Below are 281516 nucleotides of genomic sequence, written 5' to 3' on the forward strand. Positions count from 1 at the left end.
TGGCAGCGCGGACGCGGCGGGGCAGAGCCGGGGCGGCCTCCCCGCACAGTCTCTTTGTCCAGGGTAGCGATTTCTGTGGGCTCTTCATCACCGCTACCGACACCTTCACCGCCCGGCCGAGCTCCCCGCCCGGCCGGCAGCAGGCGGGCGAGGCAGGCGGGGCCGCCCGCCGGGCCAGCAAGGCCCCGGCCCAGCGCGGGGGGTCCCGCCGCTGACCCGCTCGGGGGCCGGGGCGGCGGGAAGCGGCCGTGCCGGCGGGGACGGGGCCGGGCACCGGGACAGGTCCGCGGCCTCTGCCCTCCTCCGGGGCCGGCCCGGCCAACTGGGGGAACCCGTTTGTCCGGTCTGACGGCGGCTCCCGGGGAGGCCGGGCGGAGCGAGGACGCGGCGGCATGAGAGGGGCCTGAGCGGGGAGCGGCGGCGGGACCCGCGCACAGGTGCCGCGGGCGGGACCGGGACCGGGACCGGGCAGGTCAGAGCTGACACCGGGGCGGCCCCGAAACGATCTTCTGTCTCAAAGTATCACCTGTTTGGTGTGCAGCGCGATGGATTTTTGTGCAGACACGGAAGCTGGAGCCCCTCGATGCGCGGGCCGGGCTCGGGTGTGAAGGCGGCGGCGGCCGGGCCGGGCGCTGCGGGCGCCGTTCGCTCGGGCGGGGCCGGCCCCGGGGAGCTCTTTTTCCATTGGGCTGGGGCGGCCCAGCAGCGCCATGAATATTTAAACCATTGAATATTCATTCGGAGGAGAGCGGCTTCGTCTGGGGACCGTGAGGCGGCGGGTGCGAGCGGGCGGTCTGCGGGCCCTGCTGCCGGTGAGGCCTCGGCGGGCGCGGGGACCGGCGGCGGACGGACCGGGGGCGCCCACCGGGCTGCGGGGGCGCCGACCGGGCTGCGGGGGCGCCGAGGCGCGGAGCGGCCGGGCTGCGGCGAGGAGAGCGCGGGTGTGTGCCGCGGGAGGCGCAGGAGCGGCCCCGCCGGGCTCCGGCGCCGCAGGTACCGCGGGTACCACAGGTGTTCCCGTTCTGCTGACCGGCCTGCGTGGCCTTGGGCCAGTGGTTCCGCTGCTGGTTCCCCCCCACCCCGCCATCTATAAATGAGGAAAATAGTTTCCGTGGTTGTGGGGTGATTACTCATTAGTCAATATTTACACAACCTTTAGAGCAGCAATAGGTGTCCATATTAAGGAACTGTCAGAATTCTGCAACAGAAAACGTTGGAAAAAGTTACTTGTGGGGTCAGTCACGTGGGAGATGAAAAGCATTTTGTGACTCCCAAAAAAGTCAGTGTCTTAGTCGTGTTTCCTGCAGCTTTGCGTCCCTGGCTTGACTGGTGTGGACGGACTGAGACGGAGCAGCTCATGAAGCATTTCGCCACCTGCCTGAATGTCAGCAGCAACATTTTGAATCTGAGGGCCCGCGGGGCGGGGAGCCTCTCGCAGTAGCTCCGGGTAATGAGCGGCAGCGCGGCGGTTCTTGTCTGGTGTGTGCGGTGGGGTCTGGACGGCAGCGCCGGGGCGAGCCGGTGGCACCCGCGGGTACCCTGGTCCGTACAGCCCCCGCCTCGGCAGCCGCCGGAGCCCCGCGCTGTGACTCCCCGCGCTGTGACTCCCCGCGCTGTGACTCCCCGCGCAAGTGGCTCGGCTTTGCTCACCATTTTCTGCTTGGTTCTGGTTTTGTATGTGTCTTTCTCTTCCAAGTCTGGTTCTGGTGGCAAGTGGCATTTGGTCATTTTGTGTTTTCCCTTGTCAGCTTCAGCATTGCTGTTATGGATGTTCACAGTAGAGTGGGGTTTGTTTTTTATCAGTCCTAGAACTATATTTGTCTCTTTGTGAACTTGTAGTTATCATAAAGATTATTTTCAGTACCTTCTGAACTGTTCTCTTCGTTTAATTCTCCCTTGTGAGACAGCCGGTGGATATTGTAGTGCCTTGCTTTGCAGCTTGTGATAGTGAATTCAAAAAGCCATTTGCTTGCTATGCATTGGAGCCGTCTGTTTAAATTAGCTACAACTTATTTTGCATACTCTTTTGTTGTTTCAGCTTTTGTTTTGATGGCATCTGTGATCATGTTGGTCCTAAATGTAGCCTGTTGCCTGCATTTAAATATGGGGAGGGTTCTGTTTGGTTTTGTTTTCATTATGAGGGGGTTTGATGTTCTTCCTTGGCAATTTCTTTAATCTGGCCCCAGTTAAATGCGATGCTTTGTGTAGACGTAATCGAATGCAGGATATTAGCCAGGAGCTTCTGAAACCCAAGCCTGGCTCTGGCTGTGACCTACCGCGTGGCCTTGGGCAAATCACTTAACCTCTGTGTGTTTCTGCACTTGTCGGGGTGAAGAACACGGTTCTCATTAACTCCCCGGTGCTGGTGCTCGAGCTCCCAGCCCTGCTTCCCAGGTGCTGCGCTCTGCTTTTGGGAGAGCTCACAGCGTTGGCCTGTAACTCGTAGTGGTGGGCTTAGTGCTGCGTGTGCGTCCTCCTCGTCTGTTCTTATATAAATTAGATACATGCTTTTAATCTGACAGTTTCAGCAAGTTCATGGGTGCTTTTGTTTACACTGATGGATGGGGAGACCTAAAAGCAACATGTAAAAGAGAAAAAAAGGGTGTGTGGGGGAGAATAAGCAGTGTAGAGAAAACAGGAAAGGGATCAGGGAAGGAAGCGGGTCACTTGCCAAAGGGACTTTCTGCCGGAGGGGGGAGGAGGAGGCAGCGTGGGGGCCTTGAAGAGCTAACCAGGAGTCTTTTTGTTAAGAAAGCGTTGCAGGGTGAGTTAGTTTCCCTATTTGCCTCAAAGAACTGTTCTTTGGTTATTGCGTGCGCGTGGTCTCACGAGGTGGAAGCAGCCCCAGAAACTGTTTTCAAACGTGGCTTGGTTACAGCTGGGGCCCGGGTGGCAGCGGGACCCGTGTCGCTCTGGAGCGGGCGGGCGGGCTCTCTGTGCCGAGGGTCCCAGCGGTCCCGGTTGTAACGCAGCCCCTGGGCTCAGTGACAAACCCTGTTGATAAAGAGCCGTTGAGAAGAGAGCTCTCGGTGCTGACAGAAAGGACGTGTTGCTGTGTCGTCTCCAGCCTGGACAGCAGGGAGTAACCTTCATTTTTTACAGTTAAAAATACCTGCTGCTTTCGATGGGGAGGGATAACATCTAGCAAAAGAACTCTATTTAAAGTTCTAAAAATCTTCCATGCCAAACAATACAGTTCGTGTGTACACAAAAATAATTCACTTTTCCTTCATTAAAACAAAGATTTTCTGTTTTCTAACGTGAACCCTGAGAGCAGCGTGATGACCTCTGTAAGAGGCAGTCGAAACCCCTCCGGCGCGCACCAAACCTGCAGCTTGGACAAAGGTTACCAACTTTATCATCTTCTGCAAAGATAACTTGTCTTGACTTGGACTTTAAAAGATGTATCTGTTATATCTGTTAATGAAAAATCCTCGTGCAGATAAGGGGTAAAATTCTGATTTTGTTTCTGCAAGTGGCCCATCCTCACCCGTCCTTGCTTAACCTCATGGAACGTGGGCTGTGGTCTCTGTTGGTCTCTGTTCCGCTGTTGGTGACTAGTTCATCTCTTCCCTGTGCAGAGTCCTGTTGGCTCAGAGAGATCAATTCGCTTAGGCTGGAATGGCCTTCAGATTCATTTTCACACACGGCAATCTTAAAATGTGAACAGGCAGCTACACTGGCGAGTGCTCAATGGCCACCAGTCAAATTCCTCTGGTGGATACTAATGCTGGTGTTGTTGCTTATTCTCTGTTAGTGTATAGATTCTGCATTATTTCTGATCAATAGATACAAGATGTGAATTTTATCATCTAATGCATGTGGAAAGTGAAATTAACTTCTGCTGTTCAGACTAATTTTTTGAGCAGCCTCTGCACAATTTGTTGTCACAAATTGCTTGAAACAACCCCTTTTATAAATGTTTTCTGTCAGATGAGGTACTATTGTGAATCAACACACATATACTTTGTGCATAAAAGTTTTGCATGTGTATTTATACATACGTGTGTGCATAAAACTTGGGGTGGGTGAATGGCAGCAATAAATGACATAACCAGGCTAGGTCATACGAGCCCGGTTGCTCACCGAACAGGTTCCGCGGGGATTTCTCAGGCTGCGGTGATCGCCTGGGTCCCTGCAAGTGCGCTTTGAAGTTTTTGTGGTTCTGTCGAGTGCTGCAGATCTTGGACTCATCAGTTATGACGTGTGTTCTGGTGGCCTGGGATTTGTAGGTGCACTGCGTGTCCACGAGCATTTTATCCACAGCCAGATTTTAATCACTTGAATTTTAATCTGTTTTGATAGGAATTCTGAGTCACCTCATGTTAGACGTGTTGGCAGTTTCAGGGTGGGAACTTTCTCCGGGGTCACAGTGCAATGAAGACGATGTGTCAGGTCAGCAGTTTGTTTCCTCAGTGCCGTGGTTTGGGTTAGCGTGTGCTCTCCAGCAGCTCTGAGCACCCTTGGTTCAGAGGAGCGTGCCGGGCCCGAGCGGCTGTGCCGGGGAGCTGGGGGAGCTCTGGCAGACGAGCAAACCTCTGCTGCTCTGCCGCGGCCCCGAGCTGCCCCGTTCGGTGCCGGGGACGTGCTCAGCAGGTCAGTGTCCGCGGCTGTGCCAGCGCCAGAACCGCCCGTCTGATCGGCTGCACCCAGCCCCGACACCGCGATAGTCACTGGGGCGCTGTGGTGATGCTAAAGGGCACACACCGTGTAGGATACGTTTTGAATCATAACCTATGGGATTTTTTTGCCTAATGCAAAGTGTGCCTGGTTGTGTTGGAGCTGAGGCTCCAGCGCTGGGGTTCGGTTTGCCCCGCTCTGGTGTACTGATCCCACGTTGGTGCTGCTCGGTGCAGACTGCCCTGGGTGGCCAGAGCAGTCCCAGCCGGCCCGGAACGGTGACCCGGGCTCTTGGGGCTGCCTTTCTGCGGGACGTGGCCAGAGCCGGGCCTTCCCTGCTCTGGCACAGAACTCAGGGTGTTTCAGAAATTGTTCCCCTTGAAGGTGTGATTTTGAGGGTGTTCAATTACTTGAAAGTAGTCATTCGATGAAGTAAATATAACTGGTTTGTGGGAAGTAGCTGTATAAATTGTTGAGTTGAACTTGCGTGGCAGTCCAACCACAGCCTGGTAGTGTCTGGAACGAAGGTTATTTCCTTGTGTTGTTTCAAGCTATTTCAAGTAGCTACTTTTTTATCCTAAAACATCATGAAGATTAGCTGGGAGGTTTGGGCTGGTCAGAAGATCCTTCTCTCTGGCTGTCACAGCACTTGTTACCAGTAAGATTTCCTATTTGGAGTAATATGTGATCTGTTTCTTACATTTTGAAAGCAAAGCTAGTTTTATTATTTGCCTGTTTCCCTGTAGAAGCTCATGTTACAGGCAGATTAGCTGATTAATACATTTTTAATGAAGGACGATACTCTATTAAAGCATTTGGCTGGGATCAGTGGAGTGAGAATAGAAATGCAATATCGCACCATGGAAGGCCTTTGGTTCTGACTGCTGCTCGGTGGATTAAATAGCGAGCGAGAGCTGCAGCACCGTTGCCCCAGCCCCTGTTCCCTGCTGATGGTTATGGGGTGAATGGGAGCAGTTCTGCTCCAGGTCCTGTAGTGCTCACCTGCAGCTATCATCTCCTTTGTTGTTCCCACCAGCCCGTGCAAACTTAGGTGCCAAATGCCTTTTTTGGCTGTAGGAATTTCACTTCACAAAGAAAACCTTGTTTTCCACTTCTTCAGCTCTCTGACGTTGTTAGAGCCGTTCTCTAACCATGTGCCCATGGATCAAAAGTCATTCTTAAACCTCCCAGGGTACAAGCTGGGGGATGGACTTGGGTCTGTTAAATGCAGGTGGCTGCTTTGATAGAGCCATCAGAGTCCTCTGTGGGCTCTGGTTTATTTTTGGTGGTTTGGATTGCAGTCCTGCAAGCATCCCTGCAGTTGCTGTATTGGTACCTAACAGGGTGTCTTTGTTTCGTGCTTCGTTTTTAGTTTAAGATCCCAGTTATTGGCAAGATGAGCAATGTGTTACAGCTGAAGATGGCAGAATAATTGCTTCTGTCTCTCCGGGGAAAATGTAATTGGAGGAATTGTGCCTCTGCTAGCAAGTCCCTGTGGGGAACGCTCCCTCCAAGGTTAATGTTGGACACGGTATCTAGCTGCAGTTTAGGGAGTGCTCCTGTGAGCAGGCGTTGGTTTTCCATGTTTCTTTGTCCAGTAACATGTAGTAAACAAATAAACCTAATGAGTATAGGAAAGCTTTTAAAAACGTGTCAGTTGGTGAATATGGGGAATATTGCAGCACTCTTCCTGCTCACAAGGAAAACAAGTGTCCTGTGGCTGGTTCGTTGTTGGAGCTCCAAGCGGAGTACTGGCTTTGAAGTGTTTGGGGGGGATTCCCAAGGGAATTTGGAGTCCGTTCTCATGTTATTGAGCAGGACGTTGGTGTGACTGTGTTTATAACTGTGGCGCAGCCTGACACTCCATTTGGCTGATGGCGGGACCGGCTCGGCAGATGCCGGGGTTGGGTGGCTGCCAGGTCGGTGCTGCCGCGGCAGTTTGGTGTGTACCGGCTCGGCAGATGCCGGGGTTGGGTGGCTGCCAGGTCGGTGCTGCCGCGGCAGTTTGGTGTGTACCGGCTCGGCAGATGCCGGGGTTGGGTGGCTGCCAGGTCGGTGCTGCCGCGGCAGTTTGGTGTGTACCGGCTCAGCAGGTGCCGGGGTTGGGTGGGTGCCAGGTCGGTGCTGCCGCGGCAGTTTGGCGTGTACCGGCTCGGCAGATGCCGGGGTTGGGTGGCTGCCACGTTGGTGTGTACCGGCTCGGATTGTTTGCGGTTACCTGCTTCTGGCGTTGCTTTGCTTTAATGTGTAGTGATGGCTCTTGTAAGCTTTCTAGAGTGAAGAGATATGGGACAAAACCAAAATATCTGAGGATTGGGTCTTTCATATGTTTGCTTTTTAAAATACACAGTTAAATATCAGTGAAACACCGCGCTGTAGCTTTTCTGTCCTTTATAACTCCACAGACCTAGAGTAGGTTAGAAAGGTCTCTCTGACCTTGTGTTTTGTACCATTTGAGTTTGGTTTGTGACCTTTGCTTAAAATACCGGTGTTGTTGTGTTCTGAAGCAGCAATCTGTGGGGAGGCCGGAGGAGGAGTTGTGCTCAGCTTCTTTTAGATGGATCTGTAACTTCGTTTTCAGGCCACTTTGGGTGACTCGAAGCATTAAAGTCATGCTCCCTGGGAGCCCAGGGTCTTGCAACGGTGTCACACGCAGTGGAGAATTTCTAGTAGGAATTTTTTAGTTGTTGTTTATTGCCTTCAAACAAATGCAGTAAATGCTTTTATCCCAAGGTTTGAGTTATTCCCAATTAGCTGGTGCTTGCCCTGAGGCATGAGCAGACACAAAACCTGTGGAATTTGCAGTGGAGTTTTCTGCCCTGTTAGTAAATAAGCGCAAGCAGGCCTGCTGAAACTGGTGTTTAACGCTGTTTTCCTCTCCTCTACCTGCCCACAGCACCGCGCTGCGGGACCAGCTCCCGCGCCAGCACCGCAGCTGCCGGTGCCCAGCTCAGGAGGGTCGCTGGCGCGGGTGTGCTCTTGGTGGAGCCGGCTGCCCTGGGAGTGCACAGCGCCGTCCCCAGCCCACAGGGCCCTCCAGCTTTCCTTGCGGAGCTTGTGTGGCACGGAGTCACGCAGATCTGGGTTTGTGAAGAGCTGCTCCTGTCTCCGAGAGGCTCCGTGCAGCTTTTCTTGTGCTGGAATTCGCCCTGCTCATTAGTTTCTTTTCCCGTGGTGTATGTTCAAACATTACTAATTATTGGTTGAATCTGAACTTGATGTGAGAGACGATGCCATCAGAGAAGTTCCTAAAGCCTGTTTATTTGTAACTGTGTTAGCCCGTTCAGTGCCAGACCCGTAAAAGCAGTGTTCGTTTGGGGCTGTATTGTTGTGAAGAGGGAAAGGGGTTGGATCTTGCTTGTGACAATGTTACCCCCAGCTCCAGCAAACCGAACCCTTACTTGACAGACTGTTACTTCAGCTCAAATCTGAACATAAACAGTGCACGCAAACGCAAGAAATGGTCCGTCCCTCTTCTGAGAATAGGTCCTTTGTAGAATGGGCTGTTGCTTTCATTTTATTTCAACATTGTTAATAAATAGTTTGTTTCTCCTGCATGGTGTAGCCTTTTTGGTTCTTTTTTTTTTTAATTGTGGTGTCTTTTTTCTCCCCAGAATAGTGACCACTGCAAAAATCAGTAGGAGCCGCATCTCTTCTTGCCGAATTTAATTCACTTTTGGTTCTCCGTGCCTCGTGCCGCTGGGTGCGCGCTCTGCCCTCCTCCATCCCCGCTGCCCCAGTATTAGTTATCTCCGCTGTGCTGTGCTCTCAGTTCTCCCGTCTCCTCTTTCACCCCGTGATCGCTCCCCACCTTCCCCTGAACTTCTGACATGGCGTTGACATCCCATCCAGCCCTTCTCCTGCAGACCAGGTGCCAAGAAACCCAACTCTGCACTGCTTTGTCACCCCGGCACTGCAGGACCCCTTCACCCTGGGCCCCAAGCCCCTCTCTGCCCTCTCCTGAGCACAGGGGCCTCTGCAGCCTCCCGGCCAGCCCCACATTCGCCCACAGCCCCGTCTGTGCCTCCGGCAGTGCCACCAGGGTCCCCTCGGCCGCTGTGATCCCCTCACAGCCCCGTCCGTGCTCCCGGCAGTGCCACCAGGGTCCCCTCGGCTGCTGTCCCCAAGGGCAGTGGCCGTACAGGCCAGCAGCGATGTCCCCAGGGATGGCAGCGCTGAACCCCGGGGTGCAGAGCCGGTGGCCCCTGCATCGTGTGGATCCGTGGTTGGTAAAGGCTGCCTGGCATCCCTGCCGGGTGTGCGGTTTGGTGCCTTCCGCAGAAAGGGTGCCGGCCCTGCCTGCAGCCCGGGGCAGCCCAGCCGGGCAGCCGTGCCCGCAGGGAGCGGTTAGTGAGGTCTGCTCTGTCAGCCCAGTTCTCCAGCTGCAGTCCAGTTCTTGGAGGAGGTCAAGTGAATACAACTAATTTGAACTTCCCCCAGTAAACAACTGCACTGACATTCCCACTAGCATCACGGGCTGCTGCTGTGTTTTCTATTTTAGGTGTTTCCATTTAGCTATGCATCTATAATAAAAATAACGCAGTGGTTTTTTGACATCTCATCTAACCCTTTGCATGATTAATGAGTTCATTAACCATTAATCTGTTAATGAGTAAAGACTAATAGGCTAAAGGCTGAATCTCTGTGTGCCGGGGTATGGGCTATTTGGTTTGTCTCAGAGAGCAATTCAAAGATTGGTGGTATTCTGTGTTTCAAGGACTGTGCATGTGAGGGTGTTCGGCTCTGCGTCGCCAGCAGCCCCCGCGTCAGGTTTCAGCAGCGCACACTGAGTTCTGCCGTCACGTGTGCTTTACAGGTATTTCACAGGGGAACCGAGCATTCTGTCCTGGTCTGAAAGGGTTTTGTCTAGCAGTCAACCAGTTTGTGATTGAAAACAGAGTTATATCTTTTGCCTGAGGAGACGTTCAGCACAGAGAAAATGTGTCTGTAAAGCCCAAAGTAGGCACGAGGGTGAAGAGTCTGACCTGGCTAGCTCGCAAAGCTGAGGCACGGGTGGCGAAGGGCAGGATTGTCCACGTCCCTCTTGGGATTGAAAAATAAAAGGAAAAGGTCAGTGTTTGTGTTGGCTGCAAGTCCTGCTCAGCAAGTCGGAGTTTGCAGGCGGTAAGAGGCAAGGCCAGCACCTGGTTCAGCAGCGCCTGCCTGGCTCACGAGGGACTGGAACCTCCGTGTCACCTGGGGCGCCCGAGCCCCGCTGCAGGTCGGGCAAGCGCGTCTGCGCCGCGGCCCCGTGCGACAAGGCTCTGTCCACACGGCTGCGGGGCCCACGCCGGTGGCTCCGAGAAGGGCTTGGTGCAGGCTTCTGGTTAATGCTGTCCTTCCTTTCTCTAGCATGTGAAATACGAGGTTTTATGGGGACAGAGTGGTAGTCGAGAAGGAACAAAAGGGGTAAAAGACAAGAAGCAAAGCAAAATATCACAGTGAGGTCTTCGGGTGCCTGAGTTGGAGCTTGAATCTCGTGTGTCTTGCGGTGAGTTCCCTAACTCCAAGGCTATTTAGGAAAACAAAGGATCTTTTCACAAAGGTTTCAGGGTCCACAACTGTGTTGGTGACTGGCTGTCATACTCCTGGCCGATTGCATCAGTGAGCGGCCTTTAACAGCCTGAGCGCGTCTCGGGAGAAGTTGTATTGGTCCAATTTACATCAGACTCTGTGTCCGTAGGATACCTGGGGGTTTTGGGTGATTTTGTAAACTGGCAGTGGAATCCGAGTGCTGGGCGAGCAGTGCCGTGCTGTGCCCGTGAGCAGCGGGCTCTGGGCTGCCAGCCAACAGTGCCGACACTGGAGGGGCATATTAAATGCTCATGCAATATTTATGCTATCTTATAAGAGATATTAAAGACAGGAAACAATTCAGCCTTGCAAAAATAGAACTAAGGTGGCTGTGGACAGGGTCTGGTGTCAGCAGCGGTGGCTGCTGGTGCTGCAGCAGCCACGGGCGGGTGCAGGGTGGCACGGGCCTGCCCAAAGCCGGGCTCTGCCGCAGGACGGGGCGGCAGGCGGGACTGGGCCGCTGCTGGGCACGTGCTGGCACTGGCTGCAGCGCTGCTTTGCCTTGGCTTTGGGTTGGAGGTGCCAGCAAGAGCAGGGCCGCTCCCCATGGGGGTCCCAAGACAGGCGGGCCAGGCCCGCAGCCGGTGGCCAGGTCCAGTCCCAGTGTGGCTCCGCAGGGGACCGTGTGCTGGCCACTGGGTGTTTGTGGGCTCCCGAATTGCTGCCTCCCACACAAGGTGTGCTGCGCCAGGGCGTTCCTCCCTCTCTTGTGTGAGCACCCATAATTACGTACAGGAGAACACTCATGAAGGACTCGCCGTGAAATCCACCACCTCGTGACTTTGGTCTGGGCTGGAAAACCCAGCCTGTGCTCTGCGTCTGCCAGGGAAACTGGTTTCACGTGTGGGTTCTGCTGACCATCAACAGAGTAAAATTAGGGAGATGTGGTTTCCAGCACTTGCTGCCTTAACTCCTTTCCCTAACTTGTACAAAATGCTTGCAGGGCAGCGGCAGCATGATCTCAGAAAGGGATTCGGAGACCACCTTCGATGAGGATTCCCAGCCCAACGATGAGGTGATGCCGTACAGTGACGATGAGACGGAGGACGAGCTGGACAGTCGGCAGCCTGTGGTCGAATCCGGACAAAACAGAATCAACAGAGAGGAGAGCCAAGAGCCACTGAAAAAAGGTAACATTATGACAGAAACTCGGCTTACGTAGCAAGTGATCCTGAATACAGACGCATGGATTAATTTGATTTTTAGTGCGTATTCGTTAGGGTAGGGTTTGGAATGGCTTATCTGAATCTGTGGAGAAATAATTGAGGAGAATTCGGAGTAACAGGCGTCAGAAGGAAAACTGGCTTCATTCCAATCTGCAGCCAGAATTCCATGCCCCTGGTTGCATACAGCTGATGATCTGCACAGTGACCTCGCCTTCGCCAAGGCAGGCCCTGGCTGCACGGAGCCTGTGGTCTGGGCGCTGCCCACGGAGCTGGAGATGCTGGTCCTCCCCGTCCTCTGGAAACCTGAGCAGCATAAGCCAATCTGCTGTGTTCAGTCAGTTGGTTTGCAGGTACTTCTGCTTTCTGAGCCTCACACAGATGAGATTTCAGCTTCAATGCTAGTTTTGTGGCTTCCTGATTTTGTTTATTTGCAGTTGAGAGTACCTTGAAAGGATGACATTGGAGAGAAAACCCAAAGCTGCAGGTTTGTTCCCTCGTGTTTATAACAATCCGGTGTTGATCCATTTTGCCTTGTCTCTTCCAGACTGCAGCTGGCAAATTAAAGCGAACGATCAACGCTTCTACGAACAGCCCCAGTTTAAGAGAACAGTATTTCTGTGCTTCAAAAAAAGCAAATACGCAGTAAGCTTTCTTTATCTCAGTTACTTGCTGGTAGTGTCAGGGTGAATACTTTCTTAATCTCAGTCAGCTCTTTCCAACCGCTGCTGATTACTGTAAAAGCCACAGTTAACACTTCCTCGGGATTTCCATCAAAGGTGGGGAAGTAGAGCTGGTTTGGGGTTTGTGAATGGAAAATCAAGGTATCAAGAAACTGAAGATGAGATAGAGAATTAGAAGCCAGGCGTCCTTAGTCCAAATTCCGAGTTTTATGTGCTCAACTACAGCTGTTGCAAACACCCGCAGAGGTGTAATCTTCTGTATAAGAAGTCTCGGTGTAGTATTAAGCAATATCCTGATTAAGAAAGACCGGGACATTTGGGAATGTCTAGTCGTTTAAACAGTGTCATTCTAAATCCACCTAATTGTGATAAAGGAGACATTTTTATCTAATTTATCATGACAAAAGGTTGATTTTTCACCCTTTCATAGTACCAAAGCGCTGGTGCTGGTTGGGGGTGACAGAGGCTTGGGCTGCAGGGCTACATGTGGGCTGTCCGGCTTTGTCTGGGATGCACTGGCTCCTTGTTTCATTAGGACAGTGACGCACGTTGAACTGGTGAGGAACAGTACAACTTTAACAGAGCTCATAGGAAAGACTTCACTTGTGAAATGCTTCCCTTAAACACAGGCATTGTACATGTATAGTGTGAGAAGAATCTGCTGCTGTGAATGACATTTGGCTTTTTTCAACAGGGAAATGCAATTAAGACGTACAGATACAACCTTATCACTTTTTTACCGCTGAATCTGTTTGAACAGTTTAAAAGAGCTGCCAACTTCTATTTCCTCGTTCTTCTCATTTTGCAGGTAAGAAGGACAGAACGCTAACTGTGAAGTGAGTTTGAGGTGCTAATCTAGTGCTGAGTGCCGCTTATGGCACAAGTCAGCGCTATCCTGTCAGGCAATTGCGGGGTGCGTTGTAAGAAACCGTACCTGAACAACAGACACCAAGCCCATCTTAGCAGAGGTCTGGAACAAGCTGCCCAGGCTTGGTACTGGCTAGGCTGAGCTAGGGACAGACTTCATGTGTTCCATGGGGAAAAAGTGTTTCTGTGGGCTGGTACTCTGTCAAATACGATGGCTTTAAGTTCTGCTCATAAATCAGAAGTGTCACTAGAACAGATGAGCATCTGCGATCATTAAACAGAAGCCGATGCTGAGGTAGGGCAGCACGGGCAGTTATGTTCAAAAGTTATGTTCATCTTCACAACCTGACTTGAAATTCTCTCTCTGATGTGTTGATTTTCTTTCTTAGGTTATAGTCAGATCATTATGAAATGTCTCTGAATTGAGCTTGATTGATAATCCTGTGCTGAACTGATTTTATTTGTCCTTTGCAGTCGATTCCCCAAATAACGACCCTGTCATGGTACACGACGCTGGTGCCCCTGCTCCTGGTGCTGGGAATAACCGCGGTCAAAGACCTCGTGGATGACATTGTAAGACACACGTTCTGTTAATGTGAGAGGCGAAAGGAACCAGTGTAGCTCATTTCTGTGACTGTGATACGTAGCGGGGAGTACATTCTCTGCTCCTGCTTTTCAGGCTCGGCACAGGATGGACAACGAGGTTAATAACAGGACATGCGAGGTCATCAGGGATGGGAGGTTTGTACTTGTCCTCTTCCCTTCACTTTGTGCGTGGTGTTTGTTGCCTTGTTACTGAGTTTCATCACAGATCTTAAAACACAGATGACAGGGAAAGTTCATCTCTTTGTTCTGCACTGTCTGTGCGAAATCCTATTGATGATGAAAGAGAATTGCCCAGGAGAGTAATTTAAACCTGATTCTGTGGCAAGAGCAACTTCTTTGGAGAGGAGGACAGAAATTCATACACAGGTAAAGAGGGAAGAGAAGAGAAGATTGACCTCTGACTTAGACACCCAACTAAATTGCCGTTTCCAAAAACCAAAACCACACCTTACCAAGTTGTAGTGCTTTGGTACCAAGGAAAGTTCAAGGTTTCAAGATTTATAGAGTGCATAGTGTTCTAGATTAAATAGTAATAACCATTAAACTATCTTGATATTAGGTTCAAAACCACAAAATGGAAAGATATTAAAGTTGGTGATATCCTTCGTCTGAAGAAAAACACTTTTGTCCCCGTAAGTGCTTTAGCTGTATTTTATGTTTCTATAGTTCTGTATGGATCTGGGCTTGAATCTGTATGATGCTTATTTATTTCTTTCTCCTAGGCCGATATTTTGCTGCTGTCCAGCTCAGAACCAAACAGCCTCTGCTACGTAGAGACAGCTGAGCTAGACGGGTAAGGCCCTACTTCAGGATTTCTTTGATTTGATTTTGTCTGACTGCTAAAAGAGCAAGAAGTACATATTTTAGGATCTGCCTGTCACTTGTTAAGCCACACCTGAAAACTGTGCCCAGTTTTTGGTTCCCACAACTCAAGGTTCATTACAAATGGGTGAGGGCCCACCAGAGTGCCACAAAGGTGTGTGAGGTGTTGGGAACGTGACGTATGAAGGAAGGGGGAGGAGCCTGGGACCTTCTAATTTGGCTTTGTTCAAACTTCTTCCCCCTATTGACCTTTTTATCCTTTCTTCTAGTGAGACCAACTTGAAATTCAAAATGGCACTTGAGGTGACACACAGGTATCTTCAGGGAGAGAGCGCGATGGCCGACTTCAATGGTTCGTACAGTTGTGTTCGTACGCTGTTCCTGAGCGGCTGCAGCGGTTCCAGCACCAGCAGAGGAAGGCGGGCGGGACGGGTGGGGTTCTGCAGTTCGCGCTCCCGTGTTGGCCGCGAGGCAGCGTGGACGGGCTGCACGGGGAGCCGTGCTGCCCAGCCAAGTGCAGCCTGGCGCTGGCGCGAGGTGTTAGCCGTGAGTGAGCCGCGGCACGCCGGGCGGGGGCACGGGGCCCTGGATTGGCGTTTGCCTGTTTTCTTTGGGAAAGAGGATCTTTGCTGTTGGGATTTGATCTGGAAAATACCTTCTGTTGTCCTTTTCCTATTTACCATTATGATCTGTCTGCTTTTTGTGCATGTTGTAGAAACCTGAAGGGCAGGAACTCCTTCTCTTACTGAGATCTGACATAAAGTTTGATCTCAAGCTGAGTGTTTCAGCAATCCTAAAATTGCAAATGCTTAAAAAAGACAGCTTAGAGCAGAGTGAGATGGAGAGGCAAGCAGGGACCCTTCCTTGTCTCCTCCGGTGTGAGAACTGAAGTGACAGGAACGTGAGGACGGTTCAGGGCTGGAGACAGCGCGGGGTTTGGGAGAGGGGGATGCACATACGTGCATCGAGTGCCAGTCGTGAAGGGGCCATGGGAACCCTGAACTGCTTCCGCCCCCAGGACAAATCAGTGCACTTTATTAAACTGTTGTGTATTGAACTCATTCTCCTCCAAATGTTTTAGGTCTAATTGAATGTGAAGAACCTAATAACCGACTGGATAAGTTCACAGGAACGTTATTCTGGAGAAACACAAGTTATTCGCTGGATGCTGATAAGATTTTATTACGTGGATGTAAAATCAGGAATACAGACTTCTGCCACGGGCTGGTCATATTTGCAGGTATTTATGAACGGAGCATGTGTAACATTTCCCAACTAAAGCATGCCCTAAAGAGGGAGATGGCATCTCTATCACAGAAACATTGACGGCGTTTTCTGCCCCAGTTTTGTAAAGCAGTGATACTAGCACTTGTTTGCATATTGTCACTTTCCTTTTTTTTCTTCTTTGTTTTTAGGTGCTGATACAAAAATAATGAAAAATAGTGGAAAGACGAGGTTCAAAAGGACAAAAATTGACTCCCTTACGAATTACATGGTTTATACCGTAAGCCTTTTTGTTTAAAATTCAGGTGTTTGAGTTTGTTTTATAGCGACCAGAGTTAGTGCAGAGTTAATGTTTTGTGGGAAGGGTTTGCTCGCCGTCTCACACGTACACGTAGTTCTGTGCTTTGGAGCCGTGGGTGTGAGTCGAGATGTCTCTGAGCGCCAGGGCCGCTCTGTGTGCCCGCAGATCTTTGTCGTGCTCATCCTGCTGTCGGCCGGCCTCGCCATCGGGCACACGTACTGGGAGCAGCAGGTGGGCAACTCCTCCTGGTACCTGTACGACGCGCAGGACTTCAGCCCTCCCTACCGCGGCTTCCTCAACTTCTGGGGATACATCATCGTGCTCAACACCATGGTGCCCATCTCCCTCTATGTCAGGTGGGTGAACACCTGGGCCTTCCGCAGCCGAGCTGCTCAGGGGGTTGAATTACGGAACTTACAGATCAATGAATGGACTTAAACTTCCCGCTGGGGGTCAGAAAAGCAGCTTTGCGATGGGTGGGAAAGCGCGTTCGTTGCCTGTCCTCCTGGAGAGGCCCTGGGTGCTCGCCCTCTTCACCGGTGTTGTACGAGACAGCGATCTCTTGGCTTTCATATAAGACCAGCACTTGATACTTGACTCAGAATTTAAAGAAATGGAGCTCTTCTTACAGTGTTAAGCACATCTGCTCTATACTTTGACTAAGGAAAAAATTCTCCCAAGCAATGATCTCTGACAAAATCAGAGACTTGATCCTGCTAGTGTTTAACTTCCAGTCTAATTCTGCAGTCACAGTGCATGAAGGAAACAACTTGAAATAAGAAATTAAAATGGAAAAATCGTATTTTCCAGATTTATTCTCAAAAGAGAGGCCTTACTGCTCCATGAAGCGTGAATAATTTTGCCTTTGACAAGCCTGTTTGTAACATATTCAAAGTCGTCCAGTCTCCTACCCGCGTTTCTCCAAATCCAAGTGGTGTTTCTGTTTGTTACGGGAGCAGCACCATTGATATTTTCGGCTTACAAGGACCGCAGAGGCTCTTCCCAGTTCCTGCGGTGGTGCTGAGGCTGAGCAGTGTGGCAGTAGTTTGAGAGGCCTGTGCAGGGCCATGGGCTCTGGAACATGCTGGTAAATGCAACTGGTTCGTCTCCAGCTGTATAGGCAGTTTGGGTCCTGGAAAACAGTCAGGATGCAGCTGACTGTACGAGATGCAGCTGGGAGTGAAAAGTTCATTTCATTTAATTTAGCGTCGAAGTGATTCGGTTGGGCCAAAGCTACTTTATAAACTGGGACCTGCAGATGTACTACCCGGAGAAGGACACGGCGGCGAAGGCCAGAACCACCACGCTGAACGAGCAGCTGGGGCAGATCCACTACATCTTCTCCGACAAGACGGGAACGCTTACGCAGAACATCATGACATTTAAAAAATGTTGCATAAACGGCCAAAGATACGGTAAGTGTGTGGCACCCTGCAGCGAAAGCCAGGCCGCAGCGAGGAAGAGCCTGCCCAGCTCAGCGCCCGGCCCCGAGCAGGCGGCGCTCACCAGGGGAGTTCCACAACAACGCTCTTTGGAATTGGGCGCACAGGAGCCTTCGGTTTCAGCTGAACTTCCACAGTTTAGCCTGGCATTGAGTACAGCTCCACTGAAATGGAATTCTTGGGGTTTTCCCACTGTTTTCCCCTTTAAAAAGGGGAAACTGATGGACCTGAGTGGAAACTTCCCAGTAGAGAAGCCAGGAATGCATGATTTACAGAATGCTTTACTTTGAGTGGAGACACTTCAGGAACAAAATTAATCTAGAAAGAAAGAGGAGAATTTAATAAGAGCAGCAGTTGTTCATGTTGGTGTTAGTTACTGCCATTTCCAATCTTGTCTGGATTTCAGTGTTTAGAAAACACAGCATGTGTGCTCCAAAACTCTTGCTTGGTTGCTTCAAATAATGAAGAACACGGTGTGCTAATGTCTGTGCTTCTTAAACATCCTGCCCCTAAAGAGAGATGAGGAATTTCTGACAGAGAAAGCTGTTTTAAGCCAACGTGGATGTTTTGTAACAATTCAACCATGTGCTTTTTTCTTAACTTGCTTTAGTGTCAGCAGTATACAAAGGTACTGTGACCGTGAAAGCACTTGCTTCTCTTAAATCTGAGCCATTCTAGTGCCACAGATATTCTATGTATTTTTTATTCTGTGAATGAGTTGTAAAATCTTTGTTATTCTGTCCGCTGCCTTCTCATGGACGGCGCTTGTGTTGCAGGAGACTGGCGGGACGGAGCGGGGCAGCTGCAGAGCCACCCGCAGGTACGTGGATGCAGCCCAAATGCAGGGAGTGTACCTGGGAGGAGACGCAGGAGGGCACAGAGCAGCGGCACATCGGGGAGCGCTCCCGTGCCAAGCGGGGAGATGCAGGAGGGCACAGAGCAGCGGCACATCGGGGAGCGCTCCCGTGCCAAGCGGGGAGATGCAGGAGGGCACAGAGCAGCAGCACATCGGGGAGCGCTCCCGTGCCAAGCGGGGAGATGCAGGAGGGCACAGAGCAGCGGCACATCGGGGAGCACTCCCGTGCCAAGTGGGGAGATGCAGGAGGGCACAGAGCAGCGGCACATCGGGGAGCGCTCCCGTGCCAAGCGGGGAGATGCAGGAGGGCACAGAGCAGCGGCACATCGGGGAGCGCTCCTGTGCCAAGCGGGGAGATGCAGGAGGGCACAGAGCAGCGGCACATCGGGGAGCGCTCCCGTGCCAAGCGGGGAGATGCAGGAGGGCACAGAGCAATGGCATGTGAGCTCACTCCAACCCGCTCTTCTGATTTCTAAGCAGCAAGTGGATTTCAGCTGGAACATGTATGCAGATGGAAAGTTCTTGTTCTACGATCATTATCTCATAGAGCAAATAAAATCTGGAAAGGAGCCGGAAATTCCCAAGTTCTTTTTTCTGCTTGCTATTTGTCACACAGTCATGGTCGACACTTCCGACGGTCAGTATGTTTGTGTTGGTTTTTTCTTGTGTAAGGGGAAACAGTAACTCAAATGCAGTTGCACAAGGGAGAGATTCCATAACTGGTGCTGGTCCCATGTGGAAGGAGGACTGTCTTTGTGGCAAATGCACATCCTAAATAGCAGGAGATCTCGAAAGGCAGGGGAGCCATTTATTCAGAAGTCGTGTGTTTTCATGTTACATGTGTTATCTCTGTTCAAAGACATCTTTAAAATCTCAAAAGCACCAACCTCAAATAAAATGATAATGACCTTAGCATAGTCTCTGGTTCCACGTACACACGTGAAAGAATGAACACGTCTGTACACTTGTTTTCAGTGTGGAAACACAAGTGTTTTCTGCATGAGGGTTTCATGCTCTCACTCCTGAGCTACAGCCCCATAGACGATACCAATCATGTGCGTCTGTGCTCAGAGTCTTGGCAGCAAATTACCAAAATGAATAACAAAAAGGTGACAGAAACAAAATGTAGAGTTGAATGGCTACTGAAGAATTCATGAGTGTGAAAAGTAAGGTTGGGAGATTCAGTTAAACCATTGAAGTTCGATATTGCTCTAGTCCTGTCTTTGAGCGCTCTGTGGAACGGGCAGTCTCCTGTCCTGTCTCACTCTTCCTGCTGATGTTTCTGGAGTTGCTTCCACTACTTTATGTTGGTGTCTGTGGCCACAGATTTGTATTTTGGAGCTTGCTTTGAAAATGCTTAAATGGAGGTATTGAGAAACTAAGATGTTTAAATTGTATTTGTTTTGAGACAGAGACATGCTCACATTTCCCCCAACTTTCTCCTCTTTTCACCGTTCCCATGGCCCAGGTCAGCTCAACTACCAAGCAGCTTCCCCGGACGAGGGGGCCCTGGTTACGGCAGCCAGGAACTTCGGCTACGTTTTCCTTTCCCGGACACAAAACACCATCACTATCAGTGAAATGGGCATTGAGAGAACTTACGATGTCCTTGCTATCTTGGATTTCAACAGCGACAGGAAGCGCATGTCTGTCATCGGTAAGCTGATCGTGACCAGCCCCTGCAGAAAAGGTCACTCGTGTTTCGTGGGCGTAAATACGTGCGAGGGCAGGTGAAGCCAGGAACTCCGGCTGTGCAGGACACAGCCCTGAGGTAGCTGTGATCCGCACAGCTCTGGGCAGCAAAGAGGCTTTGTAATCAGGACAGTCCTGGCGCTCAGAGGCGGCCTCTGCTGGAAACAGCCTCGGCTCCCTTTGGCAGCAGCCTGAAGAAATGCTGCAGAGATCACTTGTTCTCCTTTTTCCCAGAGAACGAGCAAACCGCATGTTCCTCCAGCTGTTGGGATTCCAGGTATGCAGGCTGAGGCGTAAATAGCTCTTTAGTTTTAATTCTCTTTAAGAAAGTCAGTTCTGAATCAGCTAGAGATCTGCTGATTCTAAGGCTGTAATTATGGGACATCATATCTCTAGTGTATGTCTGCCCAGCTCCTATGGGCGAGCGAGATGTTAATCCTGTATGATCTGTTATCAAAAACATAATCCTTGGGAGTTTAAATGTCCTCTCCTGTCATGAAAGGGAAGAGGAGATGCACTTGTCAGCCAGGTTACTTAACCCAACAATATTAGAGATGATGAAGCAGCAGCACGATCTGGTAGTTTTGGTACTTAACAGCAGTAGGCTGAAAAATCGGAAAACTGTTCCGTTATTTCCCTGTACTCTAACATTTGTCCCACCTCCCGTGTTTCACTCCACAGTAAGAGAATCAGATGGGAGTATCAGGCTATATTGTAAAGGGGCTGATACGGTAATTTATGAGCGGTTGCACCCGAAGAATCTGAAGAGAGAAGCTACAGAAGAAGCACTGGATGTACGTTTCTATTTTATATGCCATTTTTAAATTAGTTTTTTTATTTCTGACTATAAATAATTTTATTGAATTCCTTGTCCTAAGCTATTTTAAAAATGCAGAATTATAACTGGTTCTACAAATCGTCCCAAACCTGAGAAGTAATCAAAGCTATGTAAGTTTGCTTGCGTGTTCTTAACAATGCCTTCCTTGTCTTTTGATGAGAAGTGCGCTCAGATTCCGCCTGCATGCTGTCTTCATCGTTCCCGTGTTGCAGATCCGCGCACTCTGCTCCGTTTGCCACCTCCGCAGTGGTTCAGCTCAGGTGCCCGTCAGCTGTAGTTCAGTTCTTGGCATTTCTGGAGCACGCAGGACTGATGGCGCAGTCGGATTTGGTTTATCAGACTTACCAAACGCTTATGATCTTGTCTCTCATGCTCGGATTGCAAAGGAACAGGTTCAGATTGTGGATATGGTTTTTCAATTCTTTTCCAGATTTTTGCAAACGAAACTCTCAGGACCCTCTGCCTGTGCTACCGAGACATCGGTCAGGACGAATTTGAAGCGTGGAATAAAAAGTTTATGGAGGCCAGTGTAGCTACAACTGATCGTGATGAAGCTCTGGACAAAGTATATGAGGAAATAGAAAAAAACTTGATTGTGAGTCGAGCTTTAAATTTTTAGTGTACTCTTATTGTTGTATTAGAAGAGACAGATCTTTGTGAAAATAAATTATCCCTGTTTATTGGGACATTGTGATTCTTTCAGTACTCTATTGGCTTTAGAGCCCTGCCAGATTTTAGAGTTCAACAGAGGGAAGGGAAGTGTATTTTAGTACATGTATTTCAATGTGGTCACTTCTGTGTGCAGGAGCTTGTCCTTACTGAGCTCTCAGCCTGAGCTGTGCCTTGTCTTGACCACATACCACAATAGTTTCATTCTCTCCTGAAAATGGATCCATTTTCCATACATGTCCGGCCTACTAAATAGCCGTATTTGAAATGTGTTGCAGCTGCTCGGGGCCACAGCTATTGAAGACAAACTGCAGGATGGCGTTCCAGAAACCATTTCCAGACTTTCGAAAGCAGACATTAAAATCTGGGTGCTCACTGGGGACAAAAAAGGTGTGTTTGCGCAGGGGCGCAGAGCTGCCGCACACGGGGGGAGGGCAGCAGGGCGAACGGGGACAGCGCAGGCCGGAAGTGAGGCGTTTCCAGAAAAGCTTGGTGTGGCGGTTTTTGATGGCGTACGATGGTTTGATGTTTCTGCTGTTCATCCACACTGCGGTAATGAAAGGGAACTTCTCATACTGAAACATAACTTCCAAAATTGCTGAAAAGGACTTGAGGTACTTCTGGCTGCTCCCGACAGTTACTCCTGACAGAACCTTTAAGTAAATGCTCTCCTGTCTTATTTTTTTATTGCAGAAACTGCTGAAAATATTGGATTTTCTTGTGAACTCTTAACAGATGAAACAAAAATCTGCTATGGAGAAGATATCAGGCAAGTGGAAAGCACAGAGGATTTCTTTTGTGGGAATGAAAACCGTTCCGTTGTTACACTGAGCGCAGCAGTTGACTGGTTTATCGCACAGTGCCTCCCTGGCTGAACGGCGCTCCTTGGCGGGTGGCCGTCTGTGCATCCTCTGGGCTTTGTTCTGTCTGGAACTGTACTTCCGCAAGGCGCCCTCGGTTGTGGGCAGAGGTGGTGACAGCCTGTCTGCAGGAGCGTGTGTGTTTAGGTCAGCAGCTGCTGACATTGAACTTGGCCTGTGGTTCGGACAAGGCTGGAGCCACCAGGAGTGGGCTGGGCAGGTCCCTCCCCAGTCCTAGAGCTCAGAACGTCACCAAATATGCGGCACAAAACCTCCTTGCAGCATATATTGCATTTCTTTCTTGCAGACTTTGTCTGGGGCTGATGTAGCTTGACTTTTCTGAAATGGCGCCCCCCTCTCTTTGCAGTGCGCTTCTTCAAACCAGGCTGGAAAACCAGCGGAACAGCGCGGGGTCGAGCGCGTGTTCCTCTCTAAGGATGAGCGAGCCCTTCTTCCAGGGCAGCAAGGATCGGGCTTTAATAATCACCGGCTCCTGGCTGGTACGTACAAGGGATGTTCTGTTTATCCGGGATTTGGGCACCACCAGGTCACAGTGTCCTTCACGGAGGACTCTTCATTTGTCTGCGGGATGGGGAAATGGGAGAGGGGGGCCTAAATAACAGAATGTTCCAGAAGTGAATTAGTTCCCATCAGAAGAGATATTCCTTCAAACACTGCAAGCAGCGCTGTGACACTAAACACAAGCATTTTGCCTCGGTTAATCTCACCGAATACATTCTTTTCATTGTTTCCATAGCTCTTTGTTCACTCCTCTGCACGAGCATTTTATTGAAATGCTATAAATGGGCGATGGGAGCATAATGAAGTGTGTTGTGTAGGCAGCACTTGGAGAGCGATTTGAAAGAGTGTAGAAGGAAACATAAAATATTGTTGTTACACAGAATGAAATCTTGCTAGAGAAGAAAAAGAAGAAAAAGAAGCTGAAACTGAAGTTCCCCAGGACAGCAGAAGAGAAGCAGCAGCAGAGCGAGAAGAGGAGGAGGGCTGAGGCCCACAAAGAGCAGCAGCAGCAGAACTTTGTGGACCTGGCCTGCGAGTGCAGGGCCGTGATCTGCTGCCGCGTGACCCCGAAGCAGAAAGCCATGGTGGTGGAGCTGGTGAAGAAGTACAAGAAAGCCATTACTCTGGCTATTGGGGACGGTGCCAATGATGTAAACATGATTAAAAGTAAGGCAGCCGTAAAACTTCTCTCAGTAGGCAAGATCTCTTCTGGGCGTTCTGCAGTCTCTTCGCTGTTACTCTTTGTTCTGAAGACTCTACCGTCTATTTCGTTACCCACGTTAACAGTCCTTGGGGTTTGTTAGCTTCTAGGCCTGTGCTTTCCCATTTCGAAGAAGCCCTTTAAGAAATGGTTAGTAGTTTTTGCTGATATGTTTTAGCTTTTTCTGTAGATGTTCCCTGAGAAAGGGGCTTGAATTACGTTCATTACTGTGTTGCGGGTCACAAATCTGTAATGTAAAGAGCAAAGTTCTATGAAGAACAAAGCTTAGCTGCCCCTTGCTTGGAGGCACTCTGATGGAACAAGCACTGAGAGAGAATCCAGGTGACAGGGGAGGCGTGAACAGTACGTGACAGGGCACGGAAGGGCTTATGTGCAGTTGGTCTAGTCTTTAATGCAGCCTTTGCGCTGCAGAACTAAAACCGGGCAGAAGAACCTGCAGCAGAGAGCGGGAGCTGGGGGCAGGTTTGCCCTCAGTGCTGTTGTTCCTCTCCTTTTTCACGCAGCGTGTGGTGTTTATCTCCTTCACTTAGCTGCCCACATTGGCGTTGGGATCAGCGGCCAGGAAGGGATGCAAGCCGTCATGTCGAGCGACTACTCCTTCGGGCAGTTCCGCTACCTCCAGAGGCTGCTGCTGGTCCACGGACGATGGTCCTACATCCGGATGTGCAAGTTTTTAAGATACTTTTTCTACAAAAACTTTGCTTTTACACTAGTCCACATCTGGTACTCATTCTTCAATGGCTTTTCTGCCCAGGTAAGAAGGTGTGCTCATGGGTAACATTAACAAGCAGATCTCATTTTTGTCAGAATAGCAAAGGCTCAGCCTGGGCAGTGATGGGAACCTGAAGTTATCAGCAATAGTTCTGCAGGAGATAGGTGTAACTACCAAGCTAGTTAGTTCAAGATAACAGCTGGTTATGATTCAGAACACTGAAGTCAGTACTGGGGTTGCCCAGGGAGGAAGAGGTTGGTACACAGCGGTTTGGGAGCCCTTTCCCAACCCTGTTCCTCCAGGTGAACTGACATGATGCATGTGTACGTATCAGTAGGAAACCAAACCGGACATTCTTTATCTGAGCTGCTGGCTAGAATGGCTCGAAATGTGCTGGTTGTACCAGGCGGCGTTGGGAGTGCTCACAGGTTGTGGTCACGGTCACGAGTGCGGTGTAAACCAGACCGACGCTGGTGTGAGGGGTTCAGTGTGCACAGTGTTTCAGGTCAGGCAACATCAATGGCTCATAAGGAGTGGGGCAGCTTAATACAGCCTAAAAATAGTTTGAGCAGAGCTTTGAACTACAGTGCTGCTTGCCTTTTGGTAAACAGTGAGACAGGTCATTTAATGCTGTGGTGGCGCATGTGTGAGCCTTCTCAGGAACTGGGAGGAGAAGGTGGAATCAAGAGGTGATTAATGACTGAGATGTCTCCTCCCCTTGCAGACAGCGTACGAAGACTGGTTCATCACGCTGTACAACGTCCTGTACTCCAGTCTCCCGGTTCTGCTGGTTGGCTTGCTCGACCAGGTATTCCCCGTGGTGCTGTTAGCAGCAGAGGAATCCAAAGGCAGCTAACATCAGCCCTTTAATTACACTGAAACTGCTTGCTCTGGTTTACGTACAAGGCGTTTGGGGCGGTTTGGTTGGGTGTTTGGCTTGTGGGGTAAGGAGGCAGTGAGCAGAGGGTTACTGAAATAGCCGAGGCTGGTCAGTCAGAGGTCTGCAGCGCTAACCGTGTTTGTTACAAATACTTCTGAGTGCCTGCTGTTCCATGAAGTCATTCACACAGCACAGCAACGGGCGGCTTTGTTACTGGAAAAGATGTTCTGTGCTTACCCTTTTGAAGGCGTAGGGACTGAACAATTTAAGTGACTGTATTTGACAGGAGGTCTTGGTGTGTAGCATTTGTTTTAATCTGCTGGGACAGGTGCTTTTGGCCTTTTGCACTGTTTTTTCTGTACAAGGCTTACCTGATGATCAGGCAAATCAATGTTTCCGCTTTCTATTGTGACAAAAGTGAAGGAATTAATTCTGTTCCAAATTAAGCTCTCGCTTCAGTATTTGTTAGAGCCTTGAAGGCAGGACATGCAGTGACAGCCCCATCTTCTGCTTATTCCCTGGAGAGGGAAAAGCCTCCAGCACAGTTCACAGCTGGAGCACGCTGCACAGCTGTCTGCGTTCTTGTCCTGGCAAATAATGGGCTAGAAAGCCGTGGGGCTGGAAGCGAGACACGTGGCAGCTCTGCGAGGGGTGTCCCCGGCTGTGCAGGGGGCAGAGAAGCCTGCCCCGGAGCTGAGCTGCCCGCTCGTCAGTGCTCACACCGAGAACTGGAAACTGCAGCAACTTTTCCTTTTCTTTTCTCTTTATCAAGGATGTGAGCGACAAGTTGAGTCTTCGGTTCCCCAGTCTGTATGTTTTGGGACAGAAAGATTCACTTTTTAACTACAAGAAGTTCTTTTTAAGTTTGCTGCATGGAGCTATAACTTCATTGGTGATCTTCTTCATACCGTATGGAGCTTACCTGAAAACCATGGGACAAGATGGAGAAGCACCTTCAGACTATCAGTCCTTCGCTGTCACGGCAGCATCTTCTCTTATATTTATCGTCAATTTTCAGGCAAGTAAGCTTAGCTTCCTGTGGTGCTCTGGAAACACCTTCTGCTCACCTTTCTAAATTTGTCTACTGAAAAGGTAACAATACACACAAACGCTACCTTTCCTGCCCTCTCTCTCACTGACTGGATGAGAGATGACTCGCCCAAAACCCTGTCAGCCTTCAGACTAGGTGACATTATTTCGAATTAATAAACTCATCTGGAGTTTTTGTTTGCTTTTAGATTGGCTTGGATACCTCTTACTGGACGTTTGTTAATGCCTTCTCAGTGTTTGGGAGTATTGCACTTTACTTTGGTATCACGTTTGACTTCCACAGTGCCGGAATCCACGTTCTCTTTCCGTCCGGCTTCCAGTTCACAGGTCAGTCCTTGTGTTTTCTGGTTCTTGTTCCTGTCCTCGCAGCTTTGTCGCTTGAGCAGAACTATGGCCCGAATGTCATGGCCCGAACCTGATGCCTGTGGAAGGAAATGATGTTTGTTTCTCTTTGGGGCCAAGTTGCTTTATTGGAGTGTTTCTTTTGTTTCAATGAAATGAGCTGGAACTTGATGTTGCCCAGCAGTGGGGGTCTGCAAATGAAAACCGTGTTTGCCAAGCTGCACTAACCCATCAGTGGAAGGTAAAACCCTGAGGTGAGGCACAGCCAAATGCTGATGTTTGTCACAAACTAGTTTTTGCTCTTTTTATCCCAAGGAACGGCTCCAAATGCTCTGAGACAGCCGTACCTCTGGCTGACCATGATTTTATCAATTGCTGTTTGCTTACTGCCTGTGGTGGCGTGGCGTTTCTTATCAGTGACAATTTGGCCTTCAGAGAGCGATAGAGTGAGTAAAGTTATTTCTGTTCCTTTGGCACGTGTTATTTACAGGAGTCGGTGTTGGTGCTGATATTAGAGACTAAAGGGTGCCTGTGCCCAGCAGCGCCGGGCGGGCAGCTCGGCTCCGGTGGGACCCAGCGCTCTGCGGGCTGCCTGCGGGCTGGTGACGACGGGCACTGTCACGTCTGGTCCCCAGAGCAGAGCGTCACGTTACGGGCCCTTATCTCGTGTATGTCCCTGGTGTGGTTGTGCGGGACGCAGCGGGACGGGGGCGAGCGCAGCACAGCTCAGAGCAGGCTGATCCGTCTCTTGGCTGAGCGGTCGCCTTGTTCACACCGCAGAAACCTGCTCTGGAGCCGCACGCGGCCGGGTTCTGCTCTTGCTTGGGCCGTGCTGGGTTCCAGTGCGACGTGTCAGTGCACTGGACAGGTTTTGTTTGCTTCTGTTTCACCTTGAGCTGGCAAGAGACATTGGTGTCAGCATGAGAGCACAGGAATAGCTTTCAGTTATGTATCTTCAACCCGCTTCGGTGAAAGACAGTTAAAGGTAAATGAAAATGAAGTTCAAAACAATGCAGAGAGTCTTCCTGAAATGGTGATGTGTTGCTGCATATATTCTTGTTTCTATCAAAATAAAATTGAAACTAGAGAACCCTCCTGTGAAGTAGTTGAAGGATGTAAAATTATCAGGTGATTTCCCCAGACAGTAAATGCGAACAGGCTGTTTTCACTTGTAACCTGTAAACCCGTCTGTCCTTGCACACGTGCAGATCCAGAAGAACCGCCAGAAGCTGCTGGCGGCGGAGCAGCAGTGGCGGCGGCGGCAGAGCGCGCTGCACCGCGGCGTGTCGGCCCGGCGCTCCGCCTACGCCTTCTCCCACCAGCGCGGCTACGCGGACCTCATCGCCTCGGGACGCAGCATCCGCAAGAAGCGCGCTCCCCTGGACGCCGTGCTGCACGGGACGGGGGCCGCGGGCGCCCCCCACACCAGCTGAGCGACAGCTTTTTAGCCCTCGGATTGCACAAACAAAGATTTTTTTAAATGAACTCAAGATATTTTTTTAAGCAAACGGCATAAGGATATGAAGACTCTTATGCTTTATCACAGGACTGCTGGAAACACACAAAGAGCAAGAGTTCTCTGCGGAGCTACTAACCCTTGTGCAACTGCTTTCTGTCCCACGTGGCAGTGCAGGATGCGTGTGCTAGGGGACAAAACCCAGCATCGCAACTTCGGTCTTGTGGTGCCTGGCACTGCAAGCTTTTCACATTTTCGTGATATGCTGGTATGAAACTGCAGCGACATTTCGTCTTTAGTCTTTGAAAGCAAACTGCCAACAGCAGTTACCTGGTGTGCGCCGTTTCACTGACCCGCACAGTCCAACGGCAAAGCCCCGGCTCGGATTTTATTAGGAATCCTGACGTTTATAGGCATGTGTTTATGAACAGATCCACCTGATCTCTGCAACGCTGCCCTTGGGGCTGGCAAAGTGTCTTCATTTCAGTTTTAGGTACACAGTCAATAACGGATCAATTCTTACAATGCAAAGAGTGTTTGTATGAGTCTCCTTACACTTGCACATACTGGGACTCTTCAGGTTGAGATGTATGAATGTTTCACTTTTATCTACTTCCAACTCCTGAACTAAGGTTGATTAAATCGTTTTATAAGAAAAATGTCATTCAGCTCTTGTTTAATGGAATGTGCATTTCAGAAATTTAATACAAATAAACATCCTAAAGTTTACAGCTTCTGTGCTAATAAGTATGTTTAAAAGGGAAGCGGCATGTGGGGCTGGACTTTCAAGGAAAAAAACAACACCCCCAGCATGTGTTGGACTCTGAACCTGGGGCTGGGCTTAAAATGTCAAATATGTAAATGGCAACATTGCTTTGATTTCCAATGACACGTGCTGAAGACTGGCGGGGCGGAGCTACCGGGAGGGGCGGGACTTACCGGGAGGGGCGGGGCTGCGGAGCGGTGGCTGACGCAAGGCGGCGGCGGGTTGGCTCAGGGCGCGGCGGTGACGCCACTTCCGGCGGGCTGCGGCAGTGGGGCGGCCATGGCGGGAGAGGTGCTGGGCAGGACGGCGGCGCTGGCGCTGGGTGAGCCGGGCGGGCCCCGCGCTCCCTGCGGGCCCTGGCGCGGCCCCGGCCCGGCCCGATGCCATGCCATGCCATGCCATGCCATGTGATGCCATGCCATGCGGCTGGGCCCGGCGCGGCCCCTCGCCGCGGGCAGCAGATGGCGGCAGCGGCGGGGCGGCTGCCGGCCCGAGCGGGCCGTGCCGGGTGGGGCTGGGGCGGCCGGAGCTCCGTGCGGAGGGGGCCGGGCCGTGCCCGCGGCCGGAGCCCCGGAGCGGGTTCCCCTGTGGCATCAGCCCCTGAGACTTGAGCGCTTGCTGCATGGGCTGATTTTTGCAGTGGGAAATATTAAACAGTTCTCACCCTGTGTGCCCACGGAGTTGCTTTTGACGGCTCATTTCTGTCGATCACCGTGATTTCTGTATCCCTGTGCCCCTCCTGGTTTTTCCCGCACGTCTCCATGGCTGCTGCGTTTTTCCTGTTGTGAGTAACCGCCCGTGTTTGTGTGTTCCAGAGGAGCTGTACGTGTCCGAGCGAGAGGGCAGCGACTCCACGGGGGATGGGACGCAGAAGAAGCCGTTCAAGACTGTTCTCAAGGTAACTTGGGGAGCACCTGCTGTTTGTTCTGAAACGTGAGCTGCGATTCAGGCCAAATGGTTCGCCTTGTATTTCTAAATGTAAAGTTTATACTGGTTTTTGCATCTCTGATCAGAAGTAGGATGTCTGCTTGGGCTTTTTAAGGATGACTTAGATCACTTGCAGTGCCACTGATGCTGTTGTTTTCTCCCTTTTTTAGGCTTTGATGACAGCAGGAAAGGAACCGTTTCCTACTATTTATGTGGATTCGCAAAAAGAAAACGAGGTGCCGTAGTGCTGGAGCTTCCTAGTAGAAATCACTTTACTGCTCCCTGGTGCGAAGGGACACAAATGTAATCTCTTATCTTCTGCTCTCTCCTTGGGTTGATTTAGAGATGGGCCATTATTTCAAAGTCACAGATGAAAAATGTCAAAAAGCTGTGGCACAGGGAACAAATGAAGAACGAGGCGAAGGAGAAGAAGGAGGTGGGTTGCAGGGGCTGCCACGGGGGAGGAGCCGCATCACACCAACTTCCTTCTTCTGAAACATTAAGCACCGTTGCTGCCATTCCCACCCCTCCAGAAAGGCTTCTGTTTGTTCGTCAGCCGTCTCATTGTTTTGCACAGATGTTATTTGCAACTCGCCTTTCTTTAGATTAGGACAAGCCAATGGCTGAAACGGGGCGGGTTTTGAATCGTTGCAGTCTGTTGCCTTTAGATTTTCTGGATACAATCATAAATGCATCCGTGTGTTGTTTCTCATCCTGGTCCTGAGTTAGGCCATGTTTAGGCCCCAGCAGGGTAACATCAAAGCTTCATGACACCTCTGTCTGTCAGTGCATATTATAGTCTCGAGTAATTGTAAGGAGTGGGAATCTTGCCGAGCCTGGTTACAGCTATTGTTCTTTTTGCACCAGGCAGAGGATCTCTTGAGAAGAGAGAAGAACCTGGAGGAAGCGAAGAAAGTTGTTATCAAGAATGACCCCAGCCTTCCGGAGCCAAAATGTGTAAGATCCCGCACACTTGATACATGGCCTGTGTTCGATCTTGTCCTCACGGAGACTGGGTCTGGCTCTGCTGTGTGGCCACAGGCTTTTTGCCGTCCATAAATGTAACGTTGTTTTTGTGGTTATCTGTGTTCTCTAGTGTGTACATTTCAGTCTTTCTCATACACTTGATGGATGTCTGAAACTTTCTCAGTTCACACATCAGACTTCTCTGTGTCTGTCTAGTGGTAGAGACCATATTTCTGTTTGAGAAAGTCCATTAATTTTGCTTTGATTATCGTGGTGGAGACTGAAGCAGCAGTGCTGGTCAGAGGATGTAACTGGAGTCACTGAGACGTGTCATTTGGCTCTTTGTAGAGTCCGGCTGGCCTTGGTGGTTTGGGCAGGTCCTGTGCTCGCTGCTCTGCGGGGTTTCACACAGAGCCTGTGTGGAGGGGTTTCTGTGACCCCCGCAGGAGTGGTTTGACTGGAGCCCAGCGCCGCTCTCTGGGCAAGGGCTGAACCCGCAGGCTCCTCCAGACCTGCACTGCACTCACTTCCAAGTCTGGAAATGCTGTCTGATCGTACTCCCTGGGACAGAACTCGCTGAATTACGCTCTCCTTACTAAAGAGCTGGTCAGTACTGTGCTTATACCTGGGTGGAGCTTCGCTTTAAACACTGCTGGAAGATGTCACAGACACTGGTATTGTAAGTAATTATGTGGAAAACACCATCTAAAGGGTGAATAATTTCCCTTGACAGGTAAAGATTGGTGCTCTGGAGGCTTACAGAGGCCAGAGAGTGAAGATTTTTGGCTGGATCCACAGATTACGGAGGCAAGGTAAGCCACAAGCATTGACTGAACCTGTGCAAACGGAACAAACTCAACAGCTCTTAAAATGAGTCAGCACCTAGTCTTAACATAAGCTTAGCATGAATACTTGCCAGAATGACCGGTGTCCTGGCTGGCAAGGTGGTGTTGGTCGAGGCATGGATGTGCACGGCAGGGGTGCTTCTGGCTCCACAGGCATTCGCCCCCTTTATCTCTGCAGGACTTTGGTCCCTGGGGACCAGAGGGGCATCCGAGGTCGGGGCACGGCAGTACCATCCCAGCCCTGTCAGCTTGGAGCAGGCTTTGCTCCTGGTGGCTGTCGAAACTTATTTTAATTTGCTATACAAAATACAGCTCTGAAATGCTTCTAACTGTGCTCATGCTCAGTGCTCACCTGGAGCATCCTTGGTTTTTCAAATGGAAGGATGTGATCACAGTCCTTCTGTAACAACGTGCACATCAGTGGTGATGTGCTTGGGGAGCAGGTCTGTTCAGATGGGTCAGTGAATAAAGCTGAGGTGCTCTGCTTTTCTTCCTTCTTTTTCACTAGGAAAAAATTTGATGTTCATTGTTTTGAGAGATGGCACAGGTTTCCTTCAGTGTGTCCTTTCCGATGAACTGGTAAGTCGTGATATTGAATTCTCTTCTGCGTTAAATAAGTGAAGTGTTTGTACCTAATATTTTTTTCTTTTATATAGACAATTGGAAATTCCCCTAAACCTACTGATTAAGTCGTATTATTGTTAAATCATATCTCATACCACTAGAATTTTTTTGTCAATGTGAGAGCTGTTTGGAAGTGGCTATGAGTCAATCTTGCCTGAGAGCCAAATACATGTTGTAAGAAAACTAAACCCAAGCAGCTCCCTTAACGCTTTGTCTGTCTGTGTCGGCAGTGTCAGTGCTACAATGGGCTGGTTCTCTCCACGGAGAGCAGCGTCGCAGTGTACGGGACGCTGAACCTCGTTCCCGAAGGCAAGCAGGTACGAGACAGTGTTAGTCTTGGCTTCTCTTCCTCTTTAGCAGTTTATCATTTTCCTGATGGAAGGAAAAGCAGAGGTAGAAAGAATTGTTAGATGATTTTGGTGGGAACTTGGTTTAGAGACAAGAACAAAGGTCCCAGAGCTGCTGCTGTCCCCACAGTTCAGTGGGACAGGTGAGCCTTGTGCCTGTCTCATTCCAGTCTAGATGCACACGCGTTACTGTTTCAACACGCCTAGATCTGGAGTTAGGGCTAAAGCCGTGCTGAGCAGCTCTGCGGGAAGGATGCAGACTGGAGGCAGGAGGGAAGCCTTTGGGAGCTGGCGTCTGTGACAGCAGCTCAGCGCTCTCATCAGGACACGCAGGCCTCTATCAGGATGTTTATCAAAATTTATTGTAGGGCTTCTGCCTTGGTTATTACGAGGTGGCTGAGAGGCAGAAGTTGTGTCTGTGTTGCAAAACTGAGCTTGTGATGGAGAAAGAGCAAGGAAGCTCAGACCAAATCTTAAATCGTCCTTTAAAGACGTGAGCTCTTGGTAACTGCTTATAGCAATGCCCTTTTTTCTGAAGGGAAAGCAAAGCAGCAGTGTTGGAATTCAGAGGACAGATGTATGTTTAATCTCGCTAGTCTGTAAGCTTACCTCTTCCTTCAGACATACTCAAAACCATCATCGGTTCTCGCAGTGGGAGCTGTTCTTTAGTGTGGATCGGCAATCTGTATTCTGGCTGGTCCCTTGAGTACATGTTGTAACCTCTAGTGAGGTAACACAGTGAAACGCCTCTGGAAAAAAACACAACCACATTTTGGACTGTTACATTACTTCAAACAATGTCTCCAAAATGCATTAGATAACATTTGAGCAAAGTAGTCTGTCACTGTGGCTGCCTGTAATGTGTGAATAAGGTCGAAGTGTTCACCTTTCGTGGTGCTTTGTAGATCATTCAATTTTTTTGTAAGGCACATGCTGTTGGCCATTACTGGCATGTCTTGCAAATGAAATTTGGATGGGCTTGATTGTTGTAGTTGTCCCTGCCACTCGGGTCCTGGCCCCAAGAGCTCGACCTGAGGTTAGAGAGCAGTCACTTGGGAAGTGCTGCCATGGGGACTGAGCATCTTTAGTGAAACTGGGTTAAGGTCGCTGCGTCTGGGGCAGGCAGTGCACGGGTCCAGTGTTTGTGTCCCTTTGCCGGGCAGGCGCCGGGAGGCCACGAGCTGAGCTGCGACTACTGGGAGCTCCTGGGCCTGGCCCCGGCCGGGGGCGCCGACAACCTGCTCAACGAGGATTCCGAGGTGGACGTGCAGCTTAACAACAGGCACATGATGATCCGGGGCGAGAACATGTCCAAAATCTTCAAGGTGCGCTCCATGGCCGTACAGGCCTTCAGGGATCATTTCTTTGCCAACGGATATTATGAAGTAAGTATATTATCCCTTGTCGGCAGATGACTAATGTCCTGACTTCAAGGTTATCTTTTTCCTGGAAAAACTGTGTAGGGTTTTGCATTGACCTGGAAGGGGCAAAAGAAAAGCCCTTTTTAGGAAAGCGTTGTATGATCGCTTTCACAGACATGGCTCTCAAAGGTGTGTAGATGCTTCTGAGGTGTGTGTTACAGTGTGACTGACAAACAGCCCGCGTACCTCTTTTTGGGGTGCTGAGGGATATCAGGCTGACGTGTGTGCGGGTACAAAGGTGTTGTAGATGGTATTCTGGAAGACACTGCTTTGCATCAGTGTCCTTAATTCTTCACCAAGTAGTGAGAGCCGTGTTCTTTGCCAGGTCACGCCGCCAACTTTAGTCCAGACGCAGGTGGAAGGAGGCTCAACCCTGTTCAAGCTGGATTACTTTGGTGAAGAGGCGTACCTAACGCAGTCATCGCAGCTCTACCTGGAGACCTGCATCCCAGCCTTGGGAGACGTGTTCTGCATCGCGCAGTCGTACCGAGCCGAGCAGTCCCGGACCCGCAGACACCTGGCCGAGTAGGGACGGGCTCTGCTTTCTCTGTTGTTGATGTGGAAGTGAATTTCTAAAGCCAGGGAGCAGCGGGCAGTCGGGTGACGTGATGTACAGTGAGCAGACAGACAGCATAATGCTCATGTGGGAGGACTGAGCAAAAGTATATTTGGGGGTTAATACCTCATCCACGTACAATCATAAAACGCTGACATTTAGCGAAGGAAGATCTGGGCAAAACAGCCGATACACTTTTAGGAAGCTTTGTCTTTTCAGAAAATACAGTTCATACTCTTGTTGTTGTCTGTCCTTTTTTTTTTTTTCTCCAATGGCTTAAGTTCCTTTTCAGTGTAGAAGTGGGAGAAATTAAAAAGGGGACAGAAGTGTGTGTTCGTGGGTTTGGTCGCTTTTTTCTCCTGAGGATTTGTTTCATAACTAAAGATTTGTTGCTTGTATGCGGTTCTGTAATGTCATGACTTTGTCTTTCAGATACACTCACATTGAAGCCGAATGTCCTTTTATAAGTTTTGAGGATTTATTGGCCCGTCTGGAGAGCTTGGTTTGTGATGTAGTAGACCGAGTCTTGAAATCCCCGGCATCAAGCTTACTGTACGAGCTGAACCCGGTAGGCAGCAATGTGGAAGAGCCGAGGAAATAGCAGCTTTAGCCTTTCCTGGTCGGCATGTGCATTGGGGGAGGGCAGGGCATGGCAGGGAGCATACTGTTGTTATTATTACTAATAAGAAAAATAACATCAAAAGAATGAAAATGCTGCAAGGCTGGTAATGGCCCTTCCAGAAGCAGGGGAAGAAGTTCCAGGAGCCAGCAGTGTGCTGGGATTTATGGCCACGTGTGCTGTGCCGGTGGAATGAAAACCTCTATCCCAGAGCTCATAATATTGATAGGCTGGTGTTGCAGATTGAGCACAAGGGAGCAATGAAACAGCTTGTGTTCTACTGTCTACCCTGGAACGTAGAGCTCTAAAGCTCTTTCCATTTGTTAGAGACCTCCAGTCTTCTGTTGCCTTTGCAAAGAAGATGGCATTAAGAGCCCGCAAGCTTCATCTCTATCACTGGCTTTTTTCTCAGAGCATACAGGCTCAGTCATCCCTGTTATTTTGACCTGTTTTCCCCATAAGTGCTGGGAGGTTCAGTTTTGAATTTGGGCAAGAGATAGGAAATGGCAGGAGCTCAGCCAACCTGGAAGGGAAGCAAAGATGTTCTTCTGTGGCCTTACACTTGGAGCTAGTGACTCAGTCTGAAACACCAACACATGCAAAGAATTCATAGAGAAAAGGAAACAGCTTTGTAAATACGTCCTCTCACCTCCTGCCATCTTTTTCAGCATCTGTTCTGTAAGCTTTACTGGCTTGGAATAGGGTTGTGTTTGATTCTAGCTTTTCAGTACCCAGCTTGATTTATTTAGTAATAATTTGTTGATTTTAGAGCTGGAAAGAGCGGTGTGTATGCTTCAAGTCTGGAAGTATTCTGCTGTAAAAACGGTACTCTTCTAACTGGCTTTGTCTGCTCTTAATTACAGGGATTTAAGCCTCCTAAGCGGCCTTTCCGACGAATGAACTACAGTGAAGCCATTGAGTGGCTGAAGGAACATGACGTGAAGAAGGACGATGGCACTTACTATGAGTTTGGGGAGGTGAGTCTGTCTGAAGCTCTGGAGGAATGAAAACCAAGCAAAATCCGCCGGCCCTGCCCTGGGGGTGTGTGAGTCCCTTGGCAGACAGTGTCTGGACCGTGACGCTGCTGGGCTCACTGGTGCTGTGTGACTCAGGTGCTTTGTTTGGAATGACATCGAAAAGGAGTGACAATTCTAGTCCCATTTAAGTTAAAGGGAGTTTTGCTGTAAACTTCACTGGGGCCTGGCTGTTTGGGCTGTGCTGGGAGGTGTCGTGATGTATCGGGGAATGCAGGTGTGGGCTGGGCTTTCACATAATCTCTTGGAAGACTGGAATCTGAGTCCATGTTGTCATCTGTGCATCTGTTCCCTGTCTCGCTTTTCTACATGGAAGACAAAATGATTTGCAGGAGCTCAAGAGGACTTGGTGATGTAGCAATAGTCGAAGGATTGTCTAAGATAAATTTGGTTTAAAAATTTAGGTCATTTAGGACAAATGCCATTGTTTCGTGCCTGATACATGAAGAACTTAAGGTCTTGGAGTGGTTTTTGCTTAAAATATTAATAAGGCTTCTTTAACTGTAGGACATTCCTGAAGCTCCCGAGAGGCTGATGACAGACACCATTAACGAGCCGATCTTGTTGTGCCGATTTCCTGCAGAGATCAAGTCTTTCTACATGCAGCGCTGCCAGGACGATTCCCGCCTTACGGAGTCTGTACGTTGCTATTTAGTATTTATGTAGTGCTGCAGGCTTCTGAACAGAGCGGGGGCTGGCAGAGTGTAAAATGAAGAATGGACGAGTACCAGGGGAAATCTTGGGGATTTCCTACAGGTTTTGGTTGAGCAGCTCTTGGTGTTGAGCCTGTAGGAGTGAGCAAGTGACACTGCAGTGCTTAGAAACTGGGGCTGATCATGGTGAGCGTGTTCTTCACTGGCCTGGCAAAGAGTTGCTCTGCTGACGATATTCCTGTCGCTTCTTGAGACCGTGTTGTCTGAACTGGAGCTGCCAGGCAGCTGGGAAGAGTGGTGGTTGTGAGGAATGCTGCTCTGTTTGTGGTTTTGGGGTGTGGGTTTGGTTTGGCTTTGTTTGTTGTTTATTGTAGGTTGTTTTATTGTGGTTTGGAGGTTTTCTTGTTTGTTTCTTACAGTTCAGTGTGTCCAAGAGCATTAGAGATCAAAATAGAGAACGTAGTCAGTCAGTTTAGCCCATCTGTAAATCGGGTCTGGAAGGAATTCCCTCCTTTACTGTTGTGGAGAATTAAAACTTTGTGTTAAAATGTGTTAAGCTTGGGCTGTTTTTGAGTGCCCTGCTGCACACATGTTAACTGTAACCGTGTGTGTTGTAGGTTGATGTGCTGATGCCCAACGTTGGGGAGATAGTCGGCGGCTCGATGCGTATCTGGGACAGCGAGGAGCTGCTGGAAGGCTACAAGAGAGAGGGCATCGACCCCACGCCGTACTACTGGTACACCGACCAGGTCTGTGACAGGCTGCATGTGCTGCTCCTCACATATGACATCGGATTTTTCTTTAAGCTACTCTTCAGATGCTGCAGTCTAACGTGGAAACATTTCTAGTGGCCCAAAGTTGATAATGGTTTAACCATTGGCAAAGTGCAGCAGGTGACAGTTTCCATCCCGCTCAAACAGCCGTTGGTGGCAGCGCTGCCCCGGGCAGGTCGCTGTCCCCAGGCTGCGCTGGCTGTGGGTTGGGGTGTCCCGCAGGGTGTGGTTACGGGGACGGCCAAGCTCTGCCAGCAAGGGCAGCGGAAAAGGAGGTGCCTGGAAGAGAATCATTACGACTTGCTTTTTCACCTTCCTTTTTCCTCTCCTAGTCCTTGAACTGCCCTGAGAAACTGAGGACAACTAAAGACAAAAACCTTGCCTGAAAATAGTGCAGTCCATTTTCCTCATTATACAGAAAATAATGGTGGAAGGGTTTTGTTTTTGTTTTGGTGGTATTACTGCAATTATAAATAATAAGAAAAAGTTCAATAGCTACTCTCTGATCTTAATTTGACAGAGAAAATACGGCACGTGCCCTCACGGTGGATACGGTTTGGGATTGGAGCGGTTCCTGACCTGGATTCTGAACAGACACCACATCCGAGATGTCTGTCTCTATCCACGCTTCATGCAGCGCTGCAAACCTTAGTCATCCCGCGAGCAACCCGAGCCGCTGGGGCTTGCAAAAGAACGATACGCTCTGCTGGTCTACAGCCCGTCTGAGAACAAACACTCATTTAGGATGTGAAAAGGAAATTAAACAAAACCCCTTTTTAAAGGAAAATGCTACTAATTAACTGGAAGAAGCTCTAGGAAAAAAGTTAGGTGTATTTATGGGCTCAAGTCAACAAAAAACAAAGATCCTGGTAAGATGTCATTTAAAAAGCAAAATATGCTTCTGCTTTTAATTTCTGTGACTCAAAAGAAAATTGATTTTTTTTTTTTTTTAATTTGCTTTAATTTTAATCTGTTTTCTCTTGTGGTGTCTGGTTGGAGACATCAGGAGTTCAAGCTCTTTGAATTCCCACGTGCTGGCCTCTGAGAATGGCATGACCAGACACCCTCTGAATAGCTCAACGCAGTGTAAAAATTGGAATAATTAAGTGCTGCACTTTTTTAGCTCCTGCTGTTTTTAATGGAAGCTCCATTTGAGTTTATTCAATAAGAAGGTCTGTAGCACTGAGCACAAAATTCCGCTGCAAGAGCTGTGGGCATTTGTTTGTTGCAGATTATTTATTGGTGAGGAATGTGAGGTGGGCTTTGCTCTCGCAGCGTTGTCTGGACAGCGGGATGTCTGTGCTGCCTTCCCAGTTGAGGTTCTGCCATCCTTTCAGACCAGAAATGACTGAGCGAAGACCCAAAACCCCCGGTAATTTTGAAATCCTTTGGATTTGAGCATCATGGGGGCTGAGCTGCTGTCCTGCGCAGACGCGCTGAGTCCAGGCAGCGCTTGCTCCGTCTCGCTGACGTGCTGCATGGGCTCCTGCTGGCTCCGTGCTCTCTGCTGTGTCCAACTGTAACCTGGTTATCAACTAGGATCAAGCAAATGTTCCATGTGTTGGCTCATCTGTGCTTTTTAGTCAGAAATAAAGCAATTCCTCTTACCAGAGAGAGAAACAGCTGGTAGGTGCATCATTCTCCACCTGCACCAAGACTTGACCTGGATTTGCCACCAATAGAATTGTTGAGCTGTGCGGTGTCCATATTTTTGTAAGAAATGACTGGTTTTCTTCATCTTGCATGTTACATATAGAAACCGGTCTAAATCAGCAACCAATAAATTATGGCAACATAAGGTGGTGTGCGAGGCAGTAGTTCTTGAGCTGTAATGTCTGTTTCTTCCCTTTCCCTTAGTCTTCATAATACGGTCTGTCCTGGCACAGGCAATATACTGCACAGGGAAAGTGGGTTTTAAAGTGCAGTAAAGACATAGTCAAGAAAATGGAACTAGTTGTTTTAAACTAAATCCCCATTAATAAGTTAAAGGCACGAATTTTTGTAATTTGGAGAGACCACATCCTGGAGAGAATAAATGAGAATAAATGTGCTGAATAACTGGTGGCCAAGGCAGCAGCTCCAGGGGGGTGCGCCGGGACTCCCGGCTGCGGTTTGTAGCGGAGCTGATCTCCGCCTTGCTGGCTGATACAGCTGCAACAAGTGAGGTGATTTCTTAAACATCTGGATTTAATGTCTTGGGTTTTGTTGGGGACTGCTGTGGCATTGCTGTGTGACCCAAAGGCTGGCCCTCTGGAGCAGGGGAGGCAAGTAGAGGACAAATTAAAGAGACTCTTAAGAAAAGAGTGTTGTTAGGATGCCTTGCTTTATTATCCACTTCTCTGAGTTCACCCATTTTCCTCGTCTGTTTGTAGCCCCTATCATGTCCAGTAAGGCGCCTCAGCTCCCTCTCACACTTGCCCTGCTCCATTTTGGATGAGTTCTTTGTCTGAATGTAGGACTTAAAAGATTCTTTAAATACCTGCAAAAGTGTAGTCACCTGTAAATTTCCTGTGTTTTGGGGTATTGATGCATATGTACATAAGCTAGAGGGAGAGGAGAAAAAGCTTGATTGCAACAAAATGCTGGCAATTTTTTACTTCTTACAGGACAGCTTACTAACAGTGAGCTACAGAAAAAGTCACCCCAGTCGCAAAGTTAAACATGCTGCCAAATAGTAATCCCACCCCTTGGGGTTTCTTTCTGTGGGTGTTTGTTGTTGTTAGTGGTTTTGAGGGTGGTGGTTTGGGGGGGTGGGGAGAGCAGAGCTGAAGAGGCTTCTATAATTCAGAATATTTAGGAATTTATGAGCATACAAAGATTTCTCTACAAACAAATTCCCTTCAAGTGCCTGAGGTGATAAGAAGGGAGGAGAAAGGTTGGGAAAAGATGATACTCTAGAAAAATGTCTCTGGCTGAGCTGCTTTGTGAAGGGTAAAAGCCTCTGTACCAGGGGAGCTACGGGAGGAAGGTCTGAGTGCTCAGGAGGTGCTGCTGGAAGGGGCAGATCAGAAAAGGAGCGTACAAGGTGGCTGGGATGGAAGATGTGCAGTGGAATGTGGGGCTCTGCTGGTGGGGCTGGGCGAGCCCAGTGCAGGAAGGATCCTGTGTCAGCAACAGCCCATGCAAATCTACCGCCGGAGTAATGAGGAGACATTCCTGAAGCAGCCACTTCAAAACAAATCTTTGCCGTGTTAAATACAATTGCTGCACTTCCTGATTTATCATCAAGGCTCAATTCAGCGTTTTGATCATTTAAAAAAAAATGCTTTTTGAGATGGATGAATGGATCTTGATTTTATTTCTATGTCCTACCAGTTGTGGTTTTGTGTTTGCTGAGTGATTATGTCTGCAGTGATTTAAAACATGATGATTCTGGGTGTTCCTGGCAGCCATCCAGAACGCTCGTTTCCAAGCTCTTTGATTTTAAGTTTGCATTCAGGGATGATTTAATCACATTTGCTGCTGTACATGTTCTTTGGGCTAACAGTGTTCCTGCGGCGTTCCCATCAGAGTTGGATGTTTTAAGACCTGTCGGAAGTCCCAGCTGTCCTGCTCCTCGACTGCGGTTCCTGCAGTGCTGCTGTCCAGATAGATGGAGGTGGAAAAGAGGAGCAAGGGCTGCGGCAGTGAGAGCCCAGAGCCGGATAGCGGGATGTCCCTGTCTGACCCGTTGGGTCCCCTGACAGCTGCCTCTGATTCCAGCAGCTGTGCTGGGGCTGGGGAAGCACAACCGGCACCGTGGCGGGATGCAGAGGTGCTGCTGGGTGTAAATCCAGGTCTGCAGGTATCTGCCTCCAGCTGAGAAATGCTGATCCTCCCAGCGCACAAAGGAAATCCTGTAAATGATGCTCGTTGTAAATGGTGCACGTCGCTGTGGCTTCAGCTCCCTTGGAGGAGCAGAGAATTACCAGAGCAAAAGGTTTGGGTGGTGGAGGAGCCGATGGGTTCATGTCCCCTGAAAGGTGGGCTGGGATCCACCAGGTTCTTCGTGAGGGACAAGGCTTGTTGTAGCTGGGTTCACCACAAAGGCTGACCAAGACCGAGTAAGTGTGTGCTGAGGAAGCTCTCCAGGATTTTTTAAAAAATTTGAAACACATTTTTGAAAGATTTGCAGCTTTCTTAGAGCCTGAGTAAACCTAAGAGATTGTGGAATCATTTCAGTTGGAAGAGACCCTCAGGATCATCGAGTCCAACCAGAACTCTTGCACTAACCCGTGTCCCTGAGAACCTCGTCTTTTAAACCCCTGCAGGGATGCTGATGCCCAAGTGCTCAAGTAAACCCATTGACACCAAATGACAATCAGTCATTGAAGTCAGTTACTCTGGATTTAGAGAGCAGTGACTGACGTTAGAATTTGGCCCATGCTGTTTAGATAAGGTCAATGCATATAAAGGAAAATAGAAACCAAGACAGAAGACCGCAGATTAACTGATTGATAAACAGAATGGAAGATTTTACCTATAAGGAGAGGCTTACTTCACCTCAGAAGAATAATAAAGATGATTAAGAGGTGACATGACAGAGGTATTTAAACTAGCTGAAGATTATTATAAAATTAAGCTTGATATACTTGAGTTTGTTGAAGAGACCAGAACTAGAGGATCTAGGTTTAAATAAAGTGGGAATACATATAAGTATTTAAGGAAGTACTATTTGACTGATAAAAAGAGGGAAGGTACTTCAAAAGTTAGAGATGTGCTGCATTAATATTTAAGCAAGTACAATAAGACTACCTGCAACCTAATATGTCTAAGTGATATCAGTCAGTTTTCTACTTACCACATCCCCTTGCAAAGAAACCCTTCAAAACACAACCGTGGCATGATGCGAGGGATGCCGTTATTAGCTTTCCCTTCAAATAAAAACTAGGTACCGGTGTCTTTTTGTGCTTGAATCTCTCATTGCCGAGCCGTGCGGTAACGGTCACGCAGCCGGGGCTGAGGTGACTGAGGGGATTGGCGGGCTGAGGTGACTGAGGGGACTGGCGGGCTGAGGTGACTGAGGGGATTGGCGGGCTGAGGTGACTGGCGAGCTCACGGGCTGCCCCGTCTACCCCGGACCCTGCTGCCGCCGCCGCCGCCGCCGCCGCCGCCGCCGCCGCCGCCGCCGCCGCCGCCGCCGCCGCCGCCGCCGCCGCCGCCGCCCCCCGGCACCGCCCCCGCTGCCGTACGGGGACATACGCCCCCGTACGGCAGCGGGGGCGGTGCCGGGGGGCGGCGGCGACGGGGGCGGTGGAGCCGTCGGAGCCCGAGGGGCGGTGGCGGGGCTGTCTGAGGGAATGCGGGCGGGCGCCGCCAAGATGGCCGCCGCCGCCGCTGCCGCCGCCGGACGAGCGGCGCGTCACCGTGAGTGTGCGGGCGCCGGCCGCGGGAACCGGGCACGGGGGGGCCGGCGGGCGGTGTGGGGGCTGCCGGCCGCGCCGCGGGGGTTGCGAGGGCCGGAGGGCGGCGGGAGCGCCGGGAGCGCGTTACACAACGAGGTGTCTTTGCGTAACGCTGGCGGCGGCGCCGGGGCCTCCGGTGCCTCCGGTGCCTCCGGTGTCCGCGTCCTGGAGCCGGCGGAGTGAGCGGCGGGCGGGGGATGATTTGTCCTCCTCGGGGGCAGCGGGGTTTTTCATCCGAGAGAAATTCGGCGTTTGCTGCTAACGGGCTCGGTGTTTCATTGTCTGTCGCCCCCCCCCGCCCCGCCTCCGCTGGAGTTTCGTTTTAAATGAGGCGCTTTCCTTTTCAGAACGCGTTTGTGTAAAAATCATCCTCGGTGAACCATTCACAGGCTGCTTTTTCACAATAAGGCCAGTTGCGGGGAGGCGTGGGTAATAAGTGCAGTTACAAGCCCGTTTCAGAGCTATTGTAGCGCTACGAAGTGCATTATATCGACTGTCCGTGCACATCTGTGCGCTGTTGTACAACACAGTTCCGTGCGCTGTTGTACAACACGCGGTGCTGTGCACGGTTGTACAACATGCAGCTTTGTGCACGGCTGTACGATATGCGGTTCCGTGCGCTGTTGTACAACACACAGTTCCATGTGCTGTTATACAACACGCAGTTCCGTGTGCTGTTGTACGACACGCAGTTGCATGCACGGTTGTACAACACGCAGTTCCGTGTGCTGTTGTACAACACGCAGTTGCATGCACGGTTGTACGACACGCAGTTCCGTGTGCCGTTGTACAACACGCAGTTCCGTGTGCCGTTGTACAACACGCGGTTCTGTGCGCCCCATCCACAGCAGCTCTCTCTGTTTCTGTACACACCGCATGTTGCCCCGCTGTGCTGCCACAGCGGGTGACGTCTCGGGAGACCGCGGGCACACCGGGTGCTGTGTCATCCTGCCTGGCGCCCTGTCACCCCGCCTGGGTGCCGGAGATCCAATCCTGCCATTGTGTCATCTCAAACTTTCAAAAGAAGGCTTTTTTCCAGGAAGTTGGAATCATCAGCGTTGCTCATCCTGTGTGTTCTGCGTCATGCGCTTCATGTGCATGAACCTCACCTTAAGTAAAACAAATGCATTGCAGTATCTATTTGCAGAAGGATCAATACAGCCTTTGTATTCTGTATAATCTACATACACTGTCAGTGCTTCAAAAAGTAATAAGCTAAGACCTGAAGGAAGATTATAAATATTTGAAAAGAGTCTTTCTGGCATCAGTGGTGCTTGAATGGAACTTCTTTAGTCTGTAGCCTTTTATATCACTGCAGACACAGGCATCCACAGCTACACACTCCTAATGCCCAGCAAGAAGCTGGATTTGCAAGATGCTTTTTGCTGTCATTGATTTCAGCGGGCTTTGAGGGCATTCAGCCTGTTCAGGATGTTATTAGGGAGCTGTGAACTGCACGATGCTCCTCCCGGCAGGGGACCCCGAGCGCGGTGCTGCTGGGGCTCAATTGCTGCTGGTCTCCCGCAGTCTGGCCAGGGAAGCGTCGCACCAAACGATCGCTGGAGAGCCGGCAATGCAGAATTGAACAATTTCTTTCATCTTGGGCAATTCACACTATTGTTGCGCTCAAAAGTGTCGTGTAATGACTATGAACTCCTAAGGAAAACAAAGTGTGCTTTTGAAAAAGCAGACAGCAACCAGCGGGTGGGCGGTAAAGTATCCTGGTGCTTGGTTGATGCTGAAATCCAGCAGCAGCAGAATTTGCGGGGCTGGGCAGACGGAAGGCTGCGCCGTGTGCCCGACACAGCGCCGTCTGAGGGGACGCGTGCCTGGGGCTCGGGGGTGCTGACCTTCCGTCCTGGGGCTTGCTGGGGACCCTGCATTGGGGAGGGGGTGCAGAAGTACTTTGCTTGTCTAGAGCTGGCCCAGCTATGTGTGCACCGTGAGGAGTTACATAGCTTGACATAATTCCTCAGCATGCCAGCCCTGCATACGTTCTCTTGTGTTATTTTGGTTGAAGCTTAAAGATCAGTGAGGCTTTTAGTTGGTTTTAGGTTGCTGCCTGATATCTGAAAAGCCTTTAGTGTACAGAGTGTTTAAAGAAAGGCAGAACCTTGCAATTTTATGACTGTCTTTGATTCCAGGACCTGAGCTTAAGCGAGTAACGCCAAGCGTTGTGGTACGGCCGAGCGTGTTTGTGTAGCAGTGGGGGATTCGTGCCCGTCTGGCGCAGGGTTGTCAATGTGCTGTTATCTGTCTTCCAGTTGTGAGGAGCGGCTCCCAGCTGCAGGTCCCGGTGCGATGGAGGGGCCAGGCGACTGCGGCCGCCGTGACGGAGAGCACCAAACCCGAAATCCAGCCCGACGTGCGGTGAGTCTGCAGCGAGGCCTGGGCAGGCGTGCCCGGCTCTCCCTGCCCGCTGTCCCGCTCTGATACGCTGTGCTGCTTGACTTGCACAGCAAAGCTGTTCGTGTGGTAAAACGTGGCAGTCACGGGGCTTGATCTAGAGTCTTGTGCGTGTGTGATTGCTTTTATCTGGCCGGCTGCACTCAGAGGCCTCTTGCTTTCCCCGTCCTGTGGGTGAGGATGCCTTGTTCTCTGCAGCCAGGCCGTGGCCCGTCGTAGGGCCTGAGGCAATGCTGAAACAATAGAAGAACAAACAGTAGAATGACATTATTTGAGATTCTGGTTCCTGCTTCCTGGGCTTTATTCAGCAACCTCCTGATAGACGCTCCAGGAGGAGCGGAATGGAAACACAGGTCCCGGCCCATCTGGGCATGCGTGGGCTCCTCTCAGTCTCCCTTTGTGAGCTTTGGTGTTAAGGAGGGGAGGGCAAAGCTCCGCAGGTGGCCTCGGCTCCGTCCGGGGAGGTCCTGGCCACCGGGCTCCCTCGGGCAGGGGAATCAGTTCTGTGGACAAACGCGGCTCCTGGGTGAGAGCTGTGATCAGCAGCCGCGTCTGTACGAGCTGGTGCCGCCATCTGCTCCGAGGGACGTTGTCCTTGGAACACTGCAGACCTGCACCGGGATAGGAAACCCATTGTGGGGAGAAAAACCAACCAGCCAAAAGAGCAACAGCACAAACAGAGCCAACCCTGCACTTATTTTATGTGTAGAATGGCTCTTTGCTGCTTTCACTGCTTCAGAAGGCGAGATGTGTCTCTGGAGTACTGAAGACAAAGACCTGCGTGGGTAGCTAGTCTGCTTTCTGCAGAGGCTGCTGCTTGGTTTGCTTGGAATGTTCAGCTGGCATTCAGCTGAGATAGTTCCTGGGCCCTGTTTTATAACCTCCCGGGCAGCCTTCATCTGCCAGTTTCCAGTTAAACTCTGCCTTGTGAAATGCTTTGGGTTTTTTGGTTTGGTTTGCTTTGGTTTTTTAAGTAAAGGTCATGTAAATACTTGCTCTCTGGCTATTCATGCTTGTAGTTCATATTTTTACTTAAGCAGCATGAACTTCTAAATAGGATGCTGCTTTTGCAGAAGGCAAATGCAGAAGGATAAGCAGATTGTTTTGTGATAATAATATATAACAATAAAAGCAGTAGTTTACTAGGATTTGAAATATCTCTTGCTTCCATAGGAAACCTAAAACAGGAATCTTGATGTTAAACATGGGAGGTCCGGAACGGCTGGATGACGTGCATGATTTCTTGCTTCGTCTCTTCCTGGACAGAGATCTAATGACGCTTCCAGCTCAAAAGTGAGAAACGCTGTGAACTCCCGCATTACAGTCAGTGTTGGGTGTTGCTGTCTTAGCTGTAGCTTCTGTGTTTATCGACATTCTTAAGACTGTTTCATCTTGGGACCAGTCAATGCAAGACGCGGTGTTACAATTAACTGGAAATAGGCATGCCAAAATCGTTCTCTTCTAATCTAATCTTCTTTAAATCTAATCTTCTTCTATGTTTCTATGATAATTGCAAACTGTGGTTTCCTGTCGCCTAGTAAGGCTGGGAAGGGCAATGGAATAAAACATGAAACAAGCCACGCAGTGCTGGTGTGCTGTAGTTTGGGGAGATTTCTGCGGAAAACCCACTGCAGCAGAGATTTGGGGAAAGGGGTGGTGCTTTGGGTGAGGATTTTAATACGTGTTCCTTTGGAATGCTTTAGTAAATTAGCACCGTTCATTGCCAAACGCCGCACACCGAAGATCCAGGAGCAGTACAGCAGGATCGGAGGCGGGTCGCCCATCAAGAAGTGGACGGCGCTGCAGGGGGAGGGCATGGTGAAGCTGCTGGACAGCATGTCTCCTCGCACCGGTACATCCTCGCTCTGCTTGCTTTGAGTCTCTTCTGTCTCGTGTGTTGACAGTATACACTTGTAAAGCAGCTTTTGGTTCTTCATTTTTATTGTGTGAACAGTGTTCTCAGTCTTGACAGGAAATGCTAACAGCAATATTGCAGGAGTTCTGACTTGTTAAAAACTCAGCATATACGAAAGCATGGCATTCCCATGCATTCAAATATGGTTTTGTGCTGTAGTCAGTTCTGTGGCTACATTGGAGAATGGCTTTGATTTTGGAGAGTGCTGTTGTACTCAGCCAGCCTGTGTAACACAGCGGAGCACCGAAAACCACCAACCAAACATGGACCCACCTTCTGGGGCTGGACCCAGTATGTGCCACCTCTGTCTGTGCCCAGGCTGAAAAGCTGCCCTGCTGCTGTCCCCCTTTCCATGGTTCTGACGTGTTTCATCCTGCAGGAAGAGTCACCCATGGAGAACGGGTGACTGTGTGGGAGGGTGTCCGGAGTCTGACTGCTCTCCAGAGCCACAGGTGTCTTTTGTTCCTCTGAAATGGCCCTCTGCCATTATCACTCGGATGTATCCAGAGCCTTTAGAACATTGTCTGAATCCGTAACTATTCATAACGGATAAAAGAACGCACACCAATTAGGTTGGATTTTGGGCCTGAAGAAGAGATGGGTTGGAAAGCCAGATGCAGTTTCAGTTTTGGAGATGAACTTGCAGGGCATGTTTGAGCAATAGCAGAGCCCCACCCCAGCGTGCGCAGGAGATAAGGCCTAACGGTTTGCCATGGGCGGAAGCAGATAACAGCCTGTGCCAGGTCTGGGATAACCAGAGAACTTTAAAGGCAAACACAGCCTTGCTCGCGGGCCATGGAGTCACTCTGAACCTTGCTCTGCGCGCAGGGAGCTGTGACTCGCACGCTGGCCCTGTGCCGCGCTGCCTTCCAGCACTGCTGGGATGGAAACGGGGCAGACGCTGCTGTGAATGTCCTTTCACTGAGGGCTTCAGCTGCCGCGTTCCACCGTGTGATTGCCATGGGCCGGGTGTGCAGACAGACAGCCGCGGTCGTTGGCAGAACTGTGATTGGTGATTCAGCTCTGTTCAGTCCCTCTCCTAAAACCTCAGGCCAAACTGACGCGTGAGTCATTTGTCACCCAGGTTAAGTGCATTCATGGTGAATTTTCACTAGTTTGGCTAAACTGCTTTCGGATGAGTTGTGAGTTTGACTTCAGCTTGTGGTGTTGTGCAGTTAGCTGTGATGAACGAGAAGTCTGGTTTGTCTCTGCTGCTTGTTGAAGGCCAGAGGTCAGTTGCTTACAGTACCTTTTATGGTACAGTTCCTTGCTCTGTGACACTGAACCCATGGCATTAATAAATGTGAATGGCAGCACTAGAAATTCGGAGCTTCCGCATTCACAAAGCCGCTCAAGAGTGATGGCCACGTTCTGTGTCTTGCCTCTCATGGCAGCTGTTTTTAGTTCTTTGTGGCATCTGCTCCAGATGTGGGTGAAAAAGGGCTAGAGGTAGAAGATCAGTAAAAGGCTCTGGGAAGTGAAAAGTAGTGCTCTTGGGAGGCTGGAACCAAATGAATTTCATTGTTCACGTAAGGTGTCACTGATCCCTTCATTCTGACGGTGTTTGGTCCTTTTTCTGCAGATGCTGCTCTCTAACTTCATGCCGCTGTGTCCCCTGCGAGTGCAGAACCGCGCGAGGCAGCGGCCTTTGCCGCAGCCGTACCCGAAGGGTCAGGCGTGCAGCAGGTTCTGGAGATAACGCTTAGAAAGCTTATCTGCATTTCTCAATGTACCACTCCCATTTGCTCTTGTTTGGTGAGCACTTTTTGTGCAGTCACGCCTCCCTCTGTGCAGTCCTTATACCTGATAAGCCGTTCGGAGACCTGCTTTTTTACCTAACAGTAGCTGCAGTTTGAAAAACGAAGCTGCCAGCCACTGCTCACAATTGACTTGAGTGCGAACCGTTTCCTTAGGCGTTTCAAGGAACACTGCAGCGACACCGAGTCCTGCGCTGCTTCAGAGTAGCTTTGAGCAGCTGGATGTGCTTCCAGACCGGGCTGTGTGTTTTGGAATATCATGTGCTCGTGGTGGTACTTTGGGAGCACCAGGCCCTGTTAATGAGTAACTGGCAGGTTTGGTGATAAGACTTAAAACACGTGGCAGAGGAGAAATACTTTGGATACTTGTTTTACCTTGATCTGGACTTTTGGGGCGTAGGGTTTATAGTCGCTGTTTATTTGCAGTTGGTGAAGAGCTCATGTTAGACAGTGTCAATAACCACCTGTGAATTCCCTCCTGCCTAAATTAATCAATCTGCTGATTCACTGACTTGTAGTATCCATTTGACATGTGATACTTTGGCAATGGGACTAATCTAAAGTAGTAAATAAGCAGCCTCACCCATGTCATCTGGAAACAAAATCATTTGAAAATGAATCTTCATTGTTACAGGCAGCTCTCTGAAAATGGATGAGAGTTTTTCCTTCTGGGTGAGCAGGGCTGGGCAGGCTCAGTAGCCTGTGAGAATGAAACACACAGACATGATGGCAGGAAAATCTATTTCTATTGTTTTTTTGGGTTTTGTTTTGATTTTTTAGTTCTGGCTTCAAATAGGCTGATGTCTTGCAGTGGTAATCATACTTTATTAAGGCTCATCTTGCTTTTTGATTGTTTTTAATAGTGATTTGTGGTGTTTCTTCCAAGCTGTATTTTAGCTGGGATTCCCTTGTCAGCAGATGGAAAGCTCACGGGATGGGGGGTCACGTAGGTTCTTCAGACCGCAGCTCTTTGTGGAAGGAGGTGTCACTCTGTTTCCGGTGGTTCTGACCTCACTGGAACAGCAGAGTGTGTGTACAGACGTGAGAATCGCTCCTTTGCTGCCAGGACAAAACCTCCTGCTGGGGAGCGTTGCAGGCAGTTTCCAGGTTGGCCATGGGTTTTCTGGTGTGTCCTTTCCCAGGTTAAACTCCCACTGTCTGTGCTCTGGTTAGTTGGACTTGTTTTAATGCCGTTTAAAAGTATTACTGAGGTCCCTGGCTCCTGGGGCTTCTGAAGCTGGGTTGTTATTTGCTGCTGCTCCCAGAGAACCTCCCCTAGCCAGACCATGCTCCCCAAACCTCGCAGCTGACACCCTAAAGATTAGAGATGGGAAATGGAAAACACGAAATTGCAGCCCAGTTACATTTGGAAGTTTAGGCAAATAAGATGTCCTGGAATGTGCAAACTGTTTAAGCAATACATGTTTCCTTTTGCGTGGCAGAGTGGAGAAAGCCTCATTTTTCGCAGGGTTTTGGCATTTGAGTGATATGTGTGTATTTAAACCACCCAAGCTGTGGTTTCAGTAAGCGCGTTGAGCTGTGCCATTAGGAAGCCCATAGCATGTGTGTGGCTGTGGTCTGTGTTAGGGCACGGCAGTGTGCGTTTGGCATCTTGTAACGACGCGGTTTTGGCAATACTGCCTTTAAATCAGAACTTGCCCAGTACCGTCAGAGCTCTGCAGGGTTTGCAAAGCACGTCTCTGCTAAACTAAGTAAAACCAGAAGAATGGTGCTTCTTGTGGAAGCAAACAATAGTATTAATCACTTCTGAATTCTGCTAACAGCAAAGTGAGTGACCACAAAAATACTTGGCCAAAGAAAGATGCGTTTATATGACAGTGGTTTAGAAAAGTAGCCAGAAAACTATCAACAAGTTCATTTCAGTAGTTTCAGTCTGGGTGGTTCTGTACTTATACTTATTAATGAGCTGTTACTGAGAGTTCCTGGTTGGTTTCTGCTGTTTCCCATGCTGTGTGTGGCCGGCAGCGCCTCACAAGTACTACATTGGCTTCCGCTACGTGCACCCGCTGACCGAGGAGGCGATCGAGGAGATGGAGCGGGACGGCGTGGAGAGAGCCGTCGCCTTCACGCAGTACCCGCAGTACAGCTGCTCCACCACCGGTGAGTCTGCGGGCACAGCGGCCCTGCGCCCGTCCCGGGGAGTGGGGCCCTGCGTCTGTCCCGGGGAACGCATCCCTGCATCTGTACCAAGGAACGCATCCGCGTTTCTGTCTGCCAGCACAGGGAGCATCACTGCCAGTGTCCCCCCCCCAGAGTGTCCCTTCCCCAGGGCTCCATTGCCAGCTCAAGCTCCTCAGAGTTTCCTGTAATTCCGAATTTTGAGTAGAGACTTCTTTATTCAGGGTAGCTTTATGTTACCTTTGTGATGGTGAGATAACATAAACTGAAGGCTCAGGAACACCACTGAGTGAGCTTTCTTCGTAGAGACTAGAGCAATAACGGTTCTTCAGTTAAATAGTCATTTAGCAAATTGTTCTTGGCTGGCACGTTATATGAGCTTTGATATAATTGGTACATTGTGTGAACTTTGATATGGTTGTTCCCATTTGAGGCTCTCAGTTCTGATTTATGCTTGCATTTTAAATATTTTTAAAATATCAAATATATAGCATTTAAAAATATAATTTTAAAATATAATACCTTGCTACAAAACTGTTTTCATCTGACAAGTTGCTAATTCCTTGGCTTAATTTATGTTCTTAATTCTCTGCCTTTCAGGAAGCAGTTTAAATGCCATTTATCGCCACTATCATAAAAAGGGGGAGAAGCCGAAGATGAAGTGGAGTATCATCGACCGATGGCCCACACATCCCCTGCTCATTCAGGTGTGCGTTTGTGTGCGCGCTGACGTGAGCAGCGCCAGGTGGGAACCGAGCGGGTCCGAGATGGGCCCGAGTCGCCGTTCCCTGGGTTTTCCTTGGGCTGGTGGAGGAACCTGGGATCTTTGCGTTGCACCTGACTTTACAACAGCAGAGAGCGGAGGAAATACACCTTTGCTGAGGTTCCTTTTTAGAGGTATTTTCTGCTTGTAATAACACAGCATCACGTTAAGCAACAGAAGCATTCTGAAGAAACACTTGACTTAGATAATGTCTTAGGTCCTGACAAAGCTTATGAGATTTTTTTAGTTGTAGAATGTACTAAAGGAAGATGGAGGAGAGCTGGGTTGAGTTCCTTAAGATGCCAGTAACAAGCTGATGGAACATAAAACCCTTGGGCTGATCAGAAGTTCACAGAGGCCTTTGATGTGTTGGGACTGGCCCGGGTGACATGCTAGCCTGGACAGTGTGCAGTACCTGCTGTCTCTCGCTGTTGCCCCACACGTACCAAAGGGGATTTCAAAGTTCTTAAGGCAACCTGGAACGTTGAAGTTGCCTGTGTTGGGTCATTTGAAATGACATAGTGCTTCTCAGTGCTTCTGATTCAGGTCTCTGTTTGTTTTGTTGTATTTTTCTGAACAGTGCTTCACTGATCACATACAGAAGGAGCTGAACATGTTTCCACCTGACAAAAGGAAAGACGTCGTCATCCTCTTCTCGGCTCACTCGCTGCCCATGTCTGTGAGTTGTGTCGCGTCGTTTCTGTCCCTGTCAGACCAGAGTCCTGGGTCTGGGCTCGCGCACGGCGGGTAGGGCCCCAGCTGCGGGAGCGCCCGGCACGTGTAAAAGGAGCAGGAGGTGAGTTGGCCAGCTGCAGCTGGAAGGCTGACGCAGCGCTGGAGGTGACAGATGTCACTGTGGTCACTCCGGGTTGGGTCACACTCCCTGGCTGCTTTCGTGGCCTCACCAACTTGCCAGCTCAAACCTGGATGGTAATGGAGGGGAAAACTGGGTTATTTCCTCACCTCTAGAAAGCGGTGATAATACTTTTCCTGAAGAAATCAAAGTAAAATCTTTGCAAGGTTGCAATAAATGACTTGATCCTCTGTTAGCAACCAGCAACTGCAGTGATGTGGCTCTCAGATCCTTTTTCAAAAACATAGTGCTGTTACCAAAGTGTAGCCATGTCTATATACAACAATAGAAGAATGTGTCACTTCTTGTGTGAAGGAGGAGGAGTAGGTGTACTGGCAAAGCAGCTTCGTGGTTGATTTTGCCAGAGAGGAACACACGTTTTTGTCTCTGTTTGGGATGAGCCAGGCACTCGATAGCCACGTCCCGCACTGCACGTTCCCTTCCCCGGGCGGGGGTGCTCTGCCCAGCGTGTTCCTGCAGCTAGAGCTGTGCTGTGTTGTGTGGCAGGTGGTGAACCGTGGCGATCCGTACCCTCAAGAAGTGGGAGCCACCGTGCAGAGGGTCATGGAGAAGCTGAACTACTCCAACCCGTACCGGCTGGTGTGGCAGTCCAAGGTACGTGCGCAGGGAGCCGCTGCTCCGCTCCGCAGGAGTTCAGGATCTTGCAGCTTGAGAAGGTCATCACCTCTGTACCTTTTGCCCTTTTTCAGCAAGTGTTTCTGCTAGAACAGAATCTTTGCAGATGATACTCTTTATCCACAACTTCTCGCCTTTTTTCTATATTGCCTCCTTTTAAAGCAGATCTTTTGTGTGTCTGTTAGAAAACCTACGGTCTCATAACGTCCAGTTTGGCATTTGTCTTTCTCTGTCAGAAGGAAGAATTGAGCACTTGCTGGATTTTTAAGGTGTTGCTTTTTGAGGATCTCTGAGCCATTTTTCCAAAGTCATCTCTGTGCGGTGGGCATTCGGAATAATTACACGAGCCCGATCCAAACAGGCTTCGTTGTTCTCGACAGAGACTGCTTGCATGACTTTGTACTTGCTGTTATCGCACTGCTGCGAACAGCAAGGAACATCAGTTCTACCAGGATGACATACTACAAGGGACCTTACGGCTCAGGGGCATTACGCCCATCATGCCATTATTGTCTTGTTCTCCAAATTGCATATTATGGTACATCAGCCCCGAATAGTAGAGGGGAAAGGGCAGGATGCCCTGGAAAAGGCAGGTAAACCCTGGCCAGGGTGTTGTTGAACTGAGAAGAGCAGGCCTGTGTTTAAACTGTCATTTGTTTTAGTAAGAGTCTCATTTAGGCCAACCCAGGTTCTGTTCCTCTGGGATTTGAACAGCAGGACAGTACGTCTTCATAAGAAAATTAACAAAGAAGGAGGTACTAGCAGTAGCAGGGAAATACAAATAACTGGCCCCATGTTAACCATAATCGGGCCTGTTGTCCTGCTTAAGAAAACATGGCTGTTCATTGGAAGAGTGATTTAATGAGGGGGTTTTTTCTCTCTTTAATTTGCCTCCCCCTTTTCCTGCAGGTTGGACCGATGCCTTGGCTTGGGCCGCAGACCGATGAGACCATTAAAGGGCTGTGCCAGAGGGGAAAGAAGAACATGCTGCTGGTCCCAATCGCCTTCACCAGCGACCACATCGAAACGCTGTATGAGCTGGATATCGAGTATGCCCAAGTTTTAGCAAATGAGGTAAATGGTCTGTGGTTTTTGTAACTCTTTGGAAAGTGGGGCTCCAAGATCACTTTTTCTGCTTTGAAATTTGCTTTGTGGCTGCTTCCTGCAATATGATTTGGGACAAATGTTATGTTTCTGTAAATTGAAAATTAATCTGAACTGGCTTAAATTAATTTTCAGCTACACAAAACAGGTGGGAATTGGCTTTCTACATCTAACTCTTTAAACCACTACCATCCTGACTAAAAAAATCATTGATTTTTGGCAACAGAGTGAAATTTTGCACCATAGTTATTTTTCCTGTATTGAAAAATGTGGTATTGCCGTTAGTTGCAGCATTTTGGGGGAACGTGTGAATGAACTAGGAAGGAGGAATTTTTGAAAGCTGGCCAGTGAATGTTCCAGCAGTCTCAACGTTTTTCCTCCTTGTTTTTGATTCAGTGCGGAGTTGAAAATATCAGAAGAGCGGAGTCTCTCAATGGAAATCCACTGTTCTCCAAGGTACCTACTTTGCTGTAATAGCCACACAAGTTTGCAGCTCTGTGTTTGTTTCCTACTAGATTTCAGGTGTTGTCTTGTAGTTTTAAAGTATTTTGAGTGGAAGAACAGAAGTGGAAACCCTTAGTCTATGTACCACAAAGTGTTTTCTTTTACCATGGTTTGTGTTGGGTTTGTTTCTTTGTTTTAAAGAAGTTCAGATGTTTGGTTTGACAAAGAAAAACAGTTTTGTATTCATTTGTAGAAATCTTCTAATGAAATAGTTCTTGTAAGATACTATGCTGATGCAGTTTTAAAGCAGGATTTTCCCTGAAGCAGCGGAGGGAAGTGCTTAAAAACACAGTCTGATGGCTACACAACACCTCGGTGCTCTCAGCAGTCAGTGTGACGTGTTCAGGCGTTCTGTTACGGTGTGCAGGTGGGTTTGCGCGGTTCTGATGTGTAATTCCCTGTGTTGCAGGCTCTGGCAGACCTGGTGTGCTCGCACCTGCAGTCCAACGAGGTCTGCTCCCGGCAGCTGACGCTGTGCTGCCCGCTCTGCGTCAACCCCGTCTGCAGGGAGGCCAAGGCCTTCTTCACCAGCCAGCAGCCGTGACGGGACGGCCCCGGGACAAGCCGCGCGACCAGGCCCTCCCGTCACTGCGGGCGGCGGTCTGTGACGTAACCTCGTGGGACAATGGGGACAACTTGAGTTTTTTGTTTGTTTGGTTTTTTCCTTAGGTTTTCTTTGTTTGAGAAGAATTTGTAGACAGTAGGGAATAAGGGCGTTTATCCTGCGAGAGGTGAAGAGATCTCGTTCTGTCTGATTCTGATTGGACTTAGCGTGAGCCCATAAGTATGCACTGAAAAACTTAAAAAACCCCTTTTCTACCACTTAGCTTCTGTTTCCTCTGCAGGGATTTGCTTGTATGCAGTTTTGTCATGAGTGTATTCATTTCAGCTTTGCAGGTCAAGCGTACAGTTATTTGGTTTGGTTTTGCTTAAGGTACAGTATAACCAGTGTAGTCACTGATTGTCTCTTCCAAGAGTGGTTTTCCAGGCGGTTTGAGGATCAAGTGACTTCTAGTGCTTTTTAAGTAATGCACATATATTTTTAGAACATAAAGATAAGGCTTTGGTTTGGTTTTTGACTTCTGGTGGAAGCTTAGCTGGGATGGTAGAACGCACAACATTTGTTTACATTGCTAGAGAAAGCGCGCTCATTCTCTGCAGGATAGCCATGAAAGGAAAGGATGAGCCTGCTTGGGCGATGTGAAGAACATGCTCACATTGTCTGTGGTTCCAGGCTGGCTGCCATCAGCGCTGTGCATTGAAACATGTTGCTCTATCTTCTAAGCAAAATGGCTTTTTAAAATAATTCTTTAAAAGGGCTTTCTCTGTTGGGTAAATAAGTGTAGGCAGCGAGCTTGCTCTCAGGAGGGTGATAGCTCTGCTCTGCGCTTCCTGTTGCAGCCCAGTGGGTCTTGTGGGTACCCGTAGGGTTCAGAGGCACAACTGCCGAGCTCAGCTGCTGTTGTGGCTGCAGACGGAGCTGGTGATGGGTCAGGACGGACGGACACGGCGCTGACACCGCGCTTACCTTTGTCAACAGCTGAACTTTGTTACGTTTGGGCAGCGATGGAGCCGGGAGGATGGGCTCCCAACCCAGTGGAACTTTGTGCTCGTTTTGGCAGGTGTCTGGGTGCCTCAGCTCTGCTGGATCCCCTGCTGAGTTCTGTAGTTTGAACACCCTTTTTGGGGCAGGATTCCCTCCCTGTGAGCACCAGGATGGTGTTGGGGTTTTCCTGGGACAGGAGGGGTTTTCTGTAGGCTGGTCACCGCCCCTCGTGTGGCATCGGGGACTTCAGGGCAGCAGAACCGCAGCACCTCAGTGTGGTCCTGGGGCCAGAGCAAAGCTGGCACTGTCCATGGGACGGAGCCGTCCCGGGGTGCTCTGCCTGTCGGCTTCCTGGAGAGATGTTTACTTGACGTAATTAGCACTGAAACGCCGGTACTTTGGCAATGCACGTTGTTTTCTGTAAACTGATGATTCGGCCAATGGTGATGCTTGAGGAGCAGATGCCGTGCTGCTCAGACAGTTCTGTTTGCTTGTGGAATCGTGAGGCATGAACACTTTTAACCTCTGATCTTTCAAGGACAGGGTTGTTAAAAAAAACAGGCCTTTGTTGCTATAACAGGGGTTTATCTTGTTCTGCTTTTTGTTAGAAGAATTAAACACGGGGCAGTAAGGCAATGAGCAGCCCATGTGCCGAGTCCTGCCATGGAGCAACGTGGTCCTGCTTGCAGCCTCGCCAGGGCCCGCGGGCTCCCGCGTCTCCACTGCCATCCCCAGCTTCCCGGTGCGATTGTAGCACAACAGACTGAGCTCGCTCCAGCGCCGGAACCCCGTGTCCCGCCGCCCCGCGCTGCTCGGCGGAACCAAGTCTTCCTCGGCCCTCGGTGCCCGTGCCGCCCGGAGCCCGTTCTCGCTCTGCGCTCGCTGCCTCGGCAGGACGGGGACCCAGCGCCGGTCCCTGCCCTCGCTCAGACGGGGCGGTGGGCGTATCGCTTGGGTACGGAAGGGTGACATTTCCGTGGAAAAGCTTTGAATCAATGTCAAAAGAATAATAGCGTCTGCCATATAGCTGGGAAGGGAACGCTGGCCTTACGTCTCCTGTTGGACAAAGAACTTTCTCTGTTGCCGTTTCGCTGCTGACACGGGTGGGTCGGCGGGAAGCAGTCTGGTTTGTAAGAGCTTCCTACTTCACCTCTTTCCTACCAGCCCAAGGGCGCGTTGACCTTCCAGTCCAGGTTGTGGCCACCACGTTTACAAGTGGGGCTGAAGCTGGGGAGCAGAGGTTAACTTCATGTGAACACTGCGATACTGTAAATACCGATGGGCTTTTTGTTTTGGTACTGGAGAGAGCGCTGCAAGTATAGCCAGCACTGATCGTGAGGCGTTATGTTTGTCCAGTAATAACAGGTACTTAAAATCCACTTTTTAGTATGGTAACCACAAGTGAGATAATTATTACCTGTTGCTGCTGTTAGACCATTATGTAGAAATCACTTCATTTTCTAGCTTTTAGCAGATGGATCTCATCTCGTGGAGTTGGCGGGTTCTTCATTTCACTGAACGGATCATGGAAAATCACTCTGTCCTGCTGTTGAGCACACGTTGTTTTGTCTTGGTGCAGCATCAAAAGCCTGTTGAAAAACTGCCCGAGCAAGGTAGCTGGCAGCTCTGCTTCATGTTTGTAACAGAAATCAGGATAACAGTGAGACTAGCAACAGTGGGGATCCTGCTGCCATTGGAGTCTTCTCATCCTGGGCTTTCTGTTTGGGAGTGTTTCTGACTATGCTGCTGAGCAGTGGAATTCATCTGGCCTTATTTTAGATGCTTCCGATCTCCGAGCTGGTCTCCTAGGTCCCATTTGCAGTCAAGGGATTATTTTAATCGGTGAGTGTGAGGAAGGATCCGTGTCCTCTCGCAGCCGCTGTCCCCGAGGCGCGGGTGGGCTCCGCAGTGCGCTGGCTCCGCGGCGGCAGCTGCCCAGTGCCGCCGTTCACGTGCCTTTGTCCCCGCGCTGGGGATGTGTTGGGAGATCGTGGTCCCGGCCCCGTTGCGTGTGGCCCGTGTGCCGCGTTTGGTGCTACCGCTGGGCTGGCCGCGGGCTGAGCGGGGCTGGGCGCCGGGGTGTCGGCAGCGGGACACGCTCGTCCTCCGACAGTCATCTCCTTGATTGCTTTCGTTATTAATTGCACTCCTTTTGTGGTACTTTGTGTCATTTGCGAGTGTTCATCGTTTACAGACGCCCCGACAGAACAGCCACGGGGAGCTGGGAGCCCCGGTGCCCCGAGGAGAGGGCTGGCGAGGAACGGCTTTGCAGCTGGGGTGACGTGCAGCGTTCGCTCACCATCAGGCTGTTCTCCTGACTCCAGTCCCACATCAGTGGCTGCGTTTGAGAAACGCGATCCCTTCCCAAAGCGGAGCTGTGGGGGTGCCCGTGCTGAGCTGCTCCCCTGGAGACGAGGCTCTCCCAGCGGGGTTCCGCGGGGCTGCGCTGCTTCTGGGAATAGCAAGAAGCTCACCTTATTTTCCCTTTCTGTCACACACGGAGAGCTGGAAATCAGCATGAAGTGTCGGCTGCAAGAGAGAGGAAAGTTCCTTTGATTTTGAATGCCAGATGTGTACAAATACTCATGTTTAGCCCAACATATGCATTTCAGATTGAACAAGGACTTCCACTTAATGTAACGCAAACAATTTGTATAATCTTACTGTGTAGCATTTGCCATAAAGACAGAATTTCAATTAAATTTTTTTTAAAGAAATAACTGAGCTGTGCTTTGTGTGAAAAGTGGTTTTCGGGCTTTCTGTGAAAACAGGCTCAAGAGATGGTGAATAAAAGACTTGCACTACTTTTGAATGCTGTAAATTTACCCAGTTACCAGCAGTCTCTAGGCAGCTTATTTCTCACATTAAAAATCAGGCGCTTTGCTGATTGTTTTCCAGACCGGTGCTGAGCATTGTACATCGAGCTGATCCTTAGCAAGCTCTGGCTACCACACTGATGGGGCAGGTGATGGGCGGGCGATGGGGAGTGAAGGGTCCCGCTTATTGGAACCCAAAGGCATCTCTAATGTGGAAGCATCAGCTCACTCGCCCTTTAGGAAGTTACAGGTGGAACCTCAGTAACCTCCATGCCTGGTAGAAAACCACAGAAACAACGACCACAACAGTTCTCCCGCACACGCACATTTCATTTCTGTCCCTATCTTCCCAGTAGCAGTTTCAGTGACTTTTCAGCCCCAGCATCTCTATTTCAACTCCAGCCCTATGGTTTGGATTTCGGCTGCAGCCCACAGTCTGGATTTCAGCACTCGCCCTGTGCACCTGATCCTGGTTCCAGCTCCCTCCTGCCGCCCTCTGCTCGGGCTGTCACAGCAGCGCTGGGCTGGTGACAGGGCTGTCAGTCACTCGCTGTCACCACTCCCGTATAACATGAGCTGTCTCCACTCCTGTATAACATGAGCTGTCACCACTGTCCCCATCTGCCTTGTTGGCACGTCCTGAGTCAAACCTTGTCCCCCTGATCCAGCTCACACCTTAAGCTTGGCCTGGTGGGGGTCCTGCCCAACACCCCCATGCTGAGGCTCCGCTCCCTGGCTCTGGGATCACCATGTTCGATCCCGTTTGGGGCTGGAACCCCCTGTGTGATGAGGAGGGGTGGGCACCCACCCACAGCTCCGGGCCCGGAACCCAGAGATTATATCCACTGGATTATATCCTCTGGATTATATCCATTTACGTGCTCTGTCTCAGGGGAAAAGGGGAAAAAACAATACATCTGTCCCTCTTTCTAGTCCCAACCTAAAGCGAAGAGGCTCCTGTGCAGGCACAGAGCACACCCAGCACGGAGAGCGGCTTCCTCTGAGCCGCTGGGAAACACCCAGGTTTTCACAGCCCCTGCTCCGAACACCCTCTGAACTCCTGTGAACACGGAGCCAACTGCTCAGAGACCCCAGTAACCACCAGGGTCGCGCCCACGCCACCCCCGAGGCGCCGGGATCACCCGGTTCCCGTGTCTGCACCGCTCGCGATCCCCGCGCCGGCCGCTGCGGAGCGAGGACTGGGCACCAGAGCTGCCGTGCACAGCAAACCCGGCGCTGCTGGACCTGCAGAGACCCGCGAGCACCAGCAGAGGCAACTAAACCAAACCCAGCCCAACAGGAGAGCACTTAATCACAGATCATAAGCCATTTTGGTTGGAAAAGACTCTCAAGATCAAGTCCAACCATAACCTAAATCTAGAACTAACCCCTGTCCCTGAGAGCCACATCTCTGTGTATTTTCAGCCCCTCCAGGGCTGGTGACTCCAGCACTGCCCTGGGCAGCCTGTTCCAATGCCCCACAGCCCTTCGGGGAAGAAATTGTTCCTAATACCTAATGTGAACCTTTCCTGGCGCAACTTGAGGTCACAATGGCAGCAGGAGATATTCAATAATGCCTGCCTGCTCATGGCAGCACTGGCCCCACCACCAACTGACTCCTCCAAGCTCACTGCACCAAAAAAATCCACCCCAGAGCCACCCTGGGAGGACCCCAGCATCGTCCTTCTCTAACAACCATGACACACAGCCTCATGACACACATGCAGGTGCCAGCAACCCCCCTGGTCCAGCACGTGATGGCTCCGGAGGCTCCGCCGTCCCCCCCGCAGGGCCGGCAACACCACCCAATGCCAGCACTCACCCCAGCACGCCATGGCTCCGAAGGCTCCGCCATCCCCCTGGCAGGGCCCGGCAGCACCGCCCAGCGCCAGCACTGCCCAACGCCAGCACTCACCCCAGCACGCCATGGCTCCGGAGGCTCTGCCATCCCCCCGGCAGGGCCCGGCAGCACCGCCCAACGCCAGCACTGCCCAACGCCAGCACTCACCCGTCTATTCGCAGCGGAGCCCACGGCGGTTCTGCCGCTCCAGGCGCGGTGAGTCAGGTGGAGCCAGGACAGGGGTCTCAGAGTCAGCTTGGGTGGAGAAGACCCTCAAGATCATCCGGTCCAGATGTTAATTTCGCACTGGCACTGCCCCATGTCCCTGAGAACCTCATCTCTGTGTCTGTCCAGCCCCTCCAGGGATGGGGACTCCTCCACTCCCCTGGGCAGCCTGTTCTTATGCCCAACAACACTTTCTGGGAATAAATGTTTCCTAACATTCAACATTTAAGCCTCCCCTGGCACAACTTGAGGCCATTTCCTCTTGTTCTGTCACTTATTACTTGGGAGAAAAGCTCCCTGCCCTGCTACAACCTCCCAGCCCCACAGCCCCACTTCTCAGGGGCGAACACCCAGGCAAGTGGCAATTTCAACTCACTCGTCACCCAGGTTGCTCTCCTGGGGACAGATTTTCACCTTTGGGTGCCTAAAGACAGAGAGGGATTATCCAGGTGTAACTGCTGGGGTGTAAAACCCCCCAGAGAGGCTGAACTCCAGTGGATGCTGCTTGCAGGGGGCACAACGAGCTGGGCTCCCCTGGCACCCAAAGGGAGAAGAACACCCTTCTCCTGGCACACAAGAGGAACCTGACTCACCCCCAGTGCCCATCTCAGCAAAATCCAGCAGGATTTGCCCCCAGAAGCAGGAGAGAGCTGAGCCCAGAGAGATCAACACAGACTCTGCCAGCACAGGGAGGGGCAGGAAGTTGAACCCGTGCTAACGAGGTGCTGATGGGCAGCAGGTGTGAGGGCAGAGCCCGCACTGCGGGAGGAAACAGGTGGTGTCAGCTGATGGGACCCCTCGACACCCCCAAAACCCTCCGTGTGTTCCCCCTGCACCTTCTGCCCCAGCTGTGGGCAAGGAATTCAAGCCATCACAGGCACATCCACCTCGCATGGGGAGCACTGGGGCTCGTAGATTTGAACCAGGTCTAAAAATCTGCCTTGCGTTTTCCTGCTGGATTTGTGCTCATCAGTAAGTGCCTGCAGAGGTTATTTAATCTGCACGCCCTGGCCTGGCTGAGCAGCATCCTTTACGTGACTGCACGGAGATGGACCGACCCCGAGATGTATGGCCGGTTATCCCCCGGGCCCGGGGCCGTGTGGGGAGCAGCTGCCGCTGACACCCGCGCCCCAAAGGCCGTGGTCGGGGGCCACAGCCTGGGGAGGCAGCGCAGGAGCTGCCACTGCCCTTGTCCCCCGAGGAGGGGACGGTGCCCACCATCGTATGGCTCACGGGGCAGGAAAAGGCGCCACTGCGATGGGCACAGGGACATCCCGCTGCATTGTGCAGCACATGGTGGAGCTGTGACAGGTGTGACAGGTGTGACCAGACCCGCCATGCGGAGTTGGAAGTCAAACCTGTCTCATTGCCTTGATGTCAAAGCACATTATGCACGAAGTCCTGAAGAGCGGCATTACCTCCTGCTGACTTGTGGCGCGGTTTCCCGGGGCTCTCGGAAATGCACGTGAAGACACATTTACACTCCCCAGCGGCGAGGAAAGCCCGACACAGCGGCGGGGAGCAGAAGCGCTCCGGCAGGGCCGGGAGCATCACCGCGGCTTGCAGTGCCGGGAAAACCACTGCAAACGGCAGCCTCTGCCAAACCCTCCGCCGGGGCAGTGGCGCCTCTGCAGAGCCAGAAGGGCTCTGGGGGGTCAGAGGGGACGGGGTGGGTGCAACTCTGGGGTCACCCCATGGGGACAGGGCGAGTGAGCCACAGGGCTGGTTTTCCTCCCCGGGAGCTGCAGTGCAGAACGCAGAGCCCCCCGTCATCCTTTTCCTGTCGTTCTAAGGACGCGTGAACATCACCTGCCGCCATCTCTGCCGCAGCGAGCAAGCGTGTGGCTGCCATGGGGCCGGGGCCAGCGCCCGCTGCCTCCTCACAGCCAACTCCCACAAGCACTTTTATCACAGAGTTATTAGGCCATTATGGTCTACGATTGTCTTTTACTGCCTTTGATTTCTTCTGTTGTCAGGCGTGAGGAAAGTGATGTGTAATATGATCCAAAGTGTTCTTGTTTGTTTTAATCTACTGTTTTAATATATTATGGCTTCCTGCCATTATGCCTTTCTCCGATGGACCCTGGAGTGACTCGCAGAGGTTTTATATGTGCAGAGGCTGAAAGGCATTTTTCCAGCGGGACATCTTGCGGTGGGCAGAGCGAACCCCGTGTTTTCTGCTCCGTGTGCGCACTGACACCAGCTGCTTCCGCCGGCCGTCCCACCGAGCCCAGCACTGGTGGGTTTACCCTCCAGGGTGTTTGGCTCAAGCTTCTCTGTGCCACATGTGCTAAAATAAAACTATCATAGAATCATGGAATGCTTTGGGTTGGAAGGGACCTTAGGGATCATCTGGTCTTTTAATACTGATAACAAAACTGAGGTTTCTTTAAGGCATTTGGTCCCCTCGCCTCAGGACACAGTCCAGCCTGGACCCGAGCGCGGGAGTCACAGCCCAGCCCTGGGAAAGCCACCGAAATCCCGCCCCGCGTCACCCCTCAGCTTTCTGTCAGCGCGATGAAACAGCCCCGCTTCCTCCTCCAGATGTGCCCCGGTTCCTCCTCCAGATGTGACCCTGCTCAGCGCCCGGGAAACACGTTCCCCAGGGAGAGCCGGCAGTGAGGAGGAAGCGGCCCGCCCGGGGCTGCACCCGTCGGTGTGGTGGCTTCCACGGCGCTCCCGTCCAGCGGCAGCGGGGCTGGTGTCCCCGGGTGCAGGTGGCATGGAGACGCGGGTGACCACGCTTGGGCTCTTTGGCACAAACGGCTGAAGAGGCCACTCTGCTTTCATTTGCAGCGCTGGCCACCCAGCAAAGTTAAATGAAGCAGCGTAAATTTAATTAATGGCAGAATGTGGCTCAGTGTTGAGCGAGGGATATGAAGAGAATGAGCGTGAAAATGAATTCTTCTGTGATTTCATTAACCCCAAGGTTACAAATCGGTGCTGAGGTCAGATTGAAGATAACGAGCCCACAGTGCCTTTTCGGCGGTGCCGGTGCTGCGGCTGCACTGTGCGTGGCACACATGCTGGCCCGGGGGACACGGCGCTGGCCCGGGGGACACGGCGCTGGCCCGGAGGACACGGCGCTGGCCCGGGGGACACGGCACTCCAGGTGCAGGTCCCGTCCCCCCGGCCCATGCCGAGCCACAGGGTCCCAGAAAGGCACCTGGAAAAAACAACAGCAACTTTTCATCGCACAAGCAAGCAGAAGCGTTGTTTTCCTCCTTTATTGAATTTTGGCAAATAATATGTGTGGGGGGTTTACATCAATAGCTATAAATAAAAATCTGAAAGCAATGTAATACTCGTCATTAAGATAAAGGACATCTATTGGCACAAATCATTGAGTAAAAACCCTTTAATGATAAAATAACATTCACTCTTTAGCTACTTTATTTGTCTGAAAAACTCAGCTTACACGCGGTTCAACATATCACCTTCCACAGAGTTAAAAAAGGACATAAAATGACATAATAAAATATACCTTAAATTTCATAATACAAGTACCTTGGCAAATTTCAGCAAGCTGGACCATCTACTGCTGGCCACAGCAGTGACCGTCATTGCCACCGTCTCACGTGCCCGCGTGGCCTTTGGGCTGAGCGGCACGGGTGTCACCAACACCACGTGTCAGTGTCACCACCACTGCGTGTCGGTGTCACCACCACCGCGTGTCAGTGTCACCACCGTGTCACCACCGGGCTCTGCTCGCCCAGTGAGGCTTCCGAAACAATACTGAGTCTGCTTATTGCGGAAGAACATATAAAGCTTTCTGGAAGATTAAACACTATTACAATCATTAACTGTCTTACAAAAAAACCCAAACTATTTAAAATCCTCGTATCCGTTACGGTCTTTGGCAGATAAATAAGAAAACAAAAATAAACAGACTATATTACAAAGCTTTCATTTTCACAATCTACTGTATAAGGCCAAATAAAACCATGTTTCTTTGCACTAATGAAAGCACATCTCTAATATACCCTTAATGACAGACAATATAAACACTACCGACGTTGCCTCAGATGCCTGGTCAGCAGCCGCGGCCCCGGCTCCGCCGTCCCCACGCCGCGCTCCCGCACGCCACAGCGCGTGTTCAGCGGCTGGTTTGGCTTTACGGCCGGCGCGCTCAGGGCCGCGGCAAAACCTGAGGCTGGGCCCAGGGATAAAAGACCATTTGCAGTGCTGTAAACTGGGGTCTCAGTGACACAGGGACAAAGGAAAGGGGTATAAAGCACGTTAATCTGTCTGGCCCCGGCGCTGCCATAAAGCCAAAGCAAGTCCTGCGCTGCGAAGAAACACGGAGTTGGCTCCGTGTGTGCAGGGACCGAGCGGGACCCGATCGGTGGGGCCAGGCTTCTCCTCAACAACAGTTCAGTTAGACTGGAACCCAGTCTGGGTCTGTGTTTAAACACGGAGAGACGAGAACCGATCTAAATACCAGTTCCTACCGGTACCGGCCCGTAGGAGGCGGAACCGCGCGTTGCCACGGCCGCTGACAGACAACAGGCTCATGCACAAACAAACGCCACCGAACCAAAAGGCCCGTTCTCAAACCCAAAAAGAGAAGTTGCCATTAAGAACCACGATGCATCACACTGCCAAGGGTTTGCCTCATGCATACAAATGGTAGCGCCGACTGGCAGTTGCTAATTATAATACTACACCGTCACACAGAACAATTAGCTGTTCAGACCAAGTAGCACAAATGTAGAAAATAATACTTTTTTCTTTTTTTTCTTCTTTTTTTCTTTTTTTCCAACAGAGCAAATGAACACAGATTGTTTCTTCAGCAAAATAGGAAACTGTAAACTTTGGGCTCATTCTGCAACTTTTCCCCAATCCTTACTAAACAAAAGTCCCGACGGGAAGAAAGACTGACGTACATCTTTAAGCGCACCTTTTCCATCTATTACAAAAGCACAACCTAAAACGTATAAAGCTTTTTATTTCTTTTAAATCACAGTTACCAAAAAGAAACAGTGAATAATTTATTACATACGCTATAATAACATTACTCTAAACAACTATTCTCTATGAGGTATATCTGAGAAAATTCGGTAAGGGATTGCACGGTCTGCGTTGCCAACATGCCCAGTTTTATATTAAAGCTTTGGAACCAGGGAGAAAGGGAAGAAGGAGAGAGGGGAGGAAGAGCAGATGAGGAGGAGGAGGGGGAGAGCCTTTGGTATATCAGGAGTTCTGTGCCTTGCAGGGCTGCGTTGCAAAGCACCACAGTACAAAACGCCACCGGTACGGCCCGGCGGCCCGGGTGAGGCTGAGGTATTCACAGGAAGAAGTAATAAAAAGCACAGAGAGGTCTAGACTGGCAAAGTCGCTGCTTTGGTTCAAGCAAGGCACTCGTCCCGTGGCGGTGTCGCAGATGGGGGCCGCGGGACCCTGCCAGCGGGGGACACGGCTCCCCCGCGGGGACACGCCGTCTCCTCCACGCCCAGAAGGCATCCTGAGAATTATTATAGCTTTTTAGTGAAGGAATATATATATCTAGGTATAAAAAGCACACTTGTCAAGTCCCTATCTTTTCCAATACAGACTTAAACCCAAGGAGAAATACAAACGAAAAGGCAGCACAGAACCGCAGCGGAGCGTTTGCGTGGAGCTGCTGGTGCCGCTGTTCCCAGGGACCGGCCCGTCCCAGGCTGGGCTCACCTGCCCGAAGCGGCGTTAAATGCCGGGGTTGCAGGCTTTATAAAGCAGCTTCTTGGCTCAGCCCCAAGTGCGCACCTGAAACCTGAACCGGGCTTTTCTTTCCCTGTCTCACAGCCGCCCGCAGCCGCGCTGCGTGTTCTGCCGCGGGACTAAAGAAGAGCTGAGCTCAGCGTGGGCCAGTCCTGGGAAGGCGCAGGAGGGGCAGCAGGGGTGCCCAGGGGTTCGGGAGGATAAACAGGATAACAGGGGCTAAAGGACACAAACGCTACAGGGCACCACTAGTTCTCCAGGAAAACAACCAACTTTTGAGTCATCACTAAGGAGCATGACACTGACGGAGCCCAACGTCGCTGTTTCATCACCAACTTGAGAAAAACAAATAACTGATTTTTGAACGAAAACTGCCATTGCAAACACCACCGAAATGCTGGGGAAGCGGATGGGGGCCCGAGCGGCCCCCGCTCGACACAAACGCTCCATCGGGTCTGTGTGGGGAGGGACGCGAGAGGGGATACAGAATGTCACCGGGACTGGCAGAGGGGACAGGGCGTGAATGTCACCGGGACGGGCAGAGGGGACACAGAATGTCACCGGGACGGGCAGAGGGGACACAGGGTGAATGTCACCGGGACGGGCAGAGGGGACACAGGGTAAATGTCACCGGGACTGGCAGAGGGGACACAGAATGTCACCGGGACTGGCAGAGGGGACAAGGGGTGAATGTCACCGGGACTGGCAGAGGGGACACAGGTGAATGTCACCGGGACTGGCGGCTCCACGGTGGGTGTCTCGGGGTCTGTCTGGGGACAGGACGGGACAGGAAACGAGCACAAGCAAGATGCAGACCGCACAGAGAAAGAACTCTTTGGTATCTTTGGTATCATCGAGACGATTAAAATCAGCAATGGGAAGGTCAGTGAGGTAGCCTCTTTGGTTCTCACTAGAAATACAAAGGTTTTTTCTTTTTTTTTCCTTTTTTCCCTTTTTTTACACACAGTCCATTCTCGGAAGCAGCTCGTGTCCTGGAAGGGTTTCTCTCTTTTTGCTTCGTACACATTACTTTTTCCCAGCTTAACTTTCCAGAAGCCACGAAGTTCAGGCAAAGTACCCCAGCGTCTCTTTCCCTGTTGTTCCTGAGCGCAGTTTTGGGTTGAACACTCATTGCTTGTCCGCAAAGTTCACTCCGTTGTTCCGACAGAAAATCAGCTTCAGTGCTTTAAAGGTCATTCTAAATAAAACTAAAAACTATACAAGAGCATCCTTGGATTACCATCAATAAGTTAAATAAATAAGTTATATTATAACGGCTTCACGTGCCGTAATAAAGGTACGCCTATCTGATCAGATGGGAAGAGATTAACTTAAATAATTTAAACTTTGCTATTTAAACAATTAAAATTAATTCAAATAAGAAATTCAAACTAGACTCCAGTTTGATGTAACTCGTTATCATTCTCCCGTCCGTAAGAGAACCTGGCTGCCCTGTGAAGCAATACTCATTTCAAGGGTACGGACTAACACAGGCTTCACATCTCTGATGTGCTACAACAGTAAAACGGATAAATAAGCAAAATTAATTCCAAATTAATTCATAAATTATTGAATTAAATAGTTACAAACAACTAACACTGGAGCCTGATCCTTCAGTCTGTACTCAGGCAGAACTCCCATTGAATTTGAAAGCTAAAATGAAACTCAGTGGGATTTAGACTAAGCAGATTTCAGGACCTGCTCTAGGACTAAATTAAATAAATGACATCATTGATAGATAATATGTTGGGTTAAAACCCACAGGTGTCTGGAAAACGAAAATAAAACCACTTTAAGCTTTGCCTTTTAGAAAGTTTAAACCACAAAAATCCCCTTAATAAGTATAAAGGAGGCCGAATATAAAGTTTGCCCATGTCTGAACTAGGTATGTGCAGTGACAAGCGGAGCCCCTGCTGGTGCCCGAGCGGCTCGTGTGGTGGGGGGCGCCGGCCCCTCCTCCGCGCTCGCTGGTTCGGCCCTTTCCGCGTCTTTGGGCTCCGCTGCAGGCCGGAGGTCCAGAGCAGAGCTTTTCCAGCGCAGAGCGCCCGCTCTGCTCCCGCGGGGGCTGATCGGTGCCCCGGGCGCCTCGAGAGCTGAGCCATCCCGCTGTGCCCGGGGTGCTGACTCCAGGCACACGCTGCAGGAGATGCTGGGAGACTGTCGGTACATAGTCTTTGGTAGCAGAGTAAATAAAAGGAACGGGGTACGTTACACGGCTCTATAGATTCATAAATATATGGTATATAAATGATATAAACGTAACACATCTGAGTTTTTTAGTATGGGCAGAATACAGCATGTATTCTGCTCATACCCGTACATACAAATACATCTACGCACAGTTTATGCTACGGACACTGCTCTGCCGAGAGCTGCTACACAGAACCCGACGAGCTGACGAACGGGGAAGACACGACACGGGGCCATGAGAGGCAGGGATAAAAAATGCAGCGGTGTTTTCAGATGGAAAAGCCTTTCTGAAACACAGGTGCTGGCGCGCACCAGCCCCGCGCTGAGCGCTTTCTGGCAGCTTTGGTCCAGGTCTGACCAGGGGCTTGCTTTGGAGCATTTTGGGATCGCACAGCCCTGCCTGGAGGTGTCTGCTGCCCAGAGCAGGTGTGTGCTGTCAGCCCCGCTGCCAGGAGCCCCAGTTTGCTTTTCCAAAACCCTCCCTGTCCCAAGCAGACAAGGCTTTTCGATGTTCTTTGAGTGTAAGCATTGGAAAACGACTGAAGCAATTTCACAAAGCAGTTAAAAAGAAGCCCTCAGTTAAAGGTCGAGATGGAAGCAGAATGCTTCCACCACGCTCCAGCTCTGAAGGTAAATTTGGACCTGGGTCTACGTGTCACGACTTGGATCCTCGTGACTTGGATGGTCACGACTTGGATGAACCAACACAACGTGTCTAGTACGTCAAAGCGACCCCCGTGCAGTACGGAGCCGTGCCGCTGTGCTCGGGTGGGTCTGAGCGCGGTGACCGGGTGTCGGCGCGCACAGTGACGCAGGTCGGTACACACGCTGCAAGTTTTATCCCTGGGGAACAGAAGGAAGGGTGCAGGTCACTCAACCCATTTCACATACAGAATGACGGGCGTTCAAAGCTCTAGACATACGAGAGACCGACTCTACCTGACACAACAAGTCATAGGCAGCCGACAGGTTTTCCCTGCGCGGCTCTGGAGAGGGACACGTACCAGCGGAGTATCCCAGCATCTCGCGCTTGGAGCCCATGCAGCTCTCGGAGAGATCCCGTGTGAGGCAGGAAGAGGAAAAACATCAGTGGACCCACCCTCGTGGTTGCGCAAAGAAACAGAAGTGGTTACCTGCACACAGATAATGGCGCTACACACACTTAGTCGTGCAAGAGGAGAGAATGAACCGGCACAATGAGAATCCTCATCTTTGGTATTGTAGCTGTTGAGGTTTTGGTTGCTCTGTTCCTTGTTCTTTTGAAAAAACTGCATAGGCACAAATTAAAGACAATCTTCAACGTTAAGATGACTGAGTTGTCAAATGAAGCAGCAATCGTCCTGGCTTTGCTTTGTTCTCCTTCTTTCCAACCCTTTCTTTGAGGTCTGCTTCCTAAACTGTCCGAGACGTCTGTCAAAACACAGTGTGTTACTCGTTTGCTTCCTGACGCGCTTCCTTGGTTTGGTTTTCATTATTTATTTAGTTTCATTTCATTTTTAAATGGAACAGTTTGTTGCAGAAGAAGTAGGTGCAGAAATCGTTTCTTTGGTTTAGATTAAGCAGTACATATAAAAAGTCTCAAGTGTCTCTAGAGCCGCGGCGGCGCTCGGCTCGCTGCCGGGACGCGCGGAGCAGCCGCGGCCGCGCCGGTGGCACCGACGGGCGACACGTCGCGCGGCCGCGGAGGGGAGCGCGGGGCTCGTGAGGCCGCCCATCGCCAAACCCGCACCGGCGACCAACAGAGAATGGCAAGTTATAAACATCTTTGGCTTGCAGAAATCCTGTCTCTTTGGTGTGCTGAGCTCCCGCCAGCTGGGGCAACGGGGGCTGAAGGAACTGAGGGATGCCATAGGGCTGCATGGCGGACTGAAGTCACCTGCGGCACATCTGAAATGGTCAGTAGCATCTGTAGGGCTTGTTTCTGGGTTTTTTCCTGCTTGAAAGTACCATAAAATACCAAAAAAAAAACAAAAACAAAAATGCACCAAACAAGTTTCAGTAATAAGGACATTGCTGAGAAGAAACTGCATACCTGGTAACTAAAACGGCCACGTTAATGACCTAAAAAAATCTTCCCAAACGTTGTGTTTGCTCCACGTACTGTGGCAGTTAAACTGGCCTCCTGAGTGCGCGCCTGCACCGGGTGCAGACACAGAGCTTGTGGCAAACTGCAGCTGTGCTTGGGCTGGCGTGTCGCGGGCGTCCCTGCCCAGCGCCGCCAGGCCGACCCCACCGACTGCTGCGGCTGCTGCCCTTGTGCTTGGTACTCTGAGCTCCGGCGAACCGAAGGCTTCTGACCCCAGGTCAAACTGTACTCGCTGACTAAAGTAATCAAACTGAATAAAAAAGAAATAAACTTGGCCTTTTTCTTTTGCTTGTAACACTTAACAAAACCATGCCTGAGTTTTCAATGTGGGTTCTTGGGTTCTTTAGCGTCTACGTGTCAGACTTTGTGCTCCGTTCTCGCGTGGCCGTGCAGCGGCCGCCCCGCCGGCCGGGCTCTTTGGGTCAGGAAAAACTTGCCTCACCAACGACTCCCGACGTTTCAGACCTGTCCTGAGCATAGTATTGTATAGAAAGAGGTTAATTTTCCACTTGCGCCTGCTGAGAGTGCCCGGGAGCCGTGCGGGTGTCCCCTGTCACAGCTGGGCTGGGCTTGCTGTCCAGGAGGATTGTGCTTTAAGTCACCGGTGCAGGGACCCGCCACGCAGCTGCTCTCTCCGCTGCGCCGTGCCGTGCCACGCTGTGCCACACCGCGCTGTGCCACGCTGCACCACGCCGTGCAGAGCCACACTGTACTGTGCCACACTGCATGGTGCCGTGCAGTGCCACACCGCGCTGTGCCACACTGCACCACGCCGTGCAGTGCCACACCGTGCTGTGCCACGCTGCACCACGCCGTGCAGAGCCACACTGTACTGTGCCACACTGCATGGTGCCGTGCAGTGCCACACCGCGCTGTGCCACGCTGCGTGGTGCCGTGCAGTGCCACACTGTGCTGTGCCACACCGCGCTGTGCCACACTGCATGGTGCCGTGCAGTGCCACACCGCGCTGTGCCACGCTGCGTGGTGCCGTGCAGTGCCACACTGTGCTGTGCCACACTGCATGGTGCCGTGCAGTGCCACACCGCGCTGTGCCACGCTGCGTGGTGCCGTGCAGTGCCACACCGTGCTGTGCCACGCTGCGTGGTGCCGTGCAGTGCCACACCGCGCTGTGCCACACCGCATGGTGCCGTGCCGTGCCACACCGCGCTGTGCCACGCCGCACCACGCCGTGCTGGCCGCCCCATCAGGCTTTGGTGCAGGTGCTGGGGGCCGAGGAGGAGCCCCCGGAGCTCAGGTCGTCCTGCCACTTCTCCAGGCTGCGCCGGCGGGCGTTCATGAAGAAGTTGCTGACGGTGGTGAGCTCCAGGCCCAGCTGCTGGGAGATGGTGATCTGCATTTCCTTGGAGGGACGCTTGTTCTCCTTGAAGATGGCGAAAAGTGTTCTGCGCTGGAGGTCCGTGAAAACCAGGCGCGATTTCTTCTGCGAGTTGTTCCGCTCTTTGTTCGGCTCTTGCTCTTTGCGTTTGCAGGCTGGGGAAGGGAAGGGAGAGAGAGAAAGCGAGTGTCAGGATGCGTGTGCTGCCCACAGACCCCGCAGAGCCCACCGGACACCAGCTGTGACCCTCCCACAGCACTGCGGAGCAGCACCGAGGAGCAGCACCGAGGAGCAAACGCCGAGCAGCCCGCACGCGGGAGCAGAGGGCTCTCAAAAGAATCTCACCGGTGTTTGACCTCGCATCCCAAACACCTTTGCACTTTCAGAAATTACTCTGGCCGGGCACTGAGCTCCAAGCACTCCGAGCGCTCCTCCCCAGCCCTCAAATCCACTTGTTGCTGCTGGGCAGTGTAGGACACTGAGATTTTCCACACTTCTATAAAGTGCCCGTCTGAGAAATGCTTCACTTGTCTGTCACGGCAGCATTAGGATTAAAAATGCAGCTTATCTGATGTCAGACTACAGGGCAGAAAGCAAAGCGCATCCCTTTTTCCCCCTGCAGTAGCTAAGACAAAGACTAATTCTTCATGTGCTGCAGCATACAACAACTCCAGATTGCTGTTTTTCACCAGAACTCCACCCCAGGTAACGGACGGGACAGCCGAGCACGGCGGGAACACAACTGGAAACTGCTGTTCACGCACTTCGAATAAACCTTCTACCCACGTTATTCGGGGACAGACAGCCTTTCTTTGGTGCCCCTCCAGCCATGGCACGGCAAGGCGCAAAGCCGACCAAGACATCGACAACCCTGGCCCCTATATACTTGAATTTACCAGCATTTGGGTTGACAGCAAGCATTTTGCAGCTGCTTCCAGGAGGAAAAAATACTCTAAAATACCCTGGATTGCAAATCTCTTTTAAGACAGGTGAATGCCTTTCATCTGAGGTGAAATCTCCCCTTCCTCCTCGGATCCTCCTTATTGCCCTAAAGCCTGACCCTGTGCTTTCCCAGGTCAGGCTGAGCCAGACCAGGCTCGCTCCAGCCCATGGGCCACGAGGGTTTGGGAGGGACAGGCTCAGACACACGGACAAACAGACACACGACCAGAACCGCCCGTCAGAGCTCAGGCCGGGCGGGCAGCAGCGCCGGCCATCGCTGCGCCAAGCCGTGCTAATGGATCCTAAAAATAATCAGCATTAATAGCTGAGCTGTATTTATTAGCACAGAGAGAACATCAAGTGCTGAAACCAATACCGCTACCGTAGCACACCCAGATTTAAAAATAGCCTGATAAGGCTGTCTACACAGGGCAGAAAGATAAAAAAATCCATATGTTGACATGGCTGGGTAATGTGCTGGGACAAAATAAGTAGAGCGAATTGATAAGTGGAGAGCTTTTTAAGCAGCCCTATTAAATAATTCTGCAGGTCTAGAATGGGAAATGAGAACCTGGCGAAAGAAAGCACAACTCAGACTGTGGAAATGTGTGTAATTAACCCATGGGCAGGACCGCACGCGTGTCAGGGGTGTGTGCTGGGACAGCATCGCCCCAACGGCATCGCCAGGACAGCATCGCCCCGACGGCATCCCCCCCCCAGCATCGCCCCGATGGCATCGCCAGGACAGCATCGCCAGGACAGCATTGCCCTGACGGCATCCCCCTCCCAGCATCGCCCCGACGGCATCCCCCCCCTAGCATCGCCCCGACGGCATCGCCAGGACAGCATCGCCCCGACGGCATCGCCCTGATGGCATCACCCGGTGTTTCTGTGGGAAATACCTTGGTGGAGCGGCTGATCCCGAGCCCCCTGGGTCCCCTCTCCCTGCGGGTCAGGAGCAGGGCTGGGCTGGGACTGCGTTTGGGACGTGACACCGTGCCGGGAACGCAGGCGACCGGACCCACACTGGGGATGGGACAAGTGGCCGCGCTGCAGCTTCTAATTGGTTCTGGGACACCGCGAAGGTTCTAGTGTTTCCTAACATCACTAATTTATGTGCAGAGATATGCTGCGTTTTACAGTTATTGGTATCTTATAATAAATAATGCAAAGGTATGTGCTTTTCAATGCATTCAGTAAATACTTTCCTTGAACTGTTAGGTTTGCTCTTGAAAAGGCACCACGGAGGCAAATGTTGTTCCTTGACATGCATTTATCAGAAGAGAAAAATGGAGCGAGCACTCTAATAAAATAAAGTTCTTACCCAGGAAACCTACCTACCAAAAGAGAAACGCTTTAACCGTGCGGGGAGGGGAAGTGGCCATCTTGATTCTAAGAACAATTTGATTTATTAACTGCCGTTAATGCTGAACACATCCTATGGAATAAAACGGACAACCAGCAAGAATTGACAGCCATGACTGTGGAAAAAAATACAGTCTTCCCTTCTACTCCACACTAAAGACACTTCACGTAGAAACAATGCAGAAAGAGCTCAGAAACAGGTTCGGTGCTGCCTCAGCCCATGGTGAAGACACCGCATCCATTCCGCACGCCGGGCTCAGCGCACACTGCGGGGCGATGGGCGCCGGGACACGTCCGGCCCGCTTTCCTTGTCAACTTCACACGCTCCGCAGCTCAGCCAATTTTATTTTTGTCGCCAGGTATCATTAAATTGAATATTCCTACTAATAGTTAATTTGCCTTTTTTTCTGGGGGAAAAAAGCAGCGATGGAGCATCTTGCAGCTTCTCAGGTTCTCTAACAGATAGGCACCGGCTTTGTGATGCTTTTACTCTGGTGGTAAAAGTGCCTCTGGACCTATGAAACAAACCGCGGGATTCAAGAAGGAGCCAAGCACAGAACAATATTCCCTTAATCCAGCAGTGAATAATGTCCCTCTGTCATTCGCCAGGATAAGCCGTGAATATTGATCTCTCGAATGTGGTTTCGTGCGGGTGTAGTACAAAGTCAACCAAACCCAGTTATCTGTCTGATGGAACTAAAAAATGTTCGTCAATTTGATTTCTGAGAGAACTCAATGCGAAGGAAATTTAATTATGCTAGTAATACTGAACACAATGAAATGACCATCAAAACGTTTTCCAAAGGTTTAAAATGTTTCTCTTTCGCTGTGATTCACTTAAAGCAACTCCTTGTATATCTGTGTTACTACATTCTCTTAAAAACAAGGCCTTAAAAATCAATTTGATTACCTCTCTGAATTAAGTATGCACAAATGAAAGCAACCGAGATCAATACAAATTAGGTTAAGTACTCCGCTGTGTACAAAATCATTATGTAACAAGAAACAATTTGAATGAAGATGCAAATAACCACATTGTCGGGTGCGCAGCCACCGCGCCGTCACCTGCCGGTGCCCCTGCTGCCGGCACACAGAACGCCCGGTTTCCCGGATCCTCTGGCCGCGTCCATCTCGACACCGGAGCGTGCCTGTGCTTGAGAAGCGCAGCACAGGCTCAGTGCTGCTCTCCCATCTACCGGCGCAGGTCCTGTCCCAAACCAGCCCAGGCCCCTGTCCCCAGACCAGCCCTCCCGCAGCAGCGAGACGCTCACGGCACCGCGATTCCTGTCTGCAGACACAGGGGTTCCTGCAACGCTCCAGGAAACAAGCACAACCTCCTGCTTCCCGCAGGATGGCTTTTCACGGCACTCAACCCGCTGTCTCTCTCAGGGCTGTCACGGAGGGAACGCCTCCCTCTCTCTAGGTCCTGCATCCTCCAGCGGTTTGAGAAGAAAAGACGGATGGGTCTGGGGACTCGGTTCTTTTCTGTTTCTTCCTGGCACGTAGCCTGTCTCAGGCTATTTGTGTCAAACCCCTTATAAATCTGCCGGGTGGCTGAAATGGGGCTGTAAATTCTGCGGGGCAGGGGCTGCGCCTCCCGGGCAGCGCTGCGACACCCAGCTCCGCACAGGACCACCAACAGCGGCCTCTGAGTACCGCTGCAATATACTTCCATCATTAACACAAAATAATAAATAATGGATGGGAAAGGGCCAATTTATTGCACTCCAGGGCGAGAAGGCGCGGGGGGCTGGTGAGCGGGGGGCCGTTTCCCTGCGAGCTCAGCGTGCGCCGGAGCAGCTCCACAGGGCAGCCCCGACACCCACATCCAGCTCTGCACAAACACGCTTTTCCGCAGCTGCAAAAGGAACAGACCCCATTTCCCACAGATGTCTGTGCCGGCATTGATCGGGAGGCCAGCAGCTCTCCTTCCAACAGCTGGGGTGTACGAGCCGTCCCTCCCGCGGGACCCCATCCCTCCCAGCCTTGCTGCGGTGCCCAAACGCACCAGTGCTGCTTCGGAGTGCCAGCTGCTTTTGGAAACTTGGGCTGACAGGAACGGTAGAAGCAGCAGCGTCTAAAGTCCATCACCCGGCTGTGACGAGCGGTGTCACCCCGGCAGCACAGCCCCCGCGGCAGCAGAGCGCTCGGACCTCTGCCCAGCCCCAGCAAAACGCCGCATCCTTCACATGGCACTTCCAACACCCGGGAGATCGATGCCTCCTCTCCTTCTGAAGATTCTCCCTTTCGAATCTCCAGATAGTTTCCAGCTGAATTACAACACTTGTGGGTAACCGGGATTTATGTTCCGCTGGTCGGAGCATGCAGCTGGCACCAGAGCCCCGCACCATGTGCTCTGCCAATGGCAGCAGCAAGCGACGCGCCAGCACGTCCCCTGGCACAGCCGGGACCTCCGTGGGCACACAGGGCAGAGAGGACGGGGATTTAAAGCTGGAGTAGGTGAACAAGCACTGAGCAGGAGTCTGAGATCTCAGAGTGGATTAGAATGTGAAATATCTCGCCTTGTTTCCTGCTGATGGCACCCAGCGGCTCCCCCGCGCCTGTGTCGCACTGACACCCCCATGCTGACAACCAGAGCCGGGAGCGAGTCCCACAGGTCCTGCTGCAGGGACAGCGTGGATCCACAGTGTCCCTGCCGTGTGCCCCCAGAGCCAGCGTGCTTTCAGAAGTTCTGACTCTCGGGAGAACGCAGGAAACAATTATTTCCTGTTAATGGCTGTTGCTGATGGGGTGGAATTCTGAAGAACGGGGGAGGACAGGAGCAAAGCCCTGATGACTTATCTGGCTCCAGCGCCAGGGCTGCGCGGCCATGCCCTGCTGGACACCTCTGCTGAGGCACACGGGCAGGGGACACCAAAACGCTGCCTCTTGGCAGGGTCTGGGCATGACGCAGGAGAAAACCGGCACAAAAGGTGCCAGAAAGGCAGAGGAAAAGCTTTGGGAACTTCTTCCCTATCCGTGCGAGGCTCTGACGCCGGTCGCGAGCAGCAGGAGCCGGAGGAAGGGTGCTCGTGTCCCCGCGCTGTCCTCACCGGTGCGGGCACGATGCGCACCCGGACGGGAAACGGAGAAGAAGGTGCGTGGCAGCTCTGCAGGAAGACTTGCTCGTGCTCTTCCTCCGCCTCCCTCGGCTGCGCGCTACTTGCCAAAGCTTAATGCCTCGGCGCAGGCCCCTGGTCTTAAATGCCCATTATGACAAGATGAGATCTGCTGGAAAATCACCACTCCTCATAAATACGTTTCCTGCTTACTTAGAGATATTTTGGTCCCAGAGACAATTTGCGTTTTGGGAAACTGCCAGCCTCTATCGCTTGTCTAATAATTCCTTTGTGCAGCATTTACCCGTGGTCTGAGTCCCTTTTCTTTTTCCACAACGGAGTAGTTTGATTTTATAGCTCAAAAACCCCAAACAACCCCAAAACACTCCCATTTCTTTTTTGATTGCATTTCTATCTGCCATCAGTGAGTTGTCTTGTTGATCTTATCACTGAACCCATTTGAGATTAGTCTATTTTGTATGATTTCTGTGTACAAAAATCCTCTATAAATCAGAGAGCCTTTTATGCAAAAGTCTGCAAGATTGATGTAGCTGGATACAAAATCTTTTACCTTGGAAAAAAGAGATGTATTACCTGTCCCATTGGACATAATGCTTTCTCTGCATATTCATCTTCAAAGTATGACGGGGCTTTTTCTAGAGAAGACCAGAGACAAGACAGCAGTCTTAAATACAAACAGATTGCTATCAGAAGAAAAGGAGTCGTTTTTTCTGCTATGTCCAGCAGGGATAAGATGAGAAGCAAAGGATTTAAAAGACAAAAAGGGAGATTAAGGCTAGTCATTAAGGATTTTTTGTACCTGTAAGGCCTGGAAGAGATTGCCTAGGTAGCCTGAGGAGCCCCCATCACTGCTGCTTCCTGCACAAGGGGCAGCATGCCGGACAGTGATGCCCGAGCCCTGTTCAGCCCCACTTTGCAGAGCCCGTCCCCTCTGACGGTGGCTCAGGGAGCTGCTCTGTGCCCAGCACACCTGGTGGGTTAGTGGTGAGACGCTCGTCATCTCCCACGAACCGCTAACTGGAAGGGATGAAACAGGCACCCGCGACTGCTGGGCTGCGGGAACGTCCAGGGCAGGACTCTGAACAGCGCAGGGGAGGAGCGCTGAGCTGAGCAACCGGCGCCTCGCGCACAACAGAGCGGCACAAAGTTTGAGCCCAAATGCCTCTAGAAAGACAGAGGGGAGAAACAGCATCAGTACGGGAAGACAATCCTTTCGGCAAAAATGTTCTCTCCTTTATGAATTCCTCACCACGAATAAATTCTGTCAGTTTTCAAATGCAGAGGAATATGTGAGTTTGGGTATTCCAGTTCAAGTGGTGATGGCCAAGAGGAAAAAGGGATGCTGGAAAAACTCTAATCAAGAAACAGCAAAGACAGATTGGAAAAGCTCAGAGTGAGCACCACAGGCTGATAGACCAATTGTTTCTTAAAAACAGTAGAGGGGAAAAGAAAAAAGACAGAAATGCATTTAATGACAAATGTGGTCAGGTTTATCTTTATCAACCAATCAGAAAACTGATAAAAACTGGTTGCTTAACAAAAATGGTATTCAAATTTCTGCAGGGCAGAAACGTCTTCAGAAATAATGTGGAACAAAAAGATAGGGCAGGATATTATTTCAGAAAGTTGGTATGTAAGAAATATAATTTATCACCCAGCACCACAATTTACCGCATGGATTGTTCAAACATAACCACTAATCTATATCTGAAGAGAGCACTAATATTTCAAGCCACTAAGCACCTTTCAAAGAATCTTAATGTACCTGTATATTTAGTTCAACACTAAGAAATAGTTTTATATATAGATAACGCACTTGATACAGATGTTATTAAGCCTTAATTTTCAGCTGTAGCTACAGACAACAAAGCTGTCTCAAAATGCAGAGACAGAAACATTAGGAACGGCACAAAGAGGCAGAGGACAGACAGACAACAACAGTCCAGCTGCACACAGCTGCGGCCGGGTCAGTGCAGCAGTGGGACGGGGACCCCCCGCTCCTCTGCCATGGACCCCCGGGTGGGGACAGCCCGCAGCAGGGCCTGCCCCACTGCTGTCCCCCTGCTATCTCCCTGCTGCACCGTGCCCCTCTGCTGTCCCCCTGCTGTCCCCATGCCGCCCCGTGCCCCTCTGCTGTCCCCCTGCTGTCCCCATACTGCCCCGTGCCCCCCTGCCCTCGTCCTCGTGTGCCCGCCCCCCCGCTCTCCCCGCCCTCCCGCTGCCGCTGTCCGTGGTGCTGCCGGTGCCGCCGCTCCCGGCCGTTCCCGCGGCCCCGGCACGGGGGTTCGCCCGGGCCCCGCTCCCGCCAGGCCCCGCTCGGCGGGGACACAACCCCGGCGGGTACACAACTGTGGGCACAGAGCAGCGGGGCCGGCCCTGCCGCCCCCCCCGCAACCTGCTTCCATCTAAGGGACAGAAACGCGGCGAGGTGAGCGCGACTGCTTCGCACAAATGAATCATCGATAAGTGTTTCGGTACAAAAAAAAAGTTTAATCATCAATAACGTGATTCAGCAACGGGGAAACGCCAACAGCGGTGGGAGCGTTCTGCTGATCGGCCCAAAACCCGGGGAAGGCACCGGCAGGGTACGGGCTGGCCCGGCCGTGCCCTGTCCCCTGTTCCCCTGTCCTGCTCACTGACCCTGGCGCGACTGTCACCGCGGCTGCGGCGGTTCGGCGGGTTCCACGGGACGGGGACAGCGAGGGCTCGGCTCTGCCCCGCTCGGGACAGCGGGACCACCACCGCACACCGGCACCTCGGACCCGCCCGAGCCCGCTGGCCTGCGGGGCGACACGGCACGGAGCTCCTTCAGCGGCCTTCTCCCGTGTTCACCCACCGGGGAAGCGCTGATAACGCCCCGAGGTCCCGCGCTCTGCAGCAACCCGGCCGGGCTCCGAGCTCGGCCTGAGCCGCAGCTGGACCTGCCCGCTGCCCGCACCGCCCGGCGAACGGGGACTCAGCCGGGACAGCGGGGCTCGCACACTCAGGGACCGCCAGCAGGGCCGCAGCCGGCCGCGGCCTCACCCGGACGCCAGGCAAACCCGACGTTTTACCCTGGGAGCCCCAAAGCACGCACCGAACTGCTCGTTCGCACCAGGAGCCGCCCGCAGCTCTGCCCGCAGCTGCCTCCCTGCCCGCTCAGAAACGGCCGAGCACCGCCCAACGCTTAGGGGGCTTTTAAAGAACCCTAAGAAGAGATAATAAGCACAGAAAATAGAATAGAATTATATATCTTCTATAATATTAAGAAATACTAAGCACACCCCACTGCCGCAGCTCCCACGGGGAGAGGGGGGATTCCCCTCAAAGGACAGCCCATTTTCGGCCGTTTGATTAAAAACCCAAACAAACAAACCCCAAACAAAACACAGGAGCACGGGGCAAAAGGCTAGTGTTTTTCAGAAATCTCAAATACTTGCAGTTTGTTCCCCTTGCTCAGAGGGATTTAAGCAGGAGAGTAAAGAGGAGGCAGGAAGCACAGAGGCAATGAGGCTGCATATTCACACGTGGTAATCATAATAACAAAAATCGATTTCCCAAAGGGAATGGTAATTTGCAAAGGTCTTTCCCACTCCAGCTTCCGCTCCACAGGAAACCCATGCCCACTTTGCCACCGAGCTCTCTCCAAACTTTACTCCTGGATGCAAAAGCATTCAGGGGGAACTGGGAAAGTGGAGATCTAGAATTATATATGCATATATACGTGTACGGCAGAAATTCAGAAATTGCATTTACACACCCAGGAAGCGGTCACCCAGCAGATGCGTAGATGCGATTTCTGACTTTCTGCCCTATATGCAGGGCTCCGTGGGGAACCCCCCACTCAGGACTGGTGCTGGGAAGGAAAAGCACCAGCAGCATTACTGGAAATGAGCCGGCTCAGGTTCCAGATCAATGAAAACTGGGTCCACACGTTTATGCTCCTGTTGCCAGCATTAATGCTCTTTTAATCTTCTAAACATTATCTGCATCGATTTCCCTCTAGATACACGTTTGTTTGAGAAGGCGACATCACCGTATGCTCCAGCAAAACAGAAAAAACCCACAACCTTTCCGTTCCTCTGATGCTCCTATTGCAGACAAACCTCGGGACCTTCATTTGGTTGATAATATTGGACAGCCAGGAGGCGCTGGGAAGGATGAGAGGAGTTTGCAGTGGCTGTTAGAGCCCCCCTGTCCCCCTGGCCACCCCTCCGCGTGTGCCAGCAGCGTGGGCCTTCGGGAGATCCCACCGGTACCTGCCCCTGATAATCAGCAATGGGCGGGGATCAACCCGCCCGGGCTAAAATCAACCGAAATAAAAGAACGACGGACTCGCCAGAACCACCATCCCCGGGTTTCTAAACTGCGCTCGTGGACATGTCTCTGTCACAGCAGAGCCAAGCCGGACATGGGCACACAGCACCGCGGTCTGTCCGTCTGCCCACGCGTGTCTGGCCGTGTCACATCCCGCCCATTTACCACGGATCCATATCCCCCAGATGAGCGGTTTCCACGAAGGGCAAGAGGGACACATGACAGCGTATGTTCCGCAGCAGGCGCTGCCCCGAGCCCCGCGGTGTCGTGGGACCGGGCCGAGCAGGGGGCTCTGCCCCCGGGCAGCCGCAGCAGGGCCGGCGGCTGCGGGTGCGCGTCCGCCCGGCACGGGAAGGGGTTTCGCCGGGTCTCTCCCCGCTCAATGCGGGGCGGGCGCTGCCGGGGGTCGCTGCCCCCCCGCCCCGAACCCGCAGAACAATGGGGGCTGCGGCGCCCCACGACCGCGCCAGGGGGCGCCCGCGCGCCCTCCGCGGGACAATGCGGCCGATCCGCGGGGCTGCGCGCCCCCCGAGCCGCTCCGCGCCCCCCGAGCCCGCTCCGCCAGCGCCGGGGACGCGGTCCCCCAGCCCGGGAGCGCTCAGGCTCTCCCGGGGCGCTGGGGTCTTTGGGAGAGGCGCGAGGGATGCTCGCTGAGAGCGCGCAGAGGTGCGGGAGGCGCGTAGCGGTGCGGGAGGCGCGCAGGACGCCCTCCAGCATCCGGCCGGGGACAGCTGCCCCGGCCCCGCCGCCCGGCAGCGGCCGCGAGGGTCTCCAGGCCGGCGCCCGCAGCAGGGAGCGCTCCTCCGCCAGCCCGGAGCCCCCCGAGTCCCGCCGGCTCCGGGCCGGGCTGCGCAGGTGCCGGCGCTGGGGGAGGCGGGGGACAGGCGGGCCCCGAGCCCTTGGCCCCTTGGCCCCGCGTCCGGCAGCTGAGAGCGGCCGAGGCGGAGCGGGCAGGCCCCACGCCGGGACGGTTCCTCCGGGGCAGCGCTCAGCTCCCGGAGGGTCGCGCTCCGCTCCCCGCCAGCCTCTCGCGGGGCGCCGGCCCGCACCTACCTGCCAGCCGCAGGGCCGACATCCTCTGGAACTCCGGCTCCTGCAGCCACTTCCACATCCTCCGGAAGGTCTCCCGGCCAGACTTGAGTTTACTCCAAGGCTTAGGGTTGCGCAGCAAGTCCGAGAGGGTCCCCTGAGAGCGACACAGCACCCGCTGGGCGAAGATGGCCTGCGGGATGCTGTAGCGCTTCAGCTCCGCCGTGATCCTTTGTGCCACTTCTTTGGTGTTGATCTCCTCCAGCTGCCCCGAGCTGCTCACCTGCGAGCCGGAGGAGGAGGAGGGCGGCCGCTCCCGGCCGGCGGGCAGGGCGGGCCCGTGAGGCGGCGGGTGGCCCGGGTGCGCGGGGTGGTGCATGCCGTTCAGATGGGGCATCATGGCGGGGGGCGTCCCCAGCCCCCGGGACAGGTGCTGCTCCCCCCGGGCCAGCATGGCCGCGTGGGCGTCGAAGTTGGGGCTCAGCATCTTGTCGTGGCCGGGCGGCCCGTAGCCGTGGAGGCCCTGCTGGGCGTTGTGGAGGGGGCCCAGCCCGTTGCCCAGCGGCGAGAGGCTCTGCCCCATGCCCGGCATCTCCTTGTAGGGCCCGTAGAGGTTGTTGACGGCAGGCAGCCCGCGCTCGTCCCGCATGAGGGCGAAGCTGCCGCTGACGTTGCCCGAGAGGCGCTGGTGGTGGTGGTGGGCGTGCGGGTGGGCGTGCGGGTGGTGGAACTTGTCGGAGACGGTGGAGATGGGCGGCAGGGGCTGGAGTGGCGTCAGGGTGGTGTAGGTGCTGCTCATGCCCATGCCGGGCGGCGAGGACTCGCAGGGCATGCTCATGGCGTGGTGCAGCGGGATGGAGAGCTCGGGCCGGTACTCGGCGGCGCCGTCCAGCAGCGAGGCCATGCTGGACACCATGGCCGGCCGGGCGGCGGCGGGGGCCAGCTCCTGGTGCGGCGGGGGCACCCGGAGCGGCCCGGCGCCGCGCCCGCCGTGGTGGGGGCTGGGGCTGCCCATCAGCTCCGGCTCATGGCCCGCCGCCCCGTGCAGGCTGCCCAGCGGCTCCATCGCCATCTCGGGGTTCATGGCGCAGGCACCCGGCTCCCCGGCGAGGCATCGACGGCCGCCGCGGCGGCTCCTCAGTCACTCATGGGGGCGGCGGCCGCGCCGGGGCAGCGCCCCGGGCCGCCCGCTCCGCCGGCCCCGCGGGCAGCGGGCAGCGGCGGCTCAGCCGGGCCCGCGCCGGCCCCGCGCCATGTCCTCCGCTCGCCGCCGCCGCCGCCGTCTGCGGGCGGCCGGAGCTGTCCAGGGCGCCCCGCCTGGCCGCGCCCGCGGGGCCGGGCCTGCGCCACTGACAGGCGGCGCGGCCGCGCGGGCCCCGGCGCGGGGCGGGCCCGCCAATGGCGGCGCGGCGGCGGGCGGGGAGGGGCGGCGCGGACGGGCCCTTAAAGACGCCGCGGCGCTTTGTAGCGTGTGCGGGGTGGCGGGAGCCGGGGCCGCATGGAGCCCTCACGCACCCCGTCCCGCAGCGCCGTGCCGGGGCTCCGCGGCACTGACAACGCGGCGGCGGCTCGGCCCCGGCCCGCAGCCCCGCGGTCCTCCCAGCCCTTTGCGCTCCTCGCGTCCCCGCAGGTGCCGCATTCCAGCCCCCGCAGCGCCCTCACAGCCCGTTCACACCCCAATCACACCCCCGTTCCCCCGGATGGGGCCGCGCCGAGTCCCGGCAGGTGCCGGTGTCGGTGCCGCCGCCTGGCTGCCCGCGGTGCGGCTCAACGGGCCGGCGGCGCAGCTGCCGCCTTTGTGCGGGGGCGGCGACGGGGCCAGGAGCCGTGACCCATTTCTCCCGCTCGGCTGCCGGAGGGCGAGCGGGGGGCCCGGCCACACAGCCCTCCGCCCGCGGGGAGCCCGGAGCGCGGGGCTCGGCCCCAGGCGGCAGCGGGGACACCGCGCCCGGCGGAGCAGCGTGAGGGGTGCGGGCAGAGCCCCCCGCCCGGCCCCGCAGCCTCCTCACTGACGGCACCCGCGCTCTCTGCCTCCCCGTTTGCTGTTTTAAACCAAGGTGCAGTGTTGATCTGCGCTATTAGTTGCATTAAAGAAAGTACGGCTTAGTAACAATGTATCATGAACATACAGTAGTAATCGAGCTGGTACTGTCACAAAATAAGTCTGTGTCCCCGTGTCAGTCTGCTTCCACACAACTGTGAGATTCCCTTCACTAATGCACACACACACACACACAGACACACGCCTCTCCCCTTTCTGTGGATCAGTGGGCTCCCCGGTCCCCCAAGCACTGCAGGGAAGGGGCAGCCGCTGCACAGCTCCGCTGCGGGAGGCCGAGCAGCACAAACCGCCATCAACACAGCCAGCGGGCTAGAACCATTCTCCGTTTGCCCTTGCCAAAACCATCTGGCGTGCGATTGCAGGACCATCGATCCGGAGCTGGGAGCTGCCATCCCCGTGCCGACCCCGCGCGCTGCTGGCAGCCAGCCTGGCTCAGCGCTGTGCCCGCCTCACGGCTCCGAGCGCTCGTCCCCGGGGTACCCTGCTGTGCACGGGGAGCCCCCGCTGTCCTGCCCTGGGGGTGCGCTGGAAGGGGCAGTTGCAGTGGGGAACAGCCTGCAGGGTCCTGGAGGTGCCTTGAGTGCGGCCACGGCCTTGGCACATGGTGCGGTGTGCGGGGGCTGCAGGGACAGACAGGGAGGGAGGGGAGCAGGCAGGGCACCAACAGGCAGGTGGGCAGCCAAGCAGGCAGCTGTGCAGGCAGGTAGGCGTGGGCGACCCAAAGGGACCCATGCAGACAAGATCCCCCAGCAGGAGCCCTCCTGCACCAGCCAGACCCTGTGCCATCCGCACAGCCCACTGCTGGGCCCCTGTGCTGGCCAGGCTGGCCCCTGCCCTCCAGGCTGGGCTGTGCCAGCTGTGCCACGCTGTACCGGGCCATGCCGGGCCATGCAGCTGCTCCCAGCCGAGCGGTTCCCTCCGCTTTCTCCACCCCCCACCTCCACTTTAATCAGGAATGCAGAGACTTGCGTTTAATGTCACTCTTATCTCGGGCGCCGATAACCATCTCTGCGTTCGTAAAGGTCCCACCCCCACTGTGTCTTTCCAGTAATGAAATGGGGAAAAATGGGGGGTAACACACATGTCACCTTTTTGATAGGATCAGCGAGAGTTCAGCCTGGCTTGGACATTGTGGAGTAAAACTCTGGAAAGGGCCAAGGGGGAGTGGGGTGCAGGGGCTGTGGGGGCTGTAGGGAGCAGGGTGCAGGGGCTGCGGGAAGTGGGGTGCAGGGGCAGTGGGGAGTGAGGTGCCGGGGCAGTGGGGGCTGTAGGGAGCAGGGTGTAGGGGCTGCGGGAAGTGGGGTGCAGGGGCTGTGGGGAGCGGGGTGCAGGGCCGCTGGGGGCTGTGGGGGAGCAGGGTGGGCAGGCAACGTGCCGAGAGGACAGGCAGGGATGGGTGCTGGGCATCCCTCTGCTTCGGGACACGCAGAAATTCTGTGGGCCTGGGAAAGAAACGCAGCTGGTGAGTCCTTTCCAAAAATGGCTGTGTTTTATATTCTTCCAAGGTAAGACACCATGGGTTACCGGGCTTCTCCCAGGGCACCCAAGTCTCTTTACAGACAGATTGTGTATGACAGCATCCAGTTTCCCTACAGATTTCCACATGGATCCCAAAGACTACTGCTCCGTTTCTCTCCACGCTGCCATCCCCGTGTGCCTCTGGGGCTCACGGTGTTTTCTAAGCTGCTTTTCAGCACTAACCAAGTGGGTACAGAATGACGCTCCCCCCGGCCCAGCCACCCCTGCCGTTGTCAGCCTGTGGTGGAAAAGAAGAAAGGAAGGAAGAAGAAAAAGAAAGTCCTGGCGTGAGGTGCCTTTGTTCAGGGCAAGTTATGCGTGAAAGCTTTTCGTCCTTCCCAAAGGAAGGCAAAGTTGGAGCTGGTTTGGGGAGCAGAGAGGCGGTGCAGCCCGCCGGAGGCAGAGGTGCTGCGGTGCGCAGACCCCACGGGAGCCAGGTGCTGCGGATGTGTGTGCAGCCTTCCCTCTTTTCCCTGTCTGTTTCCTTTCTCCTTTCCCTTTGCCCAGAAGAGCCGAGGCTGGAAGGTGGCCCTGGGGACCAGGCGCTCCATCCTGGGCTCAAACCGTGCCACACAAGCGTGAGCTGGCAGCGGGACGTGCCGCTTCAGGTACTTCACTCTGTCCCCTCCCGCCACTCCTGGGAACCATGGGGACTCTCTTACAGAGTGGGAACCGATATCTAGAAATTAGGATTATCATACTTTGAATTTTAGCTCCGTTGGATTGCAAAGATCTTCTAACACATTTCATAACTTAAATGAAATACAACTTTTGAACAAAAAACGAACTGCACTGTTTTACTTGATTGCATATTGATCCCTCTTTCTTTCCAAAAGCCAGCTGCTTCCCGCTGTCTCTGCAGGCACTCAGCCCCCCTTTTCCTCACTGGGTGGTGCTTGGCTGTCCTGGGGTGAGACAGGGTTCCCGGCTGGGTGGTGGCAGCGCGGTGTCCCCAGGGCAGGGAGCGGAGCGGGGGCTGCGGGCTGGCGCGGGGTGCGGGCGGAAGGGGCACTGCCGGGGCTGCACCCCTCATTGCCACCCATTATGCTCTCTCCAAGTTAACAAAGATAAGAAATTGATTTCTTTTTTTCTGACAAAATTATATTTTCAAAATCCAGGGGATGAGGCCTGACTTTGACCTTTTCTCTTTAAAACTGCGCTTGATTATGTTATATCACACATGGCAGTGTCTTAATTCTGGTGTCTTGCCAAATGGACGTCAAAATCTCCGCAGTAATCAACCCACAAACACACAAATATCAGCGCACGGAGCACTGTACCCCACATGCGGGCACAGGCGGTGGCTCTGCCCGTGTGCCGCCCCTGCCTGCCCCTCGCGGGCTCCTCGACCCCCGGGCTGGTCACCCCATGCACGCTGGCGCAGGACGGGGCACGGCCCGCGGAGCTTTCCCTTCAAGCAGCACCAGCTGGCCGGAGCGGCACGGATCATTTTCACCTGCTCTTAAACAAATATTGCAAGTGTTTTCTTTCGGTGTTTGGAAACGGCTCTCACAACTGCTTTCTCTGTGCAGAGGGCACGGGGCAGCTCCAGCCCCAGGGACGCGCGCAGCGGGACAGCGGCACTGAAACCGCACCAGCCCGGGCGCCCGCTGCCCAGGGACTAAGTCCTGCTCATGAGAGCCAGAACCAACCTTCCTCACGACGTTTTTCCTCCCAGACAGGATTTCAGCTGTTTAGAAGTAGCAGACAAGTTGGACGATCTGGGATTTTTTGGCAGAGGGGCAGCGGGGCTGTCCCAGTGTGGCTGATGGCACAGTTGGCTGGTGAGGGCCGTGGTTAAAGATTAAAACGGGATCCCGTTTGCAATATTTATCTTGGGAGCAGGGGGCCCCGGCTTGTTTGGTTTGTGGGAAGTGTTGGGAAATGGTGAGGCTGGTGTGGAGGGACCCGTGGGGCTGGGCTGGGGGTCCTGGGGTCCGCGCATGGCGGGGGGGATGCGGCGGGGCTGGGGACACGGGCAGGGCGGGGACATAACCGCTGTGAGAGCTCAAAACCAAGGCAGCGGTTTCTGCAGCAGCACAGGCCCATCGTTACCATCGACAGCGAGCAGCTCGGGAAGCAATAAGGAAGGAGCAGACACAGCCGAGTTTTACAGACTTTCAATGCACAATAAAACATTTTATTTAAAAACAATGCATTCAATATTGTGTTTTGGCACATGAGTCAATGTTGCAGGCACATTCACACCAAAGAGTCACATTGCTGAGATCCTGAACGACCCGCCGCGCTGCTCCGCGCAGCCAGTGCTCGGGACGGGGATGCGGCACTCGGTCACCAGGGAGCCAGGGCTCTGTCACCAGCTGCCACGCACCCGTGGGCAGGCGGGCTGGGACCAAACGTCACCCTGCGGGCCCGGTGTGGGGGACACGGCTGAACCCCCAGTTTGCTCGCAACGTGCTTTGCACCGTGTGCGGCTTTGCTGTCCACCTGAGACCGTGCCCTGGCCCTTTATGGACATTAGCCACTTAAAAATAAATAATGCTTGAAGTATGGCCATTAAATAATGAATCCTTTATTACAGTTATGGCATTTTTTTTTCTTTTTCTTTTTTTTAATATTTATCTTTTTTATTGAAAACAACTCCATCAGGCATTGAACTGTATAGCCATTAGAATAAAGACACATTCATTTACAGAAAACCTGTTTTTTTTTCTCAACAATCAGTTTTTGCAACCTGCATTCACAGTTAGTTATATTTCACAAACGCTTGCTTTTTGGTATACTCCACAACTAAAACCGGTAGCCAAAATGACTTTGTTTTAATGTATCTCGCTACCATTCACTGGAAAGATGCAAGCAACGCAAATACGAACCCAAGATGTACCAAAGAAGAGAAGGTAACACAGGCATTTCCACTCTTATGTACACCCCTGCTCACAGCGGCCCCGGCCGCAGCCCCCGGCGCCCGGCGCGGTCCCTCCGCAGGTCCCCAGCCCCATTTGGGGACGCGGTCCCGGGGGAGCGGGGTCTGCGCCCAGCCGGACCCTGCCCTGGAGCCAGCCAGGAGCACTCCTCTCGCTTTTGTAAACGCAAATGTTTTGTACTTACAAATATCGACCACCTCGCATTACGCGTACTCTCATTTAGCCATATTTGCTTGTCTAGACATTCAGTAATGACAGTATTTTCCCTGCGCCATCAGGAATTTGTTTAGGTCGACAGAGGCAGGATGATTTGGGGCCAAACGGGAGGGAAGGGAGAGCCTCGCCAAGGCGATGCAGAATGGGGCCACTCACAGTCCTGAGCGGGGACCCCGTTTGCCGCTCTGCGATGCACAGCGTCCTAACGGCAGGTCCTCCCAGAACCCAGCCCAGAAACGGGGCTTTGGCTCCGGGAGGAGCGCGGGCCGAGCGGGCTGCGGGGCTCCGTCCCTGCCCGTGGGCACAGCCCCGCTGCGGCGTGTCCCCCGGCCCGCACAGCCTGCCCGGCCCCCCGCAACAGCACGACTCAAAGAGCATCTCAGGAAACAGGCAAAACCACAAGATGCACATTTTAAGACGGTTTTTCACATTGCAAGAGCTCGGACAAAAAATATTGATACTAAGAAGCAATTTACTTTGGGCTGTATTGCGCCATTGATTTTTGGGGCAGAACTCCCCATTAAAATCAATGATTCTGAAATGTTCAATGTGGTTCTGAAAAATCGATGGGGAGTTTTGCTTAAAAATCAATGATATAATATGGCGCTCTGTCAATAATTTTTCTGTATTCCCACTTCCGAATATTTGCGGTAGTTTCTGTGCTTCCTTCTCCGCCCTGTGCATCTCTCTGTGCCTCTGGAAAGTTCCAGCTGTTCCAGCTGTGCTGCCAGGCTGTCCATAGAGCAGGGTCCTGTCCCTCTTGGGGTGGGAGGGGGCTGCAGAGCGCCGGGGTCCCCCCAGCCCCTCTGCCCGCTTGGACACACGGCAGCTGCCACCCCGCAGCGCTCACCAAGAGGGTCCGCGGGGCTGGGGACGCGATGGGGACAGCCTGTCCTTGCACCCTGCGCGCTCTGCGCCAGCACAGCCAAACCGCGCGCGACCACGACACGGAGAATACACGGTAATATCGAGAACAACTCATATGGCACCATATGGCAACATACACCACCAGCACTGCACGACTACGCCTCCAGAAGCAGCTGTGAGAGGCCGCGCTCTGCTGCGGCGGCGATGGGCGCAGGGGACACGGTGCAGGAGACCCCGACCCCTCTGCAGAGCCCGGCCCCCGCAGCCTTTGAAAAAGCAAAAGCCAGGAAACGTGGGATAATGAAAACAGGGAAGGAAGCCGCCGGCTGCACCTCCCCGGGGCGCAGGCAGAGGGGAACTCGGCTGCGGCAGAGCCGTGGTGGCACCAGGAGATGCTCCGGGCTGCTCAGGTTGGGGGTTGTGCTCCAGATCTCCTTCCTCACCTCCTACGTCTGCCCGTAGGTGAAGAGGCCGGGAAAAATTAAAATGTGCCATTTAGAAGTATGATTTTAAATGGGATTTTGCATCTTCTTTCAGTGCGTGATCAGTTCTCAGAGCCATACAGAATAGTAGAAAAACGTTAAAATACTTGTAAGCGTACTTGCGATAAGAAACCCAGCTATTGTACAGGCTCCTTTCTCCTGAGACACAACGGCCAACGTCTCACACCTCAGCGACCCTGGGGTTTGTCCTCTCTGCGGACAGCCTGATGTCCAGCGGTGCCGAGGAAGCTGTGTCTTCCCTTGGCCACCTTGGGTGGCTGTTGGTGGCCGGAAAGCAGGGCCACTAATTTAGTTGTCTGACTGCGGACTTAGAGATGCGAACGGGGAAATCTGGTGACAGTATTTCCTCTTCCTGGCACTCACTTCCCTTCAAAAAGCACTTAAACCCCCCAGCGCGTGGGGTCCCTGCCCGCGCAGGACGGAGCGGGGCGTGCGGAGGGGCGGGCGGGAGCCCCGCGCTCCCACTCGGGGCACCGTCCCCCAGAGGAGCCCCCATCACCGGGGGTGCGGGGAGCAGGGCCGCCCACGCCGGGGTTCGGCGCTCTGCTCACCCAACACCCCCGCAGAGAATCCTAATTCCGCTGAGCGCGGTGGTTTAACTCTCAGATCAAAAGACCGAAGAGCATCGGGTGCGTGGGCACTTGTTCCAGCCTGTCTGATCTGGACTGGGATGTGGCCCAAATTGAACTGAAATGCTGAAGTATTCTGAGAGCAGCATAACCCCCTAGCTAAGGTACGAGCCATATTGTGACCTTCACATTATCCTTTAGAAAACATAAAACTCAGTGAATATGAAAATATGCAAGCAGTGGAAGTTAGGATCCACATCGAAGAACTCGGCAGTGATGGTGAACTGGAATTCAGAGTGGCCTTCTCCATCAGCCACAGCGATATATGTATGCTCAGCTATCGACAGCAACATATACAAAAGAAGCAAACCTTTTAAAGTTAGCGTTTCTAGTTCTAATCAGGAAGGAACAATAAAATTAAGAGACTCAGGGCATTTAGTGGAATGCTAAAATACTAAAGTACCTTAAAACATACTTAGTGGCATATCTATAAATGCAAAATATTTCAACTTCGCTGCTGCATGAATAGCATCCACAGAATTTGAAAAATGCTTCTGCACTGCTAAACATCCTTAGATCCTTTGATGAGCAGTGACAAGCGTGACTAAAAAGCATCTTTATATTATGGCAAACGTTTTAGGGTGTGGTGTGTGGGTTGTTTGTTTTTTTATAATTCTATCTGAAGAATGTTTAATTGGGTTTTGGGCACTTTTTAGATAACCATTTGGCACTTGTAGGTTCTCAGGCACAATGCGACAAGGTGAGTTTGGCCAGTCCTTCACCGTGCATCCTGTAGAGCAGCTGGAACTCCGCAGGCAGCTGGTGGGACTCCTGCCACTTGGTCGTGAACTTGGTTCCCTTCTTGTCGTAGTAGTGGTACGGGAGGTCCTCCCGCGTGTTGGGGTCGAAGCCGAAGGGCCAGAACCCGTACAGGTGGATCTCCTCGCAGATGGCAGAGGCAAGGGTGTACATGAGAATACCTGTGCTCAGCCGCTTGGGCGACAAGTGCTTGTTCTTCCAGTATCTGTGATAAAAACACAGGTGCGTTAGTCCGGGCTGCAAGGAACACCACAGGTTTGCTGTCAGAAAACCTTCACTGCCGGGAGAGCGCCGGTGCTGATGGCCGGGGGCCTGGAGCAGGCACAGCCCGGTCTGCAGGTCAGGCTGGTGCCCGCGGTGCACAACGGCCTCAGCACCCCGACCACAGGCTCTCGGGTCCCTCTGGGGTGTCAACCAGGAGAGGCGGCGCCTTGCACAGAAGAGTGTGATCCGCCGGCTCCCGCTCACACGTGCCCTTGCTAAAGAGCTGGCCACGTGGTCCTCGTTGGATGCACCACAGTTTTCCTTGGCCCACCCCGCAGCCATCTGTTAGCATCCCTGGCTGCCAGCTGGGACGACCAAGCTGTCCCATAAGCGGGGCTTTGCTTAGGCAGCACCTCCCGCAGCTGCCCCCAGGACAGACCCTGCCCCGCTGCCAACAACTAACCCGTGCTGCTGCGAAGAGACAACTGGCGTACTTACTGCAGCACTAACAGAGTGCATTGGCCCTGAAAACAAGCAGTATCGGTCCTGACTCGCCAGACAGTGCCTACCAGATCAGCCACGAATAGCAAAATGAAGAGAGTTGTATTTGTACAGAGACAGAGCCATATTTTGACAAGTTAAACACAAGGCAAAAATACCCACCTGTTCACATACTGCATGATATTTCCTGGCCAAGCCAACTGGACCTTTAGCTGCCCTCTGTGCTCAACAAAGAAGTCAACCAGTGTTCTCGTGACCGTTGCCGACGTGTGGAAGAAAAAAGCTGGGATCCAAAGAATGGCCCCATCCAGCTTTTTCAGGCTTAAAAAGAAGTTGTTGCGATCCTGAATGGTCAAAAGATTGTTGTAGTACTTTTCCAGGATGCTGGGGTTGAAGGTCGTCAGATTAGTTTTCCTTCCAACATCTTTCTGGAAAGCCTCAGTTGGAGCAAAATTGCAGCGAAAAACAAAATCGGATTTATCTATTTCTTGCCCGCACTGACTCCCGGTCAGGATCCCACTATTTCCCACCACGGCACAGATGTTGTAATGCTTGTTCAGGATGGGCGACACATCGGGAAGCAGCGATCTGAAGTTATTGCTGATGGAGAACACATACTTATGGCTGGAATAATCGTAATGCATCAGCTGTCCGATCCGAACACTGTTCTTGGTCAAAGAAAAGTTTTTTATTACGTCGACGTGCTGCAGGATTTCTTGCCTAAAGTAGAACAGAAAAGGAAAAGAAAACGTGGAGTTAAATTTCCCCTCTTTTATTAGGGATACTTAAAATATGACCAAAACCAACTATGCTCAGGAATTTCCCTAGCAGGGCATAAAATTAGAAAACCAATACCACTTTATTTGCTTGTGTTTGTGGAAAACAACCAACCTTTCTTCCAGCTCGCACCCTCCAACATCTAAGCACTAATGGAGTCCCACTGGGTGCCCTAATTATGGGTTACGGCTGACGGACAAGCAAAGGCAGATCCTGAGGCATGAGCTAAAACGGTGGGAGGGGTGGCGCTGGGACAGACGTGTGAAGGGCGAGCTGGTGCTGCCAGGAGCAACATGGCACCGAGCGGCAGCCACTGTCACAGTGGCCTGGGAGCCCCTGGGAAAGGACAGGGCAGGCAAAGGGCCAGTTCTGCTCCTTGGGCCGTTGCTCGTGATGTGAGTGACCAGAGCCGGGGGAGAAACCCAAGCAGTCTCTGAAACAGCAGGCGTTTGCCAGGACAGCATTATAATCAAAGATGGTAGCAGCTATCCTAAATGGCTAAATTATTTTATTTTATAGAAATTTTTAATAAATATATATCAGTAAATATATACACGAAGTGGATAAAGTATATATTTACTGATATATAAATAGATATGTATCTCAGCAAAGCAAAGAAGCTGGGCAGACACCACCAAGCTCACATCGCAGTGAGGAAACCGAAAGCACATTTCAGCTACCGTGAAGCGGGAGCAGCCCTGCGGCGGCCCGAGGAGCCCAGCAGCCCTGCGTGGGCACGCAGCGGGGCAGCCGGCGCGGCAGGCATGCCCAGGGAGCGCGTCTCCGCTGGTCTGGGCTCGAAGCCCGTCCGACCCCTTGGCCCCACAGCCGGGGGCAGGCGGAGCACACAGCTTGCTCAGCGCTGCCCGGGACTGGGAAGTCCAGCTGGGCATCTTTTGGCCTCCGTGAACACGGAATTTCGTGGCTGTTACAGTCCGATTTGTTTCAAGTTTTAAAAGCCCAGCCATTTTTCTTCAAGTAATGAGAATTTCACTTGCACCCCGGGAAACTGGGTCACATTCTGTTTGGTAAAATAACACATGCTGGAGCTTGGTGTCCTGCTCTGAAATAATCAATTCTTCCAGGAGAGCTGTAACCATCTGGGGAAATGCTCTGGTTCAGCCTTTGTCTCTCACTGCTGGCAACTCAGAGCTCAGAGTATTTAGCAGTGTCTGATTGTATTTTCTTAAATCCTGGGGGGAAGGGGACAACCTCGGGAGGGTGAGGGGCCGCGCGGGTGCTCGCTCACCTCTGGTGTGCGAAGGCGCTGCGGTTGAAGGCCCACTTGGAGGGCTTGTCCTGCAGCTCGTGGCTCAGGGAGTTCGTGATAGGCACAAATGAGGGGTCTAGGAACTTCAGTGCGAACTGCGACCTGGAAAGGAGCGCCCAGACCCGCGCGGATACACAGCACAGACCCACGGGGACACACACACAGACCCACAGGGACACACAGCACGGACCGACGGGGACACACAGCACGGACCCACAGGGACACACAGCGCGGACCCACGGGGACACACACACAGACCCACACAGACACACAAAGACCCACACAGACCCACAGGGACACACATAGACCCACAGGGACACACACACAGACCCACGCAGACCCGCAGCCCGTTCCCGGCCCTGCCCGACCCGCCCCCGTGGCCGCCGCCGTCAGCACCGCGGACAGCGCCGGCCGCTCCCGCCGAGCCGCGCTCTACCGGGCCGGGCTTTGCTGGGCCGGGCTTTGTCGGGCCGCGCTCTGCCAGACCGGGCCGTACCGCTCTGTGCTGGGACGTACCGAGCCGGCCTGTAGTGGGCCATGCCATGCCGGGCAGGGTGGTGTCCGGCTGCCCCCCCACCTTTCAACATCCACGGGGTATCGTGGTTCCCACGCCCGCCCGGGCCCCCCCGCCTCCAGCACCGCCATCCCCGGGGTGTCTCCTGCTCCCCGCAGGCCCCGGGGCACCTCCGTGCGGGGGCAGGGCGCGGGGGAGCCGCAGCCCCGCTGCGGGCCGGGGGCTGCGCCGAGCGCTCGGGCCGTGGCCGCGGGGCCTTCCCGGGGCCGCCCGCCGAGCCGGGGCTCTCCCCGGGAGCAGCAGCGGGGCCGGCGGGGCCCGGAGGGGCAGGGGCGGGATGGAGTGGGAAGGGATGAGAAGGGATGGGAAGGGATGGGACAGGCGGCCCCCGCCCCGAGCCTGCCCAGCCGGGCCGTCCCGCGCCGGGCCCTCACCTGAATCCCGCGTGGAACATGTACATGCGGGGCCCCCCCGGGCCGGCGGCGCGGGGCGCGCCGAAGATGTTGTCCTTCTTGAGCGAGACGTAGCTGATGAGGGAGAGGATGAGCAGCGCGATGCTGAGCATCACCAGCCCCAGCACGCTGGCCACCCGCACCATCTTGCAGCTCCTCATGCCGGGAGGCGGCCCCGCGGCTGGGCGTGGGCGGGGGGGCTGCCGCGGGGCTACATGGGGGGCGGCGGGCGCGGGACGGGGCCCGCACCGCCGGCAGCCGGAGAGAAAATGGAGGGACCGAGCGGCGGCGCGATGAAATGGCAGCCGGGAGCGGCCGCCCCGCCGTCCCGGCCCCGGCAACCCCGGCAGCGCCGCCGTGCCCCCCCCGCCGCCCGGCCTGCCCCCTGGCAACCGCGGCGCACGCACCGGCAGCCCCAGGGCCCCGGGCAGCCCCCCGATAGCCCCCGTGCACGCCGCACAACCCTGGTACCCCCCAACAGCCCCGGTGTGTCCCTCGACAGCCCCAGGGTTCCTCCGCAACAGCCTCTGTGCCCTCCAGCAGCCCTGGTACCCCCCAACAGCCCCGGTGTGCCCCCCGACAGCCCTAGGGTTCCTCCGCAACAGCCCCTGTGCCCCCCAGCAGCCCTGGTCACCCCAACAGCCCCGGTGTACCCCCTACCGGTACCGGGTTTCCTCTGTGTCGGCCCCCGTGTGTCCTCCCCAGCAGCACCTGGTACATGGCCTGGCACCCCAAGTGTGCCCACCCCAACATCCCCAGGATGCCCCTGACAACCCTGTGGTGCCCCCACCTTGGGGTGCCCTGCAGTGACCTCACAAAAGCCTGGGGGTGACCCAACGCAGCAGCCAGCGTGACCCCCAGCCCCGGGGTGCATTGGGGCTGAGCTGGGCTGTGGGCAGCGCTGCTGGCTGAGCCGCGGGGAGCCCAGGCTGCTGGGGAACCAGTGTCCTGGTGGGGGCACAATGTCACCCGCTCCCCAGCACAGGGCTGCAACGTTCCCTGAGACGCTATAGATCACCATATGGCACAGACAGCGACGCGGGAGCCTGCACCACGGCCTGCACCTGGGCAATGCCGAGCCTGTGGCTGGCTCAGGACACCCCTCGGCCTTTATAAGCCTGGTGTTCAGGGCATGTGACCACCTCAAAGTGCCCTACCAGTAATTAAACTGCCCCGTAAATCACACCGCAGATTTCATATGAACTCCAAGAAAGCCTGACTTCTATAATCTGAGGAATGTCTCCTAAGAACATGACTTCTGCATGCTGCAATGCTTTCAGTATTTTTTCAAGCTACATTTTCTCCTTACAAAGCTCACCCCCATAGACAGCTCTGCATCTGAGCCCTGAGTTCATAGAAGTGCCTTATAAATAATAAATACTGTCTTTGTAGCACCATCCTTGCTCTGGGCTATATCCCACAAGCCCTCCATGCATGAAGCTCCCTTTGAAGAGGAGGAACACGCGGAGCTTGCAGGGTTGGGTTTACGTCACAGTGTGGTTCTTCAGCCTTCGGTGGGAGTTTGGCCCGAGTGCAGCCTGGAGGTCTCTGTCCCAGCCCTGTGGGACACTTGTGGCTTTTGCGGAGGGAGAAAAGGTAGAGAATGTGGGAAATAACACTGTTTTGATACAGGAGATGGTAAGTTTTTTACTTGACTCATCACATGGTTTCTGTGTTGTCCACCTAGTGCATGCTGTCTCCAGCTTCAACAAGCCCACCCAGGCATTCCAGGATACAGCACCCCCAACTTTTCACCTTCAAATAATTTGGAAATCAATTGTATAACACTTAACATTGCCTTGCATAGTTTCTGACCATACACCCCGGAGTTGGGTATAAACCCCAGCGTAAGGCTGTGCAGCCCTTGTGTCATGCACCTGTCTGCTTTCCTGGCACTCCCCAGGCAGAGCAACTCCCAACCATTGGGTTTTGTACAAAACTCCCACTTCCTGCATGGAAGATAAGGAGCGAGAGCAGAGTAGAATCATAGAGTCATAGATTCTGCCTAATCTTGGTGCAAAAGAGATCTGAGAGGACGCTGGAAAGGCGCTTTGGCAAGCAATGCTTAAAACCCTACCGTGTGCCGCAGCCGCTCCGCTCCTGACCCCGCCGTGAGCCCCAGCCCGGCAGCGCCGGCCCTGCTCCTGCAATGCCAACAAGTTGCAGTGGAAACAAAGGCAGTTCTTGCTTCAGATTCTTCAGAGATAGCAATATGTCAGGAGCCCCTGGAGAGGCTGAAAGTAAATGAATCAGTGCTAGAAAGTGAAGGATATCATCCGCGCTGAATGGTGAGAAGGAGTCCTGAACAGTATCTTCATTGATTTTCCTGTAATTGACACAGCAGCTCGGCTGGCCGGGGGCTGCGGCGCGGGGAGCGGGGTGCTGAGCTCCCTGCCCGGGGCCCGGCAACACGTTCTTATTAGGTGGCTTGTTTTCTGTGTGGAACTGTGTGCGAGGCAGTGGGTTGGTAAGCCAGCGTTCACTATGCACAGGGTGTTCTGCCACCTGCATTGAAGACCAGGGGCAGAGAAGGACATGTCCTGTGCCTTCACGTCACCAGCTGCTCCCACAGCCCCTGCAACAGTGGTGAAAGCCCCGGGTGCAGGTTACAGCAAGTCCTTGCCCGCTGATAAATACCCGTCCTTAAGTGAGCGTGTTTGCTAGAGAATACAACAGTGGCACACAGTAGGAAATTTGTAGGAATTACTGTTCAGGTTGGATTTGAGGCTCTCTGAGGAGGAATGTGCCCTCGGTATGAAACCTCTGCACCTGCAGCGTCCAACACAGTGACAGAGCCTGCTCCCTGGGATGGACACCGGGGATGGACACTTGGGATGGACACCCGGGATGGACACCCAGGATGGACACCTGGCACCTGTTTGGGGGATTTCTGAAAGGAGATGTCACCAGCGGCCCAGCACGAGTTGCAGTGCAGAATGGGAGCTCTTTCCAGCAGCCCCGGTGCATTCTGTGTGCCTGGGTGTCCCTGCACCTGATGGCATTTGTACCGAAGTAGAGAAGAACTGTGTTTGGGACGAGGTTGCAGCCAGCAGAGCAGAGCAGAGCAGAGCAGAGCAGAGCGCGTTCCGGCGGAGGAGAAGCGCAGCTACACCACATAAAAGAAACCGGGAGCACAGATTCACTTTCAAGCCCGACTGAGGAAACACCTGTCGGGCTGACTGTGTGCTTAGGAGAGGTTCCCACTTCTTGACTTATTCGCGGAAATGGGACATGGTCTTTTTAACTCGACAGGAAAGTTGTGCTTTGAAGATTTGCCCCCACTGAAATCAACCTTTTCCAGGCTATCTTTGTGGTTTCCCTCCCTTCTTTGAAGCTGCTGTTCAGGGTCTCCAAGCGTAAGGGGGGGTCTTGGTCTGACAGACTGCACCCAAAGTGGTTGTAAAGTCTCCTTAAAGCCAGGTGCGTGGCAGCCTGCTGGTGTGTGAAGACCTGTGAATGTATTAGCAGAAGCTCTCCCCTCCTCAGCCGCGTTTAGGAGCCACGGCTGCTGCTTTGCAGTGTCCCGGCTCACACTGCAGCCGCGATCCCTGGAGGGGGTGAGCAGGAGCTGCTCCCCGTCCCGCCGCCCTGCGCAGGGCACAGCCGTGCGGCAGAGCCGCCGGCACCAGGCACAGCGACGGCACCGCGGCGGGGCTGGGGACACGGGGTCCCCGGCGCGAACCCGGCCACCGCAGCACCAAGCCCCCCGTTTCCCTGAGTCACTCCCCCGCACCAAGGCCCCGGGGTTTCTGCTGATGCAGCGCTGGGGCAGCTAAATGCTTTGTTGAATGCCTGCCCGAGTGTGCCTAAGTGCTTTCAGCCCCGGTGGCTGCTGAGCTGGGTTTCCTGGGACAATTATTTTGAACATGAGTACACAAAGTCTGCTTGAGTCCCTTTCTAAGTGCTTTAGTTATTTTCTTTTAAAAATCTGGCACTGCATCCTTATACCTGCGGTCAGAGCAGCCTGAGATATGTATTTGTTTTAATTATATTTGCAAAGATGCTTGCTAAACATAAAGGGCACGTGTCCCTTTCTGCCTTCACTACGGACAGTGTTTCTCCCAGGCTCAGAGCCCTCGCTTTCCTGGCAGCCTCAGAGCCCAGTGCCCATCCCTTCAGCGCAAGGAGGTTCCTGGGGACCCAGGGAAACCCGGGGACAACTGCCCAGGCTCTGGGGAAAACCTCAGTTCCCAGACGATGAATTGCACTTGGCCTAGTCAAACCACCAGGAATTTGCTAAAGGCCTCAGGATTTAAGCTGGCCATCTCTTTTCATATTGCACTGTTTTCACAAGATCCCACCAGCTGGTTTGTGGTGCTGCGTTGGAAGTTTCCCATGCTAATTACTACATCTCCCCCTGGGAGCAGGGATGCACAGCACTGCAGGGATGCACTGCAGGGATGCACTGCAGGGATGCACTGCAGGGATGCACTGCAGGGATGCATGGCATTGCAGGGATGCACTGCAGGGATGCACTGCAGGGATGCACGGCACTGCAGCGATGCACTGCAGGGATGCATTGCAGGGATGCACTGCAGCAATGGACAGCACTGCAGGGATGCACTGCAGGGGTGCACTGCAGCGATGCACTGCAGGGATGCATTGCAGGGATGCACTGCAGGGGTGCACTGCAGCGATGCACTGCAGGGATGCATTGCAGGGATGCACTGCAGGGGTGCACTGCAGGGATGCACAGCACTGCGGGGATGCACTGTGGGGATGCACAGGGCTGCCGCTCTCCCCAGCTGCTGCCGTGGCTGTTGTCCTCTGTCCCTGTGCAAGCCCCCGTGGGCTGGCACACGGCCGTGGCCCTCGGGACGTGTCTGACTGTCTGCGTGTCCTGAGCTCCCCAAGGACAAACAGCCCCGCTGTGGAAAATCCCGATGGATGAGCTAAAGCAGGCGGAATACAGGAGCGATTAGTGGTGCGCACACAGCTGAGCTTCCTGCAGATTACTTGTCTTTACACCTAATCCTCTGCATTGAAAAAAATCCCCAATCTCTTCATTTTTTTATGGAGTGATTATCACAGACTCCGGAATGATTGTGTAAAAATTAATCCCGGGGGATGAGGTGGGTTGGGAGCTGCAGCGTGGCGCTGGCCAGGCACAGCAGCAGCCCCTAAACAACCCCTCGCGGCACGAGGGGGGTCGGCTCTGGGGGGTCCCTCGGTTTATCTGGTGGCCTCAGCAGCGGTGTCACAGGGCTGGGGCCACCGGAGCATCCCTCTCCTGGTCCTTCCCCCTCGGCGGTCCCAGCGCTGGAGGGGAACGCGCAGGAGTGGAACCGCACATGGAAAAGCCGCTCCAAGGCGGGGTTTGCACTAATTTACTCCGTGATGGTCTAAAGATGGAGATTAGGCCTTGGTTTAATTTTATGCATTAATCACCAAGAGAGGGAACGTTTTATTTGTACGTAGATGGCCACCGTCCCTCTCCCCTTTACACCGTGCGGCTCCATTGATTTCATTAGGATCCGCCAGGCAGAAATGAGAGCGGAACTTGGCCCCCTTAATTAAGTCGACTGTTGCTAAAGGCAGAATGATGGAAAATAATTAACCCTGTAAAAAACACATGATGCTGAGAAGGAGAAATACATAATTTAGGAATCAGGAGGCCACTATGCAATATTAATTGCAGACAGCGTGTCTGAACAGCACGACACAGCGCGGGTCGTGGCGCTCGTCACAGCGCCGCTGCGGAGGGCCAGCTTTGCTCCCGGCCTTGAACAAAGAGCCGCGAAGCTGCATCTCCAGAGCGAGGGGCTGCGGCGGGCCGGGGCTCCGCACGCCCTGCACGGCCGGACAGCCCCCCGCCCCCGTCTCTGCCGGGCACGGACAAATAAGCTCAGCCAATTTCATTAATTAAAGTTCTAATTGTGCTAGGGGAGCTTTGACCTCCTAGGAGGACCCTTGCCCTTCTTTGCAAAGAAAATTGGATTATTCCTACTCGTGCTGATTGTCAGTGCCTTCTTTGCTGCTAAAATATTCTCTCGACTTCCTAATCAAATGACTTAAAAAGGCCAAACATGGAACTTTCAACAGCAATAACAAATATGCCTATTTATTTAAGCAGGCATAAGAAATAGTAATTCAATAGGCAATTTCTAGAGCAGGCTACAAATGAATGCAAACAGAAAGTCCGCTTGTCTCAGATGATGCTTTAAGGGTTGGATACTGGATTTAAAAGCTCCTTCGGTGCTTTCTTTTTAGCACAAAAGCATTACTTAGGAGCCAGAGAAGTGCCTTAGTGGCTGGGATTGTTGCTCGCGCCAGGGATGGGGATAACAGCAGTGAGCAGACCAGCGATTTCAGGAGGAGGAACTTTTTAGCACGTTGGCTCCAGTATTTTACACTCGAAGGCAGCTCCGTAATTGTGGGAGGGAAAGATATCAGTGAAAAATCAATTAATGCTCATTTCTGGTATCACTGTCATTAATGGCAAAACTGATAAGAACCACCTTCGTGTTTAATTTGCAGTAGGTAGAATGGTTACACAGGAATCTTGTCTCCCGCTTGTCTCTTGCTCAGGGAGGAAAGGTTGAGGGTGTGACTGGCACAGGGTGCAGATGTGGATAAACCAACACGGAAATCCTCAGGCTGAGTGCAAATCTCACTGCTGACGAGCCGGCCGCTTCAGGGCCCGAGTCTGGACTGCGGAGCAATTTGCTGCGGTGAAACTCTGTGCTCCTCCGCTGCCATACGCACTTCAGCCTGGGGAAAAACGTGTTGCCTGCTAGGAAATCTCAACCTCTGAGGCTGACCCCAACCTGGAGCTCCCCAGATGTGTTTGCTGGTGTACCAGAAGAAGGCATCTCATTTTAGGGTACCCCTCCAAGGCCATCATTCTTTGTCCCCAGGGCAGTGCCGGCACACGGGTGCTTGGACCCGGCAGCAGGTCTGTGGGCAGGACCCATAGCCGTGATAAAAACACGCCAGCCGTCACTCATGAGAATGAAATACTGTGATTATGGAACTATTTGAAGGCAAGCACGACTTGCCTGGGGGGGTTCCTCTGCGCAGAGCTGCTGCTGTGGGTGCTGGGGACATCAGGGTGTCCGCAGGGTGGGTGTCAGGCTGGGGATTTGGGGTCGGTGGCATCGTGGGCGCTGTCCTGGTCTCCAATGGGGCAACAGGTGATTCCGTGGGTTCCGGGCAGCTGCTCCATCGATCCCCACTTCGTGTGGCCGTTCACGGGTAACAGGCCAGCCTGCGACCAGATGGAGAGGCACCACTGTGAGAAAAATCTTAGCTTTGGTTAGGCACCACTTCCAACAAATTCTGTATAGCGTGGGTAAGTGCAAAGGGGGAATGAAGCACATGCTGAGGGGTTTAGCACTGGCGGTCCCTGCAGGGCGCACAGACCGGAGGACTTTGGAGCTGCGCTGTGCCTGGTGTGGGTTTTATATGTGAACTGTCATGTACAAACCACGGCAGGTTCTGTGTGCCCAGAGGGTGCCCAAACCACGGCAGGTTCTGTGTGCCCAGAGGGTGCCCAAACCACGGCAGGTTCTGTGTGCCCAGAGGGTGCCCAAACCACGGCAGGTTCTGTGTGCACAGAGGGTGCCCAAACCACGGCAGGTTCTGTGTGCCCAGAGGGTGCCCAAACCACGGCAGGTTCTGTGTGCACAGAGGGTGCCCAAACCACGGCAGGTTCTGTGTGCCCAGAGGGTGCCCAAACCACGGCAGGTTCTGTGTGCCCAGAGGGTGCCCAAACCACGGCAGGTTCTGTGTGCCCAGAGGGTGCCCAAACCACGGCAGGTTCTGTGTGCACAGAGGGTGCCCAAACCACGGCAGGTTCTGTGTGCACAGAGGGTGCCCAAACCACGGCAGGTTCTGTGTGCACAGGGGGTGCCCAAACCACGGCAGGTTCTGTGTGCACAGGGGGTGCCCAAACCACGGCAGGTTCTGTGTGCACAGAGGGTGCCCAAACCACGGCAGGTTCTGTGTGCACAGAGGGTGCCCAAACCACGGCAGGTTCTGTGTGCACAGGGGGTGCCCAAACCACGGCAGGTTCTGTGTGCCCAGAGGGTGCCCAAACCACGGCAGGTTCTGTGTGCACAGAGGGTGCCCAAACCACGGCAGGTTCTGTGTGCACAGAGGGTGCCCAAACCACGGCAGGTTCTGTGTGCACAGAGGGTGCCCAAACCATGGCAGGTTCTGTGTGCACAGAGGGTGCCCAAACCACGGCAGGTTCTGTGTGCACAGGGGGTGCCCAAACCACGGCAGGTTCTGTGTGCACAGGGGGTGCCGTCCCTCTCCCGGTGCAGCCGCTGCCAGCACAGCCACTGCTCCCCGGGATGCTGCCTCCATCCTGCAGCCTCCCTTCTTAAACACTACATCAAGGAATTATTTCTTAAATGACTGTAATTTTATTTTCTAGTCCTGGCTAATGAGCTCTTTGTGTAATGAATCATAAATTACTTAGAGCAAGATCTTTCTTTTACTTAGAATGGGTAAAAAATCGGTGGCGTCTCCAGCCTGCGCCCGCCGTGCCCACACGGCAGCGGATTTTTCCAGCTGAAGCTCAGATATGCGCAAGCCCTAATTTTGCAGATAAACAGCTTCTATTTCATTAAATGAGCTCTGCACAGAATGTTTGTCTTAGTTATTTCCAGAAAATTAATTCATAGAGTTTAATCTGTTTAGCATCTGATTAATGGGATTTTTAATCACCCATAATAATGATAATAAAAGGCTTAAAGTAATAACCAAGGAAAAGGTGTGTATTTGTCTTTGCTATTCCCATTGTCCTGACAGTCATCAGTGCTGCACAATAACTCATGATGTTTGGCATTGTTTCTTTCGGATCTATTGACCAGGTGGAAAAAACAGACCTTGTTTGAATCTGATTCATTCAACCATGTTTGCAAAACTACCTGTTATCAGGAGAGTTACTTTTGGAGCAAAAATTTCAGTCTCCTGGAGTCAGAATATGTCTGTACCATTCGCTCCTGTGACTCAAACACCATTAAGCCCATGTCTCCAATAATTAAATGCCTGCTGCATGACACGTAAAATCATACTTGTTGTCAGATCTGGCACAGGGTACAATAGTGATATGTTACAGCATAAATTCAGCATAAGAGCAGCCACGCTGCGGCGCAGATGTTTGCCTCTGGGACGTGAGGCTGCGTGGCCCTGGGGACAGCGAGCCCTGTCCTGTCCCCAGCGCAGGACGGGCAGGTTTCGGTCCGGAAGGGCTGGAGCTGTGTGCTGTGGCTCTGGCGGGAGCTGGAGGCCGGGGATCGATGCTCCTGCTCTGGCGGGGCACACGGGGAGGCGCGTACTGAGAGCGGCAAAGGCATCGTCTGCCTCTCGCCGGCTCCTTCCCTCTCCCGCTCTGAAATTGGACAGAAACCGATCGATTTTTCACTCTTTTCGGGGTGAGGGGAAATTGCAGGAGGAAGATGACTTGAAAGGCTGAGATGGATGAGAGCAGCCGGAGCTCGTCCTCCGCGGGGGAGACGGCAGCGGCGCTGGAGCGAGCTCTGCGTCCTGCAGCAGGCTGTGCGGCTCCGGCTCGGGGGGCGCTGGGGGCTCCGCTCCCGCGGGAGCTGCGCAGGTCACAACCCTGGGCCAGCAAAGAGTCACGAATGGTAACCGATTTAAAGTGCCCGTGGGGCTGTCTGGGGAAGGGGGTGACTGTGCCCGGTCCCCTGGCTGTCCCCCAAAGTGGCAGGTTCTGTGACCAGGCTGTGACCCCAGCAGCGAGGGGACAGCGCCAGGGTTTGGTAAGGACTTGTTGTGGGGGGCAGCGCTACCCCCACCGAGCAGACTGGGGCCATTGTGACCCTGTGCCAGCTCCCTCTGTCCTGTCCTGCTGGACAGGACTTAGTGGTAAATTATAATGTGAAGAAATACTGAGCTTAATGTCCTGCTCAGGTGACGAAGAGGAGGAGCAGGGCTGATGGTCATTAGTCACCAAGTCCCCTGAAGCCAGGGTAGTTGCTGAAGGCATTAAAAATAGAGGAGCCGGGGAGGACGGAGGAGGCCATAGGGGACAGGGATTAGGTTTAACACGCGGGCTGTGCCAGGAAGGCTCTCTGTCCTGTCCTGTCCCGTCCCGCCCCGGGCTGGCAGGGCAATGACAGCCCCTGCGGCTCCTGATGGAGGGACGAGCTCTCCCTGGAGTTATAGCTGGATTTACTCGCTGGACTTAGAGCTTCGAGGGAGGCTGCTGGGGCCAGGGGAGCCCCGTGTGGAGCGTGTCCCCGGGGTGTCCCCAGGCTGCTGCCCAGCGCCACTGCTGCGGCTGCTGCTGAGGGGAGGGATGAGCTCTCCCTTGCCAAGCAGTTATAAATTCCCAGCTTAGCAGGTTTCAAGCTGATTGCCTTTCCTCACAGTGTCTCTCTGTAAATGAGGCTTTTCACAGATGACAGATAGAGCTGCTCCTCCAGAGCATAAATCCTCCCCAGCCCCGAGAGCCGCCGCAGCGCGTTTAACAGCCCGGCTCCCCAGGCAGCCCGAGTCCCGCTCCTCACGATGACACAGCTCTCCGATGGCAGCTCCTCATCAGTTAGTGCTGCCTGCACCACCGGGCCGCCCCCGCAGCCTCTGCTCCGCGCTGAGCCGGGTACCAGCCCCACATCCCCAGCAAACCCGTGCCAGGGTCTGTCCCTCTCTGCTCCGGCCAGCCCGGTGCCAACCACCACTGACGGACAAGGGACGGGGTCCCTTCCACCCGCAGCCTGAAACAGGGGTTTCCCTTGTCTGTTAGGTTTTGCAGTAATTAGTGCTGAGGGCCATCTACCCCCATTAGTGACCTCCTGCGCAGCACCAAACCCTCCATCGCTGTCTAGGTTCTCCAGCTTGTCTCCACGGTGCTCCCTCGCCGCTGGGCTGTGGGGACGGGGACACCAGGCAGCTGCACCCGCAGACCCCGACCCGCTGCCTTCCTGACACAGCCCGCATGTTAAACCTAATCCCTGTCCCCTATGGCCTCCTCTGTCCTTCCCGGCTCCTCTATTTTTAATGCCTTCAGCAACTACCCTGGCTTCAGGGGACCTGGTGACTAATGACCATCAGCCCTGCTCCTCCCCTTCATCACCTGAGCAGGACATTAAGCTCAGTATTTCTTCGCATTATAATTTACTACTATAATTTATACAAGTTTCATCTTCTATTTATTGTTTAAGCATCTTTCACCCAGAGGATCTCAGGGTAGTTTAAGTCTCATGGCCCATTTTGCAGGCTTTTGGGGAGCTTTCTCCACATTATTGGCTTTATTTATTATCTTTGGTTCTTCTATTGACGCACACAGATTTTCCCCAGGATTTCAAACCCAACTGCTGGAGGAGGAACCTCCAGTGTAAGTACCAAGGTCACCTCGTTCAGCGCAGATACAGCCTGGACAGGGTGGCCCATATGCAGCCATCACCTATAGGTCTATAGGCAGCCCTGTGTGTGGGACCGTGCTCGGGGGAGGCTGAAGCACACTGCCTCCTTTACCCCCAAATCCCTGTGATGTTTTTCCTGCTCTATGAGACACATCAAGCCTGATAAGACCTGTGTATGAAGGCTCTGTAACTGTTCTATAGCAGAAAAGCAAAGCGATTCCCCTTTGCGGGCGCAGATCCCTGGGGGCGGCAGCGCCGAGCCAAACCCGTGGGGTGCAGGGCGGCACCCACCGCGACGTGCATTGCTGCCGTTTGCCCGGGACTGATCCAGCAGCGCTGATGTGCACCCAGCAGAGAGCTGCCACGTGGCAGATCAGAAGGCACCCGTTACACCCCTGTACCCCGCAACGCAAAGCCCAGCCCCAAGCCTCTGCTCACGCCCACATGGATTGGGGCTGATGCTACCGAGGCGTGGTTTGGAAAAATCGGTCTTCTGCAGGACTGTGCCACATGTAAAGTTTGCAAAGGGAGCCAAACATTCACGAAATCACCCCCATGTTCCAAGGGGAGCGGGTTAGGAACCTGTTTGCGAGCGAGCCGCATTCCTGCCGAGGCCAGAGACACAGCCCAGCGCTCATTACTCTGCTCCCAGATGAACAGTAAGTCTCTGGAACAGTACTTACAGCCTGTAATAATATTACTGCTCGGTCTGCTACATGGTCCCTCAGTCATTTTTTCAATTAAAAAAGGACCAATGCTCTATTAACCTTTTGCCTGCTACTCCATTCTTCATACAGCCGCTGGCCCAAGATTGCGAGCCATGTATTAAAAAAGGCATATATTACTGTAAACCATCTCCAAGTTTTCTGTCGTTAGAAAGATGAAGTATCATATTTTCATTTAAAAATACGAGACAGTTTATCAAATTCACAACCTCTGAACTGGCAGGGAAATCTCTTTGTTAGCGGGTGTGCAGCGCCTTGCACCCCGGGGCTCGGGACGCTCAGCCCCGCTGCTGACAGCCCTTCTGCTGCCATAGACAGAGTCTGCCTGCACAGTCCTTTGGCAGGAGATGTCAGCAGCTTTAGCAAACGCTATAAATAAATGTACCTCTGTCCATCACGCTGGTGTGCGGGTCCCAGGAAGGCTGGCTGCTAGGACCTGCGGTTCCTGGCTGTCCCATGGCAGCGTGCCCGGCGTCCCATCCCGCCCGGCATCCCAGCCCGCCCCTTCCCCACAGCCCTTCCTCGCACCGCCAAGGCTGCACAACCTCGTTTCACTCGGGATTTCACGAGGGGTTTAGGAGGCAGAGTCTGGCACACAGCCCTGGGGGATGGCGCTGCTGTCCCCACGGCCGCGGGACCCGATGTCCCCACCGCCATGGCCAGCGCTGCCGAGCACCCAGCCTGGCCGGGCTGCCAAGCACTGCTCTGAATTTTGGTTCTAGGTTGATTTGTTGCTTTTATTCCTTCTCTCAAGGCACCAGCTACCAGCTGTGACTACAGACACCCGTTAGACAACTGCTCGTATATAAGCATCCCAAACACAGCCTGGCTGATATATCACCCCTGGGCAGCAGCGGGTGCAGCCGCAGGGCGATCTCCCGGCATAGTGCACGCAGGGGAAGGGCACACGTACAGACATACAACGCACATACGTAGCATGCGTAGGAGACTGGCCGCACCATACACAATGGTTCTCACTGCCCTGGCCCCGCTCGCTGTGCCCCGGGACATCCTGGCTTGGGGACACGCTGCCTGTCCCACTCATCCCAAGGTTGTCTTTGGTTGTTTTATACTTTTCATGGCATCTACAGTAAAATACAAAAATTACCTGTGAAACTTTGAAGACCCTTCCCGCTGTTGACATGGGGAATGTGTAAGAGTGCGAATTCCTGATCTGGGCTTTTTCTTTTTGCTGACACTGCTACATCTGCCTTTCCACCCTGTGTTTTAGGGCCTTTCCTCTTTGTTGCCATAAATCTGTGCTGGCCTCCTCCATGCTGACTTGTGGTGTGAAGCCATAAACACATTTCAAACAGTGTCATTTGGCTGGCGTGGGGCTGTGCTGACGGGCACGGGGCTGTGCCCCTGCCCTGCCACGGGGCTGCGGTTTGCCAGGAGCAAACCCCATTTCCCAGGAAATTCCCAGGTTTGTTCCATGCACCGACCCACAGCCAGGACCCTCTTTAGTCCAGCATTTGAGATGAAGTGACCTCTTGCTGCCCCATTCTCTCAAGTCCTCTCTCAGGGCTCCCCTTGCCGCTGGGCCGGTGCTGGTGATGGGTGAGCGATGCACACTGCGGCGGTGGCAATGGTTCGGCTTTTGGGCAGAAACAACATGGCAAGTCCCAGTTTCAACTGAATGGACCACAAGAGCTTTAGGTGGCCCAGCCACGCTTTCCCCTCTTGTGTTCCCAGGGACAAAGCGTGGAGCCAGGGACAGCAGAGAAAGGATGTGGTTTATCTCACGATAATCAATGAAGCCCTCATGAGCTAATACACTGGGTCACGGCAAACACGCAGGCACGGTGCTGGCGCACGTGTGTCCCTCCCGGGGACGCCGGGATGGTGGTCAGGCTCTGCCCTGGAACACCAACACCAGGATGATGGGTCAGGTTCTGCCCGGGAACAGAAACACCAGGACGACGGGTCTGACCGCGCTGCGGATGCTGTGGCACCCGCCATCGAACGTGCCGGTTCAGTCCCGGCTCCCACCGCTGCCTGTTGGGCTGTGCAGCCCCTGCAAAGCCCCCGAGCCCGGGGAACCGCTCAGAAGCGGGACGCGGTGCCCGCTGGAGCCGGCGCTTGGCAGCATCAGTCCTTGCTGTTCCCAGTTCTCATGTGAAATGAGAACAGGGGTTTATTTTCAGGCCCAGGCAAGCTCTGGGGCTGCTCCTGCGCACCCCCTGCCCCGTCTGCCTCTTACGGCAAAGACGCCAAAAGCGTTTGTGCATCAAGCTGACGTGCTGGGCAGTGACCAGCTCCTCTTACCAGAGTCTGCTCTTAAATAAATCTGTACTAGTGAGACCCAGACGCTGCAGTTTGATTTCTAGGATTGACAAATAATGGTGTACAATATATTGTTGGCTAGAAATTACCTGAAGCTCAGCCCTTCTGAGATCGCTCTGCTGTACAGAAAATAGACCCTGCTGCAATCAATAGGCTTTCCATGCTCGCTGACTGTCCGCTGCCCATTAGTTTACCGGGTTTATTTTGCTTACAGTCCCAGCTGCATCAATATAAGCATTGCAACTGTTTCTGGGTTTAATTGTGGTAGGAGTGAGCAGGGTGGTGTGGGTTGTTGTTTTAAGCTCTAACCCTTTCTCTGCAAGGTTTCAGGCCCTCCACGTAGAGACAGGAGCAGCAGGAGGCAGATGGGGAAACGCGCTCCCCGGGCAGCATCACCTCTGTTTTGGGCAGTTCCTACACACGTCTGCTTCCCAAGGATGCATGAAACTATTCGGATTAAATGGAAGTCAAACCAGTCAATGCTATGCACCATATATCGGGAGATAACTCAATATGAATGTTGCTATTGAGCTTTTATCCTACAATGCCGCATTGAAGTTCATAGATTGTTCGTTTATGAAAGGTCTTTGAATTTCATTCATTAATCCTACGTCACGCCCAAAGGCTCGTGCCTGCGTGGAAGGTCCGTGGGGAAGGGCACGCAGCCTGCCAGAAGGTACCCAAGCTCCTGCTCCCTCGGGTGGCTTGTCCCCATGCCTTTACTGCATTTGGGGCCCTTTTGCTTCAAGCAGCTTACCTCAGGCTGAAGCTGTGCTGTTATTCCGTCGCTATTTCCAGCAGAAGTTCCCATGTTCTGTAATCAGGGCATCTTTCAGGGTCTCCTTGACAAGCTCAACACACCAGGCTCTTTTAGTTGGCTTCTGTGCAGTGTATTTTTGGCTTGTAAGTAATTTTTATGGCTATTTTCTATTCCGTCCCCACTTTCTCAACATCCTTTGGAGCCCTGAGTACCGCAACAGGCTGCAGCCCTGCAATATCTGTCTACAAGTGCCCCATGCTGAGATAGAGCCGCTCGCCTCCTCCTCACCCACCGTGTTCGCATTTACCTGGGGCTTCCATTAGTCCATTTTCCCACAGCAGCTTTTGGGGCATCATGTGCCATTATTTATTTGAGGATAAACACCTAAAAGCTGGATGTTTTTCAGAGCCGTTGCTCCCCAGAGCCGTCTCCCCTCCAGGTCCTCTGCTCCAGACGATGCTGAAGCGCGCTGGTCCCAGCGACCTTGCCGTGGTGGTTCCACACACAGGGCAGTGGCTGCTGGGGCACATCATAAAGGTTTAACGGCACACACGGGTGGGCAGTCTGTTGTTGCTGCCCCAATGTCACTGTCCCCCCGCGGGCTGGTCACCTCTCTTCATTTCTTCCCTTCTCTCTAACCATCAGATGGCTGGTGGTGAAGATCAATGTGCCTGAAGGAAATTTTATTTACTTTTTCTCCTGCGCAGGGAGACACTGTAGCCAATATCCCTGGCAATAAATTTAATTCAGGTGCTTGCGAGAGCTAACAGTGCTCAGGAGAGGAGCGGCTCACACAGCGAGCGTTCAAAGGGCTCCTTTTCACCTTCTCCATTTGGCAGGGATGCTCGGCTCTACCCAGCCCCGCAGCTGCGGTACCCAGGGATGCTCAGCTCTCCCATCCTGCATCTCAGGCATCGCCTGGCCCAATTAGGCTCCATTTCCCAGTTTTAGTCCTATTCCCCATCTCCCTCGTAATCTCCTCTCTCTCTAAGGGTTTGCATGGATTAGCAGGACCCTTCGTATTAGCTGTAAACCTCCTCGACCCCCAAATGACTCCACTAATGGGACCGAACCCACCTTTGCAAGCTGGCTGTGTACCTTTTGTGTCTCAGGCTGACATCCCTGCGCCCACGGGCTGTCAGCGCGGGGACCTGGCTGTGCCCAGGCCGTGCGGACCCTGGGCTGCCCCTCCCACGCTGATATCCCTCCTTTCACCTCCTCGCCCCTAGATTTATTATTTTGCAGCGATTGTGTTGAATTGCATTTGAAATCAATTAGCACAGGTACTCAAAGATGAATGTTCGTGCTCTGAAAAAAGGTGATGAAAACATACCATTTAAATAGAAATCAATTTCCCTTTCATGTATTTCTTTCCTAGCTGCTGCCCGAAATTAATAGTTTTTAGATATTTGTGTGCAAAGAGGAGACTCTCCCCTTGTAAAGCACGTCCCTGTGCCCCCGCAGCCGTCCCCATTGCACGCAGCGCAGGAGGCTCCTGTTTTGCTGGGCAGGAGCTGCTGTAATTGCCTCCTCCCTCCTCATATTTTAGTGACATCACTAGCCATTTCTCCGTGGGAAACTATTTAATTCGAGCAATAATAAACACAGGAACTGCAGCAAATGAACCCCAGGCAGCTCCAGTACTTGCCGTTACCCGGTGGGCTTGATCTTTATCATAAACCTCCATGTACCAATTAGACTAACAATGAGCAGAGAGCCCAAAAGGAGAACAAGAGAGGGATTAAGCAGTTGTCCCTCTGGATCTTTCAGACAGCGCCAATCTTCCTAGGCACGCAGGCATCACCGAGCCTCGCCAGAGCCCCGCTGCGGCCCAGCACCCCAAAAACGAGCGGCAAAGGTCCACCTCGGTTCAAAGCCGCGATGAAGCCAGCGTTTGGCACTGTTTGCCATCCCTGCTGGCAGCCCAGCGCCAGCGTCACCGCCTGCCGGGACACTGCATCTCCAGCCCTGTTCCTGCGTTCGGGATGGAGGGCACGGTGGTCAGCAGTGCCCTGAAACTCAACCCTGCCCTTCCCGAGGACCTGTCCCCTCACTCCTGGCTCTTAGTGACAAGGCTCTTTCTAAACTGCTCGTCCACTGGAGGACTAACATTTTAATACCGTAATCATTTCATTTATTATCGTCTTTAGTCTACAAAATCTAATCCCCAAATTCAAGCAAGCATCTGTCCTCTTCATTCACCGCAGAAGCATCAAATTATTGTTCAGCCCCTCTGTTATGTCCTGATCCCTTCGATCTGGTTTTCTATCAGTGTTATTATTAATCTCCTCCAATCATTTCCTCACCATCTGTTTTACAGCGGGAGTCCCGTGCTCAGCCTGGCTCCGGCGAAGGACCGTGAACCCGGGACTCCCCGCTCTAATCCCAATGGTGAAAATGAGGCACTCGGTGACGCTGCCCGAGCCGGTCCCTTGACCTCCTTGTCACCCAGATGGAGCGGCGTGGAACTAGGACAGCAGGAAAGCCGAGGTGCTGCATCGCTGCTGATGACTTGCTGGGAAGATTTAGGTTAATTTTCTGGGACATGCAAGCCAGAAACACCATCTCTAGGCACTGCTGCTTTAACCCGAGCTGTGTGTATCATGTAATGAAAATAAACAAGTTGTCACACTTGCACCCATGCGATGTGGTGGGCTCAGCGCTGCGCTTCCCCACACGCCACAGTGGGGGGCACAGCTCGTGTGCAGGGCTGGGGGACACGATGGTCACAGGTGCCCGCGGGACCCCAAACCTCAGAGGTTGTGTCACCTTCACCGCCAGGGCAGCAGCAGCACGGGCCGGTCACTGGTTTGGGACAGAGACGCGTTCCCTGAGCGGGTCTGTGTCCTCACGGCTGGGCCAGCCTGCGGATGTCCCAGGGCCACCTCCCCTTGGGTCAGGAGCCCAGGGGACCAGCAGCCGGGTCTCAGGGGTGCTGGGTGCACTGTGGAGACATTGCGGTTCGTGCCCTCATTTAAATCTGGGCTGTTTTCTGACCGTGCCTGTGCTTTCTCTGCGAGAAAACAGCTCTTCGGTTCAGACCCCTGGTTGCATCAGTCAGGAATGAAAACTGTTCGCAGTTCTCTTGCTGGTCTTCAGGTATTGATCATCTTCTCCATTTTCCTCACTCTCAGCTCTGTTCCTGACGCTGCCTATTTTTGGTTGATGCTTCTTGCCAGCAGCTCCTTCTGAAGCTTTTCCCAGGCTCTGCTTTGCCTCCCACAGCTCTGCAGCCCCGCACAGCCCTTCCCGGGGCTCGCTGTCCCTGTGCAGCCCCAGCTCTGGGGCTGCCCCTGTCCCTCCGGGCTGTCCCCCTTCCTTGGGGCTGTCTCTGTCCCTTGGGTCTGTCCCCCTTCCTCAGGTCTGTCTCTGTCCCTCGGGGCTGTCCCCCTTCCTCGGGGCTGTCTCTGTCCCTCAGGTCTGTCCCTGTCCTTCGGGTCTGTCCCCCTTCCTCAGGTCTGTCCCTGTCCCTCGGGTCTGTCCCCGGCCGTGCTGGGAGCGGCAGGTGGGTTGTGCTGCTGCCTGGCGTTTGTCACTGCAGCAGAGCACACCTGCAAACAGCCTTTCGTATTGCCATCCATGTAGCTAACTCATCCCCTAACTCCTCTGTCTTGCTGCTACTTGGATCTGCATTTCCTTCTTATTTTCAGACACAGATATTTGTAAAAAGCATAGATTTTACCTCGGACTTCCATGTGGACCGGTAGTCACTGGTGGGCGTGGGTAGGGCTGCAGAACTGAGTTATTAAACCTTTCTGTGCCCATGGTGCCATGTCCAAGGATAATTCCGGGTAATCACCTGGGTTATGTTTGTCTGTAGGGGTGTAAGTGGCAAACTGGTACCAAACCTCTGCTCATCTTCCATCCCTTGTGCTGCGAGTGTGCTTGATGCGTTTGTTTTCCTGTGACTGTAATCTCCTTTTTGATCTCCTAATTTTTCCTTCTCTTCCCTGTGTTATTTGTTTCCATCTTTGGCTGAGCACAGACTGGTAGATTCAGAAATCAATTCAGCGCTGGAGTTTCAGTCTCGGAAGAGCTATATGGGGAAGGCCTGCCACCTTCCCGGGATGGCCGCTGACAGAAGATAAATCATCGCACAGTTTTTGCCAACATGCCATATTTCAAACTCATAATCAGTCCGCTATCACCCTTAGGTTCCCTTTAGCAGTGTGCGATCTCCTTCCAGCTCTGCATGATTTATGTTCCCTGGTACCGACACCAATTGTACATTTCTAATCCTCTCCTCTACAATTTCTCTTTGCTGCATTTCCTTAATTACCCTCTTTCTGACCTTCCTTTGCCTTCCCTACTTCTTCTTCCAGCTTGCTCTTGGCCTTCCTTGCCCTCCCTTGACTCCTTCCCTGCATTTAGAATCACAGATGGTTTGGGTTGGAGGGACCTTACAGCTCCCCCAGGTCCCCCTGCCATGAGCAGGGACATCGTCACCAGCTCAGGGTGCTCAGAGCCCATCCAGCCTGGCCTGGGATGTCTCAGGGATGGTTCATCCACCACCTCTCCGGGAACCTGGGCCAGGCTCTCACCACCCTCAGGGCAACAATTCCTTCCTCCACAGCCACCCCAGCTGGGCTGGGAGCGGGAAAAGCACAACACAACTTTAAGGAATCACTGGAACATCTTCTTCATAATTAATAAATGACAAATGTTACTGCAGCTAATCAATAAAGTTGTTAGAGGGAATTGATCGGAGGGGGAACTCTTTTTGTGGGTACAATTTTTCACCTATTCAGAACAAAAAGCTCCCTGGGGTGCCATCAAACAGATCGGCGCTTGGGAGCCCGACCCAAACAGGGGAAAAATAGAAAGGCGATTCATTAAAACCTGCGAGAGTGACGTGCCCGAGAGGCGCATGGGGCACGGAGCCAGGCGGGCACCACTCGGGTGTCCCAAGCGAGAGGAGGCAGCCGGTGCCGGGTGGGGGATGGGGGCGGTCCCGGGAAGGACCGCGCACCCTTGGGTGCCACCGGAGCTGTCACCCGGCACGGCCATGTCCCCAGCACATGTCACAGGGTCTGTCCTGCTCTGCTCGGCAGGAAATAACCTGGGGGTTTATAGGGTGCTAATGAGCATCAAAAACCCCTTGGGACTGACACCTGACATGCAAGTATTTGCTTTGGGAAATGTAATGTAAAGATCTAGTGAGGCTGGAGGGTTTTTTTTACTGAAGTGGTTTGATTGTTTCTCCTCTCGGAAAACCTGTGTTTGGGTCACGCCAAAACACCAATCTACTTGCGGGTCAGCGTTTTAGGCTTGTTTTTGCTCTTGCCGAGGGCAGATGCTCCCTGACTGCACACAAGGGCAGCTCCTGCTCACACTCGCGCATCCCCCTCCCGCTCCCCGAACGGCGTGTGAACACGGGTCTGCTCACACCCACCACAGCCTGGGCGCCAACCTCCGCAGTTTCACCCTTCCTGACGTATCTGCTCAGTTGGTACCCGGTTTTCCTGGGTTTAGGTTTTCTTTGTTTTATACACACAGCAACGCAGAACTAGAAGAAAGGTGAAGAATTAAAGAAATGTTTGGTTTAAGCTTTACCGTGATACCAGGACTGTGTGATGAATGGTGTGGTCGAGTTGTGAGTCCCTGGGCAGGGGATGCGGTGCTGGTCTCTGTTCCATAGGGATGCGGTGCCGGTCCCTGTTCCATAGGGATGCGGTGCTGGTCCTTGGTCTGCAGGGATGCAGTGCTGGTCCCTGTTCCATAGGGATGCAGTGCCAGTCCTTGGTCTGCAGGGATGCAGTGCCGGTCCTTGGTCTGCAGGGATGCAGTGCCGGTCCCTGTTCCATAGGGATGCAGTGCCAGTCCTTGGTCTGCAGGAATGCAGTGCTGGTCCCTGTTCCATAGGGATGCAGTGCTGGTCCTTGGTCTGCAGGGATGCGGTGCCGGTCCCTGTTCTGCAGGGATGCGGTGCCGGTCCCTGGGAGGGGACACTCCTGCCAATGTCCCTGCTCCGGTCCTCACCTCGAGTGGCAGGGGCTGAGCAGCACCTTGGCAGACCTCGCATCAACCTGGGGGGATCAATGAACAATTAATTACTGTCATCAGGCAGGACTCTGCTCGGGGAAGACAGCACACTTTTATTTATCAGTTACTAATTAGTAGCTCCTGCCCGGCTGGCAGTTGTCTGTCAGCCAGGAGGAGAGCAGTGGCGGGGCTGGCGCGGGGTCGCTTTCTTAGTGGTAATTAAGGATGGATAAACTTGTTTGGAAAAGGCTGGAAGCCTGAACTACAGCTGGGAGGTAGGAAAAAAATCCGAACAATTGAGAGTCGGATCTTTAAAAGAGCTTTTAGCTGTCAAAGCTGCCAGTGTTTCGCTTGGGTTAAGTTCCTAGCTCCTGCAGGAGCAGGGAGATCACGGCCCCGGATGAATCGTTCAGATGTGCGTTGGCTCAGGAACAAGGTGGTTCCTTCGCTCCCACTCGCCGCCTCCCCTCCTGGAGGGAGCTGCCCCCCAGCATCCTGCTGGGGATGGCACGCTGTCCTGGTCCCAGCAGCTGGGGACTCATGTTTCTTGTAGAGAATAACCTCACCCAGGTGTTTTTCCCTTTCATAGCATCAGGAATGATCACTGTTTAACCATCTCCTTCTGCTGTTGGAAAACCAAGTCCTGACCTCGCCTGTCCCAAGGAAGAGGCGCTTTAACTCGGACTTTGCTAAATCCTCTGGCCCCACATCAGGTCGGTTGTTGATGGTGACAAGTAGTTTATCTGCCGCGGGGAACTGATCCCAAACCAGGGGTGAACCAGACACGAGCCAGCATCTTGTCCCCTCGGTGGTGTTGCCGTCCCTGGCTGCGGCAGCAGGACTGGCTGCTGGGCTTCCCAGGACTCTAAGTTATTGTTTGTAATTAACTCGATCAAGCAAAACTCCTATAAATCAATCATGGCTTAGCTAATAAATAAATCTTAGATCAATTGCTACCTGCAAAACGTGTAGACAAGGGTCAGTATCTCTGATTTACCACTTCCCTCGTGTTGAATTGGAAGATCAAAGATTAATGCCAGGAGGGACATCGGCGATCTGAATGCAATGCATTATTTAAAACTTCAGAGATAATAAAATTTTTGAGGAGACTGGCCTATTAGTTCAGCGTTCATATTGACATTTCTCCCACTGTATTAGGGGCTTTGTTAACGATTTTATATTCCCCCTGGCTCTCCACTCATTTTTCTTTGTCCTTTTGTCATTTTTAGCGTGTTCCCGCAGCAACACCCGCGTGGCCGAGCTCCCACGGCAGCCCCGGCTCTGCTCCGGATGCCCTGCTGCCCTGTCCCAGCACCACACGCGCCTTTGCTAGCGCCAGGCCCGCGTTTCTTAATCCGAGGACTGGTTCCAGGAAGCTGGCGGTGCCGTAATGCGCCGCCGCCCCCGGGGACCCGCCGGTGCTGCCGGCTCTGGCGCTGTGGCAGAGCAGCGGGGCTGGCTCCAGGGCAGGGAGGATGCTGCTGGGCATCAGATGGAGAGGAAACCGGCCAGAGGTGCCTCGTTAGCTCATTAATTGGCTAATTGTGGGGTGTTTGGTAAAGCCCAGAAGATTTCCTGGCAATGGAGGAGGTGGAGGGAGCAGCCCGGCTGTGATGAGCAAGGTCCCATGTGCCCGTGGGAGGTGGCGCCTGAGCTGGGAAGATCTGACGAGGCGGTATCCCCCAGGAAAGGGAAAGGCCCCGTCCCAAACGCACCTTGTTGCAGGGAAGGGTCCGCGGGTGGTCCCCGATGCCACCAGCTCCTCGGAGCCCACAAACGCAGGGCTGCTCTCTGCTTCCTGCAGCCGGCACGTCCAGGTGTCCCGGCAGCCTCGGGAAGGACCTGTGCAAACATGGAGCATGGTAAGAAATGCCGTGGAGAGGCGGGAGCGCTCCAGTGAGCCGGGCGCCCAAGGAGCGCGCTTTGGGCAGGCCCTTCACACCCGGTTTTCTGCTGAACTCCTCTGAGGGTCCGAACTCCCTCCCTCCGGCATCACCCCGGACACAATCCCGGGACTGCAGCAAAGCGACGCTGCCGAAGCCCAAGCGGCTTTGGGAAGGATGCTCTGGGGACACGTCCAGAGGACGGGCGATGCTCCCCTGGGGACAGGTCGCTACCCCTGGCCAGCTGGGGATGCCGCGGGAAGCTGGGTGGGTGGCACACAGGCATGGCACCGGGATGGCATCGGCACACAGCAGAGCGCAGGAGCAGCCGGCCGCGGTTATCCCCCCTCCAAACAATGCAGCCCTGGCTCATATATTTTTCATCCCAGTTGAGGGTACAGTGTCAGCCGATGACCTTTGTCACACCCCAGTGCTTTCTGGGATGTAAATTAGGGGCTTTTTTTCCCCATCTGGGCAGATAAGATGGACTCTTACTTGTACGTCTTGGAAGCAGATATTTATTGTAAGCCCACTGCTATTCTCAGCAGGTGGACAAAGATAATACTGTCATTATGTGCTCAGAAAATGCTTTGTAAAATTTGGTAAAGTATGCAGCGGGCTCTGGAGCAGATAACATCTGCCTTAAAGGACTGTGCTGCTGTAAACAGGGTTTAGAAAAATAGCACCCACTGCTTCTCCACAGGAGTATTGATTTTTGGTGTTGGAAAGGGTCAAATTCAAATTGCTGGCACAAAGAGCGGCTGCATCTCCTCAACTGTGTGTCTTTTAACAAAGAACAAAGTCAGGCGGCGGAGGGAGGGCGGCCGAGGAGGCTGCACGCCAGTGTGCCTTTCCCACGGGAGCCGCCAGCTGCTGCCCGCGGGATGTCACCGCGCGGGGGACACGAGCGGGGGACAGCGCTGCCCGGGGGTCCTGAGCGCCCCAGCCCTGGGCCAGCCCAGCGTCCCGCCGGGACAGCCGGCCGTGGCACACGGGCTTTACCAGCTCCAGGAGAGCCAGAGCGGCGCCAGCCTCAGGTTCTCCAGCTGCTGGGCAGAGGTGGCTCCAGAATGGGCTGGAAACCTGCTCCTGAGGTGGGCTGGGTGGCACCAGGTGCATCTGTCACTGCAGTCAAGGAGGAGGGAGATGTCCCCAGCCGCATCGCGCCCGGCAGACAGCTGGGAATGGTGACATTTCACAGCTTAACTGTAAGGAGTCAAGGGTAAAGGGTTTTCCCTTTCTTTACCGGTCGAGGAGAGCTGGAAGTGTCTGTGTCAGCACTGGAGAGCCTGGGTGAGCTGCTCACCGGCTGGGAGAGGGTGAAAACCTGCCGAGAAGCAGACCGCACACCCGCTCTGGGCAGCCTGGGCCAGGCTCTGGCACCTCCCGGCAAAGGTGTTTCTGCTCATGTTCACATGGAGCCCCCTGTGTGTCAGTCTGTGCCCGCAGCCCCTCATCCTGGCGTCGGGCACCACTGAACAGGGTCTGGTCCATCCTGACACCCACCCTGGAGACCTTTATCAGCATCAGTAAGGTGCAGCTCAGGTCCTCCTCCCCAGCCCGCAGCCAAGTGCCGTGCCGGTGCCATGGCCGCAGCGCCGCGAGCAGACGGAGCTCGGGCTGCGGGTCCTGCAGCTCTCACAGCATCATGTCAGCCGTGCGAAGCCACGGCTGGAGCTGCCGTCCCACAGGAACGCCTTGGAAAGGGTTCCTAGACGCAGCCTAACGGGAAGCAATATCCTCCGCAGCAGAAATAAAACGCAGAGTGGCACATGCAAAGGCTAATGTTTAAAGTAAAGAACTTTACCCGAAGAGCATGTGGCAGATCCAAATCCCCTTCATCCAAACGTCATTATTTATTAATATTCACATTGTACATACTGGTGATTTGTAAGAGAGACACAATCGATTGCTCCCTCTCATAAAGCACAAAAAAAGGAAACCTGCTATGCAGGGTTAGGCTGCAAAGTGGAGGAGAAATGGCAAAGGGAGCTTGCAACCCAAGTACCGAAAACTGAAAGTGACACGCAGATTTTCTGCAAAAGACAAAATGTCAACAGTGACTGGTGCTTGTAAACATTAAACAAATGAAAACCCCACAACAAAGCACACCAAAACCAGCAACACAACTGGCCTTGCTGCCCTAAGCCTGTGCTCAAATCCAGCCCACAAACACTCCCTGGGATGTCCCCGTCTCCTCAGCGCAGCACAGTCAGCTCCCGGGGCCACATCCTGCCCAGGGCTGCGGGGCAGCTCCTCTGCAGCCTGTGCCGCCACACAGCCAGACATGGCGCCACAGGACAGACAGACAGAGGCAGGAACGCTGCACCAGGGTGCCACAGCATCACAGGCATCAGGTACCACAGCACTGCCATACTTGGGTACCACAGCATCACCAGACTCAGGTACCACAGCAGTGCCATACCCGGTTACTGCAGCATCACCAGACTCAGGTACCACAGCACTGCCATACCCGGTTACCACAGCATCACCAGACTCAGGTACCACAGCACTGCCATACCTGGGTACTGCAGTATCACCAGACTCTGCACCATGCCACCATACCCGGGTACCACCACATCATGCACTCGGGTACCCCGGCATCGCAGCGGTGTACGTGCCACAGCAGCGGTTTGATGGCAGCCCCTGCGCAGCCTCCTGGGACCACTCGCAGACAGAAACATGTCACCTCTCTGGGGTGCCCCTGTGTCCCCCAGCCCCGCTGGGCTCAGGAGGGCACGAGCAGCAATACAAATGGTGGAGAATCACTGAGCACGAATGAGGCAGCTGCATCTAACGAAGGCGCAGGAAATGAATGACTGAGGGGCCCACTGTCACCCCGTGGCTGGAAGCCCGTGCAGCACACGGGGTGCCGCAGCACGAGCCGCACACGCGGCCAGGACACCGTGTCCTTGTGCCCCGTGTCACTGTCCCCGGCGGCACTGGCCGGGCCGGGCGCAGCTCCCGCCCTGCGCGGAGAGCCGGGCCACGCGGCTCTGTGGTTACCTGCAGGAAGGAGCTGCTGTCTTCCAAGGGGAACAAATGAATGTCTTTCCCACTCAATTAAATGTAACTCAGGGCATTGGAAAAGAAAATGGACTTCCATTTATGGCTTTGGGATGGCAGGAGGGCAAGCGTTTGGTAACAAAATCGTGACGGGAGCCCATTTGAGCAGCGAGTTGTTTGTTTAGTGCATCGATCGGCTTTTATCGTGCAAGTAATTAACACGCATTACTCAAACTCCACATTTTTCTACAGCGGGCTGCTTCATATGATATTTTCGAGCGATGCATGTTAGCGGCTGGCAGCACAAGCCAAGAGCCGGAGGGAAATAGCAGTGGTGAGAAGAGCCCAGCGCACGGCTGGCTGCACCCCCTGCTCCTGCCTGCACCCCTGCCCCTGCTTGCACCCCCTGCTCCTGTCTGCACCCCTGCCCCTGCTTGCACCCCCTGCTCCTGCCTGCACCCCTACTCCTGCCTGCACCCCCTGCTCCTGCCTGCACCCCCTGCTCCTGCCTGCACCCCCTGCTCCTGTCTGCACCCCTGCCCCTGCTTGCACCCCCTGCTCCTGCCTGCACCCTGCCTGCATCCCTGCTCCTGCCTGCACCCCCTGCACCCTGCCTGCACCCCTGCTCCTGCCCGCACCCCTGCCCCTGCCTGCACCCCCTGCTCCTGCCTGCACCCTGCCTGCATCCCTGCTCCTGCCTGCACCCCCTGCACCCTGCCTGCACCCCTGCTCCTGCCCGCACCCCTGCCCCTGCCTGCACCCCTGCCCCTGCTTGCACCCCCTGCTCCTGCCTGCTCCTGCCTGCACCCTGCCTGCACCCCTGCCCCTGCCTGCACCCTGCCTGCACCCCCTGCTCCTGCCTGCTCCTGCCTGCACCCTGCCTGCACCCCCTGCTCCTGCCTGCACCCCCTGCTCCTGCCTGCTCCTGCCTGCTCCTGCCTGCACCCCTGCCTCCTCCTGCCCAGAGAAGGGCAATCATTCACCTTCCGAAAGCGAACCCCAGGCAGGTCGCCCCAAATCCCGCCACCGCCGCCGTGACGAGCGGGTTTAAGCCATTTAAAAACTCCATCTCCCCGCTCATTATTATGCAGACCAATATTTCATTCATCGGGAATCCACGGCAGAATTTTAATGCGAGAAGCTCCCTGCTCTGTTTCTCTTCCCCTGAAGAAAAATAGCTTAATTTCTCCAGTTTGATAGATTTTCCTGATCCTTCAAAAGGTAGAAAAAGACTCTTGAAAATCGGTCGTTGAACTATCCACAGGCATTTTATAATGGCCGTAAATAGGCCTATACTGAATAGCTCTCCAGGCATCAAGTTGAATGGTGTCCTTGACACTGTTATTATTATCCCCACTGAAAAAAAGAGAATAGAAAAGGAAAAGCCAGTCCGTGAGCCCCTCCACTCGCGGGCTGCACGGCGAGACGCTGCAAGAGCCCAGCTCCGCTCGCCGAACATCAGCCCCAGAGACGGGCAATCTCTGCCATTCTTCACTTCCCCGAATTGTCATAAATTTCATGGAATTTCATGCATTAAAAAAAAAGAAAAATCAATGCACGTGAGAAATTTTGCAAAGTCCAGAGCAAATGAAATATAAGGGGGAGAAGATGGGGGTAATTCATTTTCTGTCTTTGGCCATTTGTCCATCCAAATCTCCGGCTAGCTCCCATGGGAGAATACGTTTTCGTCACGTCTCGTGCTATCGCGCCATGTCGCTCCCTGCTGATGAACAGCGCCTGGGCTCCGGCTTTGGGGGTTATTCGTTGGGGGAACCATCTCAGAGCATTGCAGCGCATCTCCGCACTGAGCAGCTGCAAGAGGTTTTCAGCTGTAAAACCCACGTTGGCCTCTGCCACACTGTCTTTTCCCCGGAACCTGTCCTTTTAACCTCAGCTCTCCTGGGATTAAGTCTTATGTCATGACAGACCCTGTGGAAAAGCCCGAGGTTAATCACTAAGAGCTATTTTCTCAGAATAAACAAGGTGCTTTCATTTCTTGAAAGCCACTCTGATTTTTCCAGCCCACTCATAAGGCAAAAATAGCGTGCCCTAAAAACGTCACCGCGCCCATACAGATGGCTCTGGATTGGAAACGAGCGCAGCGACCGGCGCCCCCTCCCTGGAGCCCCCAGGCTCGTCCTCCAGCGCCAGGGGGCCCTGCGGAGGGACACGGGGATCCCAGCCCCATGACACAGCCCAGCTCAGCTGGGCTCAGCTCAGCCAGGCGCCCAAAGCCGCTCCCCCGACGCAGCCTGTCGCTGCGGGTTGTCCCACTCGGGTCCAGGCTGAGCACTTCAGGGCTTTGTCTCCGAAGGGTGGGAAACACAAGGTGCCTGTGATGCGTCCCCAGGACCCAGCCTGCTCCCCCATTCCCGCCTGCCCTGCAGCACGGCTGCTCTGCTGCCACGGTCCGTGAAACCGCGCCGGGAGGCACGGTTATCCACCCGGGAACGAACGGCAACGCAGGTTTCTCTGGATCTGTTTTGTGCATCATCTCCACCTCCCGCCCATCACGTTTTAGCCCTGGCCGAACGCTAGACCCAACGGCGAGCACGAGGCGCAGGCTCCAAGCCCCACGGCGCTGCCAGCGGGACCTCGAGCGGCCTCGTGCTTCTCCATGCAAACCGCTTCGAAGCAAAACAAGAGAGCAAACACAAATCAACTAAATCATCCTAGAATATGACAGGTTGACTCGTGACCTGGCCCATCTGGTACGTGACAACACTGTTTGCATCCCATTAAAGCGGATGACTTGTGCGCTGCTCGCGGCGAGCAGAGGTTCCTCCCGGTGACAGCTTTGAGTCGCGGCGCTTCCCTCATCTCACAATCCGCCGCCACATCCCTCTGCCCATCGACCTGCGAGCAGGTGTCACCGCAGAGCGGTTCATCCTCAGCCCCCCAACGGCAGCGGATTCTTCCGCGGCCTTTGCTGTCCCCAGCGCCGACACCACACCGCGCCGCTGCCGCCCCCGCCGCGCCCCGCAGCTGCATCCACGTCCCTGCACGCTCTGTTCTGCTAATTTACCGTTCAAGATCCACATTAAAATTCACTTTGTTTTTAGATCCCAGGTGCGTTAGAAACTTGTGAACGTTCCTTGGTTAGACGAGGTCAGCTCTGAACAGGCTGCCCCACCGCAAATCACAGATTTTCCATGGGCTGGTTGGAAACCATTAACTAGCAGAACCCGACAAATCAAAGTCGCTTGGTGCCGTGCCAGCTTGGCAGAGCAGCCGCCCTTCCCGTCAGCGACAGCTGCTAATTGCTCCCGGTTCGTTACGGAGTGCCGGGCTCCAGCGCTGCCGTTCCTGGAAGTTTCCCCTCCCCTGAGCCCGTGTTTGCCCAATCCATCCATCCACCCACCCACCCATCCATGAGCCCCCTTGCTCATCCTTGTCCCCTGACGGGCACTGGGACACATGGCTGCATCGCCCCCACGGTCCCCTCGGAAGCGGCCGTGGGCCAGGACCCCAGGGCACGGTGCCACCAGCCCTGCCGGAGCAGACGGCATTTGGTCCGGGGGTTTAAACCCACGAGGATTTAGATTAACCCAGAAAGAGGAGAATCGAGAGCCCTCAAGTGGGCGTTAAGCTCCGAATGACAAACTTCAGGCGACAAAGGGCCCGGCGAAGGCGCCTGTCCCAGGCGGGTGTCCCTGAGCCGTCCCCCCCCACCCAGCACACACACAGCCAGAAACAAGCAGAGCAGCTTGCTGACCCCGGCTTTACTGCACGGTGTCATTCCACCCCCCCACACCAAATTTGGGCCCAGATTTCGCAGCTACCTACTTGACATATGACCGGGAACCAAATTTTCAGCTGTGTCAATCCTCTGCCTTGCTGGGAAACCTAATATCCCAAAATAAAAATCTATATTTAATACCCTAAGCACATCCAATAGTTACATAACTCACATCTATTAGCTAAGTACAGTAATGAGCACTCTACATCTTTAAAACACCAGTTAATTGTCTCCCTCAGAAGAACAGCCAGAAAAGGCACAAAATGAATCCCACAAAACCACATCTGACAAGTTTAAAAATCTATTTTCCTACAAGGAAACATAGGAAGGGCAGGTGATTAATGGGAGACCATGAAGAAAAGGTTTTATCCAGCAGATTAATTTCTGTGTGTGTTTAAATCCTTCACGGAGTTGGAGAAGATGCTCAGAGGTGAAGCCACAGGGGCTCCCAGGGGCCGAACAGGCAGATGTCCTGTCCGCTTCACATCCTGCCCGCTCCATCACCACCATCCTGCCCGCTCCCCATCACCACCATCCTGCCCGCTCCCCATCACCACCATCCTGCCCGCTCCCCATCACCACCATCCTGCCCGCTCCCCATCACCATCACATCCTGCCCGCTCCCCATCACCATCACATCCTGCCCGCTCCCCATCACCATCACATCCTGCCCGCTCCCCATCACCATCACATCCTGCCTGCTCCATCACCATCACATCCTGCCCGCTCCATCACCATCACATCCTGCCCGCTCCATCACCATCACATCCTGCCCCCTCCATCACCATCATCCTGCTCGCTCCCCATCCTGCCTGCTCCATTGCCCTGCACATCTCCACGTATTTTCCCCTGCAGAGAAAAAAATGAGAGCAGGAGAATAAATCTAGCCTATATGGAGGGCAATCATTTAAAGCTTTCATGTTTAGGGAGCAATTAATTATCGAAACTCCCAGTTTTGGAGAAGAAGATATTTAATCTCTTTTAATCCCCCGTGGCTCGGACCTCTGACCTGAAAACGGTGGCCTTGGGCATCCCGCGCTGCCTCCCCCGGGACAGACCGAAGGAAGGACGGCTGGTTTGTAGACAAGAATCTAGAAAAACACACTCAGATTTTAGGCTCATCTCTTTTAACAGGCGGCACAACCTGTGCTGACACCGGCCTTACCTGCGGGCTGACACGTGAACGTGAATCGCTGTACGCAGCCAAAGCATCTTCTGCAGGAAACACGACACGGGGATACAGGCGAGGAAAAGGGAACACCGAGCGCCGCTCTCATTTAACTCCCACTGGGATGGCACGACGTGCTCCCGGAACCACGGGGCGGGACAGCTACCGTGGCCGCGGCAGCTCTCAGCAGCCGACCCGTGCGATCAATGCTGTTCAGCGTCACCCTCGCTCTTGTGGAGGACGTGGACGCATTCATTGCGTTTGCTTTAAAACAAACCCATGCTGGGGAAACAACACCTCCACCCCACCTCCATCCCACCTCCCTCCCTGCCGAGATTTATTTCTGGAAGCAATTTAATGGTTTGCTGATAACTTTGATTGGTTTCGTGTCGCGTTGGCTTTTAATCTCTGCTCTGCTCCGTTTTTTAAAACAGCTGCATGATGGTGGGAAGCTGGTGCAGCCTGGCGCAGCTCGCGGCTGTGCCGGTGCAGATGGCTCGTGCCGGCTGCCCCAGGACCGCGGCACTGACATCGACACCGCTCTGTGGGTATCCCAGCAAGGTGAACCCTTGGACACACGCATGGCTGAACATCAGCATGTGCTGGGAAGAGTTTGGAAGGATGGATTTGGGGTGCAGGACGCCCCTGTGCCCCTGGGACAATCCCTGGCACCCATGAGGCCACCAAGCAGCCCCTGGGCGAGGGCACCTGGGACCCCCAGCACAGCGCACCCTTCACACCCCAAAGCGAGTTTCCTTCTGATGCAGCAAATAGCCCCATCCTTGACAAACACAGCAGGAGGGGAAGGAAAACCCAGGGCACACCGACGGTTCCCTTCCCCACAGGGCAGACGCGGATTTTAACCGGTGAGACTGAGGTGAACGCTCGTGGCCGCGGGGATGGAGGAGCCGCCAGCCCTGCTCCCCGCCGACACCCGCGCCAGCGCCCCGCGCTCGCCTCCGCATCCCGCGTCCGCGGCAAACGCTCCTTGCCAGCGTCCCCTCGACTGCGCAAACAACCCGGCTGCGTTTTCCAGAACAACACCGATTTGCTGAAATGACTCTGCCTGGCCCAAGCGTCTTGGCAGAGCTTGCGGAGACCCAGCTGCCCGCTCTCATCAGAAACCATCACTGGCCTTGGGAAGCCCGGCTCGCTGAGCGCAGGGAAACGGCTCGGCACGGCACAGCTCGGCACAGCCCACGGCGCTGGGACGCGTGTTCGGCCCAGGGGCGTCTGGTGAGAAGAAACACTCCTGCTCACACCACTCAGACCTGGCCACACTCGCTTCGCCCACGCGGGAAGATCCATCTCAGGGGAACAAGCGCAGCAGCTTCTCCCCACAGCCAGTGCCACCGGTGTCCCCAGGACAGCGGTCACGGGAGGGTGGCAGCGAGCAGTGACACCGCCAGTGCCGCGGGGACACACGCCTGCAAGATGTGCAAATTCCACCACCATCCTTGTGATAAAACCAGCAGTTTTCTTTCTCTGTATTCTCAATTTGGAGTAGCTCTACAGGAGCAAATACGTGCCTCACGCAAGCCCGTTCCTTCAGTAAATACACACCTAACCTTCCCCCCATTTTAAGCTACTCCAGTCCTTGCAAAGAGGTTTCCAATCTACAAAAATCAATCAAAATCATATATTCTAAATGTAACAACCAACAATGATCTTCCCGTAGATGTCATTCCGCCTTCATTTTAAAAACAAAACTCAACATTCAAAAGCTATGCTGCTGCAGCACAAAGTTTCACCTTTTAATTTTTCATACGGGATTAATTTTTAATTTGCAGACATCAGAGCCAGAGGGAAGTTCCCCAGGAGCCCTCCTGTTCAAAGAGCATTGCAGGCAGCTATTGCCATCGAGAGGCAGCGCATCAGCTGAAGGCTCTGATGCACCTTTTCTTACTCATATTTTTTTGTTCAGACAAAAGCGCTATCGCTGGCGCAGGTTCGGGGTTTGCTAGAAGGGGCGCAGAGCCGGGCAGAGCCGGGCAGAGCCAGGCAGAGCCGGGCAGAGCCACAGGACCCCGTTCCCCGGAGCCCCACGGACCGCGCAAAGGGGCAGAGCTGCTGCTGCAGCCGCGCGGGTGCCGCTCAGCGGATGGATTCCGCTCAGCGGATGGATTCCGCTCTGGGTTCTTCTGCACCCTGGTTGCTCGTGAAGTTCCCACAGCATCCAGAGGACAACGTACCTTTTGGTCCTCTCTGGTTTCTGCTGCTCGTGCATCCGCTGTGCCACCAACATCCCGCTTGTCCTTCGTCCTCCGGCCGCGGGGAGTCACGTCCCCCCGTCCCCCAAGGTTATGCTGCTGGGCTTTATGTGACACTTTTGGTACTGGCATCAGCTCTAAACAAACCAGTGCAGCGTCCCAGCCGCACACGCTGATCTACGTTGTGTTCCTCGAGCAAAACTGCCCTCCGTGTGGCTTTACACCTCCTGGCCAAAGTCTGGTTTGATGTCCAGCGCCAGCCAGTGTGGTGTGAAGCCAAGGAGACAAGCTGCTCCAGCACACTGGAGCTCCATCACACCCTGAACTCCCCCATTGCACCCCGAGCTTCTCCATCACATCCTGAGCTCCCCCGTTGCACCCTGAGCACCCCCATTGCACCCTGAACTCCACTGCATCCCAAACTCCCCCACTGCACCCTGAGCTTCTCCATCATACCCTGAGCTCCATTGCACCCCAAGCACCCGCACTGCTCCCTGAGCTTCTCCATCACACCCCGAGCTCCCCCACTGCACCCCGAGCTTCTCCATCACACCCTGAGCTGCCCCATTGCACCCTGAACTCCACTGCATCCCAAACTCCCCCATTGCACCCTGAGCTTCTCCATCATACCCTGAGCTCCATTGCACCCCAAGCACCCGCATTGCACCCTGAGCTTCTCCATCACACCCCGAGCTTCTCCATCACACCCTGAGCTCCACTGCATCCCAAACTCCCCCACTGCACCCCGAACTTCTCCATCACACCCAAGCTCCACTGCACCCCAAGCACCTCCATTGCACCCCAAACTTCTCCATCGCAGCCCTCGCTCCCCCCTCGCCCCACTGCCCTAAATGTCAGGGCGCAGGTGTCCGCAGCAGGCGCGCGGTGTGCACTGGGGCCGCAGCGCTGGGTCGTTCCACGCACAACGCGAGTGCACAGCCAGATATTCAATTACCAAAAAATGATGCTGCAGAAATGAAAAAAATATTGATCTTTTCGCATCAAAATGTAATCATGCCAAATCAAAAACAATTAATGTCCTTGAATGCAGATACATGGCAGGAAATAGGAACATACTTTTTATAGGTAAATTGCTTAACGTATAATCCAGGCTTTAGTATATTTTCATTTCTATTAAATGAAGAGCCGGTGGTGAACACCGAGCTCGCTGCATTCGACCATCTCTCTGCACAAATCAAAGCAGTTTATATTTTGTGAAGTAAACAGCAAACCAGCACATCTAATTTTCGAAATTCTTCTGGCTTTTCTTCCTGACCTTTGGTATTTGTCCGTGTCGATGCTCTCGCTGAGCCATCGCACAAAAACACCTTGAAGTGTCAAGCTTTAAAAATGAGTCTTCTTTCCTCTTTCTCCCGTGCAGCCTGGATTATCTCGGCCTTGTCAAAATACATTCTCTAGTTAGAGGTTGGAAATATTTCCCTGCTGGCTCCCCGGTATTGATTGCGCGGGCTGCGCTGCCGGAGAGGGAGGGCAGGACGGTGCCGGCGCTGCCCCCGTGCCCTGCCCGCCCGCGCCCCCGACACGAGCCCGCGCCCCCGGGCTCCTCCTGCTCTCACTCACACCCATGGCCAAACGGAAAGGAAGAAGCTTCTTAAATGGTGGAAACCGTTCAGCTCGTGGGCCAGTAAATCAGCGGGAAATCACTGACGCGCTGTCGGGCTGAGGCCACCGCACCAACGCTCTTCAACACGGCTCCGTTTTATTGCACGAGCATATTTACACCGGGAGGTTTAATTCACAGAGAGGATGGGGAGCAGATTTGTCAAGAAGCTGCTGGAGAAGCTGACACATGAACCATTCAGATATGTGGGGACTTCAGTCATCACAACGTTGTCACACGGGTGCCTCATCATGTCACCTTTTGCTTGTAAACTGCCAATGAAGCCACATACGTCTCCACATCTACAAGGACAAGCCCAAATGCAGCACCAGCGGATCAATAGAACACTGAAGATGACACTGGGTGACAACACGGTGCTGGGCCGGGCTCAGCAGAGCCGCCCCGGCTGGGCTGGGCTCAACTGGGTGCAAGCAGTGTGGCAGGACAGGGACACGGGGGGGACATGGCGGGACAGGGACACGGGGGGGACATGGCGGGACAGGGACACGGGGGGGACATGGCAGGACAGGGACACGGGGGGGACATGGCAGGACAGGGACACGGGGGGGACATGGCGGGACAGGGACACCAGCGTCCCCCACCCGGTCTGCAGGGAACGGACCTGGTTCCACTCCGTGCCCCAAGCAGCACGTGTGGGATCCCAGCTGCATTTCGTTTGGAAAATGAACACACACACACACAAATATATATATATAAGATGTACCGTACACATATAAGATGTACCGTGAGCTGGCGGGAGGATCCCGGGCCGCGGCAGCCGCGGTACAGGCACCTCAGCCCTGCTCCAGCCCCGCACTGACCTCCACAGCATCTCGGTCCGCGGATTAAAGGTCTCTCTTAACCTTCTTTTTAATTTGTTTTTAATCTGCAGGGTTACATATACATCTGTATAAACACAATGGACATGCACGTTGCGTTAGTTCACTTAGAAAAGACCCTGATACTCTACTACAGAGCTCTCCACCAGACACTACATTCCCGCCGGAGAAGAGATTAAACTTGACGGCAGTTTGTGTTAAACATTCCTAATGGTCTTAATTTCTTGCTTTTTATATATATAGATTTATTATTTTTAAACAGCAAGCAGATATGTATCTTCCAGACTGTCAATCTCACCTCCATGTACAGTGTACTACACAGACACCTAAAAAAATCCATGTTCTTTATATTTAGAAGCCATTTTTAAAATTCATTTATTCCTTTTTGGGGAAGGGAAGATTCTACAAGTACCATTTTCACTCTATTATGCAAAGACAGCCGCCCTCGGTGAGCTTTTCAGACAAAAACAGCAAAGAAAAAGCTATACAAACATATACATCAATATGTTTAAATAAAATAGTATTTTATAGATTTTTTTCTTTCCTGTGAGCATAAAGCAGCACACTTGCACACTATTAAATATTTCACAGAATTAGATATGTAAGAAGAGGGAAACACAGTCACAGCTACCGTTGCACAGGAAGGACACGTACCAATACATCCACTCCAATAACTTACCCCTCGCCGCTCTTCCAGCCAGAACGGCTCCCACCGCTGCCGTCTGTGCCGCCTGCCCCGGTCCCCGCCAGGCCAGCGCGGCGGTGCCACCGCGGGTGCGGCGTCTCGCCGCCCCGCACGGCCCGGCACAAACGGCGGCGGCTTTAGGAAGAAAACGCTTTTTATCTTCTTTTTCTTTTTTTAAATAAATACCTGCATTGGTAAAGAAAAACACCCTTATATATAAATACTCCTTTTTTCAAGTTTGCTATTCCACCTTAAAGAGATTTTGTGTTATGTACACGTGGACTGTTTCTTGCAGACAACAGCAAACAGTGACTGGGCACAGCAGCGCTTCCTGTCCTCAGAAACCGAGGCTTTGGGTGAGAACCCCCCGGCACGGAGCCCCCCGCGCACCCCGGGGCTCCACGGCCCCACCTCCTTCAGCGCTCACTGCAGACAGTACATGTAAACACCAGCTTTTTGGTAAACACTGAGATTCTGCGAGTCCAAGGAAATGTGTGGTTAGGAGGGCAGCGGCAGAACCCACATCCAGCGAGGGGCTGGATTCGGCCGCTGGCACAGCCAGGGTGATCCCGAGGATGCTGCCACGGTGACACCAGTCCTGCTGCTCCGTGCCACGCAGGAGCTGTCCCCAGCGCCATCCCCATCCTCCCGCCGCAAGGGAACCACCGGTGTCAGCGCAGGCATGGTGAGGAGCGCCACAGCAGCAAGGGTTCCCCTAGACCATGAAGTGGTGCTCCTTGTTGTTGTGCGCCATGAGGATGACGAGGGGTTCCCCTAGACCATGAAGCGGTGCTCCTTGCCGTCGTGCGCCATGAGGATGATGAGGGGGTTCCCCTAGACCATGAAGCGGTGCTCCTTGCCGTCGTGCGCCATGAGGATGATGAGGGGGTTCCCCTAGACCATGAAGCGGTGCTCCTTGCCGTCGTGCGCCATGAGGATGACGTTGCGGTTGGAGGTCCAGATGAGCCGCGCCAGGCGCAGTGCGTTGTGGGAGCCCGGCGAGGCCGGCTGCACCGGCGGCACCTGGTAGGTCTTGATGCAGCGGAGCTGGGGCGCGGAGTTGAGCATGCCGATGCTCCCCAGGAGAGACGTGTTCATCTGCGGGGACAGCACCGTCAGCCCCCGCCCGGAGCCCTCCCGGACCCCAGCGTCCCCTCGCCGCCCCAAACCGTGACGATCAACGTTTGCTCGAGCTGGGCCAGCCGTGCTGTTTAATGCCCTGTTGGTGGGTAACGGCCACGATGCACGACCGGGCACACGGGAAGCCCTGACCAACTTACTGCGCTGCTTGGGGGAGTTTTTAAAGGCATGCTGAGCATAAGCGTACGCGTTCAGAATTTCAGGAAAAACTGTGAAATATTAATGAGGTTGTATTTACGCTAGACTGGCATTCATCAGAATCACAAAAACACTAGATGCGCAGAACAAAGAGCAGTCGTGGTTGGTACGAACAGGAAAGCCCAACAGCGGGAGCTTTTCCTTGCGCGGTGGCTGATCCCGATGAGAAGGGATCTCCTGAGCCCGGCTCGCTGCGAAGCAGCCCCGGCACCGCTGCTGCACCCACGCAGCTCCGCGATTCAAAGGCGATGCTCTGATGTGACCCAGCAGGAGACACAAACCCTGCCCTTCCCGCGGCGCTCCCCACAGCCCGGCGGAGCGCGCGGCTGCTGCTGCCACGTCCTGAATTCTCATCAGGACAAAGTACAAGCCATTACTTTTTCGCGGCTCTTCTCGGCAGCAGCGCGGTGTCAGAGGGTGTAAATCACGGCATCTCTAGCAGGGAGCATGCGAGCACCACTGACATTTTCACAATTTAAATCATCTTGAGTAATAACCCTTTTAAGATGACTAATGCTACTGATTTTCCTGCATTAATAATAGTGCCAAATAGAACACAGAAGGGAAAAATCACTAGTGCACGAGGTCACATTTTAAAGCTAAATGTGTAAGAATATTTAACTCTTTATGTAAAAGCCGCTTTAGCGTGCACAATTACACACCTGGAGGAGCGCGGCAGATCACGATTTACAAGTCATGCCCGACTTTTTTCCTGCCAATTCTGGAAGATCTGGTCTGATTGCTTCCCAGATTCTCCCTGAGCACTTAAATGGAACAAGCACAGCTGATGGATGAAGATTCCTGCTGTTCTCATTTACCGTCTCAGAAAGCGCACAGTACACTGATGGGTAACCATTTACTAATTTTTTACGGCACCTGTAGAATTACTGAATGACACAGAAACTGGGGAAGCATGTTAAAGAGTGTTATCTGGTACCTATGGGTATAACTGAGTTGTGTTCTATAGTCTGACTACTGTAAGACTCAAAGATTTTGATAGCGCACATTGCTTGATCACATCGGTTGCTTCCAAATAACAAATTAAGTCTAAAGCCATTTGAAGGAAGAAAAAAATCCTGCTTAGAGGACACAGACAGCAGCCTACAGCTGACAAAAAGCATTTGTACCGATGTGAGGTCGCCAAGAGAAAGACCGCTCACATTTTAAAGAAAACAAACCACTAGATACCTCACAAAACGGTGGCCTGACTGGTTCAGACTCAAGGTCTGTACCTCGGGTTCCCTGCTGCCGGCGTTTCCTCGTGCACAGCCGATCCCCAACCCTTACCGGGGCCGGTCGGGGCCGCGGCCTTACCTGCCAGAAGCAGAGGTGGCTGTCGGAGTTGGAGTAGGTGGCGAGGTAGCGGCCGTCGGGGGCGAACGCCACGGCCGTGATGGGGCCCTTGTGCCCGTGGATGGTCTGGGGAGGGAACAGAGAGCGGTCACCACGCGGCCCCGCCACGGTGCCCAGCACTGTAACCACAAACAGACGAGCACCGGGACTTCTAGAAACACTTTGCGGAAGGCTGAGGGAGAGCAGTGTCGTCAGAAAGAATTAAACCCTATGTGGAGATGCCCCACAAGCTGTGTCTCCGGCCCTGCCACACACGGGACTCGTGCCCAGCACAGAGAACAGCCCTCCTCCAGACACCCCAAACGGGAAAACACCGTGGAAACGTCTGCTCAGGTGGGGCTGAGGCACGTGCTGCTCAATGCCATGACAATTCATCCTAAGAGTTCTAATAGCTGCTTAGTCAGTAAAACGGAATTAAATCGTCACAGGAACACAATCCCTGCCAAACTCAGCTTCTACACCAGAGCAGTTTGTCGGCAACACCCGCTCAGCAAAAGCCGGCTGTGACAGCAGGAGCAGCCCTGCTGCACCCACCGCCGGCACGCCCGAACGCGGAGACCGACTCGGAACTGCAGCCTGAGCTGGCCGGAGAGAGCAAGAACCCCTTAATATACTCATGTCTTCTTTATAGTGTAAAAGGCATGTGAGCTCCAACCTGCCCCCGTAATGTAATCACCACAACATGGGAAGAAAGTTTGAAAGGGCAATTAATTAGGTGAGCCCATGCTTGGACCCATCAAACTCTTTAGCACTTAACAAGCAAGTAATACTTGTCAATAAAATATGTTTTGGTAATACAAAGGTAGAAAAATCAATAGTACTAGCACACTTGTTGCTCTTTTTACTACTGAAAATGTGTTCTAATAAGTACAATCCTTAAGGGAATTAATCTGCTTTGTTATTTAAAGGAAGTGCTTCTCTAATTGATGCTAATCCTTTCAAGCCAAGATTTATTTTTCAGCGCACTACGTAAACAGGCGCTTCACAACGCTCATCTCCTGTTTCCAAGGCCAGCGGGTAAGCCTAACAAAACCAAATTATCGCTGCTCATTCCAAATACTCCGCTTGCACCCAGACGTTTGGTGCTGGGACTCCTGGACGCTGCGTTAACGAACCGCAGCACTAATGAGCCAGCGGAGAACACGCGGCCAAACCTGCTTTCCGTAGGATGGCTTTCGACTTGCTGCCCCCAGTTTTCCTTCTCCGAAGCGGCTCCATGAGCACGCAATGGGAAGGACGCAGAGATCTCAGAGCCTCGGTGGCGGGGCGGAGCGCGGGAGCGGCTGCAGCTGCGGCAGCGCCGGCGCAGCCGCCGCGTTCTCACGGGGGGACGCTCCCGGCAGAGCCCGCGCTGCCACCGCGCCGTCCCCACGCAGGGCAGGGCAGGGCAGGCCGGCCGGTGACAGCCGCGTTCTGAGCCCGGCGTTCCCTGAACTCCACACCGAACTCTTAAAGGTGACCCAAAAAACAAACGCTGCATCACTGCGGCAATTCCATTTTCAGAAACATACTGAAACGCATACTTGAAATTGATAAATAACCTATGCACTCCTATCAAGACATACTAATACTTTACTGCCTGTATTATTTGACGTTTATCTCCCCGATAACCCCGCTCGCTGCCACCGCTTAGGGCTTCACTGCAGGTTACAAAGGTTAGAACAAGACTACAAGAACGTGGGCAAAGAACCTGCAACGAGTGAGAGAGACCTGAGTCAATCCCGACCCAGGGCAACACTACCAGCACACAGCCTGCTGCAAATTAACGGGCTAAAACGTCAGGACAAGGAACAACATCTTCACCCACACTATGCCTTATTTCCCCTTGACAAGTTTCAACTTCTTCAAGCAGCGTTTGGCTTAATTCAAATGCCATGTATACATTTCAAAAGAGAGAAGGATTTTAGGATGCCAGCTCACCTGAAATAAATGACCAAGAGCATCCCAAGCAGAAGACGTGAGATGTCCAGGGTGCACCAGCACACCGAGCTACGCACCTGTTCCAGAAACTTCCCCATGGCTGCAGAATTACCAGTGGTGCTTTTGGGTGCGGATGCGTTATTTCTGGCTCAGACAGTGCAGGGCTTCTGCGGGGCTTTATCAACTAAGGCCACATTTGCAGATGGAGCGGCCACAGCTCTGCCGCACGCACAACTGCTTTCCAATTCACCGTGAAACATCAATTATCTTTATCAAATAACAGTATCTCATCTCAGTCCATTATCAAGATGGAGTCTTATTTTAGCTGGACTGCAGCCCTATCTGTATATCAAGGCTGGCCGCAGTGCCAGAGTGAGTGAAAGGCTGCGAAATAATCAATAATCATCATCAAATTGTGGTCGACAGGTTGCGAGGATGGAAGTTTTTGATGCAACCTCCACCCTTCTGCGCGGCTGACAGAGCCCACCCTCCGCGGCAGCAGGAACGCGGCACCGGCGGGGACGGCGCTCGGGCCACCGCAAGCCCCTCCGGAACGCGGACACAGCCAGGACCCAGGGGAGAAGCTCGCTCGGTGTCCAGCTGCACCAGGGAAAGGGCAGCACACCAACGGGAACACCATGGGTCGCCAGCAATATGGGTCTATTTAAGCACAGCCAGCTTTCTGCTGTCCAGAATAAAAGCGGGATGAGATCACCCACATAAAGGAAAAAAAAGCATAAAAACATACATTAGGCTAATCGCGGAGCAGTCTTTCTATTCAAGCTGTTAGCTTTATTCAGCGCTTTTCTTATGATAATTTATTTCTGAAATAGAAATAAAGGCACAGAAGAGGTTGCAAGCGTTTTGTGCCGGGTTCTCATTCCTGAGCATAGCGGGGGCCTGAACATCGCCTCTCCAGCCGCACGCCTCCCTTCCAGCAGCCAGCACATCCTCCAGAGACGGAAACCCGAGCACACCTGCCACAGTCACACGGACACGCAAGTTACTGTCTAAACGCCAAACCTGGCCCCTTTCCTGCACCAAATTCGGTTATGCCGTGTTGCCCGTGTCGAGATCTCCGTCTCGACCTCTGAGATGCACACGGAGACACTGGAGGATTAAAACGATAATTAGTGTCTATTTCCTGGCAAAACTAGAACTGATGTGCAAGATTAAAGACTGATTTCTACCGACTACCAGGTATTTTCAGAATCCGGCTTAAAACTGCTGCATTTCCTCTTCAGACAAAAGAATAAATTGCAACAAAGCCATTTGCTTTTCCAAACCAAAAATTCCTCCCCAAAGAAAGGTACATTTCATATGAACTTGATGCTAGTGAAACGTTTACATAAATATAACACCAACACTGTCAGTGTAAACCCAAACTGCTCCGGAGCCTTCCTCCCCACAATCTCCTCCAACACATGGATAATTAATAGGCAATTATAACGTGAAGAATTTGAAACCACCTGGTAACCTATCAGCTAAAAACAAAGCAGCCCAGAAAATATTGAATACATGACTTGATAGAAGAGGGGAAAAAGAGAGAAAACCTAATCTCTCCCTAAAAATGAGGTTAAAAAAACCCCCACAATGTTTTTTGAATTCTCAAAATACGATTAAAAAAGGCTGCAATTTTAAGTCCAATTTAAAGTTTTAACAATTAACTAAAATCCCAAAGCCCTCACATAAGATATTTCCTTGAAAATGAGATTTAATGTAGAACGGTCTAGCAATTGTAAATATTCATACTGCAGTTAATAACCTCTCTTTTAAAACCACTAGGAAGAAGCGCATGTTAACTGGCACATCCGCACAAAGCGACAACGCAAGCCAAGAGCACGACACCAACGCAGGTACCACCTTACCGGCTGTAGTAGTAACTGACACCTTGTCAAATAAGTGATACTAATACTGTAAATTTTACTGGAAAAAGCCTGTCATCTATAAATGTTGATTTATGGTTTGTTAAGAACGGTGAACCTTGGCATCCATCATTCTATTAATCGTTCGGTGTCATTTTCCAGTCCGTACATACAACCGCCTTTCTGGAAATGTGCCGGAAGGGAAAAACCCCACACAGAAAATGGTGTTGTTCCTTACCAACGCAGTTCAAACGCCTCCCTGTTTTTTGTTCAAGCGATCACTAGCACCCTGTGTCACCTGCCGTGTGAAAATCAAGTAACCACGCTCAGAGCACGACTGCGAGAGACGCAAACCCAACATTTGAGCGTCACCGCAGCAGCGTAACGACGCTGCAACGCACCGCGGTAAGGTCCCGCGTTGCACTGTCATCAATTATTCAACGCCACCATCCCCAAACAAAAGCAGCCTCTTCCTTTAGCATTTCTGCTGTTTTCCTCAGACGCCTCCAGCGTGGTGAGACTCCAACCGCCAGAACTACGGTGGTGTGGGGACAGATCCGTGTCCCGACTCACGCTGGATCCAAACGTACCAGGGCAACTAACGTATTTTTATAACCATTGTGAAAGGCTCTAACTTCTGAACGTGTACATGTTCATGTAAAATGGTCAGCTTTTTCCCCATTTCAAAACTTTCTTCTACACAATCCTGCATTATTTCATGTCTTCTGAGCAGCCTGAAATCTGCCGCTGTGAGAAATACAAGAACTTACAAGATCGGATTTGGAACAAGAAACCTGTATCCAATAGATGGCGTTGCCCCCTAATAGTCGTGTACCCGGCATGCTCCTAATTTTTAGATCTTATGAATAATAGTAAGATGTGCAAAGGAGCCTGCCCTAATTATTGCAGGAGCCCCAATGTGTATATCCATATTCAGCAGTTTTTATAGTTCATTAATAAATCACGATCCAAGTGACTAAAGCTCAAACAAGACAGAGCAGCCCATACTTCCTACTTGCCTGCATTATATAGCTATTTATAAAAGAAATCTAGCCATTTTAGCTTCCAGAGGACATCTGTCTAAGCAAAATCCACCAGAACATACCATTCAGTGATGTCAGGTACCAGATTTGGGAAGGAAAGCCCAGAATTTGGGCACGGCCGTGCTCACCCCAGCGGGTGGTTCTGCCGGCCAAGTTCTGCGGATCCGCAGCACGAAACGCCCCCTGCTCTACAACGCACAGATTCGTTGAGCACTAACGGTAGCGTCCTTTAGACACAACAAAAATGTACAGCTACACGCACAAAACAATAAGGCAGATCCAAAACACAGATATTGTATCCGAGCTTCACATAAAGACCATTGACATTCACGGAGCTGATCACGTAGTACAAGGAGTAAAGAATGTTACCAGAGAACTTTTCTGAAGAGATAAGGCAAATACTTTGTCATGTAAACGTTTTTAACTCCAGGTGCTCGTTTCAACATTACCTGTAAGTCTATGTTCTCCTAGGGCACTGGTGACTCGTAAGAAAACTTGTATCTTATTTAACGTCAGAAAAGCGTAAGTGCCTCAAACATAAGCATCGTGGCATCTTGCAGGGAGGAGTTTTAGGAAAAAGCCCAAGCCGTCTGTGGATTTTCTGTTGGGTAAGTGCACTGCTATAACCACTGACTTCTACAAACCATGTTTCAGAGCAGGGGTTCACCCAACTGCAGGTGTTCGTCACCAGCCCGCCCCGGCACGCACCCAGCCCCGGGAATAGGACAGAGGGCTCTGTACCGAGCCGTGGATCCCCGCGGCGCTGCCCCGGCGTCCCGGCTGCTTTACCTGGCACTTGCCGGTGCGGATGTCGTAGACCGCCACGGAGCCGTGCCGCGCTCCCACTGCGATCCGGTGGCTGCGCTCGTAGTAGCTCACCATGTAGAACCTGCGTGGGACACGAGAGCGAGTGACAGGTGAGACCTGGGTGTTCACATCCATCTGCAACGCCATCGCACAACTAGTGCTGGAACGGAGTTTGATTGAAAAATCCATCCGCGGCATCCAGCAAAGCCAACTGATGTTTGATACATTCTGCAGAATCACATCACATTTATTTATTTCTATTACACAGTGCTGAACTTTTCCAATGAGTCTGGGAATGACGCAATGACCACCAGGTCCCCGCGTGTCCCCGTGCCTGTCCTGTGTACGGGGAACACAACAATGCTGGATGGCAAATGCTAAACCAGGCAATCCTGACACCCTGAATGACTGCAAAGCACTTTTCCTTGAAAATCAAATGAGAAAGAAAGAGAGGAAGCACAGGGAAAAATATGCAACCTCATACATGCTTGTTTGGCATGGGGGGGCGCAAAATGAAAATTTACCCAGCACTCCCTTATCTGATAACATCCTGCAGGTGAAAAGGAACCGGGAAGTATGTGATAGTCCTTAACATTCAGGCACCAGTTTGAACTCCAACAGTAGCAAAATCCAAGGGATTTCTACACCTTGAAACACAGGAGAGTCAAAGTAAAGGAGAGCAGCAGGTCCTGCAGTAGGTCAGCAAACAGCACCCCCTCGCTCCTCACTGCCTTCAAACGCCCCTTTGGACACGGCGCTGGCTCCGGATTGCTCTTGGAAAGAAGGATCCAGCAGACCACACATCAACAGAGGGTTCAGGGAAAAAAGCTCAAAGGAAACAGCTGGGTTTGAGTTCCATTTTCTAAAAAAATTCATTACTCCTTAAACTGACATCCAGTTGTCAGCTCTTTAGCCTCATTCTTTATGTTAAACGTTCATTACAAAAAGCCTGTTGATTAACATCATGGCTTAATTAAATCTTAATTTCAAATTCCAGTATCTTGCAATAGCCAGAGGGGTTCTGGATTACACTTCTGACACGCTTCAGGATTACTTCACATCTCGTTATTTTGCCTTTCCACGCGGTGAGGCGCTGGGCGCCCCGAGCGTCACCACAAGCGCTGACGGACCCTGATCCCTCCGGCTTCACCCTCCAAACCCCAGAAACAGCCAACCTGAGCCCGGCAGAGAGAGCGCTGGGGTAGTAAAAGAATTACCATCGGCGTTATGGCAAAGTGCTTCCACTTGGAATCTCTCCAGAGGCTCAGCCGTTTGCTGAAATCCAATGAAAATTTCCATTGGGCTGAAGGAGCACATTGGTGGGGTGCTGTATCATTTTTACAATGGCTATAACTATGTAGAATAGGAAATATTACTAATAATCTAAGAAATTTTTAAGAGAAGGTTTCACTATAAAAATACAACAGGAATAAGGAGATTTTTGCATTAATTCCCACTTAGCCTTGCATTTCTCTTTTAAGGTAAGCCTTTTAAAGTACCGGGAAGAAGGAAGATTACCTCTATCAGTGGACTACCTGCCAACAAGATCATTCTTCTTTTTCTGAAACTATTAAATATTTTAATAGCTTATTAAATTAAAAGGTAATGGTCGACAGATGATTATTGTAATTTATTGGTTATACAACTTTAATAGTATAACTGGGATATTTATCATGGTCTAAAGATACTGTAAGTGTTCCCATTTTATAAATCACATTTTACTACTTGAAGTCCCATTTTCAGAGGGTGGCAGAACAAGCTCAAGACAAAGACAAGGGCTGATGCTGAAATCCCCCTGCGGGTCAGCAAGGGACAGCGGCTCCGGGGCCACTTGTGCCTTCGGGTGCCCGGTGAGCCACCGGGTCACCGGCAGCACCAGCACGAGGCGGCACCGCGCTCCCCGGCCCCAAGATTCTGGGCGAATTCCTGTTTGTTACTTTCCCGAGCTGCCTCTCACCACAAACGGAGGATTTTGAACGCTGCCTAAGCCGTTTCCATGTGTCGGGATGTGCGGGGCAGCTCTACACAACAGGCAGCGCTCGCTAGGCTTTGCAGGGGAAAGCATCTCGTAAGAGACTGTTTCGCTCTTGAGAATGAAATACATCCCGCTGGTGGCCCAGAGGCCTTCCTCACAGCTTTCTCACCTGCAGATGGCTGGAAAGCATTCCTGAAGACCCTTCTTCTTAACCAAAGACCCTTCCAGGCAATACATGATGATGTCCATCACCTTGGAAACAAAAAGTTAAAGTCATTTGAAATATGGGATTTTATGTTTCATAATACAAGTTCTAACTGGCAAAAATAGAGCATTTCCATGCCTGACTGCATCTTTGATATCTGACTTTCAAATATAATTGAGATGAAACAAACGAGAACTGTCTTGCACATAAGAGTTTACACCAGCAACGTTACCGGTAACCGGAACCATTCAGAGCACCCATGAACAGTTATAAACCAACAAACCAGCAGTAAACATCAGTGACGGAGCTCTATAAGCAGCTCTGGTTTGAAAAAGGCCTCTGGGCATCAGTATCAACGTTACAAATCTGTTACATCATTTGTACCACTCCTCAACAGCATCCATCAGCACCAACGAATGTGCCAGATCAACCATGCGCGGGATCCCCAGTGCCACAAGCACCCCTGACCTCCAGCAAGTCCTCTTGCTTGGGGTTTTGCCCCAACAATGCAATTTAATGCCATTTAAATGCAATTTTAGCATTTAGAGTTCAAAAATGAGCCGAGCAGTATAAAACAAATCTTCCTTGTGCACAGAAAGGTTTGTGGTCCACGCAAAAGGAAACTCCACAGGACAGCGAAGGCCCAGCAGGGCCGGCAGCACAGCCTCACCTCCACCAGCAGGTCCACCACGTCGGTCGGCATCTTCTCGATGAGGATCTCGATGACTCTGAGGATCTCCCCTTTCGCCCGGGCCAGGGTGGTGGTGTGGATGTTCTGCTGGGACTGCGTGTTGGCGGCCAGGGCCGTGTGTCTGTGCACCTGCGGACAGCGGTCACGGTCAGAAGGTCTGCACCGTGCAGGATGCTCTGCTTCATCTGGAGATCTGGGGACTGTCCCTCATCATCAGTGGAGCCACTAATGGTTACCCTTGGTGGAGTTTGCAAACTAGGCCTTACTTGCTCTACGTCATTCTGAGTCTCACAAAACTAAAGGCCAAGGAAAGGGAACGTCTGCGTCTTGATTACGTCTTTCCGCATGCTTGTACATCTTTTCTTAGGTATTAGATTCACAACAGGCTTTTCTTGGCTGGGCACTGAACATTGCCCACCCTATCGCTTTGGCTCAGCCCAAGGCTGGACCTGGGCTCAGGCTCAGCCAGACTGTGCCCAGCCCACACCAACCCCTGGGGCTCTGCCCCACTCCGTTTTAACTCATATTTAATGTGGTCCTGTCTGCATTGCCCAGAAAAAGCACGATCTTACACACCCTACTGGAAGTTTCTATAATCAGCGTACAATGATTAAGCCAGACACAAGTCATGGGACTGCTAAACACATCTCAAATTCTGGGTGATTCGGTCACCTGCAGGAACACAAGCGTTCCGCTTTCTGGTAGGGACGGGAGGGAGGGCGCGGGTCCCGGGGGTCACCCACCTCCTTGGCGATGGTGGTGATGAAGGCGGGCGGGCGGGCCGTGGCGATGAGCGACAGCGCGTGCCGCGCCGAGCGCGCCGAGTCGGCTGCCGGGCTCAGGGGCAGCCCCATTGTGATGCTAAACGGGCGCCGGACAAAGCGGCAGAGAGAAAAGGAGCATTAGAAATATGGAGTGAAAAGATTAGAAACAGCTTATAATGTCAGTTCAAGGTCAACGGGAGCACTCAAACAGTTAGAATATAATGGACTTCCAACAATGAGCGGTGATTAGGAGTCAGGGTGTTCTATCATCAAATACAAAATCGAATAATCAACCATGAAGATTGAAAACAGTATGCGCATCTGTCTAAAGCGTTAGAAAGGCCTTGTTAACAAATTATCTGTATGTGCTGAATACATATAACCCAACTGAGGACGAGGCAAACGCGGAACGTCTTCTCGAGCATTTACAGTCTCTTCTTTCAGAACGTTTTAAGCACAGGCTGCAAAATATCCCCTGCTCGTGGTAATTGTCCTGAACTGAGCTCAGCACCGGTTACTGGGGAGAAGAGCTGCCGGCAGAACTGCCACCACTGGACCCATGTGGTCCGATTCGCTTTCCTGCGTGACCCGGCGGCAGCGGCACCAGGTGACAGAGCCGTGCCCTGTGCCGCCCAAACACCGACATCAGCCACGCGCTCTTTAGAATCTCTAACACCGAGTTTTAACCACAGTTCTTTGGATAACGGCAAGGGACTAACTGGCATCTAAATTCTCCACACGCAACGCTTTCATTTGCTATGATACGATAAATGCAAGAAACGATAAGGTAGCGATGACTAGAGCAGCGAGGAAATAGAGGCTGCAAACCGGTTTGCCGGCTTTAAACCGTTTCCAGGTGTTCTCCAGGTGCGGTCGGTCCTGCTGCTGTGCCCAATCCTGCACCAAGCGGAGCTGCTCATAGCACCAGCGCGTGTGAACGCAAAGGGTTAATAACAGCGAAGCTTTTTGCTAAAAAGCCTCAGAGGCTCCTCAAGACTCTGTTACAGCAGAAGGCTCCAAGCAAGCCCCGTGGCAGACAAGGCTTGCAAAAGAAAAGCACAGTCGCGGAGAAGAGCAGAATCATCCCGCGCTTCTATCTCGGGCATCTCTATGTGCTTCTATTATAAATTGGTAACCCCGGTTTATCAGATTCATTTGCTCTGAGAACAGTCAGACACAACCTGCTCTGAAAAGAAATGAGCGAAAGGAGACATTGCCACATCTTCGGGGTTGTTTCAATCACAACACACATCATCTGCTCCAAGCCAACGAGACGCCGTCACCGTTTCCATCGTGTCTCGGCACAGAGCCCAGCTGAGCGCCAGACCCGCAGGACCCAGGGCGGCCAGGAAAAGGCCGGTTCATTGGTCCCAGCTCCAGAAACACTGGAGTTAATCTGCTCGTTCACCTCGCAACGTTAACATCCGAGAGCTGCTCTTCTTCTGGGCACCCTCCCTTCCGAGACGCACCCCAGCCTCCCCCAGGCCCCAGTCCCAACAGCTGGAGGATTCTGGGAACCGATACACTATTCAAAACATATCTTCAACTAAATATAGATTCTCTTAATAGATAACTTGGTTATATGTGTAGCACAATTTATCACAACCAGATGTCCCTATATAAAAGTAAAGTTTTCCACTAAACACAAAACTAAAGAGATTTAGCCTATTTCAGTACGCACATATATAAACATATGGATCAATCAGAATGCAATTTACTAATTTTGGTATATTATATCATAATCTATATCAAACTATAGCTTGTAATTCAATGAGCAAAACAACAGACAGCAACGAGCCCTATTGTCATCGTGCCAAGAAATGCAAGTCCAATAAATGCTGGAAAAGCCCTCTGAACCGAGGGGCTCCGCTGTGCTGGGGGGACCAGGGGAGCGGAGCGCGTATACATGCCTGAGCTTTGGGAAACACCTCAGCTATTTAGTTAATTCAGAAGGGAAAAAGAAAACCACGGCTGGTTTTTTGGTCAATAAATGTGATTTTTTGTTTGAAAAAGCAGCAGCTTGACATAAAGCTCTTTCCTACCGCACCCTCGGCAGGAGGGGAGCGGGGGGCAGGTGCTTCTGTGCGGGGTCCGCGGGCGGAGCGGGGAGCAGACACGCTGAACCCCACGCGCCGCAGCGGTGCCCAACGGGCCGCTTCCAATCTACATCTCGTTCTGGATTAATAAGCAGACACTTTCTCGCTCATTATGCCATTTATCAGGATGGAAACTGCGCTGGGCTCCTCGAGGCTGCGCGCTGATGCGGACGAGCCGCGCTAACCTGTGACAGCCGGGACGTCACCGTGGGACGCAGGGACCCGGCCCCCGCGAGCCCACGGCGGCACACGCGGGAGGAAAACACCGCGGCTGCTCCTGCGCACGGCAAAACTCACTCAAGTCCACGCAAACAACCACCTTCATCCGGTTCCTAAAAACGTGTGACATTCGGGCCTCAAATCAAAACTCATGGATGCTCAATAAAAACGCTGCTCGTGTCCTGCGAGGTTGCACACGTTAAAAAAAACCAAACAATAATAGTCAAGAATCCCATTATCTTACCACCAAATGCATCAAGAGACAGGATTTTACCTCTATTGCAAAGTCACCTTAATGACCTCGCTGAAGCATTTAGCCATTATTATTGGATTTAACCATAATAATCTGCTGGCATGACTGATAGCACATCGCATTATCAAGTGTAAAAATTCGCCTACATGTTTGTGTACATATAACTAAAAGTTGTACATTAATAGTAATTTCTAAGAAACTAAACAAATACACACTTAGAGTTCCACGCACCAAAAAAAAGGACTAAAAAAGTATTACATTTTTTCCGTGTATTTTACGTCAAAGTGTCAGACTTCCTTATGAAATCTGCTCCTTCCTCCAACCCCAATTACAAATCCCTAATTGAAAGAAGATTTTATTTCAAAGAGGTTAGAACGGAGGTACAAGGCAGCATACCACATAAATCTTGATTTAGGACACCTTACTAAGTTGTTCTCTGACCCCAGAGACAAGCTGTGCTCTATTGAGTTTATCACTTCTGAGCAATCCCAAGTCTACAGGTTACCTTGGTGCTATGAACAGCAACGCTGTTGATAAAACCAACACCTCTTCAAAGGGCACTTTCCAAAACTATTCACATCCTAAGAGCTTGTGCTTGTAAAACCAGGGGGGAAAAAGAATCCATGTATTCAGACACACTGGTGGAAATACCTTCGGAAAAGACTGTTTGACAACAGAGAAAGGGTACAAAATAGGGAATCATAGGGTGGTTTGGAAGGGGCCTTTGCAGGTCACCCCGTCCAACCGCTGCCGTGAGCGGGGACACCTTCACCCAGCGCAGGCTGCGGGACAGACTGATGCATTTTACATATAAAAACGTTTAACTTGCTTCTCAGAATAACTGGCAATACGACAGGAAGCCGAGTGCCACGTACCCCCGGCACAGAGGGGGTGCCGCGGTGCCGGGAGGTGCCAGTGCCGCGGTGTCACCGTCGTGGCCAGACCCTCTCCTTTCCTCGCTGGAAACGGCAAGTTGAAACGCCCCACTGGAAACCGGAGTCACTCCACATCCCACCCCGGGGCAGGATCCCACCCGCAGCCCAGGGCTGGTTTGCGGGTGAGCCCCCGACACCTACTTGGCCAGCTGCTTCTCGGCGTCGGCGCAGAGCTCCAGCAGCCCCATGAGCACGGCCGACACGTCCATGTAGGGCTCCCAGACGGTGAAGCCGCGGCCGATGAGGTCGATGGCGGTCCTGCGCACCGTGCTGTGCGCCGGCAGCTTGGCGCTGGGCGGCTGCAGCAGCAGGAACGTCAGCGCCTTGCCTGGAGGGAGAGAAGCCGCTCAGAGCCGCGCCGGCACCCTCTGCTCACGCAGCCCCCGCAACGGCAACCGCCGCGCTGCGCGCCACGGGCGCCCAACCAACGCACCGCGACCGTACTGGCTGCCCCGAGGCTGAAACGCAGAGTTGGCAATACCAAATAAATAGTATCAAATGCGGTTTTGGGAAAAATACGCAAAGTTTACATACCTAAATATTGTTGCCTGCAAATGGTGCAAAAGACAGAATAAATCAACACAGAAACAAAGTCCTCCCTTCGACAGACACTGAGAAAATCCTGAAAACCGGTAATGTTAGCAGAAACGTTCAGAAAAAAACAAATAATTTTGAAAGAATTTCTAATAAAATCAAGCTTAAAAGATTAAACTTGAGAAAACACTAGTTAAAAGAAACCACGGTGAGATTACAGGCATCTCAGCTCCTGCTGGATCTGCTCAGCTGAGACACGGTGAAAGCCAGGCACCGAACTCACCAAAACTCACCAAAACAATGGCTCCCTTCCAGCGCTGCACGCACTGAAGAAATGTCATTAATCTTTTCATTTAGGAGACTCTTTTTTTAGTAATTACATATCTACAAACGCAAAGGAGGGCTAAACCAAGCAACGCTCCCAGATAATTTATCATAATCTCTGCATAATTACTTGTTACCTCTTCATAACGCTCGTTCAGCTCGCTGTGGTGGCAAAGACAGCCTGTTAACAGGTTTTTCTCCAGCTTTCAGAACCAGGCTCTGAGCTGCTTGTTTTGTGTATCAAATAAAGCACCTGTGGTGTGACACGCTCAAAGCCAACAACAGACACTTCTCCAGTCCAGTCCAGTCACACCAGCCCCACACATCTAACAAAAGAACTGAAAGATCCTTCTGGAAGGGGATACCAGGCCATGAAGCTCTGATTTGTGTGAATTTCCCATCTCAAATATCAGTATTTTTTTGGAAATCGTGCCGACTGGAACATGAGGGCAGAGAAACCCGCCCCTTGTCCCAGGGATGTCCGGGCATCGCTCCCGCCGCAAACGCAGCTCAGGACACGATGGACGAGCCCACGTCCCTCTGCCGCCCGCTCCTCAGCCTCGACATCTTTGTTTAAGCTTTGACTTGGCTTAAATGAACGAATTAATATTGACAAAAACATCAACTAAGCTAATGAGTTGTTAGTTAAGGCAATAAACATGTCACATTAGAGTCAGCGCAGTAAAGAGGTAATTAGCCCGGAGTGGCTCTGCCGGGGGGGCACCGGGGTGACCGGGACAGCGTCGCCCACACGGTGCCACCGGAGCGGCGCGCTGGTGTCTGCTCAGCGCAGCACCCGAGCAGAACCAGCGCCTTGTCCGTCCTGCTGGAAATCCACGTAACGCCCTTGAAACCAAAAGATCCGCCCCAGTGAAAACGGAGTTGTGCTGATGCACACGCGCCTTCTGCTAACGCCAGCCATCAGGAAACCCAATGACAATATTATACAGAACAGCATAAAGCGGCCTTCTTTAAAAATTAGGCTGCGACTCACAAGATGGAGTCACTTCAAGCAGTAACTCGGCAGAAATGCAGCTCAGGAGATGAAACTCCTACATGACAAAGCTCTACATGCAGCAAACCTAGTGCTGTTAAACACCCTCCTGCTTTTCCAGGGGTTTGCTCAACACATCGAGGTTTGAGTCTTTGCTCCTTACGGCATCTTCATTAATGAAGACGTGACGTGAATCCTAAAGCTCATCAGTTATTTCCGATGCACGCAGCCCCTGGGTTTCCAGGATGCCTTTCCTTGCGGAGTGTCGGGAGCTGTGACCACGTAACACCAGTCAGCATTGTTATCCCCGATTTGCCCAGAGACTGAAAAAATTACAGAATTTGCTGAGGCAAATCAACAGCACAGGCACGAAGGAGACACTGATAAGTACGACTCGGGCCTCACAATGTGCCACAGGATCAAGTTCCAGCTAAATACAAACGATGGACTCGGGCACATGAGTTAGCTTCCTTTGCATCTCGTTCTGTTTTGTGCAGGAGGTGCAGAAGGACTGCTCTCACTTCCAGCCCGCCCTCTCGATTAAACCGAACTGTCACCCCTTCGGAGGGATATTTTCCTGGTTTTACGAATATCTGTGTGACGTGCCAAGAGAAATACAGAAATATACATGTGGAGAGTGGGTTAAAATCCATATCCCTTCGGCCCTCCCCGCTTTGAGCGCAGCGGATTTTTATCGCGTACCTTCTCTCCTCTTTCAGACAGGTATCAAAGCAGGGATATCCTTAGGCCTACGTTAAAAATAGTCGCATTATTGCAGAATTTGTTCTAAAGACTTCATGATGAAATGATTTCTTTTCAGTCACACTCAATGTCCCATTTCCTAGATGTGTTTACAGAATTCATTTTCATACTGGCCTTTAAAAACCTAAGTGTCAGAATGCTATTAACCGACCTTCCTTTTGCTCTGGTCTCTTGGAGCCATTTAAACATCGTCCTGGCGACAGAGCCAACGCCTGCAACTCCTCAGCCCGTTCCCGCATCGACACGAATAACGCGTGCGCTCACTTTCAAAAGTAGGGTCTCAGAGGGTATTAAGCAGCAAAGCAGTCATCAAGCACGACAGGAGTGAGATTGTATCATATTCAAAGTAAGAAACCTCAGAAATGTTGTTTAATCTTCAAGGGAACACTCCCTCCATGTTAACGATGCACGTCACTTCTGGAAATGTAACGAGAGGTTGAATAGGTCAGAACACTCAATTCTGGGTGCAGCGAATTCCCAGCGCTCCTGTTAAACACCATAGTACACACTGCTTTTCCAGTGGAGAATATCCGTGGGGGGCCAAACGCTGCCCCTGCATCGGGTACAGGTCTGGTAGACTTGGCATCCTTCAGCAGGAAGGAGACAAAGGAAAAAGCAGAAAATCTAAGAGCTGGCTTCCCAGCCTTCTCAGCCTAACCCCGGCCTAGTTAAACCCACCTACCAGTGCCATTTCTCTTCCTCTCCAAACCTGCAGTGGGGGAATCAAATGTGAAAGCAAGATCAATTCTGTTCCAAGACACTAAATGAGGTTTAGATCAGCCTTGTTTCAATTTATGGAGAGAGCCCAACTATGCTGCCTTCAATGCCTTCTTCCTCCAACTCTGAAATTACATTACAGAGCTATAGAAAGAGTACACTACCATTATTTTAATCCAAAATTTGTTTATAGTCTAGCATGAAGGAGAAAGCCAATATGACTCAGGTCATAACTGTGCATTAAACTTTGTATTTTCATTCCTGTTAATTGCATAATTCCATTAAACCACGCTATTTATTTTAATCTAAATTATGTAACGTTTTCTAAGGAAAGCTATTTCCATAGAAACGATCATTTCACAGGAAGTAGCTGTTTTTTCCATCCCAGTACTGACCACACTCTATGTCAACCTTAGACGTTATCTGCTGTTGCCCATAATTGTAACGAACGTCCTTAAGCAGCTGGGCCAACTCGTGACCTACACGACAGCAGAAGGTGCACAATATCCACAAAATAAGCCAAGTCACCACAATAACTTGAAGGAGTCAGGGGTCACAACTTCACCTGCTCTATAATTTTACCCTTGTTCTCCATAGCAATTTATTCCAAGCAGCTGTGACCCGTCACCTCAGACATGATGCTCAATACACACGTTTGGGTTGATTACGTGCTCTTATGTTATGATGTTTCACAAAGATGAATGCAAATGCTTATAAAACAAAGAAATGTGAAGTTAACAAGGGATGTATGTATCTAAACTGGCCCGTGCTAATTGCTGCCCATGGGCACACATGACCAGCAGCAGCCACCTAACTAACACACCTAAAGACACTTTGAAGGGGCTTCAAGGCAGCTGATGGAGTCAAATCCTGCGTTCACCAAGAATTTCAGGTCTACCCCATGTTAAATTCTATTTTCAGATGAAATGTATTTGGGATACTGTAATGCTGGAAACCCCAGTTTAACAGAAGGCATGAAATACCTGACTTTACACCCCACGTCATTCTGTGCTTGCGTACGTTTTGTGTGCCTGCGTATGTGTGAAAATGGACTGCAAAGCCGCAGTGCAACCCCTCTCACATACAGACGCAGCTCCAGCAGCAACAGGATCACGGGGTCCCGGGTTTAAGGGACCGCAAGGATCCTCCGGTCCAGCCTTTCTTGGCTCAAGAAAGGTGTCACGTCTTACAGACACGGCTCAGCGATGGGGAAAGTATCTGAACAGCAGCAACCTCACAATTACACAGACAGGTATATTTATTTCTGTGCGGGAATTTCAGTTGCTCGCCCTCCTGCCCAGCAGGCAGGAAGGTCAGCCGCTAGGAATTTGGGACATCATAATCAAAGAGTGACAAATGGCACCACGAGTCCGCATTCGGAACCCAAGCCCGGCTGCTCATTAACCCGCGGAACTGGAGCCGCTGCCACGGACTGCGCGACGTGAAACCCCAAAACGCGCTTTGCGAGGAGGTTACGCACGTGTAGCCTGAAAAACACTATCAGTAACTCAGTGCCACGAACATGCTGTCCTGTTTGACACTGACTGAGTTAAAGGGCAAAACACTTACCATTAATAACTATACTGATGGCAGATGCTTTGAAAAATATACTGCATTAACAACAGAATCAAGTATTTTCATATTCAGGACAGAACAGTCGTTCAGATTTATCAGCCCATTAACTTTATAAACACAGCATTAGCTGCAGTTTAAGTGTGATGTGGTGCATCTGTAATGAGAAATTCTTCGGGTGGCGTTTTATAATTAAATATCTCATGAACTATTTGTAAGGTCAACAGAGATTAATGCAGGATGGCAGGCGAGGTCACCGCTGGGATTTCCAGAGAATTCCACCCTCTCAAAAAGGGTCACAATTATTATTTTCTTAATTACAGTAAGAAACCACAGGCAATGTTTACAGCAAAAACTCTGCGTGTGTTAACAGTGTAAATGAAGGAATTCATTTTGACAACCGGTAACTTATTCGAGTGCTGCTGACTCCCACCACGGCTTCCACGCTATGGCCAGGCTGCACCTACCAACTGTTAAGCTGCCACTGGCACACAGAACAACTGCACCCATTTTACTGTGGTGTCTCAAGGTTTTAACATACCAACGTAAGTCTGAGCGTGCACTAAGAATGTTGCTTTGTCTTGCCTAAAGAACTGAATTTAGAATAGAATCATTTTGGTTGGAAGAGACCTAAACGCACCTGGCTCTGATTTTCCATCAGACACCCTGCACGCTTCCCTGCACCCTCATCGTCAGTACGGTTTTCTACAGCTCCGCATCCCGAAAGTTCTGTGTGCGAATACGTGACCCGGGCAGCGCTCGGCCCTGCGGGAACGACTCCACCGAGAGCAGGAGCCGCCCCGTGCCGCGCGTGCAGGGCAGCCCAGGGAAGACGCCTCCTACGCTGCCCGAGCACCGGGGCTACTCACACGTGTGCCTCGCCAGGGAGTAATTGGACCCGCCGCTGGTCAGACCGAAGCCCTCGGGAATCTGGCTGGAGCTCCGCGGCCGCGTGAGCAGTTTCGGCGGCTCGATCTCGGCCCCGAACTCGGCGCCGATCACGCCCAGCAGGACGATGGCCGTCGCCTGCTTCCGCCGCTCCTCGTACGACGTCGACATCTTCTTCATTTGGGGGAGGCCGGACAGACAACCTACCATGGAAAGGAAGAAACGTGAGGAAAACGCAAAAGCAGGGGTTCTCATTAATATTGCAAACAACCTTGTGTTTCCCAGTAAAACAAGAGAGGTTTCCATTTAACTTAAATCACGTCTTCAGGACCATTACTGCCCTTACCTGGATTTTTGGCTGGTGAAATGATTCCATTTTACTTTTCAAAACCTACGGCGCATGACAAAAGTCTAAACACCAGCTATTTCCAGGCCTGTCTCCAATGAAACCCACCCTCCAAAAACCATCAGGGTATCACAGGAAAAGAGAGCCACCAGGGAACTGCCTAATTTATATCTTAGATCCACAAAATCCTGGCACTGCACGCCTCCCTCTGCTCCCGAAGCTCACGCGGCTGGGCAGGAACGGCGCAGAACCCACCGGGAAGGGAACCAGACTCAGAACCTGTCTCTGAAAACCCTCCCGGTGCAGGGAACGCGCTGCGCAGGGACAGCGACGTGCGGCCGCAGGGAGGGGAACAACGGCCGGCTCAACAATGGCAGGGGAGGAAAGAAAGGAGAGGAGAAAATCAATAGTAACTGCCTGAAGAGAAAGAAAGATGAAAATGGGCTGTACCAGACAAAGCCAAACGTGTAACAGTTTTAATCGGTTAGCGACGGCTCAGCCCAGTCCCGCCATCTGCAGACACCGGCTCCTCGTTACCGTTCGCACATGGGCACCGGGGGTCCCGCACACCCCGTCTGGGGTGTCCCCACCCAGGGCCACCGCCAGCCCAGGTGCTCAGCCCCAGCCCGCCTGACAGCTCGGATCAAGATGAATTGGTGCCAACTCCTGATCCAAGATTGTTTTATAGCGTTTAATTTCGTTTCTTCCCCTGCTTGGATGAGCACAGCCCCGGTTATGGATTTCTACTCTAAAGCGGCGCAGCAGGCGCTGGCCGGGCCACCAGCAGCTGCCGGGCAGGGCTGGGGACGCCATGGACAGCGAGTGGTGACCTGCTGTGGGCTGAGGAACCCACCCGTGGGCTGACCGCAAACCCACCCGTGGGCTGCTTCCAGGTGGAAACCGGTGCTGCACCGGCCCACCTTTCGCTTGATTCCAGCAAGGTGACGTTGGCCCTTCGCTGGACCCCGAAAGACGGATTTTGGAGCATCCTCCAAATCACAGGCCTGGCTCAGCAGAACTTCCCTGTTTCAACGTGAACGGCAAAGGCTGAGCCAGCGGGCGGCCCTGAGCCCCGCGCTGACCCACGGCGGGACGGGAGCTCCATCGGTGCACAGCACGCGATGCTGCGTTCAGTCTGACAGCCCGGTAAGGATCCGGAGGGAAAACGGAGCCGATTCCCCGGCTCCAGCGCCCGGACGCGGAGGAGACAGCTCTTGAGGAGCCAAACAATCAGTTCCAACCTGAAGGCGGTAGGAAGCGTCCTTAGAGGGTCTCATGAGCGATGTGTGTGGCAGTGTCTACCCTGCTCGCTGCTGTAACATGGCATTTTCTGCCTCAAAAACCACCCAAATAAAACCAAAAAACTACAAAAACACCAAACCAACAACCAATGCCAAACCCCAACCCCCTCCCCAGTAACACCCCTTCCCAAAACCTCCACGTGACAGAGAAAAAAACCCTCCAAATATTTTTGCCCCCCACCCCTTTTATTAATTACTAGCAGAAACATACAGTTAATTGCAATGATTTCCTACAAAGAAACTGACAGCCAGTTGGGAGAGGCAGTCCTTCCCACACTTTCATTTGTCTCAGGAAAATGTGGTATTTTCTCAGCGCGACGTGCCTCCGTTTAATCATGCTAAAGGGTGACACACAGATCCATTTTCTTGACAGGACGGTTGATCACCCTATCACAGTGAGAAAATTAATAACCTCAAATAGCTCTATGTGGAAAACAGAAGCTGCCCTGCTGAAAGGACAAAAAACCTCCTGCATCTCAGCTGTAAAAATAACACAGTTCCCGCCGCACGCACCCAAGAGAAACCCGCGGCGGCCACCTTAGATAGGCCAAAATATCTCCATCTGTGAGAACTACACGTGCACAACCGCTGAGAGGAGCCGCCCTCACACATACAGCAGGAAGCGTATTTAGGAAGCTTCTTTCTGAAGTTCAGATTGTTTAAAAGGCTGTGAGGTATCGATCACTTCATTTAAAAAACAGAGTGCAGCCACGAGGTCAGGCTGAACCTAACAGTTGGAAGCACTTTACTAAATAACTCTAAAGATCGCGTTAATTGGCTTTGCACAGTTCTTGGGTAAAATTAATTTTATCCTAGCTTACAATAAAAGGATTAAAAGACAAATTAAGTTGTGCAGGTTTAAGTGGATTTGAGCGAGGGCCGAGCGGGTGCCGGGCGGGCTGGGTCTGCTCGGCGCTGGCGCTGCCCACGCAGCAGCGTCCGGGGACACGGACTCCTGCTCTTCAGCCCCCTTCCGCTCTCTCTCAGGTCGGACAGAACACACAGTTCAATCCAGAGAGTCCTCAGTCCTTCCAGGCGACGCCAGGGAGGACACGAACACCCCAAACGGGCTGAGACAACTTACTGGCAACAACCGCTCGCACTGGGAGCTGTCAGCGTTCCTCTGCGCTAGAGGGACACGGTGAAAGAACGCACAGGAGCTACGGGAGAGAGCTTTGCTTCATCTTGGCTGTCAACAACTGACAATACTTCATGTCAAGTGTACTATTTTCTTACACTAAATACATTCACATAAAGCTGCTTTGTGGTGACCTGAAGAGGAAACAGCAGAAACCTTTCAGAAAACTGTACGCTAAACATGCCTAGGAGAAATACCTTCCCCTTTCATAGCTCAGGGTTCTTAAACCAGTCAAAGCCACGCTGCGCGTTCACCTACAATTCTAGTTTTTAAGCTACCTACAGAAGAATAATTAGAGTCATTTCAGCGCCTCCTGAAAGCTCACAAGGAATCTGAACCGAAAAATACGATGAGGAAATGACAACAACAGAAGGCGATCAGGAGAAAAACGCAGAGGGGCTGCTGGTTGCAGGGCAGCGCGGCCATTGCTGCAGAGGCAGCTCCCTCCTCCGGCGCCGCCGAGAAGGGCCGGGGACGCGCCGCGTGCCGACGGCTCACCGACGAGCTCCTCGCAATAGAGCGCTACATAAATACTCAGCGGCCCCACACCGTTCAGCTTAGTTCACAAAGTTTTTTCTTTGGAGCGTCTTATTTCTATTTTCAGTCTTTTCTTCATTGATAGTGAAATAATACCTGTGAATACGGAAACCTGACACGTTCCCGAAGCTGTGACCCTCACCCTTACAAACCAGAACCACGCCATAGGCTTCAATAGACCTGAGATCCACACAATCTAGTTCGTAATAAATCGTGTTACTGTTCCTATAACTGAGACAAGAACCAAAACCAAACTGCGCTGCAGCTTTACCAGATACATTTGAAATGCGCACCGTTGGAATGACACCTCTGCAATAACAGAAGTAGAGGCATTCTAGTGTCATAGCAATTAGTATTTTTCAATGAAATCTGTGTTTTCCAAAGGTATCTGCTAAAGCACCGTCAGCCAGGGAAGGGGCCGCCCGAGAACCAACACGTTCTATGAGAACTTCCTGCACGTGTCTGTTGTTCTCACTAATAAGGTACACACACTTTAAAACAGAGATATGTATGTGTTTAGATAGCCAAAAAGGGCTTGGTAAAACCGCTTGAAAATGGATTTAGGTAAGGACGAGTGGAAGAACTGCTCTGGAATAAAACCAAAGGCTGTTTTTTGGGGGTTGGTTTTGTTTTCCTCCCCATTGGCACGCCAAGCTGATTTTTTTGATAACACCTGTCCTGCTATTTTCTTTGTGTGTCCGCACAAAGTATTTGAAAATGCCCCACCTCGTTTCTGTAACGTTCCACAGGACACCGTCCAGCAGACAGGTCTGTTAACCGCTGGCCGTGCGCTCAGGGCAGGACACGCGCTGCTCTGCTCCGGCGCCTGTTCCCCAGCCATGCCCGGAACGCGGCTGCGGCAGCGGCTGGAGACGGGAGACCCAGAAACCCCCCACGGCGAACAACGGCACTGATCAGGTAAGCACCGAATACTGTTTTACAGACAGCTGGAGCCACAAAAACATTTACAGAAAATGAAAGAAGGTTCACCTTTGTTAAGCGTTTCCTGTAAGGCCTTGTCTCAAATCAAAGGTCTGAGCACGGGGAGGTTGGAGCCCCCAGTAAGTCCCCAGATCATCCTCACCATACGCTGTGAAACACGCTGCTGAAAAACCCAACATGCTTGTTCATTAGAAATGGTCACTTCCAGGCTAACAAACCCTGTCGGGAACCCGTTGGCCTCCAAGCAAAGCGCTACAGAGCGGCTCCCGGCAGCCCAAGGGTTAAGCCGCTGATTTTCTGCTGTGGAGGTGGTGCTATTTTAAGCCAATGGTGTGTTTAAATCCAGCCCGATGCCATCGATCCAGCTGCTCTGCTCAAGGTGAGACCAAATCAACCTGTCGGGAGCTCTGAGCAATAGGCCTGGTGGTGCTCACCGACTGCCCAGCGTCCCCGGCCCCGCACCCGCGCTAAATCAGCAGCAGATCGCACCGGAATCAGCCCAAAGCCCGGCCCAGCCCAAAGCCCCGCTTAAACCTACCCGTGGATTACACATATTAGCTCCTTTCACGCAGCTACAGACTGGCCTCACCGCAACTTTTCTGCAGGAGGAAACACTGATGTGAGCGCCAATTAGTACCTTCTAACGAGGCGACATGAAACCAGCAGCAAACCGACTCGGTGTCCACCACCGCGGGTCGTGACGCCGCTGCTGTCAGTCACCGTCTGTACCGACTGAAAACCCCCAGACCTTCAACAGCTACACCTGAAGCATGTAAAGCAACAACACATTTGATTTTGGAGCGAGCTTTCCCTGCTTTCTCTCACCAATAAACAGCCCTTTTTCAAAGTGTCAAAAAGCAAGTGCACCAGAAGTATCTAATCAACTAAAGCCTGATGAATGCAAATACAAGGAGTTATTTTCAACAGCATTTAACAAGCTGTTAACAAGAGACAAATGTATTGTTGAGTTTTGGATCTCTCTAGACACAGGTAAGACTTCGGTAACACCAGAACAGATCTGGACTTCACATTCTAACATATGATTATTATTTTATTGAAAGGAACGTTAAGAGTAAAACTATTTTACACGATAACCATTTTGAAACCTAACGGCATCTTTTCTGACGCTTTATGAAAAGATGTTGCTCCTATTGGAAATCAATAGGAAGGCTGAAGAAATTAGATAGCTGTGATTTGCCAGGAAATCAATAAGAAATAGAGCGATATTAGAATCCGCGTTCTTTCACTTCTACATATTAAAATTCGACCCGCAGGTGAACAAAACTTCACGAATTTATGGGTGACACGACGTGAGGTGCCACTGTATTTTTCTGAGGTACCTATCGTACCATGTCTGACAACGTAAGGTATTTTGCTTTTAACATCTTCCTGATTTTGACAGATTAAAATACGCTCCTGCTGCTTAACGATGTTATTTGAAATGATCGAATACTTGTTCACCAACATGCTGTGGCACAGCAAATCCCCGCTGACTGTTTATTTGCGGGTGTCTCCTACTGTCGCTTTGCACCGGCCACCCCGGGGGGTGTTTCAGGTGCAAAGGCACCGAACCTGCCCGCGGGGACACCCCGAAACGCCAACGGACAAAGGGAAGCTTCCAGCACCCCTGAGCGCGGGAGTCCACGGACACGGTCACACAGCCCAGGGTTCATTTCTGGCTTGTGTAGCAACACGGAGAGCCTTTAGACCAGCATCCTTGGATAGGCACGCACATTTTGTTCAAGCTGTAGCAGACCTCACCTCGCAGGGGATCATCTGAGGCCGCGATCCCGGGGGCTCCCGACGCGGGGACGCGGCGAGGCCGCGCTGAACACGCACCACGCTCCGTTTGCCTTTCAGTCAATTACGCTTTAAGCTGTCAGCAAACAAGACTTTTAAGTTAATTTTGAACGGCCACAAATCAAGCTGAAGGTTGTGAAAGGGCACGCTCGCATGCCGGCATGAAAAAGGCACTTTAATTGCCTCTGAATAGCTATTATATGCTGCAATTTGCCTATTGAATCTTAGATGATCTATTTATTTAGCAAAGTGCAAAGACTGGTAAAAGAATTAAGTGCATGAACTTTAATCACCTTCTCTCTTGCGTAAGTAGGTAACATTAAAGTTTTTGCATATAAGAAGCACAACTGGAATGATAATCTTTTAACGCAGTTCAATACGGTTGCGTTATATTTTATTTTTGGATGGTTACAGCTGTCCAAACTACATCTGGAGTGTGGAACAAGTCATTCCCAGTGCTATAAGGTATTGCTGTTTTCTTAATCCCAAATGACTGGCTGATCAACAATTCCTGCACCCACAGCTTCACCGAGCGGGGCGAGATGCTCCATACCCACACAGCAAAGTCTGCCCACGTTTGGCTCTTTTAATAAGCTATATGTAATTATTAATTAAAACGGGGCTTGACGTTTTAAACCTTATTTCACATCTATGGCACTTGTCACCAGCAAGTCTAAAACTGTAAATTCAACAAGCGCAGAGGTTTCGGGTCTTTGGTTTCCATCACCACTTCACTGCTGGGGAGCCAGTGTCACCTCAGGGCAGCGGCACCCGCGTACCTCAGCAATTACACCTGTTATCACTCCTGCCGATGCAGTAAATTCATATTCTGCAGTGGAGTTACTGGATTACAGGTTGCTCGTTGCATAAAGAAGACAGCAATCTTGAACCACAGGTGCCCAGAAAACTTACACAACAAAAGCCTTCCCAGATTTCAGAAGTTGCTTCCAACACTAAGGGAAATCTTAAAGAACTTGTAGGTTATATTTACTAATACGCTGGCCATCAATTACACGTTTCGTGCAATAGTAAACAGCACAAGACATTCGCAATCTCCACACGGAGAGCCCAGGAAACCCCACGCTGCAGCCTCTCTGCCTCACGACAGCGAGCGAAGACGAGCAGGCAGAAGGGCACAATTAAGGTATGAATAGTTTTCTAAGACAAAGAGAACTCACTTTTCCCATTCAACGGGATTTCTGGGAGCAGCTGTGGCACAAAGGGGGAGGGGGCAGCGCTGGAAGCGCACATCTGCCACCACCCACAGCACACCCACAACACCGGCAAAGCACGCACCCACCTCCACATGGGTAACAACATACCACCTAAGAACTACTGCAAAACTGCTTCAAATGGATGCTACTGGAATCAGGAAGTCTAGACAGCGCAGGTAAAATAAGAAGTGCTCAAAATACAAGAAAATGCCGGAATTTGAAGAGGCCTGCAGATGCGTTGCAGGTAACGCTGCAGCTCAGCAGCTGCGTTACTTCCTTGAGGTTCTTCCTTTCCAAACCAGCTCCACAGAGTAAACGCGGTGGATTTTTAAAGCCAGTGTATTTATGCAGCTCTGTCACCATCTTTGTACGTAAATAAATCCGCTGGAGACAGCGACGCGCTGCAGCGCTGCCGCCTCCGCCTGTTACGTGCTCAGCCACGGCCTTGCTTCACCGCCCTAAAATGAAACTTAGATGCTGTCTCGGATCCTAAAATTACACACAGATCACAAAATCTAAAGAAAAGAAAAAGAAAAGCCAATCGCAATGAATCGCAAAATGCTGATCACCAAAGCCACTAGATTTCATGTCCAGCTAGGAAAAAACACTCTTCTCCATACATGGCTTATTTCAGCCAAATATTTGCTCTGTTTTAGTTATCCGGAGATGCTGCTCAGGCCCTATGGGCGGCAATAAAGACGGCTACTCCATCGGGATACCGCTCTCGCATTATTTTCAGCGCATTTGAGGACACCGTGCGTGTTTCTCAGCGCTGCAGAGGCACCGCGGCGCACTGCTGAGGTTCCTTCAGCCCTCGGTGCTTTCCAGGCAGCTCAGCTAAGACGCTTTCCTCTCTAAGAGGGCTGACGGGAAAGCGATCTGTTTAAACATGATGTGGGTAAAGGAAGCACGTGGTGAATCTCCATTTGAACTGAAGCCCACCCTCCGGAGCACTGCACACCAGCGCTACCCTGTGCAGACAGCCCGTCAATACCGCCCACTACACAGAGCAGCTGCGTCGCCCTCTTAAAACAGGGTTATGGTTCATTTGTATCAAAACTCTTTTCTGTATTCCACCAGCAGTAATTCTGTCTCAGGCAACTTCCACCAGAGACCTGACCCGAAACTAGAGCTGCCACACAAACTGTCTGAGATCAACAGAAAGAACCAGTTTTCTGTTAGACTTCCCAAAAAGCTGCACAAAGCCTTGTCCATAAGAAGACAGTTTTCACACTCTATAATCTGCAGTACGCTATACCAAAATACTGCGGTCATTCTGATTCCAAGGATATTGATATTTAGCATATAGGTATTTTGCTTACGTTACTGTGTAAAGAAGCATGAAAAAAGATCAAAAGATAACTGCTTATAATTAAAATGCTTATTTTGTATGGTCTGTCACTTCAGAACACGCCCTTGTCTGTGCTCACCTGCAGTGGTGCCATCCTAGCCCATCCAAAGCCGGTGTTCCCGTGCCGGTGCTCACCTGCAGCAATGCCGTCCCAGCCCATCCAAAGCCGGTGTTCCCGTGCCAGTGCTCACCTGCGGCAATGCCGTCCCAGCCCATCCAAAGCCGGTGTTCCCGTGCCGGTGCTCACCTGCGGCGGGTGTCATCCCATCCCATCCAAAGCCGGTGTTCCCGTGCCGGTGCTCACCTGCGGCGGTGCCGTCCCAGCCCATCCAAAGCCGGTGTTCCCGTGCCAGTGCTCACCTGTGGCAATGCCGTCCCAGCCCATCCAAAGCCGGTGTTCCCGTGCCGGTGCTCACCTGCGGCGATGCCGTCCCAGCCCATCCAAAGCCGGTGTTCCCGTGCCGGTGCTCACCTGCGGCGATGCCGTCCCAGCCCATCCAAAGCCGGTGTTCCCGTGCCGGTGCTCACCTGCGGCGATGTCGTCGTCGGCCAGGTCGTGCTCCTCCTCCTGCGCCTTGGCCTCGGCGCCCAGCGTGTCCGGGCTGGCGCTCCCGGGCTGCACGGCCTCCGTGGGCACCCCCGCTGAAACAACCAGACACCCGCTACAGTCAGTGAACAACACCCTCAGAGCGGGAAAACAAAATCGTCTTGTGCTACTCTGAACCACGCGGTGCAACTCCACTAAACAGATAAAGCAAAGAGCAACCGCCTCCCCGTTTCCCTTCATACTGTACACACAAACTTATCCTTTAAAAGTCCTTTCCACACTGTAAATATCTCTCGGGTTTTATTCTTTTTCTGACATCTTCCAGCAGCATTAAAAATATTAGATACACATATTACACGCTAACAACCATATACGCTGGTATTAGAAACTTACACCTTTATTACAATTTAATATTTACTGCAGCACCCTAAGCTTATTATTCATTTGATACACTGAAACGCTGCAGCACAAAATTATTTGCCTTATCCCTTTCTGCTCTTTTAAGTCAAACCTTGCAGGAGCAAGATGATCAACCACCAACACAAACAGCAAAGCCTTTGGGGTCCAATCAAACTACCTTTAATTCAATGAGATCTTCCATTTTAATTGATGGAAGTTTTACTCAATTAACCTGGCTCTAAGTAAAACTTTCTAACAGAAATATAAGCCTACCAGAAATACATTCATAAAACCGAAACCAGCACATTCGTTATGACAGACTTTTCATGTCTCTTTTGCTTTCCAGTGATAACAGGGATGACTGCTTGAAGCAGTGTAAAGAGACACGGTTTAAGGCTGTTTATCTAAATGCCTTTAACTCCGCGCTGGCGCGTTCCGGCTTTCCGCCTGAGCAGCGGCGGAGCGCGGCGAGCAGGCTCCCTGGGCCGGAGCGCCGCGGTGTTCCTGGCACACGGAGCTGCAGGGGCAGACCCGCGTTAATTCCCCCCACGCCGCGGCCATCGGTCTGATCCGCCGGCTCCAGCCCAGCCCGCGCACAAAGGCCGGGCCCGCAGAACCTCTGCCTTTCCATTAAAGCCACAGGGGCCATTTTTCTATCTGCAGCAGCATCACAAATTTGAGAAGGTGTCTGTTCCTCATTCCAGAGCCAGCATGCGTGCCGTGCCCCACCACACAGCCCAGCCCAACCAACGTTCACGCTGACCGAGGTAAAAGATCTTAAATACAAGCATGATATTCAGCAAAGAAATCCCTGGGAAACGAGAATTTAATTTGCAGAATCCATTTGATGCTGAAGATGGTCCCTGCTCTTTAAACTCAGCGGGTAGGGAAGGGCAGCAGCATTTCTCCCTTTCTGAATGTCACCTGAAAACACGTCCCTGTGGCAAACGCCCCAGGACTACCAGCATCGCAGAAACAATTGCGTGCTGTGAAAATGAGGAGCAGACAAGGCCAGGGCCAGTATTTACAGCCGAATGACATTATCTTGGTAGCTGCAAGATGAAGCTTTGGAAGCCTAACTGCTCTCCTCCCTGTGGGAGCCGAAAAGCACCCGCACCTGCAGCATCCCCGTGAGGTTTAAGTCACAGCACCGCTCCCCGCGACGCGGGGTCAACCGGCTGACACGCCAATTCGGGACCGCGGGGCCCAACCAAGCCCCAGATTTCTCGCTCCCCGCACACGCTGATGTGAAGCTCAGGGCAATGTGTCCAAGCAGGAGCCGCCTGTATGCTGGAGACCAAAGGGGAAAGAGCCTCTGCCCCCTGTTAGGGATCACCGCTTGTTTTCATCAAAACAAACCTGTTAACGGGTAAGGGAAACACTCCACATCATGCACCTGAGAACTACTGCAGAGTAACAACGTATGCTGGACACAAATATGCTGCTATTAACTTCTGCCCCTGCGTCCAGAGGCAAAACAGAGAGAAGTGGAGGATGAAGGAATCAAAGCAATATTTATCCTTCATATTTCTCCTCCTTTTGTGGTATCAAACTACCCTGCTCAGAAGTTCATAAATAGTTCTTAGCCCCTTCAATTCCTCCCCAGACCTTTTTAAAATACATCCTGTAATGTCACTAATATGCACACTTCACTGACAGCAGCACCTTTGGAGCTCCTTAGTTTGTTTCTCATACCATCATCATTATTCTTCAGGCTGTCGGCATCTTTAGGTCCATTCATACGGACAACAAGACTACTAAATGCCTCCTCAGCCCTGTCATTCAGGAGAACCAAACTCTGCAACCTTAATTCACATAGTTTATTTATATTAACAGTGTTGAAAACTAACTCCAACTTGCTAGTCGTGAACTGTCTGACAGGTAGCAGCTACTCCTGAGAGTAAAGTGCAACTCTAGTTGTATTCTACAAACGGAACGTAGCTGACCTCAGAACCAATTACAGCCAAAAGGGCCCGCACGCCTGCCAAGGCGAAGCGCGGCTCTGTGCCCGTGCGCACGGCACGCTCACGGCGCAGCGCGGCGCACGCCCACCGCGCGGCACCGGCACCAGCACCGGCCCCGGCCAGGCACCCGCTGCCAGCCACACGCTGTAATCTGAAAGAGCTCCACCTCACCAACAAACCCTCAACATCGCTTTGAATGACTGCTTCCGTGCCATTTACACACTCCATTTAGATTTCATAACATTATTACGCATCTCTCAAAAATCAATCGGTGTTTAACAGAGATCTTTCTCTGAACAGAAGCCACATTCGTCGGTGGAAAGAGAATCTCATCTTTAAGAAAGATGAGCAAACGCTCTCATTCATGAAAGCATGAATTTTTACCGGTTTGTTATGTCAGACAGATGCTTTTGGACATTATTCTATAAAGGCGAGTTTCTAGCTGGATAATTGACTGGAGTATCTCACGATGCTGACAGATCTTCCAAGAACAAAGTCTTGGAGTCTGTACAATCTCTGCTTTAATAGCAATTAATAAAACGAAAACACTTTGGAGAAAAATACAGCAGCTTAGTGGTCAGCAGCTGTTTAATGTATTAATATCTGGTAAGCGGTGGCTGCGAACAGCAGCCCGGGCAGGAGCTGTATCCAGTGCTGCACAGATGCTGATGGACACACGGCACCAGCTCCTTCCAGAGGCCTTTCACACTCCTTGAGTGCCAAAGGATCCTTTATAACCATTCCTGTAATCTAATGAGACATTATTTGAAAAGCACGTCGGTGTTTGACCACCAGCGCCTTGTAATGTTATCGGCCCTTTTCACAGCAGGTTTCTTCCCTGAAAACTCCAAAGCCCAGCCCAGCCCCGCAATGGCAGGGATGGTTTGCAAGAGTCTCCGGTCCCACAACACGTACCCGAGTGGTCAATTTACCTAATCAACATCAGTAACTTCACGATTGTCAAACTACTTGGAAAACATCAAGAAACTTTTCTATACAACCTTAGATTTTCCGCCCTAGATCGCAGCACTGTTCATGAGTGTACAATTTGTTTTCTAATTTTTTCTAAATTCTAGTAACCGAGCTATTTAGCGGTTTAACGGGGCGTTACTTACGCGATATAACGCTGTCGATGTACTGCGGTAAGTAAGGAGCCCAGGCGTCGATGGTTTCCTTGCGCCCCGCCTGCTCGATGCGCCGCAGCTCGGCCAGCAGCAAGGCCTGCGCCGCCTCCCGCACCTGCAACGCAACCAGCGCCACGAGCTCAGACACAGACACGCTCAGAAACACGGCAGGTTTAGCCTAAAAGATTCAACGTGCAAGGAAGTGAGCGACAAAAACACTTGTGGCCAAACGGAATACAAATACACGCCGCTGATGCATAGGGATATGCGGTAAGCGGACTCGTGCTGCTCACACATTGCAATGAGCTTACAGCAGTTCCCCCCGGGGGAGCCACCTGAGCACACATCCCTCCCGCACAGGACCCCCTGTCCCCAGCACCCAAACACCCCCTGACAAACCTCTACTGGCTACTGCAGGGACGCTCCAAAATAGAAAGCAACTCAGCAGCCTCTTGAAAAATATGGGGTAAGGTTTTTTTAATTCTGATAAGATTCTTAATGGAATCACTGTAGTTTTTAATTTCTGAAAATATGTACAGTGTCCAGAAAGTGGAAAAAAATGTATTTAAATGTGATCACTTCTTCAACATTTTGACATGTTAACTGGAAAATTAACTTACTGAATCTGATATAAAACCTGCAGGAGCACGTGCTGGAAAATGATGTTTGTTGTTTTATATTAAGGGTGTCCTGGTTTTGCTAAAAACAAGTTTCTCTTTTAGCGAATTTGCCTGTCAGCTAAAGCTTTCCTATTAAATGCGCTCCGCTGAAGGCCAGATCCATGTTTTGGCAGACATAGCAACGGAATGCGAGGTCATTGATAAGGATGGACGCACATCTCACAAGAGGGACAATGAGAAACAGGGGACCAGAAACTGACCAACTGAGTGTTCCACCCCATTCAGGTGAATGCTTCATATGAACGTGGGACATCACGAGGATCTCGTCCCTTTTCCTTATGGCCACATTAGGAGACGACCTTGCTAGTCGTCCCTGCGAACTGAGGCCAGTGACAGACTGAATCCAGCTCCGGGTGGCTGCAGAGTCAAGTCCAGTCCAGGACTTCGGCTGGCGGCTCTGCAGTTGCTGGGACTTTCCAGATGGGCTTTGTATATTTTGTATTATTTTCTCTATTTTATCAGCAGCATTTTTCCAACTCTCTTCTCTCTGTCCTCCTTTCCCTCCCGATGGCCTGTCCTTAGTGGGAAGGGAGGAGCTGGAGGGGGCAGAGGGGGCTAGCAGTACGTCAGCCACGGTTTACTGTCACCCCGCGAGGAGCCCCCGCACAACGGGAAAAGGCGCCCCGCGCTCACCTCGAGGCAGCGGTCCTGCCAGCGGCGCGCCAGCATCTCCAGCAGCGGCGGGCGGAACTTGTCGAGGCCCAGCAGGTCGGGCAGCATCACGCAGTGCATGGCGGCCAGCTGGCTCCAGCCTGCGACAAGGGACACGGTCAGCGGGCACCGCCAGCACAGCGAGCGCCGGGGCAGGGACGGGCGGGGAAACGCGCGCCGGCGCCGCGGCAGAGCGCCCGAGCCGTGTCCTCTGCCGCGGGCCGCCCCTCCTCGCTGGTGCAGGAGCCAGCTCGCACGCTCGGGCCCTTGCACACTTACGAACACACTCAACACACGCACTAAATACAACAAAGAGCCCCTACAAGTATTATGGCCACTTTTTCTCAAAAGCCTAAGCTGTGGTTCTGAGTTCAGGATTTAGATGCCCAGTTCAAACCATAATTAATGTTACTTATTGTGACATTTAATGTCCTACATGCAAGTGTGATACAACTCTACTAGAAAAAACTTTGCACATGAATTACCACACAGGGTTTTCTGTCCCCTTTTAAAGGCACACAAATCTATACGATCGTGTTTCTCTTCCCATCTAAACTGTCCTTCACCAGGCGTGCCCATGCTACAAACCTGCAAGGATTCACAGCCAAGCCAGCGGCGAGAAGCACTCTGAACTCAAACAACACAGCTGGCAAAGGTGCTTGGAAAGTACTCTGCGCAAAAGCGTTCTTTTAGTATTATGCCGCTTTACGCTGACTTGAAAAACTGGAGAAATACTTCAGGTGAGCATATATATCTATATTATTAGATTGTCAGCAATACCGAGCATAAAAATCTAAATATTTCAGCTATTAAAGCTCTTCACGGTGCTGCAAATAAATCATTATGTCAATTTTCTTTAAAGAAAAATGGATTCTAAAGAAGAATTTCCAAGTCAAGAGAGCAGTGTTTCTACTACTAGAGATGCATGAAAGCAGGAATTTACAGCTTAGTAGGAAGGACATAAAAACTGTGATTTAAAGCAGCTTGCCTCCAGGGATACGAGGGGGGTGGGTGGTTTGTTTGGCCTTTTTTTGGTGCCAATCTTTTGGGCAGAAAGACTTTCTTCAAAATGTATCTAAATATTTATTAGAAAAAAAATCTCACCCCCAACAGCAGACCCAAGTGAATGAACAGGAGGTTTCATCAGCACCAAACCCGCAATTTGATGGCGTGCAAAGGAGCCAGTTTGAGGGTCCACGGGGACATGCCGCACGCCCCCAGGGGCTCCACACGCACGGCGGGACCCGCCGGTCCAGGGAGCAGCAAACCCAACCCTGAGCCCCCGACTGCCCGTTCCAGGCAGCCCAGGGCACGGACCCGCTCGCCGGCCAGCGCTGCCGAAGGGGCTCCACAGACAACTCCTCCACCACAAAACCCTACCTACACCAAATTAAAGCCGTAACAATGATAAGGGACATTAGTTGAAAGTAAAAGACAAAACAGATAGAAAAGTGAGGAAAGAATACCTTCATTGACTAAGAAACAGGTATGTAAAGGAGGAGCAGTGTCAGAGCCAGAGGGCCCAGCTTCAGTGCTGGAGGGAACAGCAGGAGCGACTTGCAGAGGAAAGAAGAAGAAATAAAGAGAAAAACAAAAAGGAAAGTGAGGAAGCAGCTTCTGAACAACAGATTAGTATCACTGAAGAATGAAGAACAAAGCTGGAGGAAACTGGGATAATATTAACTTAAAAAAACCTCTAGGATTTACGAGAAGTGCGATGCCAGTGAGAAGAAGACATGCAGCTGCAGAGAAACACAAACGCCGACAACCTCGCAGCTCTGGAAACAAAGCCATCACAGACGTGTCTTCAGATCGCTACACTGCGCTTGACGGCACGGTTCACCATTCATTTAAAACGGGAGTTTTCCTGCTGCTTCTTGTGCTTTTTTAGACGGATGGGGAATTTGCACTAGTGGTTAAACCCCCCGAAATTATCCCTTTGCAAGCTGGGCCGCCCGCCTGTCACTCGAGAGCGTTACAGCCGGTATTACCCATGGCCAGCTGTAACACAGGTTCATCTGTGTCCCCATTCAAAGGATGTTAACCCCAAGCACAGCAAGGACTAAGAACTGCAAGCAGAAGCACGCAGGGCACGGCGTGCCGGAGCACAGGGCAGCAAACGGGAGAGCCCAGCTCGGGCCCGGTGCTCACAACACCAGCCCTGGCCTGGACTGTACCGACTGCGGCGCTTCTTGGTGCAAACGCCATTTAAAAGCGGTTCTAAACATTATACTTCCACTAACATTATCACATGAAAAGATGCGCAGACCTTATGGCACACACATGCTACAACCCGGGGTCAACGCGGAGATTTAGGGGTCGCCATCCAACACTTCCTTCCTATAGAGAAATTACCATATGTCATGCACAAGCATCTTCAAATTAATGCCGCTCTTTTATTCCGTTGCAGAACAACAATGGGCCGGAGCTCCCGACCCGATGCAGCATTGTCTCGGGAATGGTCTGTCTGCTTTCTCCGCAGTGAACTCCTTTTGTCACGGGGACATCTGCATCGCAACTGCTGCTCCCACCGCGTCCCACGGCACGTGCGGCCAGGGACAGCGGCCGTGCCCTTCGGGGCGGCACAACCTCACTTCAGGACGTGCATTCGCTAAGCTGCTCGCTTTACGAAAACAACCTGTTTGTAAAAGCACAACCCGCCCTGTACCAAAAGCAAAGCCTTGCTCGGAAGCTTTTCTCCGGCTTTGTTGCAGTTCTCAGCTCTCCCGCAAGGTCAGGGCTCATCCGGGACACACGCGGGTCACACCGACCCGCAGCAAGGCTGGCGCCACATGCATTAATTGTCTCGCTAATTGACTTTTAAGAAGAATAGCACTAGAAATGTCTGAGTAGCAAGATGCCGCCGTGGTGCACGGGGGCTGTAAAGGTGGGACATGAGCAAGCACCTTCCCCAGAGCGGGCACCACGGACGTACTGCACGGGACAATTCAGGAACAGGAGCGTTTGTATACATTTTTGATAGCACACTGACCTTCATTTTTATCAACTGCCTCTCATGAAGTTATATATATATCTATATCTATATTTCTGCCAGGTCACTGAAGTATGTCTGTCCCCCAAATTAGCAAAGCTATGCGAAAGAGAAATTACTGCGTGCCATTTGGGAAAGGAAAAACCAGAATGGAACAACATCTTTAAAAACAAAACACAGACCCTCTCTGTGACAAATGTGTTCTTTCTCCCATTGAATTTGCCATAGAGACACTATCTCCGAGAAACCCTGACCTCTCAAATCATCATCTTTCCAGCAGGAAAAGTAAACAGCTGTAAAACAAAGAAACAAACAAAAACCCCCACAAAACCGAAACAGCCACAGATGTTGAGGCAAGAGTCCCGATTTCCTTTTCAATTTGCGCATTAGTCGCTGCCCGCTGGTTCTCTGTTCACGTAGCGCCCTCGAGCCTCAGCTAGCAGCTCTGCCCTTCTTGGCACCGAGCGAAGCAAACCACGGGGCTGATGTACAAGTCACCTGCTGCGCTCACTCGCTCTGGAACACGACAGCAGCGGCACCCAGCAAAGGCACAAGGCAGACAGAGTCCTGCAGGGGCACCCGCCGCCACCCCGCATTACTGCACGGGATGACAGCACCAGTTGTGTTAAAATAGTCTCTTCCCCCTTCATAAAAAGGAGAGGAAGTGTATACATACCACAGAGATGTGTTTTCCTTAATGCTGTAGCTTATAACATACATGGACGCTTTGTGTTAGTGTGTACGGCCCTTAGTTATAGACTTTAAAACTCTACCTACCACCTCAACACCACACTTAAAATATGTACTTAAAATACATAAAAATTCTTTGTCAGGGAATGACTTCATGATGGTATCAGCATCTTAGATTCATTCTTAAAAAGACCTTAATCATTAACATTTTTACCTAGAATGTTACAATTCTTTTTCTTCACATATAGAAGCTAGCAAGATTTTAATCACTTGATAGTAAGGTGATAACTACAGCGTTAAGAGCGGAAGTGACGTCAAATTGTTCCAAAGCAAGCGATTTCTTACCTTGCTTAATTTGTCCTTGGGCCGCATGACTGGAAGCGGAAGGGGGTGGCTTCGCTTTGGACATCTCGGGGGTGCCTGGCCTAGGGGGCCTGAGCACAAACGGTACATGCAGGGAGGAGGACAGGGAAACACAGAAAAACATCATTATTAGCTGGAGATACTATAAAACTTCAAAAAGCAACCCTATTAAAAACTGCCAGTTTGACAGGGAAAAAAAGAGTATTGTTTAGAGTTCCTCAGTAAGCTTATTTTTGGTGATTAAAAGTTCATCTGCTTGTTTTGATTTATTTAGAACTTGGCCTCATTATAAAGACTCTTTGAAAACAATAAGCACTAAAATGGAGGATAAAAATAGCCTCTCAGTGGTGCGTATGTTAATACAACTCCACGTTCTACTAACATTTTAACTTAACTCCATCCAAAGCAATACAGTTATCTTGGCATAAGAAAATACTACATTAAGGAACGAAATACGCTCATGTCCATCTAGGTGCCCGGGTTGTCACAGCCACTCAAAACACCAAACCCGCGGTAAAACTGAACAAAAGACAAGGCTCTATTGAAACAGAGCTCAAGGGAAGCTGTCCCGCCGGAGCACTCGCGGTACCTGCTGGGCCCTTTCTTCATGTGGTCCCCGATGAAGGTGGCGTTGGTCATGCTCATCAGCGTGTTGGCCAGCGAGATGACGGAGAGCAGGTGCTGGGTGGTGACGGCGCGCGACACGCCGTACGTGCCCTTGCCCAGCCCCTCGGTGAGGGACGCCTTGCGGGCCCCCTCCGCCCCGCACGAGGGCTGCCCCACGGGCTGGTTGTAGCCCGGGAGCATCAGGGACATGTGGCCTCCCCGGGACAGGAGCCCGAAGGACACCGAGCAGTGCGGCTTCAGCATGCCGAGGCGATCGAGGCAAAGCTCATCCAGAACAGAATTGAGGCCCCAGGCATGAAGGCAGGACATAAAAAGCTTCGCTGTATCCATGGTCAGGTTATACTCTAATAAAGTTAACGGTTTAGATTTGCTGGAGCGATATTCTGGGTCACCGTCTTCTCTCCTCTGTCTTATCGACTCTTCATCCTCATCTTCATCATCAAGAAGATGCTCTTTTATGTTCTCTTTGATGGTTTCCTTGACCTGCTGGAAGAGGACGGCTGCTCGCTTGCCGGCCAGGAAGGAGCCTCCTTTGTCGGATGCTCCGGCAGCCTTCTGCAGGCTCTCCGGAGCGGTGAGCGCCGTGTTGGGTCTGGAGGCCTCCTCGGTCAGCAGCTGGATGATCAGGGCTTCCACGTCGAAGAACAGCACGTGGATATCTGGGTCCGTTAGGTTGGTCTTTATAGCTTGGACCATCAGGGAGTTATGGGAGTATTTAGGTAAATTCCCCTGAAAAGTGAAAGAGAAAAATTTACATTTCAATTGCGTTACTTTCTTAACACTCTTCACTAAGTTAATTAACAAATTAAGCTGTGGATAATCAAAGTTTAGAAAACTCACCTGATAAAACACGTTATGACAAACGTGATAAGACAGCAGTGAAGAACCTCGCAGTGCTTTTCACAACGTCAGGCATTCCCGTGCCAAAGAGCACACCGGGAGCCGTGCCGCTGTGCCGCGTGACCCCCCCGCTCTGACGCCCTCCACAGCGCAGTCCCTCGCACCTGCACGCTGTATTGCACTAGCCTGGCTTGGGATATGGGCCGTATTGTACTCTAGTTGCTCTCAGAACAAGAAAATATTTCTCAAACCGTAATTAATTTTCAGCACTGAAGCTACTTTGGTTCCATTTATATCTATTTACACATATATTTCAGTAGTACTTTTTCTGAACTGTCACACAGCCACGATTACCAAAATAAAAGCAAACCAAGCTCTAGCTCCACCTTCGCAAGATGTGCAGGAACAGATAACACACGTCCAACGTGGGGAAGAGGAAAACCAGAGCAACGCTCACGCCGTTCCTCAGTCAGAACAACGTGAAAGAGGGGGATTTGCTTGTGACGAATACGATCACACGCAGATGGACAGGGTGCCCTGTCTGCTCATCCATGTGACACACCAGCAGAACACGTACAACGGAGCAAAGACCTCAGGCTCTAAGAAATGCTGCTAAACCCAGATTTGAAACAAACTGAACCTGAAAACCCACAGCAGAACGCACACTGAAGTGGGAGGTGGCATCATGAGCAGTACCAAACTGGGGAACAATGTTCAGAGACACGTGGAAGTGACTGTGTTGGCTGACATTAAGATATATTATGACCCATCTAGAAAGAGGTGAGTTTATCTGATGCACAAGTTCTGTCCTTACTGACCCTAGAGAAAAAGATGGTGAACGCAGGAGAGCTGTGAAGAGGAACTTCAAAGTCAGACTCCAGTAAGAAAACCACAACCACTGACAGCACGGAGCAGAAAGCACTAAGTGAAACGTGGCTTTGCAGTGTAGCTCTGGAAACACCGCCTGCGTTAGGAACTGCACCATCACACTGAAGAAGGCTGAGAGTTTTTCTCCAAGGCCAGTGAACTCCTCGGACTGAGCCAGGCCAGGCGAAGCTTGCTCAGGTAAGAACCCTTCAGTTACAACGATGAAGACCTCCTGTATTTAACGCAATTATTTATAGAAATAAACGTTTCGGGTGCTGCATCAACGCCAGACAAGCCAAAAGCCAACTTGCCTTGTCGGAGGCCTCGGAGGCGAGCAGGTTGGTGGCCAGCGTCTGCAGCTTCTGGTGCGCCACGTTCTTGAGCGCGGCCAGGCTGCGGCGGGTCATGGCCTGCTTCAGGTTGACGGCGGGGTGGCTCAGCGCGTCCACGGCCGCCGGCACCGCCTCGTCGCAGGCGTTCAGGATCTCCACCGCCGTGATCCCCATCACGCACCTGTCCAGCGCTCCTATGGGGCGGGAAGAGGGACGGTAAGCACAGACCGCTCCGGATGGCCAACGTATCACAGCTACAACAACGGGCGAAAATGATTTACAGCACAGGATGCAGGGTGTAAAAGTTTCTGTTGTGTTAACAGCGATTTTTACAACTAATGTTCCTAAAGGGATGCAGTTTTCCTACATTTCCATTAAGCTACAGTGCGCTTAAGGGAAAAACCAAATTAACAAAAACGAAGACAAGTTTAAGAAAAGCGACAGTGTGATTCCGTGCTGTCCGGAGCGAAGGCTGCGGCCACCAGTTCCACTGGAACGCTGTTCTCAATCACTCTGAACTCCCTAACCCACCACCTACCTGTGCGGATTAAATTCCCCACAGGTTTCTCAGGTTCCTCTTTGCTTCCTAGAGCTTCAATTAAAAAAATTCTCATTTAGCTTTCACAGGAAGCTGAAAATAACATTCAGACATTACTGCAGGTTTGCGGGTTTGGTTTTTTCTCTTTTATGTGAGTTAGAAGTTATAAAGAAATTGCATACACATATATTTTGATGCATTTTTTCCTTGCTTTCTCCCTTTCAAACATCACAAAATTTTCTACAAAGCTGTTTCTATTCAACGCCTTGTTGCCTGTTCCATTAAGGCTCATTTTTAGTTTCTTCCAAACTAAGCATCAGTCCCTTGAAAACACAAAAGCACCGAAACAAGCAGCAAAACCCAGACAAACACCTTCTTCCCTCTGCAGATCAGAGACTCCTGCAGAGCGGAGCTGCTGCGCTTCCCAGCGGGCGCCCGGGACGGCGGCCACGGAGCGCCGGGCACCTACAAACCGCGGCCACCACGCGCAGCCAACGCTCCACCTGCTCCGGACACCCAGCAGCCGCAGGGGAGCCGCCACGGCACGCTGCGCGCGTCCAAAACCAAACCAGCTACTCCAAACGCTAAAATCTGTATCTAACCAGAGCTTACATAATTACACTTTCTGCAGAAACGCTAAGTTTCCGAAGATAAATGTATAAAAAAATTCAACTCTTCTCTCAGATGCGACTTAGAGAAAACTGTAACCTAATACATATGTATATGGAATTGTTTAATGGATGCCTTTGAAGCGAACCTTACCAGTGTCCATCTGCCAGACGTACACGGACCCATCGGAACAGCCCACCACCAGGTAGTCGTCAGAAGGTCTCCACTTGATCACCTGGATGGGGAAAAGGTGGCGGGACGCCAGCATGATGCATTTCTTCTCCCGCAGGCTGAGGAGTCCTACCGAGTGATCGCTGGCGACAGAGCAGATGCAGTGCTGGACTCTCGCCTAAACAGAGAAAGGCAAAAAGAAACCTTAACCAGCGTGCTGACAGGTTGTCTACAACAATTCCTTCTTCACTGGGCCAAGCGTGGGGATCAACAACCTATTTATAGATAAAATGCAGGCACACAAGTCTATGGCTAAACTCGCTAGAAACAGAATTGTGCTTGTGGAAATTCTCTTAAATCCGATCTCTTGCACATCATGAGGAGCAAACTGGTATTAGAACCATTTTGTTGGGCAAAAAAGAAGTAATTACTGTTTCTAAGCAAATCAGTGTTATTTTGTTAACTAAATTCTACCTACTCATGCAAGTCACAGCAGACTAAAGTGCCTTTAACCCCCTTGCCTTGCCTAGCTATGGTTCAATATCCAGGTTTTCCACTATTTTTAACCCTTTATGTTTCTAAAACACGACGCAAACAAAACCACGATTAACAGAAGAACTGAATTCTTTTTAAGTGTCTGCAATGTTATACACGGGGTCAGTGCTAGATTGTCAGTATTCCACATTATATGCACATTCTCAAGATGGATTTGAGGAGCTGCACCAGTTACGGAAAGCGTGAGACAGGTTATCAGACGTATGATGGAAAACTTACACTACAGTTTTCTGGCGGAACTAGAAGCTGTGTAATTTCTCCACCATGCACACAGAAGATATGTTTCATCTCGCCAGAAAATATATCCCATATGATGACTGAGAAATCCACACCACCTGAGATCAAATACCTTTGATCATAACGAGAGGAAACCTGATGAGGATACAGTAAACATGTAATTTTGTTTCGATGGCCGCGGAGGGTCCGGTGAGGTGGCCAACCTGAGAAATTGGGTGAGGGGCAAGAGGGGGAGAGAGGAGGGGAGGAAAGAGAGAGAGGAGAATGTAATTCAACAGGACGGTTAACAGGTGGGCTTTTTCTGGACATGGACTGTCAGGCATGTGGGGGTTGTGTATCATAGTGTAATGACATCAAACCTAAACTGGACAGTAGTTTTTGTGAACACAGAGCAATAATGGCAAGTATGTTCACTGAGATCAAATACATTAGTTAAATCACTCTCATCCTAACCTCCTATCTATTACAGAAGGTGCTTAGATGGCAAATTCGGGCCCAGTAAACTAATTCCCAGCATTGAGCACTCTGTATTGCATGATGCAGTTCAACATCTTTCCTCTGCGTGACTACGCCTTCCAGTGAGCACAGCAAACCTTACACAGGGAGCACAGAGCCACTTCTCTGTTTTTACAAGAGTACAGATCACCAGTGATTATTTGCAGAAAAATGCATCAACTTTGAGGCAACCTGACATTCAGGATAAAAAAAATCCAACACTCATTCTTGTATAGTTAATGGAATCATCAAATACCAGGTTGGAAGGGATCACAATACTCATCTGGTCTTCGCCCTCCTTGGCAAAAAGTTATATAGAGTAAATCAGTTATGGAAAGGAAACACTACAGCCGACAGCTCTATATGTAACTGACAAGCTCAGACATGCGTTTACAGACAAATATTTCCATGTCTTTTCTGTTTATCAACATTTGTAAAATCAAACCCCAGATATTTGTTCTGAAAGTACAATCACAGAAGTATGAAAATAGCATTATCTGGGACCAAACCACACACCAGCAGGCCACCGCATGCCACCCAGCACACCTCCCAGCACACGGGGAATCCTGCTAGACCTTCCCACCGCGGGCGCAGCCAGCACCGTGCCCACAACAGCTCCGGGAGGGACACGGGACGTGAGCTGCTCCTAACTGCGGTGTACGTGGTGCATGGCATGGGCTATGGTCTTACATCTGGGCAGGAACACCACCAGGTTCCAGTACAAGTTGGGGAATGACCTATTAGAGAGCAGCATAGGGGAAAGGGACCTGGGGGTCCTGGGGACAGCAGGGTGACCATGAGCCAGCACTGGGCCCTTGTGGCCAGGAAGCCAATGGTACCTGGGGTGGGTTAGAAGGGGGTGGTCAGTAGGTCCGAGAGGTTCTCCTGCCCCTCTGCTCTGCCCTGGGGAGACCACACCTGGAATATTGTGTCCAGCTGTGGCCCCTCAGTTCCAGCAGGACAGGGAACTGCTGGAGAGAGTCCAGCGCAGCCACCAAGATGCTGGAGGGAGTGGAGCATCTCCCGTGTGAGGAAAGGCTGAGGGAGCTGGGGCTCTGGAGCTGGACAAGAGGACACTGAGGGGGGACTCATTGCTGGGGATCAAGATGGAAAGGGGAGTGTCAGGAGGATGGAGCCAGGCTCTTCTGGTGACAACCAGTGACAGGACAAGGGGCAATGGGTACAAACTGGGACACAAGAGGTTCCACTTAAATTTGAGAAGCAACTTGTTCCTGGTGAGGGTGGCAGAGCCTGGCCCAGGCTGCCCAGGGGGTTGTGGAGTCTCCTTCTGTGCAGACATTCCAACCCGCCTGGACACCTTCCTGTGTAACCTCATCTGGGTGTTCCTGCTCCATGGGGGGATTGCACTGCATGAGCTTGCCAGGGCCCTTCCAAGCCCTGACACGCTGTGCTTTCCAAAGGGACCCACGCACCTCTCCTGAGCATGTGCTCCCCTTGCAGCAGCTGCACGATGGCCGTCTGCGTGGCGGGCACGATGACGATGCTGCCGTCCTCGCGGCCACACACCAGGCGCCCGTGCGCGGGGATGTACACGCTGGCCGTCACCCGCAGCGGCTCGCTCGCGCTCGGCACCACGCTCAGCTGGTCGATTATCCCCGCAGGCCGAGGACTGAGTCTATCAAAGGCTTCCTGGAGGGACACTGAGGTCGTTGTTGGCAGTCCTGTTCAAAAAGGGAACAAAAATTCAAGAAGGGGTGAGCTGGGATGATTTAAAACAGTAACAATAAAAGATATGAAGAACAGAAATGAGGAATGCTTTTCTGAGAAGATCTCAAAGCTCAAATACACCATGTCACAACACTTTGAACAAAGTAAAAGGTACATACTGGAGATTAATCTACTGCGTAACATGGAAAAAACATGTCAGAGGTGGAAAAGCAGAGGATTGAAGCTATAAAAGGAAGTTCTGCAGGCAGACAGCAATGACCGCAGCTAGTACTTGGAATAAAGCAGTTAAAACTTAGTACCCGAAAAACAGAGTAAATTAAGATTTTGATCACGTAGGAAAACATGAAGTTACCATAACTCTAAGAGGTAGCTAGCCATTAAAGAAACCTCAGCTTCGTGGATCTGTAGAAAAAGCAGCAGAGCTTCGCCCAGCCGCACGCACCAGACAGAACAGAGCAGCCCACGGCCAGGCGTGGGGAGGAGGCTGCTGGAGCCGTACCTGTCGCGCTGCCCGGCTGGTCCAGCGCCTCGGGCACGCTCCAAATGCACAGCCTGCCCGAGGAGTCGCCCTGCACCAACAGCTTGTAGGAAAACTGCCCATGGCCACAGAAGAACCGAGTCACTGGAGGACAAATCAGTAGCTGGGAAAAGAAAACAGTAAATTAACAACTTCAGAACACAGGCAAACCGTGTACTATCCTCAAAAGGTACTTTCCCCACATAATCCACTGCACCTTTTCAAAGCAGGACAAAAACTACCTACTTTATGCTTTATCTTTCTTGAAGCAGAAATAAGAAATACAGCAATACAAATCAGAAGAAACTGTGGTTAGTCACAAAACAAGCCACAGGTTTAGGGGAGAGAAACAAAGACTTCTAGATATATTTGGGTTTATTCTACATATGGTCATATTTCTAATACTTTATGCGTGTGTATATTCTAAAACTGTTAACATTCTAACTGCAAGGTGAGCTGAAGTTACACTGCTCAGTGAGGAACGTGGTCTGCAACAGAAGCAAAAAGGTTTAACATACATATATGTATGGGAACTGAAGATTCATTTGACCAGAGCCCGAGCTCTGCGTTCATGTGAAAACCGACAAGAAGCAAACCAAACGGCAGGGAAATCGCCTCCTTCTGCTTTCTCTAGGGAAAGAAGAAATCCTCAAGGTCTACTCCGAAAAAGAATGACTGGTCACAACGTAAGCGCGTTTCAGTTCTCCGCAAGAGAAATGCAGTCCGTGGAAGCAACGCCAAAGAAACGTATTTTACCTGTTTATCTGCTCTGTCCAACACGCTGTACAGTAACGGCGGAATTGCACTTTCTACTGCTTTCCCCACGTCTCTGCGAAATGAATCGCTGGCTGGCAGGCAGCTGGGGCGAAGAACAAGACCCCTCCGGTTACTGGAGTGTGGTTAGTACATCGCTAACTAAACCAGACTAAGCAAAACCAACCCCCAAGCCCTCAACCATGACATTCTTTCAATCGATAATACAGTGTCTAGGTTTTTTATTTTACTTTTGTCATTCTGCATTTATTTAACCTCTTCAACACCTAACTTCAAATTAATTTGATCTTTTCACATTTAGGTGCACAAACTCAGCTGGTTGTGCCTTCCCTTAATGGGCTGAAAGAATACTCTGGTACAGTAATACAATCAGCACTTAGTCCACATCGTAAAATCTTCTTTCTTCCTTATTTGGACCTGGTTGAGGAAATATTTAGGTGCCTCTGTTCCCACCACACAGCTCCAGTAGGAAGCAGGAAAGACTCAGCAAATAGATGAGAAAGCAGTGAAGGAATCCTGCTCGAGGAGATCCACATTACCGAGCATCGCTGCAGCGCCACAGGGGACACGCGCTTCAAAGTATGCTCATGGGACACTAGTGTCTGCAACATTCATGGCATTTTGTAACCAAACAAAAGCCAGGTACTCAATATTTCTTCAAAGCTGCTCATGTCTTTGTCTCAGAAAATAAATTACCTGGCTGGTAATTTATATATGAAGCTTTGTCCATCTTCAGTCCATACAATCACTTTATCAGCTGACACAAAGTCGCCACCAGTCCAGGTCTGATCGTTTTCGCTCGGGACGGAACACAAGAGGGAATAATCTCCCGCATCAAAAACCTGAAAAGAAACAGAAAAGGCTGCTGTGATTAGCCAATTACCCACTAAATGGCCAGAGAGCAGCTAACTTCAGTGTCAATATAGCCACGTTAAAGGACTTGGAGCCTCTCGATCCACGTGTCCCACTGGGCACGTATGGAAACGGGGCTCTGCAGCAGAGCTCAGCCTCACCCGCCAGTACTTGGAGCACACCACGAGCAGCGAGCGCTGCGTGAACGCGCACAGGGAAACGCTCTGGCAGTTCTGGCAATAGATCGGTTTGGACTCCTCTTCAAATACCGGTGTTGTATCCTGAAAAAGCCAGCAAACCAAATCAACATTCAATTATAAGCCTAAAATTAAACAGAGACATGTTAGCTTCTGTAATCTCATCTTCAAAAAAAGCATTTATTGATGGTTTTAAATTTGCTTAAGTCATGAGCTTGTCAATGTTCCTGCAAATTCTACCTGGATGACCACGTTTTATTTTGGCAGTTCTGTGGGTATAGCGTATCCCGAACAGCAGCGTTCCCGGGATGCAGGCTCTGTACAAGGCGTAGTGCCATTAAAACACCCTGTTTCTGGAGGCAGGTGGGGAAGAGCTGGCTCGCCAGGCAACTGTGGCACCAGCAGGGACTCTGGTGTCCCAGATCACAACTCCTCGCTCTGTTACAGATCTCTGCAGCACAACAGTATTTTCCTGAAGTATTGTTTCCTCACCTTCAGGACGGGGAATAAGCGCTGTGTCCTGCACAGAACCATTCCAGCGCTCAGACAGCAACCGGCACCCGAGACCCAGCCCAGCGCGCAGATGGAGGCCAGAGCACAAGGAAACACCAGCTCATCAGTCTTCTTGCTCAGACTGAACTTAGGGCCACGACAGAGAGCACACGATGAAAAGGGACTATGCCGTTTCACAAGCCACCAGATGGCCAACTTCTGAGGAAAAACCAAACCCTCGTAGCAGTTCTTATTCTATGATTCCTCATAGGAAGATCTGCAAGAGCACACAGCACCCTCCTTTGCCACCTGAGTCTAACAAATCCCCCAGCTGGACGGACTAGCGGTGCCTATTTAGCATCAGCACCGGCAGTGATCACCTTGATCCCGGCAGTGAGCTGGAACCAAGCGGAGTCAGCTCATCTTTCCTTCTTTCTGGGCTCCCCACACAGTGAACAGAGCGAACTGTGGTAGGCTCCCGTTTAGTCCTGGCTTTGCGCTCCCCAGTTTCACAACAGCCGCTCTCCGCAGCTCAGAGCTGCGTTGTCAGTGTAACCGTGAAGTGACGTGAGCTAAACCACGGCCAGCTGCAACAGGGCTCCCACACAGGCAGCAAACCTCCTCTAAGACTTGTTCATTAGTGCACAGGAAGGCAGGAACTGCCGAATAACAGAGCTGTAGATAAGCCCTAATAAGGAAGATTCCAAACCCCCCTATTCTCTGCTCAGCAAGCCCTTCAGGCATCCCCACCTCACCTTTGATCTTTCTCAAAGACAAGACTGCAGATACACACATACCTTTAAGAGCATAAGAAACACAGCTGCAGAACTTCATCTTACAAAAGGAGTATTGTGATAAAGTCCCTTCTGTAATGCCACCACCACATTAAAAGACACCTCCTATGCAGTACAGGGCAAGCTTTAACTCTGTGACTTATTTCTTCTAGCTATTATGCATAGTAAACACATTTATTAGCATCATCTCTTTCAACTAAGGAGCTCTTATAGCGCAAGCTCTTGCATGGAGCAGCTTTGCCTGTGCTGAAGTCACGCATGCGGTACAGCATCCCTGTCGGTTTGGAAAGCTAAACACTACAGCAACAACCTTTGTTACTAACTCACTTTGGAACCCAGAACTCCTGGGAAACGTAGCACAAGATGACTTCACAAAACAACGGGACTTTCAGAGTAGGGAAGGAGAAAAATATTCATATGTTAACAAGAATATCTGTTTATTAACACAAAACATTTCATGGCACCAATAAAAAAATAGATTTGTAGAAAGTGGAGATGATCTTACGCTTAATTTTGAAATAAGTTCTCAGTGTCGACCATGAAAAAAGATTAGGAGTTCTGCTGGTAACCTGAAGAATCAAAGCAAATTTAAGGAAGCTGATTTTCAAATAGCAAAGAGGAAAAAATATAACATCATTAGGTGCTGGAAGGACAAGAAAGAGCGTCACTGAAAGTTCTGCTTTTATCAGAACAGGCAGTATCATTAATTCAGAAGCTTTTACCTGCATGCGACTAACTTCGGAGGTGATGATCCACACTTTGAGGATGCCAGTCACCGAAACCGCCACAACCGTGTCCTCTGGGGAGAAACACACGTTGGGCTGGTGAGGACAAGGACACGAGAACGGACACGCCAGTTCCTCCCTGGGCCCTTGGGAAAGCTGACAACACTGTCCCTCTTACAAAGGCAAAGCCATAACAAAAGCAACCAAAGTAATTACCTTGTGTTCTATCGGATCGAATGATAGTCATGGAGCTGATCCAGTCGGGAGATATCTTTGATAACAAAGAGTAGAGAACTTCAAGGCTGGTGGCATCCACAACCAGAATTTCCGGATAATGCCCGTGGCACAACAGTCTCCCCTCGCGCTGAGTCCCAACGGTAAACTCATAGAACTGCGAGGATATTAACAAAATACAGAAGTTATACTCCATGAGGTATCGATTCCTTCGTTTTCAACCAAAGCCACAATGCCATAGGCACGTTCTGTGCCCGTGTGTCTGCCGCTGACACCGCGCTGCCGGGGGGGGCTTTGCCAGCCCCTGCCCCGCACACCCGCCCCCAGCAGCGCCTCCACCTCCCCAACCTCATCCGCACCTTCCCACCTCCGCAAACATGCTCCCTTCCTCTTCTCTTGCCAGCTTCTGTCATTCGTTATGATGCGTTTTTCCAAATGCTGAAGCACAGCACATATTTCAGGCTCTGATGGTATGGTGTAAGCTATTTATGAGATACTTCAGTATGCATACGGTGTCGCTATTAAGCTTAAAAAGACCGGGCAGCCTTGCTTTGGTAGCTGATCCGCGGTTGTCCCCGCGCGGCCGCACGGAACGGGAGCTGCGCAGCTCACACGAGCGCTCACCTGGATGCCCGTGTGGGTACAGGCCAGCTTGGTGAACTCTATGCACCTCCCGTCATTCACGTCCCACAGACACATCTCCCTGAAACACAGAAGGCAGATTAAAACCACATGGAAAATATTTCAGTCTCCCAAGGATCTGCAGATCATTTACCCTGGGAGAAACTTCGCCACTCGAACCATTTGTCAGTGACTACATCAACTGTATTTAGGAAAAGGAAACTCAAAATCAACTTGAATTTCCAGCCCTCCTATCCCAGCCTACACAGTCTCTTCTTCCCCACAAAGATCAAGGGCAACAAGTGAAATGCCAAGGTTCATCACCACTGATCAGTATTAAGCAGACACAAGTACATAACCGAGCATTTCTCGCTTCTCTCACAAGCGCTTCAAGCCACTCTGTAGCTCTGCTGCCCGAGCTGGGAGGTGCTGAGCGGGCCCAGGAGCAGAGCACATCACCTCTGCCTTTCACCCCATTTACAGCCTTACCTTCAAACCTCCTTAACAGCTCATTACAACAGACTGCCAGCCGCTTCTCACCTTTTTGCCCCTTTTACATCAGAGACATAACTCTGTGAAAACACATTTTGGTTCTAAATCCAAAGGAGAAGATTACTTAGCACTGAAATCAGGAAGAGGTGGAAATGCTGAGTTTTGACACATTCTACTCTAAACTTCCACTTTAAAAGGTTGTTCAGGCATATTGTTCCCCACCTTTTCCAGATCAGAGCAAGTTCATTTTAACTGGATACATAACAGACATATACCTGGCCGGGTACATTTACATAGGCAGAGGTTAAGAAATTTCTTCCTCAACCAGAATTGCTCAAATTTGCCTTATCCTGGAGGTCCGACCTTCAGCAAAGAGCCTTTTAAAAACACAGCAAACGAACAGAAAAACCCAAACTCCAAGTCCTTTTTCCTTTTACAGGCTTGTTTTGCAGGGCAGAGAAGCCTGTCATTGGAGCAGCAAGGTCCATACAGGCCTGGGAAAGCAAGGCTGGGGAACAGGCGGACGCTCTGGGAGGGAACAGCTCCGCGGATCCAAGCAGCCGCCCCCGCGGCCCGGGGCCACGCGCAGGACCTCACCCGCTCTCCGAGGCGCTGACCAGGTACTGCTTGTCGCTGGAAGCCGAGGCCTTGGACAGACACGTGATGGAGGCGGTGTGCCCGAACAACAGAGCTCTGGGATTAATCTGCAACGGGGAAACCAAACGGGAGGTGAAGACAGGCACGGGAACTTCACCAGAACGTACACAGTCCAGATCTTCAGTTTACGTACGAGATAAATGCAAGTGTTCATATATACACGCACACAATTAGCATAGCAGCAGCTAACTTCAAAGAGTTTGCACAGGATGCTGCTGTAGTACATGAAAAAAGAGTTTCTACCTATTCCTGTAAAGTCAATCTGTAGAAAAAAAAGCATTTTGCAAACTCATGTATGGGTAATTTCAGTCATGGGCTGAATTCGGCCCAGCTTGAATGAAAAAATTGTGGTGTTCTGCAACAGTAGTTTCCCCCCATCAAGTAGAGTTCACAACCCTATATATTCATAAATAAGTTTATATAAAGCCTACGCAGAGATTAAAGATAAACTGCCCTTTTTATTTGTCCTTTCTAGAAAGAACCAGTTGCTCTCTCATTCTTTCTTTTTACATATTCCAGACAGACATACTTTATGGGGTAACTCACAGACATGGCGGTTTTTTGGTATTCAGCATAAACTTTTCCTGAAGCAGGCTTTTCATTTGGTTATTTGACAAGAAAGGACTGGTTTGCTATTTCCACCAAGGCAAACCACAAGATCACAAAATAGGCACTTGCAGATTTCAACTCTAGGGCAGCTGCTGGCATAAAACAATGACCAGCAAGCGTTGTCTCTGCCACCGGCCTTTCTCCTCCTGCAGGCCTCACGGCTGAGCAGAAAGAAGGTGGAATAAAACAGCAATGGGAAAGAGGTCGCCAAGCACAGCCTGCCAATCGGGAATCTGTCTGCACAAAACACCATCAAGCAGCTGAAGTTTATAGTTACAACTAGTTTAGAGCAGCTCCAGAAAAGAGGAAATAATTACTTAAACTTTATTGCTGCAGTAATTTAAAGAGCAAAAGCGTCTCTTCCCGCAAGGAAAGCTGCAGGGCGGGCAGCAGTGTCGCTGTGGGTAGCACGGGAGGGAGCACAAGGGAGCGGGACGCACACAGAGCTGCACAGCAGAGCGGATCCTGGGGTAGCGCACAATAACATCACAGCAGTTTAAGCCAAGGCAGGCAAGGAGGACGGGGACGCCAGCCTTACCTCCAGGTGCAGCGAGAGGCCCCAGAACAGAGCGCCGTATCGCACAATAACATCACAGCAGTTTAAGCCAAGGCAGGTGAGGAGGACGGGGACGCCAGCCTTACCTCCAGGTGCAGCGAGAGGTCCCAGAGGCAGATCTGGCCGTCGTGGCAGCCGGTGACGATGACGGGCGGCTGGTCCATGAGCAGCAGGGAGGAGATGCAGTGGGTGGGCGCGCGGCGGCCCCACAGCACGATGGGCAGCACCAGGCTGTTCCCCGCCATGGCGCCGCCGCGCCTGCAGGATGGACGCGCACCGGTCACACCACAGAGCCCGCGCTTAACGCATCCCGATCCTCACTCAACTCACACTGGCTCTGGAATGACTTCGTACACAGCACACACAGTCACCGCGGGTGCCGTTCCTCACGTAACGCAGCGCGCAGTCACCGCTCCTCAGGAGCGCCTGCATCCGCAGACACGGATTAAACACCATCCTGCAAACAGCCACTCGGAAACACAGTGAACTGCGGGAGGGTTACAGCATCACCATCTGGTTTTATTGCACGTTTTGCAAAAGATGCTTTTCCAAGTGGCATTTCCCTACACATACAGGCAGCACATTGCACCTCCCTATGTGCACAGGCGCTTCTGCCAAAAGTCACTCTCTTTGTAATTGTAAGTAATAAATGGCTGGAGTCCCAGGCTGCAGCAGTTATGACATGCCTGACAGAGCTCATCCCCATCACAAACGCAACAACCCTGAATCAAAAAGCAGCTGTGGAGCTTTCTGGAGATGCCTGTGCACCGGTCAGAGCAGACACTTATTCTTCTGCTTGCCCGACACAGCAACACTTGCATTTGTTCAGACCTATGTAAGCCTATCTTAGAGTGCTACAGAAGAGGGGAATTCTGCATTATGAGCAAAGGAGAACGAAGGGGATCCTGAGCCTGAGCCAGGCCGCTGTGTCCCCGGCGATGCAAACAGAGGAAACGGCAGATGTTGCTCGCACCAGCCACGGACCTGACCTTTCCTCATCTCGTCCACCCCGGCGGGGACGCCCACGCTTCAACAAGTGCTTCAGCATCACAAATACCTTCTATTGCAAAACACTATGCAAAGGTCAACGTAAATTCACCTCACCTTTCATCTATATAAAGGTTACAGTGCAATTTCTGCAAGAAAGGAGTTGCTTATGGATCTGGCCAAGCGCTGCCTGTAGCCCCAGCGCAAAGCACCTGCGCACCCAGGGGAATCCAACACCACAACGTACACGGACAAACGGGACGGGACGGCAGCAGGAGCAGAATAATGAATAACTAAGTACGGCAAGTGATGAAACAGCTCCTGCGGCCTCTGAGCAGCAAAGGACACACTGCGGTTCTTCACGGATCTCTTACACAAAACCCGCTATTTCACTTACTGCAAAGTGCCATGGTAGGCCAACTCTTTTCTTGTGTCCGATTAGACTATCTTGATTAACAACTATGTATTTGGAGTTGTTATTTAATGGAGAAATATAAATCAAGGCCATCAAGCATTTAGCCCACCGCGGCACAGCCCGGAAGGAGCAGGGGTGCGACCCGCCGGGACACGCAGCGCTCGTGGTTATGCAACGGCAGATCAATTGTCCTGTCTGGACGACCATGCTACAGAACTGCACAATAATTACAAAATGTTAACGAATACACTGACCTTACTAAGAGCTACAATTCTAAAAATACTGGATTCAGAGTGAAACAACCATAAAAATAGAGTGAAAACCAGAAATAAAGTGTCAAGATGTAATAGAAGGAAATGTAATCATAAATGATAACAAAGACCAACAAAGCAAACAAACAAAAGCACTCATTTAACTCTTTTACCATCCGTTTTTTGTAATTAAATAAATCAAAATGCTGATGAGTGACATAAACCCCTCTTCCCCTTCCTTCCCCTCCGTGCTGCCCCAGGCCAGGGACCAAGGCTCAGTGCTTACAGATTCAAAACCCCTCTTCCCATTCCTTCCCCTCCGTGCTGCCCCAGGCCAGGGACCAAGGCTCAGTGCTTACAGATTCAAAACCCCTCTTCCCCTTCCTTCCCCTCCGTGCTGCCCCAGGCCAGGGACCAAGGCTCAGTGCTTACAGATTCAAAACCCCTCTTCCCCTTCCTTCCCCTCCGTGCTGCCCCAGGCCAGGGACCAAGGCTCAGTGCTCGGGGCGAGCGAGATGCAAAGGGCTGCGCTTGGCCATGAACGCAGGACCTGCCCCGCCAGGGCACCGGACTGCACCGGCACAGCCAGCCCCGCGCTCCGCCAAACTGCCCCAGAAACCGCTCAGCAGCAGCGCTACAAACCCTCGCTCCAGCTGGACTTCAAAAGGAACGCACAGGACACCAACACATACTCAAGTATCAGCACATACACGTACTTATATCTTCCGTGCAGCAAAATGCAAGAGAAAGCACTGAAAACATCAACAGCAAAACACTTACTAAAGGCTCACGTATATTCACAATTCAACACTTTCATCTAAAAGAAGCAGAATTCTTAGAATATTTACTATCAACCCTTGGGGGAGAGAGAGTAAAAAGGAAAAACTACCTCTTTCCGTCTAGTTTTTTATTATGGTACCGCAACAACTTCATTAAAACCTTCATTTTCAGAAAATACCACAAGCTCATTCTAACGGCTGCAGAATTCAGTCCACAAAGAGCAACCCTTCGCTGTCACCAGCAGACTCCAAATGCCCCCCCGCAAAACCCAGACCTCGCTGTCCGTCAACAATCAATATTTCATTTTCACATCAACGATGACAAACTACAGCAGAGAACAGACACTGTCCCATCGACAAACAGGCAAAAAGGCAGCGAATCGTTACCAATGAAGTGCCACCTTTGAGTCATTTATACCGCCCGAGAAAACACTGGCTTTGCAGAAAAGGGAACTGAAGGTGGAACTGGAAAACGGAGACACCACACCGAGCTCCTGGTGCCAAGCGCCCCTCTGTCTTCACCAGGATCACCAAGCTTTTCTCCACCACTTCCACAAGCACCGCCACCCCGTTTCCTTGCCCCAAACACGCACTAACAGAATGAGCGTGTGGTTTTGTAGATGGGGGGTGTGTATATTTATTTGTGTATAAAGGCATACCTGTATCTATTTGCCAGACACAGACATCTCAGTTATGTTCTCTGTATTTAAAGCGATACCTCAGACTAATAGATGATCAAAAGAAACTACAACTAATGTGCTGATCTGGTAGAATAGCCAAGTGACTCTCCCTGCATTGCTATGGCTGCATTTGGGCAAATTTCGTAATCTGGGATAAAATCCTATTTGAGTAAATCTATTAAACTGATTTCTCAAGATATTAAGTACTGGATCAGAGCCTCACGTAAACACCTTGATCAAGCCACAGCCCTCTAAACACTAGCGAGCCCCTTCAGGACTAGTAAGCTATGGTAAATCACAGCTCACTCACTGAACCAAACCACAACCAGAAGCCAGCAACGAGAACCCCCGTCCGCTGGTGCAGTTACCCGCAGAGGCACAGACAACGCTGAGTCAGCAGCGGCCACTGTTCAACCCGCTCAGGTGGGACGGGCAGGGAGTAGAGACAAAGGCAGATTCACAGCTTTATGACTATTGCCACGGCCCCCGGCTGGTCCTCTGCCTCACCCGTCCCACCAAGGAAACCCAGCAGAGCTCCGATCAGAGCGACAGCGAAGCGGAGAGGTCCTGTGCACACCCACAGGAGGATTCGGAGCTCTATCGGATGGGTTGTCACCTTCTGCCACAACTCATACCTGCAAACTAACTCCAGTGTTTTAAAAAGCACTTGGCACTCCTGCTTGTCCGGTTTTTGCATATACTTTTACCTTTCAAAGTGACAGCAAGACCAGAAAGAAACCACCCACAAGCCTTGCTCCACCTGTACACAAACCGTTTGTGGAACAGGAACATTTTACCGGCCATTTCCTCAGCTTGTCCCCCAACTTCCAGCCATGATGGGAAGCCTCAAGTTGTATACCCTGAACCAGCACCCAGAATAAGGATTTTTACAGCCAGAAGGCGGCCCCGAACAGAATTACCACAGGGTGGGAAGGCAGCAGTGACTTCCCCGTGCACAGGGGAGGGCTGGGAACGAACGCCCCTTTGGGGAAAATACAGACAGGTACAGCTGCCTTGGTTTGAACGGAGCACAGCAAAAGCCAGGAAGGGCTCTTTCCAAACACATTTGCTTCAATTAAAGCACAGGCATATAAAGAAGTCATCTCAGGATACGTGTGGACATTAGAAGAATCGGCCAAAAAAATAAACCCACGAATGGACTGTTTCTTTATCATATATGCTCTCAGTATGTAACAGCTCCAAAACGAACCGTTACACGCTGCCAAATGAACATCTGCTTTTAAACAAATGTAACTGCGCTCGTGTTCAAACAAAGCAATTCAGAAAGGTTAAGAATAAATCACTCCTTCCCCTATCAATGTTTACCACATGTTAATGCCATTTTTCCGTATTTTCAGCAGAATTCAAACGACGTTATTATTCAGCTTTGCCCCAGTAAGTACAGAGATGGCTGCCATCCACGACACTGGGACGAGCCTCCTCAGTGGATTGTGTATTTCCAAATGAACAGCAATTTTTATGCCTAATATTTTCACGCATATGGAATCTCTCATTCCAAAAGACATTAGTTAAGCATTGTAACACGCCTCCTAAAACCATTTACATAAAGACAATCGTGCATTTATGGTGAAGGCTCATTTCTGTTACATCATGGCTTGCATTTGAATAATCCAACGCGTTTTATAAAAATGTGATGATTTTAAATTTAATTACAAGTTACCTTTTCCCGTTTTGCACTTGGGGATGGAGAAAAGGGATGAATGGGGTAGGCAGAAGAAAAAGGAACCCCAAGAGCCGTCCGGGGAGCTGATGGCCCCTCCACACCCGCGAGGCACAGGGGCTGTCCCAGTTCCACAAGCGCAGCACCCCGATGTTACCGCTGGGAACGTTCACACCGACCCCACCAACCCCACTCACGAACACTCAACCACCCGTCTCCAACCCGCTGCTCTGCACTCGGCTGGACCGGCCCACTGCACTGAGGTTCACGTGACGTGCGCAGGTGATTTCAGTCCAGGTGACAACAACCAACGAGCCAGCCCCTCAGTCTAGTTGGGCTGATTGGGGATTAACAAACCAGTGGCATCTGGCCACCTCTTATCTCCATGTTCTTTTGTTGATTCAAAACGCATCACCTGAAGCCTTCTTTGCTTCTCCACACATGCAGCCAGCAACTCCACATCTCTTTAGGTGGATTTATGCACAACAGCCATGTCCAGCCCGCAGTGCGACAGCACAGAGCCTCTGTGTTTCAGCACAGCACTTGTGGCAGGGCTCCCTGCCCTGAGCTGACCATTATGTATACGGTAATCTGAATAAAAAGACTGTAAACATTGCTGTGGAACCTTCCCAAACCCAAAGTCAACAAACTCAAACTTGTGTTCCAAACCAGAAACAGACAAGTAACCAGTTAGGACGCAAGTTCCTCCCCAACCTTCAGCTGGCAGTGACAACAGGGACAATCCAATGACACACCACTGCCTGCCCCTTGCTACAGCTGGGCAAGTAACCACAAACATCGCATTTTCCAGTATTTAACAACACGAAGGTAACGTTGGTTCTCCCCCAAAAAACACAACTACTTCTATACGAAGAAGGTTATAAAACCAGAAAGAATAAGAAATAATAATTTAGGGCTCTAAATCCTTCATTACAGTTGATACCTTTGAAAGCCATCTGCAGGTTTTGCTGGCTCCCAACTTGATGACACATTAAACCCACATGTTTTTCCTGTTTAAGACTGTCACAATCACATGGACAGTTACCATAAGCAGTTGCCAGGCAAACCGCATCATATCCCCAGCTGCTGCCACAGGAAAAGGGAACAGATTGGAGAAGCCACGACACAATGAGAATTTGGCAACGACAGAAATTCAGGTCTCTCCACAGGCCCGTTCCTGTAGGAAGGGTCAGTAACTCCGCTAACGGAGAACGGGCTCTCGTTAGCGAGCGGGCGCTGACGCCGCCGCCGGCGCCCCCGGCACTGCGGAGCGAGGGCCGCTCCGCGCTCAGCCCCGCGGGAGCGCAGGCCGCGGCACGGCGCCGCTCCCGGGCACCGGCCCGGGCTGCTGGGGGCTGCGGGCCCGCTCTGCGCCGCCGCTCGGCCAGCCGCACCGGCCCGGTCACCCGCGGACAGGCCGCCGCCCCCGGGCCCCCGCCGTCCCCTCCGCACAACACGCCGGCCCCACCGCCGCCCCACCGCATGGGGGGGCCGAGCGCCGCCGCTGTGGCCGCGCCGGACAGCCCCACCGGGCGCCACCGCCCACGACGGAGGGTCCCCCCGCCCCAGAGCCGCCGGCAGCCGGCGGGCACTCACCTGTCCCGCCGGGCGGCGCGGAGGGTCCCGGTGCGCACGGCCCCCACCCGGTGCGGTGACCACTGACACCGCCGGCTGCCGCGACTCGCCGCCGCTGTCGCAAAGCCCCCGGCCGGCGTGACTGACGGCAGGCAGAGGCGTCACCATGGCAACCGCGCGGCGGGGAGGCGGCGGTGGCGGGCCCGGGCGTGCGGGACAGCGCGTGCCCAGCGGCGGAGGGCCCGGGGCGGGCAGGACACGGCTGTTCCGCCGCCCGCGCGAAGCTGCCGGCGCGGTGTCGGTAGCGGCAGTGCAGAACGGGGGGAACTGCTGCTTTCACTTGGCCCACCCTGGCGCGCTGTTAATACCCGTATTTCACTAACTCCCGCTTGTTTTCCTCAACTGCTGCTGAGCAATTATGGCCCCTAATTTGTCCAGTTATCACACCCGCTCTGCTTTATAAACACCTATAGCATTAGGAAACTAAAACATATACATTATATCTGCAGAAGTGTCATTCCATAACGTCACAACAGCAGCCAATTACAGCATTAGAACAACTCTAAAGTCGGCGTGTTCTAAAGGAATGCCCACCCTACACGTTTTCCACCTTCCAGGTGAAATAAAGCGGAGTCACTTACCTGAGCCGGGTTTGTTCCCCGGGCGGCGTCAGCGGACCATGCTGAGGAGATAGAAGAGGCTGCTGACTTTATCGTTTTAGCAAAAACACCGTTTCGACCGTTGGCGTTTTGTTCGTGCAAACAACTGGCTTAGTTACCTACAAATCCGCGCAGCCACCACCTGCCCCACACCAAAATGGCGCTACGCGCCGCGCTTGCCCCTGACTAAAATGGCTTCCGGTCTGGCGGTGGCTCCGCCCCCTCGCTCTCTGCCCGCTCTCAAAATGGCGGGGGCCGGGCCGCCCGCCCCGCCCTCAAGATGTCTGCCGGCGGGCGCGCCTGCGCCGCGCGGTGCATGCCGGGCCGTGCATGCCGGGCCGCCGCTTCCCGCCGTGACGCTGCAGTAGCCAGGCCGGCTCCGCCGCCCGCCGCTCGGCGAGGATGGTGGGCGTGAAGGTGATCGCCAACGACACCGAGTTCCAGCCCGAGCTCAGCGCCGCCGGCTCCCGCCTGGCCGTGGTGAAGTTCACCATGCGGGGGTGAGTGAGGCCGGGGTGTGGGCTCCCGGGGCCCTCGCGGTGAGCGCGGCGTCCCGGGGCGGTGGCCGCCGCTCCGCGCTGTCCCCAGCCGCATCCCCGCGGGCTCGGCCCCGCTGCGGGGAGCGGCGCTGGGCCTGACCCAGCGGAGGCCGCTCCGGGCCCGGGGCTGCGGGGCCTCCCGGGGCCGGGAGAACCGCTGGGGCCTCGGGGGCGTCTGCTGGTTCTATGTGGTTCTGAGGCGAGCTTCCGAAGCTGGGGAGTGCAGTCTGGGGACAGAAAGCTGTATTATTTCAGTCATTGACCAGCTGCTGTGGGTAAGTGCTGTGAACTGTTGTTTTTTTAGCACTAGTGACACCCTTTGTTAGTAGCGTGTAAGCATAGTCGTAGTACCAGAATGGTATTTTTTGTTTCTGGTGTTAAATCTGCCGCTTTGCAGCTGGACCAGCTTCCCTGGCCCTGTTCTGCAGGTGCGCTAAGCTTAGCCCTGGGACCAGCCCCTGCGCTGGCCGGGGCCGGTGGGCACGCCCTGCGCCTCGCTCGGTGCCCGCTCAGACGGCGTTCTCCTCCCTGGAACTTGGCTGGGTCTCCATCCTTCCTGCCCAGGGCACACCCGTGTTCTTTTGCTCCTCCTCGAGAGCACTGTGAAGTACAACTGAAAGGAAAGGGACCTGGGGGTCCTGGGGACAGCAGGGTGACCATGAGCCAGCACTGGGCCCTTGTGGCCAGGAAGCCAATGGTACCTGGGGTGGGTTAGAAGGGGGTGGTCAGTAGGTCAGAGAGGTTCTCCTGCCCCTCTGCTCTGCCCTGGGGAGACCACACCTGGAATCTTGTGTCCAGTTGTGGCCCCTCAGTTCCAGCAGGACAGGGAACTGCTGGAGAGAGTCCAGCGCAGCCACCAAGATGCTGGAGGGAGTGGAGCATCTCCCGTGTGAGGAAAGGCTGAGGGAGCTGGGGCTCTGGAGCTGGACAAGAGGACACTGAGGGGGGACTCATTCATGTTTACAGATAGATAAAGGGGGAGTGTCAGGAGGATGGAGCCAGGCTCTTCTGGTGACAACCAGTGACAGGACAAGGGGCAATGGGTGCAAACTGGAACACAAGAGGTTCCACTTAAATTTGAGAAGAAACTCCTTCCCAATGAGGGTGGCAGAGCCTGGCCCAGGCTGCCCAGGGGGTTGTGGAGTCTCCTTCTGTGCAGACATTCCAACCCGCCTGGACACCTTCCTGTGTAACCTCATCTGGGTGTTCCTGCTCCATGGGGGGATTGCACTGCATGAGCTTTTGAGGTCCCTTCCAATCCTAAACATACTGTGATACTGTGAACTGGGGTGTAACGGGGGTGAATTGGCGGCCAAAGGCAAGCCTGACAATTCTGTTAGTCACAGTGATTTGCAGAACTGGGGAGAATAGTGGTAGTGCTGGGGGTCCTGGCCTTCAAAGTGCGCCTGTCAAAGCCCTGGCTTTAATGCCAGTGATCTTCATCTTTATCTTTCCACTCTGTATTTAAAGGTACAGTTAAACCATTCCACTTCTAATGGCTGTCTGGAGCTCAAGAGAATTCAGGTCTAATGTTCTGAAAGGTGTTACGTTCAGGTAGAAGAGGCTGCAAGAGCCGCCAGCTGTGCACCAAATGGGTGCTGACAAGAGCATCGCTACACACCTCTGGGGTCTGGTCGCTCCTGTTTAGTTCTGGGCTTGGGGTTCTCCCGAAGTCAGCGACTTTCATCCGGTGCTGCTGAGCCCTGTCGTGCCGCCTGCTCGTGCGCCCAGGATGTGTCCTGGCTGCTGACAACCCGGTGTTTTAGGTTCCCGTTGGTTTAGTGACTTGGTGGCTCAGGATATGAATCCCCACGGGTCGGCTTGCCGCGCCGCTGCGGGTCCCGACCCGGGCCGTCAGGAAAGCTGGAGCAGGTCGTGTCTTGCTGCGCCTCCTGGCACGCTGGCCTTGACAGAGCTCTCTGGTTTAGATGCGGCCTATGTTATGTGCTGTTGGAAGGAGTTCCCATGGGGGATTTTTGCTGTTTCGTTTCTTAATTGCTGCTTTCACAACAAGCTGAGTTGTGAGAACAGTCCTTTGCGGGATGGTTGTGTCTGTACACCTCATCTGTGCCAGCACAGGTATAATAATTAACAAGTCCCCGTTTCCAGCCGGGTTGACACAGTGAAGTCAGCAGAAGGCGGGTCTGTTCGGCCAGGGCCAAATGAAAGTCTGGTACTAGCTGGTTACAGCTGTAGTAAGTGAGATTTAATGGAGTAAAGATTGTGTCACTCCTGGCAAAGGTTTGATACATTAGTACTGTTAAATATTTCAAATCACGCATAGAGGTTTTCCTGTGGACGTTATTTTCTCACAGGTGATAAGTGGAGTGCTTGTACTAGTTTTCTTCTAAGAGCTTTTTTGCTGTTACAGGAAAAGCAAGTGACTCTTGGCCCTCCCTTATGTCACTGCAGTTAGCAGGACTTTGGCTTGTGCTAAAACAGGCTGGAAAATATGAAGTTGGTATTAATTAATAGGCGAAGCTAATCATGTGACATTGAAACTGTCTGCGGAAGCGGGACTTAACACTCGGTGATGTGTTTCTAAATGTCACTCTTAATTGTATCAGCAGGATTGCTCACCATCTGTCAGCCAGGTAGGAAGGTTATTTGCACATGTGCCAAGGATATCGGTAAGAACGTGAACGTGCTAATTCTGTTTGGGGCTGATGCTTCTCAAGAAAAGTTGCGGTTAACTTCAAGTGCGTGGTTTTTTGTGCTTGTTTTCACAGCTGTGGCCCGTGTTTAAGGATAGCCCCAGCTTTCAACGCGCTGAGCAACAAGTATCCCCAGGCAACGTTTTTGGAAGTAGATGTACATCAGTGCCAGGTTGGTATTCAAACCCGTGTTTTCAGTTCCAAGAGGAGGAGCAGACAAGGGAGTGAATGGGAAACTGAAGGAAAAGCGTTCAGCCCGTTGTCTGCTGTGGCTGTTGACGCGTTTGCTGAATCACAAATAGCCGTGCTGTGAAATTCTCCAAACTGGGGACAGGCACAAGATGTGAACAAACACCACGTGGATTTAGACAAGTGGCATCCTTCACTCGGGCTTGAACAGTTCCTGCTGCTCCTACTATTTACATAATACTGCCAAGTGTGAAGTGAGGAGTAAGCCTTCCCAAACAGATATTGATGTAATTCTTGAGCAAAGGGAAGAATGCAATAAACTGATATGATGAGTGGGAGATTCCACTCAAGTGATACTCAGCTGTTTTCAACAGACAACAGTGGTGCAGGTGAGCTATTGATTGACTTAAGGGTTGTTGACAAAAATCAACAATGGTATGTTGAAAGGAAGTGTCTTGAGTTACTACAAATTATAATGGAGATGAATATGAAAGTGGGAACAATGTTTGCAAATGACACTAAATTATGGAAAGGTTTGGAAAAACTACCGTGGGTGCATAACAGTGACAGTGTGAAGTCCATTCAAGGAATGCCCAGATCCATAGCTATTGGGGAGGCTCTGAAGAAGTTAAATGAATTTAAAATTGTTGTCAGAGTCGAAGCTCTTTATAAAATAAGAACTGTTGTCTGTGATGTTTGAGGTGATGGAGCTTGATGGGTATCTGGTATGGGCCTTCTTACCTAGGTAAGCAAGCTCATTTTTCCTGTCTGATGTTGGTAATTCTCTGTCAGGTAACACTTGTAACCGCTTTCTGCGTTCCAGGGAACAGCAGCCACCAACAATATATCGGCAACACCAACATTTCTGTTTTTCCGAAACAAAGTGCGAATCGACCAATACCAAGGAGCAGATGCTGTGGGTTTAGAAGAGAAAATAAAACAGCACCTGGAAAATGACCCTGGAAACAATGAAGATACAGATATTCCCAAAGGATATGTATGTGTCTCTTTAGATTGATCCATTGTTTGTTTGCATAACACAATGTTTAAAAAATATCTCTTGCTTTTTAAACATACTTTTAGTCAAATAATACTGCTTTAGGCAAAACCGCAAGTACCCTGTGGCCTTAAGAAGGTAATTTGCTTGGGCTTCCTTTTTTCAGACAAAATTCATTACAATGTACATATTCAGTAACTGTCTCCCCCAAATGTTTTTTAAAGCATAAAAATGTCCATGGGAAAAGACTGTCAGAAATGTTGAAAAGTTGCTCTGGTTGTTCCCTTGGCTTTTCGTGTCTGGACTGCCCTATGACTGTACACAGATCCCTTGTGGTGTGATATACAATAGTCTGTCTTCAGGCCGTAACATATGAAATAGGTGATTTTCAGCCTGGCACATTGTGTGCCAGTTGGCCTTGGTTTACTGCAGTTGCAGGTAGAAACTTCTGGTTATCTGGGTGTATGGAGAAAGGAGCAGGGAAAGGTTTCATAAAGTTAATTGGTATACGTGTGGAAAAAGATGTAACGTAAGGCTAGCTTTGCATATAGAGCCGGTAGGAACTGCAGTGGTGATCTGTTAATTGGTTCTGCAATGTGTAGCAGGTTTTTGGGGAGGCCCACTTGTGTTGGCTTTGGGTTCGTTTGGTTGAGCTGATGACAGCTCCAGCCCGGTGTCGGTGTCTCCGTCGTGGTGTGACTTCACGGTGCTGTGCTCTCGTTATCTAAAGGGCGTCTGAAAATTCTCCCTGAGCCCCATTTGTTGTTCTCAGAACAGCAAGCGCGTGTTGCAGGGGTGGGGACGCGGAATGGAGGGGAAAATGCCCTTCGGTTGTGAGCAGGACACATCCGAGTACTACAGCGTTCGTAGCTTTTGTTCGTGATATCTTGTGAGATAAACCCCTGAGTCTTTCTGTGTCTTGTTATTTTAGTCTGTTGAATGAAGGATTTCATTCATTCCGATGCTTACTAATCCCGGAGGAGTTGATGGCACACTTGTCACGCACTCAGCGATGCTCTTGCCTTTCCTTTCAGATGGATTTAATGCCATTTATCAATAAAGCCGGCTGTGAATGTCTTAATGAGAGTGATGAGCACGGATTTGATAATTGTTTACGTAAAGACGCTACCTACTTGGAATCAGACTGTGACGAGCAGGTACAGTAGATATATTTCAGTGCCGTTTTCAACGATGGTCTGTTCTGCAAGCGTTTTTTGAAGAACTTGTCTGCTTTACATCATGATGGCAGTGTGAGAAAGACTGGGAGATGGTAGTAGGATATAAGTAGAATTAGTATACAAAGGTGGTTGTAGCCTTTCCAGTTTCACATCCCTTTATGTATGGAAAAAATTCCGAGCCGAGCAGCACTTGCTGATATGTTAAAGTGACAAACGAGCGTATGTGTGGAATATAGCAGAGGTAATACTTGATTTCAAAGCTCAGACTCGTTTCTAGTTAATTATTGTGCTATGTTTGGTTTTAAGCATGGAGGAGACAGCATTTAACAGCAACTCTTTTCTCCCCAGCTGCTTATTACCGTCGCTTTTAGCCAGCCTGTCAAGCTTTATTCTATGAAACTTCAGGGGCCAGATAACGGTGAGTGAAGTGTCTGTTCAGTCGTGTTTTGAGACTAAAGCTTTGCCTGTGTTTAGCTGGATTTTCTAAGAGTGACACTGTCCCTGGAACCTTCTGAGAATCCCACAGTAGCTTCAGCAAGTTTGTTGTGAATGAACGTCCTGCATGGGTATTTGTACGGCACAAATACGAGGAGTTGCTGTTGTTCCCTATGCTGCAAAGAGAAACTTTGATTTGCTCTGGGAATTAACGTGGGAGCTACTGAAAGGCGCAGCTTTGTTGTTCTGGTAACTCAGTTTACATTATAAGGTTACCTGAAGCGTTCAGTGTGATATGCCAGCAAGGCTGTTGCTTGCAGGGTTTTTACTGGGTGTTTTGTGCGGAGTTGTCTGTGAGGCGGGTGAGCGGTCCGGCTCGGGGGTGCTTCGCCGGCCGGGGCGGCGCTGGGGGACCCGCAGGGCAGGCACCGGAGCTGCTGGAGCTCGGCCTGGCCCTGAGCAGCATCTGGAGGCTGTGACGAGCGAGGGCTTCTCAAGCAGCGTTTTGAAAATCTACTTAAACACTGGAATACCGCTCCTGTATTTTAACACAGGGCAAGGTCCAAAGTACGTAAAAATCTTTATCAACCTGCCTCGATCTATGGATTTTGAAGAAGCAGAAAGAAGTGAGCCGACTCAGGCCCTGGAGCTGACAGCAGATGATATCAAAGAAGACGGTATTATCCAGCTGCGCTATGTGAAATTCCAGAACGTGAACAGTGTCACTGTAAGTACCAGCGCTGCTCTGAGGGCTCAGAACTTCTGGGCTTTGGAAGCTGTGCGTGTGGGGTTTTAACCCACTACCAGGAAAGATGAGCATTCTCTATAATCGTTGCTTCAAGTAAGAGGATTGTAGCTTCTCTAAAGGTTACAGAGACCTTTATAACTGGAAAAAGTGTTGGTTAGCTCAAAAATCTTGGGCACCTAATGTTCGTATGTATTAATTCAAGGATGTGTTTGGGTCTTTTCCTTCAGTTGTTTGTCCAGTCCAATCATGGTGATGAAGAGACAACAAGAATTACGTACTTCACCTTTATTGGAACTCCAGTCCAAGCAACAAATATGAACGACTTCAAGCGAGTGAGTCCTTTCTTCACAGCACTTCTGAACGCTTTAAAATCTGCTCAAAAATGGGTTGGCAGAACACATGCACTTGGCTGGCAGTACAGCTCCACAACTTAAGGTGGTTTTGGCATCCAAAAGAAAACGTGTAGCTTCATCTTACAGCTGTTTGGTCTTACTTACAAGTGTTTGTTCAGCAGCTTTGTCAAAATAACTGATAAGAAAGTACGTATGGGCACTTGAGGGACTGGCCACTTGTATGCGCTGTAGCCAATGTTGGGTTTTTGACAGCTGTGGGATTTACGCCTTGATTTGGAAGCTTGCTTTCTGATGGGGTTTGCCAAGTGGAGAAGCAGTTGCACGTACAAACTAAACAGGCTCCTTGGGACTGACTTGACTCCTACTTTGAAGGGTTTTGTTCCCCAGGCAGCATTAAGCCTGAGATCTGGTCACAAGATGCCTGTTACACTAAACATCTGCTTTTTAAAGAGGAAATGAAGGAGGAAACAACTTGTTACAATATGGTTTTAGACACACCAGTGCTGAACAACAGGCCACTCTCAATTGGTGATTTTTCTTTTTTCGAGACTGTGAAATGGGTTTGAAAAGACTGAAACTTTACCACTACTCACAGGTTTTTCACAATGTAGTTAGGTCTTTTTAAAGTAAAGCGCTTAGTAGCCTTTGTAAAAGGGCAAATACTGCTGTCACACCTGCCTACGGACTCGCGTGGAGGTGACCGGTGGCACTGAAACGCCGCAGAATTTGTAACGTCAGAAGGTTGAAAACACCAATGCTCACCCACATGTCGTCTACTTGGTATTTTTAATGTGATCTTAACTTCTACATGTAAAAGTTAACATTTTGCAGGTAATAGTTAGATTAACAAGTAGACGTTTAACAGGTTGTGCTGCTTTTCGATGACACTTGAAGTCTTTGAAAAAGTCATCCTCGTGTCCTGAAGTTAACTGGATATCAATTTTAGACCTTCCTAACATAGCACTTGCAGTTCTCCCCAGACTTGAAATGTTAATTGGTTTACAGTCTGCTTATGTTTTAGTTTGGTCCAGCTCTCTTGCACTGAGCTGTGCAGTGAACGTGCTTAGTCTGCAGTACTTCCTGGGGCTGTTGGGAGGGGGACAGGGCTGGCTCGGGATTTGTTCTCTGTCTCACTTTCGGTTCTCTGTAGACTCCACACGTTAGTTTTGCTTTCCAAAGTACCGGGAGTTTATTAGCTGAGCGGTGCTCAGCAGAGGGGCAGATCTTCGTGGAACTGGAATTGTTTGGCTTGGAAAAGACCTTCGGTATTGTGTAGTCCAGCCGTTAACCAAGGAAGTGGCTAATCCTGTCTCAATTCAGATCCTCATTGACGCTACATGTAAATTCCCGTTTGCTTCCTGAATGTGTAGTTTCAGTATTAGGCTGTTGAAATACTCCATCGTAACAAATGGGATGTGTAGTCTGACGGAGCTGCAGTGCTCCTAGGAATTTTAATTTTGGTTTCCTCTCTTCCAGTGATCCTGTCAGCTATGAAACCTTAATATAGTGTTGGGCACTAATTATATTTAGGTTTGTAGATTAACTGGGAAACCTTATTGTTCTTTTCATCTCCTCGAGTAGTTACCCACACTACTCACTGCTTTCATCTGTCTCGCTGCCTCGCCGCAGTCTGTCTCTACTGTTCATGTTTCTCTTCTAATTACGATAGAAATAGTATTGCAATGTGATTAGGAAGGTGGAGCCCGGTCCCAGCTGGGCTCTCATCGTCTCCAGCGACGGGGGCTCTGCCGTGTCCCTGCGGGCTGTGCCACCGATTCACGGCTCGCACTCTGGAAAATCCTTTGCATGTAGTTGGTGGTGCTGGATTGAGTGAGTAAAGCTATAAAAGCTGCTTTCAAACCTGTTTTAATATGTTGTGTGTATCCTGCTTCTTGCACAAGGTAACTTTGATCCTCTGGGAGGAGGGAAGTCTTTGGAGTGGTGGAAAAGGGGGACGCCAAGGAGAGAATTCCCGCTTAGAACGGCCTGCGGTGCGGGGACTGAAGCACAGGCAGGAGTGGGGAGAGACGGGGTTTTGCCTGTCCCAGCAGAGGGCTAGGATGAATGTTCCCTTCCTATACATATCCAGTATATTCCAAAATGCTTGATTTAAAGGCATGTTTGTTTTTAAAGTGTCTTTAATGCTAGAAGAGTTCGTGCTGCTGTTTGTTGGCTGCGCAGGCTCTGACTTAGGGCATAACTGGCCGTGCGAACGCCCCCAGTGGAGGCTGTTTGGGCTGCAGCAGCTGGTGCTGGAGGCAGCTGGTGCTGGAGACCGCTGCTGCTCGGCCTCGGGGCTTTGGGAGGCGGCTCGCGGTGTCAGGGTGCTGGAGGGTTACTCTTGGTTGGCAAGTTAGCGCTGGGTTCCTGTGAGCTGTGGTGCACGCAAGCCATGCTGTTGTGTGTGGGGAGGCCTGCAGCCATCCGCGTCCCGGGTACTCCTGGTTGATTTCTGGTGTGAAAGAACCAAGCGCACAGCTGCGCAGCTTTGAGGCTGGAGCACAAGCCCCGGCAGGCTGCGGGGGTGCTCTGTCCCCCCTGCAGGAGGGCTTGCTGTCTACTCGGAACTGCTGACTTGCACTACACGCTGCTGCTTTTTTTTCTTGTAATGTTTTGTTTGTTTGCTTTTCAGCTTAACTTCCCATTTCTAAAGAACTAAAAAGGCAGAAGAAATTAAACAGTAATGCTAAGGCTGAAGTGGTCTTGCAGTGCTCCCTTGCTCCCTCTGCCCATCTCGCGTCTGTCACCCTTCCCACGGCCCAGCACTGACGCGATAGCCGCCTTCTCTGCGCCTCCTGCCGCCAGGAAAAGCCTTCTCTGCCTTCTGACTCCACTCGCCTTTCCCCTCCGCTCCCAGTCTTACCTTAAACACTTCTCTTTACCTCTCACTCTTACCAAATTCCTTCCCACTGTTCTCTTGACAAACCATGCAGTACTTTAAAACGTAGCTGGTGAGTTTGTACGCGTGTGGCCTGGGCAGGGCTCTCCAGCAGCATCCCGCCAATCTTAGTTGCTCAAGCTGTTTCTTTAGATCTTGACCACCACCACGTCTGCTCCGGGAGGTTCGGTCGCGGAGCGTCTCCAGCGCTGCTCTGGGTGACGGGCCCTGGGCTTGGTTGGTTTGCCGTGGCTGAGCGCTGGGCCGGTGCTCGGGTTGGCGAGCAGGCTGCTCCCCAAGCCGGCCGCGGGCTGCTCCCCAAGCCGGCCGCGGGCTGCTCCCCAAGCCGGCCGCGGGCTGCTCCCCAAGCCGGCCGCGGGCTGCTCCCCAAGCCGGCCGCGGGCTGCTCCCCAAGCCGGCCGCGGGCTGCTCCCCAAGCCGGCCGCGGGCTGCTCCCCAAGCCGGCCGCGGGCTGCTCCCCAAGCCGGCCGCGGGCTGCTCCCCAAGCCGGCCGCGGGCTGCTCCCCAAGCCGGCCGCGGGCTGCTCCCAAAGCCGCAGGCTGCTCCCAAGCCGCAGCCGCGCAGCGTGCGCGGGGCGGCCGCGGTTTCCGCAGACGGGAGGCGGCGGCTCTGCTGGGAGAGGAGCAGCGACAGCTGCTTGGTTTCTGCTTACATGTCCCGCTTGCTCTTGGGGAGTGGGGTGGTCAGAAATGGGTTTCTTTGAGCTGTGATCGCAGAATATCCATAGCGGTGTGATTGATTTTCACAGATAATACACATGGGCCAGTTGTCCCTTTCTGCCTCAGACTGGTACAGCAACATTTTCGTGTTCCACACTTGCTAACACCTAATCTTTTAACTGTGGTTTTTCTTTCTTTTTGGCTTAATCTGGGTGTGAACACAGTTTGGTGCTTTGGAAACACACAACAAATATTGCTTCTTGACAAGTTTAACTTTTTTTTTAACTTCATTAATTGGATCTTAACGCAAGTGTTTGGGCTTCCAGTTTTTATTCTTCTTGCCTCACATTGTGGGTTTGGAATTTTCCTGACCAGAAGCATTAGCTCAAATTTACGGCTTGGAAAATGCTCCTGGTCAAGGGTTCCTTGTAGGTGAAATGGTCTTTAAAAGTACTTTTTGGGGTTAGATCTCAGTTACTTGGTGACGCTGGTAACCCAGCTGACCCAAAGCTGCTGCGCAGGGAAAAATGTGGTGAAGTTTGACAAGAGATGCAGCAAGGGGAAGGGTGGTTTGGTTTTGTGAGATCACTACTGACTGCGTGAGTCTTGTGCGGTTTATTGTCGCTTGACTGCAGAGGTGATTGATACTGAACGCGCTTTTGCTCTAGGAGTCAATTGGTTAGAATACAGGGAAGGTTTTCAGTGTTATTACAAGCACTAAAGGGAAATTCTTTGCTCCCATAGTGTCATCTTCAATCTGTGTTCTGGCAGCACCAGTCAGAGCCACAAGTGCTGCTCTGGTGGGACGGAACGGACCTGGGACTCGGCGCCTTGCCCGGGCTCCCTCCTGCACTTTGAAGTCTTAATCGTTAAGGCTTTACTTGGTTTTGGCTTGTAAATGGATCTTTTTGCCGCGGTCCTGCGCGGGCGCTGGCGCTGTGCGTGTTGCCGGGGGCGCGCGGTGCCGCTGTGCGCAGCAGCGGTGCTGTGACGCCGAGGGGCCCGCTGCCGTGGCAGTGCCGCGCTCCCCAGCCCCGCGGGGACACATCCTGCTCTGACGAGGAGCAGCTCAAAGTCCGGTGGCCTCAGGACTTCTGCATAGGTTTGAACCCCGTTACAGGGGGAGTGTTCTCAGTGAGGTACATAGCAAGGGTGCCGGGGGAAACGAGCACACTTCTGCTTGAGCACCCGGTGGTTCTCTTCCCACTGTAATGTTTTGTACAGTGTATGAAGGTTGGATGCTTGGTGTATAGCATATTAAGCATGGTCTGTTCTGTTGCAGTTCCTGTCTCCTAACTCTTCTCCAGATTGGACCGACGCTTTGCTGTCCCTATGGGGACTAAACAAAGTTTGTCGTGCGTCCCTCTTACCCGTTCAGCGGGACCCAGGCTTCTGCCAGCGCTACAGTAACGCATGCTTAGGTGCATTCACCTCGTTGAGGATTCGGTTGCACTCGCTTATTTTGAGACTTGCCTTAAGAACTCCTTGGCAGGACTGTTTTCAGTTCAGCAGTGTTTCTGTGTTTTTCTCTTATCAGGTAGTTGGCAAAAAGGGGGAGAGCCACTAGGACGCAGCAGACACGGGAAGGAAGGCCTTATCGCAATCAGATCTCCACTTATCTACAGCTCCTGGATAACTGCTTGACCATAACCAGAGACTGTCAGTCTGTTTCATTTAATGCCATTACCAATAAATCATTGCTTTTGTTGAGACAGTTTCCCTAGCGTGTTTCTGTTGTAATCCTCAAACATGTATTTGTAAATAAAATGCGTTACTTTTGCCAAGTTTAATTTTGCTACTGTAGTAACTGTGGCTCTTCCTTTGTTCCGTTCAAACCTCAGAGCTCGACTGGCTCGTCTGTAGAAACAGAAGACATAATGCAGCTCGCGTTTGTTCAGAGAGTTTAGGATGTGGGACGTAAGTAAAACGTGCCCCTCAGAGGCCACCTGAACACCCCGGCTGCTCGGCCTAAGACCGGGCGCACCTGGGGCCGCTGTTTCACAAACAGACGCTGCTGGGGCAGGGAAGCCTTCACCTGCTCTGGAAGTTTCCGTGTCCTCCCCCGCCTCGAAGGGCGCTGGAGGAGGCGTCTCAGTCCCTTCCCCTGGGGTGCAGGTTGGTCACGAGCCGTTCAGCACCGAGAACCGAGCCTTGTGCAAGTGTTTGCTTCTTTAATATTATTAGAAAATACTGACGTTGCTTTTTGGGTGGACTCAAGCGAGCTGTGCAGCTATGGGGCTTTAGATGTTTGTGCACCCCGCCTTAACAGAAATCCGTTATTTCTTCTATTGGGTTATTTCCTTCTCTCTGGATCTTGATAAGGAAATGTTTCTTGCGAATATTAAACATCTTAATTAGAATTCCTATACTGCTTTGGTAAGTTTTCTTGGAAATGTGCCCTAAGCGATGTTAATAAATTGGGCATTGATCAGCACTGTATACGTATAATATTGTATAAATTCCCAGTAAAACTTGCTAAGTGTTTTAATTGGCATAATTAATTTCTTTGTAAAGTTAAATTTGTTACATTTCTAATTACCATAAATCCCACTAAGGCTTAAATCCTGTCCTAATTGGCATTCCTTCCTTGAACACAGTGGGGTGGTTCTGCTCTGGCTTGGCTGATCTGTGTGTTAATACCAAGTAATGTGTCTCTGTTAGCGCAGATATTTTCTCCAAACGGAAAACTGGGGCTTGTCTGGAAAAAGAGACTTTGTGAGCGGCGCTTTCCTGTTCCTGTGTCCCGGGACGTGTGTCTGTACCCGCACCTGTACCCGCACCTGTACCCGCACCTGTACCCGCACCTGTACCCGCACCTGTACCCGCACCTGTACCCGTCTGCGGTGGAAGGCAGCCTTGGGCACGTGGCATCCCCCACTTCCTTCATGGGGCGTAAGGCACGGAACACTGTATATAGAGAATCATTTTTAAATAGAACGGAGGACAACATGAACAACTGTTCTCTTTATAATTTTGTATACTAATTATCTTTTGGGTTATTAAGTGCCTCATCTTAAGTATTGCTTACCTCATAATATTTATACCTGAGAGATTTGATAACCTGGTGGTTCTCACGTTTGTAAAAGGTTAGTCAAGTTTCTATTGTGTTTTTTTGGTTGCCTGATGCGTACCTTCCGTAACGATGTACAGAGAGCCCAATAAATGTTTAGAGGTGACTCAGATGTCTCGCTGAATGGCACATGGGGCAGAGCTGGAGCTGCCGTGTGCTGGTGGCGCTGGGTTCCGTGGGGTGAGCGCTGCTGGGCTTCGGGCTGGTGGGAAAGTCACGCTGAGGATTTGGTCCTATGGGTGACGGAGCCGGAGTCTGAAGAGAGGGACCTGCAGAGCTGAGGCTGTGGAGCTGACATTCTCACGAGCCCGGGCTCCAGGTGAGTGTGGTTCCCTGTCCTCGGGGTCAATCATTCCCCGCTCCCTTCGGAACCTTCTGTACATCCCGGGGCTGCGTTCCCATGGGACAGGAAGGTGAAAGAAGCTGTGGGACCGCTCGGGACTCTTGCTGAGGTGAGTGGGGTGTGTGTGCAGGACGATTTCTGCCTTGGGTGTGCCGGTGAGCTCAGCCCAGCCCAGGGAGCAGCTTTGTCTGCGTCCCCCAGCTCCTGCTGCTCTGTGCCCAGCAAAGCTTGGGCTCTTGGGCTTCCAGTGAAGTGCTGAAAAGCTGCAGGTGATCTGTGGGTGCACTTGTGTTTTACAGCAACACGCCGGTTCAGCTGGTAGGTTGAACAGCGCTTGTGTTACTTGTAGGCTGAGCCTATTAAAGCGGTGTTACCCGTGCTGTGTTGACCGGCATTGACTGTACTCTTGGCTATCTTTTGACAGTCTTCATGCTGGGTGGATAGCGGTTTTCCTACCGTTGAGTGCTGCACCTTTTCAGAATGGCTGCCCTTATTTACATGGCGAGGCAGGTTTTATTTTTCCTATTGCAAAGACCTGCAGGAGCGGGTTATTCCGCTCGAGGCCAGCAGGTGGCACTGCCGGCCCGGCGGAGCGCGCCCGGCGGAGGGGGCGTGGCTAGGGGCGGGGCCGGTGCCCGCGGGACACGCGTGTTAGTGTCGCGGGTGCGGGGGCTGTGCGGGGGGCACCGGCGGTGCCGGGTGGGTTTGTTCCGAACAGACAGTAAAACCCGATTCCCGCAGCGCCGAGCGGCGCCGGGGCGGACACGCGTCCCGCGTGGGGTCCCATCGCGGCGCAGGCGTGGGCAGGGGGGGGTGTGTCCTGCCTCGTTCTGGGGCTGCCGGGCGGGGCTGAGGGTGCTGCCGGAGGTCAGCGCGACAGGAACCAGCAGCCGAGAACGAATCAGGCAGTTAACGGTTAAGGGTACAGGTTAGCCACGTGGCCAAAAACCCAAAGCACAGTGTTGCAAAGGTTTAGGTGGTTAACTGAAGTCTAGTTAACTGGGTTACCTTAAAGCGCGTAACCTGAATCTTGCACGTTCCAAAACCTTGCAAGTGTAAAACTTACCATCCCGTTTGTCTCCTCTTGCGCTGTGTTTTGCAGTGGCTTGTTTCCTTTCCCCCCCACCGCCCGTGGCTGGATGCGAGCGCTTTAAACATAACGCGGGAAGCCCCGAACCTGTCCTGTGAGTCGCTGGGCGCTGCGATGAGCCGATGCGGCGCGCCGTCCGAGCCCAGCGCCGCCGGGGCCGCTGCTTGCGGACCCACCTCTTGCTGGAAACACTGCTCGCTTTCTCCTGCCAGGATCCGCGATTGCTGGTCTGCCAGGTATCTGCCAACGTGGGTTTTCCATCTTTTTCATTGATTTTCAGCGTGCTGCAGGATGCAGAATGGCAGAGAAAAACAATCCGCGTTTAGGAGCAGAGGAGCTTGGCTGTGTTTAACTTAGCAGAGGCCTGAGTTTTAATCCAGCAGGAGGCATCACAATTAATCCTTCCTGCGGTGTCCACTAGGACAGCTTGAGAAACTTCAGCAGGTGCGTCCGGCCGCGTGTTTGCAGCTGCTGCTCGAGTGGAAACGGGGGGGACGTCGGGACCGTCGCTTCTGTCCCCATCAGGTACCCCTCTTCTCACCAACACCCGCTCATCAATGAGATCTGACCACTGCTTAATCAGTACCTGATTACCTTACGGATGTTATTTGCACTGGGTGCGAGCACCGTGGGGGTGTGTACATGTATTGATGCAAAGTGCACAACTAGCACTACAAAAGTTGCCTCAACTGAAAAATTATGATGTTCAAGATTTAATTTGTCCGGGCAATAAGAATCACCTTCTGTTCCCCGCAGTCTGTTGGAAGGAAAGGGACCTCATAGTGTACCGTCCCCTTGGGCTGTGTCTGGGGTGGGAATCGGTAACGTGGCCAGAAAGCCCAGGTCCCATTTAAGCCACGAGAACTCTGTCCTCAGCCGTGGGTTGTTCATGGGGCTCAGCAAACGTGTTAACGGGTCCTGCACCCGCTGGCGTGCGCGGCACGGTGTGCGACTGGAGTGCGCTAATACAGAGGGTTGACATTATCAAATACACACTGCCAAGCCCTAAACTGCGGGTGTCCTGGTTAGATGCTCAGTTCAGCCCCACCGGACCCAAGTTTTACCCAGTCCCCCGGTGCGAGGGGCAGCTTTGGGGTCCCTCCGTGTGCGCCCCAAACGCAGAACTGCGAGAGCTCGCAGGGCTCAGGGCGCCGGTCACACAAATGGCTGGTGTTTGCTCTTCTGGACGGTCACTTCGTAAAATTAACCTAACGCATCTTGAGGGAAATTAGCACGTGCAGATGCTGTCGTTTATCACGGTTATTGGAGGAGACCGAATCCAGCGCGTCGTGGAGTTCTCCACGTGCAGTCACGTGCTGTGGGTGCGTCTCTGCCCGTGGCAGCGTCATGGCCTTTGGGTGCTCGGGGGGACACGGGGACACAGGGACAGCGGGGGACGTGGAGACACGTGTCTCTCCGCAGGGCCGAGCCGTGAATTGGTGTGAGAGCCGGGCCGCGGTTTCCAGGTTCCAGCAGTGCTGTGAGCCCGGAGCAAAACCTGCCCACGTTCCCTATGAACAACAACTGCAGGGAGAAGAGCTTAAAACCATCAGAATGTTCCTCTGTGCATCCTGTAGCACTGAGTTTGGATTTTTGACTTTTAGGAAAACAAAAATGGTTTATAATTAAATATGTCTTTAAAAGCTGCTGGTTGGAAAAAGCTGAAAGCATCAGTTTTCCCTAAAAGAAACAGATTTTCCCCTAGATAAAGAACTTGTGGTAACGAGCTGAATGGTTAAAACTCTTATCCCCAAGAAATTCCCTGAGCCTTTTCCAGCAAAGCGCAGCAGTTAAATCTGATGGAAAAGAATGCATTTGAACAATTTTTCATTGGAAAATATACTTTTGATGAAACTGGAATGGTTTAGAGGAACACTGCGCTTTTCGTAAAACTTTCAGTGGAAGAATTTCGAAGGATTCCCGAACAACACGGAAAGCTACCTTTCCAATTGATTTAAGAGGGCGTTTCCTACTGTCTAAAGTAACGTCTAATGGTTATTTCTGTAGGCTCCTGTTGATGTTCCCAAGCGGAACAATTCGGGGGGCCCGTGGCACGGGTGTTCTGGGTGTTGGGGGTTTGTGGCTCGGCACGAGGCCGGGTCTCGCCCGCAGGACCCTGGGCGGGCGGGTGGCCGTGCGGGGTACCGCTCTCTCCTGCCCTGCCCTTCAACACGAGCCTTCCAGCTCTTGGCTTCGAGATCAATCTCTTCTTTAGACTGGCAGCGTTTTATACTTGGCACGATGGCGCCAGCGGGAGACTCAGCACAAGTCACTGCTCATACTGTTTGCCTTTAAAGCCATCTCATAATTACATGTTTAACTGATCCACGCTCCAGAACCTTTTAATGGGAATTTTTCATCCCGCTCCATTCAGAACAGAAATACCGTTCTTTGGAGGATGTTACAATTATGACTATTAGTGCACTGTGTCGCTTACATAACAACTCGTGGTTATGTTGTCTTCACAATATACGTGAAGATGATGAGGATCGCGTTCTCTCCTTGCAGAACTGGGAGCAGTGGTGACTGAGAAGGAGCAAGAGGAAGCTCCTGGCACGGGGCAGAGAGCAAGAGGAGGAGAGGGTGCAGCGGGACCTGGGGAGGATGAGCGAGCGACTGCACAGAGGAGCGATAATTACGTGCGAGCACATATGTGGAATGTTTTCTGAAGTGCTTTAACCCGGGGAAATTTTTTCCTGAAGGGGCTGGTGCGAAATCAAAGACAAGGGGGGACTCACAAATTTGGCATTAATTTGTGGTCTATTTTGAGAGCTGGCGAGATCCGTTTGGGGGCGTGAAGCGTGAGTGTGATTAGCCCGTGTTTCTGAGAGTCGGACCTTGGTCCGGCCCTTGCGGGCTCAGCGTTGCTCCAGCCGCGGTCCCGCGAGGAACCTGCGTATTTCACACGGGACTTTGTCCCTCTGCGCTGGGCTGGCTCCGTTGCGTCTCAAACACCAGGTTTTACCAGCCGTCCGCAGGACTCGGTTGTCATTAGGGTTACTTTCTAATAATTAGCTTTTATTAACGAGTGAGAGTAGGTGTCTGGATAACTTGGCGCAAAAGGAAGCTGGAGGTGCTGTGCCTCGCTGAATCGCTGCTCATCGCTTTTTAATGCTGATGGGAAAAGGGAGAAAAATGGTGATGGCATTTTTGTGAAATTCCACCCGTTTATGGCCGTATGAAATTAAAGCTTTTATACACTTAGAAGCTCCAAAGGGAACAAACTGAAGTCTGCTTAAAGCATATAACAAATGCGATCGCACAGCTCAATATTTCACCTAAAACAATATGCTCTACCATTTTAATTTTCCTGTACAAAATTGTTCTTCGTATGAATTCATGTTGCATTATTTTCCAATTCCAACTAAATTAGAACTATATAGATACAAATGATATACATTACATTTATTATACAACATCTAGGTAAAGATGAACTAATTCCTCAGCCATACCTCAGCTTTCTTATCAATTATCTCTGTGGCGTTTTTGCTGTTGTGCAAAGTCCTGCAGTTGAAGGATTATTTGACTGTATTTGTAACTATTGCAGCATTAATTGCATTTCTGTGGAAGAACTAGTACTGGGTTTTCATAAGAAATATGGAAAGCAGGGAGGAAGGAGGTGTGGCAGGTTTTAATTTGGGGGGGACGGTGCCAGGATGTGGGGTGACGGTACTGGGGTGTGATGGGGATGGTGCCGGGGTGTGGGGTGACAGTGCTGGGGTGTGATGGGGATGGTGCTGGGATGTGGGGGGACAGTGCTGGGGTGTGATGGGGATGGTGCCGGGGTGTGGGGGGACAGTGCTGGGGTGCGATGGGGACGGTGCTGGGGTGTGGGGGGACAGTGCTGGGGTGTGACGGGGATGGTGCCAGGATGTGGGGGGACAGTGCCGGGGTGTGATGGGGATGGTGCCAGGATGTGGGGTGACAGTGCTGGGGTGTGATGGGGATGGTGCCGGGGTGTGGGGTGACAGTGCTGGGGTGCGATGGGGACGGTGCTGGGGTGTGATGGGGATGGTGCCGGGGTGTGATGGGGATGGTGCCGGGGTGTGGGGTGACAGTGCTGGGGTGTGATGGGGATGGTGCCGGGATGTGGGGGGACAGTGCTGGGATGTGATGGGGATGGTGCCGGGGTGTGATGGGGATGGTGCTGGGGTGTGGGGGGACAGTGCTGAAATGTGGGGGGACAGTGCTGGGGTGTGATGGGGATGGTGCCGGGATGTGGGGGGACAGTGCTGGGGTGTGATGGGGATGGTGCCGGGATGTGGGGGGCGGTGCCGGGGGGCAGCGGGGGGTGGCAGCATCTTGCGGGCGCGCTGCCCGAAGCGGCTGGGGGCCAGGCTGTCATCTCCATCACCGGGAAATCGGTCTTTTGGTGTAATTTTCCTCCAGTAATTAGTCTCTCTGTGATTTTTAGATTCTGTGTCATGTTGTGCGTGCAACGTGTTTGACAGCATACCTGCCGGGGAAAATATCTGCTGCGATGGGTAAGGAAGTATCATTTTTTATGGAAGACATCAGAAAAATGGAATGCCAAACTTGGGAACGGCTGGGGGCACGACGACTCTCCCTGGCGGGGAGGGCTCTGTCTGGGCCAGCGGGCGTGTGACAAGCCGCGCTGTCCTGCCCGCTCCTCGGCCGTTTCACCGCTGCTCCTGGGTGCGGATGGGACAGCGACAGCAGAGTTTTCACCCCGAAACCCGCCAGGTGCAGGGAAAGGGGCCGCTGAGCACCAGCAAAGCGCTGCACACATGGGGGCCTCGCTGCTTTGGAGGGGCTGGTCACAGCTTTAGGGATGGGAATAGGTTGGTTGACTTCCGTGCAAATAGTTGCAGTTAATTACATTTAAGCTTGAGCATTGCATTGGGTCTTAATATTTTAAGTGAGGTAAGTACCTATGGGCTTTTTTTAATACTGAGCCAACCCAATCAGAAAACGGTCATTTCCAGGGACAGGGGACGCGGCTGGGAGCAGGACATGAGGGGTGACTCATTCCTGGGGATCAATATGGAAAGGGGGAGTGTCAGGAGGATGGAGCCAGGCTCTTCTGGTGACAACCAGTGACAGGACAAGGGGCAATGGGTGCAAACTGGAACACAGGAGGTTCCATTTAAAGATGAGAAGCAACTTGCTTGGGGTGAGGGTGGCAGAGCCTGGCCCAGGCTGCCCAGGGAGGTTGTGGAGTCTCCTTCTGTGCAGACATTCCAACCCGCCTGGACACCTTCCTGTGTAACCTCATCTGGGTGTTCCTGCTCCATGGGGGGATTGCACTGCATGAGCTTTGCAGGTCCCTTCAACCCCTGACATCCTGGGATTCCCATCCCACCCACGGTGCAGTTTGGAGCCCCAGACCCATCGCACCCGGCTGTCCTGCAGCGGGGGTGTCTGTTCCCCAGCACGCCGTGATGGGCTGCCCAGGACGAGCTGCCTCCTGCCGGCCCGGAGCCGGTGAGACGGGTCGGTGGGTGCAGACCGGGAGCTGCCGCGGGTCCTGGTGCGGTGTGGCACCCACCAGAACGGGTCAGGCCTCTTTTGGTAAAGGGACGCGGCAGTAGATAACCCAGGCTGCTTGGACGTGATTCAGGGGAAGTTAAAGTACCGTGTGCGTTAGGGCTTGCAGGGTGCTATGGCATTTTTAACACCCACATGTTTGTAGGAATTGTGACTAAATGTGTTTTCCAACAGGAATAGAGGTACAAACACAGGTATTTGCTGAGTGGCAGGTGTGCTAACGTGGTTGGCTAAGCAGACGTGCAGGTGCCGTTAGTGCGGGCAGGGCTTTGCTGTGCCGAGCGCGGTGTGTGGAGCGCGGTGGGGTCCCGGGGCTCGCCAGGATTCCCCGCGGCACGGCCGGGGTTCCCGGCGACGCTTTCCCCCTGTGTCAGCGGATGGTACCTGCACAGAAACCCGCGGCATCCTCTGGCTCCTGGCGGGAGGCTTGCGAAAGCATCTTGTCTCCTGGCTGGAAGTGTGGGGAGATATCGGTGTGTGCCAGTGAGCAGGAAAAGCACGCTCACCCTCCTCTTCCTTTACATTGCGCCTTTTTTAGCCATAATTAGAAGAACTGATTTTCAGAGTGAGTTTATCTTGGAAACGACTAATGTCTGCACCATGTGAAAGGGATGGTAACACAAATGGCAGTAAACAAGTTGTGTGGGGCAGGTGGCAAGTCGTGACATTAGGGCTAATAGCGGTGTGGCTGTGGCACCTGCCCGTGCCACCCTTGTTAGGCTAGTGATGTACCAGCAGATTATTATTGTTGTTGTTGTTATTATTGCCATTATTAGTCCCGGTTCCCGCTGGGGAGCCAAGCTGAAGCCTGTGTGGTTGGAAACTGGGGGGTGAGTTTCTGTGCCCCTGTGTGGGGACAGAGGGTGTCCCTGGCACCGCAGCCCCGTGTGCCGCCCAGTGCAGGTGAGGGTGTCCCTGGCACCGCAGCCCCGTGTGCCGCCCAGTGCAGGTGAGGGTGTCCCTGGCACCGCAGCCCCGTGTGCCGCCCAGTGCAGGTAACGGTGCCTGCGGCAGCGTGTCAGCGCCTCGCCTGCCGGGCTGTGCCTCAGTGTACCCCGGGGGCCGTGCAGTCCCTGCGCAGGGTCGGGGTGTCCCACCCATGCCCCGTCCCCGTGCCGGGAGCGCGGTCCCCGCTGCGGTCCCGCCATCCTGCCCGCGCTGCCATCGCTAAGCAACAGCGGGGAAATATGGCCTGGTGGCTGCTGCTCCCGGAGACACCTCCCACCATGTTCTTTCCTGTGCCACCGCACAGTGTGGCGGATGAAAAGCCCGTTTTCTATCTTTGGGTGCCAGCACACGTTGTAGCCATTGGTGCAGGGACAGGAAATCCATTGGCAAAGGGTAAATGAGTGACACTGGGACCCGGAGTGGCTGCTGTACTGAGACACCGCTACCCATCTCGGGGCCGGGTGCTGCCGAGCAAAGTCCCTAAAGTTGGGGCTTTTTCACATCAGAACTTCAAGCTGATCAAAGAAACAAACACTTTTAATGAAACATATGCAAGATACTTAGAAGGAGAAGATTCACAATGCATCTGCTGCGGGACCAGAAGGCTTATCAGAAGTGTGAAGTGGGAGGAGAAAAATTACTCGTGTATGATGCCAGAGAAGATTACAGCAATATTAAGCAGAAGGAACGTAAACACGTGGAGCTGGTGCTGGCTGGCGCGCAGCTCGCCCGGCACAAAGAGCCGCCGTGCGTGGCATGGTGTTGTGTGGCAGGGTGTGGCGTGGCGTGGCAGGGTGTGGCGTGGCGTGGCGTGGTGTGGTGTGGCGTGGTGTGGTGTGGCAGCTGCGGATGCTCTGGCCCTCGTGTGCAAAGTCGACGTGCGGGGATGGGTGCAGGGATGGGTGCGGGCTCAGGGCGCCCTGACCGCAGCCCGGCGCCCTGCAGAGCCGCCCACCCTCCGGGCAGCCGGCGCGGCGGCCGCAGCCAGCGGCAGCAGCACGCAGAGCTGGGGCATGCTGCAGCCGCCAGGCACTGGCATTTCCTCAGGAAACAAACACTTCACCCTAATACCCATTTGCTTGCAACTTGTCGTATTGAAAACATAAATACTGTGGAAAATGCGTAATTTCCGGTTTGTTATCAGCAGGAATATCACGTAATTATTTGTGTTCCACCTTCAGGAGTGTGCAGACATGTGGCTTATCTATTTCAGCCACTGGCCCAATTCTGCTCTCCCTCAGCCCTTGCAGCCCCGGTGTGCTCGGCGAGGCTGCGCGCTTGTGGCTGGCAGCAGGATCTGCAGCTCTTATTTCCTGATAAATTGAGGATTTTTCATTTGCAAAGCTGCCTTCCCGTGGGGTCCCCATGTTTGCAGGTCCTGCCCCACACGGCTGAGCTGCCACGTGCTGCTGCTCGCCGTGCTCCGAGAATGACCCTCGCTATCGAATGATAACTCCATTTAGTCTCTTCTTCTAAATATTTACGTGCTGACCTAGCAGTTTGATAAATCTTGTCGGCAGCATTGTAATTGACCGTCACCCTTGCTCAGGACTGTCGTGTCTCTGTTGTTTCCCATGTCTTTTGCTGACTCCGGCTCAGGAGAACGCCGGTTGTCCCCTCTGCCCGGGGAAGCTGGCACTCGGGTCCCTCGGCATCGCCGCGGGGACGCACAGGTCCCGCTGCCAGGCCCGTTTTGCCTGAGGTCACCAGGCACAGAGACCCGCTGGCATCTGCTCCGGCAGCTTTTGTGCCGCTCCTGACCTTTCGGTGGCAGCTGCTGGGCTGCTGCTGGCCCTGGGGACGCCGGAGCCCCCGCTGCGCGGTGTCCCCCCGGCTCCCGGCCGGAGGGTGAGAGGAAGCAGCAGCAGCCTCTGCAACGCGGCGGTGCCGCCATCACAGCCACCGGCACCTCTTCCCAAAACTGGTGGTGCTCCCTTGCCTTTTGTGGCCGCGGCTGCCCACAGGGGCAGGGGAGGATGGAATGGCAGGGGACAGAAGGAATGGAAAGGAATGGAATAGAATGTTTTCAGCTGCAAGGGCCCTACAGCAATCATCTAGCCCAACTGTCCCACCACTTCAGGGCTGACCGGCAGTCAAAGGTTGTTATTAAGGGTGTTGTCCAAACGGCTGTCAAACGGGCAGGCTGGGGCGGGTCTGCCCGCCTTTTGGCACAGAGATGGCTCCGATGTCCAGCGCGGCAGGCTCGGCTTTGCAGGGCCTGTCACAGCGCCGTGCGTGGACCGGGGCTGGCCCGGGGGCACAGGCAGGTGCCGACTGACGGTGGGTGACTGTTCGGCAACCGCGCATCGCGCCCCTCGCCCGGCAGCGTTCCAGGGGCTTTGCCGTCGCTTCCACGCCGTGGTTGCGGTGGGCAGCGTGGCTGCTGGAGAGGCGCTTCCCAGCTCCGCGCCCGGGCAAGGAGCAGGCTCTGCTGTGCCAAAGCGCCGTTCCTCCCCGTGCCGGCGCCGCGTGCGCTGTCACCAGCTCCCGGGGACACGGCAAGCCGAGCATCCCGGGCAGCGCGGCTCGCTGGGGAGGCAGCCCGGCTAAGGCAGGTCGCTTTGCAGCTTGCAGTGTCTGTAAAAGCAAGCTGGAAATGAAAATAAATGAAGGCATGCAAACAGAACTCTTTCCAAAACACCCGTGCTCAAGTGGGGCTTTTTTCTAGCACTGTTTTTAAAAAAGCATCTGGCAAGCCTTTCTTCAAATTTATTTTAGCTAAACGCAAACAAACAACAGCTCTAATAAGCATAGTAGCATATTCATTAGCAGTTCTGGCTACAGCTTTTGAAGATAAGGTGAGGAAAAAGTTCTTTAATTTTATTTGGGAAAACATACGATCATTATGGAAGGGATTTTAATCTTAAATAGCAAGGAGTATAAATATATGTAAAGCATCTCGTTTCAGACTGTTTTGGTCTACGGATTCAGAATAGTAGGAGCTCATGTTTATTGTTTCAATATTCATCAGTAAATTCCCACTGAAGTGGCCAGCAGAAATATTCAAGGTTCCTTTTGGGGAGTGTTTTCTGTATGTACCAGGCACCTGAGTCACAGCAGGACTGTGCTGACATCCTCAGGCTGAACCTGCTGCGTCCGCATGCAACTGCATTTTGCTGTTGGAAAGTCCTCCTTCAGAAAGGACGTTCCAGAGCTCATCCGCTTGGGAAGAGCTGCTGGGCACACAACTCGCTCGGTGGTTTCTCAGCCGGGTCCCCGCTGCCCCACGGAAGCCCCACGACGGGGAATCGCGAGCACGTGCACGTACTGCGGAGAAATAACCAGAAAGATGTGTTTGCAGCGGTGTAAATGAGGCTCATTAGGAAGCAAGTGGAAAAGATGGGGCTGATCTGAGCCACCAGGACCGGGAGTTTCCCAGACCCGTTTGGCATTCAGCGCGCGCAGTTCCTAGGAAACCGTTGCATCTCCGCGAGTGTTTCAGCGCGCACCTGCAGACCACGATGGTCGTTCCAGGCGTCGATCGCGCGATGCCTTCCCCGAGCCATTGATAATCGCGTCAGGTTACTCGGGAGAAGCCGATGTTGTTGTGCAAAGCTCAGATAGTAGCAGGTAATGAGTATTCCCATCTCAGCAGATTTCTAATGCAAACTCATACAGAGAAATATTACACATTAGCCTCCTTTAGAGGAAGCTCATTAAAATAGGAGTGTTTGCACTCCCACTGCTCTATGAAGATGTTGCGTTTTTCAAATTTGATTCCTGAACCAATTAGTTTTCCATCCTACAAATGCCTTTTCTTCGCACGCCACACATTACAAAGGCGGAGTTGTCATTTCTTTAATGGGCATCGTTATTTGAGCTGAAACGCTTGGCGTGGTGAGGCAGGTTGGCTGTGCGGTGGGCCCGCGGCTGTCGTTTGGCGGGGGCTGCGCGGCCGCGGGTCTGACGGGATCTCCGCGCAGCGGTTCGTTGCGCACCCCGACCTGAGAGGCAGGATCCCACCCGCGTTCATGCTGCGCATCGCAGCCCTGTCTGTGGCGTCGCGAGCCAGCGTGAAATCCTGTTCCTCTTCAGACTGCAGAAAGCTGGGGACGTTTTGAAGACGTACACAAGGAATCTGTTAAATTGCATTTGCATCGAATTAACTTGGGTGGTCCCCACGTTATCAAACATCTAAAGGAGCAGGGAAAATGTATAATGTAAGCGATGTAACATCACGTCTAGGCTAGCAGTGACCTGTTTAGCTGATGTCAAGATGTTTTCCGTCAGGAGGACCCGTTCGTTTTTGCTCACAGGGAAGCTATCCAGGCTCCGGACCCGGCTCGATGGGTGTTCTGGGCGTTGTGCAACGTGTGGGGTGCGCGATGCTCCGCGGTTACCGGAGGTCGTGACTAAGAGCCACCAGGCGCACGGAACACCAGCCCCGCTTTGGGAAGGAACAATGGGAAATGCTCTTCATTTCTGCAGCAGGACGGGGCTGTTGCCACGTGGTCACTCCTGAGCAGCAACAATCATTCTCTTTATGTTTGTCCGCGTTTAGTGCAGCTTTGTAAAAAGTCAGCGCCTGATAGACTAAATCATTGAAATGAAGACAGTGAGCCAAATTCAGCTTTCATTTACTGCCCTCAGGAGAGATGACCAGAATGTCATTAATAAAGTAAACAGCAGTAGGTGGCTTATGAGTAAAAGACATTAATTCCTGAAAGCAGGACACACATGGCATGGTGTACGTTGGCCAATAGTTTAAAAATAATTACGTCTGAGTTGTTTATACAAATGTGGCTAGATTTTGGCTTTATCCGAACTGATCAGATCTGTGGTGAAAACCAATCTCAGTTCTGATTTCCATGCGGTCTGGTGGTTCCCTGACCTATATCCTGACTCGCGGTGTGCGCGGGCAGTGACGGGGGCGCAGCGCTGCTGCCTCGCGCCCCAAATCAGAGTCAGCCCGTTTGCCAAGGGACTGCTTGGCATTAGGTGTAATAAACTTGGAAACTAGGTGCAAATAAAATATAGGTCGTTAAAGTACTGTACTGTGATGGTAAAGAGCCTATAGGTTCCCATAATGAAATGGGTGCGTGTAGGCGGCGGTGCTGGCAGCCTGGCTGTCCCCGCAGCCACCAGGGAGCGCATTTCTGGAGTAAGCCGAGAGGTGCTGTTTGCATTACTATTGCTCTTATTTATTAACTCCCAAGCGCACAATAACCCCGCACAACGCGTTAGTTTGCAATCAGCAGCGCTCTTTGGCCGTAAGGCTCTATGTCTCGTTCGGTGCGGTCCGAGGTTGGGTGACGGCGAGCTCCCCGCGCCGAGTCGCGGCAGTCGTCCCTCATTTCGGGAGGAGTCCTCTCCAGGAACGGGAGTGCTGAAGGTTATTACAATAAGAAATGAGTTGGCAGCGCAATTTATATAAGGCACTAACGTCCTTTCTTACAGAGCACTGTTTAATTCCTTGTAAACCCTGGGCTCGCCGGACGAGCTGCGGCTCCCGCGCGGCTCTGCCGAGAGGCGGCACAACCAGGAGCTCGTGTGGTTCATTTCTTGTTGTCCAAACAGCTGTTCCTGATCGTCCTCCCTGCAGGTATCTGTTTGGGGATTAGTAATGCTTCGTGTGCTCGTACATCACAAGAAGTGGATGTGTAATTACATTAAACATGCTTCATCTCCTTGGACTCACTTATCCCGAATTGCTGATATTGACTCAACTCAATGGATTTTCTTCATAGACTCTTGTATTTCAGTTTTAATTCGAAGCTCTGAGTGTTGTGGACAAGTGAAATATCAGAAATCAGCAAATCTTTGCAAAACAGGACAGTTAATAGCCCTCGCCGCTCGGGTCAGATGTGTGCCCGGTCGGTGTCACCGACACTGCATTACTTAAAAAAAGAATATATATATGTATTGTTCCATATCCAATATTTGGCTGCCATATGGAGTCTGAGCCTGGAAAGGTTTCCAGCAGGACAGAGCCGTGAGCGGCCCCTCTGGTCCTGTGACAGCAGCGACCTGGACCGTGCTCCGGGGCCGAGGCTCCGGGCGCTTCCCTTGTCCGGGATGGGAAACACAAACCTCCCTGATGGCTACGGATAAGAAACAAGGGAGGGAAATCATGCAGAAGTCAGTAATAAGGGCTAAAAAAGAGCTTAAAAGCTCCCGTAGGAGGTGTCACCCACTCGGTGCCCTGCAGCTGGGCTCCGGCACGGGAGGTGTTCATAGTCACAGGAGTCGCTGGCGGACGGAAGAAGAGGAGCCTCGCTGCACCTCGGTGCTTGCTGGGAACCTCAGGTCAAAACCAAGCTCATTTCTGAACGTCAGAGCCTGCCCGGCCAGCCCTGTGGAGGGCGGCGGACGGCAGCGGCGTTTCCAGAGCCCCGGGTTCATACAGCGTCTGCTGAGCGCACATCTGCAGCGCTGGTAAGGGAGCACGAGTCACACTTAGATGCCCAATGCATTTTTCATTTTCCTCGGGGGTCTAATCAGAAAAATCTCTGATTGAAATAGATGAAGACAGTCACTCCGCTCTTTATTACAGGGAGAAAAATGAAAAGGGAAAGACGACAGGCATGAAAACTTTAAATGAGAACCTCGTGCCTCTGGAGTGATTCGCATCTCTGTGTGTTTTGATCCCCCTGTAGCTGCACAGCAAAATCCATAAAGATTTAGTGTACTCCCAAACGCCACCCCCTTCACACTCCCCTTTCATGACTGAGTCTCCTTGATTAGATCATGTTTATTTTACTTTATCTCAGTCCTAGGAAACCACAGATTTGCCTACATCAGAGTCCTAAGCAGACCGAAACAAAGCAGTCCCAGAGCTGGGAAGCTGCCCCGGGACTCTCTGAGGTTTTGGCAGGGAGGATGCTGGTGCCAGCGCCAGGATGGATCCCTGGGTGCGGGTGGGCACACGCAGACCGTGCGACCCCGTGTCTGCTCCGCTCTGGTCTGGGGACAACATCTGGCGAGTCCCTTACCCACAGCTGGCGCCCGGGTGCTCTGTGCACCCCAGCTAACTGAAATCGGGGGAAAAAGGGATTTTAACTTTGCAGCAGCACCCTTCCTGTGACGTGCCCGTCCTGTCCCCCACCCCTCGCAACACCCCGCGCCGCGTCCCCCCGGGAAAGCGAGCAGGAGAATCCCAAGCACCGCGCAGCCCCAGCGCCCCGTGGCCGCGATTCAGCTCTTGCAAAACCGTCCCTGGGACTGCGGCGCGGCGTTTCCTCCCTTTTCCCCTGAAAGCACTTGCTTCATGGCTCTCACACGTTTCCCCGGCGTGGGGAAGCGGCTTCCTGCGGGCTCCCCCGCATCCTGGCCCGCGCCCGCCGGGGACGCCGCAGCAGCGCAGGAAAACTGCTGTTCTCATGTGCTTTCTCATTCCGATCGCATGTGCTGTAGTGCGGGCAGGAGCGGTTCCCCCGCGGGGCCGGCGGCAGGGACACCCCAAATCCAGCGCTGGGGACACCGCTGCCCGCTCACCCAGCCCCTCGATCCACAGAACTCCTGCACAAACCAAAGAGCCGTGAGGTCGTGACACACGTGCATTGTGCTTCAGTTTCCATGGTGCTTACATCTACCCGTTGACATCGGAGATTTTTTCGACTCAGCTCTATGCTGCAAAAATAATAATTTTTTAAAAATTCCTTCAACCTGGATATAACGACACTGAAAATTCGAGATGGATATTCTTGCTCTCTTAGTCGTGTTTAGCTGTAAGGCTGGTAATCCTTTTTTCCCGCAGGAAGAGGAGGATCTGCAGCTAGCCGTGTTGGAGCACTGCGTGCCAGGGCTGGGGCTGTGGTTCGGTGCGTTGCTTTCGTACCCTCGCTTACCCCTTTTTTGGGTGGTAACTTCCTGGCCACCGCACGCGATGGAGCCGCAGGGCTGGAGGGAAGTTCACGGCTGAGCCCGAACCAACGCGGCTTAACAGACTTACAGGCCTCGCATCTCCCCTTCGGAGGGAGATTAGAGCGCGTTTCTCCTCCAAAATCGCCCCAGAAGAAGTGAACTTGGTTAATCTCGTTCAGGGCCTTGTTATCCTCTTTGCCGAGACTCATCCCATTGAAGGCGAAGCCTCCGCGGAGGTTTCCCAGTGATCCCAAGGCGGAGGTTGTGCTGCTGCTCACACAATCTGAATTTAGGGAAAGGTGCTGACTATTGCTGCATGGTTTTATTAATGAGTATTTTATGATGAATATTAATTGTGCTCCAACTAATATTCCTCATAATCAATGGTCCAGAAGCTCTAGCAGAGCAGCGAGCCCGCCTGCGGCTGGGACACCTCTCCATGGCTCAGGGTCTGCTCTGATGGAAGCCTTTCCCGTGATCCAGCAGCACTTCCCTTGGATAACGGAGAAGGTAGATGGCTAATTGGCTAATTCCTTTTCTTTTTCTCTTTTTGTCAAGTAAGAACAGAAGAGCAGAGCAAAGTGAGGAAGAAAGGGAAGATGTAATAAGGCATACTTTCATGTAGTTGTAGTTAAAGAATCACAGAATACGTTTCTTCCGCCTTCTGCAAAGCCGCGGAGCATTTCAAAAGCACCCGCACATTCAAACGGACGGGAATACTGTGGTTCATACCTCTCTCCCATTGATCTCTAATTCTGCCATTATCCAATGAAAAATACCAATAGCAATAAACCAGAGAACTAGATGTGCCACAGACAATCTTCAAACGGATGGCTCGGTGAGGGAGAGGAGGAAATGAAGCACTTAAATCTCTCATCAGATGTTCCGAAAATTATTTCAGCTGCTAAAAATGCTAAACAAATTTTTATTTCAAAGGAGACGTTCCAAAATCTTCCACTTTGATAATTGCTTTTTTCTTAAACCATCTGTCGTGTATTTGGTGGCAGTGTCGGGGGGCCGGTGCCCCCTCCCCTGGGCGCGGGTGGGCGCAGCCCCAGGTGGGGCTTTGGGACCAGCCCCGGCCCCGCATCCCACCGGCAGGAGCCCGGGACACGGGCTTGGCCTCGGGCGGGCGCCGTTCCTGCTGCTTTCCTGCCATTTTACACTTTATATCTATATATTTTAAATCAATTTTTATTATTTATTGTGGTTCACCTAGGTTATGGTTTCAACCCTGCTTCCCAACCTTGCAGAACTCTTGAAGGATCATGCTTGGCCCTTTATTTTCACCTAGTGGTAACCTCAGTCAAAACGTTGGCCTCTTTTTTCCTTCTTTCTTTCCTTGGGGGTTCCCTCAGTCGCCAAGCAGCTAAGAAAAGCAGCAGTGTGCGCGGCTGCTTTGGGGAGGCAGAACCCGCCGCTTTCTGCGTTCTGCGTCTCCTCCCTTTGCCTGCCCAAAGACAACCTCTCCTGCTGCCGCGATGAGGATGAGGTCTCGTAGGCTTCACTAGCGCCCAGAAAACAGCAGAGAGGTGCTGGTGGATCTCGGCAGCGTTGCGGAGCTCCCCGAGGCCACGACCCTTGGCCACCCATCCCGGGCAGGGGCCCCGCAGCATGGTGCCCGTTTTGGGGTGCTGCGGTGCCCAAGGGTGCTGCTGGGCTGCTTGGGGCATCACCCACGCAGGTGCTGGGCCCCCAGCTCGGCACTGCGCGGGCACTGCAGGATTGTGCCTCCCACTGTCTGTTTCTCTAGTCTGCACTCCGTGACGGCTTTGTCTGCTTGTCACGTTTGCGTTTGCCATGCTCTGTGCCATCGGTGCAATGCTCTGCTGAGGCTGTGTGGGGACACCAGGCGGCATCGCTGCGGTGGGAGGACGGGCAGAGGCGGTTGCTGGGCGCCCCGTTCCCAGCCAAGGACAGAGCAGGAGTGCAGTGCCACCTGCTGGGACATCCTCCAGCCGTCACCCCAAAACAGCCACGCTGGGGGCCCACAGGACTCGGGGCAGGAAAGGGGCACAGGGGGCAGCACAGCCACTTCCCCCAGGATGGACGGGATGGGAGAAGTGGATGGGATGGGGTAGGATGGGCTGGACAGGACAGGAGAGGGTGGATGGGATGGGACCAGATGGGGTGGATGGGATGGGGCAGAAGGGACAGGACAGACGGGATGGGATTGGATTGGATGGGGTGGGATGGGCTGGATGGGACAGGAGAGGGTGGACAGGATGGGACTGGATGAGGTGGATGGGATGGGGCAGAAGGGACAGGACGGACGGGATGGGATGGGATAGGATGGGACAGGATGGGTGGGATGGCGTGGGAGGGATGGGATGGCATGGCATGGCATGGCATGGCATTGCATGACATGGCATGGACAGGATGGGATGAGACAGGATAGGATGGATGGGATGTGATGGGATGGATGGGGTGGCAGGGACGGGATGGGATGGGACAGACGGGGCTGCTGTGACGGCAGGCTCCTGCTCCCAGCGAGACTGTCAGCGGTGGCTTCTGTCACTGACAGCTCGACGCTTGCTCAGTCAAGTGGTTTTTTTCCAAAACAACATTGTGAGAAGGTTTCAGATTTGCAAAAACGCTTTCAATTTGGTGATGTTGTTGGAAAAATATTTGCTTCCAAATCAGCGTGCAGTGTAAAACAGAAGGGCTTAATGCTTGGTGCTTTGCATTACATGCTTTGCTAAGGAATGAGTGCAGCTCCGGCAGCCTTTTCCCACTGCTGGGGAAGCTGAACGCTCGCTGCGGAAAACAGGATGTTATTGCCTGACTTAATTTTCTTATGGGGTTAGGATTTCAAATATCACTCGAAAATACCAAAGCTTGTGCTGTTCATTGACAGATTGATGGCCCACACTGTGATTTGTAATACTTTGCTGAACATCTTGAAATACTTATGTCATGACTGAGGTAAGGTTTGAAAAAACACTTGCTTATTTTGTTACACTTTTGTAAATGTTATGGTTTGTGCTGATATTAGCGTGTTGCAAACCCAAACAGCGCTGTGCTCAGCTGTGCGTCTCCTGTTGCTGCTCGGGGACGTGGCGCTTGATTCCACGTGAGCCCCATGGGGCTGGTCCCGCACCCCCAGGGTGCGACCCTGGGCTCAACGACCCCCACTCAGGGACACCCACCACCCATGGGCTCCTGCTCCCAAACCCACATGCAATATCCACCACAGCACAATGAGCGGTGAAGAGGTGCAGCTGTGGGGGCAGCGCTTGGCTGGCAGCGGGGCAGGGCTTTATAGGACATGGGGCCACGGCTGCTGTTCCCACTCAGCACGGCTGGTTCTTGCCCTGGGGGCTCCTCCGCACTGTGCCGGGGTGGGGATGCTCCCATGGGGGCAGATGTGGTGGGGATGCTCCGTGTGATGCTCCTGTGGGTGGCTGTGGTGACGATGCTCCCGTGGGGTGGGGATGCTCCCATGGCCAGCCATGGTGACGATACTCCCGTGGGGTGGGGATGCTCCCTTGGGGTGGGGATGCTCCCATGGCCAGCCATGGTGACGATACTCCCGTGGGGTGGGGATGCTCCCGTGGGGTGGGGATGCTCCCATGGCCAGCCATGGTGACGATACTCCCGTGGGGTGGGGATGCTCCCGTGGGGTGGGGATGCTCCCATGGGTGGCTGTGGTGACGATGCTCCTGTGGGGTGGGGATGCTCCCATGGGCAGCCATGGTGACAATGCTCCCGTGGGGGTCCCTCTGTCCCCGCAGCAGTGCTCCTCGCTGGGTGCTCACACCCCAAAGCAGCTGGCAGAACCAGTGCTGGGGCTGTGCGAGAAAGCTGATTTATCATTATTCTCAGCTCTGACACATTTTGCTTAGCTAGATACGCTGTGGTCCTTTTTTAAGTTAGACTTCTGAAATCTGATGATCCTAAGGGTCTCTTTTGACATTATAGCAACATTTTAAATGAATTTGCAGGAGAATACACAAGAGAGATAAAAGTCAGGTTACTGCAGCGTGTGCTGAGCCATCTGACTGCGGGCAGGGCGGCTCTGGTGGCCGCAGGTGCCAGAGGCCCCAGACTGATCCAGCTGTGGGCTCCCCCCCGTCACTGACTCCACATCTTCCTGGGGTGCTGGGACACACTGCACATCTTCACAGGGTGCTGGGACACACTGAGCATCTTTATAGGGTGCTGGGACACACTGCACATCTTCACAGGGTGCTGGGACACACTGCACATCCTCATAGGGTGCTGGGACACACTGCGCATCTTCATGTCTCGCTGGCTCCCGGGTGCCAGCAGTTGCAGCTCATCTGTTGGCAGTCGGCGATGTGCTGAGAAAATGTAGCTGTGGGATTAAAAAAAAAAAGGCTATAGGGTGACCAGATGTTCTGGGCATCAAACCAAAGCAGTCTGAGGGAGGGGAGCGAGATGTCTCTCTGAAATCACGTTCAGTTCTGGGGCTGTGTCTGCGCAGAGCGCTCAGTCCTGCGGGGCAGGTGAGTAGCCCGGAGGCTGCAGAAGGCGTCTTTCCCGAAGATGGGATGTTTCTGCATCTCTGTCTCCATCTGACCCCTGGCAATAAGCTGGACCTACATTAACTCTGCTTTTCAGTGGGCATCCTCGGCTGCCTGGTCAACCTCTCCTTAGGGACGGACACTCAGGACAGCCCCAAAGCTGCAAGCCCCTGCGTGGCAGGATGGTGGCAATGCTGTTTTCCTGGGTACATGCACTAAGAGTTTTAAAAGGTGCTTGGTCCCGGTGGGGGGCACTGCGCTCACTGGTTTGGGGTCCATGTGATCATCTGTGGAGCCGGGTTGCCCCGTTTCCCTCCTGCCCTGCCTGAAGATGCCCTTGGGCAGGAACATCCCTCTTGCTCCTCTGGTTCTTGGCTATTTTGCTGTATGTGACAAGAGCCAGGGCTGAGCTGGGCTTTATCCTCACACAGGGTTTAACCTCATTAGCTGTTGCTCAGATTTAAGCTCAGCAAGGGATGTGGCTTTTAGGGACAGCAGCCCAGTGGCTCCTGGACACCAAAACCAGCAGAGCAACTGTCCTGATGGACCAGCTTAGTTTCTCACCAGGGGAGGTGAGAAAACTGGTCCCCTGGAAATGTTGCTGCAGATACAGGGAAAAAGATTAAGTTTTCTTACACCTTCCTCTCTATGATTCTGTGACAGTGGGACAAATCCTCACCGGTTTCTCCAAGCGGTTCCCAGCCCAGCAGTTACACTTTACATCTCTCTCCTTCCTTTTCTCCCATTCCCAAATCATCTGGAATTTTGCTGCTTGGCCTCTTCTGTTCACATTTCCACCCATTCTTCTCAAGCCATGTGCAGGGGTTGGTTTGCAACAGCAGAGCCTTGCGTGAGTCCTGGAACAGCAGCGAGCCCCAGAGCAGGAGGAAATGCAGCTTGGAAAGGAGTCGTTCCCCCTTAAGATGAATGCAAATCAGGGAGCCTGAAGAATAGTGGGAAATCAAGTAAAGTGAAGTCCTGGAAACCATTACCTCCTGCTGGTAGTTTAGGACTGTACGAGAGCCAAGTCCACAGACATCAAAGTGTTTACAAATTAAACTAAAGTCAGCTCTCATAGTGCTGTAGGAAATGGGATGGCTTGATGGAGACCCAATGTGGGTTTCTCTGTAATAGAAGAAAATTAACGCGAGAGGGAATTTTATCATATGAAGTCGCTGTGTGCAGCTGACACTAAATTTCAGTGGTTGTTATAAAAATGACCTTTCAAACCGGTACCAGCGTTGCAGTATCTGCCCAGTGCTTGCCTTCGGGGCCCAGGGGGCGGGTTGTGTCTCTGCGTGAAAACGTGTCTGAAAACATGACCTCCCTTCCCTGCTTTTGGTTGTCTTCTCATTTCTGGACACTGTGGTCTGTTTGGAAAGCCAAAGGGAGGTTCATGCTTGAAGGTTTTCAACAGCCAGGTTACCAAGCTCTTGAAATATCGATAGCCAGAATTCCTGAATCCTGCACTGCTCAAAGACAAAAGTGACGGGGATAACAGAGAGACAACTCTTGGTTACCTCAATTTCTGATACTTACTAGAAATGAGCAATTGTTTTCTAGAACTTACATTTACGAGAGAAGTGTCCCCTACCCCATAAAGAAATGAATATGTGTGCACAAATATACCTATGCAAATGTTAAGATACCCACCAGATAAAGTGACCACCCGCTTCCCTTGCGGCAGACGGAGGGAAGATCCGCTCACCCCACGAGCATCCCCATCAGCTCTGCAGAAAGCACAGCGAGATTACAAGCCTCGACAGCGCCAGTTGCAGGGACATTATCCACAAAGCATGTAATCCTATCCAAACCTCCGACAACAGTTTCACAGTACGCCAGAATTTTTTTAGGACATTTTCTATTTTCATCCCGTGATCCCATGTAATACATAGTCTTGGCATTTCTTATCACTTCCAACCATGCATTTCTCAATTTTTTTTATGTTTGTTCCAAATTTCAGTGCTGTGCATCCTTTTTGCCTTAGACCAAAAGCATATCGCACATTCTCATCATTTTAATTAAACTAGGGCCAATCCAGGGCAAATGTTTGATTTTGACTCAAAAGGTGCATGCAAATCACAAATTCCATTTGATTCAAAATGGAAAAGGCTCCCTGCGACATCCTCACTGTATCTGGAATTAAGCAGCCTGCCAAATTCATGGCTGCACAGCACTTTAAAAAGTGCCTGTGTTTTTGAAATTAAAAAACGAATCCATACATTAAATGTGGCTGTGCATGCATTGTTTTAAAGAGCCACAGCGAATGCTGCAGTATACAACTCAGATCTTTTCACTCGAGGCAAGCGCCGTTTGAATTCATCGACTCTGGCCAAGCAGAGCCCTGGGTGTGGGTACGGGCTGCCATTTGCGTTCAGTGTGTGCTGGAGCAGTTTCTGGCGTGTGGGTGATCCCGGAATGAGTCGCTGTTGCAGACGCCCTCGCAGGGGCAGCCGCGGGGACGGTACCACAGAGGCATGGACGTTCATGGTCCTGCGGGGCCGGGACGGCTTCTGCCCCGGGGAAATCCGCGCGTTTTGTGGGGACAAAGCCGGAAGCATTGACAGCACAGAGCTGTGTCTCAGCAGCTTTGCAGTCCTGGCTCTCCCTCCTCTGCCCGGTTTGCTGCAGACGCAGCGCCGGGTACCACACATATGGTGCCGCGGAAGGAGGGGATGGATGCTCTTTGGCATGAGGGAACATCCCAGCACCCCCAGAGACACAACCCAGCAGCACTGCAGGCTCTGCCCTGCTCGGCGCCACCGTCGAATGGTTGTTGGGTGGTGTCGGAAAGACCCAGAGCCCCTGGCTGTGTCATCTGCTGGACGTGGCCTCTCCACCCTGGGAACGCATGGCTTGTTCTCGGAGAGGTCATCGTTATCACGAAGCTGTTCCGTCTTCCTGTTTCCCAGTGCTGACGGACACCAGTTTTGGATCACTTCTTGGTTTTTATCCACGGAGAGTTCCCTGGTGTGACTTTTCCCATCACGTTGCGGGTCCAGCTGAGCCCCGTGGGGGAGCCGCGCGTGTCCTGGAGCGTGTCCAGGAGACGAGTGGGGCCGGACCTCAGCGTCCTGGGGCAATGCCCAGAAAGCCAGGAAACGCCCCAGAGACGTGATCAGGAGGGCCCTCCTGGTCCCATCAGCCACTGGCACAGTCCTCCTCCTCCTCGCCCGGCTGCTTTGCAGGTCCTCATTTTCCTTCCCTGCGTGTTTTCCACAGGACCTTGTTTCTTTTTCCCAGAGAAACTGTATTTGAGTTATTTATTGGTAGTGCATTTTCACATGAAAAAAATCTACAGAGCTGTAATTTGGATGTAATGTTCCCCAAAAGCCATTCAGGCAAAATTTCTTTTTAACTGTGGCTAATTACGTCTATGCTGTTGCTCAATACCAAAAATAAGAGCATCCGACGTGATGTTTATTATTGCTCTCACAAAGGGGAAAAATCATAAATTCTTTCTAATGGGATCTTTAATAATAAAAAAGAACATAATCATTACTATCAAAAGATGTATGGCTTCCATGGGGTTTATTTACCAGCATTTTGTCTGATTAAATCTCTGTTACACTCGCAGCATTAATTATTGGAGACTAATTAGGCAAAATTGCAATGTAAACCCTAACAAAAATAGTCTCTCAAACCCCAAGCTCTGCTCGCCGTCCCCTTTCAGCACGGTGAACTTTTTGCTTGCAGCAAACAGCAGATTTTGCTCGTTCCTCCGTGTGTCGCGAGTGTCCCGCAGGTCCCCGGGCGGGTGGCGCGGCCCCGACGGGCGGTTTGGCGGCCCGGCCGCACCGCTGGCCCTGTCAGCGTCCAGCTGCACTGTCGGCGGTGCAGGTTGCTGTGCAGCTCTGCCAGGAGCCGTGCACGGCTCTTCTCTCCTTTGTGGATTCTCCGAGGTGCTCTGGTTGGTGTTCCTCGTCCCTTTGCGGGTACCCGGCTGCAGCGCGACCCTTCCCGCTGCAGCGATCCCCCCCGCACCAGCTGCTTGCTCAGCAAAACAAGGACACAAATCCTTCTCCTCCCCAAGGGGCAACTGTCCTGGGGTCCAACCTTTCTCTGGGTGTCTGAAACAGAGTGAATTTCTGCTCACCTGCAGTTTTTCAGGAGTGCGGAAGCAGAGATTAGGCAGTGCCTCGCTGAGCCTCAGCTCAGTGTGCTCCGTCAACTCCCTTGCTCTGTGCTGGGGATAAAAACCAGGTAAATGCAGTGCTGCTTTTTTGAATGCTAGAGCCATTTAATTAATGTTCAGTATCTCTAATTTGGGCTGGCAGTCGTATGAACATATATCTCAAGGCATCTCAGGGCTCCATACAAACAGTGTGCAGAGATCAGTGCAAACAACGCCCGAGCATGGGCGGGCGCCGAACAGAAAGATCTTTAATCTCAAACGTGCTCCAAGAGTTCTGCAGGTCTTCGGTGTCCCAGCTCTGCCCCAGACTGAACATCCCACCTGTTTCCATCGCTGCCCCGAGGTCCCTCCGGCAGCCCCGGCGGCTGCTGCTGTCCCAGCTCCCCATCCCGGGCTGTGCCCCGTCCCTGGGGCTCAGCCTGCCCCATGTGCCCCACACTGCCCCCCCTGTGGCCTTCGCTTCTCCTGCAGCGGGATGACATCGTGTACTCAGCCCAGACACAACCCAGATTGCTTTCCTTGGAAAGTGTCCCGTGTAGAATGTTTTCCTAAACAAAAATAATCATTACTTGAAGCCATGTCCTTTCTGGTTTCCCAGTGAGGCACATCTGTAGGTTTTTGTTTTGGTTTGGTTTGAAGTGCTTAACGTTTTTCCCGCCACCCGTAATCACGAATATTGCGCAGAGGCACCTTCAGCGCAGTGCGCCGCAGCCTCCTCAGCATCGCAGCCGTGGCTGCTTTTTCACGTTTATTTCTCTGGGCTTTCCATATCAATTCCATCTCATCTGGCTAAAAATAAACGTGGAAAGTGGGATTTCTGTGCCTATCTCAGGCTGACGCAGCTGCCGAGCAGATGTAGCTGCTTTCCAGTTTTCCTGTTTGTGAAATGGGTGCAGCTAAATCCGTCTGTAGCATAATTATTCGCATCCATGACAGACGATGCTGTAAAGGATGTGGCACCTACGGCTCCTTATGTGTTTTCACACGCTGTTCCTTGATGCACAGGCTCATATTTTTGCAGGTTGAAGGCCAAGAACATTGGAGTTACTTTTTACAGGAAATAAGTTGCAGGAGTGTAAAGAGTAAGCCCGTTTTACAGTTGCTGGAGATCCAGCCTTGTATGTTGCTTATTTTTTCAGGAAGTAACATTCATTCATTAGCATTTCAATTTACTTATTATTTGGATAATGCTAATGCATTTTGAAAGGCTTTCTCAATTTCCATGGTTTAGACGGAAACAAACTATTTGGTATCAAAATAAGCCCTTGTTGCACGCAAGAACGCGATTTCTGTGCTAATAAATCTTTCGGATACCTTTTTCCAAGTTCAAGCCCGCTTTGGTCAGTGCGGTCGTGGCTGCTGGGGAATGGACGGGCGGCCGTTGTCCTTAACTCCAAACGCGGGGTCCTGAGCTCCCCTCTGTGCACCCTGCACTGTCTCACAGAGCAGAGGACATGGAGGTGTTTTCTTTACACAAGCAATAAATGAAAATGTAGAGATTTATGCCCAAACCCACAGGAAAGGTGCAGCTGGCCCCGCTTTGGTCACAGACGCTGTTGAAGCACATTAGAGCGCAGTTACCACCTCACCCGCTTAATCCCCCAGGCAACCAGCATCGGAAGCATTTCACCCTGTTTTCGACACCTACAGACGCGGTGGGTATCCGAGCCTGATTTCTGGCCGGGGAGAAGCAGTGATAGTGCAGAGCACGTTTCCTCTGCCGGGTTGAGGTCTGCTCGGGGTGAGCTGAACCGGGGTGCTGCGGCTCCTCCAGCTCACCCTTGCGTCTGCTGCAGCTCAGGATCCACCAGGGCAGCTCGCAACAGGTTTCTAATTGTTCTTTTTCTGTGCGTGTGCAAAGGCGTAACACATTTTTGGGTTTTGCCATGTTTTCGCCCTCCAGGGGCTGAGCAAAGCTGTTGCGCCCCCAGCTCATGGTCAACATGAGATCCCAAGCAGAGATGGAATGACAGCATCAAGAGAAATAACATTGCGCAACAGCTACGCATCATGGATGGCAAGGACCGGGGGCAGCCAACAATTATTGCATAGCTTTATTGGTAGCTAATTAAAAATAGATCCAAAGATGTCATGTAACCATTACTTTTGTTTGTGACCAGGCTTTGGCTCTGCTGGACTCTCTGTACCTCTGGTCACGCAGACACACCATTCATTGTTCGTGGAACCGCTCCGTCCCCACAGGCCAATTAGGCAGAGCTGCCGCCTCCTGAAGGACCGTGTGAAGCCACATGTCTGGGCGGTAATCAAGGCAAGTCAGCGCTTCTGCTGCTCATTTCTCATCTTCCCCGTGGATTTCCTGGGAGGGTTTTGCCCTGTGAATTATGTTTTGAACCTTTTAATTTATGCAGAGAAGATGATTCTGTGAAAGATAATATTGTGAAGTTATCTGCAGTTATTACTGTAACAGTGGAATGGTGATCTTAATAATGACACTACTAAAGCGAGCATTTCATGAGAGGAGGGTGACTCTGGCTCTGACGACGCCCTTTGATACACTGCGTCTGTGATCTGCTAATTGCACCCTCGGAATCAAGTGCCGGTTCGCTGGCCACAAACCTGGAGCATCGCGAGATCGTGAACTCCCCAAGAGCAGAAAGTTTGGATGGTGGAGCCTTCTCCTCCCCGATCCCGCTGGCATGCATTACACGGCAAACAGGACAGGACAGGCGTTCTCTGCCGGCTGCCGTGTGCTGCTGGTCTCTTTTCTGCACCGAACAGACTGTTCACAGGGGTGTGTTTTAAAAACTATTTGGGAACAGTAATTAAGCGGAGAACGGGATAAACAGAACAGCGGAAGTTCTACTCCAGCCACCCATTCGCTGGAGCTCCGTGTTACCCCTTGCTGAGTTACATCAACATCTCCGCTGCATTCTTCATCGTTACCTAAGGAGATCAACGGCTTTTGGGTGCCAGTGTGATTTTACAAGTCTGGTCTGCCCTTAGCGTGCATTCTTATTGAGAAACTCCCCAGGCAGGGAGGACGGAGCTCTTGGAGGAGCTCGAGCAGGGCAGGTTCCAGCTCACCATGTCAGATGTGTGGCAGGACTCCGGGACAACCTCCCGGGATCCGCATACCAGCAATTGCTGAGATAATCTGGCCCCCGAAGCTGTTCAGATCATACACATTAAGCACACATCAAATAATAAAAGACAAGTTACTGGGGAGATGGAGCTCGGAGCTGAGTTCCCCGCTGCTGTGGAGGAAACCCCATCTGCGAGTCCACTCCCTTATCCCCGAGACCCTGGCCAGCAAAGCTCGTCCCAGGGATGCATATCCTGGGATAAAAACCCACACGTAACATGGGTTTGAAAACTCTGAGAGCTCGCAAGGGAAACAAATAGACCCCCACAATGGTTTTACAGAATCATCAGCAATAAACATAAATCTAATGCATTTGACGCAATCCATTTGAGTCTCTCAGAAATACAGAACAAATTGTGGGGTATAAAAGGGCAGAAGGCCCGAAAACAGCTCAGCAAAGGGACTCAAGCTTACCCTGCTAGATTGGTTATTCTGTGGTGGTTTCTAACTCACTGGTGTGAGTGTGTCATGGATCTTACAGATGTGTTTTATACAGATATTTGCATTATGTAGTTGTGTGTGTGCACAGAGGGAGAGATTCTGTTATGGTTAAGGTGATTATTTTAGCACTGTCATCCTGCACGCCTGGCTGATGTGGATATTTGAGATGAATGTTGATACTATTGGTTTCCTCTTCTGATCTTTGAGCCTTTTGCTTCTGATAACAAAACGTAGACTGATCCACAAGGAATTATTTGAGTGATTTTCCTAAGACCACCCCATTCTTTCTGTTGTAGGATATAGATGAGGATTTCTATACACCGTCAGCAGTGTATAATCCGCCTTCTCTAACCTGTCTGGCAACTCCTATGGGAGCGTGCTGCGAACGGGGAGAAGTGTGTGGAGTCAGCAGCAGCCGTGAGCGTGCAACGTGCAAAAAGAAACCGGCAACCGGGAAAGGAGAGAGGTTTAAAACCCGATGATGAGGCTCCAGGAGAGCAGCGCTCAGCCAGGCAGCCCCGCTCTGCCCGTCCCGCGTGGGGAGGTGGCGGTGCCATGGGGCTGTGGCGGTGCCATGGGGAGGTGGCAGTTCCATGGGGAGGTGGTGGTGCTGTGGGGCTGTGGCAGGGCTGTGGGGAGGTGGCGGTGCCATAGGGAGGTGGTGGTGCCGTGGGGAGGTGGTCGTTCCATGGGGAGGTGGTGGTGCTGTGGGGATGTGGTGGTGCCATGAGGCTGTGGCAGAGCCATGGGGAGGTGGTGGTGCCGCGGGGATGTGGTGGTGCCGTGGGGAGGTGGTGGTGCCGCGGGGATGTGGTGGTGCCGTGGGGAGGTGGGCGCCGCGTCCCGCCGGCTGCGCGAGGTGCGGTGCTGCTGCACGCACAGGCAGATTGCCCACCAGATGGTACAGCCTACTCTTGGAGAAATATTTGAAAGGGCAACAAAATACAGCAGGAGCCATTTGACAGTCCACATGGTTAGTGCAAAATTAGCCAAAATGAGTCCGCTGGCAGCACAGCCAGTGCTGAGCAAAGCTGGAGCTGCAGCCCAGGGAAGGCGCCCTAAAACTCTCGGAGATTCAGGAGGAGCACGACCTTTGAAGGTCCCTTCCAACCCAAACCGCTCCATCATTCCCTGGTTCAACAGAAGCGTTGTGCTCTTCTCTCACCGTGGCCACTGTGCCCCCCAGCACTGCTCTTCTGCCGTGCCTGGGGCACCTGGCTGCCTTTAACTGGGAGCACTGGTGAGTCTCGCTCCCAAATTTCACTGGTCACATCTGGACCACACAAGCTTAACCCAGTACCAAAAAACCATCAGACTTGTGCATCAGGTCAGTGGAGCTGGGAGAGGGACAGGGACCTGCAGCCACCAGGGGGTTCCTGCCGCCCCCATCCTCCAAAACAACGCACCTGTCCTGCATCCGAAGGACAGGATGGGGGACACACGCCACCCCCCTGGCTGACACAGCCGTGCGGCCCCTGTCGGTACAGGGGGATCCTCCTGCAGAACAGAAAGGCAAGGAAGGAATTAGTGAGTGTCCTAATTAGAGCCCAGAGAGAGTCACTGCATTGCCACTGATTTAGGCAATTAAAGTCTCTGCCACCCCAAAGCTGACATCTTCAGGTGGCTCGTAACAAAAATTAATACCGCTGCTAACTGTGCACCTAGTCATGCTGTAAAGTAAATTAATTACTGCAACAGAACTAATAATAACAGTTCGGGCAGGATAGGAGCAATATTATGGTTTACCATCAGAGACTGTGCTGAGGCTTTTGCCTCTCTGCTGCCCATGAGTGCAACCCGGCAATTGCTGACTGTAACATTTCTATTGTATAGTTTATGCTAAATATGCATATCTTAATTGCATTAGTCAAAATAATTAGCTAATATATTTTTGCATAATGACGAGGTAAGCAAATATCACCATAGCTCAGTGCTTCTTGCATGAGTAAATTTGGAAAATTAATAGACTCCCAATTTCCTAATTATCTGTCTTTTATTCCAAACTCAAACAATGAAATGCTATTGCACACTCCTGGGCAGCTTGTAATTTAGTTTGCACCTTGAAGATTTAAAAGCACCTGTTTTCCTTTTCCCCGCTTTGAACAGGGAAGGAGAACAACCGTTCCTCCCGCGCCGTCTCGGGGACCGGGGCAGCTGCGCTCGGATCCCCGAGCTCCCGAGCCCCTCGCTCCCGGGCCCCCGCGCTGTGCGTGCAGCTGCGCCCGCGGAGCCGGCGCGGCGCTCCCACCCGCTCCAGCTGCGCCGCCTCGCTACCTGCGCCAGCTTCTGCGTTTCCACGCAAACTGCAGCATTCCGGAGTGCGTCTGAACATGAAGCTTGTACACTCATAAACACGGGCCGTTCAGAGCGAAACTCTGCTGGAACAGCTAAGCGTTCCCTCTCTTTAACCTGTGGATGGCACGAAAAAGGAGAACTGGGAGCATCTCTGAGCACAGATGAGGAGCCCACATCTACAAACCTGGTTCTCCTGGAACCTTTTCCTCCCCGGCGGGCAGGACGGGGCTCAGACCCGAGGAGACTCGCCAGGCTCCCCCGGACTCCTCCACAGGCACCAGGCAGCTCATCCCTTCCCTCCCTGCAAAGAAACACAGTTTTCCCCACATTTTTTTTAGCAACATTTTTTTTCTGCTAAACCTTCCTTATTCTTTCTCCCTGGAAAAAAGATTTCTTTCTAAAACGCCGGAGCTGGGCAGCATGACAGGAGCCACAGCCGCCCATTCAGCGGGCTTGCGCTGCGTGGCTGGTATCGCGTGCTGTACGGTTGCAGATTGCCTTGTTGCCACCTCTGCATGCACCGCAGTTGTTGGGGTTCTCCGGGAAGAACAGGAAGATTGTGAAGCCTCCCTTAAAAATGACAGAAGCGCTCATCTGAAGGGAAGGAGGCTGCTGAGCTCATTTTATCTGTCTTCACCTCAGAAAGAATCCACGGCTCCTTCCAAACCAGCCGCATCATGGATTTGAAGGGAGCACCGAGGTTTGCGGGCACCCCGCAAATGGGTTTGCTTTGGAACCGGGTGCCGTTGCGGGCGTCTCATGCAGATGTCAGGACCTGCTGGCTGCGCACAGCGAGCCGCGAGCACGGCGGTTTGACCCGTGTTTGGGATATCGCTGTCACTGTCTCGTGAAACTTGTGCAATATAAATGAACCAGCTGGTATTAGGAAAAGTGTGAAGATCTTTGTTTTCTGCCGGGTGGGGGAAGGGAAGGGGAGTGGGTGTGCTGCGAGGTTTGTCACACAAAGCCCAGAGATTCCGTGCTTGTGAATGTGGCGTTAGTAGAGTTTGGGATGACTCTTTTTGTTGTTTTTTGCTCTGCCATGTTCGGTGAAATCTGTAGCTCCCGTCACGCCTATTTGCTGGGCAGCTCTTATTAAGGCTGGTGAGGCATTTGCCTTTTGGCAACGCTCTCTGCTGGGGATCCCGTGGGAGGTGGGACCGTCACCGCCAATCCTGCCCCTTTCCCATGTGCTCGGGGGCCGCGATGGACCCGGTGGGGATCCTCATCTCCCTGCTCGTCACACACGTGCCACGCGAGGGCCACCAGAGCTGTGCGCCCAGCGTGTCCTCGCCTGGAGACGCGGGGCAGAGGAAACAAGTTAGAGACCCTCCGTATAAACTTGTCAGTGTGTCTTTATAATGCCACTTCTGGTTCATTTCCTAATCTCTCTGCAGTCAGAATGGTGCGTTTCGGTGTCTACAGAAACAGGTCATTGTCACCTCTTGATGTTAGGTGGCACCTTTGAGTTGCGCCTTCCATCTTCTTCCCTTGCTGGGACTCCTCGGAAGGTTTTCTGGGGCGATGCCCGCTGGGGGAGACGGGATGTGACACTTGCAGCCCTATGTTTGCCACCTCAGCTGGAATGGGAGCAATCTAGAGCCGTTTCCACGTGACGCTCATCCCCAGCCCGCAGGACGAGCGGGGGTGACGCCGGAGCCGGTTTGTCCCGGGGACCCCCGTGTGCACCCCGGTTCCGTCCCCCACCCACAGCCAGTGCGCTGCTTGCACGTTCCAAAACTGTGCTGTCAGCAATATCACAAGAGCGATTTCTTTATCAAAGGTCATTACCAATTATTTTGTAAAGAACTGACGCTTCAGTAATTACCTGATTTTATCTTTTTCTCTTTTTTTTTAATGTAGGTCATTTATATTTCATTATTGTCATGTTATGGCCTATCTGCTTGCAAAGAGGCATATATTAAAACCAGCGACTTCGCCTTCGTGTCAGAATTATTGCCCTATATTTCATTTGCCATTTTATCTACTGTTCTGGAGAAGATCATAGCTTGTTAGTTAAAGTGTTCTATAAACTAACACACAGACACGCAGGCGTGCTCTCTCCCGACCGTTCCGCTCTGCATTCCGACTCTTCCCTACCCACAGAGCAGTGAAGAATTTCCTGCCTGGTTATTTTAAACCCAGAGGCCGATGGCTGGTACCTGGTTTCCCACCACATGCTTCTCATGCAGCAACAGCAGCTCCCAAAGGAGCTTGTCCCAGTGCCATCTTGCTAAAGGAGCAGCTCTCTGTCACTTGTATCATAGGGCTTCAGGATAATTATTGCAGGACCCTATAAAATGTATTAAATTCATCCTTATTAAATCCTAGAGGGCTGAGGGACTATTCTGCTGTTTATTGGATGGTTTTAGAGTTTATCCTGACTGCCTCCTCACACACATAGGAATGAATAAGAAAGGGGAAATGATTTTTGCAAACTAACTCATAGTTTATTTGGTCTGTTTTCATGATTTCTGTGTCTGTTTAGAACACACAACAAAACGTTCTCCCAGTTAATGACAACTCAGAGCAAAACTCTGCTAGGAAGCTAATTCTGGAATGGGACTGTCTGGTGTTATCATTTATGTTTCCCCATTGCCGTAAGAGTATTTTAATGATGTCAATAATGTACATAGCATTTAATTATAAATCAGTTACCTGGCATAAGTAATTTCAGTGTTCTTTAACACACCGCTCTGAGCCATGAGCTGTCGGAGTGTGATGCTCCCGCCTGACCTCACCCTTCCTCCGGCTGGATGCAAGGCAGGAACATTGAGGAGAGCTGGAAAATATATGTAATGGCTGCGTTTTGCCAGATGTGTGAATGAAACCAGATGTGACAGCTGAGAACAACTGCCTGTCGGTTCAGCCCTGTTGGGCTGCGGGAGGGAGGGTCAGCGCCAGCGCCGCTTCCTGACCGGCTCGCAGGAGTAGCTGCCCAGGGGTTGTGGGGGTCCGTAAATCAGCAGCGCTGATCGCAGCATGTGGGGTGTTCCGATAAAAAAATGAATCGGAGAAATAAGCGGCGACCTGCCGTGCCAGATAAGTTATGGCAGCAAGGCTGCGGGTGACGGATGCTGCAGCGCGAGCAGGAGATGTCAGAGCCCACATGGGCCCCGGGACAGGTGGCAACAGCTCCGGCAGCACAAGACGGGAGAGACCTGCGGGAGCAGGGCAGGGAAAGGGGAAGGACAAGGGTGGCTCCGTGCAGCCTGCGAGTGAGGATCGAGCGGTCTGTCTGTCTGTCCCCCACCATGGGAGCAGGGACGGAGCGGTCTGTCTGTCCCCCACCCTGAGAGCAGGGACAGAGTGGTCTGTCTGTCCCCCATGCTGGGCGCAGGGTCAGATCAGTCTGTCTGTCTGTCCCCCACCCTGGGCGCAGGGTCGGAGTGGTCTGTCTGTCTGTCCCCCACCCTGGGCACAGGGTCAGATCGGTCTATCTGTCCCTCACCCTGGGCGCAGGGCCGGTGGCTGTGGGGTCTCGGGGGTCCCAGTGGCTGGGGCGCACAGGTAACTGTGCCAGACACGTCTGGTGCTCCACACGGCACTGGGGCTCCGCTGCCACCGCTGCGCACGGCGCACATGTCACCACTCATCTGTCACTGCCTCCCAGGCCGCAGGTAAGGCTCTGTGTGACCGGGCTGCTTCAAATGACCCCTCTTTTGGAAAAGTTCATCTCAGTAAGTGTATCCTGCTGGGGTGTATGGGACCTGTTGAGAGATGCTGCTCAGAAGCTTTAGGCACGGGTTGAGTACTTAGGGGTGACTGTCATCTCTTTTTAATCGGCTTTGTATCTACTTCAGGAGAGTTGCTCCTCATTTACTCCATAGTAAGGGAGAAGCAGATCAGATCCCTAATTCACCACCACAAGCCTTCCGGGATAGAAGGGATAGTTGATTTCAATATATGTAATTAAATGAACTGATGATGACTGGTGTATTCATGTTATCAGTGTCTATTGTAAAAACGCCCTAGACTACGTCGTTTCCTCGCACGCTCCCCGTGTCTGGTGGGAGATGCTCTCGAGCTAACGCAGAGCTCCTTCGTGGTCTGGCTGGAGTTTGCTCACTTCCGCAGTGGCATTGATCACAAGAAGTCTGTGATTTCTGTTCTTTGCTTAAAAACACACCGCAAGAACTGCATGCATGTCAGGCTGAGCCTGTCCCAGCAGCACAGGTGGGGTAGCAAATGATGCCACAGCAGGGACCCGGGAGAGCATCCATCCTGCAGCGTGGCACAGGCAGAGGGACGAGGGTGCTGGAGCTGTTTCCACTGTGAAAACCACAACCAGCACCAAGAAACCCTTGAAAAACTGCACACAAAACCTGTGTGCAGAGAGCAGCCTGACAGCGCTCGTCACTTATTGCATGGTCATACCTGTATTGGCAGGTACACGTGTACATATGCATAGAAATATGTATATGGATTTAATATGTGTATACACACACACACATGCATTAGATGTAATAGGATCTACATGAGACATACATAAAATGAAAAGACACATGTAGACAACTGCACATGCACAGACCGGCTTAAATTAAAGCAGGACTATCATAAGATCATCTTGCAAACTTTTTAAATAAGAAAGTAATTTCCTTACAAATGGAAGCCTTGTTAGATAACTTTGCAGAGGAATTTACACAGTTTAATGAAAGAACCAGCTCTGCCTTGTCCTCCATGTCCGACGAAATAAGGCAAATAGTTTTAAAATATTACACTCAATTATACTTATAAATCTTGCACAGGTAATGAACATATTCTTTAGATTGCAGAAAGAGCTGGACACTTATCTTACTCTTTAAGATAAAATACCACATCCATATAATGCATTGCTAAGCTTTCTTTTACCATACACGTTGCCCAGAATCCCATTTTCTATTAAATAATAATCATTGTAATTAATAGACTAGTTATTTTATCTCCCTAATCTGGTTACAGTAATTTATCAAAGGTATGTAAATGAATGCGAAAAAAACGGCAGTTCATTATTATTTTCTAAAGGGTACATGTCTCTCGCTGAAGCATGTGAAACGTAATTCTCTTGAACTTAATAAGATACTTGACTTGGCGTAATTCTGGGCAAGGAAATCCATTCAAGGCTTTACTTTTGTCACGCTCGGTTTGTTTCACTCGCCGTTCGCTGGCAGTCCGGCACCCGGACGGGAGGGTCTGATGAATGATAGCACCTGAGGTAAGTGGCACTCCAACCAACTCTAACTGTTGACGTATGATGACATAATGTCCCCTCCAATTAATGACAAGGATATAAAACACCTGTATTTAGCAGAGCAGATGTTGCTTTTATGGTTAAACGCACACAGAAATTGACTTCTAAAGGACCAGCGTTAACTTCTCCATTATTTGTTTCTCTATTTGTTGCACTGCGTTATGAGCGGGATTGAAACGTTACCCCGCGTGCGAGGAAGGAAGAGTACGTGCTCTTCAGGAACAGTAACTGCAGGCCGTCTCAGCACGGTTTGGGGAGCACAGGGTTATCTCTGCTGTTACGTGTCCCTAGAGGCACCTCTCCCCAAAGGTCTCAAAGCAACTTCCGAATGGCAGGACTTCCTGGGACACGTACAGAAATGATGCTACCCACAGCTCAGCCTGAACAAAGCATTATGCAGCCTTCACGTCGTGTTCTCTTCTCATCCCACCAAGGGGTAGCTGCCTCTGAATCCAGCCAATATCTCTATTTCAGCTCCAGTGACAGTCATTACGCTTTGACCCTGAGGGAGTCAACTTACACCGTTAGTCACTCACATGCTCACATCCACGTTATGCAATTCAGCTGCTGTTTTCTGATGAAAAAACCCCATTTGTTAAGAAAATGCCCATTAAGGGCAAATAAGCATAAGGGGCAATTTCTGTCCGGGGTGACGAAAGGATCCTACCTTGGAGTTTTCCTCACGTTAAGCACACAGAGCATGGCGAGGCTGTTGCGGTTCGTGTCCCCGGGGGTTTCCAGCCGGGAGCTGCAGATGGGCTCCACCGGGGGGTTATTTATAGAGCAGAAGTGTCTCCAGCTCTCCCAGATGACTGCAAGCCTCACAATATGAGGCTCTGTTCTTAAAGTCCCAGCTTCCTTACTCCTGGTATCCAGGAGGGTCTGAGATTTCAGTGGGTAAACAAGAAGTACCTGAGTCTCCTGGGAGTCGAGAAATGTTACAAAACATCTCCTAGAGGTGAAAAGGCTGTTTTATAAGCGGGGCCTTTTGCAGCCGCTAAAACCTTGTGCCCATCTATGTGTCAGGTGTCCCTGGCACGGTAAAATATTACCGGGGAGCAGGGTGACTTGTGGTTTTCTGTTCACTGTACACATGTATTTCACTTCCGTCACCCTAAACCTGCTTTGATTCTGACACCGTGTTCTTCAAACAGTATTTTCAGATGTTAAAGTATCGCTCAGTAAGTGATTATAGCTCAAATATGGTGAATAACCGTTCCTGTTAGAGAAAAGACCTAAAGCTGGATAGCCATGTCGTCATGAATTCACTGCAGCACTTACAGGGACTGTGCTGTGTACTGGACTTTGTACCTGCTCTAGTCCAACGTCCACCCTTTGGTGGCACCGCCACCCCACCGAGGGCACGGCCTCTTCATTCTCCAGCATTTGTGCACGTAGGGTCTTGGATTGCGAGTTTCTGAGCAGGTTCCATCCCTTTCCTCACTTTTGCCTGGCAGTTGGTATGGAGATAATGATGGCAAATTAATGCTTTGTTGGCTCACCGTGTGTAGAAAGAGCTGGCTTTGTTTCATCTAAAATAGCAGGATTATTTGGGATGCTTCGTTTGCGTGCGGTCTCTTCCCTTTTGTTTGGCTCATTTTCCGCATACCCCATGGCAGGATCTGGGGACAGGCTTGAAGTTAAAGCACAAAGGGAGGTAACGTGGCATTTCAGTGTGTGGGCGACAGCCCAGGATCACGTCCAGCGCAGGGAAAAGGAGTTTCTTTTTGTTATGAAGGACATGGAGTCTGAACACAGCCCTCGCACACCCCGAACACTTCTGTAAATATTTATTGGCCCAACAAAGCCTTTGGAATCGCTTGCGTTTCCTTGGGCAGCTCGGAGGACTTGTTCCTCCTATTTGCTGCCTTCCCCCGTTAGCAAATCACTGCACATGACACCCGATATTCTGTATTCCCTTGTTCTGCAACTGAAGCTGCAGCAGCTGTGGCGCGGGAGCGGGCACGGCGCTGGCCGCGGGGGCAGACACCCACGGACCGACAGCATCCCGCACAGGCCACGAGAGCGGAGACACATCCCGGCTCACATACAAGGAACGCAAAGTCACGTCCAATTATTACAGCTTTCCTACACATCCTAAAATATCGCTTCCATAAGTCAGCCTGAGATGGAGAATTACATTCATTTCATCCTCCTGAGATTAGAGAAGAAGTTCAAGTTTCTGTTCTAGATAAATAAGATTTCCTTAGAGCAGTTTAACAGCTGCAACCAAAGGAAAAAAAGCAAAAGGAGTGAAGCCATCCATTTTCCGCAATCAGGCGCACAGTGGCAGGTGCGAGTCAAGGGGCATGGCCTTTAGCAGGACCCAGGGCTTGGCCGCAGCGCTGCCAATTAATCATCCAGCAACACGCACTTGACAGCTTGGAGAAGCCTCCGATTCTTTTTCTCATGATTGCATTGCTAATTTGGTCTTTAAACTTCCTAAGAGCAGGCAAGACTGAACGAAAAGCTGTCAGGTTTTCGAATATGATGTTTTGCGAAAGGGAACCTTTTCTAAGTTGGTTCAGTCAGTCGTATCTCGGGAGCGGCTCATTCAGGTCAGTGAGAAAGCGTTTGAAAAGGTATTTCACCAGGGATGGGTGTTCTCCACGGCGTTAATCTGCACAAACTAGCGTGCATGTTCTTCACTCGTGACGTGAGCTCATGATGTTCATGTTACAGTGCATGCGTGTGTGTGCATACGTGTGTGCACACGTGAGTGCACGTGTGTGGGTGCCCACGTGCGTGCAACACTCCCACACCCACACGCACCCCAGGTATTAATATGACATTATTTTGTGGGACACAGGGGAAGGAAAGCCCCAGAGCGCCTTTACACCGTGTTTTCCTGTTTTCTCAACAGTCGACTTGCTTGTTTGATGCCAACGTCTCGTAGACCGAAACAGCTCCCGGGGGGATTTGGGCAGGAGCTGGCACGTGTTACCTCTGGTTTATGTAAGGTCTTGCTGCAGCTTCTATTTTTACCCACGTTAATAAAAAGGATTGTTCATCATTATACCAGCTTAGCAGACACAAATCACATGCCTAGGCAAATCTTAGGGGGAGGTAAGGTGATTCATTCCATTAATCCTCCGCTGTACAGAGTCACAGCAAATCCGGGCTCTGGTAGCGGGTCGAGGGCTGAGACCCTGGGGCTCCTGTGCCTGGTGGTGGCTCTGCTCGCTTTGGGGATGTCACTCTGCCGCTTCTAATAAACACCGGTGAGAAACCAACCAAACAAACCCAGAAACTGAGCCCTTTATCAACACACGAGATTGATCTTAACCGAGTACCGGTAATATACAAACATTAATAACGCGCAGTCTAAATAAATATTGAAAAGTTTGCCAGCTTTTCTTTCAATATAAAAATAAACATGCAAACAGTTTTGTGGTAGAAAGCGAGCCGGCGGTGTATGATGTCCACACGCTGCAGCTGGACAGCAAGCGACGGGAGGCTGTGTTTTGGTTCCTGCGGTTCAGTGAATCGCGATGGAGCCCAGTACCTGCAGAGGCGGGCGAGGAAATGCGAGTGTGCGAGGAGTTAACAGTGCAGCCCGGGACGTGTCCTCGGGGTCACACGCGTCACCGCGGAGCCAACGCACCGGCGTCCCTGTTAGAGACAGAAAAATCAGTGATTTACAGCATCCCCTGTTTGGCCGATCTGCTCTCATCTCGGCATCTAAACCCCCTCTGCCTCCTGACCTCTGATGGGGAAAGCAACCTACTGCATCATTCAATGCAATCATAATAAAGAATAAAATCAGATAATGCAGTAGTAATGAATAATAAAGTTACACTCCTGTTGTCTTACTACTGAGGTTCAACAAAACGGAAAATATTACCAATACTGCTTGGCTGGGAAATGGAGCAGAGAGTTTGAGCCACAGACGAGTTTTTGCATGAATTTGGAGGTGACCGCCCCGTGTGACGACGGAGCAGGAACATCAACCAGGCCCAGGCTGAGCCGGAGCCACCGGTGGCTTTGCAATGTGCAAACCGCGTCCCCGCGCGGGAACAGGTGACACAAACCCCATGCATCTTTATTAGCAAGCGCCGGGCAGCATCTGGAGAGGCCCAGGCAATTATCTCGTGGTACCTGTCCCGGGGACAGCTGTGCTGTGCCAGGATGCTCCTGCGCCTGCTTCCAGGCTGCCCGAGATGGATGGAAACCATTACAGTTGTGTGCAGTCAGCACTCTGACACCGACGCCGCATCAGCTGCCTGAGGTTTTCTCCCGGGGGGAACACAGACCAGAAACGTGCTGCAAAAACAAGGGCACTGCTTCAGAAATCTATCACTGAAAGGTCTGAGGTGGGGGCGGCGGCATGTTTCTATATCTGCTGACAATTCTCCAATTCTCTGCATCAGGTCAGGTGGGAAAGTTAAAGGGAATTAGTCAAAGGTGTGAATTTATAATGAGCTATTGAAATTAAGCCAGTGTAGAAACATGCGCATCTGGAATTAAAGTGACCTTAATGTGATATAGCAAGATTTTCCGCGGGATGAGCTGCGTTAAACTGAATTCAGACCGTTCTAACTCTGAGCAGGGGCTCAGACACTCACTGCAAGGACCACTGTGGTTTGGGTGCTCACTGCTGGGGAATCATGCACTTGGCAGGGCAGACACGGAATCGGCGCAGCGGCTGATTTGTGGCTTTTCTTGATTCTGCTCAGCAAGTGTTTGGCGCACTGAGAATTTGCACTGACGTTTCTGCTTTCAGGAGGTGCCAGTGACTTTATCAGCTTATTTTTTTAAATGAAGTGTATACATACATACATATGTACAAATTAACTCTTTCTGGCTATGCATATATGGATGTATCTGCCTGGTTTTCTCTCCGGTTCTTAAGCATAAAATAGAAACCAGTCAAATATGTACTCACGTTCACACACATTAACTATTAATGGCAACTAATATTATGCATTAATTTTCAAATACTGGGCAAATCCAAAAGAACTGCTGACGCAATGAATGGGTTTGAAGCAAAGTTTCCACCCAAAGAGCAGACTTGGCAGCGGTCCCGTGTGCTGTGCAGGTGTCCGAGCGGGGCAGGGACACCGCGCCGCCCGTGTCGCTGTCACCGCGGGTCCCAATGGAAACACATAGCCGTGGCCATCCCGGGCTCGGTGCGATGGTGGGGTGATAAGGACGCAACTGGGGAAGCCAGAGATGAGCCAGGACGCCGCGTTGCGTCCCCGGCACGGAGTGCGGCAGATGATGGAGGGCTCTGCCATCCCCCGGCAACCACAGCCTGTGCATCAAACACGTGCCGCGGACACTAATGCCATTGCCATGACTGATGCCGCAGCAATATCTAATACAATCAGGTCCCAAAATATCTCTTTTTTACCTGCATATTTTTTTAACCTCGTTTTTCTATTCTGTCATTCCAATATTCATTTTTCCTAATAGAATTTTAAAACTTCCTGATGTGATTATATTATTCATTGTATCCTATTAGTGAAAACAAACTGACTCAAATGAACCGATTAGGACCTGGCAGCAAACTGCTGGCACGCTGGGAAGTTTCTGGGGTTCCGTGTGGGTTTGTGCAGCCGTTTTCACTCCCGTACCCCAGAATCCCGACCCTGCAACATCTGCTGTTGCTGACCTGCACAACGAGATGCTGTTTGCTTCCACGGATGCGCCTTAGCACAGCTACAGCCTGTATTCCTCACTGAATCATTCAGCCTCAGGGAATCAGACGAATTTACCTAAGCACCACGAGTTTAAGGTCCCATTTTGCCCCCAGGTTCAAGGATTTAAAGCAAAAACTGATTCAAATGAGCATAAATTGAAATATCAGCTTGCAGGGGGAGGTAAATATTGTGAGAGGCGCTGCAGAGCCAGGCTGAAGGTGACAAAGAAGGTGAGAGCAGCAACCAACAAACTTGTGGAAAGAGCTGATCCGCCTGAAAATCCCTGTGCTGGCTAAAAACCCCAAAGAAACAGGCTTAAGATGCAAATGCTCGTGACCCTTTCATTCCCACGGCGAATGGAACGAGCCTTTCTCCTTCTCCTTGCACTCCCTTTTTCCGTATTTCAAAGACTGAAAACTGTGTTTTATTCCGTAGCTCAAAGTAAATGCACCCTGATTACAATATTACAAAAAGGAGCATTATAGTTACAGAAAACAGCAAGCATTGTGTTTGCCTTGAAAGTTGCCTTAAAAGATTTAATTTATATTTTTGATGATGAGTGAAATTTTTCGCTTTAAAAAAAAATTAATCAGCTGTCAGTGCTGCAAATTTTAATTCTCTATTCACTAATGTTTAATAATGCCATTATATAATAATACATTAAGAAGCAAAATAAGACAAGCCACTTCATTTTGCTTTGGTCTGCCTTTGAGGACCGGCACTTGAATCCTGCAGATGAAAGGCTAATACTTTTATCCCTTAAACTACTCAGTCAGCCCCTGAAACTAAAGGACTTAAAGGAGAATAATTGGCTCTTTACAGAAGGAGAACAGAACAATGTGCTCTCTGCCTCTCAAGTTCTGTTTTGCATCTGGCTCCATATTCGTTCCTTTGTATAAATAAATTAAATAATGTCACCTAAAGAATCAGATCACAAAAATATTCTCTCTTTACACTTTGTTCAAAATTAATTTCCAGATGGCCGTTCTCTTGTGTTCTGGCCGAGGAGAAGATCCTGGCCCATGTGAACCACGACCGGGGGCGCGGGGGGAACCCTCACTTCGTCTTTGTACGTATTAATTGCAGAGACATCGCAAGCTGCTGTCCATAAGAAACAGTGGGAGGACAGGGTCGCGCTGCCTTTCGAGTGCTGTAAATCGCAGAGAAGGCAGAGGCGGGATGGCGAGCCCGCTGTCTGGAGTGTGGAGGGCTGCTCCCGGTGCTCCCGGTTCCATGTGGCGGCTGCGGCCAAAGCCGAGCCCGGCGCGGTGCCAGGAGCGTCTCATCTCATCAAGCCAAGGATTCCGTGTTCACTCGAGCTGAAAACATCCCTGTGCTGCGGCCAGCACGAGGTAACCAACTTATGTCCTATTTAAGCCCTATCTTGAGACCATAAATGTGAATTAAACATTCTGTAGGCTGAATAACAATGCTCACGACAAAGGTGAGGTTCAGCCCAGGTCTTTAGGCATGCTAGATCCAGCTTTTCAGTCTCCAAGTCCCTGCATGGACTCGTTCTGCATTTGCTCTGTTTGCAAGGCCGGCTTTCCTCCCCATGGAGTTGTTCTGGTCACTTCTGTGTCCGCAGGCGGTGCCGCCCCCTCCTCGCTCACCGCTGCGCCCCCGAACCCATCGCCTCCGCCAACGATCCCGCAGGCTCCGGTTTGCCGCAGCTCCTCGCAAACCCATCACTCAGTCTCGCATGCTCCGACTGTCACTCGGCCATCACAAACACGCAGGTGTGCAGTAACCTTGCTCTGGGATCTTCATCTTGGGGATGTTCATGTAAGCACGTTGCACGTTGGTTGGCAGTGAACTCTGAACACGTATGGAACCGCGAGTCGGGAACAGGCAGCCGACACCGCTCCGGTGCATCCCTGCATCTCCGTGCTGGGCCCGGAGTTCGTGCTAATTACCAATTAACTGGGAGGATTGCTTCCCTAACGCTCAGCTGAAGAGATGCTGCACTTCTCTCTCACCAGGGCACTCACCTGGGAAATTGAAGTCTCAGGTTCAAACCGCATCCCTGCTTTGAGAGGCAGGAATACAGCTCCAGGTTCCTCGGAAAATATGGTGACAATATAGGTGTTGAAGTCACTCCTGTCAATCAGCTTGTGGCACAAATCATTCTGCAAGCACAGAGCTGGTGCAGAATGGGTGTCACACCGCTCCAGATACAGAGACAGCGAGCCGGCTGATGGGCTCGCCAGATTTCCTTCCCAATGACCACTCCAAATCTCCACGAGCACTAAGAGGCATGTGAACCGGTGTGCCTCTGGCTGGACTCACGTGTGAAAGGGATTTACACCATCACAAGGGCTGTTTCTGTCACCCCAGGAAGGTAATTAAATGGTGCAGGATTTCAAACCAGTCTTAACAGCTTTTTTCTGCTTTTCCTCCAGCTCACACCACTTTAGCACCAAAATAATTACAGGCAAGTTTTTCCTGTGACTCTTCTTGAGCTTAGAAATGACCGAGGCCCCATAGACAAGGGAGGGCTGTTCTTTTTCGACACCCACAAGTCCTGTTGATTTTCTTTTTCGCGTCTGGTTTTGTTTCTTAGTTGGATGTGAAATATAGCTGCTCTTTCTGGCAAAAACTCTCCAAACAGGATGCTCGGATAATCCGAAAAGGATGCTCCCCCGCTTCCCCTCACGAGGGAGGAGGAACAGAAAACAGGCTGTGGAGGGACACAAAACAGGGGTCTGATCAGCTCCCGAACGGCTTGACACCAACACCTTCACACCTGGGGAGTGCACACCAAAGATCATCCCCAGCCTGGTGGGCACCTGCGCCAAGGGGCTGCACACACATCTGGGCTCTGCACATACATCTGGGGAGATGCACCCATGTCTGGGGGCTGCACACGCATCTGGGGGCTGCACCCGTATCTGGGGAGCTGCACCCGCATCTGGCGAGCTGCACCCGCATCTGGGGGCTGCACCCACGTCTGGGGAGCTGCACCCGCATCTGGCGAGCTGCACCCGCATCTGGGGGCTGCACCCACGTCTGGGGGCTGCACCCATATCTGGGGAGCTGCACCCGCTTCTGGGGAACTGCACCCGCTTCTGGGGGCTGCACCCATATCTGGGGAGATGCACCCACATCTGGGGGCTGCATACACATCTGGGGGTTGCACACACATCTGGGGAGCTGCACCACCGGCGCTTCCTCCGGGAGAGCTGCAGCACCCATAGTGCCGGGATGCACCTTGGTGCAGTTTCACAACATCCATTAGAGATTTAACAAATTGCACTATAAAATATTGAACCCACATCTGCTTATTATTCACCGGGAACTCATAGGTATTCATCGTCACTTTCTGGCACTCCTTTTGGGATTTCTCTGTGTTTCAGTCCCAGTTCTCCCAGCATCCTGGGGCATCTTCCTCTTCCTCCTCTTCTCCCTCCCTCGGGCTCCTCATGCTGCTCGGGTGCTTTTCGCAGCCTCTGCGGGTGCTGTTTGGAGCTGACCCGGGCGCCGTGGTGCCGGGCAGATCCCGCCCGGCGTTGGGTCCACGCGAATCCTCACCCGCGGGACCCGCTGCAGGGATGGCTGTAAGTGCAGGAGAAGCACGGTGCTCTGGGGAGAGCCGCATCTCTCCAAATCCAGCCTCGAGGGAATGCAAGGGATCTTTTGCTATTGAAAAGAAGTAGAAATTCAGCTCTGAAACGCAGGTTTCTAGAGGTCCAAATCTGAATTCCCTCTGCTCCAATGCTTCTGTAACATTGCTTGATTTCTCCAAAGCAAGCTGACAGTATGTGAAAGTTGTTCTTATTTTTACCCTTCTTACCCATATGAGAAAGGAAGCGCAGTCCATTTGCTGTAAGTCCCTAAGCATCTGCTGATTTGTCAGTTTTATTTAGTTGAAATGCATTCACTTTTGCTGCATAGGGGACCATTTAGACAAGCTAGCTGCAGAAAATTAGTGCTACTTTACCAGCATTAACTACCCTGATTGTACATTAATTAAGACATGCTTTGTGACATACGATATGTCCTCACACAAATATTTGGGGAGTTGGGCCGTTCTGGCTATTTAAAATGAGCATGGAAGGGGTAAAAATAGCGCTTGGTGGCAAAACTATTTCTCCACCTTGAGAGTGGAGATGCTGGGGGTATTCTGTATGGGAGCTGATGTTTAATGATATTTCATTGCTTGTAATTTTGACTCTGTAATGAAAAACTCAGTCCGCTGGAACTCAGCGTGTGAAGTAACCGAACCTCGTGGCTTTGCCATGAGCTGGTTGTGAGCAAGGGAAAAATAGTGATAAACCTTTAAAACCAGCTGCAGAGCATTTGCCACACCAAACCAACAGATATAAAACATGTAGGGATCTTCCTTTACATGCCTGCCTTTTAAAGCAGGAGAAGCCTGCCTAGGTAGCTGGCCTTTCAGCCTTCAATTAATTGAACAAAGATTTAAAAATTGTTCAATTGGTTTCATTAGGAAGTGTATAATAGAATAATAAAGTAAAACAAATGATATAAAGCAGACCCTCTAATTAGCTCTACATGATTGATACAGCTTTGGACTAGGCATTTGATCTCAAACAAAATGCAGTTCCTTGTTAAGAGGATTTTTAATTGATGTGCAGAGAGGTATTAGATGATGTTGGAAAATAATTACTCAAAAGCTATTCATGCATTTGGCTGAACATAACAAATGAAGTTTGGGCTCTGGATCTGGCGGAGTGGACACATGCTAATTAATAACGAGAAGAACAGGAATCTTCCAGTAGTTTTTAACCCAGTGTTTACTGGGAGATTGCTTCGCAATTATGCACCATAATGAGGTTGTCATCTAAACAAAATCAACATTACTCAGATGTCATTTGCGATTGTTAAACGTTGCGGCCCATCTATATGTTAGTTGTGTTTACAGATGGCAATACGTTATTAATCACCGGCGCTGCCGCTCGCTATCCAGCTGCCACGGGCGCTCCCGTCCCCCTTTTGGGCCGCAAAATGGAATTACGAATGGATTCTCAAAGCCCCAAGTCTGGGGAGCAAGAAGGGTTTGCATGTCCCTGCTTTTGGGAGCTCTTCCGAGCGTCCTCGGTGCTCCAGAGCGTTCCGCTCGGCAGCGGGGTGATGCCTGCCCATAAGGCACAACGAATACACATCTGGAGGTTCAGTTGTGCACATAGTGCCTTCAGGTTTTAAAATGCACCTGGTTTGCACCTTCCTTGTCTAATAATGCCGCCTAACATTCGTCCTGCGTCCCAAAAACACGCCCCGCCCTCCCAAAGGTGAAATGGGACACTTGGAGGAGCCGAAAAAGAAACCAGCACTGTCTGCTGTGAACTTCCTCCAGCAGGAGTGTGTGGAAATATCTGCTTTCTCAGTTCTTCATCAGGAACGCCAACAGCGTCAAGGAAGGGAAAAAAGCTGACTATTTTGGCTGAGATTTACTCCTTCATTTTCTACGGCTGGTGATGTGACTTGGTAGCCTATTGCCACATCCAACAAGAAAAGCTCCTGGAGGTCTCCTAAGATAATGCCAGCACTAGGCTAAGTGCACTGGACCTGACCTGGCGAGGACCAGAAGCACCATGAGAAGGTGAAGATCAGCTAAGCGGGGCTTATGGCCAGTGGATGTTGTGCCAAAAGCACGTCTGGTTCAGCGCCATGTTATATCAGCTGGAGCTTTGCTAAACACTCGTGGATTTACCCCGAGACTGGGACCTGGGCTTCGGTGCGGACTGCAGGCACTGAACAACAGTGCTTTCTGCAAGAAGCTGCTGTTCAGGTCTGTCTCTTTTTCCGTTCCGCAGCGCAGTGTCACTTGGTGGTGACGAGGCCAATGCCCGGAGCGTGACAGCTCGTCCTGGCTGCCCCAGCAGCATTATGCACTTTTATCCTGGAAACTCAGAGCCGAATCCTCTGGGTGCTGCTGGGCCAGGTAAAGCAAAGCGTGTCTTAAAGCTTTGCTACCGCTCTTTACCTTTCTAGACAAAGGGCAATTCATCTTTTAATAACTCAGCTTTTGACTTGGCAGTATTGAAAGAGGAATGAACAAAACCAGTCTTATTTCCACAAATCCCCGTGGGTTTGGAGGCTCAGTTTCTAGTTGTCCAGTTGTCCAGTACAAAACACCTTGAGCAGACTGGACTGGGTAAGTGGCCTTTAACAACCTTTTAATGTGGCACCTGAGTTTGGCCACGCAGGTCCTGGGCCAGCTCTGGAAAAGGTGTATGTTGGGCACCACTTGGACAGGAACTCAAAGAGGATTTTTCCCCCATTTTATTTTCAGAATACGTTCAGTTAATACACTAAACAAAATTGTAATTGCTTTCCAGTGTCTTTCCTTGCCCCGACACAAACCCACGCGTGTCTGCGTTTCCGTGTGTCCCGCAGAAACCAGCCCCGTTGGGAAGCTCCCAGACCCCCAAGCTGCCAGCGCAATGGGAAACACGACTGTGCTGCAACCAGGAGCCCGTTGTTCGCAGGACTGATTATTTAAGACAACTGTTGTTCCTGCGTGCGATCCTGTATGCGCTGTGCAAATTACACTACTCATTTACTAGCCGGCCCAATGTCAGTGGTTTGTAACGTGCCGCGTCCCCGCAGCTCCAGACGAGCCGCGCAGCATCCTTTGTCGGGAGAGAACTTCGGAGATTCGGGGAGCGACGCCAAAAGTCTCGCTTTTCTGCCTCAAATAAACTGCTCCGACACTTGGCAGCCACGGCTTTGCATTTTTCCTGAGCTGTGTTTGGTGGGTGAGAGCACGGCGTGATTTCAACAGTTGTCAGGAGTTTTATTTTTGGAGAAAGACAGATAGTATTTTGTGAGATAATTAAGAGTTTGGGAAGTTTCCCTGAGAAACGCAAAAGGCCCAAACCATCATCTTCTGCTCATATATGCATTTTACACCCAATTCTTCATTTGCCACCTCCTCCTCCACTAGTTTATAAATCTGTTAATTAATGGTGTTTATTCTCCCCTCAGCCTTGCCTGAGAAATGGTTTTATGATTATATTATTAGGAAGTGATGATAACATATGTGGGAAAAGGTATTTTTTGTATGTGGGCTTACCGATCGCTATGGAAACAAGCAAATATTTGCAGACCTCAACTACTGATTAATACCTACTGGTTATTTTGGCTTTCTGAAGTTACTGTCTGCATGTGAAGAATTTCTCTCTGTGACAATTTATTTACATGTGTAATAGTCTCATCAGCAACGACTCCGGTAATTTAAGGCTCCATCACATTGTTGCATTCCTGCAACAGCCATTTTATCGGCCGTGTGATTGAAACACAAGCACTGGGCATTATTTTTAAATGCGTTGTTTTGCATTTCAGGGAAAAGAGTTTTATTACAGAAGTATTTCTCCTGAAGGGAGGGAGGCGATACTGGCGCCGACTGACAGCGTGGCGCTGGAGCCGCGTTGAGCCGGCTGCAGAGCCCATAACAGAAGCTCCGGCAGGGCATGGCAGGAGAACACCGGCCACGGCTCCTCCACGGCACCCTGAACCAAACCCGCTTATTAATTAACACCGAGGATCCAGCCCAGCACGTGGGAACATTGACCGCAGGTGATGGAGATGACAGGAGACAGGAGGGACGGATTTGTGTCTATATGTGAAACTCTTTACACAGGTGCTACAGACCTTCCTAGAAGGATCATTCTTCTGCATGCACAGACATCTCCATTGGAAGGAAATCTTTATGACCTGGTTCTGCACATCATAAACCCATCACAGGATTCTCTCAGGTAGCTAGGAAGTATAAAAAATAAACCTTTGCTTAGTAAGTTCTTGACTCTCCACACATCTTGGTCTCTCCAGAGAATCCTAAACTCTTTGCTCTGCAGTCTTTCAAAAGAAAATAAAGTAGTAGATTTGGTTTTGGATTAGAAAGGTTTTGATTCCCAGGTTGCTTCGAGCTCTTTAATCATGTAGATATTGAAAATACTGTGGTAGACAGACAAAACGTAGTACCCAGTGTCCCTCTTACAGAACTATTCCCCTGGCCAACACAGGATCATTAATCTGGTTTATACTCTTGCTCACCATAGCTCCACACTGACCATGTCCTCATGGTCGCTGGTGTGCAACCACCGCCACCCAGGGCTGGAAATCTGGATTAATCAGCAGCTTCTGTGCACAAGCACCCCATGATAACCGTGATGTGAACGCTGCCTTCAGACTTCTCGCAGCCTGGCCACGGCTCCAGAGCAGGGGTTGGTCCCCCGCGCACTGGTTCTGCACGGCGGTCGGGCCTGGGAGATCCACGGGCTGCGCCGGAGGGCAGCGAGGCAGAAGGAGACGCAAAAGGTAGCAAATGAAGCCACGGTGATCGGCAGGGCCTTGGGGCATCTCTGAACATCTGCAGCCACCTCGGGCAAAATCCTGTCCCTGCTGAAGCAAATGGAGAATTTGCCGCTGACCTCGAAACGGCCAGAATTTCATCCAGGTGCTGCTGGGCTGTGTGGCACGGCGTTGTGGGGTGTGCATGGGATCGCGGGGTGTGCATGGTGTCACGGGGTGTGCATGGGATCGCGGGATGTGCACAGTGCATGGGGTGTGCATAGCATCGTGGGGTGTGCACAGTGTCACAGGTGTGCATGGTGTCACGGAGCGTGCATGGTATTGTGGGGTGTGCACAGTGCCGTTGGTGTGCACGGTGTCACGGGTGTGCATGGTGTCACGGGTGTGCACAGTGCATGGGGTGTGCATGGTATCGTGGGCTGTGTATGGTGTCGTGGGCTGTGCACGGTGTCGTGGGGTGTGCACGGTGTCACGGCGTGTCACAGGGTGTCACTGTGTCCCAAGTCGGGGCTCGTCCCAGCACAGGGGCCTTGTGGGGGCCTCTGCACCCAGGGCAGGGCTTGGGGGTGTGAGCAAAAGCGAGACGGGAGCCGAAGCGCCGGGAGGAGAAGGGCCGGAGGGCTGCAGTCTGCCCTGCTCTCATGTTCGCCGGGGAAATATTTTTCCAGGGAAAACTTTGTTTTTAATCCGGTTGGGTTTCACAAATGAGTGGTTTAATGGTCGTGCCCAAGGTCCTTCGTCGGTCTCCATCTACGTCACAAAATCAGCAGATGTGGCGGTTTACCCGCGGTCTGCCTGGGGGAGAGCAGCTGAAACGTGGCTGAGCCGGGCCGGGCTGGTGTGCTGGCGGCCCCGAAACGCTGGGCACTCTTCTGAGTAACACACCGGGTCTGCAAATAGCCCTGTGAAGAGGTGGATACCGTCCCCTCTGCACAGGGGAGGAAACCACGGCAAAGGACAAAGCACAAACAGTGCTCTTGCTCCACTGGATGCTGGATATCCCTGCAGCTGAACTGCACATTCAGAAACCAAAGTATGTGGTTAAACACATAAATCTAAATCATGTTTGTAACTACAGAATGACTAACTTAATCATATAGATATGTATTATGTAAAAAATACTGTAAAAATGCGTGTGACAATTTATCCCTTCGCGCTGACCCCTAAATGAGTTGCTGAAGACACTCTTGATGGCAAGACCAGCCTCTTCAGCTCCTTCAGTCACCATGGACACCAGCCAACGGTGGCTTTCCAGGGCCAGCCCGGACGGTTTATCCCTGCCCTCCAGAAGCAGCCACGAGCTCCTCACACAGATTTGGGGATATCGATGCCACTTATCTGTTTCTATCCCACCAGCTTATCCCTTTTCCCTCTGCCCTGTGTGGTGTCAGCCCGGCATTCTGCTTGTGTGTCATCCTCTGCTACACCAACTCATCTTTGTTCTCCAGTTTTCTGTCTCCTTTCTTGTCCTTCCTACCCACCCTTTTTATGCGGTAATTTGATTTATTTCCTTTTATTTATTAGTCCTCTGTTAAAAACCGTTCATGTTAATTTTTCCCACACTAGTGCTTTTAAAATATGACATCTCTGCGTGTGCCCTTGTAAAAAGCAATACAAAGGTGGGGTCAAAGCATTAATGGTAGGATTTTCATAGCATTGAATCTCATTCTGAAATCAACGAGACTGGGTTAGGCTAATGCTGAGCAATCCTGGGGAAAAAGGAGCCTTTGACAGTTGCAGTGATACCACACGGTTTGCTTAGCATGTTATTAACATCCCAGCTCCTGAAGACAACTGATGATGAAAGAATAAGGGATTTTAATGATGGGGGTAGAGCCTCACTATATGATTTGGGAGACCTTGGAGAGAGAAGGAAAGTTCAGAGAACACAACACAGTCCTGCCCAGAACCCTGCAAGTGTGTGGACGGGACTCACTCCTGGCAGCACCAAGAACGCAGCCCAAGCACCCCACCAGCTCTTCGGGATGCAGGAGTGACTGCAAAGAGCTGGCCCTGGAGTTTTGTCCCAATAGCAGAAGGAAAATAAAGCACTTTTGCAGCAAGGGGGAAGCTGGAGCTTTATCCCCGAAAAAGCCACCCATTCCAGCCGCCACCCCGCGCCCCCAGCGGGGCAGAACAGGCCCTGGCGAGGAAGGAAGCCCGTCCCTGCTCTAATCCACTCTAAGGCTTCCCAATGGTTATTCTGCGTGCCAAACGCAGCCCTGAAGGAGGATCAGTTGTACCTTCTGCTGCCCCACTTGCCTCCGCCGCACGAGTCTGTGTCCATGCATCTCAATATTGATAATCGCATCAGCTCGGTATTTTACTTAGCAATGGTCTGGCTCCCTTAATGAAGCAGTCTCCAGCTTCTTCATTTCCTCTTCTGAGTAACCCGATTATTGACTTGTAATTTGTCACAATGATATAGCTTGGTTACTAAATGGGAAATGTTTAAATCAAGCAGCAATTAATGCATTGTAAAGCACTTCAGGTAATTGTGTAATAAGCAGCACATTACCTAGAGTAGTAACACATTTTACAGCTAAACCAGCAGGAAAAAGAATGTTTTTTGCCAGGTTATTTTAGGGTGTGAAACACGCTGTTGCGGAAAGGCAGTGTGAATCCATATTACGCAGAAATCAATGGATGCCCGTCTTTGCAGCCTACAGCAGGAGCTGTGTGACAAGGGCACAGCATCTCTCCTCATCAAGCAGGTTCTGCGAAAGCGAAGCGTCAAGCTGAGCTTGCTGCATCCAGCTGTACTTTGTTTGCTACTTAATGGAGCAGGTCATGGTTATCGCACCCCAAAGAAATCAGCTCGTCTCGGGCTGAGGAGCACGGAGCGAGCGCTGAGCTCCGGCGCTGCTGCTCGCTGGCTGCTGCGGGTCACCTGCGGGGACAACCACACGACGACAACCCAGCGACACCCCCCGCTGGCACCTCGGGCTGCTCCCCGGGGGCAGCAGCGGGGTTTGGGTTGGGAGAGGCGATACTGGCTAAAGGAGCCGCTAGTGACGGATTATACAGCCCTTGGCAACCTGCGAGACCCCGCGCAGGATGAGGGATGAGTTTGGGTGCTGCGGGTGCAGAACCTCCACGCCCCATGTCCTGCTGGCTTCCATGTGCTCCTGGACACCCAACGTGAGCACGATGCACATGGCAGCAAAAACGGGGTGCGGAGAGAGAATCCTGAGCTCCTTCCCAGCACTAAGTGTTGGGAAAATATAAGCTGGTCCTCTGGCTTTCAAAGAAAATGTTTCCTTTTTTTAAAAAATAAAATACTCCCTCTATGTATGATATTTGGCCTTCCCGAAGAACCATCCCGGTGCTCGGACTTTAAGAGGCAAGAATAACAGGCACACGGCCCTCGCTCCTTTTGACGGTGCTCCCAGGCGGCTGAGCAAAGAAAGTGCCAACCAGCGCGTTTCCACCTTCAACTCGGAAACATGCTGAGCGCGTTTTCTCCTTCAGCCGCCTGTGTATCTAGTTTATTCAATTCAGGGCGCTGTACAATAAAAATCAATAAAAAGCATTTATTATAAAGTACCAGAGATTAAAATAACCGACTTGGCTATGCTATTAAAACATGGGTCGCTCAAAGCAAGGATGCACACTTCACGCAAAATATGATTTATGCTCTGCAGAGGGGAAAAAATCCAGTAAGCAGAAAAGGAAGTTTTATTGTCTTGCCAATGAATCACTGTCCTGCTTTTAAAAAAGTTAACAGACATGAAAATATTATTTAATAAAACTAATTTAACATTTAACTGCTGTAAGCCATTACTATTTTTCGCTGCTTGCGACAGTACCTTCAGAGCTTGGATGGGGTCAGCAGGGCAGCTGCCTGACGCACTGGTACCCACGGGCAGGTCGACGTGCTCGCCCGTATTTCACCTTGCGCATCCCTGGAAAACTGGTGGTTGTTCTCCAGCCCAGCCGCGTTGTTCACCGCTCCATGGACTTCCACAGGTCGGTTGAAGTTTACTCAGCCTAGTAAAACACAAGAGGGGAAAAAGCTCCTGTAGTTCGTTGCAACAGGCAAACCGAAATTCATTTAATTTGTTACTTGCCGTTTTGTCCTATAAACTCAAATACTTATTAACACTGTAAATATGCCTTTTTACTGGCTCGCTGACAGCTCACATGCTTTCTGCGCTGTCTCCTTAAACATTTATGAGCGTTCATGAATATGCAAATTCACAATCTAATGTCTGCAAAATGGTTGCAAGTACAAATGCTGTGTTAATATTTCATACAATGATGGGAGCAAATCAACAATCATAAATTTTGAACAAATATGTTGCTTCATTAATAACTAATGAGGCGATGCACGGAGCTCTAGATTTGGCATTTAATGGTAAAAGTGGTGTTTAAAAAGCGCTTATCAGGCACTACTCCCATTTGAAAGAGGGATCGCAGCCTCTGTGGCTTACGGGAAGGTACCAGGATGGAAACGTCGGAGATGCGCTCGCAGAAACAGGGAGTTATGGGTGCGCCTCCAACTTCTGCTTCCCAGGTCTGTGCTGCTTTTGGAAGGCAGAGAACTGTGAAGCTGTGGAGCACCTGTCCTGAACCTCGCTGCTCCGTCTGCCCTCACGAACACGGCCCAGACGCTGGGCCTGGCTTAAGGACGCCCAGGTCAGCAGGGTCCCCTGGAGACTGGGGGGACAGCTGATATTATCCCCGTCTGAAAACCCCCACAGCAGTCAGCGGTTCCCTTGGGAGCGGATGGGTGCTGAGTAGAGGCCTCTGCACCCCGCCACCCCGCGCTCGGGTGCTTCTTCCAGCAGAACTGGCTTTATACAGAGCTACTGTGATTTAACGAAAGCCTGGATTTAGTGTTTCCCTACACAGACCCTGCTTTGCCTCCAAGGAGGCTGGCAAAATGGCATTTCTGAGTTTTCCCTCGATGGACGGTGGACCCCCGTGCTTCTTCCATGGTGCACGACATGACCAGAACCCCTGCATTGGACTCAGCTAACGCAGGCAAGCAGCGCCGGCTCCCTCCGAGCTGAGAACACTCCTGTTCATTTGTCTCTCCTCTCCCCTGCCAGCTGTGCAGTTCTGGTGGCTGGAGATGAGCCAGACCAACGCGCCGCAGCCGGGTCCCTCCCCGTGCCGCGTCCGTCCTCCCCAAGCCCGCCTAAACCGTTTGACGGCACCGCGAGACGGGGCCACAAACATCGGGGGAGATGGACGGGCAGGCGGATGGCTGCGTTCACGACCCGCGGGTGGGTTTAGGTGCACCAAAGCACAACCAGCCCCGTGTGTCTCGGGAGGGACGGTGGGGCCGAGCAGCAACGACTTGTTAAAAGTCTCCAGATCCTGTCAAAATGCCTCCGTTTTACGGCCTTCAGCAGAGGGTTGAGGTTTTTGATGAGGTGCATGAGCAGTGACCTCATAAATTGCTCTATAAAGTGTAAACATGATTTCTGAAAATTCTTTCTGAAACCCAACTTTAATAATGAGCCAGACTTGGAACTGCCTTCAATACTTATGTGCACGGTATGCTCTCTGCACAGCTTGTAATTATAGAATATTCTTTCTCTTTTTGTGTGTTTTTAGGCTGTGCTGCCACCAGCTTTTGACACTTTAATTTAAGCATAGTTAAAAAAATAAAAGATAATTTCTTTTTTTCCACCTTGGTATAAAGATAAACCAGCAAAACCATTCCTGCATTTGTTGGTACCATTTCAGTTTTTAGCTATGTTGATAATTTACTTTTGATGCTAATTAATTACAAGTAATCATAAAAACAAATTAAAAGCACTATACTTGCAGCAGGGTTTTTTTTATGCTTATGAAATAATGCATCTTTATGCATCTGTTTACTTGCTATGTAAAAAACTGTAATCTATATTCATAGGAAAACAAGTTTAGGGCTCAGCACCGGTGCCGTAACCCATTTCCAGCCCCTTGTTCTCGGCTGCCTTTCCTCTTCCCAGCAGCCCAGGGTAAAACCCCAAAGTCCATTGTTCTGAACCTGTGGGGAGGGTGAACCCAGTGATCACCCGCATTTATAGACAGGCTTGGGAATGTGCATTGAAAAGGAAATGCGGTTTATTTTAGGTAAATATCCATCCAAAATCGCTTAAAATCATTAGTAGTTCAAAAGTAACTCATGCTTAAAATAAATTATTATATGTTAATGCTCCAGGCTGGGCTTGTCAGGGGAAATGTGACCTGGCGTTGTGTCCCGGTGCTGCTTCATTCCTCAAAATTGCTATGGAACCAGCCCCATCTGGAAGGCTTTCTGAGGGAACGGCCCCGTTTCTCATGTGTCCCAAACGGCCCGGCGGTGCTTTGCGGTGCTGTCGGGAGGATGGAGATGTGGCCGTCACTGCGTCCTGGTGGCTCCACGGCGGCTCCTGACGTCCTCACGCGGGTTTCCACGTGTGGGAAAGGGCTTGGGGGCAGATGAAGAGCGGCAGATAAGCCCGGCTTTGGGCCGCTGCAGCTGCTCCTCCGACCGCCGGGTCTCGCGGGGAGGAAGAGCCGGAGCCAGTTCCGAAAGCTCCCCCCGCCCTCGCCGAGCCGGGACTGAGTCACCGCAGCTCCTTATCCGACCTTGTCTATTGACCTAACTTCTGGAAGAAGGCCTTGAATTCCTTGGCAACTTCCAGTACGAAGAACCAGAAGCTTTTATGGGATTAGATGTGAAAATGAATAAACAATGCCATGCAGTCAGCTCCGCAGCATGGAGCTCGGTTTGAAATTAAGTATGTTCATTATGCTTCCCTATTTCTCTTTGGTTTTCAGCTTGGTGCAAAATGTTGGTGTTTTGCAGAGGAAAGCGCGGGGAGGTCTGGGGTGGGGAACCTGTTGTCTGCCCCAGCCCCGGCAGCGCGGGATGGAAACCTGCCCCACGGCAGCTTCCCCTGCGCCCACGGACACCGCAGGAATCATCTACACAACCTGGGAGCACTTCGGATGAGCTGTTCCCAACAAGACACCTGCACTTCACATCTGTCCGAGGGCTTCAGGATTTGTATTGCATATTAAGCAAATGTAGATGGCAGTGTATGTAGTATGTGCAGTGCCCATATTTGCTACATGGTTGATGGACCTCTATATGCTTTTAATAATCAGCTGCCATACAATAAATATCCAATGGGTGCATTAACAAACCTAGAAAGGTGCATTTACATCTGTGCTTGTTGTATGTTAATTCTTAGCACCGAGTGTGCCAGAGAGGTTTAACAATGCAATAGATATAGATCTAACTAAATACCATAGGTGTTAAAGCTCAAGCAACACGTTTCTGTTAATCAAATGATACTGAATTAACATACTGTACAATAATTGCCTTGTTAAATTTAAATTAAAACCTTATTTGAGATACATAATCTGGAGTGTGACTCACTGTTCTAACCACATTTAGATTGTTGTCAGTACAATTAGGATTTTGAATTTACAAGTTGGGTTTGTTTGGTTTTTTTTAATTTAATCAATCACTATAGCAACTGCAGAATTGAGCAGAGGATGTTCCCCTTCCACGGCCAGTTTGTTATTTGAAAAAGCAAACCAGAAACCAGCCTGCCCAGCCCCGCTTTGCTTGCTGCGGTGGAACCACCAGGCAGGGCACGCTCACCGTGCCGGCACACGGCAACCCCGTCTCCGCAGAGCTGCCCGGCTCTTTGCCGGCGTGCCCTGACACCCTGGCCCGCGGTGGCACTGCCACAGACGCCTGCGTTGTTTCTCCTGTTTGCAGCCAGCCCTGGAGGGCTGGGAAGGCTCCTCACCGGCTCCTGCTCTGCGCTCCGTCGCGTTAGGGATTTACTCAGTTTGGCCAAGCACGGAACATGCCACGGGGAAAAAGAAGCAAGCGGATATTTCATCCCGAATCAAAAGTATTTGGGCTGGCTTTGAACCTTAACCAAACATCCAAGCTGATTTATACAGCGTGCAGATTAGTTTGCTTGTGCGAGCAAAGTTAAAGGTTATAGGATTACACAAAGTTGGTTACTTTACCCAAGTGCAGTTGGACAAAGCGCTTTTTAAGGCTGCAGAGAAAACACATTTCGTACGTAACGGCTTTAGCGGCGATTAACGGCGGGCGGCCCCCGCGCTGCCCACGCCGAGCGGCCCCCACCTGCACCCTTAATTACCCCGTTCAACCAACTCGTTATTTGGGCCCTTCCAGGCGCAGGCGCTGACCCCAGATTTACAGGTGGAGCTTAACGAGGCGCACGTTGCAGCCAGATGTCCCGCGGACAGACACGGCGCGCACACCTCGGCGCAGAGCGACCCGAAAACGCTCCTCCATGAGATCTGCCCTGCCACTAGAGCACCAGCCTTGCACGTCAGCCCAAACAGATGGAAAAAACTGGGAAATGCATCGAACGTTCCTGCTAGTTTCTTAAAAATAATTATCTGGTTAAAAGTGCCAAATGTGATTTTCATTTTCCCTTATTCACGGGACTGGTAAAGTGTAGTTAAATTGGCAGTGATGCAGCACCGCAGAGTTATGGCAGCAATCATAAAGGGAACAGGCCAGCGAGTGCGTTTTGACTCCGAAATACAGCATTTAAGCACTGTCCAACCTCATTAATTTACAACTGGGGCTTTGTGCGATAATCATAACATATTAATTATACATTAGGCACTTTTCAATCATAATAAATGTGTTGAAGGTGTTCTGCAGGGAACAGCTAGAGAAACACGGTGCGGTGCACGGCAAGGACATGGCCCGTGGGGGCTTCTCCAGCCGCAGAAATGGGCAGATCCCCCCTGCCCACCAAAGAGCAGCCCCCGGTGAACACTGCAGCCCTGCGCGGGGTGGGAGATGTGGCTGAACGAGGTGCGAGCTCATTTTCGGCAAAGCCAGAGCCCAATTGCGACTCAGGGCTGCGTGTTGCGCAGGCTGCCTTGTGCCTTTGACTTCAACTTAGGTTTAACCCAACGAAGATCATTGTCTTTCTCAATAAACACCTGTTTAGAGTATTTTAAATGTCTGGTTCCCAAGAGTTGTGTTATAATAAGGCACAGGTTTAATTGCACGGAAAGGAGAAAAAAAAGGTATGATTTCTAAAAGGACAGAATACTTATGATATTTATGGACCCATTTAACACACTGCTTTGGTTTAAAGAGGTGGGGATTTACATGTGTTAAGTGCTCCTACAAATCTCCTTTACCCTTTCTTGGAAAAGGGCAACACAATAATAATTGTTAAATTTATGTGTTAAGACGTCTGTACTGTAGAGCTCTGCACATCAGTAAGCTAAGCACAATACACTATCTGCCTCTACTTCTTATCCTTTATCTCCGCTGCAATTCCTGATCATCCCGCTAACGGAGCGACGGCTGCTGCGGTGAGCGGCCCCATCCCTGGCAAGGGGCTTCCGTGAGGTTCAGGAAGTTGTGTGACTGTTATTTAAAGTTAACACAATCTAATTACATTGCCGGCGTACCATGTTCTGACCTGGTCGGCCACCAGCGCAGGAGTGGCCACCAGGATGGACGGCGGAGCCTCCGGGGCGCTGGTGCAACGCGGCTGCTGCTGGGCCAGCTCCGTCCAGCCGCAGCACCAAAACCGGAGGGTTTTCCACCACGGACCACCAGGGGAGCTTCATTCGAGCTGGCCCAAACCCAGGAGCGGGGCCGAGCCCCTCTGTCCCACCTTGTCGCTGTGGGGAGCTGCCGTCTCCATCGCGGGGGTGTCTCCAGGCAGCTGTGCCGAGACGCAGCGAGTCGCCAGAGCAGATCTGCCTCCACCAGCGACAGAAATAGGCTCCGCAAAATGTCAGCGATGTTAAATATGGTGCTAATTGCTGTTTGTTTATTCTTCTCCTTAAAAACCTCCGAAGCAACTGAAATGCACCCCGAACGAACTTTTATCACTGATAACACCATCTCTTAATTTAGATGCCTGGAGATGCGCAGGCTGGAAAAGGCGCTGGTGTTTATCTTCCCCTGCGCTCGGTGCAGAGCCCTGGAGAAAGCGCCTTCCCAAAGGCACTGATAGTCAGACAGTCTCCTCTGGGAGGACGGTGTGTTCCCAGCCCAGGCTTGTTATGCTGATATTTATCACAGTTTGATTTTTCGAACTCCTGAATATGTTTGCTTTTCGTCTTTTTTCCATACGCTGCTGACTTCACCGCTATGTAGGGCGATGTTTCTCTGCTGCATGCGTGCTGGGCTGAGAACGTGCTATGTGCATACCTGCGAGTTTCATGATGCTGGAAGCAGCATAAATGGAGATCAATAGGATGATGGGCATTAGGTGGGACCCCTCCTGTGCCCTGTGCAGCCCGGCTGCTGCATTACTAACAGCTTAGACAATAAGAGAGAATTCCATCACATTGACACAAATATTTAATATGTGTTTACATAAACACACACATATATATGCATCTGTGTGTGTGTGGGGGGTATATATACATAAAGCCTAATGAAAGATCATGAGGGGATCACTCATCATGACTTAGGGAGTCCAGATCAATTAATTCAGCAAACAGCATTCCCGCAGATGTTTTTATATATATCAGAATTAGGTTAATGGTTGGACTTGATGATCTTGAAGGTCTCTTCCAACCAAAATGATTATCTGATTCGATGATTCTATTTAGCGTCCCATTAATGTAGAATCATGGTACTACCAGGGCCACGGTGTCAGTACACGGCCTGTCGGGACACGAGGATGCCCTTCTGCATCTGCTGTGCCGCGCTGTTTCTCTCTGGTTTAGTCTGGATCATGTCAATATTACCATGGGGAGAACACGAAACAGAGAGGCACATTCCCACTTTAAACAATCAATACTAAGAATCAGAGCGCAACCCGGCTCTGCAGCTGCAGGCACAGCTATAAATACCATAAATGGATAAATACCATATATGCCATCTATACCTTCACTGAAGAGCAAGGCATGGCAGCGTTTCAATCTGAACTCAAATGACTGCAAAGCGGCTGGAAGGCAGGAAATGGGGTAAGTCGTGATTCATTCCTTCACTGGGGGAGACCTGTGTGTGGCGCCCCAGCCTGGAGGCTCCTCCGAGCCCCCTCGAGCTCGGCAGCATCGCTGGGGAACCGGGATCCTGCCACAAATACCTAGAGCAGAGGCAGGATGAATGCTTCATCCTGTGTCAGATGCTAGGCTAAGTTAATACAACAAAACAATTATCATTCCTTGTCTCTAACCCTTTCCAACTCCTAATAGAAATTATACACTCAGTAAAAAAACCACTGTCTGATATTTAACTTATTCCCATGTATGTGCAGGTAGCACTGATGTGCTTATGAGGAATGCCGGACTCCCCGTGCACACAGTGCTCTGTGCGCTGCAGCGAGCGCAGGACCCTGCACCTTCTGCTGTTCCTTGGCACTTGTTCGCTGCGGGGTTGTTTCCCAAGCTCAGAGCAGTATTCTTGAGCGCTGAGCTCATGCAGCGGTTGTTTACCTGCTGCTGGGGCCAGCGAGGCACGCTCCCAGCCTCTCCCCTCCAGCCAAGGCCTGCAAGCTGCCTTCATCCAGAGATAAGAGCGGAAATTCTCATCTAATCCCCGGGCTCCGGAGGCTGCGTCTCTGAGAAAACGCTCTGCCTCGCAAAGACCTGCGAGGAAACTGAAGAGAAGGGGCCATCACTGCCCTGGGTGCCCTTCCCTCGGCACCGTGCTCCGGACAGCCCGGCGGTTCCAGCTGTGAGCCATCGGCTCTGCTCGCAAAGCTCCCACGAGAATCCCGATGCACGAATCCAATTGCACGTCCATATGATGGACACCAGATTATTTTGCTTTGCCATTTCTGCACGAAGCACCGGTGTGTCGCGCACGGGTGGTGCCGAGCAGCTCGTGTTGCACACGCGATGTGTGGCGGCTGTTTGCACCAGAAGAGCGTTATTCGGAGCGAACCCGTGCACACGTGCGGAGCCCCCAGCCGTGCCCGAGAGGGGGCGCCGCTCGCTGCCCAGGCAGATTGGGCTTTGCATGGTTTCGCCAAAAATTTGCCCCTTTGGGTCGAGGCCGGCGGCAGTTTGCTTATGAAAGGAAAGCTCGAGCTGCAGCCTCGGGGTGGCTTTGCTGGGGTGACCGTGGGGACCCTCGCTCCCTGTGTCCCCTCCAAGCTGCTCTGGCTCCACAAGGACACGTGTTCCAGCCACAAGTGTTCCTGCTCCAGTTAGCGCATGTACATTTATAAACGCACTATATCTGTGCACATACCTATGCCCACACACACACACTATAGATATCTATGTATATAAGACCGTGGCCCCTATAAATGGCTGTTACAGCACCTTTGGCTGGGCGTCACTTCAAAAGCTCCGCTGCATTATACCCACCGCTCCCTTCTCTCTTTTATTGTTGCGCACAAAAATTCAAAGAGACTTGTAGATGTAAACCCCTGTAACAGTGGGGTTAAGATTTAAAGGCAAAACCCTTGCAAGGATGTTGAAATGACCCCCGTCCTCGGCATTTCCAGGCTGGGGAGCTGTGGGTGAGCCCGACCTGCAAGAGCTGGGGGGACATAACCTCAGGTTCTGGGTGCTGGCAACATCCCCCTGCTTAGAAGACCCCACATCGCCGCTGGCTTTTATCAGTTCCCATTCCCACTGTCTCCTCTTTTCAGTTTGCCTGTTTATCTGCAATCTGTCTATTTAAATTCCTTCTAAACAAGATGGGAATATCTTTATGCCTGTTTGTAAGAATATTCCGCATCCATCTGTTATTTACATCAGTCATTTTCCTGAGGTGTCTCCAACAAATCCTGGCTGGATGCTCTGTATGTGTTATTAATAAAACAGCTGTAAAAATATTAACTGTAGGGCCTAATTGTCAGCCCTGCTGCAGAGCCAGATTTCTCCCCGGACGGATGCTGAGGCTCGGAGCGTGGCTGCGGTCCAGCCCAACTGCAGAGCTCAACAGCGACCCTGGCCCTCGCCCCTGCCTTCCCATTTGTTTCTGTGCGCGGAATCACCAGCGCTCATTTGATTCTCTCCATTCACCATTCACTTGGCGCCCCAACTTCAAATCCCTGCTGAAGGGCCTCAGCTTTTCCGCAGGGAAAACGGGGAGATGCTGCATGATTTCACTGCTCTTTTTGGGAGCTTTCCCCGGGGGAGCAGCTTGAGTGTGCTTGGGCCATAGGGAGCGACACCTCGGACTTGCAATTTTTGGGCAGTTCTCCTAAAGCAAGAACATTATTTTTAAAGGAAAATATCAGGATTTAACCCAGAGTAACTATTTTCATTAATTACTCTGAGCGCTCTTTCAACAGGTGTCTTTATTCCATCCCTTGGGGTGACTATGGCTCATTCCTCCACCTTTCCACAGGTGCGAGTGGAATAGCTCCCGAATCTGCTCATTTCGCAGAGACATGAGGAGACGGGGGAAAACGCGCGTGCAGCGCTGGTGCAGTGCCCTGTGCTGGTGATTGCCGAGCTGTGTCACCACCGGGGCTGTGCGAACACCCAGGGGACCCGCGGACAACGCTGCTTCCAGCAAGGAACAGAAGCACCCCCTTGCAAACTCAGGTTCAGAGCACAAACACTTTCTAAAGCAATGTGCTCACTAGGGTTTTGCAAGAAAACAGTGAAGATTCAAGATATTCTGTTTTATTTAAGAGCATTAACTTTTCCTGAGTGTAATTTGAGATTTTGGGGGATTTCGTGTGGCCGGCACGCAGAGCCATCCCTGCATTTCACTGCGAGTTGTGCTCTCCCAGGAGCTCGAGTCTGAAGATGAGTGTTTGTGGTACTTTTTATGTTACCATGGGGATTGCTATAGTAACAATTCTCCTAACCCTTCATTTATTAATTTACTTTGTTATAAAACTAAAGGTAAACCAAATAGCCAAAGAAACAATAGCTTTAAAGAGATTTCACCGTCCCCGCCATCCATGCTTAATGCTCCAGCGAAAGGGCCTTGAGTTTGTGTTTAAAGGACAACAGTTGCAGATAATTTAATACAGTCAAAGGAATGTGATTCCACAAGGTTTCCTTTGGGAGTGGGGAACGGCAGCTGATCTATGTCATAACACATTACGGCGGTTCAGCATCTCTGGGCTGCGGGAGCTCTGGGGGCCCAGGCCTGAACATACCCACATTGGCTTTGCCGGGGACCGGTGGCACTGCTCCCGGCACCGGGACACCAGCCCCGGCATCACCGGGACATCGGCATCACTGGGACACCAGCCCCGGCATCACTGGGACACCAGCATCACTGGGACACAGGCATCACCGGGACACCGGCATCACCGGGACATTGGCATCACCAGGACACCGGCATCACCAGGACATCAGCATCACCAGGACACCAGCATCACCGGGACACCAGCATCACCAGGACATCGGCATCACCAGGACACCGGAATCACCGGGATACCAGCCCCGGCATCACTGGGACACCAGCATCACTGTGACACCGGCATCACTGGGACACTGGCATCACCGGGACACCAGCATCACCAGGACACCGGCATCACCAGGACACTGGCATCACTGGTACACCAGCATCACTGGGACACCAGCATCACCAGGACACTGGCATCACTGGGACACCGACATCACTGGGACACCAGCATCACCAGGACACTGGCATCACTGGGACACCAGCATCACCAGGACACTGGCATCACTGGGACACCGGCATCACTGGGACACCAGCATCACCAAGACACTGGCATCACCGGGACACCAGCATCACCGGGACACCAGCATCACTGGGACACTGGCATCACTGGCTCTGCCCATGGCTCAGCCCTGTCCCATCCGGGGGTGCGGGGGTCCAGGGGAAGGGGACACCCAGCCGCGCAGTTTTGTGGGGAAAACACAAAGGAAAGCCAGAAAGTATTAAATATTTTAAAATGCCTGTTTTATTTTACAGGGTGCAAATATTACGCTTTGCAGTTACGTAGTAAATACCAGATTACTAGGTAATTATGCTTAAGCATTACCAAGTACTGTACCTGCAAAAATAATTGCTATATTAAGGGCAGTTATTCAGTCCCTTGATAACCCTACAGTTTAACGGTTAGAAACAAGTATATCATTTATTCTCTTCACATAAAAGCTGCCGACCATGCAGGTATTGCATATGATCAATAGAGGTTTTTAATGGAAGTGCTGCTGATCTAACCTAATAACCAGAGTATCATAAAAGGCAATAAGCAGCTTAAACCAACACGAGAAGCACAGTCTATATAGCGAGAGCGGGAGCTGTTCCAGGGCCCCAAAGGGTCTTCAAATCACTTTATTTTTATGAGGTAAACGTACCCACGTCAAAAACCAAACTTGACATTTTAAAGTGGTTTAAAACTCACTGTAAAACTCGACTCTGGGCACAAGCTTTCTTTACAAGCTCTCAGCCCTGCAGCTATTGTTGTGTCTGTGCAGTTCGGCTTTCCCAGGTTTATTTTCCTTGGGTGGGTTGCTGTATTTTGTGTTTTTAAGGAAGAGTTTTATTCATGTGCCTTTTTTGAAGAAGAAACGCTTTCCTGTTTTTATTCCGCGTTGTGCACGAGGCGTCTTTAAAAGGCAGCTCGGCCACACTGCGGCAGCCGCTTCCTCCGCCCGCAGAGCCGCCTTTTCATCCAAACGGGCCAAACTAAAGGCTGGCGCTGTGGCGGTAACACCGCGGGTTTCTAAAGCAGGGTCGCTTTGGTACCCAGCGCCCACTGCCTTTCGGTGACACCTGCATGCCGCGGGCACCCCCGTGACCCGCTCCCGGCGCCCGGCACTGCCGCCACCCGCACGGACCTGCGCCCAAAGGTGAGCCAAACGAAGGAGAAGAAAGGAACCAGCTTGCTAAATGTGAACTTTGCATTTCTGCCAGCGCAGCAAAGGAGGCTCTCCGGCTTGCTTTGTGTAATAAAGTCGTTTATGCAGCCCCAGTGAAAGCGCATTGCGTCCATACGCTGAAATGTGTGTCTGTGCCAGCAAGGGAAAACCCCACATCTATTTGATTCCCTGAGGGATAAACCCAGGGGGTTCAAATAAATCAGGGATGAAAACTAAGCTAGAATAGAACTCTCCGTGGAGTCTTGATACCCCATGGGGATTTTAACTATGGCAATTAACCTGGCCAGTTTCCGTGGGAAGGATGTCCTGCAGGAGGGTCACCCTGGGGCTGCGAGAAGCGGTGCCCGTGTCCCTGCCCCTGCTTTTTGGCTGTGCCAAACCGGCCCCAGTGCTCGGTGCTGGTGACGTGATCTGGATGGAGCTGTGCAGCAAGCGAGAGCAAGGAAATCTGTCTCTTTGTGAGGGAGAAAATGTCATTCTCTACTTAGTGCTGCTTTGCATATTCTTTTGTAAACACAGAACTGTTGTTGGCAGCAAAAATGGCTTTTCTGTGCACGGCGGAGGGTGACGGCGCAGGTGGAGCCGCACACAGGGGACACAGCAGCGCGCAGGGGACACAGCAGCGCGCAGGGGACACAGCAGCGCACAGGGGACACAGCCGCATGCAGGGGACACAGCAGCGCACAGGGGACACAGCAGCGCGCAGGGGACACAGCAGCACGCAGGGGACACAGCTACACGCAAGGGACATAGCAGCACGCAGGGGACACAGCAGCACGCAGGGGACACAGGTCAGCCGGGCTCATCGGCAGCGTCCTGCCGGGTCCTTCTCCATCCTCACACCCCCGGGTGTCAAACACTGCCTGAGCATTCAAACCAATACAAGATCAATACAGACCATCCTGTGCTGCTGCAGGAGGTGACAGGGAGCGCGGCTGTCACCCATCCGTCACCTCCTGCCAGTGTCACCCCTACGACCACCCAACAAACCTCCACGTGGCAGCTGGCTCATGGTGGTGGCCCCAAAGCGAGGTAGGCTGATGAAGTGGGATTATGTTCCATTGTCATTTTCAACGTTTGTAATGCATCCCGTACTGGAGGGACACCACTGCTGGGCTGGTGAGGCGCACGTGCAGCAGCAGCCAGCGCCATGGTATGCCTTGCCGAGGCACGCAGGGACACACGGCGAGGAGCAGCTCTGCGGGGCTCCCACGGGTGCCTGTGACCGCGAGCAGCCTGGCTCCAGCTGTCTGTCTGCACAAGAATTGCCCTGGCCCCTGGAGGAACGCTGGCCATGTGTAGGTCATGTTGGATTAGCCTGTGCAAGCGGGAGCAAGGGAAAAAGCGGGAATGCGGTGCCAAAGGGAAAAGCACAGAGCAGGCGCTTTGGTCTCCTCCTTGCTTAATGCGCTCTCAGAACTTCTGAAAAACTCCATTAGCTCTCTCTGCTTGGAGGTGACATTCATTTTCAGTTCTCCCCACAATACGGTGATGAAATTACATGAACTTTAAATCAAACTTTAGTGCGACAGGATAAATAAGCCTCACAGGCGACTGCACCGAACTGGCATCAGAAATATCTCACCGGCGCTGCAATTTTATCATCCTAACAAATGTTTGTTTTCCATTTGCATTTGACAATGGAATTAATAAACTATTTCACCAACCTAAGTTTTATGAACAGCGGATGCCCCCGCGCAGCTCCTGACCCCACTTATCTCATTCATAGCATTCGCAGTCTTTACGGAACGGGAAAATGAGGCACTTTCATCGCGTGGTTTCAAACACCTTCGCTTCCCATCGGCGTGGTAATGGTAAGGGCGCTTACAACAATGGTCCGTGGGGCTGGTTTGTCTCCCACCTGCCCTGCAGCCACCGGGCGATTGTTAAACGCAAAAGCCACAAAAGCAGATAACAAAATATAATAGACAATTAGTGCGTAGGCTTCGGCCACAATGGTTTCAATAATAATTAATATGCAGGCTAGCTAGTTGTGTCACACACCATTTCAGACTCGAATTGCATCTGTCAGTCCAAATCCTGCCTGCATGCGAGGCACCCAGCGCCGAATCTAGTTAGACAGCTAACTGAATTAAAACAAAAATCTACAGATGCATGATAAATGCACAGGATGCTATGTCACACATGAATGACTCCTGTGCAGGCCAAATGACAGATGTATTTCCTCGACTCCAGGCCAGACTCCAGCACAAACCACTCTTCATTTATCAATAATTGGGCCTTAATTTCATTTGGCAGTGCTAGAGCAGCATGCTCAGCTTCCTCTCCAATAGACTAACACTAATTGGACTTTTTTTTGGGCATCAATCTTTTTATTTTATCCTCTAATAATCAACCATGAGCATAGCTATATCTTGCCTTTTTCGAGGGACATGGTAGGCTCTACCCATAACTCATTATTAGCGATAATGGAATGGGAATGGGAACCGTTTTATTATTTATGTCTGAGAGAGAGAGCGGCACCGAGGCAGGAGCGGGGGATCATATTCCGCCTATTCACATTGAATCAATGTCTTGATTCGTTTGCCACCTCTTTTGAATAATAAATGTCATGTTCTGTTAGTCCTTATATACCAAAAAGGGGATTTTAGTTAAATAGAGTCTATTTATCAGGGAGATTTGGGGGTAAATGGAAGCGCAGCAATGCGGGGGTAAATGTGGCACCCCGTACCGGGGCACTGGGACCAGCAGGGCTCAGCCCTGGGTGGCGCTGGGCATCTTGGCAGCGCTTTAAACAATTCAGCTCTGTGGGAATTAGGGGCACCAGGCAAGACCGGGTTTCTGAACTTCCCCGGTTAGTGCTGGCAATCTGCAAGATCCAAAAGAAATCAGTCTTATACAAGTTGTTTTGCCTATATCCCATCACATATATGTATGTGGGTATGTGTATGGACACGCGTACATACATTTATAGGGAAATGAAAGAATGTACATGCATATGCGCAAAGGCAGGGATTGGATATTCGCAGAGCTGATTTGCCCCGTGCCATCAAAGCGTTTATCCCCGCAGAGCTGAGCTTTGCAGTTCCATTCCCCGCAGCTCCAAACGCAGGACTGAGCTGACCTCGCTTTACCGGAGTTTTGATCTCATCGCCCATCCGCCCCACACGCTCGGAGAGCAGCGCGATCTCCCCAGAGCCTTTGTCTGCCTTCCAGGGACAGGCTGAGAAGGCAGCTCCCGTTGTGGAGAAGAGCCCGGCTTTAGGGGAGCGTTAAGCCCGGCTTTAGGAGCGCACTAAGCCCGGCTGGTTTGCCGCGGGGACCGGTGCTGCTCGCGCTCCCCGCGGTGCTCCCGAGCGCCGTGTGTGTTGGCACGGCCAGCTCAGCGCTGTGGTCCTGGGGGCTGATTGCTGTGCCCAGATGATCTGCTGGAGTTCGCCGCATGATCCAATCTATGGCATAATTGAAGAGGATGAGGAACAAAATCCATCCTTGTTTCACCCCAGTAACTCCGCCAAATTCAACAGAGAGCTCTCCATATGGTCCAACACAAGTTAGGTAATGTGTATATTATGCCATAATAAATGAAGTCTCATAGGTCTTAGTGGCTAGTTATTATCAAAGATCCTTCCCAGCAACTCGCTGCGATTGGAACAGAATGCAGCAACTGGAAAAATGATAAATGGTGCTGCCGCGCAGTTGCGATAGGGATGGAAAAATCTGGGCTTGCAGTCCTCTGCTCAATAGCAATGTGCCCACATGTGTTCCCCCCCACTTTTGGAAAAGCCCAACCCTTCCGAATTCAAATGCGTGTATTTCCAGGACAAATGCAAATGTAGCAGAACGGCCTCTTCCCTCGTCCCCAGGGCAGACCCGGGGGCGCTCGGCAGCGAGGGCAGAGCTCGCCTTTCCCTTCCTCCAGGCCACCCCCAGAAATACACCGTTCAGACACTTCTTCAAGCCTTCAAGGATTTCCTAAAACTTGTTCCAGGTCAGGAATGCACTCAGTTTCACATCCTCATCCTCCTTCTTTGTTGCTGCTGTTTTCTCATTAGTACTATAATTAAACTTTTAATGGAACGATTAGATTTGCTCTAAAAAGGTTCAGATGGGTGTATCGGATTGTGGAACTATATTCCACGGGAGTAGCAGAAGTGCCATTGAGGATGTATTTAAATACATGACTGGACAAAGTACCAGCAAAAAGCTGGTTTTCTCTCCAGCTCCATTTCAATGTCCCCTAGTGCAGCCAGCAGCCATATATCATATTGCAATTCTGCTACATTATGGAATAATGTGTCAGTGCTGCCCCACACAGCAGAGAGCTTTACCGTCACTGTGACACCTGCCTTGCTTATCTATGTATTTCACTTGGTGAGCGCCATGAGGAGGCTCCTTCCCAACCACACTGTGCTGTCTAAAACAACCCCAGGGAACAAACCACCGGTTTGGTTTTCATTTTAGCCACAAGAGGAAGAAAGCCCAAGTCTCCACACAAGTTCACCCCAACTCGACAAACTGATTACCAAATTCAGCTCCTGATGATTTGAAGACGTACAACTCCTTCTTCTGTCCATTTACTCAAGCTGCAAGTCTGCCACTTAAAAAAGATTTGTTAATAGGCTTTCAGCGCCACTGGGCCCTTAACATTTCTTTTTGCCTATAAACTAATTTTATTGTTTTACTATGGTGAGGAAAATCGCTGCATTTGTCTTGGAATGAAAAGTATTACCCTATTAAAGATAAATAGCTGATTAACAAAAAAGGGGGTTTAAAAATGCTATTTTGGAGTAAATAAGAGCTTGCTAAGCTTAGTGTTATTACAGAGCTTTTTACTTTCAGTTCTGGTCCCCGCTACAGAACAAAGCGGTGGCCACCACGGTGCCCCAAGGCCAGGGACGCTGGGGAGAACCGTGTCCAGCCCGAGAACAGAGCTCAGCACCACGTTCAGGTTCACAGGCGGACAGAACCATGTCCAGCCCGAGAACAGAGCTCAGCACCACGTTCAGGTTCACAGGCAGACAGAACCGTGTCCAGCCCGAGAACAGAGCTCAGCACCACGTTCAGGTTCACAGGCGGACAGAACCATGTCCAGCCCGAGAACAGAGCTCAGCACCACGTTCAGGTTCACAGGCGGACAGCTGTGTCCAGCCCGAGAACAGAGCTCAGCACCACGTTCAGGTTCACAGGTGGACAGAACCGTGTCCAGCCCGAGAACAGAGCTCAGCACCACGTTCAGGTTCACAGGCGGACAGAGCCGTGTCCAGCCCGAGAACAGAGCTCAGCACCACGTTCAGGTTCACAGGTGGACAGAGCCGTGTCCAGCCCGAGAACAGAGCTCAGCACCACGTTCAGGTTCACAGGCGGCTCCAAAGCAGCCGGACAGTCCCTTTCACAAGGAGTCTATGGCCAAGCCGAGGGCGATGGGTACGAGTTACTCCCACTGGACACAGAGGGAAATCTTTGCCCATGAGAACAATCAGCCCTTGAATAATCTCCCCAGGCAGTGGCGGGTTCCCCAGCGCTGGACACGTTTGGGACTCAGCTGGGCAGGGCTGGGCCAGCTTGGCTAGGCTGGGCTTATGCCAAGAAAGGCTGGACCAGAGGATCCTTGCGGTCCCTTAAACCTGGGATTCTATGATTCACCTGCAGACTGGTGTCCCTCCTGTGTGCTTAGCCTAAGCAAGCCCAATGCTGGGATCAAGGGCGTCCTTCTGGAGCACGGGCTGGGTGACATGCCGGGCAGAGCCCGTGTCCCCTCACCCCCAGCGTCCCATGGCCACAGGGACCAGAGCCACGAGCGCATCCCAAGCACCCACCGCACCTTCCCTCCCGCTGCCCCCGCCCCTCGATCCCTTCCTCCTTCCCAGACTTTTCCGCTGTTTCCATGGCAATCCCTTTGCATCAATAGGGTCCTTGTGAACTTGTTTACCATCCCAATTATAACATTTTCAAACCCAGGCTAATTATGACAGCTCCGTGCCGCCCATCTGTGCCTGATCCCATCAGCACTTCTCCATGGGGTGCAGGAACCCCAACCACCCAGGGCTATAGGGTGCAGGAACCACAACCACCCAGGCATGCCCAGGGTGCTTCAAGTAAAGCCTTTTTTCCTCCTGTCTGGTCCATAGGATCACAGAATAGTTTGGGTTGGAAGGGACCTTCAAAGGTCATCTAGTCCAGGCTCCAGATGATACATCCGCGGTTGGGCAGGACCCGAATAAGGACGGGCTTTAATTCCCCTGGGCCTGGCACCAGTGGCAGCGGTGACACGGGGGCTGTGTCCAGCCTGGGGACACCGCTTGTGCCACCGGAACGTTCGGCTGTCGGAGGAATTCTGACCACCTGAAAATGGCCAAACAGTGACCGTGCTGATACAACCTCCGTTCCGATCCTGCCCTGCGCAGGGTAAGATGTTGGTGCAGTTTTATCAAGGATTTATTCGGCCACAGGGTTGAATATTAACTATGGGTAATATACAGATATAAGGGAAAAAAGCAAAACCACATTCCTGCTCCTTTGCTTCTTTTTACAGCTACTGCTCAAAAAATGGTGTGGTTGCGCATCCTTTGCAAATACAGCATTTTTGTCTACTAAAAATGCAACTTGTCCAAGGCACTGGGAATCATATAGCCAAGGAGAGGTAATATCCCTTACAGGAGCCAAAAAGCAGACCGGCTCTGAGGCACACAAGCCCTTCCTCAGACGCTGCATATTCACAGCTAAATCTCATCAGGAAAACCTTATGAAGAGGACAGGCAAAGGTCTGAGCAACCGGAGGCTTTAACATACCTGCCAAAGAATAGACTGGAACGGATCTCTTAATCCTACAGGCAGGAAGGTCCTGAGAACCACGGTGGGAACTACAGCCAAATCATTTCGGGCTAGAGATAAGCAGGTTTTGGTACAAATTTTCAACAAGGATGAGAATTTAGCCATTGGAAGCATCTAGTAAGAGCTAGAACAGAAAGCCTGTCCCTTTGGGTCTGAAAATCAAGACAAATATCCTCTGCAAGAGCTGCTGTAGCTCGGCAGCAGGACTGTGCTGGATGCAGCTATTCCGGGGCTCAGATTAAATTAAAGGATGATAATGGTCCCTTGTCTCTCAATCTGCAAAAGAAAAGTACACTTAAAAACCAAAAAATGTGCTGGTGTCACTTGTGCCAACTCGTGACTCAACCGCAACATGCGCGTGTTTCTGAGCTCGGAATTCATCCAAGGCACTCGGTGTTCTCAATGGGTTCATTCTGTGTCTGGAGGAGCACTGTCAGCACCAGCTCCCTCCGCTCCCCAGCCGCCCACGCGCCTCCACCGCGGCCTCCTCGCCACGGCACGGCCAGTGGCGGCCAGCACGAGCCTCGCTGCCTCTCTTCTTTCTGGCCTTAGAAAAGGCTTTGGCAGGTAACAGGGAAAGCGCTACGGTGCATCTGTACAGAAGTTCCTGAGACACCATGTGAAAACAGTGCTGCTCTGGAAAAGAACAAACCAAAGCAAAACACAACAGGAATTTGTGGTCCTCAATGAAAACATGATCATCTTGCACTAGCACGAGATAACCCGGGGACCTCGGCTCCGTGTCTTGTCCCCGGCACCTGGCACATCAGCGGGTGCCCCACACCGGGGACATTCCCTCCCTGCTGTCCCACGCCTGGAACGGAGCATGGATTTATTCTCTAGCACAAACATCACAGGAGGTTATAGCCTTGAACAGGTTTCCAAAGCAGCAGTTCTCTCTTGGTTTTTTTTCTCTCATCTCATTTTCATCCCATTTCTGTTTTTCTGATTCCAATTTCAAATTCTGGAACGACAATTGAGCGCCTTTGCTCGTGAGCAGCAGGAACAGCCGCCAGAGCGGCCAGCGCCGTCACGCGAACAGCCGGGCAGCAGCTCCAGAGCAGCGCCCCCCGTCCCCTCCTGCTCCGCGAGGAGGGACCGTCCCCATCCCACCGCATCCCCGTCCCCGCCGCATCAGCCCCCCCTGCGCCATGTGCCCCTGGGGACCCGCTTCTCTCAGGCCATCCGCAACACCGCTAAAACGAAGGGCTTTGGGGTGGCTGCGCAGGGCTGTTTGCAGAGCCATTTCCCGGGTTTGGCGGCCATTAAATCCCAGCTTAATTTCAGATGTGCCTGTGGCAGACCATTTTAGAGAAACGCCGCCCTGGCTGCCAGAATACTTCCGCCGTACTTTGGTTTTCAATCCCACTAAACCGAGAACATCTTTCACTCAGTTTGGAGTGACACAGCTGAAAAAGAAAGAGCACAGAAGGCCCGTTTTTAACAATGGATGTGTCTGTGCACCAGGGACCGGTGCTCACGTGCACCGGCGGTGACCAGCACTGCTGGATCTTTGTTCGAGATCCAATTCCCAGGGCATTTGAGAAACAAAACGGGATCAGTTCAGTTACCTAAGTTGATTACTGCGCTTGTTATTTAAAAGATAAAAATGCTATGAATACAGGAGAGAACAGACGCCTTCCGAGGGACACAATCAGCCCCTGCTCGTGCTGCATGGTGTCCCTGCATCCCCTGCCCCGGCTGTTTGACCGCGCTATGCCCTGTGTGAATCCTGCCAGCGCCACCTTTCCAGTAACCTCTGTGTTCTCCCGCCTCTCCAAAGATGCTACTGCTGGATTTCGGGCACGTTCTGCAGCACGGGGCTTCGCATGGAGGCGCCTTGCTGCGCGTTTGGCTTTAGGCACAGGGCTGGACTTAGACAGGCTTAAAAAACACTGAGGGCAGGGTAGAGAGCGAGTGTGCAAAGCAAGGACAGGGCTGTACACCCGCGCGGGGCCGGCGGTACGTACAGCATCCCGCCAGGAGACAAACACCACCGGCTGAGTCACCCGGCCGGCACCGCACTGGAACTGCACTGGAACTGCTGCTGCTTGTCCCAAAACGTCTGGGGACATTCACAGTTGGCGGGTTTGGTTCAGGACCTTTTCCCCAGCGAAGCCTGAACAGCAGCTCGCTGCTGTCAGGATGTGTCAGCACAGACCACAGCGCAGAGCACGCCAGCCTGCACACACCGGACATCTGCCTCCAAAATACCTGCTTCCCGTTCCTAGATTTCTCGGAAGAGGGAGAATCAAGGTGATTTGCTAAAATGGGGACTTAAGATTCCACTTTCTGTATCACTCACCTATTTTTGATGGTTTATTATGATTGAAGATAAAACTCCATTGAGAGATCAGTGCCTGCTGAAATTTTAGAAAGAATGAGGAAAATTGTATGTGGTTACAGAATTTTTGATATGCACGTT

General features: G+C 51.8%; 7 protein-coding genes and 5 long non-coding RNA genes across 33 annotated transcripts in view; 5 read left to right on the forward strand and 7 right to left on the reverse strand.

The window, feature by feature from the left end:
- LOC135577376 (uncharacterized) overlaps positions 1 to 715 on the reverse strand; it is a 23320-nt gene extending 22605 nt beyond the window's left edge. For 2 of the 3 annotated variants that reach the window (XR_010469134.1, XR_010469135.1), the window contains exon 1: positions 527 to 715. This is a non-coding gene — a long non-coding RNA (uncharacterized LOC135577376). Of the gene's footprint in view, positions 280 to 526 lie in introns of those variants that run through there. The other variant, XR_010469136.1, reaches the window with a different exon arrangement.
- On the forward strand, positions 310 to 28629 carry LOC135577373 (phospholipid-transporting ATPase IC-like). Of its 8 annotated transcripts, XM_065046716.1 has the most exons (29): positions 672 to 812; positions 1308 to 1447; positions 11138 to 11324; positions 11905 to 12002; positions 12735 to 12848; positions 13382 to 13480; positions 13587 to 13648; positions 14073 to 14145; positions 14236 to 14306; positions 14605 to 14687; positions 15417 to 15575; positions 15751 to 15839; positions 16026 to 16216; positions 17067 to 17275; positions 18079 to 18122; positions 18639 to 18795; positions 19627 to 19815; positions 20532 to 20644; positions 21119 to 21283; positions 21636 to 21747; positions 22051 to 22126; positions 22585 to 22717; positions 23120 to 23405; positions 23991 to 24214; positions 24897 to 24980; positions 25825 to 26070; positions 26291 to 26429; positions 26760 to 26890; positions 27653 to 28629. In XM_065046716.1, the coding sequence occupies exons 3-29, from the start codon at positions 11150 to 11152 to the stop codon at positions 27875 to 27877; spliced, it is 3747 nt and encodes a 1248-aa protein (XP_064902788.1). In that variant the 5' UTR covers positions 672 to 812; positions 1308 to 1447; positions 11138 to 11149; the 3' UTR covers positions 27878 to 28629. The 8 variants fall into 8 exon arrangements, with proteins under 8 accessions (XP_064902787.1, XP_064902786.1, XP_064902788.1 ...); XM_065046715.1 differs by lacking the exons at positions 672 to 812; positions 1308 to 1447 and adding an exon at positions 310 to 437; XM_065046714.1 differs by lacking the exons at positions 672 to 812; positions 1308 to 1447 and adding an exon at positions 335 to 472.
- Positions 15490 to 42554, reverse strand: LOC110359216 (uncharacterized). The gene is made up of 3 exons (XR_002414225.2): positions 42212 to 42554; positions 32985 to 33124; positions 15490 to 32400 (listed from the first exon to the last, which is right to left on the reverse strand). It is a non-coding gene; the product is annotated as an uncharacterized LOC110359216 (long non-coding RNA).
- On the forward strand, positions 28917 to 39229 carry LOC135577375 (asparagine--tRNA ligase, cytoplasmic). Its single transcript, XM_065046728.1, has 15 exons — positions 28917 to 28988; positions 29482 to 29564; positions 29764 to 29829; positions 29937 to 30029; positions 30461 to 30550; positions 31293 to 31371; positions 31913 to 31983; positions 32259 to 32345; positions 33539 to 33760; positions 34122 to 34321; positions 34785 to 34920; positions 35835 to 35948; positions 36513 to 36644; positions 37276 to 37407; positions 37952 to 39229. Exons 1-15 carry the CDS (start codon positions 28946 to 28948, stop codon positions 38081 to 38083), a joined length of 1680 nt encoding a protein of 559 aa, XP_064902800.1. The 5' UTR covers positions 28917 to 28945; the 3' UTR covers positions 38084 to 39229.
- Positions 42555 to 42620: 66 nt separating the features above from the next.
- LOC102096128 (ferrochelatase, mitochondrial) lies at positions 42621 to 59158 on the forward strand. Of its 7 annotated transcripts, XR_010469132.1 has the most exons (13): positions 44346 to 44526; positions 45080 to 45185; positions 46395 to 46514; positions 46925 to 47073; positions 50880 to 51014; positions 51633 to 51739; positions 52376 to 52474; positions 53156 to 53263; positions 54194 to 54358; positions 54785 to 54844; positions 55302 to 57803; positions 57903 to 58051; positions 58633 to 59158. XR_010469132.1 is itself a non-coding variant. In XM_065046730.1 (11 exons), exons 1-11 carry the CDS (start codon positions 42711 to 42713, stop codon positions 55434 to 55436), a joined length of 1251 nt encoding a protein of 416 aa, XP_064902802.1. In that variant the 5' UTR covers positions 42621 to 42710; the 3' UTR covers positions 55437 to 59158. The 7 variants fall into 7 exon arrangements, 2 of the variants coding, with proteins under 2 accessions (XP_064902802.1, XP_005503033.2); XR_010469133.1 differs by lacking the exon at positions 44346 to 44526 and adding an exon at positions 42621 to 42777 and having other exon boundaries at positions 55302 to 58280; XR_010469130.1 differs by having other exon boundaries at positions 55302 to 58280.
- Positions 59159 to 72392: 13234 nt separating this feature from the next.
- On the reverse strand, positions 72393 to 84633 carry LOC102098526 (one cut domain family member 2). Of its 2 annotated transcripts, none has more exons than XM_065046731.1 (2): positions 83368 to 84631; positions 72393 to 72786 (listed from the first exon to the last, which is right to left on the reverse strand). In XM_065046731.1, exons 1-2 carry the CDS (start codon positions 84425 to 84427, stop codon positions 72500 to 72502), a joined length of 1347 nt encoding a protein of 448 aa, XP_064902803.1. In that variant the 5' UTR covers positions 84428 to 84631; the 3' UTR covers positions 72393 to 72499. The 2 variants fall into 2 exon arrangements, with proteins under 2 accessions (XP_064902803.1, XP_064902804.1); XM_065046732.1 differs by lacking the exon at positions 72393 to 72786 and adding an exon at positions 80420 to 82148 and having other exon boundaries at positions 83368 to 84633.
- Positions 84634 to 89031: 4398 nt separating this feature from the next.
- On the reverse strand, positions 89032 to 96825 carry LOC102098342 (alpha-N-acetylneuraminate alpha-2,8-sialyltransferase ST8SIA3). Its single transcript, XM_065046733.1, has 4 exons — positions 96483 to 96825; positions 95514 to 95636; positions 93650 to 94207; positions 89032 to 92987 (listed from the first exon to the last, which is right to left on the reverse strand). The coding sequence occupies exons 1-4, from the start codon at positions 96659 to 96661 to the stop codon at positions 92705 to 92707; spliced, it is 1143 nt and encodes a 380-aa protein (XP_064902805.1). The 5' UTR covers positions 96662 to 96825; the 3' UTR covers positions 89032 to 92704.
- A 4674-nt stretch (positions 96826 to 101499) lies between these two features.
- On the reverse strand, positions 101500 to 126728 carry LOC110359203 (uncharacterized). The gene is made up of 4 exons (XR_010468905.1): positions 126265 to 126728; positions 119305 to 119431; positions 117161 to 117633; positions 101500 to 103707 (listed from the first exon to the last, which is right to left on the reverse strand). It is a non-coding gene; the product is annotated as an uncharacterized LOC110359203 (long non-coding RNA).
- A 5352-nt stretch (positions 126729 to 132080) lies between these two features.
- LOC135577377 (WD repeat-containing protein 7-like) lies at positions 132081 to 193705 on the reverse strand. 4 transcript variants are annotated; one of them, XM_065046736.1, is made up of 29 exons: positions 193661 to 193675; positions 193524 to 193564; positions 186601 to 186772; positions 185290 to 185396; positions 184204 to 184282; positions 183562 to 183736; positions 183343 to 183419; positions 181299 to 181418; positions 180982 to 181127; positions 180268 to 180370; positions 179494 to 179635; positions 178739 to 178987; positions 176793 to 177013; positions 176001 to 176196; positions 174680 to 174894; positions 172624 to 173390; positions 172017 to 172105; positions 169456 to 169545; positions 167972 to 168090; positions 166650 to 166773; positions 163153 to 163266; positions 153977 to 154198; positions 148346 to 148532; positions 144681 to 144798; positions 143917 to 144066; positions 143211 to 143293; positions 141049 to 141148; positions 135393 to 135497; positions 132081 to 133838 (listed from the first exon to the last, which is right to left on the reverse strand). In XM_065046736.1, the coding sequence occupies exons 3-29, from the start codon at positions 186757 to 186759 to the stop codon at positions 133635 to 133637; spliced, it is 4461 nt and encodes a 1486-aa protein (XP_064902808.1). In that variant the 5' UTR covers positions 186760 to 186772; positions 193524 to 193564; positions 193661 to 193675; the 3' UTR covers positions 132081 to 133634. The 4 variants fall into 4 exon arrangements, with proteins under 4 accessions (XP_064902808.1, XP_064902806.1, XP_064902807.1 ...); XM_065046734.1 differs by having other exon boundaries at positions 193524 to 193705; XM_065046735.1 differs by lacking the exons at positions 193524 to 193564; positions 193661 to 193675 and adding an exon at positions 192904 to 193059.
- Positions 193706 to 193840: 135 nt separating this feature from the next.
- On the forward strand, positions 193841 to 205982 carry LOC135577378 (thioredoxin-like protein 1). The gene is made up of 8 exons (XM_065046739.1): positions 193841 to 194041; positions 196810 to 196906; positions 197747 to 197920; positions 198955 to 199077; positions 199447 to 199516; positions 200088 to 200260; positions 200509 to 200613; positions 205730 to 205982. Exons 1-8 carry the CDS (start codon positions 193944 to 193946, stop codon positions 205757 to 205759), a joined length of 870 nt encoding a protein of 289 aa, XP_064902811.1. The 5' UTR covers positions 193841 to 193943; the 3' UTR covers positions 205760 to 205982.
- Positions 205983 to 208237: 2255 nt separating this feature from the next.
- Positions 208238 to 233834, forward strand: LOC110359219 (uncharacterized). 3 transcript variants are annotated; one of them, XR_010469139.1, is made up of 5 exons: positions 208238 to 209220; positions 211204 to 211334; positions 213110 to 213179; positions 225812 to 225879; positions 233697 to 233834. It is a non-coding gene; the product is annotated as an uncharacterized LOC110359219 (long non-coding RNA). The 3 variants fall into 3 exon arrangements; XR_002414230.2 differs by having other exon boundaries at positions 208238 to 208931; XR_010469140.1 differs by lacking the exon at positions 225812 to 225879.
- Positions 233588 to 237534, reverse strand: LOC110359220 (uncharacterized). The gene is made up of 3 exons (XR_010469141.1): positions 237395 to 237534; positions 236527 to 236617; positions 233588 to 233909 (listed from the first exon to the last, which is right to left on the reverse strand). It is a non-coding gene; the product is annotated as an uncharacterized LOC110359220 (long non-coding RNA).
- Positions 237535 to 281516: the final 43982 nt, after the last annotated feature.

The sequence above is a fragment of the Columba livia genome, chromosome Z (assembly GCF_036013475.1).
Source record: "Columba livia isolate bColLiv1 breed racing homer chromosome Z, bColLiv1.pat.W.v2, whole genome shotgun sequence".
Lineage (NCBI taxonomy): Eukaryota > Metazoa > Chordata > Aves > Columbiformes > Columbidae > Columba > Columba livia.

What these genes read in the sequence shown, in the direction of transcription:
- LOC135577378 (XM_065046739.1), top strand. Translation starts at nt 193,944, where the DNA reads ATGGTGGGCGTGAAGGTGATCGCCAACGACACCGAGTTCCAGCCCGAG. An exon ending in GTGAAGTTCACCATGCGGGG is followed by an intron (nt 194,042 to 196,809) that starts GTGAGTGAGGCC and finishes TTGTTTTCACAG; the next exon opens with CTGTGGCCCGTGTTTAAGGA. An exon ending in ATATGAACGACTTCAAGCGA is followed by an intron (nt 200,614 to 205,729) that starts GTGAGTCCTTTC and finishes TTCTCTTATCAG; the next exon opens with GTAGTTGGCAAAAAGGGGGA.
- LOC135577375 (XM_065046728.1), top strand. Translation starts at nt 28,946, where the DNA reads ATGGCGGGAGAGGTGCTGGGCAGGACGGCGGCGCTGGCGCTGG. An exon ending in AGGCGAAGGAGAAGAAGGAG is followed by an intron (nt 30,030 to 30,460) that starts GTGGGTTGCAGG and finishes TTTTTGCACCAG; the next exon opens with GCAGAGGATCTCTTGAGAAG. An exon ending in CTTACTATGAGTTTGGGGAG is followed by an intron (nt 35,949 to 36,512) that starts GTGAGTCTGTCT and finishes CTTTAACTGTAG; the next exon opens with GACATTCCTGAAGCTCCCGA.
- LOC102096128 (XM_065046730.1), top strand. Translation starts at nt 42,711, where the DNA reads ATGCGGGCGGGCGCCGCCAAGATGGCCGCCGCCGCCGCTGCCGCCGCC. An exon ending in CGGACGAGCGGCGCGTCACC is followed by an intron (nt 42,778 to 45,079) that starts GTGAGTGTGCGG and finishes TCTGTCTTCCAG; the next exon opens with TTGTGAGGAGCGGCTCCCAG. An exon ending in GTACAGCTGCTCCACCACCG is followed by an intron (nt 51,015 to 51,632) that starts GTGAGTCTGCGG and finishes TCTGCCTTTCAG; the next exon opens with GAAGCAGTTTAAATGCCATT.
- LOC102098342 (XM_065046733.1), bottom strand. Translation starts at nt 96,661, where the DNA reads ATGAGGAGCTGCAAGATGGTGCGGGTGGCCAGCGTGCTGGGGCTGGTG. An exon ending in AGCGCCTTCGCACACCAGAG is followed by an intron (nt 94,208 to 95,513) that starts GTGAGCGAGCAC and finishes GTTCTACTTTAG; the next exon opens with GCAAGAAATCCTGCAGCACG. An exon ending in ATCATGCAGTATGTGAACAG is followed by an intron (nt 92,988 to 93,649) that starts GTGGGTATTTTT and finishes TTTTTATCACAG; the next exon opens with ATACTGGAAGAACAAGCACT.
- LOC102098526 (XM_065046731.1), bottom strand. Translation starts at nt 84,427, where the DNA reads ATGAACCCCGAGATGGCGATGGAGCCGCTGGGCAGCCTGCACGGGGCG. An exon ending in GTCGGCCCTGCGGCTGGCAG is followed by an intron (nt 72,787 to 83,367) that starts GTAGGTGCGGGC and finishes TCCCTTCCCCAG; the next exon opens with CCTGCAAACGCAAAGAGCAA.
- LOC135577373 (XM_065046715.1), top strand. Translation starts at nt 11,150, where the DNA reads ATGATCTCAGAAAGGGATTCGGAGACCACCTTCGATGAGGATTCCCAG. An exon ending in AAATAGAAAAAAACTTGATT is followed by an intron (nt 21,284 to 21,635) that starts GTGAGTCGAGCT and finishes AATGTGTTGCAG; the next exon opens with CTGCTCGGGGCCACAGCTAT. An exon ending in TGGTTGGCTTGCTCGACCAG is followed by an intron (nt 24,981 to 25,824) that starts GTATTCCCCGTG and finishes CTCTTTATCAAG; the next exon opens with GATGTGAGCGACAAGTTGAG.
- LOC135577377 (XM_065046734.1), bottom strand. Translation starts at nt 186,759, where the DNA reads ATGGCGGGGAACAGCCTGGTGCTGCCCATCGTGCTGTGGGGCCGCCGC. An exon ending in CGACGACGACATCGCCGCAG is followed by an intron (nt 154,199 to 163,152) that starts GTGAGCACCGGC and finishes TTTCCATGGTAG; the next exon opens with GTTGTCTGTCCGGCCTCCCC. An exon ending in GCCGAGAAGCAGCTGGCCAA is followed by an intron (nt 144,799 to 148,345) that starts GTAGGTGTCGGG and finishes GCGCCCGTTTAG; the next exon opens with CATCACAATGGGGCTGCCCC.